The sequence below is a fragment of the Polypterus senegalus genome, chromosome 6 (assembly GCF_016835505.1).
Source record: "Polypterus senegalus isolate Bchr_013 chromosome 6, ASM1683550v1, whole genome shotgun sequence".
Classification (NCBI taxonomy): Eukaryota; Metazoa; Chordata; class Cladistia; order Polypteriformes; family Polypteridae; genus Polypterus; species Polypterus senegalus.
Window position 1 is genome coordinate 115,968,691 of NC_053159.1, and position 214,378 is coordinate 116,183,068.

Sequence of the window (214,378 nt, forward strand, 5' to 3'; positions counted from 1 at the left end):
TTGATAATTTCTCAGATTACATACTCTAATATTATGTATGTAAAAACAACGACATATACTACAAAATAGGTTCCAGCTTTCCCACAACACAGCCCTTAATAAGCAAAACAGGAAAGTGGATGGATGGATGTCATTAAGATTGTTGTAGCTTCTTCGCAATTTGTTTCAAAGTTGTCTTTCATCTTTCAATCTGTCAATCATCAGACCCATTTAGGTAAATTCAGCTTTGCTTGATTGAGTGTGGTGCTGAGGTGTCACTCATTGCACGACTGCATCTGGATCTCAGTCCAGGTTGTTCACCATGTGGTGGGTGCGGCAACGTGTTCTAATCAGCTTATGCTCCCAACCTCTCTTGATTAGTCCACTACAAATCCATTATCACAAAGCAGCTACAATATATCTTCAAGGCAGTTTTACTCAAATAATTCTCCACAGAAACCTGAACATACTCTTCTGTTACACATGTTTGAGAATTATATTGTGATGTAAGCTGGCACTATGCCCGCATTTGGCATGTCTTATTGCTAGGCTACAAGTTAGCAGTCAATCCCAGCTCAACTCACTTTTGATAATTCATCCCATTATTTCAATCTGACATTTCTCCTTTCCTTGGGTGGACTGCTACCAAGTCCAGGATGTTCCCTGCCTTGCAGCCAGGTACGGTCAGGTTGGGGAGCATGCACTGGTACAGCACATTGCAAAAGCCCCACACGACAAAACAGCCCAGGATCATGGTTGGCAACCCCCCAGGTAGACACGTGGTCCAGTCCCCCCACCCCAGAAATGACCATTTATCTGCTGCAGCCAGGTGCTACGTGGGTGTCCCCTTGGCATGGTTTAGCCGTTTGGTCCTCAACAATTAGGATCCTGTTGCTTGATCACCCTTGAGGAATCGTGCCACATGGCCATAGTCCCATAACTGACACTCCCTCACAATGCTGGTAATGTGCCTCATTTGGGACTCCATGAGCAACACTCATCTGACACAAAGTCAAACCAGCAGAACCCAAGGATTCTCTGAAGAAACACAGTACCGAAGGAGTTCAGTCTTCTTCTGTTCTTCTTCTTCAGGTCACTGTAGCAACCGTACAGCAAAACAGGAAGCACCAGGACTCTAAAGACTTAGACCTTTGTACTTTTGGAAAGATGTCGGGAGTGCCAGATACCCCTTTCCAGCAACCTCATAACCCCCCCATGCTCTCCCAATCCATCTACTGACTTCATAGAAAGAGTCATCTGAGACATGAATGTCACTGCTGAGGTAAGTAAACCTCTCGACAAGATCGACATTTCTTCCACAGACAAACACACTGCTGATGGCTGTGCCCAAGAGGTCATTAAAGGCCTGAATCTTGGTTTTTATCCAGGACACTCGGAAGCCCAGACACTCAGACTCCTCGCTCGGTCTCTTGAGAGTCATGATCAGAGCCTCCATTGACGCCGCAAAGATCACAGCATCGTTGGTAAAGTCAAGATCAGTGAATCTTTCTTCGCCAACAGATGCCCCACAGCCGCTGGACCCCATGACCCTTCCCAACACCCAGTCTATGCAAGCATTAAACAGAGTAGGAGCAAAAACACACCCCTGACGAACCCCAGAATCGCCTGGGAAAAATGCACAGGTTCTGCTTCCACTCTGCACAGCACTCACAGTACCAGTATACAGGCTGGCCATGATATTCAGCAACCTTTAGGGGATCCTGCGAAGTCTTTGGATGTCCAACAAAGCAGCTAAATGAACTGAGTTTGCAAAGAAAGTCTTCCAATATTCATGTTTGCGCTCCATGAGAACCCTCAGAGCCAGGATGCAGTCAATAATAGACTTCTTTGATGTAAAATCAGACTACTCCTGTCACTGGTAGGTGAGTAAGTGATCACAGATCCTATTGAGGATAATCCTAGCAAGGACCTTACCCTGCACCAAGAGCAGTGTTATCCCCTTGTAGTTGCAGCAATCCAGGTGATCACCCTTCCTTTTCCAGATAGGGGTGACAAGACCTGTTTCAAATGAAATCAAAGTTTAAATTCCATTATTGGACATTATCTGAGTAGATCTTGTTTGTTCTGTTTGTGTTTGTGGGAGTTTCCTCCCACATTGTCAGAACCTGCTTATAAGTTTATTGAATAACATTTCAATTTGTTTCCCTATGGTTAGACCTAGAGATGAAGTGTCTCCTCATTCAAAGCCAATTCCTGCTCTATGCTGATTGCTACTCATCATGGTTCCTGCTCCTGTTGATACTGGATATGATTAAATAAATTTAAGGATTTTTGTGTTTTTATCACTACGATTATGAAAGAACTGGCTGTTATGAGTACATTCCTATTCCCTTTCTCTTTTGAAACTCCAGATGTGGCATTGTGGTGTCACAGCTTCTTAACATACAGACTTTGATGAGGTTAATGTGGCCATTGATATTCATGGGGTTGCTGAGGAGTAACCTTAAGTTCTTAAAGGTCAGTATCATTGAGGTACTGTCACATGACCTGTCTTGTTAAGGAGGCTCAAGAGCTCCCCAGTATCTTGTATAGATGCATAATAGAGAACTTGCTGGTTAAAGTAATCTCAGTCTGATATAGAAACTGTAATGTAGCAGACAGCAAGGCCCTGTAGCAGGTGTGTGGAGGAAAGTAGCACAAGTGTACATGTACAGTGTCCATGTATACACTTTAAGTGTAACTCTGGTATAAATTAAAGTATTACATTAACTGTGTAAAAATAGCCCACTCATCACAAGAGCCACACTCCCATCCATAGTGGACATTGATGCCAAGAGTGTCCTTGGGAAAGAAGTGTCCAAAATATTTATCCTTTGGCATCCAGCAAATGAAGTCATAGAATCTGACATCATGCAAATAGATTTGCAAATGTTTTTTTACCTGCAGGCCATTAAACCATTAGTTCTCACAGAGTCATTTGCTTGACACGAAAATGTCTATACGTCAGTTACGTCTGCATCTCATTATTGGTCTGTCTCAAGTATGTTGCATGTTTAGAATGCTTATATGCATTTCTCTGTTTTTAATTTGATACATTTACGAGCTGCAAATCAGAATTTCACTGCCCACAGTACATGTTAAAATATTACTACTACTATTGCTATTATTTATTGTTATCGGTTATTTGTATTATTGAGTAGGACAAACTGGACATTGTCCATTCTGCTAGGCTTTAGTGGCACACCAGGCCTGTTAAGGCAGCAGATTTAACAAACATCCAAACTAAGTGACTTAACTGCAGCTTTTATCAGGACCTGCCTGGACGTCATCTGATAACAAAGGTGTAAATCAGAGTTTAACTGACATCTCTCCACAAACTCCTCTGCAGACTTCTTGAGCCAAAAGGCCCAAAATGGACTCAAGCAAGAACAAAGTTCTGTAATTAAAGGAATGACAACTGGGGCAGACAGAATAATTAATCTATGATGAGACACTGATTTTGTAATTGGAATTGACTTTAATACAATCATGACAGGATACACGTTCCATAAAAACTAGTTACACCCATATTCCTAGAAGAAGAACTCTGAGAGGGAGAGAGCGACACACTCACTGAAATCCCCGGAAGGGCTGCTCTCACTCTCCAAAATGACTGAAAATCTCTGAAACCCACTCTTTCCCTGAAACCAGAAAGCTGATGAGCAGCTCCCTTGGGATCTGGAATTGACAATCTCTGCTCTTTGTGGACCCAAAATCAGATCCAGTCTGCCAGGCCAAAGCTGTGTGCCATCATTATGTCAAGAAGGGAACATCAACATCTAAACTCTCATGCCAGAAAGAGTCATTCTTTTCCTTATGAAGTTGAAGAAGACACAGCAGAGTGTGAGCTAAGAAACAAGCATTGCAGAACACCACAAACAATGGATCAATGAAGCAAAGAAAAAGAGTGTACTTCAATACAAGAAGAATCCTCCACTTTGACCAAAAGCAGCAACAACTGCATGCAGCATTGAACATCATCTTTAAAGACTTGGTATTGTGAAACTATTTATCTGTGCCAAGATAAATTAGAACTCTAACTCTAATTCTATGTTAGACGTTTGTCTGTCTAGTCTGTCTGTGTCCTGTCTTACATATCAACATATAAATGCAGTTATCATAATTCTATAACCTTTGTGTTTATCAATAAACTGTATTATTCTATTTCTTAAAATGAGTGTACTTCAGTTACCCTGGTGTAAGTCTAACGGCTGGAGAGCACCTCCTAAAGAGAAACGTAAAGGAAATAAAGTAGGAGCCTTATCAAATTATTTTATTAAATATCAGCGCTGCCAAAGGCAGGACAGAGAATCGCTTAACAAAGTGAAATCTTTCCTCACTTCCTGCAGTTATCATTGTTTCTTTTAGGTTGGAAAGGTTAGTATTGTTGCCTTATGGATCCAGCATCCTAGCTCTGAATGCCGATATTGCACTTGTGGTGTTTGTATGGTCTGCTAGTATCTGATAGATAGATAGATAGATAGATAGATAGATAGATAGATAGATAGATAGATAGATACTTTATTAATCCCCAAGGGGAAATTCACATAATCCAGCAGTATCATACTAATACAAAAAAACAACATTAAATTAAAGAATAATAAAAATGCAGGTAAAAACAGACACTTACTTTGAATAATGTTAACATTTACCCCCCCCAGGTGGAATTGAAGAGTCGCATAGTGTGTGTGTGTGGGGGGCGGCACGATCTCCTCAGTCTGTCAGCAGCAGTCTGTCGCTGAAGCTGCTGCTCTGGAGATGATACTGTTCAGTGGATGGAGTGGATTCTCCATGATTGACAGGAGCCTGCTCAGTGCCCGTCGATCTGCCACGGATGTTAAACTGTCCAGCTTCATTCCTACAATAGAGCCTGCCTTCCTCACAAGTTTGTCCAGGTTTGAGGCGTCCTTCTTCTTTATGCTGCCTCCCCAGTACACCACTGCGTAGAAGAGGGCACTCACCACAACCGTCTGGTAGAACATCTGAAGCATCTTATTGCAGATGTTGAAGGATGCCAGCCTGTGTGGGGTTTTCTTCATGTACTCTTCTATTCATTCCCTTACCCAAAGACATGCATGGCAGGTTGATGGGTGATTCTAAATTGGCCCTGTCTGGGTCAGTGGGTCGGTAATGGACTGATGCCTTTTCCATGATTGGCTTCTGCTTTGTACACAATGCTGCCATGATGGGATTCAGAACTGCCTTCAGTCTGCTATGGAATATAAATGTTTTCATGCCATTGGGATTAGTAACAAACGCTTTTAATTGTACCGTCAGGTATTATTTCAATAAATTGACTTAAATATTTAAGCTCAGAGTACAGAATTTTCACAAGCATGCATGAATTAAAGAAGGGTTATGGCACACAGTTTATTGGTCATACATTTAGTGTCTTGAGGAGTAAGAATAGAACAAGAGTGCAGTTAATTTACAATGGATGTGTTCTGTAATGGTATTAGCCTAAACTAAATGAACACACAATGTGTATGTTATGCACCACATTTCTATAGTGAACACCATCTCAGGGGGCTTTACAATTACAAAGCCAGAGTACCATGGTTCATAGGCATTTTGAATCTAAGCAGAGGTAGGTAAAGTGAGTTCCTAAGAGCTATACAGGCAGATAGAGGCAAAAAAACATTCACAAAGATTAGGGATTAAAGTCCAAAACTGTAACCACCACCCACTGTAAGATTGCAGACTCAAAACTCTAAAGCTGTGAGGCAGCATCACAAACTACTGTGTGATCACACTTTACTGGTCCCAGCTAACAGAGGTCGCAAGACATGAGCAAACCCTGGAAAGGGTGCCAGTCCATCGCAGGGCAAGCATACATACACACTCACACACACCAAACTCGCACTAGGGTCAGTTTAGCTTCACCAATGCACCTAACCTGCATGTCTTTGGACAGTGGGAGGAAACCCACGCAGGTACAAGAAGAACATGCAAACTCCATGAGGAGAGGACCTGGGACGCAAACCGTGGTCTCCTTCCCACCCTTAATTTGTTTCAGTGAGTTGACTCTAAAGGCTGTAGTACGTACATTTCAGAAAGACTTGTATTACTGGACAAAAATAACATTTGAGCTCAGACAGGGGATGTTTTTAAATCATAAGGGCAATGTCAGTTTATCACTCTTGACTGAACTAAAGAGTGTTAGTTCAGCTGCTTTTTATTTTTTTTAGCTTTCCTTTGGCTTTTGTTAAAAGGTTCATGTACAGAACAGAGGGGTATGAAGCCAAAGGGTTCTATTTCTGATGTTTGTTTTTGTTCTTGATTAATTTTCATAATATTACAAATTTTTAACATTGTCCTGCAGTGCCATTTTACTTTTCCAAAATGTCTGTAGACTGATGCTATTCCATTGTTAGACTGTGTCAAACCAGATATGGAAGTAGGATACAGTATCAGGAAGGTCTTGTTTGTGGCTCTGTAAACCTGGACCATTACTGATGGGGAGGTATGCCATTTTTTTCAGCTGGAGGTATGCCATTTTTTTCAGCTGGAGGATGATCTACAATGTCTTCTATGCTTTCTTGGTTGAGTTAATATCATGATTATGCCATTTCATTTTCTTGAAGATAACAGAACTTAAATGTTTCCACCACACTAAGTGTCACTTTTATTTAAGGCTGGGGAAGTGGAGGGCTTTATTTTACCAAAGTCAACTATAATTTTTAACTTTGTTGAGCTCTAGAAGGTTTTTGGCACCTCATGATACCAAATAGTTTACCTCACCTCTCCTTGCCACTAGTGACGAGACCAATGAGTTTTGTATCATTTGACTATTGGACTGATGCAGCTTCAGAGGTCCAGTCACTGGTATACAAGAAGAATAATAGAGGGGACAACACTCAGCCCTGTGGTGCACCAGTGCTTATGGTGCAGGAGTCCAGGGGTTGAGGGCTCATCTCTGCATATGGTTACCTGATTGTCAAGAATTTAGAGATTTACTGAAAACAAGAGGATTTAATTTAGTTTATTTTGAGTTTAGTTGGGTCACATTTACAGAGTACAGTCAAATTATTAGTTGAATGGCTAATCAACATGTCAGTATGTCACTGCTCTCTGTCACCTTAATCAGTAAGTACAGCTAGTTGAACATGAAGGTTTCCTTAAAACCTTTGGATTCTTCCTTACCAATAAGTGATTTGTTCAAAAACTAACCTGTAAAACCTCAGTGATTCCGAAGGATTATTGCAATAAACAGAATGTGTTGATTAGAACTTTTTTCAGCATAAAATAAGGTGTTGTTGCAGAAAATGCTGTCTGGTCTGATGATTTTTAGGTTCCTATTATTCGCACTTATAGCAGGATCAGAGTGTAGTGTAAGCTCTAAACGTCCAGGAATACATCCATTTAGTTTATCAAGTTTGAAGTTAAGAATTTGCTGAGATTATTACATTAAAGCTGAGTTCAAATCAGCCAACAGAATCTTTACATATGTGCCAGGAGTGTGCAGATGTTGAGGGTTATAGTGAAGGTCGACATTTACAGCCTTCTTTAGCTCTCTTTAAAAAATGAAGAGGGTCCAGAAAGTGACATGTGACAAATTTCAGAGAAGACACAATCATACGCTCAAATGTTTTAATAATTTAAGATATGTAGGCAACGGGTCTGTAATGATTAAGTCCAGTTATCTTGTTCTTCTAAGGAGAAGGAAAAATGATGGATGATTTGAAACAGAGAGGAACTCTATTAACTAATAAAACTGATCAGTAAACATAGTGGCTATCTGATCAGCATGGGGAACTGTGGATTGTAATGCTAATAGGAGAGTCCAGGCTATTCATATGCTGAAGAAGTGCAGGAAGAAGCATGGTGGGAGAGGCCAGATGACTGGAGAAATGAATTGAGGTTATTGGGTGTCTGATTGTACAAACTAAAGTCACTAAAAGTTATTCGTTTGTCAGATCTGCTGTAAAACTCACATTATTAAGGTTTGATGGGTTAGCAGTTTCCTGAGGCGATTTTTATTTGTAGCTTGTAAATGTTTACCAGCTCCTCCAGGAAGCCAAAGTGTCATTTTCAGCAAACTGTTCCTCCAGATTATTCCTGTATTGTGTTTTTGCAAACTGGATTGTGTTGTTAAGTTTTGATCTTGCCAAGGGCCTTGCAAAACCATGCTGAGAACACTGCAGGTTTGAAGGGCCTGCCCAGCCAGCTTGGAAACAGGCCAGCGGCATCATTTAAAAAAAATTCACGTATGCCAAAAATAATTTTTTTTCAAGATAAACTAATTAGATAGATTCATTTTTTGCAAATCAGCTGTTAGGAAATGGGGAACAGGGTTCTAATTGTCCTGAATGCAGAGAAACAACTGGTACCTTACCCATTTTATTTCTAAGAAACCGAAAATTACAGAAAGAAACAAACGGCAATGTGTTTACAAAATATAACATGCACAAGAGTGCAGAGCTTTCCATCTTTCTGCCTGGTTTGTGAGTCCTTATATCACTGGTGAGTCCTCAAGCAGCAGTCTGATAAGTAAATCACATATTTTCACAAATAATGTGAAATATCCTGAATGTTAAGCCACTCTCCTCTACTAATTGTAATGCATTTGTACATAAAAAAAGTTACTTGACAAAATCAAAGCACAAATGAAGATAACCCAGATCACTGTGTCTACATGTCTCAGTGCCATCCTAAAGACATTCATGAAGTTTTTATGCCAATCAAAACTGTTGTGTTCCTTTGCTGATACACTGTTATATTTGCAGTGTTAGCCCTCTTAAAGTTACATTTTCTACCTTGTCGTTGTTCATAAGTCAACACAACAGTCCAGATTAAATGATGAAGTGCCAGCTGGGCCACCCCGTTTACTCGATATAGTAAGGTTTGTCATAAATGACAGGTTCATGATGGCGCAATAAGAAACAAAAGCAATGTTCAGCCGTTGGCTGTGGATAAATGGCTCTAAACAGCCTTCAAGCATCAAAGTCGAGCTCCATTGGGCAGGTGGCTAATCTCCCAAGTAAGATGCCTCTTTATGGGAATTCCCTACTTTAATAGCTCGTGGACCTGAAGGTGTGGAGTCAGTTGTCCTCAATGAGCATCTTGTCATAGCTGTGTGTGAAGCAAGAGGCAGAAGAGTTTGTGATTGCATTCCCTGGTGTCCCAGGGTGGAATTGCTCACCTCTTACGAGCCTGAAAGGTGGGCCTTGTGGTGCGCATGCATGACAACAATCTTACACTTGATGCAGTCAGTCCCCTCAATCTGCAGTATCATTACAATTCTGTATTTTGTATTGCTCTCCCATCCATCCATCCATTATCCAACCCGCTATATCCTAACTACAGGGTCACAGGGGTCTGCTGGAGCCAATCACAGCCAACACAGGGCGGAAGGCAGGAAACAAACCCCGGGCAGGGTGCCAGCCCACCGCAGGGCACACACACACACACCAAGCACACACTAGGGACAATTTATAATTGCCAATCCACCTAACCTGCATGTCTTTGGACTGTGGGAGGAAACCAAAGTACCCGGAGGAAACCCACGCAGACACGGGGAGAACATGCAAACTCCACGCAGGGAGGCCCCGGGAAGTATTGCTCTCCCAGTAATTTGTTATTCCTTATTATATTGCCTTTTGTTTCGTTGTGCACCTCCACCTCTCTAGTTTAACACAATCCTCATTTTGCTTCTTATACTTTGAGGTTTATGTATTTTAGTCTTTTTAAAACAGTATTCATTTCATTACCAAGCACAGCACAGCCATAATTTGATTAGCAGTGCAGCCCCACTGCTCCAAAGTCCTTAGTTTGAAAACTTTTTGAATGATGGCTAGATGGACTTTTCTTTGCCCTCATGTGGTTATCTTCTTACTTCTGTAACAATGTCTTGTTTATTTATTTTTGCCAAAGTTCAAGTTGTCTCAAACTCATCTGTCTGTGGTTGTCTGTTCCATTTTACCTGACAGCATTGTGCAAGTCCTGGAGGTAACTAATGTGCCAGTGACTCATGTAAGGGGCTGCTTCTCAAGGCAGAAAACTCAGCACATGCAGAGTTGGGTTTCAGATGCCTAATTCTAAGTGCTATTGCTCTTCCTCCATAAGGTCAAAAGTAGTTAAAGGACAGGAGATGGCATCTTTATCTTAAGACAAGCAGGAATCAAACTGGCATTTAACAAAGTTTGAGACACAAACCAAAACCAAAGTCTTTGATAATCTACCCATGAATTTGTTAAACCAGAAGGAGCCAAAGAGCAAAGCACTCACAAAGAGTTTTAGAAGTTATCCACAAACTTGGAAACTGAGTCCCACGTGGTGCTGGCTTAAATGTCACATGACATAAATGTCACTTCCGGGTGCATGTCCATAGCAACCGACACTTGTGTCATAGCAACATGGCCTCCATAGAACAAACCACAAGGAAACCTTAGTAAAACACTATAACAAATTTCAATTCAAAACAACAGTAACAAATGAAACTGAAACTAAATTCTAACGACTTAAGGACCCCCCCGCCCACCAAAAAAAAAAAATTAATCTAAAATAAATGAAAGAAACTAGGCTAACATAAATATAACTTAATTTAGAAGAAGAACTGAATTTTTTCACTGTGCTTTATATAATCGATAGTGTCACACACACACGAGGAAAGATCATGCGTGAATTGCTAAGTGAGATAGGGATGCGTTACATGGTGGCACACATACTAAGTTTTTCCTCTGTTGCAGTCCTATTGTCATGTCTCAGCCAGGGTTCTCCCCTGGGTAGGGTCCACATTCATGTTTTAAATCTGTTGTTGATTCTTTTATTCATATTAATGTTACTTTTGATTATTAGGTGGTGCCTGCATTATATTCCATGTGTTTTGTGGTTGATCCCTCCAAGAGTTGTGGCTACCTGCCAATCACTGCCAGGAACTGCACGGAATGGCCAAACAATTCCAACTACCATGGCTGCTTTAGCGTTGTTAGAAGATATCGCAAATGGAAGAATTAGAAGAGAGTGTCTATTTAGAGATCCTACTAATTTCTTGTCGCATGATGATGACTGGCTTCTAAGTCGATTTCCATTTCCAAGAGCTATCATCTTGGAGCTGTGTACTGAACTGGTGCCAGCTTTTCAAAGGCATACTTTGAGGAATTGTGCTCTACCTGTTCCTTTGCAAGTTCTGTCCACTCTCAGGTTTCTAGCCACAGGAGTTTTCAGCATAAACTTGCTGACCGATCGGGTTTTATTTCACAAACCTCACTGAGTCGTGCCATGCCAGCTGTATGGGATAGTATTGTCATCTACATATATAAGATTTCCTTACACTGTGGTTGAACAGGCAGACATCAAAGCACAATGCAATGTGCGGTTTTCCAAATGTAATCAGAGCGATTGACTGCACGCACATTGCTATAAAGGCTCCTCCACAGAATGAATTTGTTTATGTAAATAGAAAGCATTTCCACTCCATTAATGTGCAAATTATCTCTGATGCGAAAATGTTGTGGTGAGATGGCATGCCTCAACTCATGATTCATTCATTCTGAGAAATAGAGTGTTGGGAACAAACTTGAAAATGGTGTTGTGTGTGGTGGCTGTCTTCTCGGTAAGATAAGACATTTAATGTTACCCCTTTGGTCAAAATTGTAAGTTATCTGTATGATGTAAACATATAACAGGATTACTTAGGTCAGGCATGTCAAATTCACTACCATTGGTGGGCCGTTTCAACTGCCATACATGCGTCAGCGGGCCGCATTGTAACAAATACTATTCCAGTATTATACAAAGCTTTCTTTCCAATACTGAAAACTTTAAAAAATGTAACACTTAAAGTTTAAAGAAAAGCAATTTATTTCCATACGCCCTCCATACAACAGCGTACAATTATAGTCTTAGCCTCTTAGCTAGGTCCTTATATTATTATATTATATTCATTATATTATATTCATTGCTTATATAGGAGTCTATCAGTGTGAGATGTATTTCTTTTGTCCCGACACTTGGCATCTCTTGTTAGTAACCAGTTTGTCAATATCAGGCTTGAAATCTTGTGCAGCTGCAACTTTTATGAGGGATGAAAGGTGCTCCACAGTAAGTCTTGAGCGATGTGGGGTTAAGGTAGCTTTCATTAACAAAAACAATTGCTCACAAAGGTAAGTGCTTCTGAACATAGACAGTACTGTCGATGCCAACTTACGGATCTGCACATACGAGGGTGGCAGGTAAGCATACAAGCCTGGCACACCAACTTTGTTGTATTTTGCCTTCAGAATAGAATCTGACTGCAGTTCAATCAGTTCCATTTGGATATTCTCAGGCACATTCTCAATGTTGTAAGAGAACAGAGCAAAGTCCTGTTCATATGAACTGAAATCACGAAAATGCTCACTGAATTCATTGCTCAGTAATTCAAGTTGGAAAACAAATCCTCCAAAAATCAAATTTTACTTTACTACGTTTACTTCAAAGTTTATATTGTAAAATAGGCCGATATGCAAAAAGCCACCTGACCTACACTAATTTTACAAACTCAAAATCACAAAAATATGTTAATAAACAACTCACCAACTTCTCGCGTCCACGTCAGATCTTCAGCTGTAGTCTGCACTAACTGTTCGTTACAATACTAGCACAAAATGACATAAAACTAGAGCAAAAAAACGTGAAAATATGCAAGCTATTACTACTTGTGATGGTCAGTTCTGCCCAGTGGCCAGTCTCAGCAGCACAGCCAGTAGTGTAGCCTAGCAGGAGCGGCTCTAGGCTCGTGGCGGCCCTGAGCAGAGAAAGAATCGGTGTTCTCTTCACCTGCCAATGTCAATATGGTATCTTATGCACGGCGGATGGCCATGTCCGTTGCAGACACTGCATAGCCGCATCGTGCTCATGACATGCTTCTATATGCGTGTGTCCGTAACTTGAAAACCAAGTGGTGGCCCACAATATTCTCATTACGGCAGAACGTCATAATACTACATAAAGCTTATTGCTCCGACTCTAGCGACATTAGTAAATACAGTGTGCTAATTAACAAGAAACACAGTGTTTTTCGGCCACATTGCCGTCAACTGTGACGTTATTTTCTCTTTCTGTTTTATATTCAATATATATTGGTGTGGCGGCCCCTGGGATTTGGCAGCCCTGTACAGGTGCACCGTTTGCACATGTCTAAGGCTGGCCCTCCTGCACTTTGCTGCAGCCTAGCACTTCATTTGTGACGTTGCGGCTCATTAACTTTGGTCAAGGCCCGTGGCTATACTAGCAGATGATGTTTCCGGTATATTATAAATATTAGTTGCCTCCCCGCATCACATTTCCATAACTCTTCATCCAACTTTCCTGTAGTTTCTTAGCTGTCTCTCCCACTTTTGTTGTACCTTCAATTGCCTCATTTCTTATTCTATCCTTTTTTTGTACCTTCACACATCCATCTTAACATTGAATGATAAAAGTAGTGAATTGTGCTATAGTCTGAATGTTAAGCCATTATTAAAATAGACATTTTATTCAAAGTCACAAAACTTACTAAACATTAGCACCAAAGAAAACTTCTTCATCAGAGGAGAAGACTTTTAGATTTAGCAGTCGGAGTTGTGCATGGATGCTGTTCTTCTACTTAAAGAAATCTTGAATTTCTGGAAAATTTTAGGAGAGTTTGAATAAACTGGACCAAATGAACTAGGTGTGAAAACTCCTTTGAAATTATTGTGTGGCTTTTACAGGGACCAATTTTGAGGGTGCATGTAGGAAGTGATTTGGATGTGTCACAGTCAGGTGAAAAAGTAATTACACCCTATGAAACATGGACATATCAATATTTGATTTTTGTTCATGACTTCTAGATAGAACACACACGCCACATTTCCATTTTCTAGTCCGTAACCTGTGCTACCCGTCTACCAGTTTAAGAAATCAACGTACAATTCAGCATTAATGTTTGCAGTGCACCATCTATTGGAATGCATTTTGTTATGCACATAGTAATAAATGAATTTTCATTTTTCATTCCATCAGATGGCGTGCTACTAGCAGTACTACTGCTCTTACACACCCAATACCAAATGGCATATAACAGAGACATTGCAAGCAGACAGACAAACACACAGATGCACACTCATACACTTGTCCTTTTATTAAGGTGGAATGTACAATTTAAATGCATATTCCACACATGGACAAAGTAAGTGCACCCTTCTTTTTATCGCTAAATCAGATGCATATGATTCAGGAGAAAATGACTACAACATCATTATATGGGATATTGAAGGAACTTGTTTTATTCAAACCACAGACATTAATTTGGTTTGCTCTTTGGTGTGAAAATGTGTGTTATCTTCATGCTGAGATCAAAAGAGCTCTCTCAGCCCTTCAGAAATAAGGTTATAGATGCCTATAAGTCTGGAAAGGAATTTAAAAAGATCACCAAACAATTGGAAATCAGCCAATCCATGCACTGCCCAGAAGATTATCTTTAAGTAAGATTTAAAACAACTACCAACTTGTCCAGGCTAGGCCACCCCAGCAAGTTCAGGCTTAAAGCAGAGCACAAGATTCTGAAAAAAGTCTCTGAGAAATTTCAAACATTCATCACAGGATCTACAGGAAGCTCTTGACACAGCTGATGTCAGAGTCTAACCTTTAGGAAGAGGCTGCACAGATTAGATCTGCACAGAAGGAAAGTTTGATGTCCAGAAAAAACACCAGGGCAAGACAATGTTTTTCCTGTAACACCTAGGCAAAGACCAGGACTTCTAGAACAGTGTACTCAGAGCAGTGTTTCTGGAACTATAGATTGCGACCTGGACATCTTTATGATTGGTTGGCAAAAGACAGTGTAGTAAAGTTATCCAAGTTGGTTCAAAAGCTGTCAGCAGTTGTGAGGATTATATCTTTTGATTTCTCCAGTGCTTTCAATGCCATCCAGCCAGCCCTTTTAAGGCTTAAGCTCAGAGATATGTAGGTAGATGAGCCTATGGTGTCTTGGATTATGGACTATCTGTAGATATGTAGGTAGATGAGCCTATGGTGTCTTGGATTATGGACTATCTGTCAAGCAGACTGCAATTTGTGAGGCTTAAAGATTGTGTTTCTGATATGGATGTGAGTTTACACTGGAGCACTACAAGGACAGTCCCATCTCCTTTTCACTTCACTTGTACACCTCAGGCTATACATATAACACCAGGTGATGTCACTTGCAGAAATTATCAGATGATTCTGCACTTATGAGGTGTATTGATATGGGGAATGAGACAGACGAGAAGAGACAGGCGGAAAACTTGGTTTCTTGGTGCAGAAAGAATTGTCTATAACTTAACATCAGCAAAGCCAAGGAGCTGGTCATTGACTTTTGCAGCACCAAAGAAGCACTATGTCCCGTCTATTTTCAAGGAGAGGATGTAGAGGTGGACCATTCCAGTAAGTACTTAGGTGTCCGTATTAATGACAGGTTGGACTGGCTTTAGTGTGATTTTCTAGGTGGTGGTGGGCTGGGCCAGCAACATTATTGCAAGAGAGGCCCAGCTAATTAAAAGACTAATTAAAAGGGCAGGCTCAGTTATGGGACACACTCTTAACTCCCTGGAAGTTGTAGGAAAGGAGAGAATTAAAACAAAACTGACTGACATTATGAACAATGCTGCACATCCTCCAACACTGAGGACTTTCAGCCAATGAATTCTTCAACAAGAAATGCTACTGAGGCTTCTTTATACCAACAGCAATGAGTCTGCATAATACCGCACTGGGACTGTGATAGCCAAATCAGAGGTTTTATTCCTTTTATATTTTCTTCCTTTTTAGTCATTCTGGTGTGAGTTCAGACCATAGTGTGTGTGTATTTCTTTATTTATGTATTCACCCTATTTATGTGTTTATTTATTTAAAGAGCTTCTGTAAAAGGACATATTTAAACCCTGGGGATAAATCAAGTTCTATCTTTACCGCCCTGTATTTAGCATGTGAAATAACACCGTAAACTCATCACAGAGAGCTTTTGTTTCTATGGCACAAAAATAAAAAATATATTCCTCACAACCCACTCAGTCGGTCGTCTCACACTTATGAAGCAATTGAACTGACAAACTAAGATACAAATAAGAAAAGGGCGAGAGGAGAAAATGACAGATGAGATTGTAAGGTGAAAGAACCACAGCACTAGTCTGAAATGTTGAAGTGAAATGAATTGATACGGCACAAAAGTGTGATGATTTTCCAAGAGTTCTGAGGGGCAAGTGAATAGGATTGGGGCATATATGTTGTAATCTAACAGCAGTTTTAGTGGCCATGGTTGATATTTTATCACGTGCTCGCCATTCAGGCAAACATTGAATTAAAATCTGTAGCAGAGGTGTAAGGAAGATTCTACATTTTTAATATGCCTCAGTGAAAAGCAATATCATCTTGTCACAATATTCTAAAGTGCTTCGATAAACTTCCATCTATTTGTAACATGAAAGACGTGTTTGAAACCCTGGAAGAATACCAGAAAATATCAAAATGTTGAGACAAGGTGCAGACTTTCAGCATGATGCCAGTCAGCAGCATTAAATTTTTAAAAAGGGGAGAGTTTGCCACATTATTCTTCAAGATTTATCCAATTCACTGCATAAAATACAAATAGTGCATAGTCTGTAATTAGTGGGATCCATTTTTGTCTTTTTCCTTGAAGTGGGATTGCATCAACATCTTTCTATTTGCTCAGGTACTTCTCTTGCATCTCAAGTGAATGCTGGAATAGGTGGCAGAGTAACACATTAGCCAGCATACCTCTGTTCCATAATATGAAGAAGTGATATGTTTCTGCTTGTGTAAGTTCTTTGTTTTCTGATCAAGTTCATATGTTTAATTTTTAATATGTTCATTATGTTCATTTATGTTTTATTTAAAATATTTCATTGGCAGTTTAGTTTCCATGCAATGTCCCATGTTCTCTTATGACCCTTTTACTTTGTGGGTGGTTCCTCAAGAGGCGGAGCCACCTGTCTGTCTCCATGTGGAACCGCCCCCAGCTCTATACAAGCTGAGGAGACCTCCTGGTCAAATGCAGTTCATTTTGTCTGTTCTTGGAGTTGGTGAGTTCTCTTGCGCTGTTGAAATATTATTGTTATTATTGAATCACTGGATTTCTGACCTCTGCTCTGTTTTTGACCGCATTTTCTGGTGTTTGTTTTTGAAATTTGTTTTGCGATCAGATTCACTTATGCCTTTTTTGTTATCTGTTGGGCATTTTGGAAATGCAAAGCCTTTTAATAATAATAATAACCTTTATTTATATAGCACATTTTCATACAAATAATGTAGCGCAAAGTGCTTTACATGATGTAGAAAGAGAAAAAAGACAAAGTAAGAATTAAAATCAGAGAACACTAATTAACATAGAATAAAAGTAAGGTCCGATGGCCAGGGAGGACAGAAAAAACAAAAAAAAAAACTCCAGATGGCTGGAGAAAAAATAAAATCTGCACGGGTTCCAGACCATGAGACCACCCAGCCCCCTCTAGGCATTCTACCTAACATAAAGGATCAGTCCTCATTGTATTCAGGGTTCTCATCGAAGGACTTGATGATGATGTTCACGTGGACTTCTGGCCTTTAATCCATCAATGTAGGGACATCATGGTGCTTTGATTAGGTGGTGATGGCACAGGTCGCCACCACAGGAAACCAGAAAAAGAACAGAAGAGAGAGTAGGGGTTAGTATGGATTTTGGAGCCACCATAAATAGTAATGACGATTAATTGAATAAGCAGAGAATCAGGATTAAATTAAAATGAAGTTATGAGAAAGCCATGTTAAAGTAATGAGTAATTTTTTAAAGTGCTCCACCGTATCAGCCTGGCAAATTCCTATTGGCAGGTTAGTCCAGATTTGAGGTGCATAACAGCAGAAGACCGCCTCACCACTTCTTTTAAGTTTAGCTCTTGGAATTCTAAGCAGACACTCATTTGAGGATCTATGCTTACGATCTGGAATGTAATGTGAAAGAATTTCTGAAATATAGGATAGAGCGAGATTATTTAAGGCTTTGTAAACCATAAGCAGAATTTTAAAGTCAATTCTGAATGACACAGGTAACCAGTGTAGCGACATCAAAACTAGTTTGAAAATAAACCTTATATCTCTCTATTATAATAAAAAAATCCTGGGACAAGATGAGACTTTTTACCCTGGGATTTATCCTCGCCCGGGGCCAGAAATAAAAGACAAATAGTAGATGACAAAGTAGAAAGTTGCAAAGAATTCAAAAGCGTATCCACAAAATACATGCAGCGCAGGTTAGAGATAATGAAAGTACTAAAATTTTAAAGTCTCAAAAAACTGATAGTAAAGATCGCATTAGCGTTAACAAATGGAAATTATTACTCGGTGAAATAACAGAACAGCGAAAAGAGATCAAATATATGGACATAGGTGATATGACAGAAGTGGGTCGGAGACATGTAGATCATCTAATTCATGTTGCCATCAGGGAAAAGTAGCGTTTCTTCCCAATGAAAAGGCATATCTGTGAGAATTAAGAGATTTGTTGTTTGGTGAAAGTGAAATCCACATATACAAGCGGCAGTGACGCGAAATGGCTGGCACATAGTGCAGGCCAGGGGGGTTGGCGAGCAAAGTGAGCAGGGGGCGAAGCCCCCTAGGTTTTACAAAGGTTCTTCATCTGCCCATTATTATAAAGCTAGAGGTTTACAGTTACCCTTTCTGTATCAAGGATTCCTGGCTGGCGTTTTTCTTGTTTTATGTCTATTTTGTTCATTTTTTTATTATTTTATTCATGTTAATGTTACTTTTCTTGATTAATTTGCATTATTGTTTGTTTTTAAATCTGTCTTTAAGTTTTTGTTATGTATCTTCTGTTTTGTGGGTGATTCCCCAAGGGACTAACTGCCCATCACTACTAGTGGCAGTTCTCAGCCCTACAAAGGGAGAGGGTTTCCCACAGTTCCTAGTGGTTCATTTGAATTTGCTAGGGTGTTGGCAAGTGCTTATTGTGTCTTTTGCTTGTGTTTATTGTGATTACGGGATTTTTGACTTTCTGCTCTGTTTTGTTTTTTTTTTAATTCACCATTGGATTACTGCATTGGGGCTTTATTTGCTATTGGATTGCCTTTGTTACAGGAAATTCCTTTTGACTTTGGTGCTCTGTGGAGTTTTTTTCTTTTTAGAGCATTTCTGGATTAATAAATCTGTTTATTTAAAGATTCTATGTTGAACCTCTGTGTTGCTAGCTGGAGATTTTAGATGGTGTTTCCCCTTCTAGTGAGCATTTTTGGAACTGTTTGAGACTTAAATGATTTGGTAGTCTTGGGCTCAAAACAGTCTAGGCATTTGCTAAATTACTTTGAGACTTATAGTTTTGTGGCCAGTTTTCCTTTTTAAAGGTCTGCTCCCACTGAATCCAGCAGGTGAAATTTGGGACATGGCCACATTAACCGAGCCTCTGCTGCATGCATCAGGAATGAGTGTGGCCTTCTCCCCAAGCAGTGTGGATGCCCCTGAAGACTTTGTGGTGAAGAACTCCTTGCATCATAATACAAGTGACAAAATTAAGTGGGATAAAAACACAAAGAGGGTGTTTTGTCATATGGGGTCCTAGTGTGATCCCATTCCTTTTTATATTCTTTAGTATTTAGACCTTAACAAAATTCCCCAAAATCCATACTCTTACCACACTGTCATACTTGACTGCTGTTGTAGTTCAGCACTTCTCCCTTCCTGCTACATCTGTAACCCCTGGTAGATAGATAGTGCACCAGAACAGGCACAAGATAAAGCTACATTTTTTAATGTATTATAGAAAATATGCTCAAAATATAAGCAGAGTTCAAAAGTGTTGCAAAATAATATTTACACAACCTGACAGTTTATGTTACTTATTCTACTAGGTGGCTCTGTGTTTGTTCTTGCATGACCTTTAAATATGACCACAAGAAAGGTGGTCCACTCCTCCTCTATGTATGAAAAAGTGGCTGAGAGACTGTGCTTCTTTGTTACCTCTGTCTTTAGATAGATAGATAGATAGATAGAGAGTTCATCTGGAAAGTATTCACAGCGCATCACTTTTTCCACATTTTGTTATGTTACAGCCCTATTCCAAAATGAATCAAATTCATTTTCCATCCATCCATCCATTTTCCAACCCGCTGAATCCGAACACAGGGTCACGGGGTTCTGCTGGAGCCAATCCCAGCCAACACAGGGCACAAGGCAGGAACCAATCCTGGGCAGGGTGCCAACCGACCACAGGAATAAATTCATTTTTTTCCTCAGAATTCTACACACAACACCCCATAATGACAACGTGAAAAAAGTTTACTTGAGGTTTTTTCAAATTTATTAAAAATAAAAAAACTGAGAAATCACATGTACATAAGTATTCACAGCCTTTGCTCAATACTTTGTCGATGCACCTTTGGCAGCAATTACAGCCTCAAGTCTTTTTGAATATGATGCCACAAGCTTGGCACACCTATCTTTGGCCAGTTTCACCCATTCCTATTTGCAGCACCACTCAAGCTCCATCAGGTTGGATGGGAAGCGTTGGTGCGCAGCCATTTTAAGATCTCTCCAGAGATGTTCAATCAGATTCAAGTCTGGGCTCTGGCTGGGCCACTCAAGGACATTCACTGAGTTGTCCTGAAGCCACTCCTTTGATATCTTGGCTGTGTGCTTAGGGTCATTGTCCTGCTGAAAGATGAACCGTCGCCCCAGTCTGAGGTCAAGAGTGCTCTGGAGCAGGTTTTCATCCAGAGTGTCTCTGTACATTGCTGCAGTCATCTTTCCCTTTATCCTGACTAGTCTCCCAGTTCCTGCCGCTGAAAAACATCCACACAGCATGATGCTGCCACCACCATGCTTCACTGTAGGGATGGTATTGGCCTGGTGATGAGCGGTGCCTGGTTTCCTCCAAACGTGACGCCTGGCATTCACACCAAAGAGTTCAATCTTTGTCTCATCAGACCAGACAATTTTGTTTCTCATGGTCTGAAAGTCCTTCAGGTGCCTTTTGGCAAACTCCAGGCGGGCTGCCATGTGTCTTTTACTAAAGAGTGGCTTCCATCTGGGCACTCTACCATATAGGCCTGATTGGTGGATTGCTGCAGAGATGGTTGTCTTTCTGGAAGGTTCTCCTCTCTCCACAGAGGGCCTCTGGAGCTCTGACAGAGTGACCATCGGGTTCTTGGTCACCTCCCAGACTAAGGCCCTTCTCCCCCGATCGCTCAGTTTAGATGGCCGTCTAGCTCTAGGAAGAGTCCTGGTGGTTTTGAACTTCTTCCACTTACGGATGATGGAGGCCACAGAAAATTTTTCTGTAACCTTCCCCAGATTTGTGCCTCGAGACAATCCTGTCTCGGAGGTCTACAGACAATTCCTTTGACTTCATGCTTGGTTTGTGCTCTGACATGAACTGTCAACTGTGGGACCTTATATAGACAGGTGTGTGCCTTTCCAAATCATGTCCAATCATCTGAATTTTCCACAGGTGGTTTATCATAACTAGCAACTGGGAGCCCAATCGGGCTACAAATTCTATGTTTTTGAAATCCATACTTTCTCTGCAAAGAATTATTTGTCCTTGAAATGATTTTGTTATCATAGCACTGATTTGTACTTAAAATAGACCTTTTCGGCCGATGTAATGAAGAGCTTCCTGTTTAAACGGAGCTGTGAGACATGAACTCAGCTCTTTAGAGCACCTCATTTGATTTTTTCCGGCAAACACATTTTCAAAATAAACCATATTTTATGATTCTAATCAGAGTTGGAGTAATATTTATGTTGACGTGGTCATTTTAGATCTGAGATCGGCTAAAATTTAAACAATGACCGTTGTTAATACCCAGCCGTCATTACTTAATTTGCCAATATTTGCCAATGTCAGAAATACGGATGCCAAAACCGAACTGCCCAAAGATAGATTTCGACATACAAAGCAATTGGCGATACGTTCTAAATTACTTACGGTTCCGGAGCTGTCGAAGCGTTTAAGTCAGTCGATGATGTTAGTCCTGGAAAGTAAGCCCCACCAAAACAACGTTCCAAAAACCAACCGAACTTACTGTTATCTGCTCGAACCAACATGACTTACTATACTCGGCTGTCCAGCGGCGTCACTGAAGCATTCAAACATTCTTAGCCAATCATGCAATACTGCGTCTGCGTTTGCCAAGTTATGTTCTAACTACAGAGGCAGAGTCCCATTCCATGGTTCTAACTTGTATTGAGCCGAGGTATTGAAGCGAACACCATAGATGTGGGGTATTGATGAGAACACCATACATACGGATAATATCAAATTATATATAAGGATGTTATTACACCGTTCCTCATGACAGATGGAAAAGTTGATAAAGAGATTCAGAGTTAGTGCAGTAATATTAAAAATGAGTAGGGGGAGAGAGAGAAAACCACAGGAGAACAGAATGGATGGGGATGTAGAAACTGTTGTGGGACACTTCTGAATGCTGTTGTCTCACAGACTTTAGAGGCTTAGCTTCTCCTCCTGTGTGGACTTTCCTCAGGATACTTCAGTTTATCTCCCAAAGGCATGCAGACAAGGTCAATCATGACATTAAGGTGGTCTGCCACGGGTATGTGCATATTTGTGTTCTCTGGTGGACTGTCTCCCTCTCTAGGTTTGGCTCCTGCTTTGTTTTCTATGCCTCTGGTTTAAGCTTCGGTCCTTTTTGTGCTGAGCTAGATAAACAAATTAGAAAACAGATGTATGAATGTCTAAATTAGAAATGAATGTATCTATTTATTTTTTGACTCACTGTGTTACTTGTCTAAGATGGGCTTAAACCTAAATAATCAATGTATACCTCAATGTTAACGTTTGCAGTGCACAATGCAATGCATATGTCTCTGTTATATGCCATTTGGTAAGATTAGTAAAAGCAGTGTTTGTGATGCGCCATCTGTTGGAATAACTGATAAAATGCATTTTCTTGCAAAAATATTCGTGATGTGCCATTTTTTGGAATGACAGAGACATAGCAACCAGATGGAGAGACTGACAGATACACAGACACTTATCCTTTTATTAAGGTGGATTGTGCTTAGGAATTAGGAGAAACATGAAAATCACAAAAGAACTTGTGTCAAGACTTATTTTCTTTTTGAAATTGGACTACAGTAATCCCTCCTCGATCGCGGGGGTTGCGTTCCAGACCCCCCCGCGATAGGTGAAAATCCGCGAAGTAGAAACCATATGTTTCTATGGTTATTTTTATATATTTTAAGCCCTTATAAACTCTCCCACACTGTTTATAAATATTCCCCGCAGAGTTATACAGTATAATCCCTTTGTATTCTCTTAGATATTAGGTAAGATTCATTGAAATTATGTATATAAACACACTGTTTATATACAGTAAAACCTAAATATTATTTTAAAGATATTGAGTGGTTCCGATAGCACATATGTTACAGCCATTACGATAGACATGCCACCAGCAATAAATACGTACAATACAAGAAAAATAGTATACAGTAAATGTGTGTACAGTGACACTAAACGTACGTACATGTACTAAGTACTGTAAGTAGAAAATGAATTATGGTTACTCACCAACAATGACACGATGACTTGTCCGTTAACAATGAGTTTTATTTTACTGCACAACAAAGGAGAGCGTTACAGCCCTTAAAGGAGCCACTTCAGGCGATTGTGTAGCACTGCCGTTGTTCTTCTTCTGGCAGTCTTCAATGCAAATCCCTAAAGCAGATTCCATCCGGACTACTGCCTTATTACATCCACTAACAACTTGTTTTGCACCCTGGTTAAAAGGACACTGCGGCCGTAGATCTTATATTCCTTTCCTACTTTTTAAATAAAAAGAATCGTAGCCTTCAACAAATCCAAAACGTTTACCTTTTCGGCAATCATTAACATCTTCCGTTTGCGCTTGGGCATGGCCCCTGAAGCAGTAGCAAATCGTTTTGGAGCCATAATGAAGGGCTTGACTATGCACAAAGATAAACACAAAAGAGCACAACTAATTACACAGCGAAACACGTTGATGCTGAATGAGCGAGACGAGACTTCCTGGTTAACACTGCATTCAGCAGGCAGGAACTTAACTGCGTGCTCTGATTGGTTAGCTTCTCAGTCATCCGCCAATAGCGTCCCTTGTATGAAATCAACTGGGCAAACCAACTGAGGAAGCATGTACAGGAAGTAAAAAGACACATTGTCCGCAGACCCCGCGAAGCAGCGAAAAATCCGCTATATATATTTAGTTATGCTTTCATAAAAATCCGCGTTATATATTTAGTTATGCTTTCATATAAAATCCGCGATAGAGCGAAACCGCGAAAGTCTAAGCTCGATATAGCGATGGATTACTGTACAATATTTAGAAAGATTGCTGACAAGCAAGACCACTCCGGCTTGATCCTTTATGGGACTTCACAAGCAAAAACCCTGAATTGAGATGTCTAAAACTTTATTGGTATTTGGTAATTAATGGCAACCCACTTATGTGGTATACTCTCTCCAGCTGTGTTTGCATTTTCTTTTTTTGTTTTGTGCCACTGGAGTCCAGAATTACATTTCCACGGATGGCATTTCAGCTGCGCCCTTAAACAATCAAAAACTGTGCCTGGAAAATGTAATGCAGCATTCTCTATTAATAAGGGAGCATTCTATTTGTCTTTTTGCAAATTAGTTTGGCAAAAGCAAAACATTTCTCAATTAAGCAAATGGTTCAGAATGGAATTGCTGCTAAACAAATAACCAGAGCTTAAAAGAAAATCCTAACAGCGATATTTTATCCATTTTATTGAATTGGCAAACTCACCCACATGATTTAATCTCTGGTGAAAGCTTCAAGGGGTTTTGTAAATTTAAACAAAGCGTGTGGAGAGAAAGGTAAGCAGAGCACCTTTTTTCATTAATTTAGAAAAGAGGAAGTGAGCAGAAATAAATTAACCGTTACAATAAAAATGATTGCTCATAGAAGAAGGTGCAATTTTTTCCAAATGTAAAAAATATAACAATACATTCTTCCTTTTTTAAATTCTAGTAGTTCTTGCTTATAAACAGCAATTGAGTCTGATATTTAAATGCTTATACTGGAATAAACAAACCTAAAAAAATGGCAATCAACAGGTCACAGTGAACATAATTGGTTTAAATTTATTAAACAATCCACTCAGCCCTTTCATAATGTCATTATCTGCTTTATAATAAAACACTAAGGTCTGTGTGTCCCATTCCTATGAGCATTCTGATTGGTCAGTTTGGCTTTGGTGACACAATAAAAGAGGAAGTGCAAGTGTGAGACGCACAAGGATGAGTAAAGGCGTAGGACGCATGCTGAGAGAGTCGCCTTCAAAGACGGCAAGCGTAAAAGCGGACAGGAGATGAGAAAGGTTTAAAAATAATAACAGCATCTGAGAAGCAGGCTTTAGAGCAGGGGCTCTCAACGTCGGTCCTGGGGACCCCCTGTGGCTGCAGGATTTTGTTCCAACCAGATTACTAATCAGTGACAAAACCTGATAGCACTGATCTCATTTAATTAGCAGGTTTTTTTTTTTCTTTTATTCGACATTCAGAAAAGTATAGCAGCATGATTTTTACATTTATAAGACATTTATAAATATTTCTGCTTTTGCTCTAGATTTAAATGCTTAACTCTCTTTTGTTGATTTTATTATATTTTGCCCTTTCTCTGTGCAGTTTTTTCCCTTTCATTGTATCTTATTAATGACAACTTACAACAAGCAGAGCAGAGACCCAGGCAAACAACACTAAATAATCAAAGGCTGCAGCTACTTTAGAGTCAGACCCACTAATTATTAAATAATGGATTAATTAAACAACTAGAACACCTAGAAAAGTAGAATGAAAATCAAGATGAAAATACTGTTAAAAAGAAAAAAAATACATTATTCCTATATAACTGATTGCTACATTTTAGTATATATATATATATATATTTTTTTGGCAAACTTAGTTTTCTAATTAATATATTGTTCCTTAAACACAGAACTTGGGAAATATCAGTTCACCTAATTAGCCCAGGAGTTCAATTAAAAACAGAAGCTGGTTGGAACAAAAACCTGCAGCGACAGGGCGTCCCCAGGACCGACGTTGAGAGGAACATGTTCCAGATAGGAAAGGCGATGAAGGTACATGCAGGGCAGCGTTTCTCAACCTTTATGTATTTGTAACCCGAGTTTTCATAATAGTTTTAATCGCGCCACCCTAATGTTTTTTTGAAACCCTAATATAATGTATTCCTATATTTTTTGCTGCCAATACACCGCTACAAGTTTTATTATACCTACTTAACTTTTATTGACATTTATCTAACTCTATATTTATTTTTCTAGTATCAGAATGTAGTTTAAATTAATTTGTTTTGGTTTCAATAGATGTATTTTTCATATTTTTGATTCTTGTTTTCTTTTTTTCACATCAGGTTGAGAATTGCCGATGTAGGGCAAGAGATAGCAATTATTTTTAAATTAATAATAATAATAATAATAATCTCTTTACATTTATATAGCACTTTTCACACTACCCAAAGTGAGACTGTGAGTGGCAAGCCACTTCAACCACCACTAATGTGTAGCATCCACCTGAATGATGCAACGGCAGCCATTTTTAGCATTATGTGATGCACTTGGTCATACTATTGACATCAGTGGATATAACACTATATGTATGGCAGCGTTCATACAACTCGCTCTTCTTCAGTGGATACACATAAAGGATCTTCAAAGAACTACATTGTTAGTTCATTTCATTTCAAGTACTGTACACACTAGTGTTGGGTTTTTGTTTCTTGAATCTGATATTTGCCTCACCTCATCAAGTTGTACCATCTTGATCTCATTGCCATCTTGTTAACAACCTCTGCCTGCTTTTTTGACCACGATTGTGGGGTGTTTTGCATCTTCTGACCCTTTTTCACATCACCATAATCCAGAGATTGCTTGCCTCGTTACACATTGAGGCTTACCGAGTCTACAAGATGGGGCAAGAACTCAACTGAAAGGAAGAAAGGAGGTGACAGTGAGCGAGAGAGACTGAGAGATAACGTGAGGAGAAGAGTGCTTGGTGCTACTTTGGTTGGCAAGAGCATGAGCAAACTCACCTTTAAGGTTTCTCATATGAAGGACTTAAAAGATGACAAAGCACTTTGCAGCTGATTCCATTCAAATCAGCAGTGATGAAACAAATCTGAAAAGTCGAGTGTTTTGAACTTTGATATGTGGCTGTTTAATACAGAAGTACAAGATGTGAGCTACCTCATAGCACACAAAGACAGTTTCAAAGTTCAGCAATTAGGGGTTCTTATGCTCATCTTTAATGTCTGACTAGAAAAAGAGTTCCAATTTTGATTAAGCACACTGTAATAATACATTTGGCAGATTTAATTGAATGTGTGTATTGTTTTCTTCTCTACAAATTGCTATTTTTTAAAGGTGTCCATATTCGATTGACTTCCACTCCAATTAATTTTTCAAATACGAAAGGCAAAAAAGTCAAAATCATTTAACTGAATAAGATGCCTTATCACCAACTTTCCAAATTAAGATATGCAGTAACACTAATTATCCTATAATATGTTTTCGGTTTTAATTTGTTGCACTATTTATTAAAGAGAACCATAATTCTGGTATATGGTTAGGGGTCTTACAATACACAGCTGTGCTACCCTCAACTATTTTGTCTGAATTGCGTAAGTGCCGTGCGGGATTACTTGGCATCCCATCTAGGAGGAAAGGTGGCCCCATGCTGGGCAGTGGTGGACTGGTATCCCGACCAGGTTCGGAATTTATTCCTTATCAGCAAGGAAGGCCAGAATAATGCAAGGACAGGGGAAGTCAGCCCTTTCTGAGTTTTTACTCCCCCAAACACATTAGAAGGCAGACATCTTGTGTCACTGCTCCCATTTTCCAGACCACGGGGCAGACTGGGAATCATAATCCCGTGGGCCTGCCCTGCTCGGTGTCATGGGTTCCACCAGGGTAGCTGTAGGGATGGATCTTGCCCAAATACATGAAGTACAGTGCTTCCGGAAAGTATTCACAGCGCATCACTTATTCCAAACTGGATTAAATTCATTTTTTTCCTCAGAATTCTACACACAACACCCCATATTGACAACATGAAAAAAGTTTACTTGAGGTTTTTGCAAATTTATTAAAAATAAAAAAATTGAGAAATCACATGTACATAAGTATTCACAGCCTTTGCCGTGAAGCTCAACATTGAGCATCCTGTTTCCCCTGATCATCCTTGAGATGTTTCTGAAGCTTAATTGGAGTCCACCTGTGGTAAATTCAGTTGACTGGACATGATTTGAAAAGGCACACACCTGTCTATATAAGGTCCCACAGTTGACAGTTCATGTCAGAGCACAAACCAAGCATGAAGTCAAAGGAATTGTCTGTAGACCGCCGAGACAGGATTGTCTTGAGGCACAAATCTGGGCAAGGTTACAGAAAAATTTCTACTGCTTTGAAGGTCCCAGTGTGCACAGTGGCCTCCATCATCCGTAAGTGGAAGAAACCACCAGGACTCTTCCTAGAGCTGGCTGGCCATCTAAACTGAGAGATCAGGGGAGAAGGGCCTTAGTCAGGGAGGTGACCAAGAGCCCAATGGTCACTCTGTCAGAGCTCCAGAGGTCCTCTGTGGAGAGAGGAGAACATTCCAGAAGGAAAACCATCTCTGCAGCAATCCACCAATCAGGCCTGTATGGCAGAGTGGCCAGACGGAAGCTACTCCTTAGTAAAAGGCACATGGCAGCCCACCTGGAGTTTGCCAAAAGGCACCTGAAGGACTCTCAGACCATGATAAACAAAATTGTCTGGTCTGATGAGACAAAGATTGAACTCTTTGGTGTGAATGCCAGGTGTCACGTTTGGAGGAAACCAGGCACCGCTCATCACCAGGCCAATACCATCCCTACAGTGAAGCATGGTGGTGGCAGCATCATGCTGTGTGGATGTTTTTCAGCGGCAGGAACTGGGAGACTAGTCAGAAAATAGGGAAAGATGACTGCAGCAATGTACAGAGACACTCTGGATGAAAACCTGCTCCAGAGCGCTCTTGACCTCAGACTGGGGCGACGGTTCATCTTTCAGCAGGACAACGACCCTAAGCACACAGCCAAGATATCAAAGGAGTGGCTTCAGGACAACTCAGTGAATGTCCTTGAGTGGCCCACCCAGAGCCCAGACTTGAATCCGATTGAACATCCCTGGGGAGATCTTAAAATGGCTGTGCACCAACGCTTCCCATCCAACCTGATGGAGCTTGAGAGGTGCTGCAAAGAGGAATGGGTGAAACTGGCCAAGGATGGGTGTGCCAAGCTTGTGGCATCATATTCAAAAAGACTTGAGGCTGTAATTGCTGCCAAAGGTGCATCGACAAAGTATTGAACAAAGGCTGTGAATACTTATGTACATGTGATTTCTCAGTTTTTTTATTTTCAATAAATTTGCAAAAATCTCAAGTAAACTTTTTTCACGTTGTCATTATGGGGTGCTGTGTGTAGAATTCTGAGGAAAAAAATGAATTTAATCCATTTTGAAATAAGGCTGTAACATAACAAAATGTGGAAAAAGTGATGTGCTGTGAATACTTTCTGGATGCACTGCATGTCTAGGGTCCGGCATTAAGAGTGCAGATGGTGATGAGTCTTAAAGCCTGTTTTGGGGATTGCTTACCATCTAAGGACTTTCTCAAGTTTCTGACCTCCAGTGTCCTTGTCCTGTTGAACACGGTCTACTGGCTCTTTCTGACCACAAGCCTGTTTTCCTGGCTTCACACACCACAGGAGCCTTTCTTAAACACTTGCCAGGGGAACCATTTTGACAGATTGAGCTGTTTATTCATGATGCTTATAACTTAGAAATACGTTTAAAATGTGATACTGTTTCTCAAAAATACACAGATTTACAGATTTGCTGCTCTTTTTTTATGTTGTGAAGCTACAAGTGAAATAGAAAGGACAATGAAATAACAATACAGTGACATTTGTTTTATTGAGATGTTTCTGGGTTTTATTTCAGCCAGTGTTCACCCGCTGGCTAGGATTCAAATGTCACAATTATATCTCGTTTGTTCATTTTTTATGTGAGCGCTTGTCACAAATGCCTGCTAGAGGATCACCTTCCAGGCTCACCTTAGATATGTAGTACCACAATGGGTTGGGAGGGGGCGCTGTTGCTAATGATGTTGTCTCCTTTTTTCTCTCACACCCTTGAGAATCCATGCCTTGAGTGCAACGGAGCCAAGGAATCCCCGAACCTTCTGGTATTAAAGGAAGGCACTCCTGGAAGGTGGAGTCTCATTTGGACCTGCACATGCTGGAGAGAGAGAGTCTTGCTAAAAGTAACCAGTTTAAAAGGGCAACTGCCTGTCAATATAGCACCATCACACACATGTTTTCATTTGAAGTTTTTTGTTTGAATTAAATAGGGTTTTGCCTGGTTAGCATCCCAATTATTCCTAATTGCCTGGCTTCATTATTTGTCCCACTACACAGTGCTAATTATTTAGTTTCTAAATGTTAATGTGAAATCTGTTGTGTTTCTTGTGCTTTGCGCGTTGTACTCCCATCACTGCGAGGGACTGCTCTCAACACTATAAAGGCCAAAGAAATCCCACAGTCCATTCATTGAGAATGTGTTCATATACAGTGGTGTGAAAAACTATTTGCCCCCTTCCTGATTTCTCATTCTTTTGCATGTTTGTTTTTGTATTATTTAGGGAGAAAAAAAAATCCAAACCTACATGGCCCTGTGTGAAAAAGTAATTGCCCCCTGAACCTAATAACTGGTTGGGCCACCCTTAGCAGTAATAACTGCAATCAAGCGTTTGCGATAACTTGCAATGAGTCTTTTACAGTGCTCTGGAGGAATTTTGGCCCACTCATCTTTGCAGAATTGTTGTAATTCAGCTTTATTTGAGGGTTTTCTAGCATGAACCGCCTTTTTAAGGTCATGCCATAGCATCTCAATTGGATTCAGGTCAGGACTTTGACTAGGCCACTCCAAAGTCTTCATTTAGTTTTTCTTCAGCCATTCAGAGGTGGATTTGCTGGTGTGTTTTGGGTCATTGTCCTGTTGCAGCACCCAAGATCGCTTCAGCTTGAGTTGACGAACAGATGGCCAGACATTCTCCTTCAGGATTTTTTGGTAGACAGTAGAAATCATGGTTCCATCTATCACAGCAAGCCTTCCAGGTCCTGAAGCAGCAAAACAACCCCAGACCATCACACTACCACCACCATATTTTACTGTTGGTATGATGTTCTTTTTCTGAAATGCTGTGTTCCTTTTACGCCAGATGTAACGGGACATTTGCCTTCCAAAAAGTTCAACTTTTGTCTCATCAGTCCACAAGGTATTTTCCCAAAAGTCTTGGCAATCATTGAGATGTTTCTTAGCAAAATTGAGACGAGCCCTAATGTTCTTTTTGCTTAACAGTGGTTTGTGTCTTGGAAATCTGCCATGCAGGCCGTTTTTGCCCAGTCTCTTTCTTATGGTGGAGTCGTGAACACTGACCTTAATTGAGGCAAGTGAGGCCTGCAGTTCTTTAGACGTTGTCCTGGGGTCTTTGTGACCTCTCGGATGAGTCGTCTCTGCGCTTGGGGTAATTTTGGTCGGCCGGCCACTCCTGGGAAGGTTCACCACTGTTCCATGTTTTTGCCATTTGTGAATAATGTGGTTCGCTGGAGTCCCAAAACTTTAGAAATGGCTTTATAACCTTTACCAGACTGATAGATCTCAATTACTTCTGTTCTCATTTGTTCCTGAATTTCTTTGGATCTTGGCATGATGTCTAGCTTTTGAGGTGCTTTTGGTCTACTTCTCTGTGTCAGGCAGCTCCTATTTAAGTGATTTCTTGATTGAAACAGGTGTGGCAGTAATCAGGCCTGGGGGTGGCTACGGAAATTGAACTCAGGTGTGATACACCACAGTTAGGTTATTTTTTAACAAGGGGGCAATTACTTTTTCACACAGGGCCATGTAGGGTTGGATTTTTTTTTCTCCCTAAATAATAAAAACCATCATTTAAAAACTGCATTTTGTGTTTACTTGTGTTATATTTGACTAATGGTTAAATGTGTTTGATGATCAGAAACATTTTGTGTGACAAACATGCAAAAGAATAAGAAATCAGGAAGGGGGCAAATAGTTTTTCACACCACTGTAATTGGTGAAAACTTGTGCTTTTCAGATCTTTCTGGGTTTTTGTGACCTTTTGCGCTGTTTTTTGACTTTGCTTTTTGGATTTCACACTGGGGCTCTGTCTGCTATTGGGATTGGCTATTTTGAAGGCATTGCCTTCTTTGCTTTTTGGAAAATAAACCTTTTTATTTGTAAAGATTCTTTTTTGCTCTTTTTGTGACTAGGGTTTCATGGATTTTCCCTCAGTAATGGGCATTTTGAGTTATTAATGGGACTTTTTTATTCAGGAACTCCCTAGTTCATAACAGTCTGAAGTTCCCAACATTAACTAGTATGGCCTGAAGGGTTGTTTTATAGGAATAAAAAACTGAAAGAAATGTATGACATTGACACCATAAAATTAAAGGAAATTAAAAGATAATGGAGCCTATAATTCAATCATTTAGTTCAACATTATATACTATTATGTTTCAGCCAGGTTTTACTCCTTGGCTGATGTTTATTTTCCATTTTATTGCTTTTTTTAAGTTATCATTTTTCAATGTATTTCTTTCTTTTATATATATATATATTTTTTTTTGTTTAATATTGTGTTTATCTATTTAAGATTTATTTGTCCTTTGCTTAAAGAATACATGACTTGATTCTTGTGGCTGGAACCGTGAAGAGGTGGGGCCATCATTACATCACAGCTTAGAGCCCCGCCCTCAGCCTATATATTTCAGGCTGGTGTTAAACCATAAATGGATTGAGTTAATTGGAATTTGAGTTAATTGGATTGAGTTGATTGGATTATTTAATTTTTGAATGCTACACTCTATCATTTTCAAGATCTATCATTTGTTTTGGGAAGGGGGTTTCTTGAGTCCTAGACAGTGGCATAGCTAGGGGCAGGCAGAGGGGGTGGCATTATTGGACAAAAGGCTCAGTACAATTTGTGTGTAAGCAGCAGGGTTCGGAAAAATATCACTCATGAATGTAAAAAGTAAAATTCTCTGATTTTTATCCACAAATGCTTCATAAATAATTTTCAGACTGTCTTTCTGTGACGCGCATCAGACACAGCCGTTGAAATGTATGAGGCAATAACAAAAATAAACATGGACATTACACTAATAATAATTTCTAAAAAAATAAACAACTAATTTACAGTTTATAATTTCTTGTCGTTATCAAACCGAATGTGTTCTTGCTCTGCACAGCAAACATCCCCACCTATCACTTGTACACTACACTGGTTCTGGTTTTTGCAGCGTAATTATATTAAGCTAATAATTAGAACACGGCTTATCAGGGCGTCTATACTATATTCTTGTCAAGTTGAAGCTTATAAATAATTATATGTGAAAATATATTGCTGTTTCTCTCTATATGAATAAATCTATACAAAATATATCTTAATTTTTCTCTATACGTCATTTTAATTTTCTATTTAAATAGGTTAACATATTCAGATACGTTAGATGGGCAGCTCCGACCCGAGCGGCACGAACTCTAGCTATGCCACTGGTCCTAGAATCTTAATTTGACATTTGTTTCCTGAATTAAAGCTTAGTTTTGTGTTTGCTATTTATTTTGGGTCATTTTCACCATCATTTTTATTTATTTACAATCGCTGCTATTTTGACATCTTGTCATTAGGGCAGCCTCTCATGTTGTTAGGGCCGTGTCATCCGAGATTGTGACTTCAAAACAACCCTTTTTGTGCAAAGAAATCCAATTACTTTTACTTCTCTGCTTTTTGAGTTCAAATTTCTGACTTGTGATTTTACTTTGGTATCAGTGCAACTGACTTTCTGTTTTTTGACAATTTTTTTCGGCTTTGACTTTTTCTTTACTATATAATATTCTTGCTAGCTTGCCTAGCATACCAGTTAGAGAGTGAGTCCTTCAGAGGTTGATTGATTTTGGTGAAGAAAGGTTCATAATAGTGAGTATTATTGCTGGACTTTCTGTTTTTATAACTTTTTGCTTCTTTTTCTGGGGTTTTTCAAATTTGGACTTGTTTGTATTGGATTGCCTTGTTAGGTAAATCTTTTACCCTTATTTTTGCCTTGTTTATTTGTTGCTCTTATTTAAATCAATTATAAATATGTATAAGATTTAAATGACTTTTTTCTTCTAAGCTAGAGGTTTTCTCCCTTGAAGGATATTGTTTTGTTTTTGGGACATTTGAAAGTATTTTTGAACTTTAAAACCAGTGTTCCATTTTGGACCTCTGCAGGCCTGAAGGCCTGCCTCTTAAGTTTGGGGCCTGTCTGCTGAGGCTGACCAATAAGATCTTGGTCAAGATTTTGCTCCGTTTAAGACCTGTTAATTCTTTTATGCCGGATTTATTTTAGAGTCTTTTCACTGCTTTTCGCTATCTTTTGTCGTGTCTCTACATATACAGTGGAACCTCAGGTCACGACCGTAATTCGTTCCAAAACTCTGGTCGTAACCCAATTTGGTTGTGACCCAAAGTAATTTCCCCCATAGGATTTTATGTAAATACAATTAATCCGTTCCAGACCGTACAAACTGTATGTAAATATATTTAAATATTTTTAAGCACAAAAATAGTTAATTATACCATAGGATGCACAGCGTGATAGTAAACTAAATGTAAAAACATTAAATAACAGTGTGAAAACCTTAAACAAAGAAAAGTAACATTGCAAGAATTCCTGCTATAGCCATATGAACCGCTTGCTGTAAACCCATTTTTTAATGAGTTTTAAGCACAGGCAAAACATGAACATTTGAAAAATCCGTAATTTAATAAGAAAAGTAACATTGCAACAATGCACGCTATGAACCAATCGCTGTAAACAGATGTGAAGTGGAGGTTAAAATCCAATAGAAAAAAGTCTTCATTAAATACAACGAGGTTAAAACAATGCTCGAATCTGTCTCTTTAAAAACAAGCCTGGTGCATTCTTTAACTGCCTTCTCGGCCTTACGCGGCCAGCCCTCTCAATCTCTCGCTCACTCGCTCTCTTGCGCTCTCTCTCTGTCTCTTGCACTCTCTCTTTCTCTCTTGCTCGATGCACAGCGAATGCACAGGGAGAAACTGAACACGTGCAGAAATCATCGGCGCGTACGAACCAGAAGGGAAACTGGCTTGTTCGACACCCAAGTGTGTGGTCGTGAACAGATGCAAAAGTTTGGTGAACTTTTTGGTCATAACCCGATTTGCACGTGGTCTGAGACGTTCATGACCCGAGGTTCCATTGTACATATTAAACTTTGCCAAGCAGACATTTCTTTTCAGGTGTTGTGTTACTCTAAATGCACAAATTCTGTGTCATCAGTTACAACATTGAATTATACCGTCCAAAAATGTATTTGAAAATCTTACGGGGGTCAAAGTGAATGATCCACCTAACAGCAGCAGATGGGACCTACTGCACTTTGAATTTGGCAAGCGATTTCAGATTTGCCAGTCTAACTCTGAACAAAATTGGTGATCAGAATCAGCATTGAAAATCCTAATCAGCGTGCCCCTAGTATTTTTATCTTTCATTATACAGATTAACAGCAGTGGATATCAATTTAAGGGAGCTTGACTTCAAATGAATTATATTACAAATCAGTCCTGATTGTAAGCATTTCTAGAAATGAGTATAGGTAATTAAATTTCAATCATTTACAAATCCTTTTATGTAAGGTTATATGCCAAAATAAACCTTTCACTTTCAAATGGTTTATGGTGTCTCCATGACTGTATGACTAAGTAATGTGAACTGCCAAAAAAATAATTAAGAGTTTAAACGAGGCACAGTGACTTGAAGAGAAAAAGAGTGACAAGAGTATTTTTATCTCAGCCAGCTAGGAAAAGGTCTGAAGATTGCGACGTTACAGCCTCAGGTTGGGTGAGGTGGAATGAATGTATTTTAGATCTCAGTTTAATAACGGCAAATGAGAACAAAGCCGCGTGTGCTACAAAGGGAGTGAATGACAGATGACAGGTGCAGGCTGACAAAAATACAAGCCATTAGTGAGAAAAAGCTACACAAAGGAAGACTGTCATCTTCTTTGATGGAAGGCTGAAGACACAGCCCTTTGAAACAATAAATGTTTGGAGAAGAATAACACAAAGTTAATAGTACACAAGTTACAGAAGGTATAGTTTGGCTATGTAAGAATGTAATTCACTACAAATACGTTCATCTTAGATATGAGTAACTGATGAGGTTTAATAGGCTTTGACCACAGAAAACACAGGCTATCACTGGTTTACTACAATTAACAAACCATGCATGGCACAATGGAACTGTTTAAAATGACTGATCTAGCTTGAGTGGCCTGAATGTAACTCATGTAGGTAGATTCTAAAAGAAAAATAAAAAGAAGCATTTCGAATGTGGATTACCCAAAAGTGGATAATCAGCATACATTGTGTAGATTAAACTATTTTTCATCTGCACAACCACTCTTCTTACTACACTGTCACATGTAGATGTTTGTTTCTGGTAGGACAGAGAACAAGACGAGACAAGAATTCCACGTGGATAGAACGCTGGTCTATCAAAGCAACATCCTTCAGATGAGGGAGGAAACAGGACCACTTGAGGAAATCACATGAAGACATACTGGGAACATGCTAGGACATAGGACCATAACAATTTTAGCAAGTAAGAGGAGAGCATTCAGTCCATCAATCAGACTCCATCCAGACAAAGACCAGCATGGAATTGTAACACCCTATAAACCTATAACTCAGTATGCACTCTTACTCTTTCTTTTTTTATTACGTTTTTTATTTTGTGCTGATTGTTTTTGGCTATTTTTTCCATAAGAACATATTGTGAGGAATTTGACAAACCATTTACTCTATCAAGCTCATTTGTTTAGCCAGTATCGAAGCTGTCCCAATATCTCACCCAGATACATCTTAAAGATTGTGAACGCTTGAACTGCATGACTTGGTAGTTTGTTCCAGTTTCCCACAACTCTTTGCATAAAGAAGTACTTCCTGACTTCATTCCTAAATGCATTTTCAACGAGGTCTTCAAGTACGTGTGATTCACTGTTTAGTTGAAAGAATTCCACTGGATTTACTTTGTCAATGCCATTGAGGATTTTAAATACCTGAATTAGATCCCAACACAGTCTCCTCTGCTCGAGACAAACCAGGTTTAATTCTCTGAGTCTGTCAGAGTAGGACATGTCCTTAAGTTCTGAGACGCACTTGGTTGTTCAAGTGCTGCTGTGTCTTTATTATATTATGGCAATCAGTACTGCACACAATACTCCAGATGTGGTCTCACTAGTGTATTAAATAGTCTGAGCATAATGTATATGGCCACCAGGGGGTGCACCAGCCACCCAACCCTGATGCTGACAGACTCTAGGCACAAGTCTTTGCAACACACACATTTTATTTTCCTGGGGAAACACCTGACTTTCGTTTCGTACCCGCAGTACCATAAACAGCACACAACACTTTATTTTCTTTTCCTTTCTCTTTCTTCTTCCTCTCCTTTCCACCTCCACTACTCCACTAGCAAAGTTCGTCCCTCTTTCTCCTGACTCTGGTTCTCTGAGTGAAGTGAGGCGGCTCCATTTATGCTGCACCTGGGAGCACTTCAGGTGGCTCATCAGCGTTATCTGGAAGTACTCTCAGGTGTGGTGGAAACTCAAAGTAGGGCACTGGAGCTCCCACTAGGACCCAACAGGGATGCAGTGAACTCCAACTCCCAGCATGCCTTTCAAAAATGTGGAGCTGTAGCAACCTGGGGGGGCTGCCCTTTAGCCATCCAGGGAAGACAGTGTCCTGTGCACTTCTGCTGCCCTGGTCCTTCCCATATATTGGCCTCCCGGCCAAGAAAGGACTGTAGCTGTCTGCCACATGTACCATTATTTATATTCAAGTTTTAATGAAATAAACTACACTTTATTTGCCTTTTTAATTGCTTTTGTGTATTGCTAAGTTGATGAAAATGTTGTGTCGACATGAACTTCTACACCTGTTTCAGAGCTCAATTCCTTTGACAGTTTCTGCCATCTTGTATTTATAGTTGATGTTCCTATTGTCCACATGTAGCACTTTGCACTTTCCAACAATTTCAATTTAAATGTTTTGTTATGTCAAACTTGCTGTTTTCTTATGTGTTTTGGTTTTTAAGTTTTTTTAATTGTAATTGATGTTAGTTCTTCTGTGAGTTTATGGTTGCAAGGAGCCCTGACATTGCAGCTGAGGCTTTATCATGATCTAAGTGCAGAGGCATTCGTTAGTTTTACAGCTCTTGTGGTGCAGCTCCTATTTTTGGATCCTTATATTTTATAAGATTGTGACAGTTTAGGGCTTTCTCGCTCCCTTGTACCCTCAGACCACACATCAGACACCAGATAAAAGTCCAAATAATTGATGTATTATTATAAATAAGTGCACAAAGCACACACCTCTCCACAATTCTCAATAAACAATAATCCAAAAAGCACAATCCTCCCCTCCCAGACGCTTAGCCACCCTGCCTCTCAACTCAGCTCGTCCGTCTGGGATTTCCATCCATCCATCCTCTTCCGCTTATCCGAGGTCGGGTCGCGGGGGCAGCAGCTTAAGCAGAGAGGCCCAGACTTCCCTCTCCCGGCCACTTCTTCCAGCTCTTCCGGGAGAATCCCAAGGCGTTCTCCGGCCAGCCGGGAGACATAGTCCCTCCAGCGTGTCCTGGGTCTTCCCCGGGGCCTCCTCCCGGTTGGACATGCCCGGAACACCTCACCAGGGAGGTGTCCAGGAGGCATCCCGATCAGATGCCCAGCCACCTCATCTGGCTCCTCTCGATGTGTAGGAGCAGCGGCTCTACTCTGAGCCCCTCCCGGATGACTGAGCTTCTCACCCTATCTTTAAGGGAAAGCCCAGACACCCTGCGGAGGAAACTCATTTCAGCCGCTTGTATTCGTGATCTCGTTCTTTCGGTCACTACCCATAGCTCATGACCATAGGTGAGGGTAGGAGCGTAGATCGACTGGTAAATTGAGAGCTTTGCCTTACGGCTCAGCTCCTTTTTTACCACGACAGACCGATGCAGAGCCCGCATCACTGCGGATGCCGCACCGATCCGCCTGTCGATCTCACGCTCCATTCTTCCCTCACTCGTGAACAAGACCCCGAGATACTTGAACTCCTCCACTTGGGGCAGGATCTCTCCCCAACCCTGAGAGGGCACTCCCCCCTTTTCCGGCTGAGGACCATGCTCTCGGATTTGGAGGTGCTGATTCTCAACCCAGCCACTTCACACTCAGCTGCAACCGATCCAGAGAGAGCTGAAGATCACGGCCTGATGAAGCAAACAGGACAACATCATCTGCAAAAGCAGTGACCCAATCCTGAGTCCACCAAACCGACCCCTTCAACACCCTGGTTGCGCTTAGAAATTCTGTCCATAAAAGTTATGAACAGAATCGGTGACAAAGGGCAGCCCTGGCGGAGTCCAACTCTCACTGGAAACGGGCTCGACTTACTGCCGCAATGCGGACCAAGCTCTGACACCGTTGTACAGAGACCGAACAGCTCTTATCAGGGGTCCGTACCCCATACTCCCGAGCACCCCCACAGGATTCCCGAGGGACACGGTCGAATGCCTTTTCCAAGTCCACAAAACACATGTAGACCGGTGGGCAAACTCCCATGCACCCTCCAGGACTCTGCTAAGGGTGAAGAGCTGGTCCACTGTTCCGCGACCAGGACTAAAACCACACTGTTCCTCCTGAATCCGAGGTTCACTATCCGACGGACCCTCCTCTCCAGAACCCCAATAGACTTTTCCAGGGAGGCTGAGGAGTGTGATCCCTCTATAGTTGGAACACACCCTCCGTCCCCTTTTAAAGAGGGGACCACCACCCCGTCTGCCAATCCAGAGGCACTGTCCCGATGTCCATGCGATGTTGCAGAGACGTGTCAACCAAGACAGTCCTACAACATCCAGAGCCTTAAGGAACTCCGGGCGATCTCATCCACCCCGGGCCCTGCCACCAAGGAGTTTTTGACCACCTCGGTGACTTCAGTCCCAGAGATGGGAGAGCCCACCTCAGAGTCCCCAGGCTCTGCTTCCTCATTGGAAGGCATGTTAGTGGGATTGAGGAGGTCTTCAAGTACTCCTCCCACCACCCATAACGCCCGAAGTCGAGGTCAGCAGCGCACCATCCCCACCATATACGGTGTTGACACTGCACTGCTTCCCTCCTGAGACGCCGGACGGTGGACCAGAATCTCCTCGAAGCCGTCCAAAGTCGCTCTCCATGGCCTCTCCAAACTCCTCCCATGCCCGAAGTTTTGCCTCAGCAACAACCGCCGCGTTCGCTTGGCCTGCCGGTACCTATCAGCTGCCTCCAGAGACCCACAGGACAAAAAAGTCCTATAGGACTCCTTCTTCAGCTTGCCGGCATCCCTCACCGCCGGTGTCCACCAACGGGTTCGGGATTGCCGCCACGACAGGCACCACCACCTTGCGGCCACAGCTCCGTCAGCCGCCTCAACAATAGAGGCACGGAACATGGCCCATTCGACTCAATGTCCCCACCTCCCTCGGGGCGGGTTGAAGTTCTGCCGAGGTGGGAGTTGAAGCTACTTCTGACAGGGGACTCTGCCAGCCTTCCCAGCAGACCCTCACAACACGCTTGGGCCTACCAGGTCTGACCGCATCTTCCCCACCATCGAAGCCAACTCACCACCAGGTGGTGATCAGTTGACAGCTCCGCCCCTCTCTTCACCCGAGTGTCCAAGACATATGGCCGCAAGTCCACGACCACCACAAAGTCATCATCGACCTGAGGCCTAGGGTGTCCTGGTGCCAAGTGCACATATGAACACCCTTATGCTTGAACATGGTGTTCTTATGGACAATCCGTGACGAGCACAGAAGTCCAATAACAAAACAACGCTCGGGTTCAGATCGGGGGGGCCATTCCTCCCAATCACGCCCTTCCAGGTCTCACTGTCATTGCCCACGTGAGCATTGAAGTCTCCCAGCAAAACGAGGGAATCCCCAGAAGGTGTGCCCTCAAGCAACCCTCCAGAGACTCCAAAAGGGTGGATACTCCAAACTGCTGTTCGGCGATATGCACAAACAACAGTCAGGACCCTTCCCCACCCGGCGGAGGGAGGCCACCCTCTCGCCCACCGGGTAAACCGCAATGCACAGGCTCCGGGGGCAATAAGTATGCACACACCTGCTCGGCGCCTCTCACCGGGGGCAACTCCAGAGTGGTAGAGAATCCAGCCCCTCTCAAGGAGATTGGTTCCAGAGTCCAAGCTGTGCGTTGAGGTGAGTCCGACTATATCTAGCCGGAACCTCTCGACCTCGCGCACTAGCTCAGGCTCCTTCCCTTCAGAGAGGTGACATTCCACGCCCCAAGAGCCAGTTTCTGTAGCCGAGGATCAGACCGCCAAGGTCCCGCCTCGCCACCACCCAACTCACACTGCACCCAACCTCCTTGGCCCCTCCCATAGGTGGTGAGCCCATGGGGAGGAGGACCCACGTTACCTCTTCGGGCTGTGCCCGGCCGAGCCCCATGGGTGCAGGCACGGCCACCAGGCGCTCGCCATCGAGCCCCACCTCCAGGCCTGGGATTTCCCAGAGTCCTTTATAGTCCTTGACCCGGAAGTGTTTGTCTCTCAGTCCATGTGACTTTCCATCACTTCCAGGTCAGGTAAAACTCCTTTTATTCATCCCGGAAGCACGTCATTTCTTCTGTCCATGTGACTAGGAGGTACTTCCAAGGTGTAGGGAAAATAGTCTCTGGGCCTCCCTGCAGCGACTCCTGGTGCCCCCCATGGTATCCAGCAGGGCTGTGCAATAAAAGTCCACTGTCCATAATTCCCTGCTGGCATTCGGGGCACCTCTATGCTGCAAGGAGGGCTCCATCTGGAGGCCTGGGGGTATTGGCCGGCCATGTACCACAGGATATTCTGTTTTTTTAGCTGTTTGTTTTTTTTTTGGATTGTGGAGGTCTTGGATTTGTTATCCATCCATCCATTATCCAGCCCGCTATATCCTGTCTACATGGTCACAGGGGTCTACTGAAGCCAATTCCAGCCAACACAGGGCACAAGGCAGGAAACAAACCCCGGGCAGGGTGCCAGCCTACTGCAGAGATTTGTTATCTTTTTTCCTTTATCCTTCTTTTGGGCTGTTCCTTTTGCTTTGTTTGCTTTTTTAAATCACCTTCTTATATAATACACTACTGTGGCTGTCCATTTGTCTGTCTAGGATTTTAAATCACCTGTAGCTTGCAAACCGTTTGACCTATTGACCTGAAATTTGGTACCCATATACTATGTGACGTCTACTATCTGCGTTCGGGGTGACGATTGACCTCCAAGGTCAAAGTTCAACCCAGGAAGGTTAAGGTCAAAAATCAAATAACCTGTAGCCTGAAATTTGGTACACATATACTACACTGTGAATTTCCCCTTGGGGATTAATAAAGTATCTATCTGTCTATCTATCTGAAACTCTGCACTACCGCTTTATATTAAAAGCGTAGAGCTTTGGAATTATTACTCTTTTTATTTTTATTTTATTATATTGTAGAATCAACTCTCGGCAGTGGGCAGCAGGCCAGCCATGCAGCGGGTGTGTATGGGCATGGAGTATGGTCAGGTGCAGTGTTTTCACTGCACGTTATCATGCAGTATGTCGTTACTAGTCTTTTAATAATGCTCTTTATTATAAAGATTGTTGGTTTTGGTCGTTTGTGCCAGGGTTTTTTTGGTTCCTCCCTCTCTCATAAGTGATTTAAGGTTTGACTCTTTTTGGCCTATGCAGGTCTGTTTCTTGAGCTTGGGAGTCAGGTTTACTTTGTGTATTAAAGGTCAACTTTATGTACGTAGGCCTCTTTAGAGCATTGGGGCTTAGTTGTGCAGGTGAAGGGTATTTTTGAGTTTTGTGGATTCCAGCATCATAACTCTCAGGACTCTGAATCTGTGTCATTTTCAGCAGTGGTAACTTACTGTTCCCCAGATGTTTTCATAAAACAACCTTAATTCCAGGTTTATTATTATGTGTAAACAACACAATGAGAGTCTTTTTTGCATTCCTTGCACAGACTAGTGTTTAGTTATAAAATTGGATTCTTACGGCAGAACATTCAATGAAAACGTTTGTATTATTTACAGACAACAATACTAACTCACTTCAGGTCATTGGCAGGTGCTGCCCATCTTTGCAGCACTGTGTAGAAATTAAACCTGGATGGGAAACCAGTAAATAATTACATATTTTATTAAATTTAATTCCATAATAGTCAATACACAGGAGAGATAGATAGTGTCAGGGATGCCAGGGGCGACGACCCGGCCGGGACGCCTTGAGGAACCAGAAAAGGGGGTGCGCCCACCTTGGATCACGCTGAGGCCACCACCCTGGTTGCTTTCGGGGCCATGGGTTAAGGGCATGTGAGCCCAACCCTGTAGGGGCCCGTGGTCACCGCCAGAGGGTGCCCCAATGCCTTGGGAACCCTGGACCTCAGCACTTCCGCCACACCAGGAAGTGCTGGGGGGAAGAGGAGCAGGGACACCCGGAGTGCTTCCAGGGATGCAGCCGGCACTTCCGCCACACGGGGGTGTGTCTGTGGAAGATTGCCGGAACCCACCTGGAGCACATCCGGGTGATGATAAAAGGGGCCGCCTCCCTTCATTGGAAGGACTAAGCTTGCGGAGGAGGCAAGGAGGTGGCCTGAAGAGTGCAAGGCGTTGTGTGGCCAGGACTTTGGAGGTTTGTGTGCACTTTGGACTCTGTAAATAGTTGTAAATAAGCGTGTGGTGGTGGAAAACAACATGTCTGCCTGTCTGTGCCCAGGTTCCGTTCACAATTGATAGATAGATAGATAGATAGATAGATAGATACGGTCACCTGATTGTCATTGACCTGGTCACCGTCTTTGTTCATCCTATGCGGTCTGGCTTTATCCTGCCTGATTCAGTGAGTTTTGCTGAGTTGCTTCCGCTAAAAGATGCCAAGATACACCAGAATAAGTTGGTTCAATAAGATATTGGTTTGATGGATATTTACTCTGTTACTATTCCGTGGGACCCAAGGAAATGTAAGCGTATGTCCCATAGACAGCAGAATCTATAGAGCACAATACACTGGGACTGACCTCAGCTGGTTTGAGTCCTACCTCTTGGGCTGATCCTATCATGTGCCCTGGTGAAGGATGATGTCTGGGATGCACCAAGCTTCCACAAACCCAAAGATTGTTACTGAACCCTCTCCATTTCTCTTGCTACAGATCCTCACTAGGCCCATCATGTCCCATGGTTTCACCTATCAATACAATGTCGTTAATATGCAGATGTATCTATCATTCCTTCTAGAGGACCTCACCGTATCAGCTTGAATCTCTGCATGTCTCGCTAATATTGCGACCTAGATGAAGGAACATCATCTCTTGCTCAGTTTGTTAAAGATGGACCTTCTTGTTATGTCAGCTCACCCAACTATTCAGAACCACCCCATCTCTGTTTAGTTTGGCTCATTATTGCTAACACCTGCTGTAGGAGACGGCCGACAGCTCAACCCGGCCGGGACACCCCTAAAGTAGATGGGGGAAGGCAGCTGCTTTGGGACACTGCATCCCTCAGGACGCTAGTTGGCAACTTCCCTCCATGGGATCTGGAGTTTGGCTTCACAGCCCTCCTGGATGCCGTGGGTGCCGCCAAGGAGACACTGTAGGGAGACTGGAGAGTCCCTACCGTATACATAGCCCAGAACTACTCCAAAGTCACTGGGATGGAAGCACAAAAGTACTTCGAGGCTGAAGAAAAACCAAGTTCTCTGACCTATAAGTGCCAGCAAGTCACATGGATGGAGGAGTAGAAGCACTTGTGGAAGAAAGACTATATAAAGGACTGCTGGAGAACCAGCAAGCGAACCGGAGTCAGGAGGAGTGTGAAAGAGCTTGCTGGGAGGTGTGGAGGAAAGATTAGTGATTATTAGTGTGCTTATTAATTGTGTTTATTGTGGATGCGGTGCTTTGGAGGCACTAGTACAGAAGAAGAAAAAAACATTAAAAAGTCTTCTGAGTGCTTTTAACCTGTGTCCTGCGTCTGTCTGTTGGGGAAAGGGTGGGCAACAGTGCCACCTAGTGTCCACTCTCAACACTGCCAAACCGGTTCACAACCTTGGGGTGGTGACCAATGACCAGCTATTCTTCACTAACCATGTTGCAGTGGTCTCTCATTCTTGCAGATTCATTCTGCATAACATCTGCAAGATCAGACCATATCTCACAGAATACGCAACACAATTCCTGTTCCAGGCTTTGGTCTTGTCACGTCTGGACTACTGCAGATCTCTGCTGGCAGGAGCACCAAGCCACATATCACTCATCTTTTCCGATCACTACATTAGCTCCCTATAGTGACATGTACTGAGTTCATATTCTTGATGCTGGTCTGCAGATTAGACAATGGAACGGCACCTACATCTATGATGACACTCAAAGGTCATATGCTCCTTCTCAGCCACTCAGGTCTGCAGATGAATGGAGTCTGGTGATGCCAATCTGCATGATATCAAACCTCAATCCAGACTCTTTTTTTGTGTGGCTCCTAGCTGGTGGAACAAGATGCCCATCTGTATTCAAACTTCTACATTCTTCAAAGTGTTTGAGAAGCTGATATTAGCCGTTAGGTTTTTGTAACCACGGAACTGTAATGAAGTTACATTTTGTTTTGAGCTCTCCACCGATGATAATTAATTTTATAATCTTGTCCCATAACACTTGTTCCCAGACAGTCCCCCAGGGTGATGTTTACTCAACTATATTGACTTCTGTTGTAAGTCGCTTTGGATAAATTCATCTACTAAGCACATAAATGAATGTTACACATCTGTCACAAAGGCCTAGGGAATGTGGCGGCTTAGAACTCAAACAGCTGCTCAGAGTCTCTAGCAAAGGCTGGGAAAACCATGATGAAGAGGTTTATCAGTAATGCAGAAATAGGGAGGTCTAAATGTACAGCCTGACTCGAGAACCTGCCAGGAATTAGGCAGATAAATTATAGTGTGAGGAACATTCAAAGGGCAGGGTGGCTTCAGCTGGTGAGAAATGACAAGGCTTCGTTAAAGAAAGGCTCGATTAAGGCTGTTCAAAGGCTCCATCCTCCATGAGAATCAGGAAGAGCAGCATTTCATGCTATAGGTATTAATCATTGCACTGGATGCTGCTTGTAATTAAATTGATTAAATTACTGCCTTGCGCTCTATGTTGGGAATGTAAGTATAAGAATGGCTTTAGAAAAAAAGAAAAATAAATAAATAAAATAAAAGTTGGTGTGCAGATTAAGTAGCACATCACATTTTGCTTTTTTTTTTTGAGCAGGTAGTTTGGAAATGAAAAATGAAAAGCAGGTCAAGAAAAGCTTTAACTGGAGGGCTCCATGGGCTCCCAGCCAATGCAATGAGGGCAGGTGCCAAAACAGAGGAAGATGCTGACAAGATGAAAAATTAGCAGGTTATGATTTTAACAATAAGTCTTTTTATTTAAATGGAAATGAAAAAAAAAGGATTTTGGTAGATGAGCTCCTGCACCTTACAGGCCAAGGGGAGCAGTGCGTGTCTGTACAGCTTTAGCTTACTGTGAAAACAAAAGCCACCAACAAGCTGAAGCTTACATATCAGCCCTACTGTATTATAATGTGAGAGGGGCATTTTGTGATGCCTTGTCTTTTATTTCGCATCGGAGAGAAAAAATGAATAACTTAAAGAGCAAACAGTTCACTATGCAGCAAAATGTACTCCTTCTCGCCTTCTTACAGTTCTGTTCACTAAAGCTGAAACTCACAGTGTCAGGGGTTACCCCAAATGATTAGTGACTGCCAATCCAGTATCTTTTAAAGGGGTGGTCTGTCTCTACCTCTACCTACCAACTGCACATTTATTTTGTGGGCCACAACTGCAGCTTCACTTTAGGATTCGGTTTCAAGGGGACATCCCGGGTAAGAGGCGTTCCATCTTCCATTTAAGGAACATGGCTCTCTAGAGGATCTGCGTGATTGCCGAGCTTTGGGAAGCACACCATTAATTATCTGTCTGAGTAAGCGCTCACTTCCTTCTGTCCCTACCGTGTGCTGACACAGAAAGAGAAGGTTCTGCCAATCAGGAGCCCAGGGGTGGGGAATTCATAATCACGCTAGGAATGGCTCATAATTGCCCTTGAAGCATCATAGAACTGTCCGTCCCCCGCCCACCTGCAATGGCATTGAAATGTCTTTTGCCATTTATCTAATGCAAGCTTTTTACACCATCTAGTATAATGTCTCAGTGTGTTCTTTTTCTTTTGTCTATCAAGTTACATTTCATAAAATGACCAACATCTTAACATACTGGACAAACAATCTCTGACATTACCTGTTCGGCTCTTTTCTAATCTGTTACTCTGTTCAGGATTGTGATGAGCTGGTGTCTATCCTGTCAATCCAAAACATGGTGCCAGTCCATCTCTGGGCACACTTACACACCCAAACCCACAGATGCATAGCAGACTTACAGCATATGAAAGCAATTTAAACCAAACAAGAAGGTATGTGGATAGGGAATTTAACAGGGCAGTCCATCAGGGAGTGGCGACACTGGCATGTTGCTTGGACATACACAGTAACATTTGCAGATTACACCAAATGAGGTGGTCTGCCGAATACTGTAGAATCAGAAAAGTAATTTTAACTAGTAGTTTTAATCAAAATTAGGACTTGGGCAGAAATGTGGCCGAAATTCTGCAATACAAAGAAATATTAAGGTTTACACATTGAAAGTAATCAACTGGTGTACAGAAAAACTTAGAAAGAGTAATAGGATGTTTCACCCACTGTTTGAGTACAACAGTGTCAATCTAAATATCCTTTATATATAAAATCCTAAGCCTAAAAGTGCAATAATTCTGTGCAGGGATTTTCTGTGACGTTTTTATGTCATGTTTTTTGTTACGCTTTAAATCGGGCTTATTTTAAAATCTACATATATATGTTTGGTATCATTCTTTTCAGAATTTATTGAACTTTAATGTGATGTTGTTAGAGTTTCAGATTCTTATTCTGTTTTTAAATTATAAACTAAAAAGTATCAAGAACTCACATCTCGCAAGACAAGACTTTGTACCAAGAGATTTAACTACGCCCGGGTCCGGAAATAAAAGACAAAGAGTCGGACGGCTGCTATACAGGCTTTTAAAGGTTCGAAGCGCTGCGCGAGTTGCAGATCACGTGGCACGGCAGCAGCAGCAAGCCAGGAGCTGATCAAGCAAAGAGGAGGTAAAAACAAAAAACTGTATTTGTTTCCCAATGTATCACCGTTTAAGAGGGGGTTTCGAAGTAGCGACTGCATCTCCTTGGGGTGTGTTCAGCCCCCCTCTTCACAACGTGAGCGGCAGAGATGCAAAGTGGCTGGCGCATACTGCGGGCTGAGGGGGGTTGGCGAGCAAATCGAGCAGGGGGCGAACCCCTTAGTATATATATTAAAAATAGCAGCGGCCATAGCACTGACCCCTGTGGAACACCACTCTTAACATCAGCCAATTCTGATGAGGTTCCTTGCACCATCACCCTCTGCTTCCTGCAATTCTGCACCCATCTAAAAACATCACCCTGAACTCCTTCTTTTAGTTTGATGCCCAACCTCTCATGTGGCACCATATCAAATGCTTTCTGAAAGTCAAGATAATTAATATCATATCCAGCTCCACTTTGATCGTATCCTTTTGTTGCCTCCTCATAGAATTCCAGCATGTTAGTAAAACATGACCTCCCTCTTCTGAACCCATGCTGACTTCTTTTTATATAACAGGATAATATTTGCCATTTTCCAGTCCTTAGGAATTTCCCCAGAGTGCAGTTTCCCCCACCCATTTCTGCCCCGAGTTGCGAAGTTTCCCCTGCCTATTCCAGTCCAGGATCCATAAAAAGAGGAGGTGGCAACTCACTTGAAAGATGACCCACCTATGGAAAGGGAGTCCAATGACAAGCCTTGCAAACCTAATTAAGAAACATTATAATAGCTGATGGTTTATTCATTTCTGTTCTAATTTTTGCATGACTGCATGCTTTTTATTTTGTTCCTGTATAAAAGAAGTAAATGTGGCCCATTGGGTCTCCCAACATTTTGCCTCAGGTGGTTACTAGCGGTCGGTCACGGCACTTATACATTTTAAGGCATTCATGGGCAACTGGGCGACAGACAACTCGGCCAAAAGACAACTTGGCGAAAAGACAACTCAGCGAAAAGACAACTTGGCGACATCCTTTACCAGTTAGGTAATAGTTAGGTTCAAAGAGATTTTTTAATGATATTTAAATGACAACATAGGGCGCTGGAAATTCCACGGGATCACCTGCTTTATGAGAGTCCCAATACATTGAGAGTAAAGATATTCCTTAAGCCGTACTTGCAGCTCACCTTTTGTATTCTAAATAATGTTATCATACGATTACAATCAATACAATTTATATAAAGGATTAGCAATTTTGGTTGCAGAAGATAATATAAGATAGAGTTTGTTCCATCTCCAGAATAAAGTTTGTTGGGCAATTATATAAATTTATTTTCAACATTTTAAATCACATTGTCATTTAAATATAATTAAAAAATCTCTTTGAACCTAACTATTACCTAACTGGTAAAGGATGTTGTATTTCGCTAAGTTGTTTCTTCGCCGAATTGTCTTTTCGCCGGGTTGCCTTTCGGCGAGTTGTCTTTTCGCCGGGTTGCCTTTCGCCGAGTTGTGTTTTTGCCCAGTTGACTGTCGCCCAGTTGCCACTGAACCATTTTAAGGCTTGTGAGGTTCCATCATAGGTAACCAGATTTCACACCCAGAATGAATGTATTAACATACATTTTTTGTACACAAGCATATTTCCTCCAGTAAATGTGACATGAACTTGAACCAAAAGTATATGTTAAAGAGTAATCCATATGAAATGTACTGTATAACTATGAGTTTTTGAAAAGAAAATCTACTTCTGGCAAGTCTTTGAGACTGTATCACTGTAGGATTAGAGACTACTGAAAGAGTTTAAAAAATGAACAAACAATAGCCCTGTAGCAAGGCTTCCAAATTAAGAGAGTGGTAGACATCAGGCAACCATTGAGTGCCTAGTAGCAGTATCTGCACGTGTTCTGAGTTGGTGAGCTTGGCATATCACTGGCAGAGTCATCAATTCCTTTTTAAGCTCTGTTACTCTTTGCAAGTGATGGAAAAAGGGAATGTGCCAATCCTGCCACCAACCCCCCTGTAATTTGGAGGTCCTGCTTGCATGGCTGGATGCAAATAAACGTCTTACCCAGACTTATACACGCTCATTAAAGGCTAAAGTGTAATCTACGACTACAGGATTTTCTTACCTATTGGATGGTCTGTAGTGCAGCATAACTAAAAAGTCAAAATTCAAATGTGTACTACAAGTAAAGGCGCTCTGTACAAAGATTTCAATACCCCAAGATCACAGTCTCCACCTTGGCGCATGTTGTAGGGGTTTCCCTGGATGCTCCCTGTCCATCTCCATTCTCTGCTAATTCGTCACTGTTTGGGTCTTGCTCTCTGCCCAGTACCACTCCATTGTTTCCTATGCGTCTTAAAACTCTCCTCTTCTGTCTATACATGGGGCCGGCAGAGAGCACACTACAAAGTAGAAGGCAAAATGATCCAAACCTCCGCACAAACCTCCTGCCCTTATGGGTCCATGAGCCAGCTCGTTTCATCACCCCACACAAGAGGCTGCTGGTACAGCGGTTAAAGTGTCGTGAGCATGAAAGCCTCACAATACATCTGTTAAAGACTTGCTTGACAAGCTTTTTAAATAAGGCATTAGTATTATCTGAAAAATGAATTGGGGATCAAGACCTGTAAATTGGCCCATTCTGAGTGACTGTGAGTTTGTGCTTCATGATCCTGTGCTGGCTCCTCTTTTGTGCCTGTTGGCCCCGCAAAAGGCAGCTTACAAGTAATAGGTAGTGATGTGCTGAATTAGAAGCCTTGACTGGTTAGTGATTCCCTTTAAGCTAGAAATATAAAGGTGTCATGTTGTCTTTTATGAATTCATAAGCATGTCAATGGGAGACGCAGCTTGTGCAACTTCCCACGCAGAGTGGAGGGCATTGTGCCAGGTCATAACACACAGCATTTAAACTTGTGCGAATCTAATAGATCTAACCTGACTCTAAGAACTGCTTACTCGTTTGCCTCATTTATAAATTTTATTTTGATTATAAAGAAGTGTTTTATTGATGTGCTATTATTTAGACAGCAAAACTAATAACACAATTCAAATTTTAGATCTGCTATTAAATCTGATTACACAGACGTGCATACAAACTTTATCGATCTTCTGCATTCGCTTATGGTGATGAACAGCAACCAAACATCTGGGCAAAGAAAGGTGGTGGGATAGAAGAGGAGAGATGCACTGTTTGTCCTCTTTATTAATTCATTGTTTTGTGTGTACTGCAATTGTGATCACAAGTAGCCCTTTTTTTGGCCATGCCAGTTTTAAAATAGTCTTATTTCTGTAACCTGCTTTAGTCTTGCCTGCAGAGATACATTCTCCTTCTCCATCTTCTTTGGTTTCTTAATCTTCCTGATTCTCGGTAGTGGACCAGCGCCAAGTACAGGGATTGTTTCCTATCTTGTGTCAGACATTTTCAGGATTGTTCTGGTTTCTCGTAACTCTTAATTAAATGAAGATGATTTTAAAATTGATGGACGGATAGACCATCAGTCCCTGTGATGTGTATCATCAATCACAATTTATCCATTTTTGCTTAGTTTAGGCAAAACATGCTATTATAATTTGATTGTATGAATTTTAGCCTGATTTTTTGAGAAAGTTTCACATGATGTAACCAGTGAAATTAGACACTAAACAAAAAGTAGATCAGCTACTTGCTAAAGACACAGCTTTGTGAGAGGGCATGGTGCTGTTGAGCAGCAAGAGCTCCATGTATTATGAATCTGACACTTTTGGCTTTCACAGATGTCCAATTAATTCAGTGACTGAAATATTGCAAATCTTTTAGGAAAAGGTGCTGCTGAAAGCAGATTGTACAAAATAGCTTTTGCAACATGTTCCAAGATCTTTTTTGTTTTAGATCTTTGGTCCTGGAATGTCACTGAACAGGCCACCATGGAATATGTGAAGCTTCATCAAAGGTACTCAGTGTTATGCACGGCACCATAAGTGCTGTATATGTGATGGAGTGCCTTATCGTTCCGGGTGAATACCCTACAATGAAAATCAAAATGATGGGTGCATCATGCATATCAATGTCCTCCACCCAAAAGCCACTTGTGATTGCACATGAATTAAAATGAATATTGCTCAAATCGTACTAAAACCACAAAGTACCCTGACTGATAAAACTCCAGAACCTGTCCTACTTTAAAGCATCAAAGGGAATTGCCAGGCCAAGATGAAGAAGCAGAATGGACGCTTTACTTCTCTTTAAGCTCACTGATTGCAAGACAAGCACTTCAATCAACAGCCATAGCTATATTTTTTTGGAGGTACCACCTCCATCCACTCGTTTTCAAACCATCTGTGTCAAATTCAAGGCTGATAGTGGCGAAAGATAAGAACCGAACACAGGATCCATCACAGGAGATATTTACACTCACTCCCTTACTCATATAGGGTCAGCTAAATTGACCTAACCCACATGGTTTTGAGGTGTGGGATGAAATCCCGAAGAAGACCCCAAAAAGATTTGAGGAGAAAGTGATTTAAATCTACTCTTTTGCTAACCACTGTGCTACAATACCACCCCAGGCATAATGCAGTGCCTTCAAATTAAAATCTGATGAATAAGAAATGTGAAGCCTCCAGTTACAATCGGGAAGCCAGTCATGCTTGAGACTAGATGTTAGCCCTAGGAAGATCAGCAAAAGAGAAAATGGACCATTTTAAAAAATGAGAGCCATTGTGCTTCATTTTTAACTGACAAGCCTTACAGTTCTTGCAATAAGGCTTACCGCGTCACTTCAGCTGTTTTCATCTGCATGCTCCCGAAGAACAGATGGGCCCAACCCTGGCCAAATCTTTAACCTTCCCCCTTAAGAAATCTGACATTGAACTTTGCCAAGTGCCACAGGGAGGCCTTACAAGGCGACACATTTGTTTGGTTTTTAGGAAAAAAAGCAATTCTGCAGGTATCATTGAGCTAAGTAATCATGAGACAAGGAGACAGAGATCAGAAACAAATGACGCAAAAGCAATAGTCAGAAATACTTTTATCTAACTTTTATACAGGATAATAGTCACCAGATAGATACCGATCGAGCACAGAAGTTACAGAACATTCACTTGTAATCTAACCAACAGGCGAGAGATAGCTCATCCGATAGGTTTGTCCTGAGAATGACAAATGGCACAACAAGACAACTGGTAGGCTCCTAGGTGGACATAACTGATTGAGCATGGCCGTGCCTAAAATGAACCATCCTCTTTACGAATGGACAGACAAGGCCAATGGCGACAGTGAGAATTACCTGATCACAACCACAAATAGTGGGAATGCCACCCAAAAAGGGCTTCATGACACCTGGCTATTGTCACGGGCACGATGGTAGCCTTCTCTTCTGGGCCACTGGCATTACAGGGGGAGCCTGTTATTCATCAACCTTACCAGTAAATCCTTAAAGTATCACTTATTACAGGACAAAGGCCAGTTACAAAACAGGCTATAGGGCTCCTTTCACTGCCCTTTCAGCTTCTATGTCATGGCACCATAAGACTGCAGTTGAAAAACTGAACCTCACATGAGGTTGAACAAAACAAAAGAGATAATACGGAATAGAAAGAGTGAGAGGGCAGCTACTAAGCCCTGGCAGACAAACCAATGAAGGAGCACTCCACCACCTGTGGCTCAAGGTTTTTATTGCTTACAGGAGCAAGCAGCCACATACATGGGCACAGAATACTGGAAATGAAACAAAGAAGAGTCACTTTCAAATGCCAGTGGCAAACAGTTAAACACAGCGCTTGACAAGCATTATTCTGTTCTAGGGGCTGGAATCACTATTAGCACTGAGTATTCGGGAAACGGTTTAAGGGACAGGCCTGGGCACATGATAGGATATGAGAATTGTCACATACAAGGGAAAACTTGAAAGAAAGGAGAAGGGACAAAGCCATGTGGAGTGGAATGGAAAAGGTAACGGCAGAGCTTAGCCGTGAGAAAGGAAGAGTGGAGGACAATGGAAGGGCAGATATGCTACAGATAAACCTCTGCTACAGAACATGATGTCTACTTGTTGCTATTTTCTGTGCCACTTTGATCAGCAGCGGTTCTTCACTACTTGGAACAAGGTGTGTTTAGCGTTCAAGTCTATAATCCCTCAGTAAGTTGGACAACTGGAGACACCAACTGACAGCGGCAAAGCAGGAAAATACTTTGGATTGCTGTCTAGAGCTATGATCAGTTATGTCTAGTGAGCCATCATTGTTGGCTGATATATGTCATAATCTGTAAGTTGTACATCAACCACTATATGCTCTGTGGGCTCAAGTGTGGAATCCATGAAACTAGCTCCCTCCACATTTGGCAGATATTTTGATGAGGATGCAAGAAAATGGGTAGGGATTAGTTCTTGTGGTATGACAATGTATTATTTATTCATAAATAAAAACAGTATACTGAAGTTAGATTCTAGGATTCTAGAAAATAGATTCAGGGGGGTCATCTCCCAAAGCGTTTCACCTGGGATCACCCACTGGTGGATTAGTAGAACAGATACTGCCCACCTTTACCCACCAAGTGGACTGGCGCTAGCAAAAGCAAATGGAGTGGACTCATCTCATGGAAATAACCATATACTAGCTAATGTTCTTCAACATGTTGGCCTTTCCCTGGGAAGCCCAAATGTGTACAACAACACTGGCTCATATTTGTAGGGACTTCTCATTCCATAAGTCACACTGTTGCTCTGTTCATCACTTGGCCTGTCCTCATAATACTATGTTTAAATCTAGCTAAAGAATTCTGTCTAAGAGATCAATGTGTTGCGGTTTAACTGTATTAATATAGATATGAGACAAACACCCACCCACACACACACTCGCGCACACATGAACACATAAATATTTCATGTATATCAATATACTGTATAATATGCAACCTTCTAAAGGAGAAATAAGGGTTGTACAGAGCATGTGGCCTCCAAGGCTTTAGGTTCCCAAGTTCTCAATGAGGTGACAGCACCCATGTCAATGGCTTCTGGAGGTGCCTTCACAGTGTGTGCGAGTCCAAGGGCAGGAAGGGTCCACACCATACCTACCTTCCAAAGTGTTTGGAAATAGTTTTCCAGGGCTTTTCAGGGTCAAATTGGAAACAGAATCATACTGTCTAAAGCAACCAGATCATCTTATCTGGGGGATGAGGGCCTCATTATCTCTTTCTCTTCCTCTCTTAGGGCTGCTCCTGTGTTTGAACAAGTCCCCATTCTCCAAGATTGCACTCTAAGGCAGGCATCTGTAGCTTTACTTAGAGAGTGGTCCAGAAGGCACCATGAAGCAGCTCTCCCAGTGGGCTTCTGGCAGACTGTCCACTCCTACTGGCCACCAGGGCCTCCACCATTCAAATCAAAGTCCCAATCTGAGGAGCTAAAAAAAAAAGAAGAAAAAGAAAAACACCCCAGAAAGTCTGCTTCCATTCTGCAGCAGCCACTGCCCCCAAGTTGGTTTCTGCAATGTTTCCTGATTAAAAAATGGTGGGCATATGGGGTGGGGGGAGGTGGGCGGGGGTTAGGGGCATGCCGGAGATAAATGTTCTCCTCAATCTTTTTCTGACTCTAAGGCAGCTTTGCACTGGCCAGCAATCTCCTGGAAGAGGCCATCCAGTCCTCTCTCGTTTACAATTCTTAAATCATCTCGCTTGTTCAAAAGTTTAAATCTTGCATTTGCTAACATGAGTTATTTTTTATTGCTTTGTTTCATAATGCTCTCATATTTATTCTCTGAATCTAAAGATGATTTAAGATTTTGATATCGATGATTATGCAGATGCTCATTTAAGTGTTAATGCTGCAACATAATGCCAGCCTGCTGTAGTCACGTAAGACAGCAGGAAAACAAAAGCCACCAAACTAGACTCCTAAAGAGGATCCAAGTGTGCAAGAAGTGACACCAGCTCTGCACCCTTCTTGCTCCCCATTTTCTAGTGACACAGATTTGTGTAGTTTGCGTCTGGATTCAGCAGGGACGGTCAGAGACGCACATCTGTTTGTGACCAGTGGCTTTTAATAAGATGGGGCTGAAAGAGGCAGAATTCAATAATGGTATCTGATGGTTGTGGCAGAACTGCAAAGTGTACTCTGGGGCTGGGGGTAATGAGTCATTTGAGAATGTACTTCCCATCAGCACCAGAGACAGTGGACAGAGCAGAAACAGGAAGCCTGACGTTGCCTTTGCACCCTGCAGTCCTGCATCAGAGCTCTTTAGTTGAAAGTGCAACCTGCCTAGAAATTAAAAAAAAAAAAAGACTCAATGCGCCTGTCATTAAGGACACAAAGGTGTGGAGAACTTTCATTTGTGACTTAGTTCATGGAGAGAAATTGCAGCTTCTCACTGTCTGGGGTCATGTTTCTGTGATGTGGCTTGGGTCTTGAATGAATAAAAGAGCCACAGTGTCCCATCTGGGTCTCAAGGAGGCATCACTACACTAGCTAACGTAGACGCTACAGGACACAGAGCTTATTCTCCTATATATGACAGCACTGGACAAGATCAGGAGTGCCTATACTGGCTGCCTGCATACAGGTCCAGAGAAATGAACTGCTGCTTATAGGCAGAAAGGGGATCAGCTCTCTGTTCCAACAGCGTAAACCAAGGCGCCCTCTCTTAAAGACAGAGGAGAGTCGTCTTGACCGTCTCCTGTCTCTTGTGAGGAGGGCAGCTGTTTCAAGGCAGTGTCCCAAAGAGGGGGTGCAACTGTAGGTGGGGAGATGGGGCTTTGAGGCCCACTGGGATTTCCGAAGTCCATAAGCAGATAGACCTTCTTCTCTGGGAGGGCGCCAAGCAGTTCCTGGTCCTGGGAGAGACACCAGTGCAGGAGCAGTAGGGAAAGACCTGGTTGGGGGATCCTCTTCACCAACAGGTGGGAGGTGTATATAGCCTTCATCCTGAGGCAGGCTGAATTTGGGGCCCAAGCACAGGCTAGTTCTATCAGTGAAAGAGTCCATGCGGTCTTCATATCCCAGATCAGCTGGAGCAGAGCACTGGTGTAAGGGCCATGTCCCTCCTCCCTTACTGCCACTGTCCTCAACTTGGTTCTCACTACTCTGATCACCCCCACCTTCAAAAGATTCCCCTCCCTGCCAAGGCTCTTCCTTCTCTTCCTCCCCATCCTCTTCTTCCACATTTGGAGCTGCAGCAGGGTCCCGCAGAAAGACAACAATAACAGTGATGTTGTCACTAGAGCCAGCATCACGTGCTGAGGCTACTAGCTTATGTGCAACCATGCAGCTGTCACCATTGTTCTCCTGTAGATGGTCTGAGACCACCCTAACAGCTTCCTCTGGGCTCACTGTGTCATAGAAGCCATCACAAGCTAAGATCAAGTAGTCCTCTGTGCCATCCAGAGGCACAGAAATGTGATCAGCATCACCACAGATATATGGCTTATGTTCAGAGTCACCTGCAAGAGAAAAAGAGACATTAAAAATTGAGTGTAGTGAATAAGAAAGAAGAAGAACTGGACACTTTTAAGAACAGACTGCCACCCCCAATCATCTGTTTTTGTTAGTATACATCTATAAAAAACTCGGGCAATACAGATTACCAAAAGTGAAAAAATGGGAGCAGACATAAATACTACTAAATCCTTATGATTGCTTCTGGTAGAACTCAAGTAAATTGCCATTTCACTTGAGCAACAAATATTTGAAAAATTTACTTCCCATAGGACATTTTTCCTAAAGCCTGTCAAATGATAAATGAATTACTTTGCAGCCATTTAAAGAAAACTTAGTTACTACAAAACATATAAATAAAGGAAAAGCACACAAGCCAGTAGTAGATGGTACACTCTGGGCGGGTGCAGTGTACCAGGGAAGGATTTTAGACAGCAGCACCAGTATCACAGAGTGTCATAATTCCTTTTGGCACATACAGATTTAAAACTGAACTATTTTTTATGATTAATACTTTTTTTCTTATTCTTAGGCTTCTTATCTTTAAATTTTTAACATTTCTTTTGAGCCATTTTGTTCTTTGTTTTTCATACATTTGTCTCCATTTTCCTCAGTGGTTTAATGGTGGAGCCATGTAATTGTTAGAAATTGCCTTTGTCAGCTAGACATGGCATAACTGATACTGGAATGCATGATGTCAATCAATGTATTTATATGTGCTTTATTAACCCAGTTATTCACAGAAACCTTTCTAAAATACCATACAAAACACTATTCTGGTTAGAGAAACCAGGTTAACACACGTTATTTAGCCATGTAAACCCTTAACCAGGTTACAGTTGTAAGGGTTTTATAGTCTGCCCATGGGCATTGCACTCTATTCTCCAAAGCATGTGTTAGCTTCACACACATTTTCAGAAGCCATGGATAGAAGCATCCACAAGACAAATCTTCTGAAGGAAATGTTAGGGCAATCGTATTATTCCTTCTCCTAGATGAAATAATCTGTCTCAATAGTTCAGAAATCACTAAATCTATGTTGATAAGCTGAACGCACAGTGCTAAGCTCAACAGCAGAAAATCAAGGGAGCAGTGTGGGGGATAACATGTTATGTAGTCTGATTACTTTTTAAAGTAATAAGTATCCTAATGCAATACTTATTTTATCCATCCATTTTCCAACCCGCTGAATCCGAACACAGGGTCACGGGGGTCTGCTGGAGCCAATCCCAACCAACACAGGGCACAAGGCAGGAACCAATCCTGGGCAGGGTGCCAACCAAACGCAGGACACACACAAACACACCCACACATCAAGCACACACTAGGGCCAATTTAGAATCGCCAATCCACCTAACCTGCATGTCTGTGGACTGTGGGAGGAAACCCACGCAGACACAGGGAGAACATGCAAACTCCACGCAGGGAGGACCCGAGAAGCGAACCCAGGTCTCCTAACTGCGAGGCAGCAGCGCTACCACTGCGCCATCGTGCCGCCCTATACTTATTTTATTTAAGAAAAACATTCTTGCAATTATTATTATCCCAGCAGCACTGGGTGTAAGGCAAGACACTCTTGTACTGGAATGCCAGTCCTTTGCACAATTCAGTCGCACAGCCAAGCAGAAAAGAGTGTGCTGTTTGCAATCCAAAAACAGAGACATATTAATAAGGTGTCAGTTGAATTTTAATCCAGCCATTTGCTATAAATCTTTTTAAACAGTGTGATCAGGTGATGCAGCGGGCAATGTTCATGCCGCAAATCATCAGTGGCTCTGGTCAGCGTTGCTAAAGGGGATGGATTTTATTTACTTCAAAGCACATGAAGTGCTAAATGTATTTCTAAAATACAAGAAAAATGATCACAAGTTTCATGCTTGTTTTCGGATTAACATGAAAATGTTTAACTCTTTTTTGAAATGGACTCATGCATATAAAGAGATTTTTAAAAAAACAGGTTTCTGCCGTAACTGGGTTACTCTCCTTATAATGGTTTTGTGACTGCATATAAATGCACTCAGTATGCTATTACTATGAGTAGCACTGTAGTAGCACTGGCATCAAAGCTTTTGAATTCTCAATGAAAAATATGCAAAAAAAATCATCTGAGACTTAGACTTCTGCGCAAAATTTTTGACTATGAATTTTGGTGTTATATTTTGGTTTTGATTACCTTTTTAAATGCCTTTTTTGGACCCTGACTTCACTCATGTTATTACTTCATTCTTTTTGCACTTGTTGGGCTGTATGAATTATTCCAATCAAAATTGTTCAAAGATGTTCAAACACACATTCACATTGTCAGAACTTATTAATGTCCAATAATGAACAAAGCACTTGTTCATCATGATTAAGATGGACAGACAGACAGACAGATAGATAGATAGATAGATAGATAGATAGATAGATAGATAGATAGATAGATAGATAGATAGATAGATAGATAAATTGTAACCTGGATGAAAGCATATAACATTCCCCCAAGACACTAGAGGACAGGTCAATGATCTGTTTGCGTGGATGCCTGACTGCCTGCTGTTGAGGCCATGAGACCATGAAACAAATTCTGGACACTAGAGGGCACAAAATCCCAAAATGGAATTTAGGGGAGTGTGCTGCCCCACTAGAAAGATCTCTTCGGGGACCGGCCCTTTAAGGGCAACAGGAGGCGTAATGATGCAGGGATACCTGGATCAGCTAAAGGGAGTTTAATCCTGGTGTCCCCACAGCAAAGGTTAAGCTGCACCTTAGATTTGACAGAAGAAAGGAGGAAGAGAGAATGACCTAGAAATTGATGGACAGACATACAGCAGTCTAAAGACATGCAAGGGTCAGAGTACCAAAAGAGACAGAAAGATCCAATCAACAAAACCAGAAACACTAAATCAAAATCTTAGTTGAGATATCATATCAAAAATAGTTTCTAACGTTGACACGTTTTTAATGCCTCTAACACTATAAAAAGATTTGTTTTTTTGTGAATGTGAATGCTTGGAGGTCAGAAGCTGTGTGCTGCCATCTCACAGTAAATAGAGGGACAAGATGGCATAATCCAACATGTGATACCTATGTCACTTGACTGGCAAAAGGCATTCCAACTGTGAACAACATGCTTACAGGTTCTGGATTCTGTGTTTGTTGTTTTGTGCTATGAATTCATGTTCTATGTTGCTGAAATTTAAGGTAAATTTCCTTGAAGGAATCAATAAAATACTAATTAATACTAATTATTCACCTGTTATATAGTGCCTTCCATATCTATCTATCTATCTATCTATCTATCACAACCATACCCATAGGCGTCAATGAGGAAAGAAAAAGGGTAATGATTACCCAGTGCCCACTGGGTGGGGTGGGGGGGGTAGTCAAAGCCTGGAATAAAAAGGACATGTAACAGACATGGATTGAGTGGAAGGGGCCCACATAGACTGCTTATGTATAGGGCCCAGAACTCTGTGCTACACCTCTGACCACACCAACCAATCACTGTATTGATATATCTTTAGTTTTACTTCATTTGGCATCTGCTAGTTCAGATCCACTCACATACCTGCAAACCCCTCTTATTTGAAACCCATACTGTACACAACAAAGGTGACATCCATTGCACATTTTCAAGTTAGGCGATAAAGCTGCATTGTACCAATTACTCACTGATCTCCAATTCATTTTACTTGTAGACATTTAGCTATTTTGGTGCCAAAAGCTTGACTGCCTAATTAAACCTTTCGTTTTACATGTAATGTTACGGACTCACTTTTTCCAAACCTTTCCGATTCCTTCCTTTGCCTAAAAATGCCTGTGAGACCTTTATCCACCTTTAACACTTTCAAAACCATGTTGAAAAAAACAAACATGTACCTCAAGCTGAGGCAGCACAGTAAATATGGGATATGTAAGTGGATAATTATGATTTTTTTTCAGTGCGCTATAATTAGCGGAAACAAAAGTACACAGGACAGAAAAGCCATCAACAGGATTGTCAGATCTACAAAAATCTCACAAGACTTAACTGAAAAGGGCAACACCAAACTCTGTTATACAGTTTTGTAGTCAGGGTCACAAAAGTGGCTTCCAAACCACTACAAGACCATTTATTCTAACCTCTACAGTCTTGTAGGCATCACTGTGGTATCAAAGGAAATCGGATTCAGAAGATGCTTTTACCCCACGTAGTTAACATCATGAAAACTAAAAATCGTTATTGAATTTTACAAATGTAATACTTCAGACTGTCAAACATTTCTGTTCTATATTGTGTATCATTACTACACCAGACGTTGTGCGAGTGCACTTCTAACATATAATGTTATTAATCTGGCAGTGGTAGAGTGGTTAATGCTACTCTCTCATGGATCCAAGGCCAAGGGTTTGAATTCGAAGCCCAGTCATTTACTATGCGGACTTTGCAAATTCTTCCTGTGCCCATGGGGACCTCTCTCCAGGTACGCTGGTTTTTCTCAAATATTCCCAAAGCTTGCTTGGTCAGTGGGAGTCAGGATGCACACATGTATATAAACTGTTTCTTAAACTGCAATTTGTAATAGATCTGATAATGTGCATATGTATTTCATAAGTTATTTTATCTGATACTGATGTAAAAACACAAATACGAATTGGAAAATACAGTACATGTTTTAAAAGAGGGCAGCACAGTGGTTAATGTTGCTGCCTCGCAACTCTGAATTCCTTTGATTTTAATCCTGATCTTAGCTCTATGTATGTGGAGGTTTTGCATTTTTACCACTTCATGTTTTCTTTCAACATCAAAAAGTAATTAACACTAATTTAATGTGTGAGTCTAGATTGGCTGTGTATTAGTGTGCCAGCATTCAAGATTGATTCTTATTTCGTACTCAGAGATGCCAGAATAGGTTGCCATCTTCATAAGCTTGAAGTGGATTAAGCTGACTCAATAAGGAATTGATATATTGATATAACTGAGAAAATAAAAATCTGAACCACTCCATAACTGCTTGTTACTTAAAGCCTTCTCACCTCTCTCAGAACTTTTGCAGTACTTTCTTGAAAGCTGATGCCTGAAGCCTTCTTATTATCAGTATCAACTCATTTGTTCCCCTCATTTGGCATCTCTTCCATGAGTTCTGACTACTTTTACTATTAATCACATTAATCAAGTTCCCTTTGGCATTTGTTCAATCTACTCATACCCACTCCATTCAGTCATTTTGTTGTTAAATGCTTTGTCATTCTAAATTCTGTAGCTCACTTAAAAACACCTTCATCTTGGCGTCTTTTTCCTTTGACATTGCTTCTCTAGAATTTCTTTTTGCTTTTTTTAGACTGCATTATTACTTTACACTTTAATTCTTCCTATTCCTCACGTCACCACCTGTTCACTTAAACAGCAATTGCTAGTTCTGAATTCCAACACACCACTCCCTTGTGACTCAATGATCCTTCAGTCCTGCCACAGTTTTGACTCGCTGTTTTAACCAGACATTGTTCATCTGTCATGCTGTGGTTTTCCACCTAACTTGGTGTTTGCTTACTCTGTTTTCATTTCTCCACTATACAGATGTCATTGTTCCTACAAAAGTAGAAGTGACATACTACAGTGGTACCTCAATGTGGGCTTCTTCTTTTAAGTCTGGATTTAAAACACAATTATAGTCTCCGGCCATTATAATTTTGTGAGTGCTCACATTAGGGATAGATCCAAAAACATTTTGGAAGAACCCTCTATCATCTATGTTAGGTGCATAGACATTAATCAAAATCATTTTAGTGTTAGATAAATTACCCATCACCATGACATATCACCCTTTAGAATCAGATATTACATTTGACACTGTATTAATATTCCCACACCCCTAGTTTTCTTTATATAGCTAGAGTGAAAAATGTGGCCAGATCAATCTCTTTGCAACTGAAACTGGTCATTGCTTCATAAGTGAGTCTCCTGTAAACATACTATCTTGGCATTTAGGCCTGTTAAGTGAAAGAGTACTTCCTTTCGGTTTAATTCATGATTGAGACCCTTGACATTCCAGCTCACTGAGTTCACTATTTGGTCACTGAAACATTGCTTTTGTTGACATTTTGTAGTCTTAAGTTAAGGCAGTACATTGTTACATATGAAAGCTTTGACATAGATTTCATACTATTGCCAGGTGATATATGTAAAGAGCCTATTCTAATGTTGGCACTTATAGGTATTGGGGTAGAAGGGATAAAAATGAAATAGCATTGCTCTCTTTTAATCCCCCCCAAACCATTTTGCCTCTGCAAGTGAGACAAACCACACTTTGCAAAGTTCCAGTCCTTTGATATGCCAAGAGACAGAGCATGTCTAGAGTGAAACGAACCCCCCAGCAATTGGGTAGAGGAGGCTAAAACTTAGATATCTTGTGAAGATACAGTCCAAATACAATAAATCAAGGACCAAGGGTATGATGTTAATCACACATCCATCCATCCATTATCCAACCCGCTATATCCTAACTACTGGGTCACGGGGGTCTGCTGGAGCCAATTCCAGCAAACAGAGGGTGCAAAGCAGGAAACAAACCCCAGGCAGGGTGCCAGCCCACCACAGGGCACACACACACATACACCAAGCACATGTTAGGGACAATTTAGAATCACCAATGCACCTAACCTGCATGTCTTTGGACTGTGGGAGGAAACCGGAGCGCTCAGAGGAAACGCACGCAGACACGGGGAGAACATGCAAACTCCACGCAGGGAGGACCCGGGAAGCGAACCCGGGTCTCCATAACTGCGAGGCAGCAGCGCTACCCAGTGCGCTACGTGCCACCCGTACATATAAAAAATATATCAATATGATGATTAACGCTTAAAAAAAAAAACTGTCAATAGCTGTTTACTTTTTCGTTACCAATTAGCCAACATGCAGCCATAAGTGGCCAAAATGCATATATAATTAATGAAAGAGATATCAATATAATAATTAAAGGAACGGGATGGCTGAAAAGGAAATAAAATATAATACAGTATATAGTTATGGCAAATGTCTCATTACAAACGGTCCATATTGCAAGCTTCTAGTCCTTGCCAGAACATGGTGTGACTAATGATTGTGTGTTTCAAAAGAATATCTGGATCAGTCTTCTTAGCTCTTTATCTGCTTTGTCCAGAGAACTAAAAATGTAAAGCTGATCTACAATAACCACTTTCAGTTTGACAGAGTACAACGGGCTGTATCTGAGTTCAGCTCTATATAGGCACTGTTTAATGCCAAAGAATGCAGCATTTTTAGCAGCTGTTGCAGGGCAGAAATCTAACAAAATACAAATATGATTACTTTCAAATATAAAGAATATAAGAAGAAACATCAAGTTTTCTTTGGCCTGTAGTTTCTTGAAAATAGGCTTTTCTGTTGGCAGGCATTCAATCCATGTATACGGTAGGCTGCTAAGATCTCGATGTCTGACTTAAAGTCCTCTCCAGTTATTTTAGAGAATAGTAGAGCTATGGGTTTCAATGGTTTTAGACCTGACCATTTTCCAGGAAGATCTTCAATTCTGATGTTGTTCCTTCTATATCTATCTTCCAGTGCAGCCAGTTTGTCAGCGAGCACTTTGTGTTCTGATTTTGCAGCCGCTGCTTTTTCATCTGTGGTGAAAGTCGATTGTTCAACTATTTCAATACAAATAGTAAACATTTACTCTAGCATACTGGTATTTTCCTGATTTTTTTTTTTACTTTTTTCATAGCATTTCTGTGAAGGGCATAGTAAACTTTCTTGTAACAGTAATTTTGAGGAAGTTTGTTGTTTTGATTTTCTGATATTTTGACTTTTTGTTTGTTCCAACAATTGTGATTTATGGATTCTGATTTTTGCCTTTGATTATGGCTTAATGGTTGCCCAGCTTAAACATGCAAGATTGTTTCTAGAAAAGACTGATAATCTCACTCAAACCTTTACTAGGAAAAGGGTATTTGCTTAAATGTAGGTTTGTGCATTAATTTATGTATTAGTTAACTATTAAAGCCTTAAACACAGTTACTCCTAATGAAATGCACAGACTTTCAAATAGCAGTTTTCTAGCTAACTAGTTACTTTTTAATGCTTCTAAAACATCAGAACACCCTTGTTACAAAATGTCTCAAAAGTTTAATTCACACCCACTTTTCTCTTTCAGCTTCTGGACCATCAGGCTAAGCACACACTTCCTCTTTATTTCCTTACACCTCTGAACCAAACACTTCCTATTACCATGGCCATCAGAATGTGTCAGTGGCTTCTTCTCACTAAAAAGAAACAACCCATATTGAAATGTTGCTAATTGCATTCTTTTCTAACTACAATGGTTTTATACATAACTCTTGTGAAGGACAACCGGGTCCCATGCCCGGCAGGGAGGCCCCTGATGCTTATGTTCCGGGGGAGCCACCATGGGCAGTCCAATATCTCCCCCGGGACGCTTGGTGGCAGCCTCCCTGGCCGACAGTGATTCCCCAACCACCTGCAGGGCTCCATGGGAGATGGAGTCCTCCACAGCTTGGTTGGGGCCCAGGGTGGCCGCTAGGGGGGGCTGTCTGCTTCCAACAGCCCGGCTGGACGAGTCTTCAGCCCCACCCGGAAGTGCAATTAGGACCAGGTGGTCAATCACCTGGAACACTTCCAGGTGGGCTATAAAAGGGCCCAGCCACCACCACTCGAGGAGCCAGAGTTGGGAGGAAGGAGACGAAGCTTGGGAAGTAGTGGTGGTAGAAGAAGAAAAAGTGTGTTGTGGTATTGTGTTTGTGCTTTGGGACTGTGTTTGGGCTATGTGGCACGGGGAAGACGTGTCCCACAGCTGAAGAGAAAAAATAAAATCTCTGTGTTTTTATACGTGCCTCCGTGTCCAATTGTGTCGGGTCAGGCGCCTATATAGCTCCTTTGTTACACCCTTTTAATCGTGTCAACAAACTCCAAAATCAACTCATTATAATGTCAGAAATGTATTCTCCATATTTTCAACCCCAAACCCAGCACTACTAACCACTAGGAAAACTGTGCCTTGCTGTAACTCAATTCCAGACTTTGAACTCTTTTGTGTGTATCTTGTTCCCTACACAAAGCACACATCTACTCTCCTTACGTTCAATGCCTGTATGTCTTCACCTAATCTTCCCATCATTTGCTGTTTTACTTTTCAAACAGCAATACCCACACTATCTCCTGCTGACTTCTTTACCCTTACTACCTTGCAGGATCTTCTGTAGGTTAAATGCATTATAGTACCTTCTGAATAATTGTTTTCCACATTTTATTTTCTGAAAATTAATTTGATTTATTAATTGTGTTTTTTTTTATCATTACATTGATGACATCTCTCTGCATTTAACATTGAATTTGGTATCCAATGACACCTCAATGCAGTGAGTCACTGCCCATGCGTCAATGGATGATGTGTCAGATGCCATCTTAGTTCAAACCAAAGGATGGCAGTAAATACTATCCATACTGGAAAAATAAAGAAAAGATTCTCAACCAAAAAAATGTAGATTTTGTTTAGATATTCAGGTACTCTTGCCCACTATTTCTAGTTCTCCATTTTAGAAAAGTTTGCCCAATCAATCAACCTAATCAGCCCCTGATGATCCTGAGGATGCAGTTATTGTTTTGTGTGTTTTAATCTCTGCCACCTGGAAAAAACAACAATACTTCAAACATTTCACTCTTTGGATAGCAAGATGCTGTCACTGGTCACCCTACTAAACTCAGATACCCTCAGTGCATTACGATGAGCTTTATCATCTTCTATGGGGCAAGGGACAGGCAGATGGGAACCATCTCACATCATGTTGGACCGTGCTGCAAACAAGTCTTATACCACCAATATTGGGAGTTTGCAGCAGAACATAGAGCAAAACATATTGACAAAAGAAATCAGACCATTCAAACTACCTAATTGTTTGGTTAACTTATCCTCAATACTGCACATAAATTCAACCTTAAAAGTTTTCAGGTTTTCCTTTTCAATTGCATGGCTCACTAATTGCACTGCTCTGCAAAGACAGTAACAGAAGAGACAGAAAAATAGGAAGGACCAGGAGATGAAAATAAACAAAATATTAAAAGAGCTAGGATTAAACCAGAAAAACACAATCACCAGAACCCAAACCTAAAATCACTGTCAGAAATCAAACACATATACAATCGTTGCTTGGGAAATTGTTAATAAACAAACTTTCTTGAGTATTTTTAATTATATCCTGAAACTTGGATGAGGACCTGCCACATCTCGCCTGCTTTTCTACTGTTACCCTAATGATGGCAGACTAGTTTTACTTCCTGTTACTGCCCCCTAGCAACCATTTGTCACATTCTGAAGATGGCACACTAGAGTGGCATGATTCCCTGAGGGTGATCCAGCTCACTGGATCCTCATTGTTGAGGACCCAAGCAGCCGGACCAGGCCAAAGGGATGCCCATGTAACACCAGGCTGTGGCAGATACCGTAGATGGTCATTTCCAATGGGTGGGAATGGACCGCGTGTCTTACTGAGGGGTTGCCAACCGGAATCCAAGCTGTTTCGTCATCTGGTGAGTGCGGCAACACACTGAACCAGTGCATGCTCCCCAACCTGACCTGACCTGATATGTACTGACATTCACAATCATAACAGAGCCCTGTTATTGTGCATGGGTTCTGAACACGTCTTCCTGCTTCCTCTGGACACTTAAAAAAACAAACTGATGCAGCAACCTAGGGGCATGGACATGGTAACTCCAGACCAATGTTAGATTCTCTGGCCCATAGCCTTTCCAGATAATTAAGTAGAGCAGGGAGTTACCATGCCTTCATGAACACAAAGACCAGCAGATCTCAAACCCCTCATTGCCATCTACCAAAACTTGAAAAAAGGATGACATACATTAAAAAAAAAATAACAATAAAACACAGACTTCAACTAAGAGACATCAAATGTTGGGTGGATTTTAAAATGTTTAGGTAACACCAAGTAATAGGAAACATTGCCCACTTGTTTCACTATAGTGTAAGAGCCAGCAAGTCTAGGCCCCAGTTTACAGAAAGAAAGCTTGAAACAGATAACTCTCATCGTGAGTCACACCTTCTGGTGTACCTCACACTAAGGGGCCCTATATTTGACTGAGTTTACAATTGGCAAAACACTTTGTTTGTATCCCAGTTTCGCTTAAATTCTTACAAACCAGCTCCCCAACCTGGTGAAGACGATTCAGATAGGCGGTAAAGCTATGAAAGGGTTAGGTTACAGAAGGCACATTCAGGGGGTACATTCAGTACAGGTTTTTAACCATAAAGGCATTCAACAGGAGACTTGAGGTTTAACTTCTAATGATACAGGAGACAAGTGTAGTTTTTCAAACAATTTTATACTCATAAAATTTTCAGCAGCTCCTGAGTCAACAAAAGCTTTCATATTTCTGGAAGCCAGACTGACTAGCAACAAAAGAGGGTTTCTGAGCTGTGTTTGACTGTTAGCCATGTCAGTTTGAAATTCAATCTGATGTTTATTTTCTGTTCTTAACCTAGGACAAGTAGAACAAAAATGTCCCATTTATCCACAATAAAAACAACTACCTTCCTCTAAACATTTGGTACGCTTCACAAAGCTTATACCTGTTTTATTTTGTTCCCAAGTGACGATTTCTTCCTCCTGTTTAACAGTGCAAGCCACTTAGCTAACTCCACCAGATCCTTGACATTATATAATAAAGTAGAGTTTAATTTATTTAACTGATTTTGCAAACCCTGCTGCTCAGTATGAAAGTAATTTAATAGTAGTCTGTTCCCGACTTGAAATGACTCTGTACGGAGAAGTATTTTCTATATTCAGTTCTAAATACTTTACCCTGTGCATTTGATCCTCTATTTAATTGAATGAATTCTATTAGATCTACTTTAGCAATGACTTTGAGAACTCTGAATAGCTGGATTTAAAAGTTGTGTACTCCTGTTATGGTCTCACAAACACAGATGCTTCATAAATGCAACCTAACATTTAATTTTCTTTTAATTACTTTTGTATAATTAATAGATAATAAGAATGTTTTGTCAATGCATGCCCCTAAATTCTTTAAGGGGGTTGCTTCCTGTTGCATCGCTCATCTTGTATATATAAATACATTCCTTTTGCCTGTGTGCAGAACATTGCACGTGACATTTTCTAAATATTTGTCTAGTTTTGGAGATTTTCCAGGTCATCTGGAATTTCGTAAACAGCATTCTTAATATATGCAATGCTTCTAGTTTGCATGTTTTCTAGTTTGGAAATTTCAGAAGTTTACTAACTATGTTATTATCTACGTCATGAATATAAATAAGAAATAGTAACAGGCTGAATGACTCCACAGATGACCTCCACTCATGTGAAACATTCTTCTCTTAATGTTTAACATCCTTCTTGAAGTCGGCCACCTTACCTTAGGACATACAGAGGAGCAGTGATCATTATCTAACAACTTACATGGGTAACGTTTTTCCACCACTTAGCACTATTGAAGAACACTTTTCATTATCATCACAACTTACCGATTGCTCTAGAAACAGACAAGCTGCCATTAACTCGCCAGGCACCAAACCAGATCACACAACCTCCAAGGGCTTCAATTCGTTGCTTCTCATCCTGCACAAACACACAAAAAAGCAGAAAGGATTTAATGAATCACTTTTACTTTTCAAGATTGTGCAATATGAAGTTGTACATAAGCCTTGTGATCAGTTGGGGGCACCACTGACCCCTGAAACCCCAAACACACAAGACCCAACACAAATCCAGGCCCAAAAAAATGATTTTTAGTCCCCCCAATTGAAATACAACAATGATGATAGCCAATACACAGACTTTTTTAAGTGTTCTCTCTCTCACTTTTCTCTCTCCTTCTCTCATCCAATGAGTGCCACCTGCTACCTCCTAACTCTGCCTCAATCAAAATGAGCCAGTGGGCTTTCTTTTACAATGGACCTGGGAACAGCTTCTGGTCTCCTATCCAAGTTGTTCAAAGCACTTCTGGGTCATGCAGAAACCAGGGCAGTCCTGAAACCAGGGTAGTCCTGCCCTGCCAGTGCCTTCTGACAGTCGCTAAAGACCCCGAAAGGGTTGCATTTCCAGACACCATTTCCTTTGCAACCCTAAAGGTGTCCTAATTGAGTTTAGCCCTGGCGAACACTGCCATCTGCTGTGTGGGCGATTGACCTGCTCCTGGTACTTCTATTCTCTTGGTCCTTCCATTATGGCTTGCTGGCCGGGTATTAAAAACTTCTGTTATCCCCTCCAGAATGCCTATTCTTCATTTGGAGTTCCATCAAAATATATGGTTTGGTTGCACTCCTACAGTAATGCATCACACAATTATTGTATTAAGTATGGGTGTACCACTCACCTCCCTGTCAGGTTTGTGGGGTTTCATTAACTCGACAGGCTGACCACGTCTCACAAGCATGACCTGGGAATCTCCAAGCCATGCTACATGTAGGATATTCCCTCGTATGAAGGTAACAACCCCTGTAGACCCACATCTCAGATTCTGTGGAAGAGCAAAGCACAGATTAATAAAAAGCAGATTTATATCACCATTTGCTCCAATGGTTAACAAAAACACTGTAGCTAAAAGCATAAATCCATGAGAAAGTGGATTGATTATCTATTAGGTATAAGACAGAGCAAACAAGTCTTTCTAATAAAAACTCGCCCAACTACAGATCGAATCTGCAAACTCAATGCAGTGGATTTGGAAACAGGATTTGGGGATTTTAAAGTAATAACTATACTTAAAAAACTCACTGTATACTATAAAATCAACTGTTTAATGTTTTCTGATTTTTTGAATGCTTAAATGAACTGGGTCAGGAAACCAGTTGCAAACAAAATTTTGCAAACAGAATTTTGCGTGTTGTTTTATTTACTATTCTTCATTGAAAGAAAGAAAGAAAGAAAGAAAGAAAGAAAGAAAGAAATTATTTACCTCTCTGACTGCTTTCTGGACAAACCTTTCATCTGTCAGCTTAAAGGCCCGGCACAAAGCCTCACCAGGGTCTTGAAGGAACATTTCTTGTCGAACCAGGTTAACATGAAGATGATTAGAAGCATAGATAGCTGCATCCACTCCACCATGGCCATCAAATACAGCAAAGTAGGCCTGCTCTTCTTGATCCTGACCATAAAGAGAGATTAATAGTGGAGAGGTTGGTCATTTATTGACAGATGAAGCCATTACCTGATTGAACATCTGATGCAGTTCCTTCTGTGTGTGCCAAATATCGAGCTAATGCAGTTTTAATGATTTTTCCTATAAGTGTGAGATACTCCGCGCATGCTGTGGCACGCATACATTTTAACACCCTTACTTAAAATGTCTGTTAAGTGAGCAGAATATGAACTGATCACCAAAAGGCATAAATATAAACATGACACATTTCTTTAATATTTCAAGCGGTATCCTTCAATAAGGGCGCGTAAATAAAGGCGAGCTTCAAAAGGGCGACCTCAACAAAATTATTACAGAAAATTTATTAGATAAAGGCAATGACTGAACGTATAAAAAGGAGAAAGCAAGAATATTTAAACATCCAATTCATCTCTTGACGAATAATCCATTTTTGGTATGACAGTAAGACGAACATTTTCCAATCCTATATTCAGTGCATTTCCAGATGTGTTTCCCGTTGAAAGTTTTCTCCTTTCTGAATGTGTAGCCTTCGACTACGAGTAGATCTGCACCTTTGTTGCTCTTCACATATTCCAGAGCCTTTTGAACTAAATTATCGACGAAAACACCTTTATTTGCCGCGCCCAATTGTGGTCACCCTTTTGAAGCTTGCCTTTTTGTGTGCGTCCTCATTGAATAGAGCTGTTTTAAGCAAGATTACATTTTATTTCCATCATTCACAGGAAAGAAAATACCAAATAAAATGAAAAGGATCTGAACCAAACGTTTGGGCACCTGACATGCTCAGTACTTAGTAAGGCCCCCTTTGGCAAGTATCACAGCTTGTAAACGGTTTTTGTAGCCAGCTAAGAGTCTTTCATTTATTACTTTGGGTATTTTTGCCCATTTATCTTTGCAATAGGCTTCTAATTCTGCAAGATTCTTGGGCCATCTTGCATGGACTGCTCTTTTGAGCTCTAGCCACACATTTTCAACAATGTTTAAGTCAGGGGACTGTGAGGGCCATGGCAAAAATGTAAGCTTGTGCATCTTGAGGTACTCTATTATAATTTTTGAGGTATATTTCAGATCATTATGTTGTTGTAGGACCCATCATATTTTTAACTTCAACTTTTTTATACTGTAGATGGTGTGATGTTTGCTTCCAGAATTTGCTGGTATTTATTTGAATCCATTCTTCCCTCTGCCAATGACTGCAACACAAGCATGATTGATCCACCCCCAATGCTTAATAGTTGGAGAGGTGTTCTTTTCCTGGAATTTTCTGGGATCTCCAAACATCCCTTTACACACTGTGGCCAAAAAGTTCTATTTTGACTTCATCAGTTCACAAGACTGTTAGGCTTGTTTAGATGTTCATTTGCAAACTTCAACCCTTGTATCTGGTGGCTAGGATGCAGGAAATGTTTTCTTCTGCTGACTCTGCCACAAAGGTCATATTTGTTCAGATGTTGCTGCCTAGTAGAGCAGTGCTCCGCCACTCCAAAGTCGGCTAAATCTTCCTGAAGATCTTTTACAGTCAAATGGGGTTATTTATTTGCCTTTCTAGCAATCTAATGAGCAGTTCTTTCAGAAGGTTTTCTTGGTCTTCCAGGCTTCAACTTGACCTCTACCATTCAAGTTAACTGCCATTTCTTAATAACATTACAAACTCAGTTAACAGCTACCTAAACACCCTTTGCTATCTTCTTGTAGCCTTCTCCTGCTTTGTGAGTATCAAATATTTTATTTTTCAGAGTGCTAGGCAGGTGCTTAGAGGAGCCCATGGCTGCTGATTTTTTGGGACAAGGATTGAGGAGTCAGATAATTTATACAGCTGTGCAATTTGCATTACCTGGGGTTCCCTATTGAGGACTGTGAACTAACGTGCTAATTAAGGTCTGAGACCTCAAAAACCTTTGCATGGTGAGTTTTTCCTTTATTCACTGTACAGCTGTACAAAACAAAAACAATACACTAATCTTGTATAAAATGCTGTAAAGAAATGTGTCATCTTTAATGTTATGCCTTTTGGTTCATCTTCTGCTCACTTAACTATTCACAGTAACAGACATTTTAAGCATGGGTGCCCATACTTTTGCATTCCTCTGTTCTTAAGCAATCGAAAGTCATTTTCTAAATAAAATGAAAGGAATGCAACTTAATTTTGCACGTGCATTTCCTAACTAAGACAGGAGATACAATTCTTTGGCTGATTCAGGACAACACATTTTAGAAGCCTTGATCTCCTGCTACAGATTGGTTAGTGATACAAAAATGATAGTAGCTTAAAATAAAGCAGTACCCAAAGTGTGGTGATGTGTTTAGCATTTTCTCACTTGGATTAACTAGAGTGGCAACTTTTTTTTTTTAAACTCTGAAAACTGCAAACTCTGAGAAATGTTTCAGTCCTTCTTGTTCACAAAACTAACCTGCTGCTTATCATTTACTGCTGCTCACCACATTTTAGTAATAAAGCTGGAAGACTTTATAAAGACAAATTGTATTATACATTATACAAGCTGTTTTTATTACCATTACCCAGGTATTATTTCAGAATGGTTTTGCAAAGTTCACTTAAAACTTGTCTGACATAAAGTAGCAACAATGGAGATGTCTAGCAGGAAGATATTAGCACATGGGGAACTGTAGCCATTTGAACTGGAGACCGTAATTTGATGGAATCTGCAGTCTAAATACAGCTTCTCCTTTACCACACCCTCTTAATATCTTGTTCTCACCCAGAACCTCCCTGGTCCTATCCTGTAGCAATAAACCCAGCGCTGAGCAGAGTACTTCTTCAAATAATATGATGTTTGATACTTATTTACACTACTTCACTTTCAGTTTAACATGTACATTATTTTGTACATTTTTTGCTTTAACATAACAAACCTGCCAAATTAATGTAAACCAAATGGATACTTAAGTGGCCAATTTTAATTTAAATTATCACAATTCTCCTATACACACACAGCCACAGGTCCAGGAAATGGCTGCCATAAAGCTGATTAAGAGATGCCCAGGAGTAGAAACCTGAAGCCTTGGTATAAAAGAAAAGTTATCTTCAGTAGATCTTTTGTGTTTCTACATTGGCATGTGAAGTGAGCAGTGTTGTCATCTACACTATTGTTTCTGGGGACATGTCAACACTACATCTTCAACTAAACAAATAAATAGAGCTGACTTTGGCTTAGACAAGCATTTTAAGCCAAATGTCAGATGTGTAATGTGGCTTGTACTCACGCAGCTTTCTATCAAGGTTTCAGTTGCAGAGTTCATTTTCTAATAACTAACAGCTTCAGATATTTTGAAAATACTAATCGAAAAATAAACAATTTTTCTGGGAGTTTCATAATAATGATTTTAGCTAATAAAACGAAAGATGCTGACTAAATATGACATGATTACTTATGCTAGTATTATTATCCTTCAGTATACAGTAGTAGCACTCTTATATAAGTGTTTTCCTAACATGCCTTAGCATTGAACTTAAATGCAATAATCCCAAATTACTTCAGTATCTAGTAAGCAACTCCAGGGCATACATCATGCAATAATACTGCTGGGATGGCAAATTATCTGTTGCATGTTTTCCGCAGAGCAAAATGAGAGAGGTCACCTTAGTAAAATTTTACATTAGGATTTGCCTGTACCATTTCCATTTTGTTCAATGTGATCATATTGACAACTGAAAAGCATATGGAACAGAAAAGAGCAGTGCTGATTTAAATTTTAAAATGTGCAGGTCTCTCATACCTGGAGGTTGAAGAGGGTGTTAAAGTCTGGAATGACAATATGTTTGTCTTCCATTTTCCTACGCATATTTTTGATAGCATGAATAGAGGTTTCATAGTAGGCTTGAACTCTCTTCTGTCGTGGGAAATCCTTCATCCAAGAACAGGATATCTCATGTAACTTACTGAAAACCATTCTGGCCAACTTTGTGGAGTCCAGCTCTGAAGACATAAATAGAACTTCATTATATAATTTCATTATTAAATCTTCAGTCCCAAGTCACAATGGTCAGAAAGACATGAATTGATCTCAGTTATACCACCATTTCTGAAAGCATACCACATCAGACTCAACAATTTTGAACTTTACCTTCCCAGTTCCTTTTATGCAAACATTCATCAGTGAGTGCTCAGAAGCTGAACAACTGGCAGTAACAAAGAAAATCACAAGACTAAAATACTAGTAGAATGTTTATTGCTGTTACAGTGAGAGGTAGTGAAAGAATGAAGACTGAAATTCCCTTAACTATTTGAAAATATGCCCACTCATTCATTTTCAAGAACAGGGTCAGTGGTTTCATGCTTTACTTTAATATATTCATAGCAAGTTGGTTTCCGGAGATTCAAATGGTGTCAATTCAATGCAGGTTGAAGTTTTTAACAGCAAATTACATTTGAGACTGCTATAGTATATTGCTTTTGCAACTGTTATTGGCTTGAGAATCATGGTGTTTTTTCTTAATAACTAAAAAGATGGGATGGATAATGTATACAAAATAATGTTACCATACATGCTACACTTCAAGTATCAAATAAATGGTAGATATGAAGATGAAATCTTTAAGCTTGGACACCCAAACAGTAAGTAAAAAGTGCCACATGCCAGAATACAGGTAGCTTGTTCTTTAGCCAAGAACAGAAGTAAGAAGAGGATACCATTGTGATGAAGTGAAAGTGAGAATGAGAGATAGAAAGAGAGCAAAATATGAAATTTGGCTGCAAATGTGCGCATTTCCTTAAAGGCTATGCAGGACAGAAGAGTGTGAAAAGGGTCACTACTTAGGGTTTCCTGGATCTAGGCTGCCAATATTCTTCCACCTCTGCTTTATGGGGCAGAACACCAACTTAGCAAAAATATACTTAAAAGTGTTTTATGGAAATTATATTTCATATATAAGTTTAGGGTTGCTTCAACACTGTAAGCAATAAGTTAAAACTAACAGCTTTGCTGCATAGAGTGATAATGTCATTCATTTTGGGAAAGGAGAACCTGACAGCTTTCCTGAAAGAAGAAGTGCTTTGAGTGGGGTTAAGGTTGCAAAGATGTTAGGAGCCCAATGGATTTTCAATTTGGTGTGTCTTCAGCAAATAAAAGGGGGCACCCTTGACCTTGACTGAAGAAGTGATGCATTAGCTTAGACAAGATTTACCTAGAGGGAGAGAGAATTTAAAGGTGCATCAAACCAAAGTGCAGACTGAGTCTACAGTTGGCGGTAAGAGATTTTGGTGTTGGCTTACTCGTTGGAAAGAAGAGATCCCACAGTCATAAAAGGGACAGTGACAGAGAGGCACAGTAATAGTAGCAGTAGTAGTAATAGTATTAATAGTATTGTCACATGTATATAGTACAGTGAAACGCTTACTGACATGTCTGACCAACAGGACAATGACAAAAAAGAATGTGTTAAAATAAAGAATTTCTGTTTTATTAACATAATGAACGAGTGAAAAGTGAAACAAGGCATGTCTACTGATACTTTAGAGGAGGAGCCCCTCTCTCCATTATGAATGCATTTTAAAAATATGAACAAGTAGGCCCAGAGAGGCGGCTGGTATACTGAAAGAGATTATTGGTACCCTAATTCCTCTCATGTTTTGTTTGGCTTTCGTTTACTTTGTACTTTCCTTTATTTAACATTCATGTCACACTGATATAGCAAAACATGGATTTAAGAACACCAATAAAATTAGGAGAAAGGACATTTAAAATAGAAATCAAGAAGTTTCCAACAGCTTTTAAAATCTGACTAGATGAGTCAAAACAAAACAAAAGGACCTTACATAAAAGTAAGAATTTTTCTGCAGCCAATAGACCTGTTCCAATAAAAATGTGCACTTAGCTGTAACTCTCCACAAGCAAAACAGAATCAATATTACATTTAGGAGACACTGCAGTTAGAATACCTCCCACCCAGTGCTTCTCCTTCTAAAAAGATATTTCATAAAAAAAACACATATTGTGAGTTCACACCCCTGATAATATAAATTAACATCTCTCTGCTCCAAGTGCCATTTCTTAGGTCAACTGGATTTCATTAAAAGTCATTTTTTTCTCGATGACTTAATTTCAATAACTCAAATAAGTATTGGAATGTGTCTAATTATTCTGGAATCTAAAGCAACAGCTGAGATAATATCTTGACACTGTGGAAACAAAGGATGGCTGGCTTTTTTGTACATCTCAATTTTCTCCAAGTTTTTTTAAGAGGGATGGATTCTTGTAACAAATTTAAAGGGAAATCAATCTGTTTTATATAGTAGTGATCTATCTATCTATCTAATATAGTAGTGCTCTATCAATCTGTTTTATATAGTAGTGATCTATCTATCTAATATAGTAGTGATCTATCTATCTGTTTTATATAGTAGTGATCTATCTATCTATCTAATATAGTAGTGCTCTATCAATCTGTTTTATATAGTAGTGCTCTATCTATCTATCTAATATAGTAGTGCTCTATCAATCTGTTTTATATAGTAGTGCTCTATCAATCTGTTTTATATAGTAGTGATCTATCTATCTAATATAGTAGTGATCTATCTATCTATCTAATATAGTAGTGCTCTATCAATCTGTTTTATATAGTAGTGATCTATCTATCTATCTATCTATCTATCTAATATAGTAGTGATCTATCTATCTATCTATCTATCTATCTAATATAGTAGTGATCTATCTATCTATCTAATATAGTAGTGCTCTATCAATCTGTTTTATATAGTAGTGATCTATCTATCTATCTATCTATCTAATATAGTAGTGATCTATCTATCTATCTATCTATCTATCTAATATAGTAGTGCTCTATCAATCTGTTTTATATAGTATTGATCTATCTATCTATCTATCTATCTATCTATCTATCTATCTAATATAGTCCATCTATCTATGTTTATTGTCATTCTGTGCTGTTTCTGCATATGTATCCTCCAACAACGACCTTAGATTCACTAAAATACAAAATATTTTAAAACAAATGAAAATTTTAATTAAGTTCACTGAATGATTATTTACCAAATTAAATGAAAACTAGCACACGAAAGTCGAGTGCAGTGATTGATGGGTATTATAGCAAAGTGACTGGAAGTGCCTAGCTGGAGACTATTAAAAGTGGATTGATAGGCAGGACATACTTACGTGTATTTTCTTCTGTACTCTCCACCTGCTTGATGATATTCTGAGCTGTCAGGTCACTTTGCAGAATCTCATCTGCTGTTGCTCGAGCCAATGCCGCTGCCAGTGAGAATGGGCAGTTACTGGGGAAATAGAAAAAAAAAACAAAAACTTTAGTGCCAAATGCCATTACACTTCGTCATTTCAATGTGGAATAAAATCTCCACTCAGCCAATATATTGCACCTGAGCTAACTTTTAGGCTACACTGTTTCTGGCACATTAGACATGAAATCTCCTTAGTTCATCAGATCAGACATGACCTGACTATGAGGCTCCTCCCCAGTTACCGTCCCAGTAAAACAGGTACTTCATTTTACTGCATTCATTAGGGTATCAAGCTTTCAAATGACTAATGCCTCCTTTTCTCTAACAGCTTGCTTTTTTTGGCATGCTTTTTCAAGTAGACAAACGAAAAACACATCAAACAGCAGGAGGCACGTCTGGAGAAACTCACACACCGCCCACCCCCACCATAACCTGCCCTCCCTAAGGAATCAGTTATAAAAGGTTCTGCACACAGAGATATTAACAAGAAATGTACACGCTGGGCACAAATGGCAAAAAAGTCACAAGTCTAAATAAACTGATTAAAAAGGTTTTAATTCTTTCTTCAGCAGTTAGTAATTACAAAGAGAACCACTGCAAGGAACTATGGTACCAATAATCTCTTTCAGCATCTTTTTCTATAGGCTTAAAATATAGGTAACGCTAACGAATAAACAAATGAAAAAAAGATATTAAAAAAAAATCATCGTGATATTTTAGACAAAGATGCAGATATCCAATAAACATATAAAGGAATATGGCTAAATCAGAAATTCTTGCATATTCCCATTTTCATTATCTTAATCACACTGCATACTTGCAGAATATATCAAATGCAACTTATTATACATGGAGTGCTTCAGTTCTTTCATATTTAAAAAATCTGAAAGATGGAAATTCAAAAATATTTTTTATTATTTCTGTTTAATTTTAAAGATGCTCAAGTCCCATTTGGAGTTATATTAAACCTGCTGCAACTCCAATCAGCAATGAAGGAAAGGATGCTGTAAAGTACATGAAAACATATCCAGTCTGGATGGCTTTCAAACTAATGGTTTCAACCTGAGTATAAAGTGGAATGTGCTTATTTTGGTACCCTAGTAATGTGAGACAGGAACTAACGGGATAATTCCCAGTGGGTGATCCCGTCTCTGTGGACTATGCTGTCAAGCCACAAACTCTGAGACAAAGCAAGCTAGTGGACCTTTTTGAGCAAAATATCCTACGTCTTTCTGGGGCCCCCAAATGCCCTAGCATTATTGTGGGAGCACAGTGTGAGACATCGATGATATACCAGTAAAGCTACAGAAAGCAATGTGTAAGAAAACTAGTCAGCTCAGCAACCTGTTTACTGTGGCTACTTATGATAGAATGCAAGCCAAGTCAGTTCTTCAGAACACTCAAATGAACAGAAATTTTAATTTATTAAGCAGCAGTCACAGTAACGAAGGAGAAGTTGAAAGTTTTGGAACATGGTGTTAACATCTGGTGTTAAACAAGTTGATGTAATAGTTAGCAGACTTCTCTGGAATTTTATTTCCAGTTGTTTAGACAAAGATGTCAACTGTTTCATACGTTGTTTTGCAAGGACGACAACATTCAAGTATATATGAAGTGGAGTTAATTTTAGCATGCAAGAAGAGAAAATGAGTTTATAGCTAGGACTAAAATGTAATTTTGTACATACGATAGTCTCTCACAGTCTAAATTTTTGCCACAGTTCAGCAAAGAGCAGCAGCTGTAGGGCAGCAGAGAACAGCTGGTGAAAAGCAGGAGGATAAAGCAGCTGCAGAAATATCAGAGAATGTCAGGAGGAAAGGGCAGCATCTGCATTGCCTTTGCTTTTAGGTCAGTTTGTATACTGTACTACTTTGCTTACAAATCAATAAGGAATGTTATATGTACATGCACGGTAGGCGGATCAAGGATGGCTGGTGTCTGGTTGTTTGTGGTGTGCCAGTCTGGACGAAAGCCCATGGCTAGTTTTTATCCCTGTCTATCCTTGATATGAAGCTGTTTAGTTCATCTTGGCACTACAAAGCACTGGTAGAAGAATGACACATATTATCAGTCTACAAGTCAGGAATCCCAAAATTAAAAAAAAAATAAAAATTTCAAGAAAAAACAGGGCGGCACGGTGGCACAATGTTAGCGCTGCTGCCTTGCAGTTAGGAAACCCGGGTTCACTTCCCGGGTCCTCCCTGCGTGGAGTTTGCATGTTCTCCCCATGTCTGCGTGGGTTTCCTCCCACGGTCCAAAGACATGCAGGTTAGGTGGATTGGTGTTTGTGTGTGTCCTGCGGTGGGTTGACACCCTGCCCGGGATTGGTTCGTGCCCTGTGTTGCCTGGGATTGGCTCCAGCAGACCCCTGTGTTCAGATTCAATGGGTTGGAAAATGGATGGATGGAGAACTAGAAAAAAGCTGATATACAGGAAATGAAACATTTGAATGCAGGAATTAAGAGGGACGTTACTTTTTTATGAGATTTTTAGTTTCACAAAATATTCCTTCATCTATTTGCATAACCTATTAATCCATTATTTTGCAATATCCACTTTGTTCAATTCAGGGTGACAACTGACTTGAGCTTTTCTCAGCAGAATTGGGCATAAAGTAGGATCCAGCACTGACTGAGACACTAATCCCTTTACCAGTGGCTGAAATATTAATTTCCCATATTGCCTGTTGTAACAGGAGAGGTGTCACTCATGGTGTCAAAAAGATAAAAAATATAAAAACAGGCATGTTAAATTTATATAAAAAAGAAAAAAACACAGACAAAGAAGGGATAAATAATGGACACCCTAAGAAAACCTACTGTCCCTCTGGGCCTTATTGCACTGCCCATCTGTTGCAGTTCCTTGCCAACCTACAAAGTACCACCTAGCAGTCTCTTATTCAACTCCTGTTTGCCTGTCACACCGCCTTTCTTATGCATACACAATCCTGGCTTCATTCTCCAAACTGTATGACTTTCCCACAACTCAAATCCCAACTCCAGACTCTCTCCTTAGATATGACTTTAAAATACATTCCTTTCCTAATATAAACTATCACGTCTCTGCTCCAAGCGGAAACTCTTAGGTCAATTTGATGTCATTACAAGTCAGCTTTTTCTTAATTAACTATTACAAAAAATCACATTTTTTGCACAAATGTGTGTCCTTTTCTTCACATTGCATCACTGTCACTATCCTGAGAATATATGTAATTAAAAACTTTGTTGTGCTATGTACAAATCACAATAAATAATGCAATGGTCTTGATTATTGTGAAATTTGAAACAGCCATTGAGATTAAGTCTTGGTACTCAATGGATGACTTGGGTTTTACACATCACAGATTATCCCATGATGTTTAAATAAGGATAGACTCTTGAAGTTTACCTTGAGAGAAACCTACACAGGTTAGATACTAAAGCATTTAACAGAATGAAATGCTAGAAGTGCATAAATCTGTTTACTTAGAAATATTACACAAATCAAAGAACAGTACAATGTCATACTTACTTAATTTTTAAGTGTAATAGACCTCTAGGCAAAAAAATAGCTTCCTCATATAAAAACAGGCATAGCCACAGACATGGATGACACAGAAAAGTCCAGGCAAGACTAAATTCAAAGGTTCAGACCAATGTAATCTAACTCAGGGTTATAGGGTGCCAGATCCTGTCTCAGTAACACCAGAAATATCACTGCCTTTAATTATGTCCAGTGTCAGGAGATGGTATTCTTTGGCTACAGGACACCAGGTAAGAGCCACGTCTGATGGCACCCAAAGCCTTTGCAAGTCCTAGCCTTCAGTGGCTCTTAAAAAGCCTCACATGAACTGTTCTCTAAGAGAAGCACCCTGTTAGTAACTGTAGCTTGCTAGCCATAATCTCTTGTGGTCTTATGACAGCACCTCTTGTTTCTCTCTCCATCGCCCTTCCTCTCCTGATAGAAGTGTATGCGTTCCTGGCATCTTCACTGAAGGAATGTTTTCAGATGCCTTTATGGCTGATGGTCTTTTTATGCTTTAATTCCCATTTCTCATCTGTGACACCATACTGCTCTCAAGCATCCCCCACCTTTCCAAGTAGCATGCTGAGTTGTTCTCCTTATGCCAGTAAAGTAGATTTGTTGTGGATCATTTCCCTGCCCTGTGCCTTCCCGACACCTGGACACTTCTTCACATTGCCCACACAGACTTTATGTTCCAGACTGTCTGAGAGTTAGTTCTCATCTTCAGCCCCCTACATGACATATGCCACTGTGTATATAAGTCATTTGAACTGCATGTGCCCCAACTACAAAAAATATACATAAATAAATAATTTTACTGCTCTGTTACAGACTTGTATCTTGTTCAGGATTTATTCATGCCTTGTATCCATAGCAGCTAGGCAAAGGATGCCACTACCCTGAAGTGGACTGGATTCGGCAGGTTTGTTAATGTTACGTAATGTTACTTTATCATACTATAAATCCATACTTTTAAGAACCCATACATACTCATACTTAAGCACTGTTTTGGAGTGATTCCTGCATAGCGTATGACTTCTGAGTACTCCACAGAGAACCTCACTAAGTTTGGCTTGAGCAGACTAGGCTGGCCATGTTGCATTACATGACTACTGCAGCGATTTTCAGTTGTAGTTTTCATTTACATAATCTCAGTGAGTTGGGGGCAGTCATGGTGCCATCCAATGACCTGCAGTCGTGTGAGGTGACATAACCAGTGACTCAACCCAACTAGTCTGCAACTTGACTTGACAAAATCAAACGGGCTGGATTTTATCTTAAGTTGTAGGGTCAGGTTCTACAGTATGTGCATGAGAGCTGAACACCAATGTGGGCTCACCCAGAAGTACAATACATATAATACACTGACAACAAATAAAGTATTCAGGTGTTTTAGACCTTGCAAACAAAAGTGAAGCCTGTCTGATGTCTTGTGTTTCATGCACCATGATAGAACTAAACTTGACATACCTGTAAACCCTTCATATAGAAAACAGCTCTGTCAAGTAGCATGTTATCGGCCCACAAAAAAAGGGGAGAGCTTGTGATTCACTGAGAGGGTAATACCGTAATTTGATGTTCCCAGTGATTTCTAGTTGTGTTCTGGAGACAAGGTCAGCAAATATAGTCGAATAGGTCATATAAGTTAATTTATTGCCACTCCTTATCCCACCCCTGTTCTGCTCACTATTGGAAACACCCCTGAAGTAAAGTAGTTGCTACCTACTCTAGGTGCCATGTATTTTCCCCAATCACTTAAAATATGCAAAGTATAGAAATTTAAAACAAAGCAGCACTTATTAAAATAGAATACAAGCAGCAGAAAATATAAATAGAATAAATGATAGGAAATTGAAATGAATGAATGAAGTGAATGAATAATGAATAATGACAAATCAGATCAGATCAAATCAGATCTGGATGTAAAGCCCTAAATAAACCCTTTTTTCAAATTCAAAAAGCATAAACAATACTTTCTGTACAGATACGGAAGCTGATGAATAGCATCAAAGGATCAAAGGAAACATCTGTGCGAGGGAACGAAAAGAAGAGAGGGACAACATGTTTTTTCAGGAGGCTAGTCCTGTAGAAGTAATGCTGATGTATGGACAGCGTGTTTGAGATCCAAGTGGATTGTTCTCTTTCTCTTACCCATTGGCAGGCTTTCCTTTATGGGAAAAGCACCATGTGGAATTCTGGACCTTCTGATGTTACACACAAATAGCTGTCCAACTATTCTAATGATGGGCAACTTGTCCTGGATGCTTTGACCATAAAATCACAGTATGTGCAAAACACATTATCTTGTCAAGGGCATTTATCTATAAGGTATAAAATTTCCCTAGGATAGATGCTCTCATGTGGCATTTGAGTTATAGGCTGAGTGGCCATTGTAACCTAAGATTAAATGTGGGTCATACATTTAGATAAAACAAAAAGAAAATATGTATACATTTAAACAAATACAGAGGATGATGAACTAAATCATGAAGCAGAAACTCATAGTATTACTCTGTATGAAACATCTGTGAGTGAAATTCCAGATTCGTAGGTAAAAAAGAATTCTGGAGTTCAGAGTTCAATTACAGCTCACCAAAGCTCATCTGCAAAACCTGCAGTAAAAAACAAGTCCACTGTGCTTTTTAAATAAAATTTTTCACAAAATTGTGATTTTTGTTTCTCCATTACACATTTATTGCAGATGAGTCAGCAGCATTATTGAGCACAGGGCAGTGACTAAACTTGGAGGGTGTACTCGTTCATCACAGGACACTTCTACAATCACTTATATTAAATCAATGTCAATGCACTTGTCCTGGTGTGGAAAATCTTCAATTTTTGAAATACTGACCGTTTCTATTACATTTTAATTGTTTTGCTTAAACCAACCAGGATGGACTGAATTTACAGAACCATAATTACAGGCATTGCAAGCATCCATTGGTAATGTACTAGTAATTTATGCATTTGTTCCAGTCAGTTTCCTTTCCAATAAGTTTATATCCTGGGAATGGAATTTAAGTACAGATGGCGCAGAACCTGTTTTAATTAATTTATATCCTAGGAACGGATGGGGATGGCACGATGGTGCAGTGGTAGCGCTGCTGCCTCGCAGTTAGGAGACCTGGGTTCACTTCCCGGGTCCTCCCTGCGTGGAGTTTGCATGTTCTCCCCATGTCTGCATGGGCTTCCTCCCACAGTCCAAAGACATGCAGGTTAGATGCATTGGCGATCCTAAATTGTCCCTGGTGTGTGCCCTGGCGCCCTGCCCGGGGTTTGTTTCCTGCCTTGCACCCTGTGTTGGCTGGGATTGGGATCCAGCAGACCCCCATGATCTCCTAGTAAGGATATAGTGGGTTGGATAATGAATGGATGGACACCATAGGGCTAGTAATTGCAGAATTAGTTTACATCTTAAGAAAGGAAGAAAAACAGAGGATATTAAAAGGTCAAAAACTCTGGCCATCAGGGCAAGATCGCCAATCAAAAGTGTGCAGTGTCACATGTTCCGAAACCCCACCTGTGCATTTTAACATAAATATGGCTCATTTGGAGGACCAAAACAAAATAAAAAAAAATGACAGAAGGGCAACATAGGAAGTGACATCAGAAAACAAGGGACATGAGACCATCTGATTTGGACATCACAAAATGTAAGGTATGAATAACATCTAGCCCTAAACCAAAAGCCACTCAGAACGACATCTGTTCAACTGCAGGTTAAGGGCCTTGCTCCAGGGCCCAATGGAGTGGAATAACTTAGGGTATTTATGGGATGTGAACCAGCAAATCTTCCGAGTGCTCCCCCAGATCCCTAGCCTCAGAACCACCACTCCATCTCAACAATTTCCCCTTGGGATTAATAAAGTATCTATCTATCTATCTATCTATCTATCTATCTATCTATCTATCAGAGTTGAGGCAGTGTGTTTATAGTTAGAGTTTAGAATGACTTAGTTCAGTTTTAGAAGTGAACAACATATTGTAAAAGAGAGGTCATGGGCCACCCTTGTAAAGAACAGGTTTTCAAATTTTTAATCTTTTAGTCTGTTGAGCACCAGTCTTTAAACTGCTTCCATTTTATCCTGAATGATCTGTATGTAGAAACTTTCAGAGCATCTAAGAGGCAGTATAAGACTTCACCTGTATAGTCTTATGTTGGAATTTGTGAATATTTAGCAACTATTAAGTTGTGGACCACAAGCTCATGGGGTAGCGTCATTTCTTACATTTTGTATAAATGTGGTGCATTTCTGTTTTTCCTGTACTTTTCTAAAACACAACTGATATTAAAGCAGTGGGGGTAATGAATACAGTAAAACTTAACCCTATTTTAGGGAAGGGGAAGAAGCACTTATTGTTTAATGCTTGTGCCTGAGTGAGGACAACAGAAGTGCTTTTACATTTGCCCAGGCCACAAATTATGTATTGAGGTGCACTCTGGGATTGGAGTATTGCCGGCAGTATGTTTTGATGTTTTTCTGACAGTGGGTTTCTGAATAAAAATGACTTGTAGTCTGTATTGAATGCCTAGATTGTACACAGTTATAAGGATTTTTTTGTCTAATTTATTTAGCATGTTAGGTGAACAATGTGAATAGGCATAAAGGATTGGATTTTGTGTCTCCTTGGCTGCTCTTGTGCTGATATTTACTCTTAAAACTTGGCAAAATAATGTAGTGTAATCAGAAAATATTGCAGGTTTCCAGGTTTATTTTAAAGATCTCATTTGGTGTACATCCCAGTCTGGCACTTTTGATTCCATTGTAATCGTTATGGATGGTCTGTTAAGTGCTACATTTTTCCTTTCCACTTAAACTATTGTAAAATTTTAAGGAAGAAGCCAGGAAGAGAACAATCACTCCCTATGAAGAAAAACCATTAGAAAAACCATCTTCTGTCAGCTGTCTCAGAGCCTGAAGTGCCAACTAATGTGAGATCAGCACCAAGCTATTAAAGTATTCAAGTAGAATGGCCTCCTTTCAAAGCCTCTTTCAAATTTCTACATCATTGAATTTATTAGTTTGTGACAAAGATGGCTGGTGACAAACTTTAGCATTTCATCTCGCTGGCTTGATAAATAACAGAAAAATAAAATAAACTCAACGGTAGGAAAGCTAAAGACTATTTCAGTGTAACAGGTGCAAGACAGAAGCCACCTTGCAGTGCACACTCACTGACATTAACCAGGAATTGTGAGTCAATTAAATATGTCTTTGGACTGGCAAAGAAAGCTATAGAAACAAGGAAAAAATATGAATACAGTACTACTTACACCGGGCACCCTACTAGAAAAACAAACCTGGGTCCGTGTGTGGTTGGGATGTAAAGGTTCACATTTAACTACACTATACCATTCACTCATGTGTTCATTTTCTGATCCTGCGGATTTCAATGTAGAGTTCTGGTGCCCAGAATATTGATAAGAAAGGAAGCAACGCTTCTGTTCAGTCCATCATAGAATATGGATGCTCAAGCACACATTTTTGGTCACACTGGGCAATTTAAAGTCACCACACACTTTGGTTGTAGGTGACACATACTTATTACATTACATAACATAACATTCTCAAGCCCACTTAATCCAAATTAAATTCACAAGGGGCTCGGAAACATCAGGCAAAAGCATGAACAAGCTCTGGGCAGACCACTAGGCCATTGTGAGCACTCATGCACAAACCTACACTTGCATGCTAAACTTGGAGATACCAGAAGAAAAACAAAGTACTGAGGTGAAAAATCCACACAGATATGTGGAGGAAGCACAAACATACAGAAAATGTCAAGGCCAGAATTTGAACTAGGCTTCCCAGATCTGTGAGGCAGCAGCTCTAGACAATGCACCATTGTGCCACCCGTGGTATAATTATATTACACTATACCTCTACCCCAGTTACCCCATATTGCCAGAGTGTGGAAGGATGAAAACCTAAAAAGTAATTACAAAATTATATATTACCAAACTTTATTATTCTTAAATTTGTTGCATTACGTATTGTTAATATTAAAAACATGCTTTGTATACGATATACTTCCTTCTGGTTTTTCCTTCTGGTACTACTGCAATAAATGGTTCCACTCAGGGCAGTTTAGGGCCTTTACAAAAACAGTGAGGGAAATATTTGATCAAAAAATAATTATACATACTGTAATTTCCAGGACTCAACCTCATATTATTGAGTTGAAAAGCAAATATTCTAACATTGTAGCCACCATCAGTATCTGTAAGGCACCGTCCCTATGTTGACAGAGCACACTGTATTCTTGCAATGCTCACCAACGCTGGGGAGGCAAAGCGAAAAGTCTATCTTCAGAAACATGACTTATGGTGAGAAGTGCCTGTGGGCCAAACTTCAAGTCAGTGGGTCGAAGAACAAAGCTGTGCATAAAGAACAAAGAAATAGAGATAGTGTTTGGAAGATAACAGGGATGCCATAACATAACATACCTAACAAAACAGGACTGGATTCTGCCCTGCCTCTAGTGCTGTCTCTGTTACTTAGAATGGTAGGGCCTTACAAAAGTATTCATATCTTATTCTAATGATGAAATAACATCATAGACAAAACAAAATATATATTTTGAGTTTCAGGGCTTTAAAATAAAAATATAACAATAAAACTTCATTGCAGGAAAATTTTTGACAAGGGAATAAATACTGGAGCAAGGCACTGTATGTGATATGATATGACATGATATGATACAATAGCTTTTGTCCTCATTGCTAAAAAAAGCTAGAAGTAAAAAATCAAGTATGAAAATGGTAGATGGGTAGGCATTACCCAAATAAACCTAAACAGGATTAGTAAGTTATTGTCCCATGGGCTCATGGATGATTCAAGCACTAATAATCACATAATATTCACAAGTCAGCTTAATCTATTTTCGTGGTTGAGAGGCAACAACCTCTCACAGAAGAACTGGATGCCTTGTAGGAATCAATCCTAGATTATTGTTACTTGTTTTGGCTGATGATTTTATCCAAGGAAACTTACAACATTTGAAATACAATTGGTTACATTTCTTTCTCTAGCTGGAGCACAGGCAGGTTAAGTGACTTGCTCATGGTCACACAGCATCAGTACCGGGAAATGAACCCACAACCTCAAGATTTGAAATCCAACACCTTAACCACTACAACACACTGTCAATCCATCCTAAGACCCACTCACAAACACAATCACATGGGGGGCCAATTTAAAAACCACAAATTCATGTAAGATGTACATCTCGGAGAATGCGGGAGAGAAGCCAGAGTACTGGGGAAACAATCAAAACACAGAGACAGGAAAAATTAGCAAACTCCACAGAGACAGCAGCTGAACATGGGATTTGAACCCAAGACTGACAACCCATAAGGCTGCATCACTATTGCATCCAGTAGTAGCAAAAAATCTACTATACAGTAATCCCTCCTCGATCGCGGGGGTTGCGTTCCAGAACCCCCCGCGATAGGTGAAAATCCGCGAAGTAGAAACCATGTTTGTATGGTTATTTTTATATATTTTAAAGTCCTCAGAATCTCTCCCATACTGTTTATAAATATTCTCCGCACAGTTATACAGTAAACCCTTGTTTATCGCGGTTAATCGGCTCCAGACAGATAAATGGATTTCCACGAAGTAGGATTCTTTATTTATAAATCTTTATTTATAAATATTTTCGCAGTTAGAGCATAGAAAACCTGTTTACGACTTTCTCAAAACGTTTTTTAACATTATTAGAGCCCTCTAGACATGAAATAACACGCTTTAGTCAAAAGTTTAAACTGTGCTCCATGACAAGACAGAGATGACAGTTCTTTCTCACAATTAAAAGAATGCAAATATATCTTCTTCTTCAAAGGAATGCATGTCAGGAGCAGAGAATGTCAGAGAGGGAGAGAAGTAAACAAAAATCAATAGGGCTGTTGGGCTTTTAAGTAAACGAAGCACCGCGATAAAGCCGCCGCAATGAAGGGATCAATGTGAAGGTAGTCTTTTCAGCATTTTTTAGAGGAGCGTCCGTATCTTCTAAGCAAACAGCCACTGTGCAAACAGCCCCTCTGCTCACACCCCCTCCGTCAGGAGCAGAGAAAAAGCTATGGCGTTATTTCAGTGCCACTATTCTGAGCGCACGTAAAAAAATATTGCAAGTGCAAGTGTTTCATTTTGAGGAGAAATTTATTTTGAGCGTACAAAAGCTGAATTTGAGTGAACAAAATTCATTGCTGCGTGCAAAAAATGTATTTCAGTGTTTGCACTTATCCATATACACACACACACAATAGCACCCCCTCTCGCTCAGTTTTTTCATTTGCGCTTCAGCTCGCTAGCTGCTGCATTCCGGAAACAGTCCGAAATGTAGCTAAATCCAGCTAAACTCAATTAAACCCCAATTTGCGGATAATATCTTTAATTATTTTATTTTAAAATATATTATTTGTTAAGACTATCGTTGGTGTAGTATAATGTAGTTGCATTATACAACCATGCCAACTGACTGTTTCCGGAATGCAGCAGCTAGCGAGCTGATTGGAGACCGTAAGAGCCAATCAGAATTTTTGAAACCAAGTCTGTGATTGGTTGGTTTTGTGGCACATTTATAACGGTGTACAGAGAGTTGAGCGCTCGCAGCAGAGAATGTTGTGAGCGCAAGCAACACATTGCGAGCAAGCGCAAATGAAAAAACTGAGCGAGAGGGGTGCTATTGTGTGTGTGTATATGGATAAGCGCAAACACTGAAATACATTTTTTGCACGCAGCAATGAATTTTGTTCATTCAAATTCAGCTTTTGTACGCTCAAAATAAATTTCTCTTCAAAATGCAACACTTGCACTTGCAATCTTTTTTTACGTGCGCTCAATATTTTTTTTACGTGTGCTCAGAATAGTGGCACTGAAATAACGCCATAAAAAGCAAACAATCAGAAATCAATACGGACTGTTAGAGATTTGAAATGTGCGAAGCGCCGTGCAGGAAGCACATCGCATATCATTGAGGAGTTTTATTTAATATGTAACACGTGCTCTGATTGGGTAGCTTCTCAGCCATCTGCCAATAGCGTCCCTTGTATGAAATCAACTGGGCAAACAAACTGAGAAAGCGTGTATAAATTAAAAGACCCATTGTCCGCAGAAATCCGTGAACCAGCGAAAAATCCGTGATATATATTTAGACATGCTTACATTTAAAATCTGCGATGGAGTGAAGCCGCGAAAGTCGAAGCGCGATATAGCGATGGATTACTGTATAATAAAATGGTAAGATCTGTGCATGTGTGTCCTATCCGTCAGAGCAATCTGGTCAGTTTGGCTTTGGCGACCCAATTGAAAGAGGAAGTAAAGCTGTGAGACACATGAAGAGGAGTAATGGCACAGGAGTCTGAACGTGGTGTCTCGAAATGACAGAGTCTGAGAAGCAGGCTTTACAGAAACGGGCTCGACAGCGGCAACACCGATCAAGAGAAGTTCAAACACATGTGGATACCGAGGAAAGCAGCTGAAGGTACGCGTAGGGTATGAGATATCAAATATTTTTTAAATGTATAATATTACCTTGCTTTGGCAGGTAACACGGCTAGAAAATATTAAAATTCAAACTGCAACATTCCTTGTCAGTCAGGCACATCAACATGTTGAAGCACACTAGCTTGTCTTACCAATACATATTAACTTAAAAGTTTATTTCTGGACTATGTGGAGACAGCAGATGACCCAGTTAGTACCCACCATTTACTGATTTTGTTTCTCATGTCTTGTACTGCATGTATGCACCCAAAGGCACTGCTTGAACATGGCAACATTTCAATCACATTGTAACATGACCTGTAGTATATGAATGGCGGGGTTTGCCCAAAATCCGAAACATACCTCTGTTTTTAACTCACCTCATCTATTAATGCACTCCTGGCAGACAAATTCAATAAAAAACTTAGGGCAGGTTCTCTGACATATGTCTGTGTTCCCACTCACCAGGAGCCTTTGTCAAGTTCTCTTATTCAGTTATTACATTGCATTATTAAGGACTGACACCATTCCAAAGAATAATTCAGTAGTTGCTCCCACTTTTGAGTACCAAGGTATATTTTGATAAAATGTCCAGTTTGAAATATTATAGGAGCAGACCAAACTCTTAAAAGCAAAAAAATAAAAATAAATAAAAAATAAAGCTACAAAAATAGCCTGGTGATTTAGGAAGCTGTAAGCATTAGTTTAAAAACACATACAGTATATAGTAGCTAAATTCTTCTCTCAGTGTGCCATAGTCTCTGGGTATTAATCAAAGAGCCAGCAAGCTAACATATTAAGTAAACACTTTAGCAAGCCACCCACGAGCAAGTAGTAATGTTTAAACACCTTCTTAAAAGGTTTCCTCTTCAGGAAGTCACTACTTCTCGGTAATGAATTCATTGATTCACAGGCTACAATACATAGTCGCCTTGTGAGATTTAAAGTGTCACTACAGTAGACTTAAAGTTTACACTAATGCATCTGCATGACATGGCAAATGCTACTGCCCTTTAAGACAATAAAAACTCAGGTGTGTTCTTATCAGGGGGTTTGTGTTAGTAAACGTAACTCATCATTTTCATGATGAGCGTCAGTATGCATGCCAGCTCATTAGCATGAAAACAAGGTCATACAAAATAGGTGGGAAATACTCTGACACCAAAACAGTGTTTGAAAGTGAATCCACCTTAGTGAAAAGATAAGTGTGTTTGTGTACCTGTGTGTCCAGTCGTTATGTCTCTGTCACTCAAATTGTTCATCACTAACATTTGTCGTTATAAAATGCATTGTACTTGTCATTCCAACATTAATACTGCTTTTATGAATCCCATACCAAATGGCATATAGCAGAGACTTTTGTATTGCATTTGTCATTGCAACAGTTGGAACATCACCTCCATTTTTAGTAATGAATTTTATTTCTACAAATGTTTGTGATGAACCATATGTTGGAATGATAAATACAATGCATTTTTTATTACATGCATTAAAAAAAAATTCTAATTGATGGTGCCCTGCAAATATTAATGCTCAGGTCTTCGTTGATTGCTTAAGTTTCAATCTGTCTTATAGAGTACTAGCTGTGCTATCCACCTAAAATAGTAGGAACAGATGAAAACATGAAAAAAAGTCGGGATCACAATGTTCTGAAATATATCAAATGTCTGAACACTGTTCTTTACAACGAAATATGTGCATGACATCAACAACATAATCTCACTTGTGGGATGTTGCAGGAAAATTCAAAATAAAATCATTGCTTTCATTGTGTGTTATAAGATCATTCAGCAACATTTCTCTATTATACAAAACAATACACACTGGTATGTTACTATAGAAATTGCATATAACTTCACCTTTCCTACTGGAATTTTAAAATGTGATACACAGAATCTTTTAGTGGTTCAATATCAGGATTCAGGTTTATTGCTAGTTTTTTGGTCTTTCGATTAGCTTACAAGCTAAAAATGTTGCAAATAGTACCACATGTAAAAGCATTAAATTCCTTCACATGGAGAAAACTAAACTAAAAAACTAATCTGACATGGGACATATCAGGAATGGGCTTTTGCACCAGGATCCTCTTACTAAGTCTGTCACATGGCCATATGTGTTATTCATGATGAGGGCACCAGGGGCATACAAAGAAAGTTTAGGTTAATGGGGTAGCATGTTATTTTGCAGTTTAGCCTCTGCTAAAGCCATTTCCTACAGCTTCCCTCCATTTTGCAGGTATGCTTAAAGTTTAGGATGTTTTTATGACTTTTGGCTTTGTTTATTTTTGGTTTTCAAGTTCTGGCCTTGCATTTTGGTTCCTGTATCAATCCCTGTCATTGTCTTTTTGCCTTCATTTTTGACAGTTGTTTATTTGAAAATTTCTTTTTAGACTTGGATACTGTTTTAACATTTTACCTTTATGTGTATGAACTAGGCGGCACGGTGGCAGTGTGGGTAGCACTGCTGCCTCGCAGTTAGGAGACCTGGGTTCGCTTCCCGGGTCCTCCCTGCGTGGAGTTTGCATGTTCTCCCTGTGTCTGCATGGGTTTCCTCCCACAGTCCAAAGACATGCAGGTTAGGTGGATTGGCGATTCTAAATTGTCCCTGGTGTGTGCTTGGTGTGTGGGTGTGTGTTTCCTGTGGTGGGTTGGCGCCCTGCCCAGGATTGGTTCCTGCTTTGTGCCCCGTGTTGGCTGGGATTGGCTCCAGCAGACTCCCGTGACCCTGTGTTTGGATTCAACGGGTTGGAAAATGGATGGATGGATGTATGAACTAGGTGGCACGGTGGCAGAGTGGGTAGCGCTGCTGCCTTGCAGTTAGGAGATCCAGGTTCGCTTCCTGGGTCCTCCCTGCGTGGAGTTTGCATGTTCTCCCCGTGTCTGCGTGGGTTTCCTCCCACAGTCCAAAGACATGCAGGTGAGGTCCCTAAATTATCCCTAGTGTGTGCTTGGTGTGTGGTTGTGTGTGCCCTGCGGTGGGCTGGCGCCCTGCCTTGCGCCCTGAGTTGGCTGGGATTGGCTCCAGCAGACCCCCGTGACCCTGTAGTTAGGATATAGCGGGTTGGATAATGGATGGATGGATATATATAAACTTATTTGAATACATTGCTGTTTTGTTATAATATTTTTGTTAAGTCTAGTTCATGCATTTTTTGGATCACCTGCTGTAGCAGACTGTAAAAGTGCTGTCAGTGTCTAGTGGTGTCTTCATTGTATTTACTGATGAATCTCTTGTGATGGATGGCCAGCAGCTCAACCCGGCCAGGAAGCCCCTGAAGTGGAAGGATGGGGAAAGGCAGCTTTTTAGGACACTACCTCACCCAAAATGCTAGATATACGCTCCCCTGGAGTGTAGCGGTGCCCCGGATTCTCCATCTGACCCGGAAGTTCTGACAAGTCACGTGGGAGGAGGAGTAGGAGCACTTCCGGGTTAAGAACTATATAAAGGACTGGTGGAGAACCAGCAAGCGAGCCGGAGTTGGGAGGTAGATGACAGGGCTTGTTGGGAGGTGTGGATGAAAAAACTGTATTATTTGTTATTGGTTAATTTGTGGGCGGCATGGTGGCGCAGTGGTAGCGCTGCTGCCTCGCAGTTAGGAGACCCAGGTCCGCTTCCCAGGTCCTCCCTGCGTGGAGTTTGCATGTTCTCCCCGTGTCTGCGTAAGTTTCCTCCAGGTGCTCCGGTTTCCTCCAACAGTCCAAAGATATGCAGGTTAGGTGCATTGCCGTTCCTAAATTGTCCCTAGCATGTGGTTGGTTTGTGTGTGTGTGTGCCCTGTGGTGGGTTGGCGCCCTGCCCGGAGTTTGTTTCCTGCCTTGCGCCCTGTGTTGGCTGGGATTTGCTCCAGCAGACCCTCATGACCCTGTAGTTAGGATATAGCGGGTTGGATAATGGATGGGTGGATGAATGGTTTATTTGTGTATGTGTTCTTAAAAGGGCACTCTGAAGAAGAAAAAATAGGTAAAGGATCTTCTTTGTGCTTTTACCCTGTGTCTGCGTATCTGTCTGTTGGGTTCACGGGGTAACAGCGCCCTCTAGCATTCTTACACTCTAATCTAATTGATATTTGATATTTCTCTATTAGTTTTTAACAGGTTTGACACATATTTCCTAATTTTACATTTTTCATCTAGGTTCAAATATTTTAACGCTTTTCTATAAAAGTGAGTAACAATGAGTATATAATCATGTTCATGTAACAAAACTTCTAAGCTATAACCAATAGGATGCACCAATGAGCCCCAAACCCCAGACCCAATCACACCCAAACCAGTCACAGTTTCAAATATAGCCCCTTTTAATTAATCACAATTTACTTTAAAGATAGATTAGCATGTAAACAGCCCAGAAAACAATCCTGTTCCTTCACACTCAAGCCTCATCCTCCTCCTGACTCTGACTGCTTGGTCAAGATGACGAGACTCCTTTTGTCTTTGACTTGGCAGTACTTCCGGGGACAGGATATAGACCGTAGGAAACATTTTTGAGTCCCACAAAGTAGGGCCCATATTCCCCTGCAGTACCCCTCTGATAGCACCCAAAGAAATCAACGGGGGATTTATTCAGGAATTCCAATTCCCATAATGCCATGTGGGTATCCAAAGGGGACCTGAATCCCAGGAATGGTGCCCTCTAGCATATCAGTGGACACAATACCCAGATCCTGGTGTCTCTACTAGTCCTCCCAACAGACTGGCCTCCCTGCTGGGTAGGGATCCAACCTCTAGGATGTCCATCCATCTCCCCTGCTCACAAAGCAAGTGGATGAAATTTCTGGAGAACAATGTGTTTATAAAAAATTCTTAATCCTGTCAGCCCTGGGTAGGAACCAGCAATGACACTGCATGACATTTTTACACACATGAACAATTTAGTGTCACCAATCAACCTGACATGTACATTTTGGTATATGGGATGAAGCCCAGAGAACCAAAAGAACGTCTAGTGGATGGTATATGTGTTTTATATTTAAACTGAGGGGAAAATGTACACAGTCGATAATTTAGATGGACTTAATTGTGGTTCTCAAAAAGTCAAAAATGGTTGAATTAAATCATTTTAAAACAATGAATGATATGGCACTGCGGTGGGTTGGCACCCTGCCCAGGATTGGTTCCTGCCTTGTGCCCTGTGTTGGCTGGGATTGGCTCCAGCAGACCCCTGTGACCCTGTGTTCGGATTCAGCGGGTTAGAAAATGGATGGATGGATGGATGATATGGCAATGGGAGCTAAGAATATTCCCTTCACAAAAGATTCTTCAAGCACCCAGACCACAATTACTCAAGTGTTATTTTAGTATTGATTTTCAATATTAGGCCCATAAAGGTTTTCAGTATTAATGGTTTTAGTATTCAGGGAAACAATAATTATAAAGTAACCCACTTAAGGGTCAGTGATGGCTGTTTTATGCATTAGTAGAGATTTTCTATTCACCTCTTAGTGACACTGGGTACAACACATATTTTAAAGGCCTTTGTCAAACTGGTATGCTCACCTGTGCTACGTCTGTCTGTCTGTCTGTCTGTCTGTCTGTCTCTCTATCTATCTAAGGCCTGGCTCTGTGTGCCTGTCATTAAAGATGTACATTCACTGTTAGCCTCCAGAGATCATACATGAAAATTTGAGGTACTGTCCACAAATTGACACAAGTACTTATCACAGCAGTCAAAATGATACATCCTGACAGCATACAATGGTGACACTAGGGATGGAACCCACTGATTTATAGTTGCAATGTAATAAACCTTCCAGTAAAGACTGGAAGCAAGGCTGCCAGTAACTGCCAGTCACACTAGTTATGGTAAGCAATGGCAGTAGCACGTGGATTTGGACTTGCTCACTGGTGGTTACAGAATTCTGTGCTTAGCATAGCTGATGGAGGAATTGGGATGAGGTACAGTATCATCATAAAATAAAAAAGCCTACTCTGACTCCAAGTAAGGGCAAGATGACTGAGCTACCTCTGTGGAGTAAAGGGAACAAATCAGAATATGTAGCCATGGAGTCTGTAACTGGCATGGGTGCACAGTTACAGGAAGCACATTGTTTAACATACTGAGCCCTTTGCATCTTAGGGTAAAATGAAGGATGGGTGACTGCCATCTTCCACATAAAACCCATTTGCACTGCCACAATAGGTATTTGGGATTTACTTCAACTATTCATGTTTCAGTCTGCCACCTGTTCTCACTAGAAAGACCCACTGATGGGCCCTCGAAATCTCTGGCACCTAAGAAACTGCCACCTTTCTCTCTTCAGATCAGGCTTCTTCTGCTTCTACTGCTGCCTCCTTGTCCCCTTCAGTGGTGAGACCTTTAAAGTGCTACATGCCCACCTGAGTTCCATGCAGCCTAATTATTCCTGATTGCCTAAGTGGTTTTAGCATACGTCAATTTACAATGTTAATTAGGGACATTGCTTTATTTATTAAAGTGGCAGATTGCCAACTGGCAAACTCCAAGCTACCGTGAAAAATTACATATTACACACATTTTATATATTTATATACAATAAATATACAGTGTACATTAAGACTTCCGATTTCACAGTTTGAGTGTTGTATACAGTCATGTACCTAAACATATGTGGGCATTTCTATGTACATACCCCCATAGTGTTTTATATTGTATTGAACACTGCGTTTTCACTTAATGTTATTTGAAGTTTTCTTTTAAATGTAATCTGTTTAGAAAATGGCTTGTGTGACCACCAGGGGGGCGTACAGCTCCCCAAATACCCGAACACACCGGCCACAGGTGCAATTGTTGCACCAAATAAAACTTTCATTTCTTTCCTTTGTGGGGACACAATTCCAAATAACTGTTCCCCACAGTACCAAGCACAATATACAGCACCCTTGGCTTTCACTTCTCTCTTGTCTTTCCACCTCCACTCCTCCACTGGCAAGCTTTGTCCCTCTTCCTCCCGACTCTAGGCAGCATCCACGGAACCCAACAGGGCTGTGCCCAACTCTAACTTCCATGGAGCCCTGTAGGACTCCGAGGCACAGCAGCAACCCAGCAGGGCAGCCATCTAGCGTTCTGGGGGAGGCAGTGAGCTAAAAAAGTTGTCCTCTGCCATCCATCCATTCCTTGGGTGGCCCACCTGGCAGTCCTCTACAATCGATATAATTATAAAGGTGGACAATGCATTGAGCTTCAAATAATTATGTTATAAAAAATAAATCGCACTGAAAAGAACTGAATTAGCCAGCCAAATGTTAGTGGTGTGTGTACTCTGAAATTTTACTGTTCTTCAGGATTTAATTCACTCATTATTTTGCTGTGGTGAGCCAGCAGTAGCAATCAAATACTTTTCTTTTTTCCATACAAAAACATTTTTGTATTTAATAATTACTAACAATTATTAGAGAAAACCTTTATGATTGTTGCTTTTGTCATTTGTGAAGCTAATATATCGCACAATGCATAAAGCTTTGTAGCTTAAACAAAGCACTGTGCCCCTGTGGTGCCTTATGATTCATCAAGCAGCAGTTCCCTTTGAGACTGAATGCCTCTCCAATGAGGGAGACAGAAGATAGCAACGATAGATAGATAGATCCTTTATTAATCCATCCATCCATTATCCAACCCACTTTATCCTAACTACAGGGTCACGGGGGGTCTGCTGGAGCCAATCCCAGCCAACACAGGGCGCTAGGCAGGATACTTTATTAACCCCAAGGGGAATTTCACATACTCCAGCAGTAGCATACTGATAAAAAACAATATTAAATTAAAGAGTGATAAAAATGCAGGTATAACAGACAATAACTTTGTATAATGTTGACGTTTACCCCCGCAGTGTGGGGGAGGAACGAACTCCTCAGTCTGTCAGTGGAGCAAGACAGTGACAGACTCCTCTGTCTAGAGATGATCCTGTTCAGTGGATTCTTCATGATTGACATTAGCCTGCTCAGCGCCCATCGCTCTGTAACAGATGTCAAACTTTCAAATGTGCCTACAATAGAGCCTGCCTTCCTCACCAGTTTGTCCAGGTGTGAGGCATCCCTCATCTTTATGCTGCCTCCCCAGCACACCACCGCGTAGAAGAGGGTGCTCGCCCCAACCGTCTGATAGAACATCTGCAGCATCTTATTGCAGATGTTGAAAGACGTCAGCCTTCTAAGGAAGTATAGTTGACTCTGTCCTCTCTTGCACAGAGCATCAGTCCAGTCCAATTTATCATCCAGTTGCATTCCCAGGTATTTATAGGTCTGCACCCTCTGCACACAGTCACCTCTGATGATCACGGGGTCCATGAGGGGCTTGGTCTTCCTAAAATCCACCACCAGCTCCTTGGTTTTACTGATGTTCAGTTGAAAGAAAGAAGGGAGAATGGTGAGCCCAGATTTGTCGAAACCACTCCTAAGAGGAACCTTGTGCACATTCTCAAGGTATGCGGCACAAGAACTAAACTCAACAATCATCAACGGTCATATCAGTAACCTTGATGGGTGACATTCGTGATTTGAGTGACCACCAAACTGATAGTGCAGTGATTCACTAACAAGCCCCATCCAAGGTGAAAAGAGGCTTAAACAAAATTGATATGTTGCATAGATGCCAGCATACTGCACTGTACATTTTCAAGTAAAATATGGATGTTAACATATAAAGCTATTCTTTGGAAGTCAGTTCAGGAAAATGCAAATATATTCATTAAAAGATACAGAATAAAGTACACTAATATCTAGAAAATGGTATAGCACTGACACCTTTCCCACAATCAGGTCTCCATTATCACATGATAATGTACAGTACCTTTGTAATGTTCACTGTTATCATGCCAAAGACACCTCTGATCAAGCAAAGACATTGGACTAAATACGTTAACCTTGTTATTTACCTGTTTTTAATGATCAATCTTAGATGTTCTGTTTATTATTCCAAGAGCCAAGCCTAAACGAAGTGGTGAGGCTGCCTTTTGCTGTTATGCAACAAAAGTCTGGAATACTTTACCAACTCAGGTATGCCAGGCTAACACTGCATTATTTAAAAAAAAAAATTCTAAAAAAATCATTCTTTGAACTTAGCTTGTTTGTAGCATAATAAACTAGACATGCATAAAACATATAATTATCCATAGTCTTCAATGAATTTGAAATCACTATAATCTCTACTTTTCTCTGCTTTCTTTTCTGCTCTTTCTGTGATGACGTTCTGTGCAGATACCTGTGATGTCTGAAGGAAAGCGGAAAGCCCCAACTTCCCATGAGACCCAATCCTCAAAGACAATCACTGAAAAAATCAATCAGGAACTACTTAAGAACATTTCTGTTCGGTAGAATGCCAAGTGGGGGTTGGGTGGTCTTTTGGCCTTGGAACCCCTGCAGATTTTGTTTTTTCTTCATCTTCATGTTTTATTTTTTCTGTTCTCCCCAGCCATCCGGCCTAATCATCAGACTCATCTTAGAGACATAAAAACTGATTTTTATGTATAAGGACTTTTCTGTTAAGTAAGTGTGCATTATTTATGTTTTGTATGTGTATTCATTACTTTTATTCTAATTTTACTTTTGCTTATTCTTTGCGTGTAACCTATTTCTTTGACATCTTGTAAAGCACTTTGAGCTACATCCTTTGTATAGAAATGTGCTATAGAATTAAATGTTGTTGCAAGATAAGCCTATTAAGTTTAGAAAAAGTCACCCAGCTAATAGCATTCATTTGCTGTTAGAGGATGAGTTTTGGAATGCTCAGAAAAATCCAATTGGACCACCAATGGTGGTTCCAATGAGACAAACCTTTAGGTGTATCAGAAAACAGAGAGACCACTTATCTAACTGCAGATATACTGCAGTTATACAGACAGATTAATTCTAGACAAATCATTGCCTTTTTGGCACTAATTACTTGTTGTTTTTAATAAGCAATTTAGGAAAAACAATGTCAATTTAAAATATACAGGTTAAATTGAGTTGGTGCTTATGTATACTTAACATCACACCAATAATGAAACGTTGCTAAATTTAACACAACTGTTTTTAATTTATAGCCAAAGAAACAGGAGAACATGGTATTTGATTACGCAACCAATTCCAATCATATTTAAAGACTGGTTGCACTGTAAAACTGTAGGCACTGCAACCATTCAGGAAAAAGTTGGGTCCCACTGCCATTATTTCACTCTTCAATCATTTCGATCTTTGTATAAACTATAAGCTTTACTAAATGCTCTTTGGGAGACCAAGTACAATCAGCCATTAAATTATTATCACAACCTGCATTTCCAAATTTACTTCTTTACATGGTACTTAGTAACATAACAGGAAACTAAGCAAATATTTAAAGAAATAAGCATTTTGCTATTCAAGCATTTGTGCTCTGCCCAGACATGGGAAGAAAACTCAACAAAAAGACAATCTCTACAAGTGACTGTCCTACTAGGAATTTCTAAGGTTTGTACTTAGCCTTAGAAAACCTGTGGTCAAACCTCACGTCTTGGTCACATTTGATACATAGTTCCTTTGCCTTTTCATTTAATCTCAGTTCTTAATCACCACCTAACTGCCATTACCAAAATCTGCACTGGAGAAAAGGAGTAAATCAGTAAAATTTGAAATGTGAATTCATCCACTCCATTTCAACTCCTTGTTACTCCAGCTCAGGTTTATGGGTAGCATGTAAATAGAGAACATTTGCACAGATACCCACAGTTACTCATACCAGGTAACTTCAACCTAACACACAGTTTACAGGGATACAGGAGCAAAACGGGGACACCTGAAGGATAATCATACGGACAAAGCCAGAATGTGCAAAACACGCAGATAACAACCAGGCCACAGCTGTAAGGCTGCAGTGCCAACCAATATGCTACCAAGCCCTCCTTCTCAGTAACAAATGTATATAAAAATATTGAAGAAAATTAACGGAAATGTAAAAATGAAAAGGAAAAAGCACAGCTGCTGTATTGCTTAAAACTATCCATCCATCCATTATGCAACCTGCTATATCCTAACTACAGGGGTCTGCTGGAGCCAATCCCAGCCAACACAGGGCGCAAAGCAGGAAACAAACTCTGGGCAGGGCGCCAGCCCACTGCAGGGGGCACGCACACTAGGGACAATTTAGGATCGCCAACGCACCCAACCTGCATGTCTTTGGACTGTGGGAGGAAACCCACGCAGACACGGGGAGAACATGCAAACTCCACACAGGGAGGATCCGAGAAGCGAACCCAGGTCTCCTAACTGGGAGGCAGCAGCGCTACCACTGTGCCACCAGTGCTTAAAACTACATTTTGAAAACTGAAATAAATTAAGTTAGACGAGGTAAAAATTTTTAAACATTATAAGACATGAATACATGAACAGTGTTATGCAGGGGCCTGGTCCTTGAACAAAGGGCATTATTCCTTTTGTAACATAGTGAAAATTGGAGAAATAAAGCACATACAAGATAGCTTTTTTGAGACCCTGTTCATTGTTGGTTGCTGCTTTACTCCTGATGATGGTCCAGCCTACCACAACTCTGTAATATAACTCTATAGGTGTTTGAAAATCATGGATGGTTAATGAAATGGTGTTAAAGGAAGGCTTCAAGTAGATCTGCCGGATATTTACTTTAGTAGTAGTAATACTGTTATGTGTTCAGTGAAATTCTAACTTGCATGTCCATACGCACAACTAGATGAAATGTACTTTTATTTAAATCAAATAAAATTTTATTGGATGGTGTAGCTAAGGACATGGAGTGATTAATTCCACCTATCTATTTATTTTTGATCCAGAGTGCCTGGATGCTAACCTGGAACTACACCAAAGCCACACTTAAAATGAATGAAAATATACTACATTTTTAGAAAAAAAAGTATTTGCATAAAAACTCCTAATATTTTCAAACCTGCTCAATCTACTCTTATCTAGTTTTGGGAATTCCAACAGCATTGGTGCACGTGGCAGGAAATCTCCCAGGACAGGGTACCAGTCTATGACAGAGCCCACACACATATCCTCAAAGTCACACAGGCCCAGTATGAAATCATCTTTAGGAACATGGGAGAAAAGCTCCACATAGACATGGTATGAATGCACAAAATTCACATTGATAACAACCAGGTGCAGGGTTCAAACCCAGGATGCAGGATCCATAAAGATGTAACACTAACTACTGCACTAACAAACAGTATTGTGTGGGCAAATCTGCAATGCACACTGACTCAGTAAATGTTTCAAATGACTAAAAATTACATATTACATGTGTGTATTCTTTTGTTCTAATTGTCATCTTAAGTAATCAGCAATGCAAGGTTTTTAACAGGAGATTGTCAGTTAGGTGTTTGACTCTTTTGTGCCTCTACATAAGCAATCTGATCACCATTCTCCGGTGTGGCTTTTGGGATGGGGCAGGTTACGCCAACTACCAGGTGTAGCTTTCTGCTTCTTCTGTGACAGACAAGCCCATAGGCTTTCTAAGTGCTGCTAAAACCGCAGTGAGTCCCAAAGGTACATGAGAAAGTAGAACGTTGTTGGGGAGCCACCTTGCGTCTGACAAGTTTATTAAGTACAAACCTGTGAGAAGTAGAACAGGCAAACCCAAGGACAATGCAAAGACAGGCCAGTCTAAGTAGAGCGGAGAGCTCTCTGGGACCTATATTCCTTCAATGACAACCTTATAAATGAGAGCTGCATTGCCAAAGAAGCAGCAAAGACTGCTAGAAAAAAAAACCTCCTAAAATTTGAATCAAAGTGATTCTTTTCCATACCAAAAAAAAAAATAGAAAATACTGCAACCATCCAAAAGTTAAAATAAAACTTGTCCTGGCTTAATCCATCATACCCATTTATATTTGAGTCCAAGGGAAGGACAGCAGGAATGGCACTCTGATATTCATAAAAATACATAAAACTCCCAGTGGTAGGAGTTGTGCTGGAGAAAATAAACACTTCTAGTACTCGTACCACTGACTGTTTAGCAGAGCTGTGCCAACACTTTTTCTATACATCTACTCTGTTTCATCATTCATTCTGAGGTTGACTTAGTTAGAAATCATTTCTAATACTATTTTATAAACCAGAATAATCAGTGGGTTATTATAATCAACAAAAACTGTAATAATACAAATACAGTGCTCTAGCAAGCACCCATTCATCAACCCATATATAAAATATCGGTCCTAAAGAGAGATATAGAGGTAGAGTGCTTCTCAGACCAGAGGGTATGCAGGATCTGTTAGCATGAGCCACCAGGGGATAAGAACAAGAATAAGAGAATGAGGAGAGAAAAAAATGTGACAATGATAAGTTAATCAACCGCATTGCATCAGACCAAGTCAGAATTGTGGAGCTGGGCGAGCGATTCATTTAATTGTAAGTGATTATAGAATGATGAGAAAGGAGACCAGTTCAGGAGGTTTCCTGCATGAAAAGCTAACTTCATACTGAATGCCAGATAAGCCAACATTATAAATCCTCCACAGGAGAGAAGGATAAAAAAAGTCCAGCAATACTTGAGGGGATAGAGGGATATAAAGAGAAATAATCAAAAAAAGAAACATTCAGGAGTATAGGACCAAAGAGATGACATAGGATTTATACATTATTATTAAAATTGACTGCAGATAACTCTACAATGGAGTGATGTTTCTTGCAGGAATGGTTTCTGATCACCCATTGCTGTTAGGATATATTCTGGCTTCCTGTGACCCTGACCAGCAAAAAGTGGGTATAGAATATAAAATAATGGATGGAACAATAAAATGTGAAACATATTTTTATGCTCTACCACAGAATACCTGTTCCAACTTTAAGTCAATGTATATGGAAAAAAGTCTCCTATGAGCGGAAGTCAACTGCAGATTTCTCCAGCTACAATTTTAGTAAAACATACAGTAGCATAGACTGCCCTGTTCGATGTGAAGTTCTTAGAGTTGTGAACCAGCCATCTTGTCATCTTTTCTCTTTTGCAGGTTGTAAGCTGCTGCCATGTGTGTGACGCTACTGTTACTACTACTACTTCCCAATGCAAAAACATGGTGGTGCAGTTAGTACTGCTGTATGGGTTTTTCTCAATGTACTGTGGTTTTCCTGCCACAGCCACAAAGACATGCAGGTCAGATTAAATGGTGACTCTAAATCTTTGCCAGTTAGTGTATGTGTGTGTTTGTCCTCTGATAGAGCGGTGCCCAGTCGAGGGTGGTTTCAGGATACACTCAGCCCCCCGTGACACTGAATTAGATTAAACATGTTTGTGAATGTATTTATGTATGCATATATATTTAAAAAAATATGCCTTTTATCATCAGAAGATATCAAAACATTTTGCTAAAATATTGAGTCATATTATGAATGACAAATCCACATGTGATCGTAATACAGCAATCACAGGAAGACAAAAGACAAATCATCTTTAGCAACTCCAAAAGGCTAATCTTTTAGGACAGAACTCATAAATACAGATAGAGGTAGTCTGCGTTTTACACTGAATAATAATAGTATTTGAATTTCCATTGCATAAATTTCTCTGCTAGCATCAAGGTAGTCTCTGCCCGGTGAATAATTTTAAACATTTAAGTATCTTACATGGATGTGAATTTGAAATGTAACCACTTGAATTAAGGAACTTCACCACTTGTCACATACGTATCTACATGGTTAAATGCTAGAGGTCATATGTGAAAGACAACCCCGGAAATTCTTCCTCGGGATTATTTACTCCGTAATATAAACTGTAAATCCTTCCTGATTAAGCCTAAGCACCTTTTGACATTCAGTTAATTAGAACAGAAAAGAAGAAAGGGAGATGCCACAGTCCTTTAACATGTTTGACCTTTCCTTTAGGGATGTAGCTGTCCTTTAGACTAATTTGCACAAATCTAGCCATTTTGAAGAAATGATTTTATCATCTTCATCACTTGAAGCTACTTTAACAGTACTCATGAGCATTCAGGCATTAAAAGAATTATATGTTTAAGATATCTGTGATGCCAGTAGAAAAAAAAAGGTTTCTCTGTTCCACATGTAACTTTTACACAGAAGAACACAATCCACTATGAAGAAAGACCATTATACTGAAACTGCAGACCTTGCAGAATGTCCTAGGGGAAAGTCAATGTAGGACATTAAAACCTGCTATCTTTACAAATGGAAGCATCAACCCTTCATACTTAAGCATAGGATGGGATTCCTCTGCATCATAAAATTTACAAGGGGTTGAGCCACTAATCCATCTGGATGTAAAGTTAACCACAAAGGCATGACTCTGCTGAAATGCACCCTGTCCTCTTTAAATGCTCGCTGTGACGAACTCCAGCTTTGCTCAGCACAGAAAATGCAAGCACTCTGGGAAAAGACTCCGCTATTAATAGCAGTGCAGTCGTCAGCGCACGGCTGGAACAGCAGAAATGATTTATGTCCTGGAAGGCAGCTCTGATGGCAAGGGATAACCTCCACCTGAGGCATCCAGCATCATCCACAAATGCCAAGAGAAGGAATGAATTAGGATATAGACAAAGTTCTTCAGAATAGTTTCAGCAACATTTAACAATCCACCTGCTTATATATGTACAGTTCAGGGTTGCACAGAGATGACAGCACCGGACATAACGCTGACTGGAGTTAATCTACTGCATGGCCCATTAATGCCCAATCTCACTCTCACTCATACTGGGCCATGTTAGAGTGCCCAATGAACCAGAAGCATATATCATTGAGAGGAAAAACCTATGCAGACACGGGGAGTATGTGTAAACGCTATACAGTGTGATGGATGGACCGGTGTCCCAGCCAGGATGGACCCCCACTCATTTACCTGGCCAAGAGGCCAATATAATGGATGGTCAGGATGGGAATTGTGATATTTCTTTCCTGGCCAGGAGGTGGGCATGAAGGGATACTATGGCAGCTGATGCACCAGGACTGGGTAGCATAGCAGATGTTAACCCTAACCCTAACCCAAAGGTCTGCAATGTTGGATTCCATGACGTGCCAGGGGGAATTATCTGGAGATGAATGCCCTGTTCCAGGATGGTTTTGCCTGACCTACAACTTCTTCCTGGAGACAATGGTTTGAGTACTGGAAGTACTCCCAGGTCAGGTCTAAAAGGGAGGCCTCCACTTTGCCCAGGGGTTTATAGTCGGGAGGAAGCAGATAAACTCACTGGGGAGGAGTACAGACAAATGAAAGGAAAATAAAATAATAAGAAAGAAGTGTATGCTGTATTGGGATAGAAGCCTTTGTAAAGGTACTCTGTTTAATAAAAGTGCTGATTTGAACTTGAGGCTGTTTTCTGTGTAGTTGTGTCAATAGGTTGGGGCTCAGTTACGTGCCCTAGTGGCCACAACAAACAATTTCCAAACCAAGGGCTCTGTAGCTGTGATGCAGCAGCACAAAAGTACAGAGCCTACATGCTGCCCCACTAGATTAAAAAAGATAAATTCCAAAAAACAAAGTTAATTTCATGCTGCTGCTAATATAAAACTTATCACTGAGTTTAGTCCACCAGACTTGATGGCACAGATTCTAACTAGGATCACTTCCTAAGTCATGACTGAACTAAGTAAATCTAAAGAGAAGGCAACTGTATCACCTAACTGCCTTCATGACCGATTCTCCTTGCTGGACCTCATAAATTACAATGATTAGCCTGGCAGACATTAAAATTAGTGGCCATCTTGGACTGAGTGATAGACAAAGTTTTGAACGCTTCACATCTATCTGACCAAAATAAAGAACTTATATAACTAACTAATTGCTTTCAGCTAAGAGGTCTTCAAATCTGACTGACTAGGCTACTGTATGATGGAGATGGGTAAATCTAGTAGATGAACTTTTCAGTAATTGTGTAATACAATAACAATACAGAATGGTAGAATGTAGTATCTTAAAACTGGGCATGTGGTAAAGTTCTGGCATAGAAGTTCTGCAAGTAGTGCTGCAAAATGGATAAGGCACTGGACTTCAAATCCAAGGTTCATGGTTTCTATGTCAATTCCTGCCTTCAGATTTACTGAACATCCATGGGCAAGTCAATTGTCTGTGCTCCAACCGTACATAATAATAAGACATAAGATCATGGGGTTGAGTCCTCATCCATATCAAGCTCTAATTGCCATACATAATAGAAACAATAACAAAGTCACTTTACCTGCTAGTTCTATGACATATGAAAATTACTAGTCACGTGCAAGTTGCTTTGGATAAAAGTGCCACATACGAAATAAGGGTAAATACAAACATAATGATGCAAGTCTTCAAGTGTCTATATGGGTTTTGTTTCCCCACATACAGTGTTTTTTTTTTCCAACATCGTAAAGATGTTCATATAAAGTTAATTAACAATTCAAAATTGGCCTTGTGTGGGTATTAGCAAGAGTGGGCCCAGTGATGTACTGGCACCCCATCTAGGGTAGGTCAAATCTCATGTCCAATGCTACAGTGATAGACTTTGGCCAACCCTGAATTAGATTAAGCAGGTTTGAGAATGTTATGCCGCCTTATACTGTATGTGTAAAGATGAAGGGAAGCCCAGTTTTGTCCTTTTATGGAAGAATTTATGAAAGATACTAATCATCCCAGAGCACAAGCTGTTTTCACCTATATGGTGTGGTAAGTACTATAACACGATCATAGTCCAGACTAGCAGTTTTTATCATCGTGATAAATGGTGTGAATGACAAGTGAATATCTGATCACTTACTTCCCTTAATCAGGAGACAAACTTCACCACACTGTATAAGCTGTAGAATCTTTGTACATCTCTGTGTGTAGTCTTGCTTTTCTATACTCAATTTTCTCTCTTTTTACTTATTTCCATTATAATTTTGTTGTTAATGTGAAAACTGAATGTGATTAGGTACTCCAAAGTATTCATTACATACAGCTATTAAAACGTGAAATAGTTGTAAGTTCCACCTACTCTGCTGCTTAAGAGTCTGACACAAATAGAGCTATAAAGGCAAAGGCTTGGCAATTGGATTTCACACCACTTTAAGGATGATCTACCATTCACACTAAATGTAGCCCTTGCAAGCTTTTGGTGCCAAATGAAGGCATGTGTGCCTAGCTATAAAGCTACAACACCAAGACTTGCCTTATCGTGTGGCAAGAAAAGTCACCACTTGGGCTGACACAATCACTTCCCAATACCAAACAAGGACAAAAGGAGAGGAACTCTGGGCACCCAGAGCCAAGGAGTGGGCTGAAGTGAATGCAGACAGATTATTTATAGTCACTCTGCATGTGAGTCATCCTGCCGTCAGGGTACCTGCACTGCTAACACTCTGACTCACACAGTGAGGCAGTGCCACAGTCTTCCTTGTCCCCACAACCAACTAACATCACTATGACGACAGTATAGAGCAAAAAAAAAAAACACATACGTTAATTTGAAATGTAATCTATTGTTGGAGTGATGCTTTAGTGGAAGCCTATGAAATTGCCATTCACAGATTTATTATATCTGTAGCAGGTTTTTAGCAGCTCTAATTGTTACTGCTCCTAACTCACAAGTTTATGACAATGCTGGCTGTGCTTGTATGTCATGCCAGCCTGACAGCGCAGTGCTGACCTTTGCTGCTTCTATACCTCTGAGCAGTTACCCAAATGTAATATCATTATCTCTAAGTAAGGTCACAGGTACATTAATCTCGGCCCCAGAGCATGAAAGAGGGTTAGGCCTAAGACTGTTGGGAGGCTATTCAGCATTTTATAGTACTAAGTAGCTTCAGGCAGCCATTGGTGACACTAGCCATAATTCTACCAAAGTTTACTGGATTTGATGCTGTCAACAAAGGCTTCAGGCAGTCATGGCTGTGAATGGGATTAAGTGGGCTTGAGAATGTTATGTTATGAATTTTTCTTCTCATTATGTGTCCTAATGCTCCACTTATCCAGATATTCACCTTGCAGTAGCAAACCCAGTTCATGGAACCACCCTTGAACATAGCTGATAAGCATCTGCACATGAATAGCAGACTTTGCCTGACCATAGTGTCACACAGAGCCTATATATAGTATGTGTCATGCCTTCATTCGGAAGAATCTAAAGTCAACTGTCCATCAGGATAAATGGTCTACATGCAACTTGTGGTTCAGCTGTGCAAAGAATTAGGGAGACCTCTGCTACAGTTCAAAGCTGGACATTTCTACACTTGCTCTGAAATAACCTATGACCCCCTCACTAAGACAACAACAGCATCTTCAAAACAGACAAAAGTAAAATCGTCTACACTTCTAACCAGTGATTGCACTATTAAAAACAATCATCTCAAGCCTTTTACTATTCACAAATCCACCTCCTGAACCTGGTTTTCCAGTACATGGAAAATTACATGGAACAAGCAACCATATGTGTAAGGAGAGGGTCGTGATGCCACTTTACTGTAAGACAGTCACATACACGTACACACACCCACCCTGTACTGCTATGATGAAAAATAACAGTGACAAGTTAAAGTGGTCAGCAGAAAAAGACGTTGACAATAAACAAAACAAAGATCAAGACCCAAAAGTGAATAAGAAAAACAGCAAGGCCTAAAATGTTAAACACAAATCAAAAGTAAAAAAGATGTGCCTATAAGTTTAAACTAAAAGAAGGAAGAACTACAAAGTATGCAAGCTTTTAGAGACAGAATGTTAGCAGTGAGTGATCTGTAATTCTGTTGTGAAAGTGACATCACAATGGTTCAACAACCTTACACAACAGCAGAACATATAACAAACCAAAATGGTGATGAAAACCAGAAAAAATTATTTTAACAATCTATCTCTGCTCAAAAGAATTAAAGGAACACTTTTTAATCAGAGTATAGCATAAAGTCAATGAACCTTATGGGATATTAATCTGGTCAGTTAAGTAGCAGAGGGGGTTGTTAATCAGTTTCAGCTGCTGTGGTGTTAATGAAATTAACAACAGGTGCACTAGAGGGGCAACAATGAGATGACCCCCAAAACAGGAATGGTTTAACAGGTGGAGGCCACTGACATTTTTCCCTCCTCATCTTTTCTGACTGTTTCTTCACTAGTTTTGCATTTGGCTACAGTCAGTGTCACTACTGGTAGCATGAGGCGATACCTGGACCCTACAGAGGGTGCACAGGTAGTCCAACTTCTCCAGGATGGCACATCAATACGTGTCATTGCCAGAAGGTATGCTGTGTCTCCCTGCACAGTCTCAAGGGCATGGAGGAGATTCTAGGAGGCAGGCAGTTACTCTAGGAGAGCTGGAGAGGGCCATAGAAGGTCCATAACCCATCAGCAGGACCAGTATCTGCTCCTTTGGGCAAGGAGGAACAGGATGAGCACTGCAAGAGCCCTACAAAATGACCTCCAGCAGGCCACTGGTGTGAATGTCTCTGACCAAACAACCAGAAAGACTTCATGAGGGTGACCCAAGGGCCCCATGTCCTCTAATGGGCCCTGAGCTCACTGCCCAGCAGCATGCAGCTCGATTGGCATTCGCCATAGAATACCAGAATTGGCAGATGCACCACTGGTGCCCTGTGCTTTTTACAGATGAGAGCAGGTTCACCCTGAGCACGTGACAGAAGTGAAAGGGTCTGGAGAAGCCATGGAGAACATTATGCTGCCTGTAACATCATTCAGCATGAGCAGTTTGGTGGTGGGCTAATGATTGTCTGGGGAGGCATATCCATGGAGGGTCACACAGACTGCTACAGGCTTGACAAAGGCCCCTTGGCTGCCATTAGGTATCAGGATGAAATCCTTGGACCCATTGTCAGACCCTATGCTGGTACAGTGGCTCCTGGTGCACGACAATTCCTGGCCTCATGTGGTGAGAGTATGCAGGCAGTTCCTGGAGGATGAAGGAATTGATACCATTGACTGGCCACCACACTTTCCTGACCTAAATCCAATAGAACACCTCTGGGACATTATGTTTTGGTCCATCCAATGCCACCAGGTTGCACCTCAGACTGTCCAGGAGCTCAGTGATGCCCTGGTCCAGATCTGGGAGGAGATCCCCCACAACACCATCTGTCATCCCATTAGAAGCATGCACCGATGTTGTCAGGCATGTATACAAGAACACAGGGGCCATACAAAGTGCTGCGTACAATTTTGAGTTGCTGCAATTAAATTTTGGCAAAATGGACTAGCCTGCCACATAATTTTTTCACTCTGATTTTTGGGGCGCCTTTGAATTCAGGGCTCTGTAGGTTGATCATTTTCATTTCCATCAAACGATGTGGCATCCTTTCGTTCCTAACACATTACCCAGTCTATATCAGTATAGATATCCAGGAGGATTTCTTTTTCCCATTGAGATCTGATGTGTTTTCAAAGTGTTCCTTTAATTTTTTTGAGCAGTTTATATATATATACTGTGGTGGACAGCCGGGATGCCCCTTTGACACTAGAGCTGGGGGAGCAGCCATGGGATCCACGCTATGTCCCCCGGAACACTTGGTGGCAGCCCCCCTGGGTTGCATTGGGGCCACAGGCATGGGACTTCGGAGCTCATCCCTGTTGGGTTCTGTGGCCAACGCCAAGGGGAGCTGCAAGGCTTCCTGAGCCCTTGTGGGTGAAGTGCAACCTAATTTAGGTCAATTACCACCTCAAGCACGTCTGGGTGGGCTATAAAAGGAGCCTGCGGCCACAACTCAGAGCACCAGAGTCTGGAGGAGGAGGACAAAGCTGCTTGGGAGGAGTGGAGGAAGAAAAAGAGTGTGTTGAGGGGACTTTATTTTGGGGTGTTTTTGGGACTGTGTTGGGCCTGTGGGACACGGGGAGGACATGCCCCACAGCTGAAGAAAAGTTAAAAACCCTTTTGTTTATTTTTATACGTGATTCTGCTGTCTGTCTGTGTCGGGTCGACGCCTATATAGTGCCTTTTGCCACAATATATATGCCCTCCATAATGTTTGGAACAAAGACATAGTTTTCCTGTGCTCCACAGTTTAAAATTCCAAATCAACCACTTCAGACGTAATTAAAGTGCACAGTGCAGATTTAAATTTAAGGCTATTTACATACATTTTGGACACCATGTAGAAATGACAAAAGTTTTTAAACAAGGTCCCCTCATTAAAGGGCACAACAATGTTTGGGACAATTAGTATCACAAGTTTTTGTGATTACTCAGATATGTTACTCATCAACACAAACACTATTTTGTGTTTAGTCAAAAAGTAGTCAAAAAAATGGAATTTGACAGGATTGTACAACTAGGGCACTCGGTATCCGCTAAGAAAGGACATTTTAATGCATCAGTATGTAGGGGTAACCCCTCCCAATATAAAGTAATTCTCCCAAAATCTCAGAAATGCTTTAACTGATGAGATTGAAATTTGGTGACGTCATTGAAAAAAGCAAATTAGACAACCCATGTTTTTTTTATTTGTCAATATTTGTCAATAATAATGCTATAGCGAGTGGGGTATTCTTAGGCACTGCATCCTTTTTCAGCTGAGCGCCGAGAAGGTAAAAAATGAATTGTGCTGACAAATGGCGCTGCTGCTTTATTCAAATAAACTCTATTACCAGAAGTGAAATGTAACAACAAAAGATCTGCGAAATATATGGTACTATTGCAGAGAACTGGGGTGTCCTTAGACCATGATGTGTCACTACATTCCAGCATGCAAAGAAGAAACTTTTCAAACCCTGGGTACAATACAAGCCAGGAGCGATAGAATGCCTTGGTCTGTTTAAATGCATGCACATCTCAATAAAGGAGTCCTCCATGGACAGAACATAGAGAAGCTTGTCATTATACATAGTTTGCAATATTCTTCCTTTTGACCTGTTCTTTTCTGTACAAAGCTTAAAACATTTAGTTCATTCCAAGTGCCATGTAAATGTGCAGCCTGTAAACGTCAATGCTGTATGTAATAAGTTTAAGTAAAACATGATTCAGAAACTTTGTAACAATATAAGATTAAACATTTTAACAGCATACTGTATGTTAAAGGGTCAGATTATATTTACACACAAAATTCACATTATTTCTACTTATTACCTCTTTGAACAGAAAATAATACAGTTTCTTATAAGATTGTCTTTTCCAAAGACCATCAGCAAAAGACAAGTTCAGCCAAAAGGAAAAGCAGGAATTGATCTACAACCTGAATGTTTTACTGATGGGAAGCTGTATGTATTCAACAGTAAGGATCTCCAGTGAACTAATAATATTAATCTGGTAAACCTGGTTAAAAAAAACAAATATCATGTACAGAAATGTTCTCAGTTAGTTACATAGCACTTCTGATAGATCAGGATAACAACACTATAATCAAGGCCTATTGTCTTAGGAAATTCCCTGAGTAAAGCCAGGTAGTACAGCTAGTCTAATATACAAACTGAAAATATAAACTATTGCTCTCTTAAAATTACCCAATTATTCAAAACGCAAAATGAGTAAACAAAACCTTTAGAACAAATAAGGAAAAGTGTAGATAAAAAATTAAATTACAAACCATTGTACAACACAACCACAATCACTAGTGTTGATTGGCGAAATTTACCAGTTTTTTTTTTTCTGCAGTGCATTTACTGGGTTTGCAGGTTATCTTGATGTGACCTTGCAGCTGGTTTAGGCAAACATTTTTTCCCAGCACCCAATGATATTTTGTGAAGCCAGTGTGACATCACAAAGCTGTAGCAGCCAAGCTGGATGATGATGTCACCACACCGATCTGTGCTATCTGCCTGATTTGTATTGTGAACACGCAGAACTTTCACACATGCGTACTGTTAGCGCACAGCACTGCCCAATGCTTCCGCACATGTGTCAGCAATTTACAGTATGTCTACACGTATGTGCCACTACCTGATGCAGTATTGTAATTTGAGGGATATATTAGCTGACCATAATAAGAATATCATCGAAATACTTAATTGTTATGAATAGATTAATTGTTAAATTGTGTCTTCACTGCTGGATTAAGCATGTAGCACAGATCAGGCAGTGACAGGAACAGCACCCCAGCTGATCCCTTGCATTGCAGGCCCCAAGGGTGTTAGTTAGTTGTACTGATAGGAGCTTGAGAGCTGTAAAGAGAGCTAAAGGACTCAGAGACACACAGTGGTTAGCACTGCAGGACACCAAGCAAACATTTTGAAGAGAAAGGCAGCCAAAATTGGGAAGGGGGGTTAGGAGAGGTGGCAATAAAAAGACATGGGCATCATACACTGCAGGGCTATAAAGCAAGGTACAGTATAGAAGAAGCAGGAGAGGAAAGTAATTATAGAGGTGCTGGCACTGGCCAGTGTTTACTTATCATTATGTTTTACAAACACAGTAGGAGTCAGTATGTACCTAATGCTACACCCTCAAACCCCAACGTCAGTAAGTGGGTTAGACAATGGGTGGATGGGCATATATACCATTTCTGGCCACCAGGTGGTGCCCCCGAGCCCTAGACACAACTACACGATAAATGTTTTTTTGTTTACAAAAATACATTTAACAGGTTTCTTCCTTTCAATACCACCCAATATAGCACAGCAAACAAACATTTTCTTCTCCTTTCTACTCAGCTTCCAGGGGAGTGTCATCCAGCTCCTCTCCCAACTCTGACTTGCCTGGTTGAGATCAAGCGGCTTCCTTTATCTATGACCCGATATTACTTCTGATGCTAGGACATAGCCAGTTGGAAGAACTTCTGGATCGACCAGAAGTCCCTGAAAGTAGGCACTATGAATCCCAACAGTGCCACCTGTTCGTCCCCCTGGAACTGCCCCATGGGACTACAGATCCCAGCATGTCCTGCAGGTGTCGATGTGGGAATCCCAACCCAGGGTTACCGCAATCTGGTGTATTGGGGAAGAAAATGTTCAACAGTGTTCATTTCCCTTGGTCTCCCGGCTGGGTAAGGATCTTTGTTCAACCTCGGTCGGGAATCCAGTATATCAAGATATGCCTTCCATTACATATCTCATACCCTGCTTTATTTACTGCGTTCTTACTTACAATGTAAAACACTTTGAGTCAAAGCTTATGAAGAGAGGTACAAAGCTTGAGTAAGGAAGATTAAAAAGAGAGCAGAGAAGATGGAATGGAGAGGGGTTTTAATAGACATGGGATAAAAGGTGAAAGACCATCACGTGATAAGGGTCAGCCAAAAGAAGGCAGATTGCTGGTTCACATGCAGAATGGTACGGAGTTCTTCAGAGCTTTCCTGTATGAAGTGTCCTGTGCTAGAGACATACTGCAGAACAACGTAGGATACACATGTGTCACTGCGCCATTTCAACATCACATAAGTTGGCCCTCGCTTGCACAGTAACAACAAACAGTGATCCATCTTATTTCCATAAGGTGGCCTTTTGTGTCAGTGCCCATCATTATTATTATTTTTTAATGTCAATTTGGCTGCAAGGAACGTCACAAGGACGTTGCCAAGGTAACTGTGATGCAGCAAAGTCATTCAGATGCTTCACTCTGCAAGCCTTCTTTCTCTTTCATAAAGTATCTTCTGAAGGAAAAGAGCCAGCTCTCTGTCTCCAGGACACAAGTGCACAAGGTGTTGCTTTAAGCATTGGAAATGGACAGTGAACAGAATATAAAAAACACAAGAAGGTATCATGATTGGGTTTATGTACCCAAGCAACTCACTTCATTAATAAAATATTAGCTGGTTCAGTGCCACACAATGACCCATGGTTGTGTCTAAACCAGACTGTAAACTTGGTACATTATAGTTTCTTACAGTTTAGCCACAGATCCACAGCCTCCTCAGAAGGATAGACAAACAGCATGCATCTGAAGTGGAATGTCAGAAATGCTTAACTATCTACTTGAGCCATTTTCCCATTGGAAGACACCTCTCAACCCAGTCAAACAATGCTCCCAAATGTTAACACACTGACAGCTACAGTACTTATGGTCGGCAGAATGCCCAACTCTTACGTGCAATGCCTCTTATGATAAAGGGTTGGCAAGGGTGCCGCCTAAGTTTGGGCTCTGTTCTATTCGATGGGAGGCCCCTCTCAGTACCCTCATCTATGTTTAAGCACCATAGCAGCTTTTTCGTTTAATGAGATACCATGGCAACCTGGCCTTGGTGACTAAAATACCCAACGTTTTCTGTCTCCATAGCAATTTGTTTATTTCCTCAGAGAAAAATTAAATTCCACCTTCTGCTCTGCTCTTAGGCAGGGTGCTGCCAGATATGGCATATCAGATTTTCAATGGTCTGTTCATACACCTAAATCTGCCCACTTCTCTTGGCACCCTACTTGTGAAAATTGTGTAATACTTGTAAGAAGAAAGATTCTTTTTTTTCCCCAAAATGAACTGATTTTCCCATTTAGGATGGGACCTCAGTCTAAAAGTGCTAGTGGAGAATTTAGACCCATTATGCACTGATTACACATTCCCAGCAGAATATGTTTAAACAGACCTGCTTAGCCAGGTATGTGCAAATCATAGTGAATACCTGCCTTGCTAAGGGTTTTCAAATGCAGAGATGTTTGAAGGATGGATGGATGGATAGATGGATGGATGGATGGATAGATAGATAGATAGATAGATAGATAGATAGATAGATAGATAGATAGATAGATAGATAGATAGATAGATGCATGGCCACACGTGGCTGAGGCTGCATGCCAGGAGATTGACTAGTAAATTCCTTTACAAATTGCAAATAGAGATTTGATAATTGAGATAACATAATCTGTTAAAATGTGGATATGACCCTAAAATGGTCTGTGTGTGGCATTAGAGTAAAAAGCACTAAGCACCGAGTGGGGGGCACATTTCACACAGTAGCAGAGTACTGGCCGCAATCATCTGACCACAGGAACCATTTAATTAAAAGTAAGGCTGCATGTTGGATTTCATTCAATTCCAGATTAGAGAGATAATCTGGGGGGATTATCAATGTGCACACGGCCAACTGAGCTGACTGTGTATGGGTGCGCGTGTGTGCTTGCCTTTGCACACTCCTATAAATGTCTGTCAGTGTACACCTGTGCACCCATAGGTTCCACATCATCTTTCTCTTAGTAAAATAGACTTTAAAATACTCTTCAATCCAAGTCAGTTGGTTTGCCACACAGGCATTACTTCTGGGTTGGGTGGTACAGATTCCAATTTGCAATTCACTTTTTTATACCTGCCACTACAGAGTGTTGTGGGTAAGTGGGGTCAAGACATCAGAAACTCTGAATGAAAATCTTTAGTGCAGCCAAGGTGATACAAGGCACAGCTGCATGGCTGGGCTGGGGGCTGGGGGGTGTCAAGGTTTAGTCAAGTAAAAGAAAGAGTTGTAATTAGGCTAAAAAAAGCAAAACATAGGGGGCAGGCAAGCAATCCGGAATCTGGGGGCTCACCAAGACTCAAAGAGCATTGTAACTCCTTGAAATTACTTTTTTAAAATATATGAAGAGAGAATGCCAGTGAGTCACCAGTGAGTCAGCACCATGTTAGGGGGGCTGGGCTGGGTAAGGGTTGTCAGCAGCTGCACACAAGAAAAAAAGGGGCTGACATTCTCAAAGACCTTGTGAAGCTGTTTGTCTACACTGAAAAATCTGCTCAGTATAAAAAGGTTAAAAGAAAAGTGTGAAAAACCTGGCAGGGGTTACTTCCTTTGTGCCTCTGAACCATACAAACTGAGTAAGCCGACTTCTTTGCTGAAGCAGGGCACTACATAAAATCTATTCAGTTATATCTGTTACCAGATTTAAGAAGACAAAGAGATTGACTGAGAAACAATAAGCTGAAGCAATGCCTGTTCTGATTGGTCCTGCCGTCACCTCATTCATTGCATGTCCATAATTCCCATTATTTCCTAATGACATGATACAAATACCATGACAAAAAAGCTGCAAATCGTGACTGGAGTCGGGCTGTGTGGGCTGAGAGACATACAGCTCAGCCCCCACTTGGTACGTCTGTGAAATACTTATCTTAACCCTTTCCTGGAAGATTTTATGCAAAATTAATTTCTATCCACCATTCTTTTCTAAACTTGCTTTTTCCTAGTACAAGGTCATAAGAACCACCAGCACTGCAGTGCATGGCTGAGACCAGTCCTGTATGGGATACCATCCAAAATACTCTCTCTCATACATACACGGTCAATTTAAAGTAGTTAGTTAAGTGCTTTAGTGGGTCAATTTTTTTTAAGAAACCATAAAGCAACTCTTCATAAGAGAATAATAATTGTCATATAAAAAATAAAATCACAAACGAAGCATCCATGTCAAAAATGTTTGAGATGTACTGACATAAATGTTAAACAAAGAATAAAACAAATGCCTCAAAATTCCAGTTAAAGCTGAATTCCAATTTCTTAACACACAAATATGTAGAATCATGTGGGAAGGAGCCTGCAGCCTCAAGGATCTGCCAGCTGGGGTAGTTAGCAATATCTATCACCTACAGGAATTTGGCACACTGTGAATGGCTCTGCAGTGGAAATTAAGCATTTGAACATGCACAGAAAAGGAATATTTGTACAATGTAACAGCAAGTCAGTCGTAACCCAGCAAGGATGTGGGTGGTTAATCTTAAACATATTTGAACTTACAACTCTTAAGTACCTACCCAGTCAATTCAGTTGGGCATCAGACATTTGACCCCAATGTGGCACATTGCCAGCCACTTTCCAACAAGCTCAGAAAAAAAAAAACTGATTTTGGTGCCCTGCGCGAACAGCCACATTACAACCACTTCAGAAAAGAGGATGTAATTATGGAAATGATCATTCGCTAGCCGCCCACAGACAGGTTGGACTGAGGTAAGCTCCAGACACCTTCGGATTTAGAAAACACAATGCACAGAGGATTGATTGACTAAAAGGAACCTTTTTCCAGCAATAAAGGCAGAGAAGGGAGGTATGCAGGTATTTCAAAGAAGAATCTCCACGACTAATTTAACACAGCAACAGCTTTAGAAACTTAAAGGTCCAGCATGCTGAAGCTTTATGTTTTGTGGAAACTGATCTGGTAAGATCTCAGCATTCTGCAGATGCACCTCCTTGGAGTCTGATCTAGTTACATCTGAGTGTCATGCAGGTTTACCCCATTGCTTCTGATAATGTCACATCTCTGTGTTCTCTAATATTGGAGTCCAATCCATCCATATCAGGCATTTCTACTGCGTTGGTGTCTTATTCTGTCAAATCTCCGAGTACTGCAGATCAGTCAACTGTCAGTCTTATCCTGTCGGATCTGGGTATTTTCTTATGGAAACAAATCTCCTTGACAGACCTCAGAAACACACTTGAATCTCATATCCTAGTCTTAGTTGTGTTGCTAACTTTTCGAGGTCAATGCCTGCCAGACCCCAGTAGCTCACTGCTAGATCTTAGTATTTTACCTTATTGAAATCTGTTGTTGTCAGATCTTCACAACCTCCATCTTTATGCCTAGAATTAAAATCTTATCATATCTCAGTACCACCACTGAGTCTCATCTATCAGATTGTAGTCCTGTTGATTTAACCTCATCAGGTCTAAACTTGACAGATTTCCTTTTGGCGCACATAGGTTTCAGTATTCTGCAGTTTTATGTTATTTAAGTCTGTCCTATCCTCCAAGTTTATGCCTAGAAGCCTGGTCTTCACTGACCTCTATTTCACATCTGGTAGATTGCAGTCTTGTGGATTTAGCTCCAAAAGGTCTAAATCTGCCAGATATCAGTATTTCACTTATTTTAACACTTTATGGTCTGAACTTATTTGATGTCTTCCCTGCAACAATACCACCTTGAATTCTAGTCACGCCAGATTTTGGTTCTTTAGTTCTCCTGTCAGCATCCAACTGTGAATGTCTGCTGTCTATCCCTCAGGGTCCCCATCACTGCTATAACAATATTCTAATGGCAGTAAGTGTGAAAACTACAGACAGTAACTCAGTGCTTTGCATATTAAAATTACATGAATCAGGCTAGCAAGAGAAACTATAAAACCCCTTGTTTCAATAATTGTAGTCTGCCATTTGTTGTTGGAATTCATAAAAAGTATATGTCAGAATCTCCTATTAGTACACATATTCAAACTTTCAAGTGCCAAGTTTGTCTAAAAATCCTAACAAATCATTATGACTGCTCAGTGACACACCCAGAAGGGCTGAAATCTCCTCAGTAGGGACAGATAAAGTGTGTTGGGGCTAAAATTAAATATTACAATGTGATCCTATGAATGAAAGACAAAATGACAGTTGAGCTGAGTGTCACCTTCTTTTACAGATCACCTGGACAGCAAGAACTGTTTGAGCTGGGATGGATTTTAAAGGAGTACTCTAGTTTTCCTTCCACATTCCAAAGAAATGTAAAAAATGTAGTTTCACTCTAAACTGAATAAGGGTCCGTGTGCCCTGTGATGGATAGGTACCCCGAGATAGGCTTTGAATCTGTGTGAGCCTGAATTGGATCATTGTGTTGAGAAACTGCACAAACTGATGGATGAATAGGTAGGAAAATATGTTTTCCTAGACTGTAATGTCACCTATTATAATATATATAAAATAGCTCCTGATGATTTGTATTTAAAGTCACATGAAAAAGTAACGCTCTTTCATTTTTGTGATTTTACATACCTGCATATAAACAACAATCATCAAGTCCTCATCAGCTTCCAATGTTTGAGAAATATATCTTCAGGTGTCAAACTACAGAACAGAATTTACCTTTTCATTAATTATTCAAAATAAAATAAGCCACCATGCAAAACTCATTTTGAAAAAGTAAGTATCACTAGCAAGTTCTCTGCTCTGTATCTACATAAAATCAATCACGTTAATAACTGCACTCACCCATTTTCAGCTGCATGATTTTTGCATATCCGGACTTAACTAAAACCATTTGAGAGCCAAGCAATGTGTAAAAATCAGTTCGCCTAATAATTCAGTAGCTTGTATAACCAGCTTTAACAGGATATTCTGTCTGTGTTTATCAATGTCGTACATTATATTTGAGTGCTTTTGGCTCTTTACAACAAACGCTCCAGTTCATTGATATTGGAGAGCATTTAATAATACAGAGTTCTCTTTAATGTCTGCCACACAACATCTCAAATGGCCTGACGGCTGGATTTTGACTTGACCTTTTCAAAACTAGGATTGTTTTCTCTTTAGTGTTTCAGTTTTAGACTTTTTTAGTGCACTTAGGACCACTGTCCTGTTGCATGGTTCAGTTCAGGAAAAGATTTGCCCATTGGACAGATGGCATTTAATATTTGATATTGAATGGTATAAAGATATGGTAATGGGGATGATTGCATTGTCCAGATTACATGCCTGCAAACCAATGTCAAATCATTCTCCCTGAACCACTGTCTTGGAAATTTGGTATGAGGTTCTTGGAGTGATACACTGTAAACTACTCCAAGTTGTTCTCATCTTGCAGACATTGTTCCAGAAGTTCAGCTTTTTCATGTTTGACAATGTAACATGTTTCCACTCTCTAACATGACCACCAGATATTATTAGCTAAAAACGGAATTTACTTTGTTGTTTGTTTAGTGACAACTTTGCAAATCTATGTTCTACTCCTGCATTCACTTTGGAGAGGATGGGTTTACTGCTGGGTACTCCTTCATGATGGACAGTGTGGCCTAGTAGTCATGTTACTGAACTCTAAACAAGAACATTGCACTTTCAGTTCCTGCCCCTGACTCACTGTGTTATTCTGAGCAAATCGCTATGTGTTTGGGTTGCAATTGCTAAAAAAGTTACATAAGGAATTCTGTGGTGGCACAGAGGTAATGCTGCTACATTGCAGAAAGAAGACACAGGTTCATGTCCCAGGTTCACCCTGCATTGAGATTGCATGTCCTCCTCATGTCTGCATGGATTTCTTCAGGGTGCTCTGATTTCCTCTCATTGTCTAAAGATGCACAGATTAGGTGAATTGGCAATTCTAAATTGCCTGTGATATGTGTGTGTGTGGGTTGACACTGTGATAGACTAGCACCCTGTCCTGGGTTTGTTCCTGACTTGCAGCCTGTGCCACTCATCGCCCTGGTCTGCCTTAAGTGAGTCAGAAAATAGACACAACATATAAGTTCACTTTATCTTGAACTAAAAGGTCGCCTTGAATTAAGGTACTAGCCAAATATATCTCTCTATTATATAAAAAAAATTCTGGGACGAGACAAGACTTTGTGCCACGAGATTTAACCACACCCACAGTCCACTCATCTCTCATTTGTGTGAATGCTATTGTCAGACACAGTTCCTGTACTCTCAGCTCTTATAAATTTTTACGTTTTCCTCATTTTAATATAAGAGATACAATCTATTTGTTTCCTTCAATGTAGTCTTTTTCTGGAAAATAATTTTATATGTTCTAGATGAAATGTCAACAACTAAGCGAAGAAGAAAGGGCAGCGCATCAAAAAGAGGCCCAAAAGCGTTTGACAGAGAAAAATTCAAAAAAGAACAATGATAAACTAAGTGCAAATACGAAAAATAGGGGAAGTTATAGTGGAGGGAAAAGAATTCAAAAAAGAACAATAATAATCTAAGGAAAGTTATAATCAGCCCGGACCAAGTGGAACTGAAAACCTAATAAGTCCAAGCAGGGGCGGAAATAAAAGACAAAGAGTAGAAGACAAAGTAGAACGTCGTAAAGAGGTTCAAAAACGTTGGCGCAATACACATGCAGAGCAGGTTAGAGATTATGGAAGTAATAAAATTCGAAAGTCTCAAAAAACAGATAGTAAAGATTGCATTAGAGCTTACAAAAGGATATTATTACTCAGTGAAATAATAGAACAGCGAAAAGAGATTGAATATGTGGACATAGGTGATATGACAGAAGTATGTAGATATTGTTTGGCTTTAAAGTTTAAGTCAGAGACTTGCAGATCATCTAATTCGTGTTGCCATCAGGGAAAAGTAGTGTTTCTTCCCAATGAAGAGGTGTAGCCACAAGAAATAAAAGATGTGTTATTTGGTGAAAATGAAATCCACAAACACTACAGGCAAAATATCCAAATCTACAATAATCTGTTCGCATTCGCATCATTCAATGCTCAAAACGTAGATTTACATGACTCAGGACCATACGAATTTGAGAAATTCCAGTCTGGATTCCACACTGGTCATAGTACAGAAACGGCACTAACGCGGGTTGTAAACAACATTCTGATATCCTCTGATGAAGGAAACTCCACTGTAATTATGTTGTTAGACTTAAGCGCAGCATTTGACACCATTGACCATTTTACTTTACTGCACAGGCTAGAACATGATGTTGGGCTTACAGGCACTGTGCTCGTTTGGTTTAGCTCTTATTTATCAAATCGATTCCAATATGTACAGAAATGTGCTGACAGTACTCCATCATTAACACAGAAGTGAGATATGGTGTCCCGCAGGGCTCAGTACTGGGACCTTTACTGTTTTCACTTTACATGCTTCCACTGGGATCTCTCATTAGGAAACATAATGTTAATTTTCACTCATATGCAGATGACACCCAGTTATACCTTCCATTTACATCAAATGGAGTTTCTCCAATTGTATCTTTCATTGGTTGTGTTAGTGAATTAAAGAAGTGGATGGATGAGAACTGCTTGTCTTTAAACACAGATAAAACAGAGATGTTAATTGTTGGAGGGAATGACGCTGATCACAACAATATTTTGTCATCATTTAACTCAGTTGGAATCACCATTAATTTTACAGAATCAGCTCACAATCTAGGAGATATCTTTGACTCTAGCATATCATTTAAAGCTCATATTACAAAGTTGTCCAAATAATGTTTCTTCTATCTTAAAAATGTTGGGAAACTAAGGCACTTTCTAAATAAACAGGATTCTGAGAAATTAATTCATGTATTTATTTCTAGTAGGACCGACTACTGTAATGCAGTGTTCACTGGATGTTCAAAATGTTTTTTATACAGCCTCCAGTTAATCCAAAATGCTGCTGCAAGAATTATTACAAGAACAAGAAAGTATGAACATATAACACCAGTTCTTAAATCCTTACACTGGCTCCCGGTTAAGTTTAGGGCAGATTCAAAATCCTCCTTTTAAAATACAAAGCATTAAATGGCCAAAGTCCAGTTTACTTGTCTGAACTTATCCTGACTTACAAACCTGAGCGCACATTAAGATCTCAAGATGTCGGTCTGCTTATGATTCCAGGATTTAATAAAATAACAGTGGGAGGTCGAGCCTTTAGTTACAGGGCCCCTAAACTGTGAAATGGTCTGCCTGCTACTATAAGAGATCCCCCTTCGGTCTCAGCTTTTAAATCCCGGCTGAAGACTCACTACTTCAGTTTAGCTAATCCTGACCAGAGCTGCTGATTAACTGTACAGACTGCATCTCTGTTGTTAGTCAATAGCACTAAAACATAAGTAACATGATTGTTATAATTTGTTACTAACCCTCACCTATTCTGTTTCTCTCCTCTGTACTCAAATGTGGCACTTGGTGCCACGGCCCACCTGCCAAGCTGTTTTGCCTGCCTATGGTAAAGTCATCTCTGATTGAGAATCGCAGGAATCGTGGGGTAGAGGGGTCCTTTCATCGGATTGGCTGGCCCAGCGCTGCTTCAGCTGTGGAATGGCCAAATGGGGGAGGCAGCTTGATGGCTGAGGTCTCCAGGATTCTAAACAAATCCAAATCATATTATGTGATATCATCTACTGTTAAATTCTGCTCCATACTTGTAATTTTTTTACTTTTATACTGTATTGAGGATTTGTTCTGTTCTGTGTATTGTATTGTATTGACCCCCTTCTTTTTAACACCCACTGTACGCCCACCCTACCTGGAAAGAGGTCTCATTTTAAGCTACCTTTCCCAAAGTTTCTTCCATTTTTTCCCTACAAGGGTTTTTTTGGAAGTTTTTCCTTGTCTTCTTAGAGAGTCAAGGCTGGGGGGCTGTCAAAAGGCAGGGATCATTAAAGCCCATTGCAGCACTTCTTGTGTGATTTTGGGCTATACAAAAAATAAATTGTATTGTATTGTATTGTATACGCTATGAGAATCTGTGGTCACAAAACAATTAAAGCTACTACAAGTTTAATTTTTAAGAAACCACAATTCGGTCAGGTTTATATTTATGATCACGGAGAAGCAATGCAACATAGAATCGAAAGAATCAAACGATCGGATGTATTAGAAATTCTACAGCCAATAATGGATACAAATCCATACGTCCAAAAGTATTGCACTTTACACAAAATTTATCTGAAAAACACAGACAAAGAAGTTTTCTTGGATTTCTATATGAATCCGAAAGATCACGCTCGCATATATAATAAACCAATATGTGACGAATTGTCAGTGATAATAATTTTGAAAGTCGGAGATTATCAAAAACAGAGTTCATAGTCCTGTTTATCCAAAAGTAAAGCACAATTTGTCGCAAGTAGCAGATCCGGGAAATGACTAGCGCGCAGTGCCCACACGGGGGTTGGTGAGCAAAGCAAGCAGGAGGCAGAGCCCCCTAGTTAATTTAATATAAATGTCAAAATTGTTTAGTCTTTTTTTCATGGAAAAGTCACAAAATGCATCATTTATCCTGTTTAGTAGATTTCTGGATGTGTCAGATCTTGGGGTGAATTGGCAGAGATGCCCACTCTTACAAAAAATGGCAGCTGTGTTGAAAATAATCCTTCTTACTTCTTAACAACAAATTTCAGATTTTTTTTTAAAATGTTGTTATAACAATTTGCAGACAAATGAGAATCAACAAATACTTCACTGAGATTACTGGAGATATCTTTTGTACTTGACAAGGTGTTAATGCAAACTTGCATGCTCCAGACCAGTTTGCCAAATGTTCTGCTTTCACTTCTTGATCATGAACTAATGAACTGCATTTGAGGAACAGCACTTGGCTCAGATTACCTGTTTAACTTATACAGATGCAGTAAGGGTAAATTTACTTCCTTACTTATGTCTTCTGGTTAAATAAGCAGTGTCAATTGTAGGATTTGGTGATAACTAGATGACTGTAAATCATATCCTGAGTACGGATGCAAACTTTGATCTTAGTTCATAATTAATAGTTGAACAATTACTAGCTGTTAATGTTAAAAAGAAACTCTCTGCTTAGTAACACAGAAAGAAGTTCAAGGATACTTTTCCTAGAGAAGATATTTATGCTTTATGCATGTAAAAATTAATTGTAAAGTGAAAATATGTCTTAAAATTTTCCCTGTACATTACTGAAAAGCATTTTACATTTATTGTTTAGCTACAGGAGAATATTAACTTGTTCAAGAATCGCTAGTGTCTGCAGCCTGGTAACTGTCAGGCCACAAGTCAAGAAAAGCCACTCTCATAGGACATACTGTATGTCTTAGGCAGACTTGGGCAGCCTCTCACCGCAGTTAAAATACATATTAAATTCATCACTGACTGCGACTTTAGTTTATGGATGAAACAAGCTACTAAAGCCCAGTTGACAGACGTGGGTGAATTAGCAAGCATAATGTTTCACAGAATATTAAGAACACACACAACCACTTTACTTGTGAAATCCAGTCTCTATGTAGCAGCAGTTAATTTCTCTGCATGGCTGTCATCTGTATGTCTGACTAGAAATGTTGTGTCCATAGCATTATTGATTTATCTACATGGGGGTACCTTGTCGTGAAATAATTTTCATTTGTTACTACAAATGAGCTGTGAGTGTGAGTGTGTAGTTGTGAGTGTAAGTTTATTGACTGTGGTTAGTTAAGTTTTTATCTCTTGTGTCTACTTGGTAAAATGTTGCACTATATGACTGAAGACAGTGTCTCTATATGGAAATATGTACCCTGGTCCAAGACAATTGGCTAGCTTTTAAAAGCCTAGGGCAGTGATGGCGAACCATTTAGAAACCAAGTGCCCAAACTGCAATCCAAAACCCACTTATTTATCGCAAAGTGCCAACATGGCAATTTAACCTGAATACCACCTAAAACTGAACACCAGCATAACCAAGGAGCTGGTGGTGGATTTTAGGAGGCCCAGGCCCCTCATGGACCCCGTGATCATCAGAGGTGAGTGTGTGCAGAAGGTACAGACCTACAAATACCTGAGAGTGCAGCTGGATGATAAATTGGACTGAACTGCTAATACTGATGCTCTGTCTGTCTATCTATCTACTGAGCTTTTAGTTTAGAAAAGCAACTCATACATTAACATCTTTTGTCTTAAAAGAAAAACATAATAACAGAGCTTTCAATGATACAAACAACTTTTTGTTGAAAGGTAAACGTTTGCATTCGGTATGCTTTTGAACAATTAATGTGCTTTTTGCTGTTGTATGCATGCTGATAATTTGTCTAACCTTGGCTCATACTTTGTAAGTTTGAGAGCAACACATGCAGCACTCAGGTCATCTGTTAGTCTGTTTCTGGTGTCAGATTTGATTTAATTCAAAGCTGAAAACAGCTGCGCACAAGCATAAGATGTTCCAAACAAAGTAAGGAAAGCAATCTCAAGTGCCTTCATTGACTTAAGATTATTTGGCAGAGAATTCCACACTTTAAGGATTTCATTTTCATAACTAACTGTGCTGTCCTTTGTCATCCCTTCGATCCTCTCAAGTGTTTCACACAGGTCTTCCCTATTAAGCTCCGCCTCCAAAGCTTCCATTATATATTACGGGGTCGTGGATCAGGTGTGGCGATTAGCAACTCCCGGCAATAATTACAGATGCGGACGACTCCTCACCTGTGCGCTTAAGCGAGGACTGCCCGCATCACAAAGCTCCCGAAACCGCCCGCCACTCTACCATAACCCTTTGCCGCGAGTGCGGCAATTATCTGTTAAAACTGGCCTTTTCAATTTTGAGCTGTGGACCCGCTATACCACATCCCCTCCAACCCCACCATGGGAATCACAGACTCAAAAGGCTGCAGTTCGTGCCGCACCCTCAAGCAGCATGTGTGCCACCCGCCTTACCCCAGACAGGAGAGGAAGGAAGCGCTCCCATTGGGCTGCTGGGCCGAGGGACGGTGATGTGAGAAAAGTCCTCCGCGCGTGAAGAGGGGGAGCGGTGAGGGGAGCAGCCCGGCCCCGCATTCCTCTGGCTTTATAGTAACGAACTCTGTGCTCAGGCGACGGCGCGCGTGCCCACTGAGAGGGCTCTGAGTGCCCCCTTTGGCACGCGTGCCATAGGTTCGCCACCACTGGCCTAGGGTGTCAACAGCCTTGATCTCAACTAGTGATGTTCTAAACCCTGTGCAGTTTGCTTCACAGTGAGTTTGGCAAAATCACAAAAAAGTTTAGAAACTTTACTGAACTCTGTGAAATATACTGATAATCAATGGGGAAGGAGGAATTGGATTGGCGATTGGCGATTCTAAATTGGCCCTAGTGTGTGCTTGGTGTGTGGGTGTGTTTGTGTGTGTCCTGCGGTGGGTTGGCACCCTGCCCAGGATTGGTTCCTGCCTTGTGCCCTGTGTTGCCTGGGATTGGCTCCAGCAGACCCCCGTGACCCTGTATTCGGATTCAGCGGGTTAGAAAATGGATGGATGGATGGATGTGTGCATTATAATGGTGCAAAGCTCTTTTAAGTCTCCAAGAGGGCTAGAGAAGTGTTTGCTAGAAATGCTGGACCAATAATTACGGCCAAAATATGACTTGAGCTGTGAGGTAGCAGAGCAAACTACTGTGCCACCTTGTCTCAAACAACAAAAGATGCTGATGGAATGATAACCATAAACAAAATACAGCAAATAGCCACAAACTAGCAATAAGTTAGAAATCTAGCATTACATTTACAGAGTTCCAGTCTTTGGGGCACTGATATGCTGTGCCATGAAATCATTTGAAGCAAACTGATCTTCGAGTCCCAGTGAACTGGGTCCATACTAGGCAAGGGGGAGTGGGCCGAATACATGCACAGTTAGCCACATGAAGCAGCGGGTGTCAAAACAAACCAGTGAAACCGTAATAATAACAAAAGACTTATTACTATTTGCAAGAGTCAAAACACCCTAACACTCCTCTATATAAAGTCAGAAAATACATGAGACCCTTTGAAATAATAATAATAATGAATGATTTGTTACTATTTACAAGGTGTTTCTATCTTTTTGATAGAAGAAGAAAGCAAAGCATCTGCACAGATAGATAGGATGCAAAAAAGATGTGCCAACAGTATCCACTCTACCTGTGCATATTAATATTAGATTTTTCTTTTAACATGACAAGTTTTATGAGTAACTTCTTTTAGTTTAGTTTTTGGAATGTCTTGTCTTGAGTGGGTTGGGCTCCAAAGGCTGCATGTTAAAGGGACCATGAATTAACAGAACTACATTAAGGGAATTCCCATATATTTTAATATCATATTTATTTACAATTGTACTGATCGTGAGTCTCAATGTGTAAAAAGCTAGAAAGACGAGCCTTAGAAAAGATGCTACATAATGTAAATATTTAAGTAACCCAATATCCAGTATGAAATGCAGGGCACCATTTGCTAATAGACTAGATTAACTTAATCAGTAAAGAATAAGTTATTTTGGTGACCTATTGACCTCATTATAAGCCACTAGAGAGAGATATATTTTTTTTATTATTATTTTTAGAAATTATGCCTCATTTAATAACACAGGCAAAAGAATATACACTATCATTTTAAAAAATATCTGATAAAGAGGACAACAACGCTTCATACCTTATTTGTCTTCATACAATTTGGGTGAGTTCCCGGTCTCACTTTGCCACTTTGACCGACTTAACCCTTACAGCGCGTCATTTTACACACATTAGAGATGTGAGATGTTGCCATCTTCCATTGACTGCACTGTTCTATCATGCGAGAGACCATTCTCTTCAGTATCCTACTGCAGACACATATGAAACGTATATTAATATTAACTCTGTGCTAAGTACTTACGGGTAGGTTTTGTGGCATTACTGCCTATTGAGAGATCTCACTTATTAATGGGGCTAAGCATCCATCCCATCCATCCATCCTCTTCCGCTTATCCAAGCATACACAATATATATAAATTTTTTTTTCACGCTTAAGTAATAATAGAAAATAAATGACATTAAAATATCTATTCAAAATCCTATTCAAGGACCATATCATGATAGGTAGAGATTACTATCATTGAAACCTAGTTTCCAAAAGAGGACATTCAATTAATATTTCTGAGTAAAATCTGATCTAGCAACGTTCTTGGATCCCAAAAATTCTGCAGCTGGCTCTGGTAAAGTAAAATCACTCTGCTGTCTTTCTGATGGCATCTGCTTTTCAATATTTCATCGCTTTCCTGTTTGCTTGCCAGTTATAAATTTAAGACTCTTGTTGACCTGCAATAAAGCCATATTCCGTCTCTTAAGTGTCGCGTTTAACCCCTGATACGAGTCCTAAAGGGAGCCTAATTGAATTGGGACTTAATTGATTCCCACATACATTTCCCAAACGCTCGTATAATTGCTGTGATTTAATAAGTGCTGTGCAGAGGCCCTCACTGAAGTCAGCTGCTGCCGCTCTAGTGTGTTCACGGAGGCTCCTCAACTGGGAATCGGGACAGAGGATATGGCCTTGAGTGACAACTCTCGTCTGAGCCAAAGGTGAAGACTGAAATTCCCTTGATGACTTCCTCTAGGTGCCCAAATAATCTAACAGCAGGCACAGAATACAAAATGCAAATTACCAGATGCTTCCCTGCAGACTCAAACAGAAAGGTCTTTGTGCCGAATCTTGTATTCTTGACCACTGCTTCTAACAGCAGTGTTCTAGAATACAAGATTCCTACTCTTTGGTGTTTCACACAAAGACATTACTCATGCAGTTTCTCACTTCATTTGCACGGGTTGGTTGGAAGAATTTGCACTACAAATTTGCATAATCAAATAACACACCGGGGTAAAACAGAGCTGCCATTCCCTGTTCATGGCGAGATACAATAAAACGAGCATTTTTTAGTTGCCGTGACACTTAGGTAGTCCAGAGGAAAGGCTCTCTGGGTGCCTCCTGAACCAAAGAATTTGCATGACATTAGGCAGGCCTTCACTCCACTGTTTCTCGTTACACACAGTCAGAGGCAATGATGTCTTCCCCAGACTTGCCTCATTCATTCATCTGCATATTTGGCTTCCATATAATTCAAAGAGTATGTATGCTTTTCACATGCATTCATACACATGAGCATCCATACATGTTTGTGTCTACATGATAATGTCTTTTGAACCTGTACCTTCATACAAATAATTTACCTCACTTACTGCATGCTAAGGAGTCTGGGAGGCAGGACATACTATGATACACTTACAGCTTTCCTTGTTAAAGGTGCAAAGTTCGCACTATTGAGACAGGGCTGATATAAAAAGGGGGGTTACTTGTGAGAAATTCCAACAGTTCAGTGCTGACAAAACACCACTCACAACTCACAGCAGTCTTAGGATGAAGTCTATACAATAGACAGAAAAGGCTGCGTTTCCATAGCAACAGAGCAGCTGTGTGTCACCTGTGAAAGCCTCATATAATCGCTCATCTAATGACTTTATCCACAAGTTGGAGACCATTGCTCTGTACACAGTCCAGTCTTCTACTTCGTTCCAATTAGCCATCATTTGCTCCATCACTTCGCAACACCATTGTTTCAGATGTATCTCTGTAAAACGGATGTCATATCATGCAACTTCTATTCATAGGGTATGTCAGACTTGCAGACGAAAGTTACAGATTTCATTGTCGGACCATGTCAATTTAAACAACTGAAAATCTCCAGGCAGTCAAATTGTGTGCACAGTTGTGAATGTCATTTGTTTCTGTCAACCAATAGATTGCTGCCATAATCCGTGCCCTTTTTTCTTTTTCCATTTTGTCATGGTATGCAAAACGCAAGAAATTAAGAAGATGACCCTCTCTTCTGTTTGTGAGGTCCAAGACACCCGCATTCCTTGTTTCTCATTGCTGCATTACAGGCATTGTACTTCTGAGTGAGCATTCATTGGTTGTCAGGTCTCACACACACACACAGCCCACCCCTACAACTAAAGACAAAATCAAACCAGGTCAAGTCACAAACTAGTTGGAGTGAATTGCTGGGTATGCTAGACTACATGATGGAATTTCATGGCTGCACACTGCCAACTGCCTCTGACTCACTTAGATTATGTAAATGAATTCTCTGTAAATGTCTTTAAATGTGACATGGCCTTAAAGTACACTGTGCAGACCACCCAGTAGGAAAAATAACCCTAAATGTCCATCCCTGCCCTGGATATATCAATACTAAAGGACTGTTTATACTCAGTTGCAGACAGCTGCAGACACAGCCAAGCGCACAGGATGTACACCCTGGTCGTACAAGTATTCAGTGCACGACACTGTGTGGTTGCAGAATCCCCCCCATTTTTTCCTCAAGGTTTTCTCAATGCCTTTACAAATTGACCTCTCAGATATTTCTATTTTTTCTTGCACAAACTTACATCTTTGTCCATTGACTAGCTGATTTCTCACCATGAATCTGTGCACATTTGGCTATTTCTGTGTGCCTTTACTATAATGTTGGATTGTATAGATGAGAGTAGCAATGAATATTAGAACATTAGAACAATCTAGACAAGGACAGGCCATTCAGCCCAACAAACCTTGCTAGTCCTATCCACTTAATTCTAGTCTAGTTTTGAAAGTCCCTAAAGTCCTACTGTTTACCACACTACTTGCTACTTGGTAGCTTATTCCAAGTGTCTATGGTTCACTGTGTAAAGAAAAACTTTTCTAATGTTTGTGTGAAATTTACCCCTAACAAGTTTCCAACTGTGTCCCCATGCTCTTGTTGAACATATTTTAAAATAACAGTCTCAATCCACTGTTTTAAGTCCCTTCATAATTTAAACACTTCAATCATGTCACCTTCTTTTGCTTAAACTGAAAATGGCTCAGCTCTTTTAATCTTTCTTCATAATTCATCTCCTGTAGCCTTGGGATGAGCCTAGTCACTCTTCTCTGGAGATATTCTAGTGCTGCTATGACCTTTTTATGGCCTGGAGTCTAAAACTGCACACAGTTTTCTAGATGAGGCCTCACCAGTGCTTTATACAGCTTGAGCATAACCTCCTTGGACTTGTACTCTACACATCATGGCGCTATATAACCTGATATTCTGTTAGCCTTCTTAATAGCTTCTGAACACTATCTGGAAGTTGATAGCGTAGAGTCCAGTATGACTCCTAAATCCTTCTCATAAGGTGTATTCTCTTTTTTCAGACCACCCATTGTGTATTCAAACCTGACATTTTTACTTGCTTCATGTAATGCTTTACATTTACATCTGCCACAAATCTGCCCAAGCCTGTATGCTGTCCAAGTCCTTTTGTAATTATTTAACAGATTCCAGATTTATCTGCCAGCTTATCATCATCTGCAAACTTAACCAGCTTGTTACTCATATTCCTTTCCAAATCATTTACAGTGCATCCGGAAAGTATTCACAGCGCATCACTTTTTCCACGTTTTGTTATGTTACAGTCTTATTCCAAAATGGATTAAATTCATTTTTTTTTCTCAGAATTCTGCACACAACACCCCATAATGACAACGTGAAAAAAGTTTACTTAAGGTTTTTGCAAATTTATTGAAAATAAAAAAACTGAGAAAGCACATGTACATAAGTATTCACAGCCTTTGCCATGAAGCTCAAAATTGAGCTCAGGTGCATCCTGTTTTCCCTGATCATCCTTGAGATGTTTCTGTAGCTTAATTGGAGTCCACCTGTGGTAAATTCAGTTGATTGGACATGATTTGGAAAGGCACACACCTGTCTATATAAGGTCCCACAGTTGACAGTTCATGTCAGAGCACAAACCAAGCATGAAGTCAAAGGAATTGTCTGTAGACCTTCGAGCAGGATTGTCTTGAGGCACAAATATGGGGAAGGTTACAAAAAAATTTCTGCTACTTTGAAGGTCCCAATGAGCACAGTGGCCTCCATCATCTGTAAGTGGAAGAAGTTCAAAACCACCAGGACTCTTACTAGAACTGGCTGGCCATCTAAACTGAGCAATGAGGGAAGAAGGGCCTTAGTCAGGGAGGTGACCAAGAACCCAATGGTCACTCTGTCAGAGCTCCAGAGGTCCTCTGTGGAGAGAGGAGAAACTTCCAGAAAGACAACCATCTCTGCAGCAATCCACCAATCAGGCCTGCATGGTAGAGTGGCCAGATCGAAGCCACTCCTTAGTAAAAGGCACATGGCAGCCCGCCTGGAGTTTGCCAAAAGGCACCTGAAGGACTCTCAGACCATGAGAAACAAAATTCTCTGGTCTGATGAGACAATGATTGAACTCTTTGGTGTGAATGCCAGGCATCATGTTTGGAGGAAACCAGGCACCGCTCGTCACCAGGCCAATACCATTCCTACAGTGAAGCATGGTGGTGGCAGCATCATGCTGTGGGGATATTTTTCAGTGGCAGGAACTGGGAGACTAGTCAGGATAAAGGGAAAGATGACTGCAGCAATGTACAGAGACATTCTGGATGAAAACCTGCACCAGAGCGCTCTTCTTCTTCTTCTTCTACCTCAGACTGGGGCGACGGTTCATCTTTCAGCAGGACAACGACCCTAAGCACACAGCCAAGATATCAAAGGAGTGGCTTCAGGACACCTCTGTGAATGTCCTTGAGTGGCCCAGCCAGAGCCCAGACTTGAATCCGATTGAACATCTCTGGAGAGATCTTAAAATGGCTGTGCACCGATGCTTCCCATCCAACCTGATGGAGCTTGAGAGGTGCTGCAAAGAGGAATGGGTGAAACTGGCCAAGGATAGGTGTGCCAAGCTTGTGGCATCATATTCAAAAAGACTTGAGGCTGTAATTGCTGCCAAAGGTGCATCGACAAAGTATTGAGCAAAGGCTGGGAATACTTATGTACATGTGATTTCTCAGTTTTTTTATTTTCAATAAATTTTCAAAAACCTCAAGTAAACTTTTTTCATGCTGTCATTATGGGGTGCTGTGTGTAGAATTCTGAGGAAAAAAATGAATTTAATGCATTTTGGAATAAGGCTGTAACATAACAAAATGAGGAAAAAGTGACGCGCTGTGAATCCTTTCCGGAATGCACTGTATATATACTGTAAAATAGCAGCGGCCCTAGCACTAACCCCTGTGGAACACCACATTTAACATCAGCCAATTCTGATGAGGTCCCTCACACCATAACCCTCTGCTTCCTGTGTCTGAGCCAATTCTGCACCCATCCAAACACATCACCCTGAACTCCCACTTCTTTTAGTTTGATGCCCAACCTCTCATGTGGCACCTTATCAAATGCTTTCTGTATAAGTAATATCATATCCGGCTCCAGTTTGATCATATCCTTTTGTTTCTTCCTCATAGAATTCCAGCATGTTAGTAAAACATGACCTACCTCTTCTGAACCCATGCTGAATGTTCAGAAAAACTCCCGTACTTGCCATGTGTTGCTCAATCTTATCCCTAATTCTTACATTAATTTTCCTGTGATGCACGTTAGGCTTACTCGCCTATAGGTGCTTGGATCTGCCCGGTCACCTTTTTTGTATAACAGAATAATATCTGCCATTTTCCAGTCCTTCAGAATTTCCCCAGTGCACAGTGACGTCCTAAAAATATGTCTCAAGTGCTTTATATATGTACTCACTAACGTTCTTAAGAACCCGAGGGTAAATATTATCTGGTCCTGGAGATCTGTTTGATTTCAGCCTATTTAATCTAATCAGTAATTCTCCATCTACAGTTTCCAAATCACTCAGTACCTCCTTGGTAGCCCCATTTACCGCTGGGAGATTATCTACTCCTGCACTTGTGAAGACCTCAGAAAAATGCTCATTTAAAGCACCCGCTATTTGACTGTCTGTATTTTTAAATTCCCCTTTGCTATTCCTGATGCACTTCACCTCATCCTTGACAGTTCTTTTACTACTAAAATACTGAATGAATCTCATACGATCACTTTTCGCCTTACCTGCTACATTCCTCTCCAACTGTCTTTTAGCCTCCCTAATATCCTCCTTAATGGTTGCCCTCATGTTCTCATACACCTTACGATTCACTTTGGAGTTATTAGACTTATATGCTTTATACAGCTGTTTTTCCTTTGCAGCTGTATAAGGTATAATGTAAAACGTTTTTAAAGCTGGTGCACTGCTCATCGATTGTCTCCACACGTAAAAGCTTATCCCAGTCCAACCTCCTTAGACTTTGTCACATCTGCTCAAAATTTACCCTACCAAAGTTCACCTTATAACAATTTTAGTGTTTTCATTCACACTCTTACAAAACACTGAGAACTGAATTATATTATGGTCACTTGACCCTATTGGTTCAATCACCTCTACACCCTCAGTGTGTAACAGTGCAGAAGCTGTAACTGATGATGGGTAAAATATGAAACAGCAAGTTGGGAGTGTGAGTGGACAATTGTGTGTACAAATGTGTAAACTATATTCACAGACAACAAAATATTCAAACAAATTTACCAAAACTAGTATTTTAGGTAAAACCAAAATGCTGAGAATCACTAAATGTCAAACTGAAAGCTTTCTTGTGTCCTGTGAGCAGCAATTATTAGACATACTTCACTTGCTGTACTGAAATGACAAAGCACCTGAAATGCCTGCCCACGGCCTGTTTATATTCAGGTTGGAGTAGGTGTGCTGTGAAGCTGGGATAGCCAGCAGAAAGCTGGAGAACAGCTGTTGGCACACTCACAACATGGTTTGGTGAAATGGAGAAGAAATAACTTAGTTGATACACTAAGGTTTAACCTTCATGTGCTCATGTGTTTGTTCATTCGTTCATTTTTTAAACCTGTTCAATTCCTTTCAGGTTTGCAGGGGCCAGCCACATCTTGTGCAAAGAAGGAACTAAGGCTGGAAGAGAAGCCAGTCCATCATAGGGCACCCAGTCTCAATATGACTGGGCTAGTTTAAATTCACCAATTATTTTTAAAAAAATAAACAAAGTACAAGGAAAAAGAACTTACACAGACACAGGAAGAGTATACAAACCTCACACAGACAGTGCCTAGTGTGAAGCGTCAACCCAATATTCTGGAGCTGCGATGCAGCAATGTTATCCACTGTGCAAGATAACACAAGTATGAATTTTAATATGATTATGTCGTCCTTAGGAGCTATAAACCATCTTCCATTATATGATTGCTGTCAGGATTTAAGAAACAATGCTTTTTTTGCCATTTTTTTTAAATTTCATTACCTGTCTTCTCATGAGCTCCATCATTTTCATACTATAGTGGTTTATGTTAATATACATTTGAGTTGCACACTTTGTAACATGTGATATTATGTCAGTTGCTTATTTAAGCCTGGAATACATGTCAAGTGGCGTCTAAGCTTTGTTGAGTACAAGAAAAGAAATTGTGAAGGAAACTGGGCATCATTCATCTTTTAAAATTAAAATTGTCTAAGATATACCTAAATGTGAAGGTTGTCTTCAGTTATCAGCCTTACAAGGCCACATGTTTTGGAACTGTCCTAAATTAATACCATAAATTTATTTGTTTTTCAAACAGCATAAGACTCATAATTATTCCTTTTCTTTTAATGGCAGTGTTCAAAGTAATTCCAGATGGAGTAAGATTATGTAACGGTAAATTCACTGTTATTTCCTACACTGTGCAGCTTGCATATGGACTTATTTTGCTCAATTGAAAGAATCCTAGCTCACTCTTCATAACTAAATGAGAATATGATGTCGTATATTATCTAAAAATCTCATTTTCATTAGAAATAATGGTGCAAAGCTTTCTCATAATTTAGGAGGAATTGACTAATGTTGCTCTAAAATGAACTTGCCTCTGTTTTATTTTTCTGTTGATGTTTTACCATTGACATTGGTCTCAAACTGATTGGGGTTGGGCTTTAAGTGCTAATTATGAGCTAATGCATTTTAACTCTCTTTTGAGAATATTGTATTGTGTAGTATATATTGCAGTTTGATCTTTAAGCTCAATAAAATTAAAAAAAAGTACAAGTCACAGAAGCATGGTATTAAGCAATATAAGCCTTTCTGTGTCAGTTTCTGAAATGCATACTGTATGTACACACGTGCACACCTTAGGAGATACAGTCAGGTCCATAACTATTTGCAAAGTGATACAATTTTTATAATTTTGACTCCACCACAATGGATTTGAAATCATTAAGTGATTGAAGTGTAGACTTTCAGCTTTAATTTAAGGGGTTTACCATAAAATATAGTATGAGCCATTTAGGAATGATAGCACGCTCCCCACCTTGAATGTACCATGTATGAAATTATGTCACTGTGCAAATACTTATAGACCTGACTAACTATACAAAAAGTCATGAAATGCACTAAAACTGTCCAGATTTAAGTGACAATGCTTTCTTTTTTCCCCCCCCCCGTCTTTCATTTTGTTACCATAATCCTTTGTGTTGTGATGCTTGTGAGCTGCATTCCGTGTCACGCATTACTTCATGGTGGCTAACAATTTAAGTCTGAACTAGAGCTCACACAAGCATTCCATTCTTCAATAATCTTTCAGAAACGGCAGAAGAGAAAGATATTTAGAGTTTGACAAGTACTTGTTAATGAACCATGAGTTTTTATTTTAACTCTTTGAGGGCTGAATATTTATTTAAAAAAATATAGTTTCTAAAAAGCAATGGTTTTACACAGAAATCAACATAAAATGTCTGTTGTTGCATGCTGTGGCTGCCAGTTTGCCAAGAATTTGCAGCCAGGCTGTCTTTGTGTGCCTGGGACAAAGTTGCGATGCATTGTAATCTGGTTTCTACCTCTTATCATTGTTAAGTGGCAGTCCTCCCTGGCGAACATTGTCAGTACAACCATTAGCTGGGTACCAATCAGCTGAAGCTGGAACCTCACACTCGTTTTCAAACACTTGTATCAAAATCTGAGTCCGACAAGTCATAGTCTAGGTCAGAGATAATTGGCAAAACCTCGTCCACGGAGTACTTTGCTTTACACATTCACTTTGATCTCTTACCAAATGTCAGTGCCATTTTTGCCGTTGTTTGCGCCTTGCTACTCACACGAGCACAAGAGATCTCGGTCAAACCAATGAATCTAACTTTCCTTCTAGCAACAAGAGTCCAACTAAAACATAACGGTTTGTTTTGTCACAGTTTACAGTCGATTACCATCATCAACGCCTCCTTTTGACAAAAGTCGACATCAGCCCTGAAAGAGTTAAACCTTGAATTAGTTTGTTAACTCTGATAGACCTGTGCCTATCTGGTCATATTCTGAATCTGCCTTTAAAAGTAGAGTCCACCACTACTAAAAATCTCCACATCGATCCCATCATTTAGTTTGAATAAAATTTAACAAATGACACATCAGGATTTCAGTGGCTGCTGAACTCTGACTGTTTCCTTTTTCTGTTGAGGCCATCATGCCACATCTGTTTTTAACTTCAAACCTGCAGTAGGCAATCCAGATAAATGCACATTAGTGCCTCTTTGACTCCTTCTGTCTGACAGGACAGTTACTGTAATTGAGTCAATAACCTCTTTTCAATTCCTGAATTCTTAAGAGGTTAGCTGGTTAACTGGATAGATATAATCAATTGGACAGCCTTTTGGTTTTTTCCGTAATGTATATCCATACAATATAAAAGTATACCATACATTACATTTATAAAATAGGAAAACCAAAGCAAAGCAAAAAGACTATGCAGGACATTTGCTAATGACACCAAGTTCTATTATCAAGGGTGCATTCAGCTACAGTTAAATTTCACGGTGAAGTGTCAAACGACCAGCTCTGCAATACCAGGATGTTAAAGGGCATGCTGGGACACATGCAAGTAGCTATGTCCTTGGGCATTCTAGTCAATGCCATTCTGAGCTGAAGGATCTCAGCATTATTGAGCCTGTCATTCTCTCATCACTCATGTTTTCCAGAGTGACATGCCTGCAGTGATGTGAAAAAGTAAGTACACTATCTTTCAACTTTCAATTTAAATTATCATATCCAAACTAAGAGTCATCTAGTTCTTGCCAAGTCCTAAAATTAGACAAATAGAATCGAAGGTGACAAACAACACATAACAAATTTGATGTTGCCATGATCTATTCAAGAAAAAGTAAGTCAACATGCAGAAGCCATGTGTGAAAAAGTAGGTACACCTCTACTGCTTCCATATTAACTTAGAAGTAATAAGATACATTTGATGCAAAGATGCTGTGGTTGGTTGATTACCACAAAGTGCTAACACCTTAGTAGAAAAGCAGAACCTTCAGCAGTTCAGGATTCTGATTTGTAGTTAAAAACAGGCAAGGCCAGAAGACATTTGCATTAAATTCAGAGAAGCAGTTGTTGCTTCTAATCAATCTGAGAAGGGTTATAAGGTAATTTCTACACAAAGTGAAAACCACAATTGAAAGATTATAAGAAAAAGTTATAATTGGTGAACATTCAAGACAGTTACAAATACTCCCAGGAGTAGGTGTCCCAGCAAATTCAACCAAAGATCAGACTGTATGATGCTGAGAGAAACTCAAAAGGTACATCCAGAAATCCGTCAACTCAGTACACGTTAGAAGACTACCTTAAACAAGAATGACTCTTTTTGACTTATTTCCAATTTGCATTTGAGTAAACTAATACCTGGTACCACACGGACACTAGTTTGGTTATTATACACAATTGAATAATTGCTGAAATCCAGTTACATTGGATCATCATAAAAAGAGCATAACAACCATCAAAGACAGTCGGGGGAGTTCAGATTTTTTTACAGTCACAATATTTGGACATACCATAATGTTAGACTCCACCATGAAAACCTCCATATATCAGAATATTCCAGATGAAAATATGAGGTAGATAAAAAATGAAGTCCTCTGTCACGTAGATAATGCTTAGCCATAACTGTATAATAACAAAGCAATGATCCAAAGCACAGTGAATGGCTGAAAAAGAAAAGAAGGTGCTGGAATGGCCATGTCAAAGACATGTGTTCCACTCCACTAAGACACTGTGGTAAGCCCCGCTTAAGTGAATGGTTTGCAACATCAAAGAACTGAAGCAGTTTAAGGGGGGAGTTTGCAAAAATCCCTTCAGTATCATGTAAGAACCTAATAAACTTATAAGCAAAATACTCCTAAAGGTGGTTATACACGTGACTGAATCATGGGTTCTACTTACTTTTTCACACATGGCTTACACTAGACAATTGTTGAGTATGTCCTGATAATGTAAATTATAGGACTTCAAATGGGTGTACACAAATATTCACATAAATGTGTTTGGCCAAAAACAGAAGAACTTCAACCAATACTTAAAAGAGTCGATCAATTAGGGTCTTCCAGGAAGAAAAATTTAACTTAGGGATGAATTCTGACTTACATAAATAAACAAGATGACATCTTTCACAATCATGTCACTAGAATCCAAACATTGTGTGCTGGTTGCTTTCTTGATGTGGTTGCTAGGGAAGGGTCCAACTTGTTGTAACTTAAAGGCACGAGGAATAAAAAGAAGAAAGTGATGGAGGTGCTGCTTTGACTTAAGCCTAGCTTCACACAATAACTCATTTTGTGGTGTTCCTTCTTGTGTTTATTCAGAAATAGTTTAACCTTGACTTGTTTGCTGACTTTGATTTTCAGATTCTTCTCAAAAGCGGTTTCTTGCTAATTAACTGACTCTGAGTTTACCTTTGTTTTAGAGTGGTCTCTGATTCTCGGTCCAGTAAACTCAGTACTTCTGAGCCAGATGCCTGTATTTTTTAATTAATTCCAGAGGGCAGTTTTTGGTAAGAAGAGTTAAACTCAAATGCAGATTGATCCTGCTGTCAAAGAAATACGCGCAGTAGGTGAGGATATGAATCCTTATTTTTTAACATTGTAGAGCTTTGCTCAATTGCAAGCCAAACTAGTCTCATTTAAGTAGATGTTACAATGTGCTACTGCCCAGTAGTTGCCCTCATAGTCAAGCAGATAGTTTTAACAAGTGCTACCTTAACCTAGAAAAGCAATCAGTTTTCATATGGATGAAGCTGTGAAGACTGGCTTAGTACTAGAGATGACATGGGCCTGGTTGAATAATGGACCATTTGAAGATGTGTAACAATAGAGCGGCGAGCCAGGTTTTAATGAACTGGGTTCCCACAGAGATATGCTCAGGTCTGGGGAATGGTGCAAATCTTTAATGCAGCTGAACATAATCCACGTAGATCAACTGGTAAAACAAAAGACTGCATTCTCTTCAGTCTGCACTTGTAACTGACTCTCTTACTTTACTGGTATCATGCAGTTCAGGCTAAAGTCACATGCACCAAAACAGGTGATAAGACATGTCTTATTTTCATGCATGAGAACATTTCAAATAAATATTATTATTAATAGTATTATTATTAAAAGTAATTGACATGCTAATGTTAACTAATAAAAAATATTACAATTACCTTCCCTAATCTGCTGGAAATTATGCCTTGGAAAAGCAACGAAGACAAATAAATTAAAAATTATCAAAAGGTAATAATAATAAATATAAAACAGGCCATTATAATGATGCAGTGGTGCTGGAGAGATATGTCCCATCTTACTAGGTGGATTTGGTGATTGGCATTGCCATGCACATTGGCTTATCAATTTTCACTCATCACTAAGAGAACCTGTGGTTCAGCTTAAAAAAGACAATAATTTTTGCCAAAGAAAGGAACAGTGGACTGTCTTAATGATAACCTTCCAGTGGCATTCCCTCCTATTGTAAAAAATGCTTTGAAAGACCATTACTAGGACATATTAACTGTATTATTGCAGATAATTATAGTTATAGACTGTATTCCAAGACTTTCCTTGGACATATACCATCCTGGCACATCTGGATAATAAAAACTGCTACACCAGAGTATGCTTTTCAGACTGCACCTCCGCATTTATCACTACTGTACCATCAAGGCTAATCACCAAGATTCAAGCATGGCTCTCTGAATGGGCCTATCAGACCCAGGCCCAGGGACACAAAATTCATCTCTCCAGAAAACTAAACCAACAAAAGTGTCTGTTAAGTTGGGACTGATATATTAATTATTATTCTATATTTCTTCTCTAGTCAATGAATCTACTTTATGTAAAACTGCTGAAAAACATGGACAATATTATTTGGATTAGTTAAGATATAATGTGAATTTCCCCTTGGGATTAATAACGTATCTATCTATCTATTAAACAGAGATAATGGTAATGGACACATTGTTACTGATTACAGCTCTAAAGAATTAGTCACATGCAACTTGCTGCTGGCTGATGCACTGGATGTTTAGAGCACAGCTTGTGAGCATCAGAAGCTGCAGTGCTATACATTGCTTGTCAAATAAATCTAACACTGCTTTGTTCTTTTGACTTTACCAAGGTCAGCCTCAGTTCGAGTATACTAGTGATTTTTTTTTTGACTCCTTATGAAGTCATTAGATTGGCTTTGATATTCTATACCAGGGTTTCTCAAACTTTTTTTGTCACAACCTTATCTTGCCCTTTTTATTGTCTTCAAGACACATTGCTTGTTGAATTCTTGTTGAATTCCCTAAATGCGAAGTGTGGATAGCAAAGAACAGGTGAAAAGAAATAATATGATGGACGACTGTATGCATAATGTCAATTTTCTCTATGTTCAAGCTGTGGGGGACAGAGCTGTGCAACTGTTTAAATTTCCCAAGGGATATCGTTGTGTCAGCTTGTGTTGTACCAATGGCTTAAAGTGGGCCGATACACTGTTCAGGACACTCACTGCTTCAGCTTTGCGTACTAAGGCGTACTGGTACACTGCAGTCTGATCTCCAAAGCGACACCCTTGTTTTCCAGAATACTGTATGAATTTCACCACCAATGTTCAAAATATATCTATATACTCAACAGTTCACTGGAGGCAATCTCCCTCCTTCAAATTTGTATGCATTTAATACTGCATCACAAGGACTAAGAAGAAGCTTAGAGAACAGGGAGTACTGGGAGTGGCGCAACTTACTATACATATCCTGTAGGAGCTTCGCCAAACTGTCTTCCACTTTACTTCTGATAGTGGTGTTCATTTTCATGATGTGGCAGCCCCATTTCTTTGTGCTATTACCAGACTCGGGCTGGTCAGTGGCATTGTTGTGCTGGTGGCATTCCCATTTATCTGCACTTGGGCAGAACATGAACATGGTGCCTAAGAATAGTCCACTCAGTACAACATTACTGCCAATAAATCCATCCATCCATCCATCATCCAACCCGCTGAATCCAAACACAGGGTCACGGGCGTCTGCTGGAGCCAATCCCAGCCAACACAGGGCACAAGGCAGGAATCAATCCCGGGCAGGGTGCCAACCCACCGCAGCTTCCAATAAATATTGGCAAATAAAAAAAGTGTCAGTTAATTTCCTTTTGTCAATAATGTCACCAAGTTTCAATTAAACCTATCAAGACATTTCTGAGATTTTGAGGAACTTAATTTTTCTGTTGTTGTGGGGAGGTTTACCCCCATATATTGATATATCGAAATGTCCTTTCTTACTGGATACTTACAGCCCCTGATGTACAATCTTTCCAAATTTTAGCTTTTTAACTAAAAAGGAAATAGTGTTTTTGTTGATCAATGAATGAGTGAGTTAGTCAGTCAGTCAGTCAACTTTGCATTATCTACTCTATATATATAAAATCCTAAGCCTAAAAGTCCAATGATTTTGTACAACAATTTTATGTCACGTTTTAATGTTGCATTTTTTGTCATACTTTAAATAGGGCTTATTTTAAAACCTACATATATATATATATGTTTGGTATCATTCTTTTCAGAATTTATCGAATGTTAATGTGATGTTCGATTTTCAGATTCTTATTCCATTTTTAAATTATAAACTAAAAAATATGAAGAACTCACATCCCATGAGATGAGACTTAACCAAGAGTGCTAAGAGATTTAACCATGCCCGGGGCCAAAAATAAAAGACAAAGAGTAGGACAGCTGCTGTAAAGGCTTTTAAATGTTTGAAGCGTCGTGCAAGATGCAGATTATGTGGCACAGCAGCAGCAGCAGCAGCAAGCCAGCAGTTGACCGAGCAAAGGGGAGGTAAAAAAAAACTGTATTTGTTTCCCAATGTATCATCGTTTAAGAGGGGGTTTTGGAGGAGCAACCGCGTTTCCTTGGAGTGCGTTCAACCCCTCTCTTCACAACGTGAGCGGCAGACTGGCCACAGCTGGGGGCTGGGTGCCAAAGATGCCAGGGGGGCTTGCCCCCTAGTATATACAGGTAAAATTCTGTTAAAATTAATATCTTTACAACAAAAGTATTTTTATGGTCCCAACAGATTCCCCATATAACACGAGTCTATAGAAATATCGGTACTATGAAATACATTCAGCAGATACTTTCATTACAACGAAGTGACCTTGAAATGCTTGAATGAATCATCCACAGAGCACTTAGCTCTGTGGTCACAGCTCAGTTGTGCACAACGATCCCCGAACACAAACATTGTAAAAAAATTTCTTTCTCTGACTTTCTTTGTACTTTTTTTTTGCTGTTTTTGTTTTCGGTGGTTTTCAGTGATACCTTTTGCTTATTGCTCATCAACATTTGAAAAACATCCATTGGAATTTAACTCATTGTCACCCTCCTATAGAAACGGCAGACACAAAAAACGATAACAGTTCATATTAGAAAAAAAAAAAGCTTTACATTTTTGCAGCTCTCGATTGTGGCAAAAAGAAAAAAAGACGTTGCCATTGAATTTCGCCATCGACACTGTCAACTTTCTTGAAAGATCAAGCAAAAAAATGAAGAAAATCTCGGGTTGCAAATGAATGCAAACTGCTGCATTTGAAGATGCCAAAAAAGCCATTTTTATATGGTTCAAGAAACATTCCTATTAATGCGGCACTCATTCAAGAAAATGTGAGGTTTCTAAACTCTCTTGGGACCTCCCCCAACTGGACAACACACCGAAAAGCATCCCGAAGTGCAATCACTGGGTCTGTGGAAGACTGTTTATCTGTTGCCAGGGCAACAGCAGGCTCACAGCTCTGATACGGCTCGGCACTGAAGCAAACAGAAAAGATCTCAATGGGTGATGCAAGGAACTATGACAAGCGAATGTGCATTCCCGCGTTGTGAGTCTTAATTTTGGTATGCATCACCCCTCATAACATTGTAAATGCAGGGAACAGTATTACTTGGCCACTAACCTGGTCACAACCCTGTCTGACTGCTGTGTTTGTTTATAGCAGAGTGGCAGATCCTGCTACAATAAATAACTGTGCTGTTCCTGTTTCAAGCGGAGTAAAGCTAGTTTTGCTCGAGTACTGAGCTCCACCTTGTGTTTTGGGGTGTAAGACAGGGACTTATAGCGTGCCTGCAATCTTTTAGGATTTGCTTCTGTGTTGCTTCACTGCAGCGCTGTGAGCCTGCTATTGCCCTGACCCGGCAATGGACAAACAACCTTCCACACACTCGACAATTGCACTTTGGGACGCACTTCAGCATGTCATTCCCGTTGGGTGGGGGGATCCCAAAAGAGTTCAGAAACCTCACAATATGAAGAAGAAGAAAAGGATGATTCGGCTTCTGTTTGATAACTGTGCTGCCCACAACATGCTTCCGCATTTAGATAATGTTTGCGTTGAATTCCTCCCACCCAATTGCACAGCAGTGCTTCTGCCATTGGATTTGAGCATCATTCGCACCCTGAAAATGTATTATCGCAAGGAAATGCTGAGAAAAATTCTCGTCAGCATAACTTGTAGACAGGAGAAGATTAAAATTAATCACGTTAAAGAAGCTATTGAAATGATTGCAAATGCCTGGACGCAAGTTAAAGAAAGCACTATAGTGACAAATACAGAATCTCATTACAACAAAATATTTTTTAGGTCCCTGGCAGTTTGTTGTAACGGAATTTTACCTGTATATATATTGTCACGCATGTGTACTTAGGAGGCAGCTTAAGAGCTCTGAAGATGGTAGTTGCCCCATGAATCAGGGGAAGCCACTTCTGTTGCCCGACCCCCTACCTGTCTGGAACCCATATTACCTACAGTTTGGCCATCTTTGAGTCATTTCACTATCAGACTCCAATCTGAAAAGATGTCTACTCTATCTTTGTAAAAAGATTACTTCTTTTTTGATTTATTTTTATTAGACAGGGTCACAGACATACCCCAAACCGCTTTCTGTGTCTGCTTCTTCTTTTACAATATATAGATATATATTATACAGTATAATACAGTACACTGTGTGCACATATATGGTATACAGTACATATATAATATACAGTAATATACAGTAGAATCTCATATTTCAATATTTGGTGTTTAATTCATTGCCTGTAGTTTGTTGTAATTATGTTTTACTGCCTCTCTATGGTTGTTGGGAACATATTTTTCATGGATGCTGGGGTTTCAACCCATAGTATATAAGCTTTTAGAATATTCACAAATGTTATTAAGTTGAACTTTTATGAAGTCAGCCGGAATATAGGTCATATCAAATATTCCATGAGCATCTGATAGTAGGATTCTTTATTTGACATATAGTTATTTTCTCTGATGAACTTTCTGTTTTATCAAACAAAAATATTTTTAGACTGATTTTTGGGTTAGTGTTTGTATTTGTTGATGATCGGTCAGCAGTCCTTTAGGTATTGACTTCTTCCTGTTTTTTGACCATGTCTTTCCTCCCTATCCCATTTTAAATTGTCACTATCTCTCCACCTTGAACCGTCACCTTATCGTGGTGGAGGGGTTTGCGTGTCCCAATGATCCTAGGAGCTATGTTGTCCGGGGCTTTATGCCCCTGGTAGGGCCACCCAAGGCAAACTGGTCCTAGGTGAGGGATGAGACAAAGAGCGGTTCAACAAACCTCCGATGAAGAGCAAAAACTTTGGACAACGTTTTCCCTTGCCGGACGGGTCACGGGCCCCTCTGGAGCCAGGCCTGGAGGTGGGGCTCGATGGCGGCGCCTGGTGGCGGGCCTGCACCCATGGGGCTGGGCCGGGCACAGCCCGAAGAGGTAACGTGGGTCCTCCTCCCCATGGGCTCACCACCTATGGGAGGGGCCAAGGAGGTCGGGTGCAGTGTGAGTTGGGTGGTGGCCGAAGGCGGGGACCTTGGCGGTCTGATCCTCGGCTACAGAAACTGGCTCTTGGGACGTGGAATGTCACCTCTCTGAAGGGGAAGGAGCCTGAGCTAGTGCGCGAGGTCGAGAGGTTCCGGCTAGATATAGTCGGACTCACCTCGACACACAGCTTGGACTCTGGAATCAATCTCCTTGAGAGGGGCTGGACTCTCTACCACTCTGGAGTTGCCCCCGGTGAGAGGCGCCGAGCAGGTGTGGGCATACTTATTGCCCCGACTTGGAGCCTGTGCATTGGGGTTTACCCGGTGGGCGAGTGGGTGGCCTCCCTCCGCCTGGGTGGGGAAGGGTCCTGACTGTTGTTTGTGCATATGCGCCAAACAGCAGTTTGGAGTATCCACCCTTTTTGGAGTCTCTGGAGGGGTTGCTAGAGGGCATACCTTCTGGGGATTCCCTCGTTTTGCTGGGAGACTTCAATGCTCCGTGGGCAATGACAGTGAGACCTGGAAGGGCGTGATTGGGAGGAATGGCCCCGATCTGAACCCGGCGGTGTTTTGTTATTGGACTTCTGTGCTCGTCATGGATTGTCCATAACGAACACCATGTTCAAGCATAAGGGTGTTCATATGTGCACTTGGCACCAGGACACCCTAGGCCTCAGGTCGATGATCGACTTTGTGGTCGTGTCGTCGGACTTGCGGCCATATGTCTTGGACACTCGGGTGAAGAGAGGCGAGAGCTGTCAACTGATCACCACCTGGTGGTGAGTTGGCTTCAATGGTGGGGGAATCAATCAATCAATCAACATTTATTTATATAGCACATATTCATACAAAAAAAATGTAGCTCAAAGTGCTTTACAAAATGAATAGAGTAATAGAAGACACAATAAAAGATAAACATAAGTCAACATTAATTAACATAGAATAAGAGTAAGGTCCGATGGCCAGGGTGGACAGAAAAAACAAAAAACTCCAAAAGCTGGAGAAAAAAATAAAATCTGTAGGGGTTCCAGACCAAGAGACCGCCCAGTCCCCTCTGGGCATTCTACCTAACATAAATCATCATATTTTCATGGAAGGACCTGATGATGATGGTCACGTAGACTTCTGGCTTTCAGTCCATCATTGTTGGAGCATCATGATGCTTTGAGTAGGTGGTGGTGGCGCAGGCCGCCACCACAAAGAAACCGGAAAAAGAAACAGAAGATGCCGGTCAGACCTGGTAGGCCCAAACGTGTTGTGAGGGTCTGCTGGGAACGGCTGGCAGAGTCCCCTGTCAGAAGTAGCTTCAACTCCCACCTCCGGCAGAACTTCAACCACGTCCCGAGGGAGGTGGGGGACATTGAGTCGAATGGGCCATGTTCCGTGCCTCTATTGTTGAGGCGGCTGACCGGAGCTGTGGCCGCAAGGTGGTCGGTGCCTGTGTGGCGGCAATCCCCGAACCCGTTGGTGGACACCGGCGGTGAGGGATGCCGTCAAGCTGAAGAAGGAGTCCTATAGGACTTTTTTGTCCTGTGGGTCTCTGGAGGCAGCTGATAGGTACCGCAGGCCAAGCGAACGCGGCCGGTTGTTGCTGAGGCAAAACTCGGGCATGGGAGGAGTTTGGAGGCCATGGAGAACGACTTTGGACGGCTTCGAGGAGATTCTGGTCCACCGTCCGGCGTCTCAGGAGGGGGAAGCAGTGCAGTGTCAACACCGTATATGGTGGGGATGGTGCGCTGCTGACCTCGACTTCGGGACGTTGTGGGTCGGTGGGAGGAGTACTTCGAAGACCTCCTCAATCCCACTAACATGCCTTCCAATGAGGAAGCAGAGCCTGGGGACTCTGAGGTGGGCTCTCCCATCTCTGGGACTGAAGTCACCGAGGTGGTCAAAAAACTCCTTGGTGGCAGGGCCCCGGGGGTGGATGAGATACGCCCGGAGTTCCTTAAGGCTCTGGATGTTGTAGGACTGTCTTGGTTGACACGTCTCTGCAACATCGCATGGACATCAGGGACAGTGCCTCTGGATTGGCAGACCGGGGTGGTGGTCCCCCTCTTTAAAAAGGGGGACCGGAGGGTGTGTTCCAACTCCCCTGGCCAAGTCTATTCGGGGGTTCTGGCGAGGGGGGTCCGTCGGATAGTCGAACCTCGGATTCAGGAGGAACAGTGTGGTTTCCGTCCTGGTCGCGGAACAGTGGACCAGCTCTTCACCCTTAGCAGAGTCCTGGAGGGTGCATGGGAGTTTGCCCGACCAGTCTACATGTGTTTTGTGGACTTGGAAAAGGCATTCAACCGTGTCCCTCGGGAATCCTGTGGGGGGTGCTCCGGGAGTATGGGGTACCGGACCCCCTGATAAGAGCTGTTCGGTCTCTGTACAACCGGTGTCAGAGCTTGGTCCGCATTGCCGGCAGTAAGTCGAGCCCGTTTCCAGTGAGAGTTGGACTCCGCCAGGGCTGCCCTTTGTCACCGATTCTGTTCATAACTTTTATGGACAGAATTTCTAGGCGCAGCCAGGGTGTTGAAGGGGTCCGGTTTGGTGGACTCAGGATTGGGTCACTGCTTTTGCAGATGATGTTGTCCTGTTTGCTTCATCAGGCCGTGATCTTCAGCTCTCTCTGGATCGGTTCGCAGCTGAGTGTGAAGCGGCTGGGATGAGAATCAGCACCTCAAATCCGAGCATGGTCCTCAGCCGGAAAAGGTTGGAGTGCCCTCTCAGGGTTGGGGGAGAGATCCTGCCCCAAGTGGAGGAGTTCAAGTATCTCTGGGTCTTGTTCACGAGTGAGGGAAGAATGGAGCGTGAGATCAACAGGCGGATCGGTGCAGTGTCCGCAGTGATGCGGGCTCTGCATCGGTCTGTCGTGGTGAAAAAGGAGCTGAGCCGTAAGGCAAAGCTCTCAATTTACCAGTCGATCTACGCTCCTACCCTCACCTATGGTCATGAGCTATGGGTAGTGACCGAAAGAACGAGATCGCGAATACAAGCGGCTGAAATGAGTTTCCTCCGCAGGGTGTCTGGACTTTCCCTTAAAGATAGGGTGAGAAGCTCAGTCATCCGGGAGGGGCTCAGAGTAAAGCCACTGCTCCTCCACATCGAGAGGAGTCAGATGAGGTGGCTCGGGCATCTGATCAGGATGCCTCCTGGACGCCTCCCTGGTGAGGTGTTCCGGGCACGTCCAACCGGGAGGAGGCCCCGGGGAAGACCCAGGACACACTGGAGGGACTATGTCTCCCGGCTGGCCTGGGAACGCCTTGGGATTCTCCCGGAAGAGCTGGAAGAAGTGGCCGGGGAGAGGGAAGTCTGGGCCTCTCTGCTTAAGCTGCTGTCCCCGCGACCCGACCTCGGATAAGCGGAAGAGGATGGATGGATGGATAGACTATCTCGCCTTAAGTCAGTACATTGTTTGTACCGTATTATAATATTATAATACTGTCACCAGTCTTGGGAAAGCATGCATAGGAGAATCTCATAGGATCATGTACTGTACATATTAAAATTAACTTAATTGTATATAAAACACTCAATACTGAAATACCATCAAAAGACATGACTTGCGGGTAAATGCAGACAGAGGCCATTTATCTGTTCTCATCCTCTTAGATCTGAGTGCTGCATTTGACACCATTGATCATAATATTCTTAGAAATCGCCTTAGTCAATGGGTGGGCCTCTCTGGCAGTGTCTTAAATTGGTTTGAATCCTACCTGGCAGGGAGAAAATTCTTTGTGAGTTGTGGTAATCAAATCTCAAAGACACATGATATCCGATATGGTGTTCCACAAGGCTCTATCCTGGGTCCGCTGTTATTCTCAATCTATATGCTTCCGTTAGGTCAGATTATCTCAGGTTACAATGTGAGCTACCACAGCTATGCTGATGACACACAGCTGTACTTATCTATAGCACCTGATGACTCCGACTCTTTCGATACACTAACACAATGTCTTACTGGTATTTCTGAATGGATGAATAGTAATTTTCTCAAACTAAATAAAGAGAAAACTGAAATTTTGGTAATTGGCAATAATGGATTCAGCGAGGTTATCAGAAATAAACTTAATGCACTAGGATTAGTAGTTAAGACGGAAGTAAAAAATTTAGGGGTAACCGTTGACTGTAATCTGAATTTTAAATCGCATATTCATCAGACCACTAGGACAGCATTTTTTCATTTAAGAAACATAGCTAAAGTTAGACCTCTTATATCATTGAAAGATGCTGAGAAATTAATTCACGCTTTTGTTTTCAGTAGACTAGATTACTGTAACGCACTCCTCTCAGGACTACCCAAAAAAGACATAAATCATTTGCAACGAGTGCAGAATGCAGCTGCTAGAATCCTAACTGGGAAAAGAAAATCCGAACACATTTCTCCAGTTTTGATGTCACTACACTGGTTGCCTGTGTCATTCAGGATTGACTTTAAAATACTGCTTATGGTTTATAAAGCCTTAAATAATCTCGCTCCATCTTATATATCGGAATGCCTGACACGTTATATTCCAAATCGTAACCTTAGATCTTCAAATGAGTGTCTCCTTATAATTCCAAAAGCTAAACTTAAAAGAAGTGGTGAGGCGGCCTTCTGCTGCTATGCACCTAAAATCTGGAATAGCCTGCCGATAGGAATTCGCCAGGCAAATACAGTAGAGCAATTTAAAACACTGCTGAAAACACATTACTTTAACATGGCCTTTTTATAACTTCACTTTAACATAATCCTGATACTCTGTATGTTCAATTCTTCATAATAACTATTCATGGTGGCTCTAAAATCCGTACTGACCCTACTCTCTCTTCTGTTTCTTTTTCCGGTTTCTTTGTGGTGGCGGCCTGCGCCACCACCACCTACTCAAAGCATCATGATGCTCCAACAATGATGGACTGAAAGCCAGAAGTCTACGTGACCATCATCATCAGGTCCTTCCATGAAAATATGATGATTTATGTTAGGTAGAATGCCCAGAGGGGACTGGGCGGTCTCTTGGTCTGGAACCCCTACAGATTTTATTTTTTCTCCAGCTTTTGGAGTTTTTTGTTTTTCTGTCCACCCTGGCCATCGGACCTTACTCTTATTCTATGTTAATTAATGTTGACTTATGTTTATCTTTTATTGTGTCTTCTATTACTCTATTCATTTTGTAAAGCACTTTGAGCTACATTTTTTTTGTATGAATATGTGCTATATAAATAAATGTTGATTGATCTAAACAGAGTCATAGCATAACTGTTTCTTTACATTATGCACAGCTAGAGCACAGGCCGGTAGAGAGAACCTGATCATAGACACATGGTGATTAGGGGATTTAAATTTAGTATTTAGGTGGAGCGGTGACTATGTGGCTAAGGATCTGCACTGGTATCTGGAAGTTTGCCGGTTCAAATCTGATTACCGCCAGAAGGGATCCTACTCCTTTGGGCCCATGAAAAAGGACCTTAACATGAAAATTGCTCCAGTGGCACTGTAAAATGGCTGACCCTGCACTCTGACCTGCAAAGGTCATTCAGATAGACAATTTCACCTTGAGGATTAACAAAGTATAGCAAATCAAAATTCAATGGCTCTGTTCCTACATTACTTGGGTAACCATCCGTAAAGAGAGCATCAGTCCGTAACAGGGAATTTTCAAACATATCAGGCCAATTCAGAGTTGCCAGTTAACCTAACAAGCATGTCTTTGGAATGTGTTAAGGAAGTTCATACAGACATAAGGAGAATATACAGACTTTACACAGGAAGGGCTGCATGGGATTTAATACAGAGCTGTGAGGCAGAATGGCTAACCAATGCACCACTGTGCTACCTACTAAAAAAAACAGTAACACTTATTTTATGTTATGTTATGAAGGGGAAAGTCTTCTAAAATACAGAATAGAGCTCTGACCACAAAACAATGAGAATCCAGCTACCAAGATACCTATTGTTGGTGGTGAGATCTGCAGCAAAATGGAAATTATTTTTAAGCAAATGCAATATGTCAGTCTAACGTGCACTGGGTTATCATAAGGAGCTTAAAAAGGATGCAGAGTGCATTTACAAATAAAAATGTATCTGAGGAAAGCAGAAATTCTATACAGAGGCATGAGACAAGGTGCAGAAATCTCTGAACAGAGCCATACCGAGTTGTAAAAATCTCCCTCTCCCTGTGCCCCATGGCGCTTTTGACTTCCCACACACTCCTGCACACGCAGAGAGAGTGGCTGACAACAAAGGGGATCTCCGTATCTGAGGCTATTATTAGAGTTTCTCTCACAGGCAGTATAATTAGATAGAAGCACTCCCTCACTTGCTGATGCATTTGCAGTGTGAAATTTAGAGAAGCACAATAATGTGTCACCCCACGTCCCCTCCCTATCCTGCCACAGAAGGAAGGACCGTATCAGCAGTTGAGCTGGTTTATGCAAAGAGAGGAAGAAGAAGCAGAAGAACTGATAGAATCAGATCAGACCAACTGATGTAGTGGTGCAGGTTTCACTGATGAAGGAGTCTCCGTGCCACTAGGTCAGCTGCATCTTGATGAATTCTGTGTGCATCATCACAATCAACACGAGGTCAAGCATGTGCAGTTACCCTTCACAATATGATCCTTCTACCCAATATGAGAACGACCTGCCTTGAAAACCAAGCTTAGCTCATTTATCACAGATCTCAATCTGGGCTGAACAGAGCACTTCTTTGCTCAGTGAATCTGTCCTTGAGAAAAGTAGCAGCTGTGCTGCGTCTCTGATCACCGACTAATGTAATTAGGTTCCTGATCATCTGCTTGCCTGCACATCGAAAAAGCAAAACATGAGGCAAGGAAAAGGCTCACATTTTATCTTTTCAACTAAAGTCTGTATAAAGGCAACCAGGTCACACGGTTAAACCTACAATGCACAGCAACGCACACAGGAACTGTGTTTCAATCCAAGTCCTCTTGACAAGTGTCAAGTGATGGAAATTTCAATTCTTACTCATCAAAGCCTAATATTGAATAGATGCCTCTAGCAAGGGCATTTGCAACAAATTAGATTTCAATTAATTTGAGATTGGAAAGCAAATATACTTCATGTCAAACAAGTCTTTATTTTCTGGAGCAGCACAAGCAAGCTTCCTGTAAAAAGGAATCTAGCAATGCATGTTGTCATTTAGTCTGTCAAGTTCTGGAGTGAAGCCTCACAGCCAAATTTTCTTGAGAAGAATTTTTTGTATCTGTATTCTAAAATAGGGCCCAGGGTGCCTGCCTGGGTTGAAAGTGACATCCAGTTCAAACCAGAATCACCATGTGCCCTTGACTGAGCACCAAGAAATATTTATTCATCTAAGCTTCAAAGATCTGAAGAGACAACAGCAATGAACACTGGAGCCAAGGGAAGCCTTGAGATTTTATTTCATCACAATGCCCTGCCCTCAGTGCAGACATCACATCATCCTATAAACAATACATCAAATTTTGGGGATAGATCTACTGTACAGTCTGATACAGTTTGCCTACTCAGGACTGTCCAATTCTCTGAAGAAGTAATGAAGCAGCCACACAGCACATCCTCATGGTAAATTACCTGACCTTCAACAGGTCTACTCTTCTGAGAATCACATGGCCATGGTCATATTGGCATTCATTTCTGTGCGGCAGAATGTTGACACAGTGATTAGTAATGCTGTGCCACTCTGCTGCCTTTTAGAACTGTCTCATGGGCCAAAAACACTGATCAGGTATTCACACTTTAAAAACTGTCACATCTGAATATCAAACTGGATTGTCAAGTTTCTGTGAATGTACTTGGCTTCACTGCTGCTTCTTCCACAAATCAACTGAGTCACCCAAGAAGAGCTATAAAAATGCCAGGCATTACAGTTTATAACTAGTGAAATATGTCTTGTAAACAAACAAGCACAAAGTACGTTTTATTATATTTTTATTGGTTGTACAAATTACATTGCAATGAGATTGTTACAGGTCTCTTAGATACGCAGTCCTACATCGGATTTAAATTAAATCCAGCCTCTTCAGCCCTACTCATCTAAACAGCAGTAAATCAAAATATTTAATCTGAACTAATAACTCAAAAACATTGAAGCAGCCAACTGGTTAGGAGAGGTTCATCAAGCTTGATTGATTAAGGACATTAATAAACGTCTGTCAAATTCTATTGAAAGTTTTGAACAGTTCGTCGTGAAGTGAGTTACACTTGTCTTAATTTTAAATCCACCTATTTAAATACTTTCATGTGAGTAAAGTATGTCATATTAAGTGACTTTTCCAGCGATTTTCATTCACAACGTTAGAAAGTCAGAGGCAGTCAGTGGTATACTTCTGTGAAGCTTAATGATTGCTAAATATGAAATTCCAAATGACTGAAACCAACTAGTCTGCTAACTGCCTACAATAAAATCAAACAGGTTTGATTTTCTCCTTAGTTGAAGGAGCGAACTCAGTGTGCAGGAGAACTGACAACCAATGAATGATCATCTGGAAGTTCAATATATATACAGTAATCCCTCGCTATATCGCGCTTCGACTTTCACGGCTTCACTCTATCACGGATTTTATATGTAAGCATATCTAAATATATAACACAGATTTTTCGCTGCTTCGCGGGTTCTGCGGACAATGTGTCTTTTTACATCCGGTACATGCTTCCTCAGTTGGTTTGCCCAGCTGATTTCATACAAGGGACGCTATTGGCAGATGGTTGAGAAGCTAACCAATCAGAGCATGCAGTTAAGTTCCTGTGTGCTGACTGGCTCAGCGACGGAGCGCCGAATTCAATTCCACGGTGTCGTCTCGTTCATTCAGCATCAACGTGTTTCGCTGTGTAAAGAGTTAACTTTTGTGCTCTTTTGTGTTTATCTTTGTGCGTAGTCAAGCACTTCGTTATGGCTCCAAAACGATCTGCTCCTGCTACTGCTTCAGGGGCCATGCCCGAGCGCCAACGGAAGATGCTAACGATTGCCGAAAAGGTAAAAGTTTTGGATATGTTAAAGGAAGGGAAAAAGCTACACCGCTGTAGGATGCCATTGCGGCATCAATGAGTCCACAATTCTTTTTATTTAAAAAGGAGGAAAAGAATATAAGATCGACGGCCGCAGTGTCCTTTTAACCAGCGCACAAAACGAGTTGTAAGTGGATGTAATAAGGCAGTAGTCTGGATGGAATCTGCTTTAGGGATTTGGATTGAAGAAGAATAATGGCGGTGCTACACAGTTACCTGAAGAGGCTCCTTTAGAAGGGCTGTAACGCTCTCCTTTGTTGTGCAGTAAAACTAAACTCATTGTTGGTGAGTAACCATAATTCATTTTCTACTTACAGTACTTAGTACATGTACGTACGTTTAGTGTCACTGTACACACATTAACTGTATACAATTTTTCTTGCATTGTACGTATTTATTGCTGGTGGCCTGTCTATCATAATGTCTGTAACATATGTGATATCGGAGGCGCTCGATATCTTTAAAATAATATTTAGGTTTTACTGTATATAAACAGTGTGTTTACATACATAATTTCAATGAATCTTACCTACAATCTAGGTTTATATTGTATAACTGTGCAGGGAATATTTATAAACAGTGTGGGAGAGTTTATAAGGGCTTAAAATATATAAAAATAACCAGACAAACATATGGTTTCTACTTCGCGGATTTTTACCTTCACCTTTTCTGGAACGCAACCCCCGCGATTGAGGAGGGATTACTGTAATGCAAGGAGGAGCAATAAACAACATGCCTGTTTTGAACCTCACAATCAGAAGAGAAGCTCATCTGACTTCTCCACGCAGTTGGTGAAGTGGTAGCACTGCTGCCTTGCAGTAAGGAGATCGTGGGTTTGTATCCCAGCTCTGTTTGGAGATAGCTTTGAGTATGGAGAAAACTGCTATATAAATATAAAGTATTATTATTATGTCTCATGTTTTATGTACCTAAACAGAATGGGAAAAAGAAAAAAAGGGTCAAAGACTATGGCTGAACACACCAACATCTTAATCTTTCACATTAATCTTTTGTACAGCATAGGCTGCGCCAGGCAGCACAGGGCTGTGGACCTTGCAAACAGAGGAGCCGATACTTTGTATGAAATCTTGGGTTTTACTTACCACAACTGAAATGAAAAAGAATTAAAAGATAGAGATTGCTGCCCAACTCGCCGCAGCTGTTACCCTTCATACAGCACTGGTTCCATCATGCAGCAAGCTGTTGACTGTCAGAAAAAGGGGCGAGCATGACTGTGGTGGAAGACCAGCACTCAGTCAGTAAATGTGACATGGGCTGCGATTTTCAGTCTTGTAATTTGACTGGGTGCAGTGAAGTAATGAGCAACCACAGTTGGAAAGTCTGACATACATCACAAATAAAGGTCACTCAATATGACATCAGCTTAAGATGAGGAAAAATGCTAGTAAAGCAGTGTGACCCCAACAGTAGTTTTAATTAGGCAGTGATGTCTCATCGCATTTTTTACTCTGAATATTGATGTAAGTGGTCAAGAGATTATTGTGATTCTAAGACTGTCTGATAAATAAGCGAAATATTTATTTCAATAAGATCTGAGTGCAGGACATTCCCAAAATATATGACCTAGTGAGGCAGCTGCCCAAGAAAGTCACTTAACATCAGAGCCCTGATCTAGGCACATTTTGGGCAATCTGAGTTGAGAAGAACGTGTATGATGTACAATTCTGAGTTGTGAGATCATACCCTGTACAAATTCATGAGAATGTGTTTTTTCATTTACTGACTTCCAATCATTATCCAATATTTGGATGGAAGGTCTTGCTCTCAATGCTGCCAAAGATTATCTAGAGGTGCACTATTTTGAAAGAAGTAGTAAATTTTAAAGGTACTTCTTCAGTCTTCATCTCGGTAATCAACTAGGTTTGTTTTAGCAAACTGTCTACTAGCAAGTAAATAAATGAAATGTGTTTATGAAAGGATACATTTAAAGCAAAGAAATCCCAAAGTTGTACCATATTGCCACTATAACTGCCTCTAAACTCTCAATACCAAGTACCTTCCATGTGTTAAAAACAGTTTACTTTAGGGATGGTGTAATACTACAAATGATAGAAACATCTCAACCTTAAAATGTCACCTAAATTACAGCCATATTGTGATTGACAGTTGATAAAATGGACTTATGGGTATTTGACGCTAATTACTGGTGACTGTTACACAAAGCAAAGTGTACAGGGCAGAATTAGGGTAGGATTTCATACATCAATGTACGGAAGCAGTTGCATCTCTATAGTCCTTGAACAGTGCCTAGGGATAGTGTTCACTATAGAAAGCATTATATAAAATTAAAGTGGTTTGTTTATTTTAGAATGTTTCAGATAAAATATATCATGTGATAATAATTTTGTCAACTTAACATCACTGGTGAAAGGCTTGGGAATTTCTGACCATTTAATAATGTTAACAATTATCCTTAATCACTACAATTATGACCATGTGGCCATACTGACAGTGACCCTAAAAGAGGCTGATAACCCTTCTGTGTTACTAATAATGATGTTTATAGATATATCTTGCAATTACTGACCACACAATTTAAAAGCACAAATTTGAGGTGCTAAGCATGCTGTCACATAACTTCAACAGATCAAAAACATAAACCAGACAGACAGATAATCTGGAGCAGTCATACCTTAACATTTCAGGCGGCACAAAAAGTGCTGACCACACAGCTATGCTTTCAGTAAGTCAATAGGACGAAAGAACTCAGTCTTCATGCTACTCCACAGGAATGGAGCAATGCTGAGAGTCAAGAGCTTTCACCAGAGTTAATGGATCTGACTGAGTAACAAAAAGTCAGAAACAGTTCACTGCTGTCCACATAAAAGATGTTATCAATTGCAGTTCGATTTACAGGGAGTAGGCCACTTTAGAGTTGAAACACTTAAAGGATCACAGCACATTAATACACAAGAAAGATGCACACACATACAAGGTAGTTCTAAGGCACAGTAAAGAGAATGTTAATGCAAGTTAAGAAACAGTTCGACAGAGTCGCTCAGTGAGACCAGCCACCCTGGAATCTTCTGCAAATCATCTGATTAAAATGAATACAGTAGAAGAGTAAAAGTAGCATTTTATGTTTTGTTTTTCAAACAATTCCTGTATTTACTCTTTAACACCAATGCTCAGAAACATAATTATTACACTACTGCAGTGTAGAATCTGGTCAACAGACCTGACTCTGGCTTGACTTGTCAATTTTTGACTAAGGAGCACAGAACTCAAGTGTTGTCAGCTCCGAGTGATTAAAAAGAATTTTATTTTTCCAACAGACATTTTTGCACTAAACCTAAGCTCAGCAAACAAACACAGAGTACACAGAGGGCTTTGATAAATAGCATTCTTTGTGTTTATTTTAAATCGTCACGTTAAAATAGACTAACCAGAGGAAGACTGGAGTAATGTATTGTTTATTCAAACAAAAACGTTTTTTTTTCTATTTATTGATTAATCATTGCTAGAAAGATTTAATTCAAATAGGAAACGACCCAAATTGGGCAGTTGGACAGAATCACTTTTGAACACATTAATATATTCAGTAGTATCCCATAGCTGTAGGCTTGCATTTCTATAAAACATATCACAGGTCTTGGTAGAACAGATGCTGCATTTCTTAAGGGGTAATAAAGTAACAAACGCCCACACATCCCACCTCTTTCCCACCTATAATGCATAGCAAGTAGGACACACTGAGAAAAACAGGGAGATATTATGCGGTGCAAGGAACAAGAGACAGCTGTCAGGTTGTGTTCAGGCTTGCCACCTTTAAGCCCACAGTCTGCCTTCACCTCCACTCCAGCAACACTCGCTTTGATCTGTTTACGGACACTTATAAACATGTAGGAATGACTACAACTTGGATTGAACATGTATATAACCTGGGGCAAGTTTAAGAAAGGATACATTAGAAGGCAGGGCTTAGGCAGTAGTCTAACACAAAGCAAAGCCTGGACTTTCCAATCACACAGATGCTTGCCCAAATGGTGAGTCAAGAGGAATACTGCAGAAATGAACCAGCAGAGAAAACAGAAGGGGAGGGGAGGAGAGAGAGTTGGGCAAACTAAGAAGCACATATGGAAAAAAAAAAAACAGACAAAGACATGCAGATAGACTAGGAGATGCAGTGATCAAGAAAAAATACACGAGAAAGAGGACAGATATGATTGAATAAATACACACCAAAAAATCCCACATGTGATTAAAGAGAGAAAGAAAACCATTCATCTGTTTTCTCGGCTTACTTATCCAGCTTTGGATTAAGACAAACAAAAGTCAATCACAACTGCGAAGAAGAAACCGGCATTGCATTGGACACCATTCTCCCAATAGGAAAACTTAAAAATACACTTGAAAGCACCCAGTTTAGTTTGCAGTGTCAAAAATCCACTTAGCAGCACATCTTTCAAAGGTGGTTGGCAACTGGAGACGATGGAGGAAACCTGCACACATCTGGTGAGAATACTTACATTCTGCACAAAAGACACACCAGCTTAGGAAAAAAAAAAAAAAACGTAAAACTATAAACCAGCAACACCACAGGCTGTACAACCATGACTGCTCAAAGAAAGCCATCACTTTTTAATATGAACATTCTGCCAAATCTGAAAATATAATAACAACGAAGATCTAATATTCAATTGACCTGCAAGAACTCAGATGTCCTTTCAAATTCCAGGACACGGTATCAAGCCGGCTGGTTCTCTAAATTGCTGTACACTGCTGCATTGATATGCGTGTGTGCAATCTGAAATAGACTGCTGCATCAATCATAAAATCCATATTCCTGCCTTGTGACAACTGCCGCCAGAAGAGGCTCTGGGTGCACACAATCTTGGCCAAGATTTAGAAAACAAAGAGATGAACTTAACTAAGTGATAGGCACAGACATTGGCAGCGTTCCAGACGCACATACAGAGGAAAGTAGGAAGATAGAGGAATGAGTCGAAAGAAAGAAAGAAAGAAAGACACTGGCAATGGGAATAATACAATATAAGAAGAAAAAGATATAGAGGTTGAGAACCAGGAAAGATTCGTTAAAAGTCACTGAAAGATAAACGTGAAACAAGACCAGAGTGAAGCACAGAACGAGACTGATACAGGCAAGAGGAACAAACAGATAAGGAGAAGGAAAGATCCGCACAGAGGACGATGATTCGGGCAGAGAAAATTGCATGCATGGTCTTAAAGTCGGAGAGCGCGAAAGATCCTGCACTTGTTAATCCAATCAAGACTTAGATAGATAGATAGATAGATAGATAGATAGATAGATAGATAGATAGATAGATAGATAGATAGATAGATAGATAGATAGATAGATAGTGTTGGCTGGTTAGCCGTCCCACCGGCGTTCTGTCCGCTTTCTTCTTCTTCCTGCCCTTGTACCTCATGTCCTGTATGGCAGCGTCCTTCGACTTGCCGCGGATATCCCGCACCCCACCGGCATCCTCCCACCAAGCCCGATTCGCCGGTTCTACTTAACTATTTACAGAGGTGCTGCAGACACAAGTCCAGGCACTCCCCTTCTACCTCGTCCTCTGAGATGAAGTCGGACAGCGGCCGCAACGGCAGCGGTTCCTCATCCCCTGGTGGCCCGCGCACCTCGCGGAGGAAGAGCTCCAAGAATCTACGGAAGGTTTTCTCCTCGCTGGCGGAGCTGGCCATCGCTGCTCATTCCTAGCTACACGAAAGCAGACAGAGTCGGACGAGAGGAGCGCAGATCGGGACGCTGCTGGATAGCTCCTGGTGCGCGCTCACGAAAGAAAGAAAGAAGACGGGGACGCGCGCGTGCTCTGCGCTGCGCTTTCCGTGCGCGCAAGTGAGACGTAGAAGGTTGTTAATAAGGCGGGATTTTTCAAGGGTAGCACACGTGACTCACGTGCTCTCTAGTGCTGCGAGTTTTTTATTCGTTCTTCTCTGCAAATTGAAGCACAGCATTGAAGACGCACGCCTTCTGAGAAGCATTTTACTTCGAAACTTTGCTCTGTGTTCGGGTTATTTCAACTTCACCGGACCAATTCTTTATTGCAGTCCATCCAATAACTCCTTCATCTCAAAGTCAAAGTCAAAGTGAACTTTATTGTCATCTCAACCATATACAAGTATACAGATAGACGAAATTGCGAAGCACAGGGTCCACAGTGTAACAACATGATGTGCAAATAGTAAATTAAAAACAGAATAAAATTAAAAAAATGTAAAATTAAAACACAAACAAGACAAGACATTGTGCAAAGATAGGACAAACAAGTAGCAGCAATATTGATGTGTAAGATATGTAATATAATAAGTAAATAAATAATAAATAATAGATATAGATAATACAGAAATTATCAGTGTATGATAATAGTTGTTTAAGACGTGTGTAAACAATGACAGGTCAGAATGTTTCATAGCATAAGGATATCAAGAGTGTCAAAATCCTTAGAGGTCAGTATGAGATTTTCAGTTCTTTTCTACATGCACACTCATCTTTGCAGGATAGTGGTTTTCATGTATAAAAGTTCTGTTTTTAGTGGTGGTTGAGGCCGTGTGGAAGGTCCCAGGGGGCAGCCTGGTGTTAAGGAGTCTAACAGCTTGGGGGTAAAAACTCTCCTGCAGCCTGGCAGATTTGGCTTTGATGCTGCAGTATCTTCTCTTGGATGGCAGAAGTGTGAAAAGTCCATGTGAGGGGTGTAAGGGTCCTGCACAATGCTGCAGGCCTTGCGGACACTGCGTTTGTAAAATATGTCCTGTAGTGAAGGGAGAGGCACCCCAATAATGTTCTCTGCTGTCTTCACTATCCTTTGCAGGCGCTTGCGGTCGGATATGTTGCAGTTGCCATACCAGACAGTGATGCAGCTGGTCAGGACACTCTCTATGGTGCCTCTGTAGAACATGGTGAGGATGGAAGGGGGAAGACGTGCTTGCTTCAGCCGCCTCAGGAAGTGTAGTCTCTGCTGGGCTTTCTTGATTAGTGATGAGGTGTTATGTGTCCACGTAAGTTCCTCAGTTAAGTGCACACCGAGGAACTTGGTACTCCTAACAATCTCCACATCTAAACCGTTGATGCTGAGCGGGATGTGGGCAGGACGTGATTTTCTGAAGTCCACGATTATCTCTTTTGTCTTGTCGACATTGAGAGATAGATTGTTGTCTTCACACCATGCGGACAGCCATTTCACCTCATCTCTGTATGCTCTTTCATCATCCCTGCTTATCAGTCCCAGCACCGTCGTATCATCCGCAAACTTGATGATGTGATTGGTGTTGTGCGTGGCTGTGCAGTCGTGAGTCAGCAGGGTGAAGAGCAGTGGACTAAGCACACAGCCCTGCGGTGCTCCAGTGCTCAGTGTGATGATGCTGGAAGTGTTGTGGCCCATCCGAACTGACTGGGGCCTCTCTGTCAAGAAGTCCAGGATCCAATTGCAGAGGGTGGTGTTTAGGCCCAACCTGCTCAGTTTTACAACCAGCTTTGGAGGGATGATTGTGTTGAAGGCAGAGCTAAAGTCTATGAATAGCATCCTGACATATGTGTCTTTTTTATCCAGATGTGTCAGGGAGATGTGAAGGGCAGAGCATATGGCATCCTCAGTTGACCTGTTTGAGCGGTATGCAAACTGAAGAGGGTCAAGGGAGGCAGGGAATTAGTCTTTATGTGTGACATGACTAACCTTTCAAGCACTTCATTATGATTGGTGTGAGTGCAACTGGTCGGTAGTCATTCAGGCATGTCACTGATGACTTCTTTGGCACTGGTATGATGGTGGTCGACTTGAAGCATGTTGGGACTGACGACTGGCTCAGAGATGTGTTGAAGATGTCTGTGAGGACACCAGCCAGTTGACTTGCACATTCTTTGAGCACAAGACCAGGTATGTTGTCAGGTCCTGCAGCCTTCCGTGGATTGACTCTGGATAGAGTCCTCCTCACATCTGTTATGGAGAGACAGAGTGCTTGGTCAGTGGAGGGAGGTGTTGCTTTTCTCGCAGGCTCTTTGTTCTGTGCCTCAAACCATGCAAAGAAGTTGTTCAGCTCATCTGGAAGGGAGGCATCACCATCACTGCTGTGTGGATTGGGCTTGTAGTTTGTAATTGCCTGAACACCCTGCCACATACGACGTGCGTCTCTGGTGCTGCTGAATTGTTTGTTGATCTTCTGCGCGTATGCCCACTTAGCTCTCCTTATAGCACAAGACAGGTTGGCTCTGGTCACCCTGAGGACGGCCTTGTCTCCAGATCTGAAGGCTGCATTTCTGATCTTGAGCAGCTTGTGCACTTCTCTTGTCATCCAGGGCTTTTGGTTGGCTCTTGTGGTAACATCCTTGGTAACAGTAACATCCTCTATGCATTTGGAGATGTAGCCAGTCACAGAGTCTGTGTACTCCTCCAGATTGATGGAGTCACCATCCATAGCAGCCTCTCTGAAAATGTCCCAGTCTGTCAATTCGAAGCAGTCTTGGAGAGCTGAAACCGCACCAACCTGCCACACTCTGATGCTCTTGCGGGCTGGTTTAGTGCGCTTCAGCAGGGACTTGTATGCAGGAACCATAAAAACGCTGATATGATCTGAACAGCCCAGGTGAGGGTGGGGTAGTGCCTTGTAGGCGTCAGGAGCGCTCGTGTAAACATTGTCCAGACAGCTTCCCCCTCTAGTTGCAAAGTTCACATTCTGGGAGAATTTTGGGAGAAATGACTTCAAGTTGGCATGATTGAAGTCTCCAGCAATAATGAAAAATGCCTCGGGGTGCGTCGTTTGCATTTTGCTGATGATCTCGTAGAGTTCCGCTAGCGCCTGGTTAGCATCTCAAGGAGCTAAGGAGCCCTTGCCCATCCTAAATGAAATTATGAGCGATGCAAGATAAAAATGGCAATAGGTTTAACCAACTGCATTTATCTTTGTTAAAAAAAGTGCCAGTGTTTATAGCCCGCCCTTGAATACACGCATATAAAAACATATCTATCCATCTATTTCCCAACTTATCAACTACTTAACTTCTAATAATTTGATGGAATCCTTTCAGTCTGGTTTCAGGGCACAGCACAGCTGTGAAACTGCTCTTCTTCAGGTAACCAATGATGTGCTTATGGCAGCAGACTGGACAACCAGCATATTTATTCTGTTAGACCTCAGTGCAGCATTTGACACTCTCAGACATGACATTTTACTGTCCAGAATGGAGAACATACTGGGTATCTCTGGCACTGCCCTCCAGTGGCTCAAGTCCTATCTGACCGATAGGCAAGAGTTTGTTAGTCTTGGCAACAGCAGATCCAGCTCAGTGCCAGTCACACAAGGAGTTACTCAGAGCTTGTGAGGTCCTCGGCCCTCTTCTCTTCTGTATTTATATGCTTCCCCTTGGCCATATTATTCGTAGCTATGGACTGGGTTATCATCTTTATGCAGATGATACTCAACTCTACTTCAATGTTAAAAGTGGAACTTCATCAGAGCTTTCTCAGCTCACAACCTGCCTCGGTGAAATTAATACCTGGATGGAGCAGAACTCTTTAAAATTAAACTGAAACAAAACTGAACTCCTGCAACTTGGGACTAAAGTGCAACCTAATAAAATGAGATCCTTCCCAGTCCATCTTGGCGGTGATCTCATCAGACCTGCCTCCACTGCAAAGAATCTTGGTGTCATTTTTGATTCCTCCCTCTCTTATTCCGCTCACATAAATCACTTTAAGAAACTTTCTTACTTTCACCTCCATAACATATCCCATGTTCGCTCCTTCATCTCCTTCTCTAATGCTGAGAAACTTGTCCATGCTTTTATCACATCCCGCATCGATTATTGTAACTCGTTGCTGGCAGGTGCCCCTTCTAATCTTATATCACAGCTCCAGCTTACTCAAAACTCAGCTGCAAGAGTCCTTACTCAAACCAGCAGCAGTGAGCATCCTGCTTCACCTTCACTGGCTCCCTGTGTCTTACAGAATTGAATATAAAATTCTACTAATAACCTACGAAGCCTTAAACGATCTTGTGCCAAACTACATCAGTGACCTTCTCCATCACTATGTGCCTGTCCACCCACTAAAGTCCTCTGATTCTGGCAATCTTGTTGTGCCCCACACTAATCGACACTCCATGGGTGACAGGGCCTTCAGCTGCATAGCGCCCAGACTCTGGAATGACCTACTGAAATTAATCAGGTCAGTGGACTCCATGAATTCTTCTAAAAAACAACTCAAAACTCATCTGTTCAGGAAGGCTTTTAGCTCTACCTGACTTTATTACCCTTCTCTCAGTTTACCTCTCTGTCAAGATGCTCATGTAACCGGTAGGCTGTGTGTGTGTGCTAGACCATCAACTATGTTGTCTGTTAGGCTTTTCTCTGAATTTACTATCTTACTCTTCTTTATTTATCTGGTTTAGTACAATGCTATATACTGTATCCCCTGCCGTTCTTTTTTAAACTCTGTAAAGCGCCTTGAGCATGGGAAAGGTGCTATATAAATAAAATGTATTATTATTAATAATAATAATAAATCTATCTATCATATATTACCTTTCATATCTATCTATCTTTCTTGCAGTGAGCTCTGAGTCCGGACCTTAGAGGAACACAAAAGTCAAGTGTCGGCGAATTATCTGAGATCTGAAATACCAATAAAGCAGGCCGTGAGCAGCAAGAAAGGGCCTCAGAACAGCACTTTAAAAGGGAAACAGTGTTAGGAGGATAAGTCCATTCCTCCTTCTTTCCATATATTATGGAAGAATATATAAAGAATTATATATACTGTATATAATGCGAGGTTGACGGACTCATACACTACCTTATAGTTGCTCCACTCATTATTAAAATCACTGTTTCCCTTTAGTTAAGAGGCTGAAAAATGTAAGCATCATACATCTAAGTGAGTACATATACACTAAGATAGGAAATTTCGATGCATCAATGTTTAGGGGTTAAAAAACACCCTACAATATATAAACCAAATACCCCAAAATCTCAAAAATAACTTGACACATTTAATTGAAATTTGGTGATGTCCTAGAAAATGAAAATTTGCTAACCCTTTTCATCTGTCGATATGTATTAATACATTACGTTAATTTACATGCTTTTTGCTGTGCTAAAAAGTGCTTTAAGCAGATAAAGAACATAGCAGAAGTCATTACCGGGCCACATGAATAGCACCAGTAACCAACAGGGTGGACAAACAACTGAAGATATGGTGGTGTCCTGGACAGTAATAAAGAGTTGTGATTATGCTTGGCATCTACAGTGAGGTGTGAAATGGAAGGGGAAAGTTTGGCAAAGCACAATGAAGATGCCAAGCGTGCTATAAACCTTTAGCACCAGTGCCAAGCACTGCGGCTATGACTGTTAGCATTGCTTCGCTAGAAACTAAAAGGGAGGAAGAGAGAAGTAGGGGTGGAAGCCAAGTCACTAGGAAAAGCAGGAATTGATCTAATGCAGGAATATTTTCTTCATGTGCAATTATATATAGCATGTTCAAAGGTAAGCAGTTTCAGTGACCTAATAATATGATTGTCTGATGCCTTTATCCATGGTGACTTACATACAAAATTTTTGATACAGTTGGTTACGCTTCTTTTGGTTTTTCCAACTGCAGCACAGCAGGTACAGTGACTTGCTCATGGCCACACAATGTCAGCAGCAGGATCTGAACCTACAACCTCATGGTCTGAAGTCCTTGGTCCAATTAACCACTATACCACATTGCCTGCCAATAATTTTAGCCCCGGTTAAAAAAGTAGCACAAATAATTTATATAGAAAAGTATCTAATTACATAGTTCTTTTGATACACCTGATTAATTGACAGCAATATACTGTAACCGAGACTGTCCTACGAAATATCCTGGGCAAAGCAAGGTAACACAGCTAGTCAATAAAAAAAAATCACAGTAAAATCACCCAAAGTGTTTTACTCTGTAACTGGCAATACTATTGGATGCAAAAAAAGAACATTTAAGGAATAGTGATAATGCTGATGTTTGCCTATTTAATAATTTCTTAAGTTAAAAGAAAACAATACCAAAACTGGTGGGAAAACAGAATGAAGACTGACCAGTCCCACATAATATCTCTACAAAATTTAAAAAGCTTAAATTCCTCTGTTGAAATATTTAGCCCATAACATGCAGGACACTAGGAACAAAGCACATGACTGTGACTATATTATTGTCTTCCTGTAAATACAGATTCATGGAGAACATAATAGCAGTGATTATAAATACCAAAGGTTATAAATCATTTGGGAAAGATTTAAAAAAAAAAAAAGGTGGAAAAGAAAGATTTGTGGCACTTTTTGTCAAAAAATATTCAGGCTCAGATAGTAATCACAGAAACATGTTAAATGGGTTATTTTAGTAAATAAAAATTCTAGGGATTCAGTAATTGACGTTTGTTACTTCAAATTCTGAGATTTTACAGAATGTTATGTATTAAAATAAAGACATATTCAAACATATTGATTTCCAAATACAGTACTGTATTGACTAGGAAGCCTTTCTTGAAAATATGGAAAAGGTAACTAAAGTGATGTATTGACAAATGTTTCTTCACCCAGTTCATCCAATTGCAATTTGGGTTAACACCTACAGTATCTAGACTGTTTTCTAACAATAAACACATAGTAAGAAAGAGAGAAGATTAATGTTTTGATCAGCACAGATTACAACATGAGTGAGTCTGAAATTGTCTTTGAAAACAAAAAGATTAATACAAAGATGTATAATCTGGGGAACTAGGATGTTTTGGGATTTAGGAAACAAAAAGAAAATCTCAGAATGGGAAAATTAAAAGTTTATTAGATGATATCACTTCAGAGACATTCTCATCCGGGGCAATGTAAATAATTCCCCTAAAAGTAGAATAAAATGTTTGAATGCTGTCATTTAAAAGCACAAGATTAACACAAATAACACAGAAATAAAGAAAAAATGTTGGCAAAATTTTATAAACAAACCAATAAAAGATTTGTAGTTGAAGGCAATATTCTTTTCTTGTAGCATGTAGTAAAAAGCAGTGAGAGAGAATTTAAAATACATCAGAGATGTACATGGAAAATCTTTGAAAATAAGGAGCAAATAGCAAATGACATAAATGTTTTATCCACAAATTTACAAAAGAAGAAGCTACTTGTAATGCATAATGGAGAAGTAAAACAAAACTGAGTTTAAAGATTTTAAAATAAAAAATACAGTTGTGTTTCAGGTTGGCGATTCTAAATTGGCCCTAGTGTGTGCTTGGTGTGTGGGTGTGTTTGTGTGTGTCCTGCGGTGGGTTGGCACCCTGCTCAGGATTGGGTCCTGCCTTGTGCCCTGTGTTGGCTGGGATTGGCTCCAGCAGACCCCCGTGACCCTGTATTCGGATTCAGGGTTAGACAATGGATGGATGGATGGATGTGTTTCAGGTGCTAAGTGTATTAGAGACAATTAAAACCCAATTATTTCATATGGGAAAAGAACGTAATGACTTGAAAGCTGGCAATGTGACTCAAATCAACAAGAAGGTAAGCAAAATGAATTCCAGTAAACTTTATAATTTTTAAAAACTTCATCAGATTATTTGTATGAATAATCTATATATATATAATTCACTAAGGCAAGACACCCATGGAAAGCACGCCGGAAGGGGTGTGGATTCACTAAGCCGCCGACAAGTAAGACACCTATGGCGCGCAGGAAGGAGCCACGCCCACCAACTCCAAGACCATTGGATACGACGACAACTCACTGAGCCACGGCCACCAACTCGGACGCGACAAGACAGAAAAAACGGCGTCATTTATATTCGTCTGTCGTAGAGGCCACATGCACCTCTGAGCGACGTTGACTGTTCATAGAAGCATGTTTCTCGCGGAGGTGAGTCGCCATATGGAGCATGTAAAACGGTTTGCGAGGGGTATCCCATGGGATCCTTAAAACAATCCTTTACAACTGAGGTTAAAACACAATGAAGTAAGCAGTCTTTAAAAACCGAGTTTTCAGTTACGACGCACGACACGCGTGCACCATAGCGAACTGTTTTACACTCTATATACAGCAATTCGCATCCGTAACAAACATGCGTCTTCTTAGATGCTCCTGCAGGAACACGGAAAGTCTACGTGAGTCACAGGTGCATCTGGACTGTGCAAAGACGACAACGACTTAAGTGACGAGTTGGAGGTGGGCAGATGTACGATGGCGGTCTGCCAGTTTTCAGTCACAGATGATTGTGTGTTGCTTCGTTCCGTGCATTGTTACAATGTTACTTTTCTTGCTGATTTATTACATTACCGATTTTTCAAATGTTAATTATCTCCCCGTGCTTAAAAATAATTAAAAAAACAGCCTGATTATGCGGCGTATGGTACGCCGCGGGTTGGCTAGTAGCTAATAATATGCTAAAACCGCCAACATGGGTTCATGAAAGGATAATCCTATCTAGCTAATCTGTTAAGACTTTTCAAAGCAACATCAGTAATAGTTCAGCGGTGCATAGGAGCTGAGGTCTGGGACAGTCCAGCCTGATGTTGTACACACAGGGCATGCCGTTCATAGCTTATGACCTGTCCCATCTGTAGGGTGAAGGAGTTTTCTTAATGCTGTCTATGATGTGAGAGTTTCTGTGTAACCTGAAGGTCAGTGGTTTGTAACTGGAAAAGTGGTGCTTAGTCAGGGACACCACAGATGAAATTCATGGACTATAATAAGTATGCAAAGAGTAAAGCAAACAATAAAATTCCAAAATTCCGAGGAAACTTATGAAACTGGACTTCAAGTCAGGTAATAAGCTATTCTTTCGGGGCCAGATGTGATTCTCGCATTAGAAGTCTGATTCTCCATATGAGGTAAGGTCATAGATTTGTTGTCTGACTATTAATCTTTTGTTATACTAAAGGCGCTCATTTCATTACGGTTATTTCATTTATGAAACTAGTAGATGACTCTAAAGTCGGAAAATATATTCAAAAAGACCTGTGCAATCTTCAAAATCGAGAAAACACTTGGAAAGTGTAGTTTAAGGTAGAAAAGACAAAGTGCTACATGCAAGCACAAGAAATGTTAATTAAATGCAAGATGCGTAGCAATCACTGAAAAATATTTACAGATTTACACTGATGTTTTCTTCATCTAGACAGTGTACAGAAGCAATTAAAATGGCAAATGAAATATTACACTGAATGAGTAAACACTCAGACCTCCTGTTCGTGAAGAAAGGGGGTTCAGGTGCTTCTCACAAAACACAGCATCCCAGGTCACTCTGCTGGGGGTATCACTACTTTTGTCATGCTGATAACTCAGCCTGTGCTTTACTATCATCGGGTGTTGCCGCAGCTCTTTTCCTGACAGGTAGTGAACCCGGCTGAAACATAACAGGGACTTTAGCTGCTGTGCTTCCCTCCTCTCTTCTTATTTCCTATTGTATTTATTTATTTCTTTCTTCATTTATTTATTGCAGACACCACACACAACTTGAAATAGGCCTTGAAATGTAAATTTGTCCTTTTCACCCCTTAAAGGTAAAGGACGCTTGCGCACGCATGTTGCTGCCGCTTCTCCCTTTGAACAACACTTCCACAAAATTCACCTTAATTCTACACTTTCTTATGCTTGTTTTATTTCTTTTATTGTACGCATAGTTCGTGGATACATCCGACTTGAATTGCATGGATTTGGCTTAATATTTACAGATTTTATGGACTCTACTTTGAATGGGAACAGCTGAGTCTGTGGATTACAGGACAAGACCTACGATTATTGTAACTCGTTGCTGGCAGGTGCCCCTTCTAATCTTATATCACAGCTCCAGCTTATTCAAAACTCAGCTGCAAGAGTCCTTACTCAAACCAGCAGCAGTGAGCACATCACACCCATACTGCTCCATCTTCACTGGCTCCCTGTGTCTTACAGAATCGAATATAAAATCCTACTAATAACTTTTAAAGCCTTAAATAACCTTGCGCTAAACTACATCAGTGACCTTCTCCATCACCATGTGCCTGCCCGCCCACTAAGGTCCTCTGATTCTGGCAATCTTGTTGTGCTCCACACTAGTCGACACTCCATGGTTGACAGGGCCTTCATCTGTAAAGCGCCCAAATTCTGGAATGACCTACTGAAATTAATCAGGTCAGCTGACTCCATGAATTCTTTTAACAAACAACTCAAAACTCATCTGTTCAGGAAGGCTTTTAGCTCTACTTGACTTTATTACCCTTCTCTCAGTTTACCTCTCTGTCAAGATGCTCATGTAACCGGTAGGCTGTGTTTGTGTGCTAGACCATCAATTATGTTGTCTGTTAGGTTTTCTCTGAATTTACTGTCTTAATCTTCTTTATTTATTTGGTTTGTACAATGCTATATACTGTATACCCTGCTGTTCTTTCTTATATTCTGTAAGTGCCTTAAGCATGGGAAAGGCTATATATAAATAAAATGTATTATTATTATTATTATGGGCAACTACCAAAACCATCCATCCATCCATTTTCTAACCCGCTGAATCCGAATAGGGTCACGGGGGTCTGCTGGAGCCAATCCCAGCCAACACAGGGCACAAGGCAGGAACCAATCCTGGGCAGGGTGCCAACCCACCGCAGGACACACACAAACACACCCACACACCAAGCACACACTAGGGCCAATTTAGAATCACCAATCCACCTAACCGGCATGTCTTTGGAGTGTGGGAGGAAACCGGAGCGCCCGGAGGAAACCCACGCAGACACGGGGAGAACATGCAAACTCCACGCAGGGAGGACCGGGAAGCGAACCCGGGTCTCCTAACTGCGAGGCAGCAGCGCTACCACTGCGCCACCGTGCCGCCCAACTACCAAAACCTTGGCCCAAAAATCCAAATGATAAATTCAAATTGATTAAACAATGAATAAAAACATCAAGATAACAAATAAGTTACATTAGAAGAAGAGAAAAAAAATCATGAAGTCCAAAATAGTTTTCAAAAGACACTTAGTACTTAAGTGACCTGTTCCTCAGCACCGGTGGGTAGCCGCGCATGGGGCACAACTTCCTTCTCAATTCTGTGTTCAGCCAAGCTTGTTCAGTGCACTAAACGTTTATGAGAGCTTAGATCACTGAAATTGTTCCTTATTGTAGTCAGTGGTCTGCCAAACAGTCTTTTCTTGTTTTGTGGGTAACCAGGTGACCATTATCATATTCCACTGTCCATTTGTTCTTTGTAGGTTAAGGCTCCATTTTGTCTTGCCAATATGAATTAGGGTGTTGATTTGTGAGATTTTTCAGCTGTCGCTATTGTGGAATTTGTGATCTCCTTGGGAACGAAGTGATATTCCAACCAGTCAGCTGTATTCAACAGTCATCTCATCAAAACTGACAGAGAAGCTCCACCCCCTTGGTCTGCAATCCACCATATGTGATTGGGCTCTGGACTTCCTAACAGATAAATCCCAGGTAGTCCAAATTGGGAAAGTCATTTTCAATATTTGGGTTTTAAATACAGGGACCTCTTAGGGTTGTTTGCTAAGCCGCCATGTTTTATACCTTTTATATGAGTTAATGTGTTGGCTGCCAGAATAACACCAAATATCAGAAAATTTGCCACAGTCATTGGACTGATAACCAGGAGGGATGAGACAGCCTACAGGAGGGAAGTGGTACATCTGGTAATGTGGCACCAGGACAACAATCTCCTTAAATAGTAAACCAAAGGAGATGATTTTGGACACATGAAAAAAAGAGGAGCAGCACGCACCACTGTACAACAGTAAGGAAGGCAGAGGTAGAGAGAGTGAAAACCATTTCTTGGTGTTTACAGGTGCTGGTCCCAAAATTAGAATATCATGACAAAGTTGATTTATTTCAGTAATTCCATTCAAAAAGTGAAACTTGTATATTAGATTCATTCATTACACACAGACTGATGTATTTCAAATGTTTATTTCTTTTAATTTTGATGATTATAACTGACAACTAATGAAAGACCCAAATTAAGTTTCTCGGAAAATTAGAATATTGTGAAAAGGTTCAATATTGAAGACACCTGGTGCCACACTCTAATCAGCTAATTAACTCAAAACACCTGCAAAAGCCTTTAAATGATCTCTCAGTATGCAAGACATGGGTTTTAGCTGTCGCATTCCTTGTGTCAAGTCACTCTTGAACAAGAGACAGCGTCGGAAGTGTCTCGCCTGGGCTAAAGACAAGAAGGACTGGACTGCTGCTGAGTGGTCCAAAGTTATGTTCTCTGATGAAAGTAAATTTTGCATTTTCTTTGGAAATCAAGGTCCCAGAGTCTGGAGGAAGAGAGGAGAGGCACAGAATCCACGTTGCTTGAGGTCCAGTGTAAATTTTCCACAGTCAGTGATGGTTTGGGGTGCCATGTCATCTGCTGGTGTTGGTCCATTGTGTTTTCTGAGGTCCAAGGTCAACACAGCCATCTACCAGGAAGTTTTAGAGCACTTCATGCTTCCTGCTGCTGATGAACTTTATGGGGATGCAGATTTCATTTTCCAACAGGACCTGGCACCTGCATACAGTGCCAAAGCTACCAGTACCTGGTTTAAGGACCATGGTATCCCTGTTCTTGATTCCCCAACACACTCACCTGACCTTAACCCCATTGAAAATCTATGGGGTATTGTGAAGGGGAGGATGCAATACACCAGACCCAACAATTCAGAAGAGCTGAAGGCCTCTTTCAGAGCAACATGGGCTCTCATAACACCTGAGCAGTGCCACAGACTGATCTACTCCATGCCACGCCGCATTGCTGCAGCAATCCAGGCCAAAGGAGCCCCAACTAAATATTGAGTGCTGTACATGCTCATACTTTTCATGTTCATACCTTTCAGTTGGCCAACATTTCTAAAAATCTTTTTTTTGCATTGGTCTTAATTGATATTGTAATTTTCTGAGATACTGAATTTGGGACTTTCATTAGTTGTCAGTAATAATCATCAAAATTAAAAGAAATAAACATTTGAAATACATCAGTCTGTGTGTAATGAATGAATCTAATATACAAGTTTCACTTTTTGAATGGAATTACTGAAATAAATCAACTTAGATATTCTAATTTTATGAACAGCACCCGTATATTAGTGAGGACATTACCTGGTCCTACAACACTATTCAGTTGGTAAAGAAATCTCAGCAGTTTTTATGTCCTGAAAATAGTCATGCCAGCCACAATCCTTAGTAGTTTTATATTAATAATATTGAGAGCATTCTTACCAATGCCATCATAGTTCGGTTTACACAGACTGCTCTACACAGGACCACAAAGTTCTACAGCAGGTGGTCAGGACTGCTCAAACTATTTCAGGAACAGCTCTTCCATCTCCGAATGATATTTACCAGGCCAGAATCATCAGGACTCACAACATTATAAAAGGCAGCACCCCATCCCCAACATGCTATTTACACTCCTACCACAGGCAATTAGACTTGTGAATGAGTCCCATCTATTACCTCTTCCCCTCACAATATCATACTTTGTTGGCAGTCCTAGCTAGTAATTTACCTACTCTATTCACCTTTTGAATTATGAGTTACATTATTTTTAGAGTGTGTTTCAAACTCATTATCTGGTTTATGTTTATGTAGTACTCATTAATATTTGCACTATATATGATTCCATTTCACTGCAGCATTTATTGTGGAAATTTCTTTTTTCTATACAGTGGTGTGAAAAACTATTTGCCCCCTTCCTGATTTCTTATTCTTTTGCATGTTTGTCACACAAAATGTTTCTGATCATCAAACACATTTAACCATTAGTCAAATATAACACAAGTAAACACAAAATGCAGTTTTTAAATGATGGTTTTTATTATTTAGGGAGAAAAAAAAAATCCAAACCTACACCTACAAATCTACCTGTGTGAAAAAGTAATTGCCCCCTAAACCTAAAAACTGGTTCGGCCACCCTTAGCAGCAATAACTGCAATCAAGAGTTTGCGATAACTTACAATGAGTCTTTTACAGCGCTCTGGAGGAATTTTGGCCCACTCATCTTTGCAGAATTGTTGTAATTCAGCTTTATTTGAGGGTTTTCTAGCATGAACCGCCTTTTTAAGGTCATGCCATAGCATCTCAATTGGATTCAGGTCAGGACTTTGACTAGGCCACTCCAAAGTCTTCATTTTGTTTTTCTTCAGCCATTCAGAGGTGGATTTGCTGGTGTGTTTTGGGTCATTGTCCTGTTGCAGCACCCAAGATTGCTTCAGCTTGAGTTGACGAACAGATGGCCGGACATTCTACTTCAGGATTTTTTGGTAGACAGTAGAATTCATGGTTCCATCTATCACAGCAAGCCTTCCAGGTCCTGAAGCAGCAAAACAACCCCAGACCATCACACTACCACCACAATATTTTACTGTTGGTATGATGTTCTTTTTCTGAAATGCTGTGTTCCTTTTACACCAGATGTAACGGGACATTTGCCTTCCAAAAAGTTCAACTTTTGTCTCATCAATCCACAAGGTATTTTCCCAAAAGTCTTGGCAATCATTGAGATGTTTCTTAGGAAAATTGAGACGAGCTCTAATGTTCTTTTTGCTTAACAGTGGTTTGCGTCTTGGAAATCTGCCATGTAGGCCGTTTTTGCCCAGTCTCTTTCTTATGGTGGAGTCGTGAACACTGACCTTAATTGAGGCAAGTGAGGCCTGCAGTTCTTTAGACGTTGTCCTGGGGTCTTTGTGACCTCTCGGATGAGTCGTCTCTGCGCTCTTGGGGCAATTTTGGTCGGCCGCCACTCCTGGGAAGGTTCACCACTGTTCCATGTTTTTGCCATTTGTGGATAATGGCTCTCACTGTGGTTCGCTGGAGTCCCAAAGCTTTAGAAATGGCTTTATAACCTTTACCAGACTGATAGATCTCAATTACTTCTGTTCTCATTTGTTCCTGAATTTCTTTGGATCTTGGCATGATGTCTAGCTTTTGAGGTGTTTTTGGTCTACTTCTCTGTGTCAGGCAGCTCCTATTTAAGTGATTTCTTGATTGAAACTGGTGTGGCAGTAATCAGGCCTGGGGGTGGCTATGGAAATTGAACTCAGGTGTGATACACCACAGTTAGGTTATTTTTTAACAAGGGGCAATTACTTTTTCACACAGGGCCATGTAGGTTTGGATTTTTTCTCCCTAAATAATAAAAACCATCATTTAAAAACTGCATTTTGTGTTTACTTGTGTTATATTTGACTAATGGTTAAATGTGTTTGATGATCAGAAGCATTTTGTGTGACAAACATGCAAAAGAATAAGAAATCAGGAAGGGGGCAAATAGTTTCACACCACTGTATATTGTTTATTTTCATATTAATTGGATTGTGGTGTCTTTGTGTATACTGGTGCCTGGAACAGTATGCAGGGCAACATTTTCATTGTACAGTATGCCTGACTTTGTACTGTGCCTATGACAATAGTATAATTAAACAACTCCATCCCCATTTTGTTGTTAGATGTAGTGTCAGTAACTTCTTTTATGGAATTACAGTGGGATGCAAAAGTTTGGGCAACCTTGTTAATAGTCATTATTTTCCTGTATAAATCGTTGGTTGTTACGATAAAAAAATGTTAGTTAAATATATCATACTAGCCAACCCGCGGCGTACCATACGCCTCATAATCAGGCTGGTTTTTTAATAATTTTTAAGCACAGGGAGAAAATGTAACATTTGCAAAATCAGTAATGTAATAAATCAGCAAGAAAAGCAACATTGTAACAATGCACGGAACGAACCAATACACAATCGTCCGTGCGGCGTAGCGAGGTGGGAGGGGGGTGTGTACAAAGTGCACGGGCATCTAAGAAGACGCATGTTTGTCGCGGATGCGAATTGCTGAATGTAGCGTGTACAACACTTTGCTATGCTGCACATGGTCGTGAATCGTAACCAAAAACTCGTTTTTTAAAGACTGCTCACTTCATTGTGTTTTAACCTCAGTTGTAAAGGAATGTTTTAATGATCCCATGGGATACCCCTCGCAAACTGTTTTACACGCTGCATATGGCGATTCACCTCCGTGAGAAACATGCCTCTATGAACAGTCAATGTGTGGGAGGGGGGTGTGTACAAAGGGTAGGGACGAAAACAGTGGGAGCGTATGAGTCGCACTTAGTGGCAATTCCACAGTTTGCAGCCCGAATGGGGTTCAACGGCTTACCCACGCCTAGACACACGCTCAATCTCATGCATAATTATTTATTGAATGGTAAACACTTCTGGAAAGACACATTGTCTAAAACAGGTTAGTGTGAGAATACAACAGTAAGTGAATGAAAAGATGGAACTCTGGAGAGAGGAAAATACAACACAATAGTGAACCCACGGCATAACAAACGCCGCATAATTATTTATTGATGGTTGAACACTTCTGGAAAGACACAGGGACACCCCTTGCAAACTGTTCTACACGCCGCATACAGCGATTCACATCTGCGACAAACTGTTTTACACACTGCATACAGCGAATCACATCCGCGACATGATTTTTCCTAGATGGTCCTGTCGTGTCCACCCTCGCAGTCGAAGCATACACACTGCCTGCTCATGTGCCCGGTCGCAAGCCGCGTCCAGCCTCATTCTCGAAGCATACACACTGCCTGGTCATGTGTCCGCTCGCAAGAGAAACTCACAGAGAGCCGCCCACCAGCTGCCTGTGTGTGCCTCTGTCTGTCTCTGGCGCGGCTTTCTCTTGCGCTGCCGCTGTGTGAACCGGTCAGGCACAGAGAAGGTCAGCTGCTGACAGAGCGTCTTGACTGTTGCAGGGCCTGCATCGGTGAAGCAGGTGAGACGGTAATGAAACAGAGGCACAGGGCTTATTGGTTTTTAAAGACTGATTCCTTCATTGTGCTTTAACCTCAGTTTTAAAGGATTGTTTGTTTTAAGGATCCCATTGGATACCCCTCGCAAACCGTTTCACACGCTGCATATGGCGATTCACCTCCGCGAGAAACATGCCTCTATGAACAGTCAACGTAGCTCGGAGGTACATGACATTAACCTGACCTGCACTGCATGTGGCCTCTACGACAGACGACCATAAATGACGCCATTTTTTCCTGTGTCGTCGCGTCCGAGTTGGTGGGCGTGGCCCTGCGAGTTGTCGTCGTATCCAATGGTCTTCGAGTTGGTGGGCATGGCTCCTTCCTGTGTGCGCCATAGGTGTCTCACTTGTCGGCGGCCTAGTGAATCCACACCCCTTCCGGCGTGCTTTTCATGGTTGTCTTGCCTTAGTGAATTATATATATATAGATAGATAGATAGATAGATAGATAGATAGATGACAAACACAGTGATATTTGAGAAGTGAAATGAAGTTTATTGGATTTACAGAAAGTGTGCAATAATTGTTCAAACAATCAGGCAGGTGCATAAATTTGGGCACCACAAAAAAGAAATGAAATCAATATTTAGTAGATCTGTCTTTTGCAGAAATTACAGCCTCTAAACGCTTCCTGTAGGTTCCAATGAGAGTCTGGATTGTGGTTGAAGGTATTTTGGACCATTCCTCTTTACAAAACATCTCTAGTTCATTCAGGTTTGATGGCTTCCGAGCATGGAAAGCTCTCTTTAATTCACACCACAGATTTTCAATTATATTCAGGTCTGGGGACTGAGATGGCCATTCCAGAATTTGAGCAGTGCTTCGCGTCGTTGTCTTGTTGAAAGATCCAGCCCCGGCGCAGCTTCAGCTTTGTCACCGATTCCTGGACATTGGTCTCCAGAATCTGCGGATACTGAGTGGAATCCATGCGTCCCTCAACTTTGACAAGATTCCCAGTCCCTGCACTGGCCACACAGCCCCACAGCATGATGGAACCACCACCATATTTTACTGTAGGTAGCAGGTGTTTTTCTTGGAATGCTGTGTTCTTTTTCCTCCATGCATAACGCCCCTTGTTATGCCCAAATAACTCGATTTTGGTTTCATCAGTCCACAGCACCTTATTCCAAACTGAAGCTGGCTTGTCCAAATGTGCTTGAGCATACCTCAAGTGGCTCTGTTTGTGCTGTGGGTAGAGAAAAGGCTTCCTCTGCATCACTCTCGCATACAGCATCTCCTTGTGTAAAGTGCGCCGAATGGTTGAACGATGCACAGTGACTCCATCTGCTGCAAGATGATGTTGTAGGTCTTTGGTGCTGGTCTGTGGGTTGACTCTGACTGTTTTCACCATTCGTCGCTTCTGTCTATCCGAAATCTTTCTTGGTCTGCCAATTCGAGCCTTAACTTGAACTGAGCCTGTGGTCTTCCATTTCCTCAATATGTTCCTAACTGTGGAAACAGACAGCTTAAATCTCTGGGACAGCTTTCTGTATCCTTCCACCTAAACCATGATGGTGAACAATCTTTGTCTTCAGGTCATTTGAGAGTTGTTTTGTGACCCCCATGTTGCTACTCTTTAGAGAAAATTAGAGGAGGAGGGAAACTTACAATTGACCCCCTTAAATACTCTCTCTCATTATAGGATTCACCTGTGTATGTAGGTCAGGGGTCACTGAGCTTATCAAGCCAATTTGAGTTCTAATAATTAGTTCTAAAAGTTTTGGAATCAATAAAATGACAACGGTGCCCAAATTTATGCACCTGCCTGATTTTGTTTGAACAATTATTGCACACTTTCTGTAAATCCAATAAACTTCATTTCACTTCTCAAATATCACTGTGTGTGTCTCCTATATGATATTATTTAACTGACATTTTTTATCATAACAACCAACGATTTATACAGGAAAATAATGACTATTAACAAGGTTGCCCAAACTTTTGCATCCCACAGTACATGCAGCCCATCCTGCTCAGCAATTTCTAGCAACTTCCAGACTTTGGTCATTGTCCACTGAGCTGTCTTTCAAGGTAAACATATTTTCGGGATCAAACTGGCAAGAGAGATAGGAGTCCATGTGGTTGCACTTGGTTTTCGTTTTTGAGACTGTCATGGTCATTCCAATTTGTTCTCGTGCTGCATTAAGTTCAATTAACATCCGTGCTGCTTTTTTGGGAGTCTCCCTTATACGAAGTAGGTTTTTGGCAAATTAGAGGTGAAAATATTTCTACTACCGTCTGTATGGTTGGTGCGATAGTCCCAGATGCACTCAGGAATTCAACACATGCTATGAAGGCACACTTCCTTTTGGTGTGTCAACAATGTAGGTCTTGCGGCCTACTAACAACCTTCAGGTCATTCTTATCAGTAACAAGGATGACAGAGTTTACAGAGAGGTTGAACATCTAGTAAGATGGTGTAGTGAAAACAATGTCTCTAAATGTCAATAAAGCAAAAAAGAGATGCTTATCTATTTCAGGAGAACATCGGCCGACTATTGCCCACTGCTCCTCAACAGCTATGCTGTGGAGCGAAACAGTAACAACAAGTTTCTTGGTTTGCATATTTCTGATGACCTCACATGGACCATCGACCCCACCTCAGTTGTCAAGGAGGAACACCACCACCTCTATTTTTTGAGGCAACCGAAAGGAATCAACTTGTCACAACCCATTCGTACAACCTTTTACATGGAACTGTGGAAAGCGTCCTCAAATACAGTATCACTGTGTGGTTTGGAAACAGGACAAGCCTTGAATGCAAGACTCTGAAGCATGCAGTGAGGACAACTGAGAGGATCAAAGAATCATATTTTCAGACATGCTGTCTGGATAGAGCCTTCAACATTATGAAAGACTTCTCTCACCCGTCACACATAGTGTTTGACCTACTACTTCATTAGGACCAGCAAAGCCAGGTCCTATAACAGCTTCTTTCCCCAAGCCATCTTACTTCTGAACTCCATGTCACCCAGTTCCACATCCCAATAACATTCCCCCAGTTTATACAGTCACTCTACACTTTGCACACTACTGTGGATATTGAGCATCTTTTGTTACATTGTATTGTTGTACTGGTTTTGGTAATGTGATGATGTATGTTAAGTGCATGGTGTGTTGCCTATGTACCTCAAACAGTAAGGAAAAAACTTTCGTTCAGCCATAGATGTAGACGAATTACAAAAAAAGCTGAGTTGACTTATACAGATCACATAACAGACTTAACGACAATGTGGTCTTGCTGGACACCTTGTTATTTGAATGCATCCCAGCACCTTCTAGTATTCTATGAGTGTGAGCACCAAAGCCCCTCCAGGAAATTTATGCCAGCACATTGAGATGTGGTCCATCGTGAAAAAAAAAAAAACCAGAACCTTGCTTGGTTGGTAGGTTAATTCTCTTCTAAAGTCTTTTGCATTCTGATTAGAAAGCATCTTACGGATCCTTGATATATGACAACGTATCACTCTGTCTCCTGCCTTATTTTTTATGAGGCAGAGGATAACCTATATGAGCTCACTACGATACCATTTGACCATTGCACTGCTACTTCTAAATTGGACCACAGTAAGAAGATGTTGATGCATATAAGCTCTATGATTTTCCTTTTCTTTTGGGCCTGAAGAGGTTGCAGAGAACCATAAAAACAAGATGGTCTGCAATGAGCAGCTTTGATGCCAGGCTTTGTCATGAGGATTTGATATTCCGTATTTTTGCAGGCAGATGGTCATATTCAGCATTGGTATCCCCTAGATTGTAAATGTTGTTTGTCTAAGCTACCAGATTAGCAGACTGGCAGTTGAGAATGACTGGGTTTGGCTTTCATCTACAGTCAAATGTCTCTTAGTAATATTCAGATCATAAATTAAGACATGGGCGAAGCGGTCTGTGATAACTACCAAAAATGAATGACTGCATCATCACGACATTAAACAGAATTTTTCACTTGAACAGGATGTGCCCAAGTTTCTTATGGTACATTCCCTTTAGTGTGACACAGGTCCACTGTTGGTTTAGCAGCTATTTAAAGCTGTTTCACAGTTAATTTGCCAAAGTGTACCAACAGCTTGTGCATGTACCTTTCCCACCGTTTGACTAAATTGTACTGGCAGCCTGTTATGCTATCATAAGCATCTGTCTGACAAGTAAAAAAAATTACATAAAAGAGTTGGAGTGACTTTAAGGTAAATTTGACACAGTAAACTAATGCATAATTAAAGTCACACTGAATGTTAAAATAGACTACTTTACAAATTAGCCAATGCTTTTCAGTGAGAGGTTTTGAAATTTCAAAACTTTGTAGAACACATTGTATTCAAAACTTCAACAAAACATTACCTGTCCTGACATTTCCCGGAAGAATAAATGTGCCCAGTATCAACAAAATTGCTCTATTGAGAGCCAAGATGTTTCATACAGAAATGGTGATCACAGCAGATATATTTCATATTATGCACAAACACACCTAATAAGACACAAGGCACAACTCACACCAAACCATGACACTCTACAAAGTTAAACATACTCCGGTAAATCAATTATGTGAATTAGGTGGGGATGTAGCTTCAACACCATTTAATGATGGATCCCACTTTTAGTATCCAACATCTTTATATCACAACCTATGCATCTGTGGTAGGCAACATCACAAGTATTTGTTGATGACATTTCAAAATTCTTAATCAAGATAAGAATTCTGTGAATTAACATACACACTCATCCCATCTAACCAATGTTTTAGTGCCCCCCCTGCCCGTTTCCTGTTGGTTAAAGCACCAATATTACATTGTCTTTCACTCTTTTTTAGTAACACTTCTTTTAAATACATGGGTATTGGGGTATCGCTCTTGTAATAATAATGGTTTAATCAGTTGTCCCTTTAAGGTTTACTGATAGTATCTTAGATCTGCACATAAGCATACACAAACTCCAGGACAGTTCTAAAACTTACAAGCTTGAAGAGGAATAAACGGGTCGGTTTTTAGGGTGTTGGTCCAGCCTGCATAAGCATCAAATAACGAGCATCAACATGAAATTCACAGCTGTCACCAGAATACTTATCAACCCACCCTGGCAGGCAGCCATTGAATGGCAAAGTTAATTAAGCTGATGCATAATGAATGCACTTGACATGGCAGTAGCATTAAGAGCTGTATCACCACATAGTGCAATGGCTGACACACATCTCCAGAGCTGAGGGGGCAGTCAAGCACCATGTAAATGAAATCTCTGTACAGACACCTGAAACTAAAAGAGCTCTCCAGAGATCATCAAAGCTTAACTCTGAAACGGTTTAAAAATGTAAACAATGGTGAACGATATGCCAATTGCAGTTTACTAGCAACTATGCTGCTCCTGCCTTGCATGTACAGTATATTTATTAAGAAAGTAAAGATGTATTTTAGTATGCATTGATAATATTTATAGTTCAGGTAAAGGAGTAACTATGCTATATAATGAGCATCATCGGATACAGTGTTATAGTTAGCACTAATTCAAAAAATGCAATTTAGGAACAATTGACCATATCATAAGCATGTGTATAATACAACTTGAAAATCAGATATTATTGATAAGACATTTTGTAACAATACATTTCAGAAGTTTTTTTTTTAAAAAAAACAATTGCGTTTTATACTTAAAACCACAAGACATTCGAGTTATGGACATTTTATATATGCCGTACATATACCACACCTTTTAAAAGTTTTACTGAATAACAATAAATGCTACAGTGAGGTTTTGCTTTATTTCAAATCTCTGAAACAGAAAATACATTGTTAAAGGTTATTTTTTTTCTAGCAAAAAACAATGCAAGTTAAAAATTACATAAACAGCATAAAAGATTGTCACATTAAATAATTTAGAATTTCTATACATTGAAATAAAAATATCACAAAAAGCTAAATTTCAGTGTTAGTCAGTAAAATGTACATACAGTTGCATGCAGGTCTGGGCACCAGAAATGTCTGTTTCTGTGAATAGGTAAGTGAGCAGAAGATGAACTCATCACCAAAAAGCATACAGATAAATGAGACCCATTTCTCTCTATTATAAAAAAAAAATCTTGGAAGGCTTGGAAGACGACGATAAAATGATTTTCTTGGAGACACTAACGTCCCATGAGACAAGGCAGTTGGACGAAAGGACAGCTGCTGTACAGGCTTTTAAATGATCGACGTGCAGCACGACAAGCAGAACACACAGCTCGGCAGCAGCAAGCCAACAGCTGATCCAATTGCATCTCCTTAGTGGGATGCAGAGACTCAAAGTGGCTTGTGCATAGTGTGCCCCGATGGTTGTGGAGGGGGTGGGCGAGTGAAGTGAGCCCCCTAGTCTATTATTTTAAGCAAGATTACATTTTATATTATTTCCATCATTCACAGGTACAAAATAATTAAAAAAAAAAAAATGAAGGGCCTGAAGCAAATATTTGGGTACCCAACACGATCAGTACTTAGTAACACTCCCTCCGCCAAGTATCACAGCTTATAATTGTTTTTTGTAGCCAGTTCAGTCTTTCAGTTCTTATGCGGGGTATTTTTTGCCTATTCATCCTTGCAAAAGGCTTCTAATTCATCAAGAATCTTGGTTTACCATCTTGCATGCACTGCTCTTTTGAGATCTATCCACAGATTTTCAATGATGTTTAGGTGGGGTACCATGAAGTCCATGGCAAAACTACCGGCTTGCGCCTCTTGAGGGAATCCATTGTAATTTGTGAGGCGAGTTTCAGATCATTATCTTGTAGGACCCATCCTCTTTTTACTTTCAACTTTTTTAAGTTAAGTTTGCTTCCAGAATTTGCTGGTATTTATTTTAATCCATTCTTTCTGCTACTAGTGATATGTTCCCTGTGCCAGTGGAGAGGTGTTCTTTTCCTGAAATTGGGCACCCTTTTTTTCTTCAAACATACCTTTGCACATTGTGGCCAAAAAGGTCTATATTGACTTCATCAGTCCAACATGACTGGTTTCCAAGATGCATCAGGCTTGTTTAGATGTTCATTTGTAAACTTCAGTCACTGAATTTTGTGACTAGGATGCAGGAAGGATTTTCTTCTGCTGACTCTACCATGAAGGCCATATCTGTTCAAATGTTTCTGCACAGTAGAACAGTGCACCACCACTCCAAAGTCTACTAAATCTTCATGAAGATCTTTTGCAGTCAAACTGGGATTTTTATTTGCCTTTCTAGGAATCCAAAGAAAAGTTCTTTCAGACCCCAGCTTGACCTCCACTGTTTGTGTTAACTGCCATTTCTTAATGATGTTACAAATTGAGGAAACAGTTACCTGAAAACCCTTTTCTTTTAGTGCTGGAGAGCTGCTTAGAGCAGCTCATGACTGCTTATTCTTGCGACAAGGTTTGAGGAGTCAGAGAATTTATACAACTTTGCATTTCCTGGGGTTCCCTAATGAGGACTGTGAACAAGCCATAGCACTAATGACCCAATTAAGGTCTTAGACCTTGCTAAGTTATAGAAGACCTCAAAACATACTGGGGAGCCTAAACTTGTGTGGTGCTCTTTTGCTTTTTTCACTGTACAATCGTACAAAGCAAAAACAATACACTAATCTTGCATAAAAAGAAATGTGTCATCTTTAACTTTATGCCTTTTGGCAATAGGTTAAGTGAACTGAAGATTAAGTATTTACAGTAACAAGACTTTTTAAACAAGGGTGCTCATACTTTTGCATGCCACTGTAGTTACACTTTCAGACCAGCTTACTCCAAATTAGGGTGTTGGGGGACAAGTGCTTACCCTGCTAGAAGCAGGTTCAATGCAGGAAACAGCACTGGATAGGTCACAACATCCTTCACATAACACACACATGCATTACTACATTAAATGACACTGAAACCGATTTAGACTTACCAGTTAACTCAACTTGCAAATCTTCAAGGCAGTGTTGATTAAAATCTGAATACACAGGAATAATATGGAGAATGTACCAAACACAAAAATCAGTCAACACTACCCAAACAATTATCTAAAATGGGCAAACGACAAGTATTTCATGGAAGGGCACAACATATCTATGTCAATTATCAACATATTTCACAGTTGTACTGTAAGGAACCACAAATGCTTATTACACCAAGCTACGCAAATACAGCCCACTTCAAAATACTGTACAATTTTTCTGCAAACTGCGTTGAAGTTTTTTTGACAGTATTTATTGCATGCATCTGCTCAAGAATCAAATTAGGCCAAATGACAAAACTGAAAAATATTTGCAGATATTTTACATAATACATATTTGCTATGTATAAGGTTCTAATTCATGGATTCTTTAAAATAAAATTAATTAGTCTTTGGCATTATAGGTTAAGAAAGACTACTATGCCACTTCATCATCAGGTTTAATCAAAAACTGGCAGGGAAAAAAAAAACCAAAAAAAACAAAAAAACACCCCTGTATATAAGACATTTTCAACTCTGCAGCAATACAAATAATAATAGTGGCTAGGACAAGTAGCAAGAGGCACCCAAAAGTTTACAAGCAGTTCTCATGTTCATCATCATCATCATCATCTTCAACGCGACAACGCTTGCGAGCATTCACTGTTGTGTTACTTGTGGAGGAGATGGATGCAGTAACCTGAGACTGAAATAACTGGACATCATGGAAACCATGCGACTAGAAAGAAAAATTAGAAGAACATTATCAAAGAATACTCTAGAATGCTATAAAAGATGCTAACAAAAGACAATGTTATGTAGTGTTCATCCTAACATAGGTCTGTTTATATTTACACACTAAGGACTATGAAAAAATGTCAGATTTTAAAGCAATTAGGATATTAAAACAAAAAAATTAGGTTTTTTAAAGTTGGGAGAAAAAAGCCAATTTGTATTTTGAGACAGCAAGTATTACAAAATTTTACTTTATTAATTTGAGACACTTAGTCAAATATCAAGAATACAGTATATTAATTTTGTCAGAAGAGCCATCTTGCTTCTTTGTTGGTCAGTGTTTTAATTACATTATATTCCAATTTAAAAAAAATCAGAGCACAAATTGTTCCAGTGATGGATATCCACCAGTCCATGTCAATCTTTTTGATATGGGCCCATTGAGTAGTTTCTTCTAACCAGTTAGGTTACCTCCTATGGCCTTTACCTGCAAGCAACGTTCCCTCTAATTTTTTTACTATGTGGGCAGAACACCAATGTGCCTGAGCAGTAACACAAGGGAGCTGCACAAGAAACTGATTTTTATTTATACATGGTGCTGTGCTTTCCATTTATGTCATTGTTAAATTGTAAATTTTTAACAGCAAGAAAAACACTGAAAATATAACGTTTTCCACACACACACACAGCGCTACATTAGGCTAGATTAATCGATACCCAAATTTCAGATATGGACAGTTAACAAGTTACAACTTATTCCGTTACAGTTTTTGATGCCTGTCCTTATGCACACACCAATGCAGATAAACATGATCTAAATTGACTGTTCGTCCTGAGTTTTGATACAACTTTATGTGCATCAGCATGTCCAAATGTTCTGCCTCGAGGCTTTTACGAGATTTTCTCTTGATGACATTCAAGAGGCGAACTGCATTCACAACCAGCACACAATCAGATGCTTGAAACATTGCACAGATATCCGTAAGGCTTGCCAGTACATATTGAACTATATGGGCAAATATCCGAAGCAGCATGGTTTTGAGTTTTTCAGGCACGACAAATCAAAAAATGCGATACTCCATCATCACTGTTTTTGACAGCTCATTCAGCTCAGTTGACTGGGGATGGAAATAACGGTACCTTTCAACCAGCTTTACGATTTCTGTTTCTCAATTATCAACATCAGTTGTGATGGAAATAACATGCCTTCGAACAACCTCCTTTATTTTCTGGAAAGCAAGCCTCCATGTGCAAACAGATACATTCAACAAAGCGGACAATAGATGCCACATTGACTTCCTTATCGCCATTCATAAAGGCTTTTGCTTCCTCACTCTAGTGCACGTTCTCGCCCAAGTACTAAGCACACAACTTTAATATTCTCACCTTCACAAACTTAAATGCTTCAATTGGTGTCAAGTTGCTTTGCTGTAATAATCTGCTCAATCCAGCTAATTAACCAACCACATCGTCAAATAATATTAGTGCAACTTGAATCTGTGGGTTGGCCAGCTGATTAATGCAGTATTTGCTGACTGGATCAATACATTCTTTGACCTGCTTCTTACAGTATTCGATCAAAAACGGGAATATTTCTGATAAAAGCTGTTAGTGCAAAATGCCAAGAAAGCCATTGCACTTCATTTAGTGGCCAAAATGAAACCGAATCATTGTCTACAACTGCCACCAGTTCTATGAATTTTGTTTGTTTCACCAACAACCTGCTAAACATTGTATACATTGTTCGCAGTACCTCCTCAATGTCTTACATTAACTGAATGTGCTTGCAGGCCAGGTCTTCCTGATGAGCTACACAGTGTTGTTTGAACAAATGTGGAATCTCATGACAAAGTTGAGCGGCCACACCATTTGGTGCGTGGCAATTTATAACCACTACATGGTCATTTTTTGTAGCTTTGAGGAACATTGCCTGCAAGCAGCTGAAGTGATGGAATAATAAACTTCACCCTCCAAATTTGCATCTTTGGAGCATTATCTTTCATTTATAAACTTTAATTACATTGAATAGTTTAATCTTTTCTTTACAAGCTATTCTTTTCTGTAACACATTTTCAAGATGTTTTCTAGAGATTTCAGATTATAGTTATAGGAATATTGATCTATCCATTTACTGAACTAACTAATCAGTACTGTATCTGGATTTGAGCTACAGCTGATCTCAGGAGTATGAGTCAGCACAATGTCAACTACCATGCCTAACATTGCATAATTCCTCCTAGCAACAGACTTTCTGTATGGTTGTAAGTAAAGCCACTTTAATTCACATTGTCTGAAAATTAAATGCATCAAAAAGTAGGTTAAATAATTAAAGCGATATACCAAAAAGTTCTGTTTCTAATTGAGTCTTTTATACATTGTATCCTTCTAAACCAAGGTATCTTTTTCTTTACTGTTCAATGAGGCAGTAAAGTTGCTGGGAACCATTTAGCAGAAATTTCCAAATCACTATTTACACCCAATCTCTGTAAAAAGGTTTTTTTATATATATTCATGTAATGATACATCATAACTCACTGTAATCTGAAAGGGAACCATCTGTTCCTTCTGTCTTGATGACTTAGTTAAGGATGCAAACCTGGAAAGCAAGGGAGACTGTATAATTTAACACGTTTATTGTGAAGCCAATTTCTTATTTTAATTTCAATGGAGATTAATATATTCACAAGCTTTAATTCAGAAAAACTTACTACTAAGGCTTACTATAGCACATATTAAAAGTTGTTATATGGGTAGAATAAGTACACAAAGGAAATTAAATGCAAACTAAGCAGACACTCACCTTCTATAACATTCTTACAATGACCAATATTCAAAAGAACACATACAGAGTATTACTGTAATACACACATTAACATTAAATGGTCAAGGCAATGGAATTTATTAAATTGCCTTGAGGTAGACAGACTGTTTGAGGATACGGACGTGGTAAAGTACATACTGAGTGACACGGGCATAGCAAACTGGACAGCTCAGAGGACAAGTTTAGCCAGGACACACAGAGATGCAAACCACTACCCAATCAAAGATAATGGAGCAAGGAAGGAGTACCTTTGAAAATGTGTCAAACTTGAGCAAAACCACATTAAAATCCTGCTATAACAAACAAGTATAAATGTAGCTCCTAGACACTACAAATGTGACATAAATATGGTATTCAATATTATCCTTTGACCAGAGTTACAAGCACAACACAAAACAGTTCAACATTCTTTGTGTATGTTTTACAGGAATATACTGTGAAATAATACACTGCTTATAGTTTTAAAATATTAAAAGATTCATGTACTGTATTAAGAAAAAATAAGTGAAAATGTATTACCTTTGTTTGCCCTGCCAATAAAGAATGAGTCTCTGTGGGGAAGCATGCCCCCAGCTTTCTCCTGCAAAGAAAGAAACCTCAGAATAATAATTCTCTAATGTATCATCTTCATCACTCCTTGTAAAAAGTACTTAAATTTTCAGCTTCCCCATTACAAGTATATTAAGTACAGACTAATCTTACATTGTGGTTAACAATAGACTTATGCAGACATTCAACTCTCACTAACACTTTAACATTAATGTCTTGTTTTCAAAATGTTTTTACGGATTATTAACCTTCAGAGAACTCCACATTAGAAACTAATCATAAGCATCTGAATAAGAACTCAGAGGGTCAGCATTGAAGAGGAAAAAAATCTCTTTGCAAACCATTCATCAATTGTTTCAAACAAATTTTGTAAAATATGGTAAAATGTTTTTGCTTCAGCCAGTTTCTTAATTAGAAGTCAATTATTGCTACTAATAGATTTTCCTTCTTTTTGACTTAATTTTAGTTCAGTCATTGTTAAATTTCAGAATTCCTAATTGCTTCTTATCTCCAAAATAGCCTCATTCATACTTCAATTTTTCTTTTTTTTTTCTTAACCAGATGTCAGCTAACAATAAAATACAAATAAGGAGAATAAATGAAAACATTTAAAATGGATAAACATAATTTGTACAAATAAGTAAAAATAATAAAACATACATAAACTGGAAATGGGTGAAATAAGGTAATCAAAAATACAATATGGGTGTGACAAATACAGTATGTTTAACAGAAAAAAGGCTGTTCATATGAAGTTCCAAACTGTGTAAATTCTTTTTCAAGTTAATACACGTTTTAATGAAAAAAGATGAAAAATTAAAGATTAAAAGGTCACTTGGCTTCAAATCCTTGTGTGTGCAAAATTTAGCAAAAATACTGGAGCAGAATCAAGCAGGATTGTCTTAGGGAAAAGGCCAAAGCATTTTAAGGGCATACCACGCCTGTTTTTCCGGTCCATAACAACAAATCTCAAAGAAAAAAAAGATTAAGAGAATATATGGTATGGGGAAGAACCAATGGGAAAGAAACTCAATGAAAACTAAATACCTGTTGTGTTAATATTAAAAGTTAGTAATTAAAAAGGAGAAAAAGCTAAACAGGGGAAAAAAAAAGGAAAAGTAGAAATGATTACACTATTTGTTTCCAATTTTCATTATGTACGTTTTTTCCATTTTATGTTTATCTATTTGATTTTTGATTTTTATTGCATCAATGTAATTTTTCAATTATTCTATTTGTAAACCTTTAGCTATTTCACTTGTTTGACTAACTATCTGTTTACTGGATATACACTTTTTTGAATACAACAGCTGTCCTACGTTTTTAACCTTTTATTGCAAGTTTTTTAAAATATATTTATTTAATTTATTTACTATCCTGCTTTTACTAGTCACTAGTAGATCCTAATTTTGTACAGTTTTAGATATTTGCAGGTTAAGACGGAATAATAAAGACATAAAATACATGTAGGTTTAGATTAGAAGCAAAACTATACTTAAAGTTACCAAAACTGGAACCCATCATTGAAAATAACAAGCCTATAAAACAGTCGTAAACTTAACAGTTAACTGAGTTGTTTACTTTTATTTATTTATTTTTTAAATACCAGTAGTTATATGTAACTTGAGTTACTTTTCTGCTGCTTTTCATCTGGATTCATATACAAAAGTGTAATTTTGATAAAATAATGACAAGGAAATTTTAAGCTTTCTAATTTATATTCTTTATCAAGCCATTATACTGTTCTAACATTAAAAAATAACTATTTAAAAATGTAACTAAAAGTCATACACAACCACACAAAAAAACTCAATAATATATTGTTTAAATTCCCAAATACAATATTAGGGACAGAGGTGGGAGTTAAGTATGAACTCTTACCAGGCACAACTTTTTTCTTTCAGTCTTAAATTAAGAAATCATACTTTTAATTCCTGGAGGTGGCATGCTAAGAGTGAAGGCTGAAAACCCTTGGCCTACAGATGTCACATGACATTTAATCACATATGTATCAATAGTCTGCTGTAGTTAAGCATTTGCATTGATTAACAGATCTATTATACAAAATCATGTAGTGTTACTACTGTGAGCTGTAATGAAGATCATGCTCTGCTTCATTGTGTTGGATTTATATTAATAGGGGCCCTGACTTAAAGTCGCTGCCCCTCAAAATGTCGTACCATTAAGTATGGAAAGCACTTATCTAGGCTATCTGGTTAACAATGCCTGAGAAAATTTTCATTTATGGTGCTTGGTTTTAATTTAAGGCACTCACAGATGGATGAAATGAAAAAAATGTTGATACTTTTATTTCTTTTATAATTCAAATTTTCACACATTATATTTATATCATCCTTGGCTTATCACTTAACAGCAAAACAAACATGATGCTGCCATTAAAAACTAATAACGTTAGGCAGCAAAATCTGAGGTAGACTATAGTCCATGAATGTACAACTTCACCTATAACACAAAATCTAAAGTAGTGCTGGGTGAAAAAACAATTTCCATTTTTGATCAGGGAAAAAGACAATATGTTGCAGCAGTCAATGCCTGTGGTCTACCACGCAGCATGCAGGCTTGGCAAAACTCCAAGACAACAGAAAAACGTGATGGATTTTGCGAAATTGCCCATCCCCCATGAGGAAGCTACACCGTAAACATTAGTGATGTGGTCAATTGCTTGGTAAATATGTCATGGAACAAGGACATGTCTGTAAGTGAAGCTGAGGAGGTAAATCTGTTAATTGCTCGGGAAGACAGAATACCAAAGAAAGGGCACACATCTTCAAATGTTTGGAAGAGGTTCAGCTACCTCAAATCAGACCAAGCAGAAATAACGCCAGTATACAAGATATGTCGCCAACAGGTCCAAACAAAGACTAATACCATACCATACCATACATACATACAAACAATACAGGGTGGCCCACGAAAAAGTAGCCCGCCTTCCTGCCAGAGTGGCGCGCCATTTGACAACCCTAATCACGAAAGCTGTTTAGACATAGTGCAAACGTGCGAGTACGAGCTGAGCGACATGTATTCCATTCCACAAAGAATCATTTTCAGCACTTTCTGTAAAGAGTGAGTAAAAATTTTTGCATTTCAAGTTTCTATCTTTACGGAAGGGCGCCTTTTTTCGCCAGGGAGGCGGGCTACTTTTTCGTGGGCCACCTTGTATATCCAGTCAAATATGCGGAATGTCAAAAAGAACCCTTGAGTTTGAGCAAGTGCTATTCCAAAACAGCAGTCGATTGTGTCATTATTTGCCAATAGAACTCCATATAGTAGGAAATCAAAAAGGTATCAGGACACCAGAGGCACAGTCACTTACTTCATGGTGAAGTTCATGATGCCAGTGAATGTTGTCAAAAACGATGAATTCAAGAAACTTTTGAAAGTAATTGACCCAAGGTTTAAACTTCCTGGCTGAAAGCATTTTTCACAGTTGGTGCTTCCACAGTTTTATGACAAACGTCAGGCAAAGTTAGAAGCTGCATTGAAACATACGAGATACTTTGACACCTCCACAGTCTTATGGTCAAATCAGACATTGGAGCCTTACATAAGTCTGCCTATTCGCTGCATTGACACAGAATGAAATTTACAGAGCATGTCTTCAAACTGTATGTTTTACTGCAGATCACATGGCAGAGACAATTACAACGGAGGCTTAGAGAGGACCACCATGGGTGTATCAGTATGGACAATGGAGTGAACCTTGTCAAGGCTATGTCACTAAAAAAGTGGACTCACCATTATTGCTTTGGACATAATATTGCACCTAGCATTCAGTCAGTGAATTTTATTAGTTTAGTTAATTAATTTACCATTGTGAATATGCTTTGTATTGTGTTGCTTAAATTTTTGATACTAACATTACAATATACTACAACTGAGTTACTTCTAGAACTAATTGTTATTTAAAAACACATGAAGCCTGAAACAATAGGCTAACCTTTTTAGGAAAAAACCTATAGCGTACAAGAGAAAATGCATGCTGCTTTAATAGAAGGAAAACAAGATCTCAAATTATTTTAGATACTGTTCTTCCCGAGATTAAATGAAACAGAATAGAAGAGGATATTTATTACAGCTAGTAATGAAGATTATGCTTGCATTGCGTTATGACTGGAATTTGACATACCTGCAACTTTCAAACTGTTTGCACATTATTTTTCTACACTTATACATTGCCATGTTATTTTGAGCTACAGTAGGGGCAATCATTCTGAAAACTTTAAAATTCTGGAATGTTTCTGATTTTGAAAGGAAATGTTAAATAAATACAGTTTATGTGCCATTTCTCAAAAATAAAACTCTTAAGCAGATAAGATTTATTTGAACTTGTTTATTCAGATTATATTAGGATAGGACAGGCTTTAAAAAAGGAAAAGGGAATAAACTATATTGTGATAATTACAACAACAACAACATTTATTTATATAGCACATTTTCATACAAACAGTAGCTCAAAGTGCTTTACATATTAAAGAATAGAAAAATGAAGGACACAATTATAAAACAAAATAAATCAACATTAACATTGAATAAGAGATAAGGTTCAATGGCCAGGGGGGACAGAAAAAACAAAAAAACTCCAGACGGCTGGAGAAAAAATAAAATCTGTAGGGAATTATCAAAAATCCAATGTTTGACTAACTTGTATTAAGGATCTGTTTTGCTATCAGGAGTGGCTGTTGGAGGAGTAAAAGATAAAGATAAAAATAAGCATGTTAACCTAGGGGTGACCTCAAGCGGAGGTCACGATACTTCCAACAATTCTGACAATACAGATACCATATCATGATATCAAAAAATATATAAGCCGTTCAAAGAGAATAAAATTATAGGATTAAACATTGTGAGCCAATGTTTACAGCTGAAAATATTTATTTTATTGTGTAAATGCTTTTGTAATAAACTTGAGTTGGAAGAGTATAAACATGAATCATAAATTAACCATCCATCCATCCATCCATTATCCAACCAAAGAACAAAAAATAGTTTGGACGTGAGCATCAGTAGACTTTGCCCCACTAGGGACCAAAGTTACCTGAAGTATTCTATGCAATTTCAGTAATTATTTACCGCTCTGATACTGATCTTTCTGATCATAAAATAAGTTATTACAATAGCAACTGACAAGAAAAATGGCAGAATTACAGTATTTGAGGCTTCCCTCTAAAGCAGTGGTTCCCAACCTTTTTGACACCAAGGGCCGCTTATATAGAAGCAAATTTTTCCAGATACCCATAGGGGGAGTGGGAGGATTCAGGGCGGGTGCGTAGGGCAGTTTTATACACAATATACAGTGGTGTGAAAAACTAATTTTCCCCCTTCCTGATTTCTTATTCTTTTGCATGTTTGTCACACAAAATGTTTCTGATCATCAAACACATTTAACCATTAGTCAAATATAACACAAGTAAACACAAAATGCAGTTTTTAAATGATGGTTTTTTATTATTTAGGGAGAAAAAATCCAAACCTACATGGCCCTGTGTAAAAAAGTAATTTGCCCCCTTGTTAAAAAATAACCTAACTGTGGTGTATAACACCCGAGTTCAATTTCCGTAGCCACCCCCAAGCCTGATTACTGCCACACCTGTTTCAATCAAGAAATCACTTAAGTAGGAGCTGCCTGACACAGAAGTAGACCAAAAGCACCTCAAAAGCTAGACATCATGTCAAGATCCAAAGAAATTCAGGAACAAATGAGAACAGAAGTAATTGAGATCTATCAGTCTGGTAAAGGTTATAAAGCCATTTCTAAAGCTTTGGGACTCCAGCGAACCACAGTGAGAGCCATTATCCACAAATGGCAAAAACATGGAACAGTGGTGAACCTTCCCAGGAGTGGCCGGCCGACCAAAATTACCCCAAGAGGGCAGAGGCGACTCATCCGAGAGGTCACAAAAGACCCCAGGACAACGTCTAAAGAACTGCAGGCCTCACTTGCCTCAATTAAGGTCAGTGTTCACGACTCCACCATAAGAAAGAGACTGGGCAAAATCGGCCTGCATGGCAGATTTCCGAGACGCAAACCACTGTTAAGCAAAGAGAACATTAGGGCTCGTCTCAATTTTGCTAAGAAACATCTCAATGATTGCCAAGACTTTTGGGAAAATACCTTGTGGACTGAGGAGACAAAAGTTGAACTTTTGGAAGGCAAATGTCCGTTACATCTGGCGTAAAAGGAACACAGCATTTCAGAAAAAGAACATCATACCAACAGTAAAATATGGTGGTGGTAGTGTGATGGTCTGGGGTTGTTTTGCTGCTTCAGGACCTGGAAGGCTTGCTGTGATAGATGGAACCATGAATTCTACTGTCTACCAAAAAATCCTGAAGGAGAATGTCCGGCCATCTGTTCGTCAACTCAAGCTGAAGCGATCTTGGGTGCTGCAACAGGACAATGACCCAAAACACACCAGCAAATCCACCTCTGAATGGCTGAAGAAAACAAAACAAAATGAAGACTTTGGAGTGGCCTAGTCAAAGTCCTGACCTGAATCCAATTGAGATGCTATGGCATGACCTTAAAAAGGCAGTTCATGCTAGAAAACCCTCAAATAAAAGCTGAATTACAACAATTCTGCAAAGATGAGTGGGCCAAAATTCCTCCAGAGCGCTGTAAAAGACTCATTGCAAGTTATCGCAAATGCTTGATTGCAGTTATTGCTGCTAAGGGTGGCCCAACCAGTTATTAGGTTCAGGGGGCAATTACTTTTTCACACAGGGCCATGTAGGTTTGGATTTTTTTCTCCCTAAATAATAAAAACCATCATTTAAAAACTGCATTTTGTGTTTACTTGTGTTATATTTGACTAATGGTTAAATGTGTTTGATGATCAGAAACATTTTGTGTGACAAACATGCAAAAGAATAAGAAATCAGGAAGGGGGCAAATAGTTTTTCACACCACTGTACATTTCTATTATTATTAAGTTATAACATCATAATAGAAATTATACAACTTACCATAATGCAGAATCAATGGGCACCCTGAGCTTGTTTACCTGCAACCAGATGACCCCATCTGGGGATGATAGAAGACAGTGAAACGCGACGTGTGCTGCTTATGTTCAGTCTACTCGGTAATCTCATTTTTGTTGCTGTCACTGCAGAAAACACTGCCTCACAAAGATAGGATGCTGGAAATGGAAGCAGACTTTTCAGTGCTTTTGTGACAACCTCAGGATATTCTGCCTTGACTTTAATCCAAAAGCTATGGAGACTTGAAGTTGTCTCAAACATAATTTTAAGGCCATCATCATTTGCAACCTCAAGCAGCTGATCCTCTTCAAGCACAGACAAAGTTAATTCACCTGGCTTATTCACAAATGGGTCACGGATCCATTCCTTCCCATTTCAGGGATCTTTTGTGGTTGGGAAATAATGCTCAAACTCTATTGAAAGCGGAGATAGGTGATCATACACCAGCTGGGAGAAAGAAGGCCCTGGCTTGGTATCCATAACAACATCTGCTAACGTTTGAAACATATCAAAAAATGTTCACTTGTCGGCCCCATAAATCAAGTTTGGCTTTGAATGCAGCCACTTTATCTGCCAACTTGAACACAGCGGTTATTCTTCCCTGAAGTGACAGATTAAGCTTGTTGAGCAAGCTGAATATGTCACACAAGTAGGCAAGTTTTGTGACCCATTCTGCATCACTAAAATGTGCTACTAGTTTTTTTCTAAAAAAAAAATCTCTGGAGCAGCTCTCGTAACTCAAAAACTCTGGTCAGCGATCTACCTTTAGAAAGCCATTTCACTTCTTTGTATATGAGAAGACGTGTGTGCTCTGCACCCATCTCCTCACAGGGCTGCACAAACAGACGCGAGTTTAGGGCATATACTTTACTGTGGTTAATCATTTTAATCACATCCTGCAAAACGTTAAGTTCAGGTGACATTTTTCAGCTAGCCAGCATTTCTCTATGGATGACACAATGTGTAAACTCACATTTAGAAGCAACCTCCTTGACTGGAGTAGTGAATCCAGAAAGCTGTCCAGTCATGACACTGTTCGCTCCATCTGTGCGTATACCAACACAAAGTGACCAATTCAGTTTTCCTGACATGTAATCATTCAAAGACTTGAATAGCTCTGCAGCTATGGTGTTGGTTGACAACAAAAGTGGACATAACATATCCTCTTGCACATACTCCCGAAATATATATCGCACAAAAACAAGCATTGTTGCCTTGTTATCAACATCAATAGAATCATCAACCTGGATTGTGTGCCACAGTGACTTATTAATCCTCTCTTACAATTGTGCCTCAATATCCTCTCTGCTATTTCATCAATTTGTCTGGTTATGGTGCTAGCTGAAAAAGGAACACCGGCCACCTTTTGAGCTGCTGCCTCTTCTAAAAGTTCACGGCAAATGTCCTTAGCAGCAGGCAGGATCAACTTTTCACCAATTGAAAAGGGCCTCTTAGCTTTAGCAATGCGGTCAGCCACTAAGAATGATGCTTTCAGTGCAGACACTTTTACTGAAGTGGTGGCCTTCAAAAATTTCTTCTGCTCTTCCAATTCATGTTTTTTCTTTTGAAACACTCCAAAGTTTTGAGGGTTTCACGGCTTCGTTGCATAGTTGCTCACCACATATTATACAAAGTGAGCATGGAGAATGTGAATCACCTGTTGCAATGAACCCGTAATTTACATAGGACTCTTGGTATTTTCTTAAATGTAGCTCTCTTTTTGTTGGCAGTCTTAGAGAGTCTTCTGGTGTCTCGTCATCATTTGGTCTTTCCCCCTTTTGAAAGAAGCTTTTCAGTGATGTTTGTTTTTTACTTATTTTTGCCAAAGGGGCAAAAATGTGTTTAAAATTGTCACTGCCAAAACTCTGCTCCTGTGCCTTTAAGAACTCCCCCTCACAGCTCCACACACGCCGTCTGCTTTCTTCAAGATGGTAGCTGCAGCTGCTAACTGCTGCCTCTCCTGCCGTCACCGCCAACCAGGTACCCGCTCTCCCTACCTCCGGGTATCTTCTGCCTCAGATTTTCCTCCTCAGGCTCCTCCAGCACGGCTGGATACGGAGTCTGCAGAGTGGGTAAACGTTGGGTGCCCAATAGCGCCTGTATGCCTGTAGTGCAAATACAGGTAAAATTCCACTACAACAAACTGCCACGGACCTAAAAAGGGACCTAGTTGTGATGAGATTCTGTATTTGTTGCTATAGTGCATTCTTTAATTTGTGTCCAGGTGTTTGCAATCATGTCAATAGCTTCTTTCGCATTAATTTTAATCTTTTATCTACAAGTTATTCTGGCGAGAATTTTTCTCAGCATTTCCTTGCGATAATACACTTTCAGGGTGCGAATGATGCCCAAACCCAATAACTGAAGCACTGCTGTGCAATTGGGTGGTAGGAACTCAACACGAACATTAACTAAATAAGGAAGGTTGTTGTGGGCAGCACAGTTATCAATCAGAAGCCGAATCATCCTTTTCTTCTCCATATTGTGAGGTTTCTGAACTCTTTTGGGATCCACCCCACCCAATGGGAATATCACACTGAAGCGTGTCCCAAAATGCAATTGCCGTATCTGTGGAACATTGTTTGCCTGTTGCCAGGGCAGGTCAACAGCAGGCTCACAGCACTGCGGTGAAGCGCCACAGAAGCAAATCCTAAGAGATCGTGGCTGTACTATAAATCCCTGTCTTACACCCCAAAACACGAGGCTGAGTGTCAGTACTTTAGCAAAACCAGATTTATTCCGCTTGAAACAGGAACAGCACAGTAATTTATTGTAGCAGGATCTGCTACTCTCCTATAAACAGACACAGTCGTCAGACAGGGTTGAGACCAGGTTAGTGTAATCCTGTTCCCTGCATTTACAATGTTCCTTGCGTCACCCATCAAGATATTTTCTATTTGCTTCAGTGCCGAGCCGCATCAGAGCTGTGAGCCTGCTTTTGTCCCAGCAACAGATAAACAGTCTTCCACAGAGGTGGTGATCGCAATTGAGGACACTCTTCGGTATGTTGTCCAGTTGGGGGAGGAGCCAAGAGAGTTTAGAAACCTCACATTTTCTTGAATGAGTGCCACATTAATAGGAATGTTTCTTGAACGAGCATCACTGAACCACATAAAAACTGCTTTTTCAGCGTCTTCAAATGCAGCAGTTCGCATACATTTGCAACCTATGCGGCCTTTCAAGAAAGTTGACAGTGTCGATGGCGAAATTCTGAATTCACTGGCAACGTCTTTTTTCTTTTGGCCACAATTGAGAGCTGCACAAATTTAAAGATTTTTTTTTTCTAATATGAACTGCTATTGTTTTTTCTTATCTGCGGTTTCTATAGGAGGGCGACAATGAGATAAATTCCAATGGATGCTTTTCAAATGTTGACGAGCAATAAGCAAAAGGTATCACTAAAAACCGCTGAAAACAAAAACAGCAAAAAAACAAACACACACCAGTACGAGAAAAGTCCAAAGAAAGATTTTTTTTTTTAAACAAAGTTTCTGTTGGGGATCATTGTGCACAACTGAACTGCGACCGCATAAATAACTGCTCTGTGGATGATTCATTCAAGCATTTCAAGGTCACTTCGTTGTAATGAAAGTATCTGCTGAATGTATTTCGTAGTAACGAGATTTCCATAGACTCATCATATGGGGAAACTGTCGGGACCATAAAAAATACTTTGCTGTAATGAAAACTTTGTTGTAAAGATATTCATTGTAACGGAATTTTACCTGTAGCCTGTGCTCGTCTCTCTCCTCTCTCTGCGCTGCTGCCAAGCCCCACTTGCCTAGCATTCTGAAAAGTGTCCTCAGTGAAGGTTAACTTAACTGGAATTTAATGTTTTTGTTAAAATCAATAAGTGTGTTCTTTGCAAGCTCTTTGCTAAAAACACCATGCTGTTAACAGTTTATGGCTATAGTGCTGCCCTGTGGCGCATGGTCACATTTCCCTTAGTGCTGCATGCCCTTTCAGAGGGTGAAATTGTGTTCAAAATAAGTTTGTTTTTTTTTTTTTTTATATAAAAACAACATGTAGCATTGAAACGTTATTTATACATGGTGAGCCAAAAAGGACCACATTTCAAACATTTATTCTACAAAAATGCTACAAGATAAAATAAATTTCATAACGACACAAGAAAGGTATACAAAAGAGTTTTTTTCCCCACTGTGTTTTAAAAATGATATCTTAAAGGTGGTGGCCATGATTAGAGCTCTAACTATTGATTATTTTGGTAGTCGACAAATCGTTTAATTTATTTTTTGATTAGTCACGATTATTTCATGCCTGACTATTTTGATGCCTGCGACCTGTGGGTGCACATCCTGTTCTGGGCTCCAGTGCATGTCTTACCTCCTCTGCTCACGTCTGCCCACCTGTGAATGTCAACCTTTCTACGTAAACACAATTAAAATTAATAATGATCAAATTAAAATAACAACCAGTGAAACATATGAACTTGAAAATAATCTGATGTTTTTATATTAGTGTGACCATCGCAATAATAAATAAATACATTAAACAATACAAACTAAAGTGCACATAGTCTTTAAACAAAAAAAAGTGCATTTAACTTAACCAAAAATGGCCACTGGTGTGTCTTAAAGTCCAAAAAGTTAAATAAAGCTTCAATTCAAATAAAACAAAACAATAATACACAGTTTATAAAAGTTTCAGTTCATATATTCCTGATTGCAGTGCAGGAACTTGAGCATTTCGACGTGCTCTGATGTGAGGCTGGCTCTCTTCTTTGAGACAATGTTCCCAGCTGCTGAGAAGAGACGCTCAGAGGGAGTAGAGGTAGCAGGAATACATAAGAATGATTTTGCAGACACAGAAATATGTTTTAATCATCACACTCTGAAAGAAAAGTGTTGCAGTTTACCACATCATGTACTATATTATGCCAAAATAAAAAAATAACGGTCTAAAATATGTAACAAGGTAATTACTGCCAGCACACCTGAGCCGAGTATATTCGGAAAAGTACATTTGTTGAACACCGCAACCAGCTAGAGTCGGTTTCCAGTGCAATTTGGAAGCACACTGAAGCAGAGTATACACGGTGACATATATTCGGTGAAGTACATTCATTGAACTCCGCAACCCGCTAAAGTTGTTTCTCAGTGCAATTTGCCAGCACACCGGAGCTGATCAGTCAGTGCCGTATATTCATTGAGCAGCCAGCTCACGACCACTGCAAGCCCCGGCAGAGCTACAGCAACACTGCACTAGACGAGCCTGCAATCATCAGCGTTTACCCCTGTGTGTTTGCATGCAGCCAGTTCAAGTGCAGTTGGCTCTGTGATATACTGAATTTCATCAATGACTTCAGTTGCATATTGAACATATAGTAATAGATTGTTGCAGTAGGTTTTTTTTTTAATAGTTTTTACAGTTCATTTGCAGTGTGTAAAATGATCAGTGTTGCAGTAATTGTGATGCTCTTTGCATGAAAAAAAATGTATTCCGTTAAAATTTCACATTTTCTTTGTGAATTGTAATGTTTACTTAAAAAGTGCAGCTAAAAACTATTTGGTGTCCAGGGGTGCATTAAACCTCAAGTATGTGTCGGTTTAAGGGTTAACTATCACTGTTGAAACCTTGATATAAACATTATAGTACAAACATCAGCATTAACATGCGAAACTAACTTTATTCGCTAAAACTTACCTCTCGAGAGACGGCAGCATCACAGCTCCAGGATGCTTGCGTTGGTAGGACTGTGTGTGTCTTGACAAACAAACGATACTGCCCCCAGACATTCATGTGGTGCATTGCAGTTACAAAAACCAATGTGGTTCTTTGTGACTGGAGCCTCTATTGAAGGTTCTGTTTATGACATGTCGACAATAAAAAAATTTGCGTCAATGATTTTTTTGTAGTCAACGTCGTCAATTACGTCGACTAATTGTTGCAGCCCTATTAGAGATTTACTCTTTGAGACAATTACTAAACGCTCGCATGACATTTTCAGCCATTTCAAGGAAAATAGCAGTGATTTAGTGGCAAGCAGCGTTCTTGAGGGTTTCAAGGTATTGAGGTCAGTGTGTGTATACCTTCGCCTTGACATAGCCCCACAAGAAGAAATCACACAGAGTGAGATCTGGGGTCTCATGTATAAAAGGTGCATTTCCATGCTCAAATCGCGATGTATAAAACCTAAACTTGGTGTAAAGCCACACACATTTCATGCTAACTAAAACCCAGGCGTATACAAGTCAGTTTTGCACACTGACAGCACCCAGCATTAAAGCAGTGCTACTGTTCCAGTGTGGTTTCCCTTTCTTTTTTAGATCCACATCCCTGACTCGGCTTTATAAAATACACTGAAATTAACTGCATATTGTTTATTAGTTTAATGCATCTGATTGTAATTAACATGTAACAATATAATGGTCCACAGAATGGTCAAACTATTCTAAATACCATAGCTGCTATAGCATTGTTACTCTCATTGCACCTTCTTCTTTCAGCTGCTCCCATTAGGGGTTGCCACAGCGGATCATCTTTTTTCATATTACTCTCACTGCACCACTCAGAGTATTTATATCATTGTACTGGAGTGTGGAATCACAGATCTACAGCAGCTGATCAGAAAGAGAATTATCGGTATACAGCATCAAGCTTCAAAACCTTTCCTGTACGGACCTTGTGGTACAGAAACAGTTTTATCCCAAGAACTATAAATGCACTCAATCAGTCCATCAAGTGCTCCTTGTAGAACTGTTTTTACATACAAGTACAATCACCTCACTGTAAATTTGCACTAAAGTTATAATACTGCAAAACCTGAGCCAATTTATAAAGCGCATATTTACATATGACGATATTTTTAAGATGAAATGCAGCAAAATACGTTTATTATACAGATAAAACTAACTTCATTTATATCTATACTAATAAAAGGCAAAGCCCTCACTGACTCATCACTAATTCTCCCACTTCCCGTGTAGGTAGAAGGCTGAAATTTGGCAGGCTCATTCCTTACAGCTTACTTACAAAAGTTGGGTAGGTTTCATTTTGAAATTCTACGCGTAATGGTAATAACTGGAACCTATTTTTTCGTCCATATACTATAATAGACTTCTGCTCGATGCCCGTGGGAGGCGTGCCTCCCCATATAAGGCCGTCCGTCAGCGGCAATCCAATAGAAACACTGCCGCTAAATATTCACGGGTGAAGGACTGTGCTTATGCAGAGGAAGATGAGATGGTCGGGGTGGCGTTTGGCACAAACTCAGCGAAACTGCGAGAGAAACTTTTAAGTGCCGGGTCTTAGCTAACATTAAATACAGCCGTGGGGTGGAAAAAGTCAATGTCCCGCTAAAGGAAGACAGTGGAAAAAAAAAAAAACCCGTGCACGCAGTGTGTCACGTCTCAGATAAAGAGAAAGACAAGCTGTTTATTGATGCAGTAAGAAACGAATCGATGAATGAAACATATCATCTTTACAACGATTGACAAACACGGAATGCAACTTGAACACAACACATCCTACAAATACGAAACTGATTGAAAGAAATAATGATAATCAAATCCTTGATGACAGCAACAGTCATAACACTCACAAAACAATTACTGTATATCGACAATCATGTTACGTTATTTTTAAAAAGTTCCCTTTCCTTTTTCATAACTTCTTTAACACACTACTTCTCCGCTGCGAAGCGCGGGTGTATATTATATACACACACATACATACACACATACATCCCGATCTACATACTCTCAAATAGACAAACCACACGCCATGGCGCAATGGTAGGGGCTTCGCCTCTAGCGCCAACGTCCGAGGTTCGATTCCCGAGAGGGGGTGCACTGAGTATGTACGCGCACTTCCCGATTCATTTTACCCTCGCATCCCCTTAGTTTGAGACGTATGAAAAAATATGCGGTTAACGCAGAAAGACAGATCACTAATTGAAGCTTTATGAATAATGGATACAAAGCGCGTTCCTAAGACTGATTGGAGGCAAATTTCATTTCAAAAAACTACCCGACGGAAGCCTTGATAAAAGCGTGGTTTTGTGCAAACTGTCCAAATACGAACCTGAGTGAAAGAAATTATAATCAAATTCTTGATGACAGCAACACTCATAATGGTCACAAAACTATTACATTCACAATCATGTTACATTATTTTTAAAATGTTTCCTTTTCTTAGCACAAGCAAAGCGGAGAAGCTTCGATGCATGTACTCCATGACGTGTTAAAAAAAAATAACGCATTTAATCATACTTTCAATTCCAAGCAAAGGGGAACTTTTGTCAATGCATGATTTCCTGGTACATCGATAACACTGATGCACACATCAGAGCTACAAAAATGTTAGAGTCAGAATAAAGCGCGTTCCTACGACTGATCGGAGGAAAATTTCATTTCAAAAGACTATCCGACGGAAGCCTGGTTTTGTGCACACTGAAAAGCAAGCAAAATTAGATGCATTACAGAAAGCAGACTTTGTGGCTCTTACTGGGGATCATTGGCCTTCCATGACCGTTAGTAATTCTAATTACAAAATGTTCAATGATCACACTGTTTTAGCCTAAAGTACAAAATAATTTTGGCTAAGGTTACTCAGAGTTTAAAGGTGAAGCTGGTCAAATTACCTTTTATGTTTCTGCCTTATTTTTTTTTAAGAAGAAAAACTGCACTTTATGTTGAAATTTTGGTTATTATTTAAAGACAATAACATTCTGAAAATGTACTTAAAGTACTTAAAATACCACTTTATTTTTAAGTCTGCCCAATTTTAGCCAGGGATGATATTTTTGTTTCTCTTTTGAATTGAAATGCAGTTTAAAAGCATTTTTTTTTTTTTCAGAAATTAAAAGAGCTTGAGTTTACAATATTCATGTCCATGTCTATTATTTGATTCTGTCGCCCACTAAAACCCTTTTAAATTAAAAAAAAAAAACATTTGCGATTTGGGCCAAATTTTCATGTGTGATTACATACGATTAATCAAGATTAATTATTACACAGCCTCTAATTAATTAGATTAATTTTTTTAAATCGGGTCCCACCCCTAATTATTTATATTATATTTCATACATACATACATACACACAGAGTCCCTGACAAAAGTCTTGTCGCTTGTGTACAAATTGACCTGAAGTGCCGCTAAAATATATTTCTAATCAAGATTTTGTTACAAGTAAATGGGTCATTTTAATCCCATCAGCTTTTGTAATAATGTTTCAGTGCAAAACGAAACTGACAAAAAGTATTCTGAAATTCACAGCTTGGTAAAGCCCATTGAGTCAATTTTTGGCAAGACATAAGTGTTGTCGCCTTGTAATATGAGTTTCACCTGTGAATAAATAATGGATCAATTAGGTCTCAGGTGTGTATAAAAAGAACCCCAGTACACTAGACCTTCACATCAACTGCAACTAGACCACTGCAAACATGCCTAAGATTCACCCTGAGACTAAAGTGTTGATTATCAAGAGGCTGAAGACCAAATCCACTGCTGATGTGGCAAACACCTTCAATGTGTCTCAGCGTCAAGTTCAGAGGATAAAAAAAAGATTTGAAGAGACTGGAGACATTTTTGACAAGCCCAGGTCAGGAAGACCCCGCAAGACAACTGCTCAAAAGGAACGTTTGTTGGCTCGAAAATCCAAGGCCAGCTAATTTTCCACTGCAGCAGAGCTCCACGAGACCTGGTCACCTGAAGTCCCTGTGTCAATCAGAACAGTTTGTCGGATTCTGTCTCGAAATGGCCTCTATGGTCGAATCAGTGCCCATAAGCCAGCACTAAACAAAAGACAATTGAAAAACCGTGTGGCATTTGCCAAGGCCCACAGTCTGCTAAAAGGATGGACGCTGGAAAAGTGGCAGATGGTGGATTTTTCAGATGAATCTTCTGTTGAATTACACCACAATCACTGCAAATACTGCAGGAGACCTACTGGAACCAGCATGGAGCTGAGATTTACCCAGAAAACAGTGAAGTTTGGTGGAGGCAAAATCATGGTCTGGGGTTACATCCAGTATGGGGGTATGCGAGGGATCTGCAAGGAGGAAGGCAACATCAATAGTCTAAAATACCAAGAAATCTTAGTTACCTCTTATATTTCCAACCATAAAAAGGGCCAAATTCTGCAGCAGGATGGTGCTCCATCGCATACTTCCATCTCCACATCAAAGTTCCTTAAAGCGAAGAAGATCAAGATGCTCCAGGATTGGTCAGCCCAGTCACCAGACATGAACATCATTGAGCATATGTGGGGTAGGATGAAAGAGGAAGCATGGAAGACGAAACCAAAGAATATTGATGAACTCTGGGAGGCGTGCAAGACTGTTTTCTTTGCTATTCCTGATGACTTCATCAATAAATTGTATGAATCCTTGCCAAACCACATGGATGCTGTCCTTCAAGCTCATGGAAGTCCTACAAGATATTAAATTTGGATCTCACAGCACCACTACTTAATTTGCTGACATATTTTTGGATTTGCAGAAAAGTTGTTCATTTTCTGTATAGGCGACAAAACTTTTGTCTTGCCCAAATTTGACCTGTCTGTCTTGATTAAATGATAAATCTTTTTACAGTGAAACTAATTTATTTCAGTGCATTAAACATAATTTGGGAGGGCTTTATCTTTTCATATGAGCTATTTCTAACACCAGTTGATTAATAAAAAGTCAGGTTAATAGCAGGAGTTTCTACAAAATAGAGAAGCAGCAAGACTTTTGTCAGGGACTGTGTGTGTGTGTGTGTGTGTGTGTGTATATATATATATTATTATTATTATTATTATTATTATTATTATTATTATTATAATATATAGCAAGATACCCGCGCTTCGCAGCAGCAAAGTACTGCCTTAAAATTTTTATTAAGAAGAAAATTAAACCTTTTTAAACTGAGGGAAAATATACAAATAATTATTTGTTAAGGATCTCTTTGTATACCACATTGTGAGTTCGCCCTCGGTTGTAATATGACCAAGCTGTGCCGAGCTTACTCTTGAGCATGCAACGTACAGTTGGCCATGTGAACAGTAATCTTGTTTCAAATCTCACAGCTTGGATTGCTGCTGTCATAATCGGTTTGAGTTTCATGGTTTGTTTCAATTACGACAGTATTTGTAGGACTTGTGTTGAAGTGACATTCGGCCTCTGTCAAGTGCTGTAAGTATACAACCGGTTTCATTGATAACTTCACATCCAGCTTTTGAGAGTTTAAACATTCATAAACATCAAAGTGTCCACTACTGAAATCGTCACCTGTGAATCTAAGATGTTTAAGAGGCATAGGCGGTTGTCGAAAGGTACACTTGAAAGCGACAACCGATCAATTCAGCAGCAGTCATCAACTCACATGCAGATCCATAGGTGAAGGGCTTAAGCATTTCACTCTTATAGTGCTCCTGTGTAGTATAATTATCTCCTGTACCGTCATCAGTCCACACCTTGAACCTGTCCCAGTCATTCAATACATAAGACACAATGTTCCTCCGGATATCAAGAGTGAGCCTGATATGGCCATGCAATATGTAACAAAGAGAATGGAAAAGGTAGGTGCCATCTCCGGGCATGGAAACCACTCGGTAAGTGACAGTTCTTTGATCGATGGTGATCACCTCGATAGACATATTAATGGGGGTACGGTTGGAATGATTAAGGAAATGGGTACCTGAACAATGTAAAGTAAGTCTAAAATACCTACACAATAACTATAATCGTAATAAACGAACAATAAAACAGTGGAGAAGCCATGGATTAAATAAAAAGGCTGTAGTTATCAGCAGGGAGACGTGAATCCTGTGGCGAAGCAAGGAAGGGAATGTAGAGACTGGACTGGACAGACGGCCTTATATAGGCAGGCAGCCAACAATGAGGGAGGCGTTGGGATGGGGGACCCAACGCCGCCTCACACGGTGACCGAGCTGCAGGCTATGGACGTATATATGTACGTAAGTAGGATTCAGTTAGCGTTGGGAACCCGCGTACCAAATTTCTTGAAGCTGGGCCCATAAGTAACAAAGACCATAGGTTCAATATGGCGGCTGACAGTGGCATCATACCACCGAAATAAGTACATACATTGGTCTCGGTTAGCGCATGGAAGCCGCCTACCAAATTTTGTGAAGATGGGGCCATAAATAAGAAAGTTCAACATGGCGGATGTTGTCGACCGTTATGACCGTTACCTGTAGAATTTCAAAATGAAACCTGCTTAACTTTTGTAAGTAAGCTGTAAGGAATGAGCCTGCCAAATTTCAGCCTTCTACCTACACGGGAAGTTGGAAAATTGGCGACGTTGGAAAGTTCAATATGGCGGCCGACAGTGGCGTCATACCATCGAAATAAGTAAGTACATCGGTTTCGGTTAGCGCAGGGAAGCCGCCTACCAAATTTAGTGAAGATGGGGCGTTAAATAAGAAAGTTCAACATGGCGGACGTTGTCGACCGTTACGTGTAGAGTTTCGAAATGAAACCTGCTTAACTTTTGTAAGTAAGCTGTAAGGAATAAGCCTGCCAAATTTCAGCTTTCTACCTACATGGGAAGTTGGAGAATTAATGATGAGTGAATGAGTGAGCGAGTCAGTGAGAGCTTTGCTTTTTATTAATATAGACTAGTAAAATACCCGCGCTTCGCAGCGGAGAAGTAGTGTGTTAAAGAAGTAATGAAAAAGAAAAGGGATTATTAGGAACACCTGTTCAATTTCTCATTAATGCAATTATCTAATCAACCAATCACATGGCAGTTGCTTCAATGCATTTAGGGGTGTGGTCCTGGTCAAGAATCTCCTGAACTCCAAACTGAACGTCAGAATGGGAAAGAAAGGTGATTTAAGCAATTTTAAGTGTGGCATGATTGTTGGTGCCAGACGGGCCGGTCTGAGTATTTCACAATCTGCTCAGTTACTGGGATTTTCACGCACAACCATTTCTAGGGTTTACAAAGAATGGTGTGAAAAGGGAAAAACATCCAGTATGCGGCAGTCCTGTGGGCGAAAATGCCTTGTTGATGCTAGTGGTCAGAGGAGAATGGGCCGACTGATTCAAGCTGACAGAAGAGCAACTTTAACTGAAATAACCACTCGTTACAACCGAGGTATGCAGCAAAGCATTTGTGAAGCCACAACACGCACAACCTTGAGGCGGATGAGCTACAACAGCAGAAGACCCCACCGGGTACCACTCATCTCCACTACAAATAGGAAAAAGAGGGTACAATTTGCGCGAGCTCACCAAAATTGGACAGTTGAAGACTGGAAAAATGTTGCCTGGTCTGATGAGTCTCGATTTCTGTTGAGACATTCAAATGGCAGAGTCAGAATTTGGCGTAAATAGAATGAGAACATCGATCCATCATGCCTTGTTACCACTGTGCAGGCTGGTGGTGGTGGTGTAATGGTGTAGGGGATGTTTTGTTGGCACACTTTAGGCCCCTTAGTGCCAATTGGGTATCGTTTAAATGCCACGGGCTACCTGAGCATTGTTTCTGACCATGTCCATCCCTTCATGACCACCATGTACCCATCCTCTGATGGCTAATTCCAGCAGGATAATGCACCATGTCACAAAGCTCGAATCATTTCAAATTGGTTTCTTGAACATGACAATGAGTTCACTGTACTAAAATGGCCCCCACAGTCACCAGATCTCAACCCAATAGAGCATCTTTGGGATGTGGTGGAGCTTCGTGCCCTGGATGTGCATCCCACAAATTTCCATCAACTGCAAGATGCTATCCTATCAATATGGGCCAA

At 40.3% G+C, this 214,378-nt stretch overlaps 2 protein-coding genes across 2 annotated transcripts in view; both read right to left on the reverse strand.

Annotated features, from left to right (window-relative positions):
* Nucleotides 1-53,282: 53,282 nt before the first annotated feature.
* On the reverse strand, nucleotides 53,283-164,652 carry ppm1e (protein phosphatase, Mg2+/Mn2+ dependent, 1E). Its single transcript, XM_039756862.1, has 7 exons — nucleotides 164,369-164,652; nucleotides 78,953-79,071; nucleotides 75,557-75,756; nucleotides 71,615-71,803; nucleotides 71,033-71,176; nucleotides 70,182-70,275; nucleotides 53,283-57,695 (listed from the first exon to the last, which is right to left on the reverse strand). Exons 1-7 carry the CDS (start codon nucleotides 164,548-164,550, stop codon nucleotides 56,761-56,763), a joined length of 1,863 nt encoding a protein of 620 aa, XP_039612796.1. The 5' UTR covers nucleotides 164,551-164,652; the 3' UTR covers nucleotides 53,283-56,760.
* Nucleotides 164,653-187,801: 23,149 nt separating this feature from the next.
* Nucleotides 187,802-214,378, reverse strand: part of rad51c (RAD51 paralog C) — a 44,999-nt gene continuing 18,422 nt past the window's right edge. The window contains exons 7-9 of the mRNA XM_039756863.1: nucleotides 193,624-193,684; nucleotides 192,819-192,879; nucleotides 187,802-190,287 (exon numbers count right to left, since the gene is read on the reverse strand). Of these exons, the coding sequence (XP_039612797.1) occupies nucleotides 190,144-190,287; nucleotides 192,819-192,879; nucleotides 193,624-193,684 (266 nt within the window). The 3' untranslated portion in view covers nucleotides 187,802-190,143. The remainder of the gene's footprint in view (nucleotides 190,288-192,818; nucleotides 192,880-193,623; nucleotides 193,685-214,378) is intronic.

Coding starts and splice junctions, on each gene's coding strand:
- ppm1e (XM_039756862.1), bottom strand. CDS start 164,550: ATGGCCAGCTCCGCCAGCGAGGAGAAAACCTTCCGTAGATTCTTGGAG. Junction 79,072..164,368: donor CTGCAGCACCTCTGTAAATA/GTTAAGTAGAAC, acceptor CTATTTCCCCAG/TAACTGCCCATTCTCACTGG. Junction 71,804..75,556: donor ACACCCTCTTCAACCTCCAG/GTATGAGAGACC, acceptor CTTTATGGTCAG/GATCAAGAAGAGCAGGCCTA.